At 28.3% G+C, this 256,737-nt stretch overlaps 2 protein-coding genes, 1 long non-coding RNA gene and 1 other non-coding gene across 5 annotated transcripts; 3 read left to right on the forward strand and 1 right to left on the reverse strand.

The window, feature by feature from the left end:
- Positions 1-30,291: 30,291 nt before the first annotated feature.
- On the forward strand, positions 30,292-124,983 carry LOC123272673. The gene is made up of 3 exons (XR_006511125.1): positions 30,292-30,567; positions 113,543-113,546; positions 124,928-124,983. It is a non-coding gene; the product is annotated as an uncharacterized LOC123272673 (long non-coding RNA).
- LOC123272672 (T-box transcription factor TBX20-like) lies at positions 36,153-87,095 on the forward strand. The gene is made up of 6 exons (XM_044739611.1): positions 36,153-36,647; positions 49,664-50,144; positions 58,499-58,772; positions 70,010-70,180; positions 71,545-71,621; positions 86,402-87,095. The coding sequence occupies exons 1-6, from the start codon at positions 36,470-36,472 to the stop codon at positions 86,826-86,828; spliced, it is 1,608 nt and encodes a 535-aa protein (XP_044595546.1). The 5' UTR covers positions 36,153-36,469; the 3' UTR covers positions 86,829-87,095.
- A 26,013-nt stretch (positions 124,984-150,996) lies between the features above and the next one.
- LOC123272784 (T-box transcription factor TBX20-like) lies at positions 150,997-183,159 on the reverse strand. 2 transcript variants are annotated; one of them, XM_044739778.1, is made up of 6 exons: positions 182,061-183,159; positions 173,144-173,396; positions 168,600-168,873; positions 167,343-167,507; positions 153,131-153,207; positions 150,997-151,710 (listed from the first exon to the last, which is right to left on the reverse strand). In XM_044739778.1, exons 1-6 carry the CDS (start codon positions 182,524-182,526, stop codon positions 151,122-151,124), a joined length of 1,824 nt encoding a protein of 607 aa, XP_044595713.1. In that variant the 5' UTR covers positions 182,527-183,159; the 3' UTR covers positions 150,997-151,121. The 2 variants fall into 2 exon arrangements, with proteins under 2 accessions (XP_044595713.1, XP_044595712.1); XM_044739777.1 differs by having other exon boundaries at positions 150,997-151,722.
- A 46,693-nt stretch (positions 183,160-229,852) lies between these two features.
- Positions 229,853-230,014, forward strand: LOC123273486. Its single transcript, XR_006511319.1, has one exon. It is a non-coding gene; the product is annotated as a U1 spliceosomal RNA (small nuclear RNA).
- Positions 230,015-256,737: the final 26,723 nt, after the last annotated feature.

The following is a 256,737-nucleotide window of genomic DNA, read 5'->3' on the forward strand; positions in this document are numbered from 1 at the left end:
ATTTATAAAATAATATACAATCAATATCAGCCTTCCGTTACCAGTTGTCGTTTTTATCACTGTATTATTTATTATTACTGTCATAAATAATTGTAATTAACCATCGAAAGCTCATTTGATCTCTGAAAATTGAATATTAACCAATAATCACTAATCAGATACATTTCAGACCCATAGTAATTGATGCAATTGAAAAAATGACCGCTTTTATTCGACTTAATAAACTAAATTTATTAAAAAATTCAATAAATAAATTCAGAGTAAAAATTGTATTTTTACAATAAATTATCTGCAATAAATCAGGAAAAAAAAATAAACAAGTAAAACTTGCTGTCACATTTGACGATTTTGAATGATAAAAAGTAAAATTAAAAATTCCGTATAACCAGCGAGTACTTAAGAAATTTTTCATCTATGAATAAATTCATAAATACGTTTACTAAATAAATTACCATTTTATAACTGTCAGTACGGATACATAATAAATAAAAATAAAATAATTATTCACTCGGACTACTGAGTGAATATCTTCTTCCGTCGACTTATTTATTAACTTATACTTTATTCATTAAATATTATTAGTATTAGTAACTTACCGTTCGCCGCGTGGTATTAACGAGTGACAAATGGAATAAACGTATTCATTTTGAGAAATTACCTCAATTAAAATAAAAACAAACTACAATAAATAAAAATAAATGTCGAAAGTTTAAGTCCATAAAAGATCCAAGAAGTTGAGACTTATTTTTAAAATGACGATGATGAGCGTCATGCTGACATGCAGGCATTGATGTCAGGTCATGTATCATCATTCGGAAAATTAATGTTGAAATATGTGCGGACGTTGAATGATAACTTGTGTTTTATTTTATTATACAAGATACAAGAAGTTAAGAAGAAGAAGAAGAAGAAATAGAAGATATTTTTAATATTAATACATCTGTGTATGTTTGTATATAAATGGATAAATATATAAATATATGAGTGGTCCGGTCAGTAAGATATGTCTAAATACATAACATTGACGCTTGATGGACGTCTAGCGGCCCCTGTCTACGGGGGTCTTCAGAGTAGTAGGTCCTATAGAAGAGGACGAGAAACAAGAAGACGATGATCATGATGATGATGATGAAGAAGAAGAAGAAGCTTCGTACATATATCTCTGGCTGTATTTGGGCTTCTTAAGACCCAACGCAGGCTTGGGCACCCTGCTACGCGCTATGCATCAACACCCAACATCCCGGGCCATTGTATAACTCATTAAAATAACAAACACGCCTCTATCTCGCTAAATCAACATTCTTTTGTTACGGTTGAATTTTCATATTTATCAAAATTAACATTTATGTTTTGGGGTTTTGTTTTCTGGCTCGAGATCGAGATGTGTGTGTGTGTGTGTGTGTGTGGTAAAGGGGGGAGGGGGTACATAGATTAATTTTATGGCACAGAAGTTAATAGTTTCAAGGTTAATGGTACGTCTTTAACGGTACAACCGATGATTTATTCGATATTTACAGAGATAGTGAGAAGTATTGTGATAGCTTGAGTTATTGGTTTCAAGAGCTTGTTTGAAATTTATTTACTGACGGAGTTTCGTCAGGTAGTGTGGTGAAGAGCGGGTAGATGGCGGTAATGTGGTGAATTTTGATATTAGCTTGTGTTGGGCTGATTTCCGATATTTAGCGGAAAATAATAGAAATTTTACAATGAAATTATGTTACATTTTTTAAATTAAAAATATTTAAGCAACATATCGGCTTTTGACCTGATTTTTTTTAGTATTGTTGCATTTTTTTTTTAATTTTTAGACATTAATTTTAAGTATTTTTTCTTAAATATTTATATCCAAGTATTTTCTATTCACAAATCAAATTTTTCATCAATTTGGCGGGCAAACTTTTTTTTAATAGGAAAAATTGAAAAAAATTTTTTAATGTTAGTTACTGTGTTTCGAAATTGGGCAGCCGATATTTTTGAATAAATAATTTATCAATAAAAAAATTATGAATTTTTTACAATTCCAAAAATTATCCACTTAAATAAATATTACGTAACACATTTTAGAAGACTGATAATTAAAGCACTGGATGGATAATTAAGCCGAAATTTAACAAATAAAAATGAATTTGTTTAATTATACACTGGGTTGAGTGTGTGTCCATTATTAAAAATTTATGGGTTTTTTATTTTTGTGGGTTCATTATATATGTTATACATGCGTGATTTGTTATTGACAGGTTATGGGCCCAGGTAAAAAAATAATTTTACCATGAAATAATGTTACAATTTTTCTTAAATTAAAAATATTTAAGCAACGTATTTTTGAATAAATAATTTATCAATAAAAAAATTATGAATTTTTTACAATTCTAAAGATTATCCACTTAAATAAATATTACGTAATACATTTTAGAAGACTTTGATAATTAAAGGTTCGTATGGATAATTTAGCCGAAATTTAACAAAATAAAAATGAGCAATTTTAATTCCGAAGAGCAATTAAAAAAAACATCAAGACCAATACATTTATCTACAACAATAATTATCAAGTATATCACCAGCTCGGTTAAATGTGTCTAGAAGTGCTGATATTTTTAAATAGTTAACAATAAGCAGTCAAAGCAATTACGATATTCCTCGTATTTGTAATTTATAAACACATTTTTCCGGTTAAATTCTATGTAGATACATATCCATACATGCATAAATAATTGGACAATTACATATATTTTCATATCTACTAGTTAAAAAATACACAACAATAAATAATTCGAGAAGTTGTTAGCTTTTCAGAACTCACATTACTTTCTCACCAATAAATTCATCCTTAATTACACAAACCTTTAATTATTTTCAGTTAAATATTTATTTTTTAACAGATTAAGATTGAAATTATCTTTTTAAAATTACTCGTGAAATTATGTTAATGTCCATGAATTTTCGGTCAACGAGGATCATTTGCCACCCGATAGTGTTAATCGCGATAAAATTTTAAAGAAAAAAAGAATAAAATAAAAAAAAAGCAGAGCTTTAATTATCAAACTAATAAATATAATTTGGGTAAAAGAGAATAAAAATGTAACATTAATGGTTAATTGTCCGAAGTAAAAACAAGTGTTAGTATTTTAAAAAAATAATTCAGGACTTTAAGCATTTTTGTTATATAATTCTATCAAGTCCTACTTTCAAAAGTTGACCTGGTACCTGGTCTAGAACGAAATTTCTAGTATTATGATAAATTCCCTTTCGGAGTTGAACTTAAAAAGGGCGGGGCAAGATGGATTACTTATATTTATCGGATATGATATCATGAAATTCGATCTAATAATCAATTTTCAGTGATGTATTCGATAAGTTTCAAAAATAAAAACTGTTCGGTGATGGATCACCTCCTAAAAAATATAAATGTTATTCCGTGAATAGAGAATTTAATTTTAATTCGATAAAAAATCTACGAGTTTAAAAAAAATAATTTTAAAAAGCAAAAAAATAAAAACTAGTTCTCTGAAAAAAATTTATAAACTAACATCAATACTTCATTGAAACGAACAATAATTAATAACCTGCAATTATCTTATCAAGTAGATAAATAAAACGCAATGCTAATTTTTATTTGCGAAAACAAATGACTACCGGAGTTCTCTATTTGAAGCCAATTAGAAAGACATATACTTGTCAATAGATTCGAATTAATATGTATATTAAATTAAATGTCACGCAGCATTATAATCTCTCTATCTATACACAAGATGCAGGCACAGATATACAGATGTAGATACGCCCGTATACACATTAATCCATTTAATACGCGAATAACACACGAGATAGGTATTTTTAATTGGCATCGAGGCGACGAAAACAAATCGAGTCTTTACGATCAGCTGTAGAATTTATATTCGTTAAGCCCAAGTATATATTATTATTATTATTACATCTAGTTAGTCATACACCATTATTATGATTATCATCTATATTTCTTTATACTTCAATATATAGTACACCGACGGCATTAATTTCTTTCAATGAGACTTTAAGTTACACCCGTTAATCTTACGTTAATCGATAGCTTGCAATCGCAACTAACAACACGACTTTATAATTGCGACACGATCGTTTCAAGTTTTATAAAGTTGAGATTTTTTTTTTATTGAGACAATTTATAAAGACCAATGAAGTTGTATACAAGCTGTCTAACGAGCAGTATATAAATAAAAAAAAATACTTGATAAGGTTGACTTCAAACGAAACATTAGTGTGTCATAATTCATAATTATTATAATATATTATTTCATATGAGGCTTTAAATGCCATATTAAATAATTTTAGAAATTTTAATTTTTTTTTTTCGTTAATTATTTAAATAAAAATTAAATTTTAAGCAATTTTTTTTTTGATTGGGATCAAAACCAGTTAAATTAAAAATTTTTTTAATAAAAAAATTATTGATTTAATAAATTGAAATATTCTTTCGCATAAATTTGATATAAAATATCTTACTTTGCTCGGATTAAGTTGTTCTACTAAATATATACAATGAGCGAGATGAAACTTTTTGCTACTACTTTTAATTGCTTTTATTGTGATTAAAAATATAAGCAAGTGTATATATTTTTATGTATGTATGAGAGCGTGTGGTTAATAGGTTCAAGTTGACTTAGATCGAACGGCACAATAATCTTTAATCGATTATCTTGCGTGGAAATTAATTGACGCCATTTACTTATAATTGCCCGTCTGGTTACAATCCTTAAAGATTTATTACATTATGATAAGAACGATTAAACGTTTACACATACTTGAGGTTTAATCAAATTTGAATAATAATAGAGTGTTTATTATTAACTTTTAACTTCTAACTTATTTTTTTATTGTCGTTGTTAAAGTAATCACTAATTAATGATTTATGCGTCCTAAAACACACGCTCAAGATTTTATGGTAATTATTGTAGCATTGTTAGGTAAATAATGTTCTTATGAAAATAAATATGGTAAAGAATATTTTTAAGATATTTAATCTTACAATATTTTTTGTAGAAGTTAAAAAATTTAGTAATCTGAATATATATAAAAATAGTTTTTCATTTTTGTAATAATAATTATTCCAAATTTCCACAAGGTCATTAATTTTAATTTCCAAAAATTCCGAGAGATGGCGCTATTGTGTTCGTACTAGAACTATACATAAAAATGGCACTTTTAAGTTAAAAAATATTGAATCTTTTCCTGAATAACATTTAAAATTATAAAAAATATTATTTATAATTTTAAATATTAAATATTATTAAAATTTAAACTTAAGATTTTTTCTAAATCTTGTCTTACTAAAAATAGTTAAAATTGGAAAAATTAATTTTTACTAAATTTTTTTTCAATAAATATAATTAATGAATTTAAAAAAAAATATCTAAAACACAAAAGATAATTTTCGTCCTTTTTTATGTTAATTTTCTCCGTGAAAAAGAACAATTCATTAGTTATGTTAATGACTAAAATAAAAGCATTTTTCTCAAAACAAATATGAAAACTAAGAACTAAAAAATCTTTCTTCTAAATTTATATTCCTATGAACATAATTTGACAAATATTATTCCTTGTATTCTCTAAAAGAATGTGTTAATTTTAGTCGTAGATAAAATAGTTCAAAGCGTGTCCATAAAAACAAGATTTAATATACTGATAGGACTCAGCTGAGTTTCGAATACATTAAACTATTTTACTCTACTCTGGCTCTGGCTCCGCATCCGTACATACAAACATATAAGCTATGCATTATACACAACTGTACTATATGACTCTAGAAATGCATTCTCTTAATAAATTAAAATATTATTATGCATACAAGTGAGAAAAAGAGGACCGTATGCGAGCGCAACATACCTAACACGAAAGATAAGCCCATCTAGAAACGAAAAAAGGCAAAAAATAAAAAGTAAAACCTAAACAAATGATCGTGCCCGCACATTTTAACAGATCTACGATAGGACGGAATATTACGTCCTCAGGACACACCTGCGAGCTAAAACGTTTCACGATGAGGTTCTGGAAGGACAAAAGATTGTAGACTGTAGAATGTGGCTGAATAAAGTGACGGAATGAGAACAACAGAACAAGAGATAAAGATTAGTAATATTAAATGAAAAAAGATTAAAATATTTTTTTTGGTAGAGTATAAATGGGTCTGTGTCTGTGTCTGCGTGGAAAACAATAAAAAAAGGGATCGCCGAAGATCGTCAGCAGATGCGGCTAGACGATTTGTCGGCTGACACCTCTTCCATCTTGGCTTTTACACCCCAGCCGATCGACTGACTGACTCTTGTTATACAACGGATTAACGTTTCGTCGAACCGAACTAGAACCATTTAGACTTTACTGAAACCGGACCGTCTACTTCGACATCGGTGAATAATATCTCTAGTGTAGAGAAAGGTTCACTGGACAGGGACTGAATCTAAATCGAGGACCCCTGTTCCCTTTTAGACACCATGCCAGAACAATGTGTGTATAGAGATATGTGACCGCATGATTAGTCCAAGGGATGATATGTTCGATCTTCACTTATATTTTACATTCTTTCCGTACTTAGTATTGATGATGGCTATTGACGACACCCTCTCTCTTCAGTTTTGAGATTTATTGATGCTCGTGTTGCGTAAGTTTCTGTTTGAGTGCTCTTTTCAAAGTTTTAAGGGTAAATACGGGATTAATCGGACAGTCGGTGTTTATGATTGCACAGAAAAAAAAATGTTCTTGAATCAAGTATATATTTTTGAAGAGCTCAATATTCTTGGTTTGAGTAGAAAAATTCTTGATTTAAGAACATTTTTCTTGATTTAAGGAAATTTTACTTAAGAATTTTTCTCTTGAATCAAGTTAATTTTTTTTTCTGTGTGGAAGTATAAATTTATCTCATTTTTTCGAGTCAAAAATTTAATTTAATTAATAAAGTATGAAAATATAAAATAATTTAATGTTGGATATTTACAATTTTTTGATCAAACATCAAAATTTTGAATTGAAGACTTTTCAAATCAAAAAATTTTCGTGAAAATTAAATTAGAGTCTGTAGAAGAGTAGAATATGTTAGGAAAAAAATTTTTGAATAACTTAACTTTTCGATTTTTAAGAAATACCCTCTTTAATTTCTATATAATTATCAAAAATGAATTATTTTCATTTTCATCAACAAATGTAATTTTTATTGATAAATTTGAAAATATGATCTCCTTATTTCAAGTATAAAAGTTAAGTTTATTTTTTAATGCCAAAAAAAAATTATTCAATTTTTTAAAAATTGAAAAAATTTATTTACATATTATATTTAAAAATTTTTTTAGTAAGTAGAGAAAAAATTTCAATTATTCTTATGTAAAAAATCTAATAAGTTTATCACAACATTTATATCTTGCTAAATGATATCTCTGCAAATAAATCAGAAATTTTGATTCTTCATTTATATTTAAAAAAATTCAAAACCTATCCATTGGTTCAATTGTAAACACTAGAACTAGCACACACTTACCCGAAAAACAATAATAGAATGAGTGGAAAAATTATAGACCTTGATACCATGGTGAATTTTTTTTATTGATCCTGATCGGTGTGCGATGTACGATTTTTGACAGTCAGGGGAGTTTCGCCGATTTATATACTCATTGATGTTGTTACAATAGCCGTGACATCTATTTTATTCATAATTTTAAATTTAACCTTGACATTATTTTTCACAGCCTGTTTTTTTATGGTTGTAGCGTAATTACACTTGGGCTTATCACTTTGTAAATATTTAAAAACGAGTGTTTCGCTATGAGAGTTCAATAATTTACATACATACATGTTTTATACTAATAATTCATCGATCGCAATTAATTATCTAATAAAGATGATCAGATGGATTTTTATTGTACAATTTATAAAAATTTTTGTTAATTAGTATATTTGGTGTAATGATTATTCGTATAGTTAAATTAAAAACAAAACTATTTTTTAATAGAGGTCAAGAAGCCAATTAAAATTTTTTTGTGATAAATTTTCAATAATTTCTATACTTCGTTTTAATTTTCTAAAACAAAAAAATTTCTTCGGATTAAATCGGTAAAAAGTATCATTCAAAAGATATAGAGAATTTTAAAAATGACTTTATCGATCTATACTAACAGAAAAATTAACTCAGAAAAAAAAAATTTTGAATCAAAAAATTATTATGAAAAATTTAGCTCTGTTGAATCAAGCAAAAAATTTTCTAACCGAGTAAAATTAACTCAAATGATCCATATTTATTTTTTATTCAAAATAATCCAATTCTCAAAAATGATTTTCTTAATTAAGGATTTTTTCTTTTTAATTTATCACAAATTTTTTGATTTTCTTAATTATACAGTTAATATGTAATAAATTAGAGATTATATACTTGAAAAAGAATTTCAGTGTTTTGTCATCTGAAGTGAGTTGTAGTTGTGATGTCTGAGGACGAATTCCCTTTTCCCCTATAACTTCATACCCCAGAGATTATGGCAAAGTGAGTATGCAGGGGATCTAGCCAATTAGGGTAGGATTTGAGGGAGTAGGGCGTAGGGTGCAGAGTGAAAGAACCGTGAAAAAGCGTACAGAAGGGCTTTTAGTTTATTTTTAATAGAAAAAGTACCGACAACTTTTGGCAAAACATGTTACACGTTACATGCTGCTAGTATATATTGTGCTATTGTATCGTTTTATGTAAATTTACAAGGCTACTTGTGTTTGTGGGCAAATATTTGACATTTGTAAGTTTATATGAGATGTACGGAATAAAATCATGATTTGCAGAACATGGTGCGGAGAAGTGTCAGTCAGTCAGTCAGTCAGTCAGTTATGGCCGATGTCAGTCAGCTCATTTGAGGGTGAATTTGTAATGAATGCTTCACTTTATCCATCTTCAAATAACACCCTCTCTCTGTTCTTCGCGTATGTACATTGTACATTGGATTATTTAGGCAAACCCGTGAGTAAATAGACGCACCTATCCCTAAATTGACTTTCGGACAAAGAGATATATGTATTTTAAATGCTTTACTAAACTCTTTATAATTTGTTATCGGGTTTGTTTAGCTGCACTGCATTTATACATGAAGGATAATAAATAGGGTGATTTTAAACTTTTAGACACCAGAAGAGACATTTAGAATTTTTAAATGAAAAAAGTGCACAGAAAAAAAGCCAAGAAAATTTATTTAAGTCAAGAAAATCTTCTTGTTTTGAGAAAATTCAGCCTCTTGCTTCAAAAAATTTAGTTCTTGATAGAAGTAAATTTTCTTGTCTTGAGAAAATTTCTCTCTTGCTCCAAAAAATTAAATATAAAGATAGAAGTAAATTTTCATTAATATTTTTATTGATTAACATGTCAAATGGGAAGATCAAATAATATTTCATCATTTTTTTTTCATTCAATATGTATAATTGCACGCTAAAATAATATAAAATGGGTATCAAATATTCAAGAGAAAAATTTTCTCAAGGTAAGAAAATTTTTTTCTTAGCTGAAGTAGGTGGCGCTACTTTCTTAAAGTATCTAAAAATCTTGATTAAATATAAAAATTTATTGTATCAAGTATTTATGATATTTTGAATCAAGAAAAAATTACTTCCACCAAGAATAGAATTTTAAGAAAAATTTTTACTTCGGCCAACACAACTTCTGTCTTCCTTTGGGTATTACCCGAAAATTTTCTTGAGTCAAGAATTTAGTTCTCCAGTCAAAAAATTTTTTTTTCTGTGTGTAAAAAATTAATTATTTTATTGGATTATTTTCAGAATAAAATCATTAAATATTATTTTCAAGACGAACTCATAAAAATAAATTTTATTATATAAGACTTAGTTAAATTAAATCATATAAACATTGATAATGAATTTATTAAAAAATGTTACTGTTTTGCAAATTATATTGCAACATTAAAAATATCCAGCTTACTTTTATTTGTCATCTTTATTTGTAAGCTAAAAAATAATTAAAAATTTATTTATTGGCGTGTTAACAATTATAAATGAATTTTATTTATTAATTTAATGATGTTCAAAATTTTAGTCTTTGTTAAAATGAGTTATAACGTTTTAAAATAAAAATTAACATATCGTTTTTCCTTTTTATAATCAACAATATATAGAAAGAAAAATATTATACGAGATCCAGCTTCTCAATTCCCGCTAACAGACTTACTACAGGTTTTATTTATTAGACCCCCGACGTTGAAATGACACTTTCGGGGGTGTCAATATCCCGCAGAGATATCATATCCGCTTTGTCATTTGCTTGGTTACTTTTTTTTACAACTTTCGGTATAAATTTATATTTATGTATTTATAGATTCTGTGGCTTTTATTTTCTTAGAATGAAAGTGTGTGGGTAAGATAGAGATCAGGGTCGTTTGCAATATAAAAGAGTGCGATGGTATAAGTATAAAAAGAGCTGTTTGTCGTTTATTTGATCGTTCCACCTCGTTTACATGGAATATTCACGCTTCTTCGGGTAGTATCATCAAATGTCTCATGGACGCCGGCTGATGTTTGTCCGCAATGGCCGACCACCGTTTTTGCGGTCGCGGAATTGTGCGCCATGGCGTCGTTTAAATGCTTATTATATTCACAATATACATACATATATGTTGATATTTAATGTTAACTATTCGGAATCGGGTTCATTGTTATTGACTTTCTGGAATAAGAACAAAGGACAAATTTCATAAGAATATATTATTATAATTATTGTTTATTCTTACAATAGACATGCATTCAAATTTGTATTATAGTTGTCCATTTTTTATGATAACTGTCTTTAAATATTTGTCTGCAATTATTTTGATTATGAAACAAAGAAAATTATTGTTCAGACGAAAAATTTATTAGGTTCAAGAATTTTTTGAATTTATTAATTTATTGATTATCAATAATTATCCTTTTTACGAAAATTGAATATATGACTAGCTACATTTAGATGATGTAAAAAAAATACTTTTTTTGGTCACTTTATGTCCAAATTACTGTATAAGTAATTTTGAAAACATAAATTCAGTTCGCATAAATTTATAGAAGTTCTAAAGTTTTATTTTGATTAATTTGATCAATTTTCCAAACGAGAAAATATACTCTTAATATTTATTACAAATATATAAGGGCATTTCATCCAAAAATTAATAATATTTTTTCACTTATTACCAATTTTACTAAAAAAGTATCAATATTTTCCTGAACTTTTATTAAATTGATAATCAAAATCGTCACTGTCGATTACTAATAATGTAATAATAATATATATAATTCAATGAGCTTATAGCTATTTGTAAATACATTATAAGGTAAAAAACCCAGTTATTGACATTGGCTTAGATGATTGACACTTGCAATTTTATTCTAATTAGAAAAATAAAATGTTCTCAAAAAACCATTTATTTTAAAATTTATAGTTTAAAAATTACATTTATTAATTTATTAGAGTCGATTTGTTTTATTTAATTTAAATAAAATTAGAAAATCGAACGCGTTTTGCGGGCTTCCGTCAGAATTTTTATTATCAACAATTTAATTAATCAACATTTTTACAAATTTATCTAATTAATATTTAACCATTGCCATGGTAACCATTACCATAGTAACCGTTGCCATGGTAATCGTTACCATAGTAACTGTTGCTATGGTAAATGTTATCATAGTGACCGTTGCCATGGTGACAGTAGCTATGGTAATGGTTACCATAGTAACGGTTACTATGACAATGGCTACCATTGCAACCGTTGCTATGATAATTGTTGTCATAGTAACCGTTGCTATGGTAAGCATTGCCAAAGTGGTTACCATAGTAACGAAAAGCGACAACAATGAATACGTCACATCAACTTATTAATAAAGAATTGAAAGTGTCAATAACTAGTTCAGTGTCAATAACTGCGTTTTTTACCTTGCATAAAATAATATTTTTTTACGTACATTATCACATAGTTCATCTTATACATTGATGATTATCAAATTTTGTCAGCACGACCAATATTAAATTTGATAAAATTTTTAAGTAGCATTTTAAATACATTTATATAATTCTTATTTTTTATTTGATTGGTTAAGTTGTTAAACCACTTATTATAACGTTTATTAATACGTATATGCACTATTTTCAATAAACCTTCATCTTAACACAAAGTTTGTACCGTTTTCACACAAAAGTGTGTTGAATTTTGACACGAATTTTTTGTGAACCGTATTTAACACAATATTTTTTACTGTGTTTACTTCTTGAATTATAATGACTATTATGAAATCTAACAATAGCCATAAATTATCCTTAAAATAATCAATAATAAAAAATTTCTAGCACCTAAAAGCGTCAAAAAAAGGCCGCCCATTAATAAACTAAAATTTATTTTCTCAAGAATAAGTGTCTCGCCGTTTATTCCCGTGGGTGAGATCCGAGTAGCGCTTGACATCGAAATCCCGTAACGTATCTAATTGGGGGCACTTTAGCGATGGGGCGGGTGAACAGGATGAGCCATAAGCCAGTGGAAGTCCGCTTTGCTCAGCTTCAGCTACTGCAGGAGATCACCCTGGGCTTATAACTGCCGGCTAGGTATCCTCAGGGTGGGCTGCCTCTTCAGGGTTGCGCTCCTCGTTCGCTCCCGAGCTGTAAACCACCTCCCTTTCTGGAGCTGGGGTCGGTTAACCGTTGTCCGACACTCTTATACTTACACACCCGCATAAACTTTACGTATATCACAACACAGCTCCAGAAAAGCTGAGAGTTTGTTGTGTAAACGCACATATTCACCCTCTCTCTTCACTGACTGTGCACTGGGCAGATAAAGAGAGAGAACCGAAGGGATATCAGTATATACGAGCGGACTTGTATCTCCGAGTGAATCCGGCGTAAGTAATGCCGATTATCCCCACGGCAATTGTTTTATCGACCGAGTATATGGTATAGTATGCTGTGCTATAAAATGAAACAAAGAGATTCAAGAGTAGAGAGCGAGAACAGGAGAGAGGTTTTAGAGGGTATAACCAGAAAAGACAAGGGAATGTTGTTAGCTCTTCCTCTCCGGACTTCTTCCCTTTCAGACTTAGTATTTATGTATTTTCCAGCTTTTTTATACACATACATTAAAGAATTTAGATTGATGTGGAGAAAGAAAAACCCTGGCAAGAAATTTCTGTGCGGTTTAGACCGGACTTAGTTGCGATATAAAATGTCGTAAATTGTTTGAGAATAAGAGGAAAATCTTATGTAAGTAAATAAGATAAATTAAGGAGAATTTTTTATGTTTACTTTTGTTTTTGAATTTATGGAGAGTTTAATCTCTAGTTAATTTATTTGCTTTGTTGTGTTTTATTCTGTGGAAGGGAAGGAAATTAAGTTGAGGTTTACTCTCAATTCAAGACACTAAGACAAACGTCCATATTTAACGATGTCGAGGTCCTAGATGAGGTAGAGACATTATTTTTACACAGAAAACAAAATTTCGTTCTGAGAACTAAATTGTAGAGTTACCATAACTATACACAGTTTACTGTTTGTTATAGAGTTACAGTAACAAAATTTTATTTAGTTCTGATAACTCAATGTTGTTGAGCTCTCAGAGCTCAACGGGATTGTTCTGAGAGACAAACGGTATAGTTGGGAGCGCTCTACGTTGCGCAGTAGTAGAGTGCGCTGACATATTTCATAACCTTCTAAAATGACAAACATAATTATTTTGTTACTCATCCATATTATTAAAAATATATGAGGACAATTAAGTTTCCAGTTTATTTATTTAAGTAAATAGGTAATTTTTTTTTTTTAAATTAAATTTCGTTAGAACGGTTTTCTATTTATGGTTTTTCAAGGTTCATTTGCAGTGACTGTTAATTTAATTTATTAGTAAAATATATTGTGATTGTGGTAATTTATATTTGTGATATAAGTTCTATTATTATTTTATTTCTATTATAATACTATTCTTATTTGCCATATACAATTATTATTGGCAATATAAATTCGTTCTGCTGCATTTATTTATTAAATTATCAATATTAAATCGTTATAGATTTGTTAAAATTTGTTATAGTCTCAGAACGATCCTGTAGAGTTGTGAGAGGTAAATAACGTTGGGCTCTCAGAGCTCAACGACATAGAGTTATAGGAACCAAACGGTATTGTTACCATAAGAATTCGTTAATAACCTACTGGAACTTTTTACAGCTAACTATCTACTGTAGAGTTCCTGTAGCAAAATTTTTTCTCCGTGCAGACTTTAGTTACCGAGTTATCCGCTAGATGGTGCTGGGTGGCGAGTTTCTCGCATGTACTAGGAATTCAGCTGCTAAAAGTGATTTTCGGGTATTAAATGGTTGGTATTAGTGTTTATTTAGTAGTCAGAAGTAATTTTACCAATGGCTTGATTGTACAATATAATTTATTTGATATTTTCGATGCAATTGGTTTGTCAATTCACTTTATGTACTTGCTTAAGGCATATGTTCGCCAACAAAGAATCACTAGTATAAAATAACCCAATAAAAGGTTATCTGTTATCTCTATTAAACATTCTCTTAGGATAAATATTTAAAAGTTATCATCATAATTGTCTGCGTATAACCCGAGGCGAGGACGTTGATAACTGATGATCCCTAATGTACCTCACACTTTAGTTTGCTTACTATTACTCCGGAGCTGAAGGTACACCAATACTTATTCAAGGTATTAAATATAATATATCTATATATAAATGGTAAATGTGTATGGCTGTAATACAAGCGTGTATATTGTACAACAGCATTAACTGTGTAAGCACATGCGTATAATGGCACAGTTACAATGCTAAATAGTCGCACGGGGACTCTAATCGAAATGACTTTTTTAATTGGCTAGACTTATTTAGTCGTTAACCGGCTGGGGAAAGATATTCACCCCCTAATTTTTCTTTTTATCGCTATTTCCACCCAAGAAACGAGAAATAATTTTAAAATGGTTCATTTGTAGTCTCTTTACTCGTCAGGCTGAATTTTTAGTATTAGCAAGATCTTGAATTTAATATTACGGGGTGCCGATAGATGGCGCTAGTGGTGAAGAACACTGTAGCTGTAAACTATACTTAAAAAAGGCGTTCCGCGTGTTAAAAGAGCGGGATTTTTTAAAAAATTACTTTTGACAATTCAAAAAATTGCGGAAAAATTCAATAAATTTTTTTAATTATAAATATTTGAATGTTTTGCTTTATTATTTTTTTACTCGGCTCAAATCTTTTATTATCTTAAATCGCTTATGTTTTGTTCGGTATAATAATTTCTCGTAAGTGTCTTCTTGAAGCAAAAAAAGTTAAACGTGGTAAGAATTGGCTTTGTTGAATAATTTTAAATAATCGCAGAAATAAAGGAATTTTATGGTTATTATTATTTTATTACATATAATAAATATTTACAGTAGTAATCATGAGGAATAAATGCCGTAATCATTAACATTTAAGACAATTATTAAGTTTGTGTTTTTATTAACGCGTAGAATGATTACTTTTTATAGCGGTTGATCGAAATAATTTTTAATAATTTCACGGAAATGTTTAGTACTGACATGCTGCTATAGATGGCAGAAACAGAGGATAGAAGTTGAGGCGGATCGTCATTCCATTAACCGAATAAGTTTCTCGACGGTGTATAGCAGGGGCTAAAATGGAGGCTCGGGATGAAAGAGGGAAGAAGATAATGGGCAGGATGAAGACGGTACTGGAGCATAATTCGCGCTTCAACATTTATTTTACGGGCAAGGGGGACAAGAGGTCGTTGGATAATTTTGGAGGTGAGGGCTGATTTTCTTAATTTGTTTCTACGGAGTTTACAGTTTATTCTTAAATGACAGTCTTGGGGGTTATGTTTTTATTAGGATTGTAATTGAGATGCCAATATTTTATTAAAAAACTTTTCAAGTTAATAACTTTATAAATCAATTAGGAATTGCATTATAAAATTGTTTTTGTTTTTAAATTTTTTGATGGGTATATTTTATTTCGTTTGACTATAGAGAGGCGGAAAAAAAATTCTAATTTTTAAAAAAATTTTACTGTGTAGAATTATTATTGTTTTTTTTTATTAAATAAATTTATTGACCTGAAAATTTTTATCAATAATTTTTGTGAAAATTAAAATTTTTAAATAGCAAAATAATTTTTTTAGTTTTCTTTTGTATCAAAATATAAGAAAAAAAATTCTTATAAAAAAAGTATACAGCAAAAATTAAAAAAAAATTCTATATCTCGGGTCTAAAATTAAGTAACCGATTGACGCTTCGAAGCATGCCACGAATTATTTTAAATCTTTCATTCAATGAAATTAAGCTTGAAGTAATTTATTAATGATGACAAAGTTGAACTTTATATAATATAAAATTTATCATTAAATTAATAATAATAAATGGGCGGCATGATGACTTAATTTAATTTAAGTGCAATAAATTATTTTACGTACATTTTATTGCATTGAAGCCTAAAATTCCGTTTAGTTAATATATAATACAATAAATAATTCGAATTCAGAACGGCTTGATAATATATTTACATTAATTGAATTTGACATGTGTGAGTTATTTATTAATGAGAAGAAAAGCTTTTAGTTATCATTAATGTCATTTGTTATTAAGTAAAATCTGTAAAGATCAGTCAAGAGAATAAATTCTTGAGAGAAGAAAAATTTACTTAAATCAAGAATAATATCTTGACTCAATAATTTATTCTTTTGACTCAATTAAATCATTTTCTTCAAAATGGTATTCTTGGTTCAAGATTTTGGCTCTTCAATCAAGTGAATTTTTTTATCAATGTACAAAATTTGGTACATGGAAGACAAGAGTGATACAGTAGGTTGTACTTTGTAAAGTTAAAATAATTTTTCGAAATGGGGTTATTATCATTTTTACTGAAATCGTTAAGATAATATCTATGTGAAAACCCGTTTAGAGACTCTATCTTCTCTCTTATCTTTGATGAATCGTCTATTATGTATAAGAAATGCTGATCGAGTGATTAAAGGACTAAAAAGACAAAATATGGACTAGTTATCTTACAAGTTAAATATATTGAAACAAGAAAAATTTATAAAGAAATATTTTTTTTTAATCCAAGTTTTTTTTTAAAGTGTATAGAAAAATAATTTTACTTAATTAATCGTTAGAATTTTTTTCTATTAGAATATTTTATATTATAAAAAAATCGTCATAAAATTTTCCTAGATATTTGGAGGTTTCTTATAATTTAATACAGGCGAATGCATTTTATTTTATACTTAATATTTAAATAATTATCGAGGTAAATATCTTTTTAGGAGAGTAGAGAGCTTACAATGGCATAATAACACGTATAATAAGCAGAAAAAATAAACGACTTGTAAAGATAAATAAATGGTCGAAATTAAGGGGAATTAGGAGTAGAGGCTGTTATATGAAAATATATTTTTTTAAAGGCACGAGCGAGAGTGAGTGGCACGTTTAAAAAAGTAAACAAATAGTGTTGTTTGTGTTTTGTATGGTAATCATCGTATAGGAAGGATCCAAATTAGCATCTACTTCAGGAGAAAGGTGTGAGTAATAAAAGATTGTATAAATACATATAAACATTCACAAGAATAATATACAATAAAAATTTGTCTTAACCATTTGCCATGGTTGTGTATTGTTAAGTTTTTGATGAATATGTAACAGTTTTAATGTGGCTGTATTTTAAACCACAAAAACTATAGCTCAAATTTTAAGTAAGTTATAGATAATTATTATAAAAAAAAATTAAATCGTGGTTTCAAAAATTACAAGAAATCTAAAAGAATCTGCCATTGTTTTTTAAAAAAAATAATTTTTTTTCTAGATTGTCGCCGGGATAATATTAAATATTTAAATAAAAAGGAAAATATAATAACAAAAATTACATTCTGATATTTAAGGTGAAATATTTTGATATATAAGTAAAAAATATTTAGTATATAATTCTTACTGTTTTATCGATTGTTAAACTAAAGTAAGTACTTTAATTAAATGATCTAATTCGAAAATTTGGCTGATGTTGGCGCTACTTGTACTGAAATAAGTTTAATATTTTAGTACTAAAATTTTAATTGTTATAAAAAATTTAATTAAAGAAAAACCAATTAATATTTAATTGGATTTATTTTTTAAATTATTTTTTTTTTTTCAATTGTAATATTTTGACAAATAATCTAAATTTAAGAGTAAAATTTTTTAAAATAAAATTTTTATCTAAAAAATGTAGAATAAATATTTCCGTGAAAATAAATTTAAAAATTAAATGAGCATCTTGAGTCGTAAAAGTATTAAAAAAATGTAAATGAGTTTAGAACGAAATCGCCACTGGATTATCTCATAATTTACACATAATTCATAACTTAGAATAAAATAAAAATAAAAATAATAAAGGAGGATTATAATTAAATAAAAATCTAAAATCTAAAATGAAAAAATATATTATAGGTGAGTGGTGGCGTGGCCCGCGCCCATCCGTGCGTGGGTTACCGGGTGATTTTATGCATGAATTTGTTTGTTAATCGAGATGAAAGGAGGATTAAGTTTAAAAAAATGCTCGGAGGTGACAGAGTGTCAAAACATATGTACAAGGCGGGCTGGCTTGTTCTCGATGAATAATAATCTATGATACTAAATTCTCAATAACAATTAGATAAGTTATAAATTATAAGTTTTATTTATAGAGATAAATATTCGATATTAGATATTAGATATTGGAGTATAAACTGTCTGCTGGTTAGTTTGAATTTAAAATTCCGATAGAAAATAATATTTTAAAAATAAGGCAATAAATAACAAAAATTTATTATCATAAATTGAATAATTATCGAATAATTATCGTGATGATTAGAGTACTATTGACTTGAGAAATGCGTAGCAAGTAGCTACATGATAACAACACAATGAAATTTAACAAAAAACCATGTGAAAACGCGTACATTCTCTGTGTACACAGATGTTTGAGGTATAAAACCTTGTAAACAAATGTTATGTCTACCGATTCCAGTGAATAGTTTGATAAGCATATTTATTTTACACTGTGTCATATTGTGCGGGAACATTTTTTTTCGTGCTTCTGCTTACTGTTTTAAATCATTTGGTATATGGATATTACTTTTATTTTCAAAATATATTTTTTTTTTTAATTTAATAATACTGCCCTTGTGAATAGCTCATACTAAAAACATTTATAAACAGGCAAAAAAAAATATATATACGTCACATACTTTTTTAAAGCGATTTTAGGGTGTTAAATTTTTTATCTTCAACGGTTTAGGACTAGAAATAAAACCAATGAAATGAGTATTTTCCAATTTTTACTTACCTTTAACTAATAAAATAACAATTGCCCACAAGTCTTAATGTTAATCATCATTTAAAGGCATTTATAAATAAAATAGAAAGAATAAAATTCTTGACTCTAGAATAAATTTTTCTGACTCCAAAAAATATTAAGAAAAAATTTATCTTGTCTCAAGAAAATTTTTTCTTGCTCCAAAATAACTTTACAATTTTATTGGTTAAAGTAAAATTTTTTTTTTATGCGTACTTTGTATAAAACTGAACAGAAAAATCTAATTAGTAAAATTTGCTTAGATTCTGATTAATTTTTGATCTTTTAAATGGTACATTGGACTCCGAGGTGGTGTAACATTAAAAATTATGAAACAGAATGTGAAAAAGTACTTATAAAAACCAAAATTTATAATTCAATATCGAAAAAAATGATTTCTAGCGGTAACTATAAAAAATAACGACACGCTCTTTAAAAATTATCGTTTCAAACAGTAAAAAGCGTCAAGCTAATAATTATATAGTTTCGTTTTTATCGTTGCATTTAAAATTTACTATTTTACCTTATAGATGTTAGCGTTGGCTAAATTAAAGTGTAAAATCCTCACTGGAGAAATTTTGTAAGCTTTCTTTTAATTTTTACAAATCATAATAGTCTTTCCTCATTTAAAAATATTCATTAAAAAAATTCGCTCTTTACAAATTATTTATTTATAAATACAGTAGCACTCAAAAGTATTTTGACAAATATATTTAATGGTTTAATTAAAAATAAATATGAAACATAGTAATTATTTATTTATTTTTTAATAGTTTTTGAATAATCTACAGAATAGTGTCAAAGTGGTCCTTGTTTGTAACAAAAGAAAGTTTAATTTTAAAAATATTAGGAAAATGATGGCTCCAAAGTATTTTGACATGGTTGAAAAAAACTAACGCATAATGTTTTGTCAAATTACTTTTGAGCGCTACTGTATATACTGAGAAATTGAAACCAATTGAAATTATTGAAAAAAAATCAAATCTCATGAGAGTGAATTTTTTTAAACAAGGTTTACATACAAAATGATAAACATTGAAGGAATTATTATTAATTATTATACTTTAACTTTTTCGACATTTACATAACTTTTATTACTGTTTTAATTGATATTTTTTGCTACATAATTATTAAACTGTAATATTCGAATAATAAATACCACCAATAAATAAATTATTAAAATTACAATTTTACTAATTGAAATACTATTTATCATCCATTGACTATTATTTATTACAGTCCACTTTTACCAAAACTCACTACTTTAATAAATCCATCAAAAAATTTCCGTTTATAAAAAAAATCCTAATTTACATACACGTAAAACATATCCCAATTTTTTATTCCAATTTATAAAAAAGTAAGAATTAAGAAGTGTTGAGGAATGGAGAATTGCCTGTATAAAAAGTACTGATCCTCGAGGAAAAGTGCTGAGCCATCATGTTAATATTTATTTATCGATGGTTTAGTCACCGAACCAAAGTATTATACATATTATGCATACTCCAAAAAAAAAAAAAAAAAAAAAAAAAAAACCAAATAATACCCAGGTCGATAACGTTCGCGTCACTTATTTTTTTTATACTCATTATATATTTCTGGATCAGCATAACTAAAACCCGACAACCGCTCCCTTTTCTGTCACTTTATAATCCGTGTATAGTGAGTAGATATACGTATATTCAATTCCATTCAATTCAATGGTAAACGTTGTACCATATCATCATCTTCATTATTATTATTATAATTATTATACATTTCTTCAAAATCTACAAATACGATTATCATTTTTATTATTCTAATCAGTTAAAATGGATGAAAAATTGGGCCCGTCACTGAGACTCGTGTAAACTGTGGAGGATAACTTTAGGTATGTTGATGTTGATGTTGATGATGATGATGATGATGGCGTGTCGCTTAATATCGCTGCATCTATCCTGTAAAATACACTCGTATCGCTGGAACGCGGATCACTGGCATGGCCAGTATAAATAAGACAGACCAACGTTTTGTTAGAGTATGAGTATACATTTGGTATCACGCTGACCGTAGTACCATCTATGGATGTATGTGTGGATGTATAAATGTAAATAAAATAAATCTACCTGTTTCTGTTTAGTTGGAATGTGTTAGATTAGTACGCTAGAATGACCTGAGTGGCTAGAATAGACCCTATGCTTATTATATGTCTGTGCCTGTAAGTCGTTTATCGTTTAATAGATTGTGTATGTGATATATTGAGTATCACTTGATTGTTATCTGTGTATTTGTATTGGAGATCTGGCCAGTTGATGGTTAAGCATGTGGAGTTGATGAGGGATATTAAATTATTAGATGATGCTATCGCTTACGGCTATGGGTTAGAGAGATTGATTTTTTTGAGAATTTTTGAGTTCGTCTCTAATAGAGTCTAAGCTTCAAGAGATCTATCGCTTTATCTGACAATTTTGAAGTTTTTTTAAAAATTATTTTAGAACTTTCATAATTGAGCTAATTGGTTTATTGTTTGAAATAATTTTTACAATTCATTAATTATTAATTATTATTGCTCATTTTTTTTTGTATTAATTTAAATAATTTTAAAAGATTTTTTGTCCATAGATCCAAATTATGGGGTCCTTAGATCGATAGATATTGAAGACTAAATTGAACTCAGGAGTTGGAAAATAATTAGTATCTTCATTTCAAATATTTCGACGTTCTAATTAGCAAATTGTCTAACTCACTTTTAGAGAATCTTCCATTTGTACGAAAAAACAATTAGTTCAAAATTTATTATCACTTTAAAAAACAATTTAATATCTATAGTAGAGGTATAATATTTTAGTTTGGATCATTCAAACAATTTATAATTGGACTATTGCTACATCAAAATTTTTAAAAATCACTTTCTAAAAAATAAGGAGTTAGACCAATTGCTAATTAGACCGTCGATTTATTGTACTTAAATTTTACAGCCTCTATGGAAAAGAAATTTTTAATTTACATTTTTATATTACCCAGTTTGTTGGTATATTTTTATTACTTTTACAGACCACTAAAGATACCTAAAAAAATTTTCTTTTTTATCAATATTATCTCACACTTATTTAGGGATACTTTGACATGTGTTTATATTGTGACCTAGTGCTAAAAAAACACGAACTAACTCAACCAGATTTATTACTGAAAAGTATTCTATTATTTTAAAAAATGATTAATTTTATAGAATTTGAAGCTATTATTTCCAGCCTGATTTTGGATGGTCAAATTATTAACAGATGTCATTTCGGCTCGAAATTGTTAAAATTTAAGAAAGCTGATGACCATATGTTACTTAGTAGAAGTATGTAATGATTCCAGCGGTTGTGATTTCACCCCAAATTTTTCCAATTTCACTTCACATTTGTTCAAATTCTTGTGAAGATTGCCTCCATTAATTTAATCTAATAGTACAAATAAAAATTTGTAGTGTTTTATATTTTCGTATTCAAATTTTGTGCAACAAAAATTTGATATCTTATTGTGATTAAAAATAAAAATGTGCCTTTTCAAAACTTCATATACTTTTTAGCAATAGATAATTTATTATGATAAATTTTCCAAATTAAATTTGGTATCATTAAAAAGATCATAACCTGAATTTTCACCATTTAGCATATTTTTTTATGTTAAGCTCTTAAAGTAGTTTATTTGTTTTATAAAATTTATTTAAGAATATCGAAAAATCATTAAGCCAAATTTTTTTCTGTTCATAATTTGCAATTATCGACAGTTTTATATGGACTGTATGTTGCTAATAATAATAATTCATAATTAGCAAAAAATATAGTGAAATTATGCTTGGTATTTTAAATAAAAAAATTTTTTGACCAACATCTACATCTTCAGCCAGTGAGTTAGTCATACTGCCCAACTTTCACCACTAAAAAACTAATTAATTTACTAAAAAAACTGTCGATCATAACCATAATTACCTTAATCAATTCCCTCGTCATATTAATTACTCCCCATCAGCCATCACCCAAGAGCAATAAAAAAGGCAAAAAGTGAATCTCTTTCACAAGTTAACGAATATATCCGCGTTAATTATCTCGACAAAAAATAAAAAAAATAAACTCTGGTACACGTGTGTGGTTGAATCAGTTTGATATGACGATATGTTGATGCGTGGGCGTGTGTAACACGAGCATCAGAAATCAGAAGGCAGACCCACACATCTGCATCCGTATAATCCGTGTTCGGTGTGTAAGGGTCTTGCCACCGCTCCGCGTGGGTGGCCTTCTGTACACATTTACATTATACATCCACAACCACCGTTTTCACCACCACCATCAGCATCTACATCTACATCTACATTTCTATCTTCATCTACATCGTAACCAGCTAAACGTCAGTAGCTTTCTACCATCCCTGCCAGCGTAAAGTTTGGCTCTCTACTCATTCTTCACTTATTTTTCTCTCACACCCTTTCGCCGTCTGCTGTCTGCTGAATAAGTGGCTTTTCTTCTCCATCTTCTATACATTTTCTGTGTATATAAACTTCGCAAGTCTCCTCTTCACATATATCTGACATGTATGTATATTTCAAGTCTTTACTTCTATTCGGTTGAGATGATAAACGACCACTTTGTCCTCCGCTTTGCTTCTATTCTATCCGCGTAACTCTGCACCCTATTTTTTTTTCAAAAAATTTCATCATTTAAGAAAAATGGGTTTTTTTTTTTTTTTTTAATTTTAAAGTATTCAGACTTTTAAATTTAAGAAAAGTAAGAAATATTATTGGATTAGTAGAAAATTTTATCCGAACAAAATACTTAATTGTTTTCTATTGAATTTTTGTGTAAAACAAAATTTTTAAGTTTTTGAAAGCGAACGAATTTATTTTTAGGTAGAAAATTGATTTTGGTTAAAAATTTTAATTTTATTAACACTGATAGAAGGATTTCTTAGTATTTAAGAAATTCTTTGAATTTCTTTGAAGAATTTCTTTGTATTTAATAAATCATTTCTTAGTATTTAAGAAATATTTCTTAAATACTAAGAAATACTATAAATACTAAGAAATATTTCTTGAATACTAAGAAGTATTTTTTAAATACTAAGAATTGATGTTTAAGAAATGATTTCTTAAATACAAAGAAATCTTCTTAAATGCTAAGAAATTTTTCTATTAGTGAACTAAAGATTATGTATTTTTGAAAGAAATTACAGTTTAGTTATCGACCATAAATACAAAGATATTAATCCGAGAATTTATAGAAATCAAGATAAGTCTTGAACTTGATCAATTATTTTATTTATACTGAGCATTTTGCACACAGAAAAAAATTTTACTTGAATTATTAAGTAAATAATTCTAAAGAACTTCATTTTCTTAATTTGAGTACACAGAAAAAAAAGTTCACTTGAATCAAGTAAATAACTTTGAAGAACATATCTTCTTGATTTAAGTAGAAAAATTTAATAATTTTAATAAGTTAGTTAAATAAGAAATTTTTCTTGATTCAAGTTAATTTTTTGCACAGTAAAAATTTTGCGTCATTTTTTGTGTTGTTTTAACAAAATAAATGTTAAAATTTACACATAAAAGTGTTAAATATTTAACATAAAATTTTTTAACAAGTTTTTTGACGTAATGACGCAAAATCTTTTACTGTGTGTCAGAGTAGAAAAATTCTTGAACTAAAAAATATTTTTGGATTTAAAAATTTTTCATCTTTATTCAGAACAATGAAACTCTTCAAAATTATTCTCTTGATTTAATTTAATTTTTTTTTTTCAGCGCACAATTGCGTGAGTGTAAAATAACGGTGTGAAAAATTTTGAACGTTTTTGCTGCCTCAAATTAAGACGAAAAATTCTTGAATCAGTTAAAATTCTCGCCAAGAAACATCAAAACAATGAAACTCTTTAAAATGAATTGCTTTTTTTTAATGAAGTTAATTTTTTCCACTAAGATAAAAAACTTTTAAGAACTTTCGCGCATGAAAGTAAATCAATAAAAAACCACCCTTGAAGACGCGTTCACGCATATGAGATCGTTTCCATAACAATAAAAACCGAAACTACGTATCCTGTTGTCTACATTATTTTGCGCCTTGGGCAATTTCGTTGAGTGAGAAATTTCCGAGTCAATATTTAAGACTATCGTCGTTGAATATTACTGTGCGAATAGTTCGCCATTGACGAAACGAGTTGCCGACGGTTTAATCTTTGTAACAGAGTATTCCGCAGGATTTCCAGTTGTAAAGTAATGATAGATATAAATGCATGAATTTTTACGGGTGAATAATAAGACAATTTACGTGAAAATGTGAGTCGAGCGTGTGGGAAGTAGCGTACGCAGAAATACAGAAGCATAAATATGTGAAAGCGTATAATATAATGTAAGGGTGGAAAATGTTTATCTGTAGATGCAAACGGGCGTAACCGACGGAACCCTTATTACTGATGGCTCAATTCACCTCGTCGTTTACGCAGGCGTGACTTATTATATAAACGGTGTCTCTTTATGTTGCGATAAAAATCACCCAGTTTTTTAAAAACGAGGGTAAAATACAATTACACTCACTCTATAATTATTTTGTTTTTTTCTGCTGAATTTATATTTATGATATAAAAATACAAATACGAGTTTAAATTATATATTATTTTATTTTATGTTTAATTGTTCATGTACCACTTTGTTTTGTTTAATTTATAAATTAAAAAATTTTTAAGTACTACGTTCTGCCTTTTTTATTATTAGTATTAAAATAATTAAGATATTAACTTCCGTTTGTTTTGTAAAATAAAGAAATTAATATATGAAAATTACATGTGTGATATCATTTTTGTATCATTTATTTTAAATTATATAGTATGTAATATTTTCGTATTAAAAAAACGTGTACGAGTAATTGTCATGCGTGTGGTCTCGAATAAATGAAAACTATCTTTTTTATCTTTATATTTATGAGTTTTATGGAAACATTTTGGTTTTATAATCGTGGATTGTAAATTTTAAATTTTTCGTGATCAAGACTCATATGTAATTTTATTTTATTCTTTGAATTTATGTTTAATTGAGTATGTACCTTATATGGATGTACATTTTAAGATATATGATGCAGACAATCTAGCAATCTAGAGTACTGATGGGTATATATAATACATGTAATTGTTATTGCAATTGCTTAATTTGTTTAAAAATAAGGTTTGTTTTACAAATTATTGGTCATTTTTTTACCAACGGTTCGTCTTTGGCGGTTGAATTATTTTAATGTTGATTAATTAATGGACATTAGTTTTGAATTATTCATTCGATTGAAGTTATGTACAATTAAAATAAAGATATTAATTATGGGTAAAATAATTTTATAAATGGTTGAGTTTGTATTTTAAAACAGTTGCAAGATTACATGTTTTACTAAAAAAATAATTTAGAGTATTTTTATAAGACAGTAAAAAATTTTCTAAAATTAACATTGACATCGAGAAAAAATTTTTAAAATAATCTTTTTGATTAAAAATTTCCCCCTTGCAATTAGTTTTTCTACAGATGAATTTTAGCTGCATAAAAAAAAGTTGAAAAATTACAATTTATACTACATTTTTTAAATTGAACCTTTACAAATTTAATTCTGCAAAAAGTTCATTAAAAAATTGTAAAATTATATCCAAAATTTTAGAATACAATTTTTGAAATTTGATCTCTAAAAAATATTATTTCAAACTATAATTTTTATGTTTTGTTTTGCTTAAACTGTAATTTGTCAATTTTGTTCTTGTTTCCTTTTTTTTCGATTTATTTTAAAGTCGCCCGTGTAAAAAAAAATCCGATTCAAAATAAATTAAAGATTGAAATTCATATTTTGACGCAAATATGAATTCGTTTTGAGATCAATCCAAATTTTAAATTAGAAATTAGCATACTTGTTGAACTTTCGATCTTGCTTCAGGATTCTAATAAAGATTTAAGAATATTAAGGATAAATTTTATATACAAAATATTTTTAAGTTTTTATTAAAATTCTGAACCAGAATGGAAATTTCTACAGGTGTGCTAATTTCTTTCTACAAATCAATTTTAAATTTGGATTGATCTCAAGACTAATTCATATTTGTGTCAAAATATGAATTTCAATCTTAAATTCATTTTGTATCAAAATTTTTTTACACTGGTCGCAACAATATAATCTTTAGTGACTTTAATTATTTAAAAAAAATAAACTAAGTCGTACAATTTTGCATCGAAAACAAACATACAATTTTTCTGCAGAAAATGTATCGTAACTTATATGTTTTCTTTTATGTACATTTCGACTGTATGTATATATACAGCATCTATGTAAGCATTTATATTATAGATGCACACATTTACGTTAGAATCTATTTAAAAATATATTTTTCCATTTATCGGAAAATATATTAGGATATATATTTTTTTTTAACATGTATATTCCATGTTCCAAATAGTTGCCGCATATATAGATGCATATTTATTTATTTATTTATTTCTTTACATAAAGACCCAACAGTAATGGCCAATAATAGGGTCACTAGAGAATAAATTTAAATTTAAACATTTTTCTGTTGAGTCTAATATTTTTATTATTTTCTTCTTCAGTTTGAACTTCTTCCTTGTATTATTATATTATAGACAATCTATTTAGCCATGAGTTACAGTATTAAATATATTTTATCACAATTATTGTTTTTATTTTTAAAAAAATTATAATTGTTTATTATTTATTAAAATTAACAAATTTATGCAATTTTTTCAAAGGACAAATTTAGAACAATATATTACTATAAATTTAGACGAATTATATTTTATTTTTATGACACTTTAATAATTAAAATTGAAGTAATTTCGACATGGTTTTTTTTTTTTTTGAATAATCCACCATTTTTTATTAATATTTGTTCGCCGTTATCACTCACCAATCACACTACGTTTAATTTTTTCGAGTAAATTATAAGCAAATAGTGTTACTTCACAAATCTTATTGATTTTACAAAAATATATTTTTGAACCCCATTTTGTGAGCCAACTGTATAAATGTTTTTTATCATGGCAACCAAATTTTGTTTATTTTCTTGAAAGTGAGCTGAGTTCCCTCCCCTCACCTAAATCGCAGAATAAATTTATTCAATTCGATCATACGATAAAGCATAATTTAAAATTTATTAGTCTTATTATTCTTATTAAAAATGAGACATTTCAGCATTCTTATCTACGGTCAATAAAAGATACACAAAAAAAAAAAAATAAAAAATTACGACAATAAATATCAATACAAAATTGCATATAATTTGTGAAACAAAACAACAATTGTTTTTATTTTTTCATCGATGGAAGATTTAAAAAACTAAAAGTTGATATCAGGATTGATATTGAGCTAATTATCCGCTATCGATCATCGCCGGGCAATAAATTCTCCGAAGTTATATGCAATATACAATACACCTTATGTACAATATAGTAAATATATTGAAGGTAGTAGCGAGTCGAATTGGTGGAGAGTCTTCTTCAGAAAAGGCCCCGGGCGAAATCGTCGGAGGTACAAGTTAAGAGAAGAGATGAGTATAGAGACACGGTGGTTCTTATATTATGCAAATTGCTGCATCCGAAGAGGAGAATCTAAATGGGCGGAGAGAGGAAATAAATATGTAATAATAAAAGAGAGTTTTGTTTGGAAAATAAAAAAACAATCCCGGATCTATATTGATATAAAAAATAGCTTCATTCAATAGAAATACATTGATAAAAAAGTTAACTTGATTTACAAAAACAAATCTTTAATCAAGATACTAATTTTTAAAAGCCTGATCATTTTGAATCAAGTTTAATTAACTTGAATCAAAAACATTTTCTTAGTTGAAGAATTTTTCATCAAACTCTTAAAAATAATGTTGTAGGTTCAAGATTTTTTCTTTTAAATTAAATTATTTTGAAGAAAGTTAATTGTCTTCAAGATTTGATTCTCGTAATTTTATTATTTAACTATTTTACCTTCGTTCAAAAATTTAACACTGAAAGAAAGTTCTTGATTCAAGAATGAAATTATTCTGAAGAAAATTTCATGTTATGATCTAAAAAATTTTCAAAATTTTTATTTTAAACAGCCAATAAAAAATTTTCAACAATGTCGGTTGAATTACATTTGAATAATTTTAAACTTCTGAGAATGTTGGGACATGTTTCTAAAAAACTGACGAACTTTCTGCTGTAGTCATTAAAGCGGGTATTGAGAATCTTTATCAAACGCGAGTTAAAAAATTGCAATGAATTTATTCACTTTTGGTCAAAAATCTGGAGTGATAAATGTAAACTCTTATTGATGTTTATTCTTTTCATCGATTGATATTTATTATGCACTGATAAAAAATTTAACTTGGCTCAAGAGCAAAAATCTTGAACCGAGAACACCATTTAGAAAAAAATGAATTTCTTGAAGTAAGACGAAAAATTTTTAAACCAAGAAAATCTTCTCGACTCAAGAACTTTTCCTCTTGGCTCAAAAAATTCATTTTCTTTAAAATAGTATTCTTGGTTCAAGATTCTTGCTCTTGAGTCAAGTTAAATTTTTTATCAGTGTGCTATAAAAAACTACAAGATTCAAGAAAAAAATTATTCTTGAAACAAATCAGTAATATTGTGAATCTGTTACCCCGTATTTTAATTCTCGTCTTAAAAACCATAGATTATCTTCTTTGAAAATAGTAGTGTTTTTTTTTTAAATTAGTATAAAATTTTTAAATCTCAAATTTTGACTTTATATTTTTTTTTCTTATTTTCTTGACTTGATTCTTAAATTTTTTGATTTAATTCGATATGAATACCTCGAAATTCTGAAAACAATATTTTTTTTTAATCAAGTAGTATTTTGATCAATACATAATCCACATATTTTTCCACACCCTGACGGATCCAAAGTGCGGTAGAGTACGGCAAATTTACGTTAGGGTACGGTAGAGTACGGTACGTACAGTGATTTACCGTAATACAGTATGACACCGTAAATTACGGAGATTGTATGGCAAAGTACCGTGATTGTACAGTAATTTACCGTTATTGTACGGTAAGATACCGTGATTTTACGGTAAAATACCGTAATTGTTAGTAAAATACTATAATTATCCGGTAAAAAAAGTACTGTTTTTGTACGCTAAAGTACCATAATTGTACGGTAATGTACTGTAATTGTACGGTAACTTATCGCTAAAATAAGGTATATTTGACGGTAGGGTACCATTGGAATACGGTAGTGCGGAAAGTTCAGAAGTATATATTCTACCGTATTTTCACCGTACCCTACCGCAATTGTACCGTAATTTTACCGTTCTATACCGCATTTTCACCGTTCTTTACTGTACGTTACGGTGTTTTACGGTTTCTACCGTGCAAGTAGAATGATACTGTAATCTACGGTAGCCATACAGTATATCGACCGTATTTTTACCGTATAATACCGTAACTCTACGGTATTTCAGATCCACCAGGGAAAACTTCATTTTCATTCTATCAAAACGTTTAGAATCATCTAAAGCCTATATTTTGACTCGATATCTTCACAAGTAGACACATCCGGTCTCTAAAATGTTCCCATATAATAGCCAATAAATAACGCGGGCCTAAGGGAAGAGAAGAGGGCCACTTTTGATAGCAATAATAATACAAGCGCTTGGAGCTATAAAGACCATATCAAATCAAGTATCAAGTTTTGTAATTCGAGTAAAGCTTCTTGACTTTCACCCCCTTTTTGCAGGATGCATCATCAACGAATCAATCGTTCATAATCATAAAATATACATACATAATTACATATATACCAACCAAGTTCTATTCAAAGTATATAGAGTGTAGAACGTGTCAATGAAATTTCACCAGACAATAATGAAGCTCTATACAATGTACACCAGATATGGATGAGTTTAGTCCAGAGTGAAAAGTTATAGACATATTCATAAAGACCCCCTTAGGAGCACCTACGGAGGTCTCAGAGTGGCTCGTTTCTTGATTTACGACGTGTGTTTAGGCGTTTAGCTTCACAGCTTCAGTTTTACCTATCGTCCTATCGTTCTTTCCCCTATCGAGGAGCAGAATTGAGAATTGGGCCCAGTTCATTTTATACTTTGGACTTTAAACTTTAGCTCTCTCCCTTTCTTCATTTATTATACTAATTTTTAGGGTAGCAACTACCTAATGTAAACCGTGTCTATTTAAGTGTCTTCAGGTAGTCTCTATTGTTAAATTTGGTTTCTGTACCGAGTAAGAGCATTTTACACGCTGGGTGCAACTATACTAGGTAATGAGGATAAAGATTCACTTTGAAGAGAAAATAAAATATGAAAGTTTGAGGTTACCCGCAGTTTTGAGGTTGTCTTTTGGTAAAAGCAACACCAAAGTCAAGGTAGGGTACATAGAAAAAAATATTGCTAGATGTTTTATTCTATCCCAAGGCCATGATGGCCAAATAAAAGTCCAAAATATAATAATAATAAATAAACACAATATGGTAATAAAAATTGTAACTGAGAATTACATAGCAAATATTTTACCAAAAGTACTCGTCAAAATGATATCTTGGCTAAAGGAAACTTTTGGGAAAGTTACGAATATCTTGATTAAAGTGAATTATTTTTTTGATCTTGAAAATTTTTATTAGAAAGTTTTAAATAATTAAATAAAGTTAAACTATTATATAAATAATTAAATTCGTTGAATGCTGAAAAAATTATACATTACAAAGACATTTTTTTATTTATAGTTTCTTTATTTTATTTAAACAGTCATACATTTGTCGTAGAAAAAATAAACTATAAAAACTTCTTATAAGGTAGAAGTACCGTTTTTGGCCACCTTAGCACCGTTTTTGGCCAGTTAACATTTGAATTAATTTATGAAAAATTATAACATTATAACCATATTTTTGGTGAGTTTTAAAAAAATTATATTAAAACAAATTGAGTTTGTAATGGTTTATTAATATAAATTCATTTCTATCGTTTATTTGAACAACATAAATGGCTATAAACGGTACAGTGGCCACAAACGGTACTTCTACCCTATCTAGGTAATTTTTTGTTAATTTGATATAAAGTTACAAAATTTTTGGTCATCTCACAGTCTTAAATTGCTTGTAGAGAGCTGTGCGGAAAAAAAATTTTTCAAAAACTCGACGTATGCAAACACTGAGTTGGCTAATTGGTACAACTCTTTTTTAATAACGCGGTTCGATCAGGGTTCAAGCCCAGTCTCGGCTATATTTTCATTTTCAGTTTGTAAATAAAATTTATGTTTTTAAGTTGAGAATAATTTCTTGAATTAAGAAAATCTTGTATTTTTGAATAAAAATGATTGAAGGTTTTCACCCGGGACGTATAGTTTGTGCTATTTCTTTCCTTTTTACTCGCTACTGCTGTCTTTCTCTTATCTCTTTTTCGCTATTACTAATGGTTATTTTTGTTTAACTAGCCAGTTTATTTACAATTTATAAAAAACTACATGGTAAAAATTTTCCAAATTTCTTTGGATTATTTTAAGTATATTATTCTAACAGGTATCAGTTTTTTGAAATGATCTTAAAATCCTTTCAATGCAATAACCATTAATATTTGTGATTTTCTCATTCTCCACTCATACTGTCTGTGCTAAAATGTCATTTTTAATTACAATTATCTCATTTCGGGTATGGTCAATTGATTTCAAATTTCAACAACATATGCATATTCTATTATCCATATTTCAAATTTTGAAAACTTTTTAAAATTTTGCATTTATGACTGAACTACTAAGAATAAATTAATTTCATAATATTATTCATAAAAAATTTCTTTAAAAAATCAGGAAAAATGACTTTTTCAGACTACGAACAAATTTTTGAAAGTCCAATTGTTTTTTTCTTCTGTGTAGACTAAACTAGACCTCTTAAATATTTTTTAAAAAATGAATTAGACTCAAGTTAACTTGTATTGCTCTTTATCTTGATCCTCTGTGCGGTATTTTTCTTTCATTATTTTCAGTCTTTATGGTTTGCTCTTTTCCTCGCCCGGCAGAGCGCATTAGTATCGCGGTTTGCCGTTATATATCATCTTGTGCTATGTACATAACATGGCTTTGGCTGAGTACTGTATAGTAGAAGTATACTAATACCAACACCAACACTAGTCCATAGTACATACACTCCAGGAGCCGTCAGGTCAACCGAGCTGTAATTTTATGATGGAAAGTTTTAGGGGAAGTTAGTTTTAGAAGAGAATAAGCTGTCGACGGAAACCACCAACAGGAATACAAACCTTTGTGTCTACCACACAAACCTACTACCCTTGTTGGGAAATTTATCAGTCACGGTCATAGTCATACATTTTTAGTTTACTTTCTTTTTTCTATTCATCGGCTACTGGAATTTTTGGTGCTGACTGCTCACTAAATTAGTCAACTTTTTCAAGTTCTGAAGAAAGTTAGCGGTAAGTTTTTTGGAATATCTTTATGGGGGATTATTAATTGTTTCTGGCGAAGAGTTATTAAATTTTTTACTACTTTTCACACGGAGAATCTTTTGTAAAAAATTTTTCAAGCTGAAGGAAATTTATTTTTTTTTTTTACACCAAGAAGAAATTTCCAACTCGTCTAAGACAATTTTTTTGTGATTAATTATTGTGATCCTTGTGATTAATAAACTTTTTTTGGACTTAGCAGGATCAAAAATTTTCGTTAAAAGATGAATTATTTCTCGTAGCATTTAGTGTTATTAAGGACTGTCGGTTGTAAAATTATTGTTCAGATATTAATCAAATTTGGAATATCAGAAGATTAAGGTAAGATTATAATTTCATTAAATATTTTAAGAGAACTAGTTAAAAGATTTTGCATTTTCAAATTAATGCATTTAGCATTGAGTCTTATGAAAAATTACAGTTTTTGTTAGTTTTTTATTAGTTTTAGACAATGAGAAAAAATCGGGAAAAATTACATATTCAATATTTTCCATAATTCAAAGTACAGATTTAAAACATGTGATAATACTGATTAATAAAAAATCATCAGAAATTAATAACAACCAAATTAACAGACATTTGACAATTTTTATGATAAATTTTTTAGTAAATTATTAGGAAAAAATTCTTTATATATAAATTTCAAAGAACTTTAATTGCAATTTTTTTTAGAATTGGTTTTTTCTAAGGAAACAAAAAATTAGTCATGTATCTGCAGAGTTCTATATTAAAAGTTATCTCGATATATCAATCAAATAAGACTTTACATTTGAAATTTGACATTTGCAGTACCAACAGTTCCACTTCAATACTTTTTCAAGTGGTCTGTTAAGTTTGGTAAGAATATGCCATGAAAATATGAAAGTTCCTGAATTTAACAATTTTTGAGATTTTATAACAAATTAATTATAATGAAAAAAAAAAAAAAAAAAAAAAAATTAAAAAATTCGCATTTTCATTTTTAGTAATTTCTACATGCCAACATATTTTCTCATAATTTACTTTTAACAAAAATCTAAAAACTAATGGTCAAATATCTGTCAATTTCGGTATCATCCCCACAAAAGTAAAATTAGCTTATTTCAAATAAGTTTTCTGACTATCAGTGAATTAAAAAAAATTTTTTTAATTATTCTTGTAACACAACAAGACTTCAAGGTACAACATGTAAAAATTACAATAAAAACCCCCTAATAAGTATCGAAACACGAGCAAAAACCTCAAAAAAGAAAATAATTCGCACGATCGTAAAATCAAAAACGCAATCTGTCCATAATCTCGAAATGTCCTTTGCAAAAACTTGGAGCCATCAGCGTGAAATTTACTCAATCGATCTCTTTCGACGCTGAACTCTACAAAACCAGACAAAGTACGGATGTTGTCGTACGTGCTGCAATTTTCTCCTCTATACACCTCACCACCATTTAATCTGCTCGTTTCACTCAATCCCCTGTCTCTCTCTTGCTCACCATAACCATAATCCCTTTCCTGACCCTTATCCAGTACAGCGCCCTCACACCAATCCGGACATCTCGGTGTCCTCTCCACTGGAGTGCGCTTTACCTCCTTACCCATCCTCCAGACTCTTGAAATCCTTACCGGGTCATATACTCACCTTTTCGCTAGTCCCTCGATACGATGAAAACCCAAAACAATATTCTCGTAGGCGTGGTTTAGTGGCTGTCAAACCGCGCCCACTACGGTGTTATTAAAAATTCCTTTCTGTGGAATACTACCTACAATATTCCTCTCTGCAAGAGGCTTATATTACTAAATTACCATTACACACACACACACACACACACACACACACACACACACACACACACACACACACACACACACACACACACACACACACGTCAACTCTTTACTATCTGCACCTTTCTCTTACACCAACAGCGGAGCCAACCGTACTATACGCTCAGATTACACACACCAACAGCCTAGCCCCGCCCACTCCGCGCTAGCTAACACCACTTGAGTAGCTGAACCCCAGTAGAGTAATTCTGCACACTTTAGAATGCGCGCGCACCGTCCTTTAAAGTCCTACCACACTATACTAACTCCAAAGAGTGACGAGAGCCTTCTACCACTACACTTTACCAGCCAACTCACACACTCCAGTTTACACCGTATAGCACAAAGGTGTAGAACTATACTTACAGTCTCTACAGTAGGAGTAGAGTTACACCGCAGAAGCGTTATACTGCGTGAAGAAGTGGAAACTTGACTAGTATTTTGGAGGGAGGGGGGGCTTATAGTGCCGTCATAGTATAGTTTGCTTAGTGTTGATGTCGAGTAGAGCCTGTGGTGGGGCGTGAGATTGTGGGAGGAGGAGTAGGAGATCAGTGGTGATCGAGAACTCGAGAAGCGCAGACGCGTTATGGTGTTGTGTTGCCTTCATACAAAAATATTTTCATATTTCGTTTATCCTTCGCATGAGTAACGTTCTCGCAGCCTCTGCTCTTCATTTTTTAACTATCGACTCCTCAAGGATTGTAATTAGTATCAATTGCTTATTGATAGTCAATCATTTAACCGCTGAAAGGTTATTTATAATTTATCCTACTGGTGATCTGTGAGTGAAGTGATAGACTTAGATATATTTATATATTTGTTGGATTTTCGAGTGATTTAAAGAATTAGGGATGTTAGCTAAGGGCGAGAGGGGAAAAGCCACGGACTTTAGTATCGCGGCCATAATGGCGCCCAGGGGTCCGTCCTTTGGACATTACCACCTGCAGGGACTTCAGGCTCTTGGTGATACTAGTAACACCAATGTTGAGTGTACCAACAAGTTTGACGCTTCACCTACTCTTGATCACCGTGAGTTTATGTTTATTATACCTTCCGACGGATCAATGCTCTTATCATTTTCAATATTCATAATTTTAGATTTTTTTTAAATTGACAATTACAATTCAAGATGATTTTAATTTTTAATTTTCACTCCAGCGGTATTTTTGGTGCACTGATAGAAGGATTTATTTGTATTAAATAATATTTGTTAATAGTTAACAAATCATTTATTAGAGACCACTTTTTAGTACTAAACAAATGTTTCTTAGTATTTAAAATGATTTGTTTGTATTTAATAAATTTGATATTCATTTATTAAATCTTTTTAAATATTAAGAAATATTTGTTAAGGACTAACAAATGGCTTCTAATAAATAATTTGTTAAATATTAACAAATCTTTTTAACTATAAACAAATCCTTCTATCAGTGTGCTACACAGAAAAAAAAATTTACTTAAATCAAGTAAATAATTTTTAAGAATTTCATCTTCTTGATTTGAGTATAAAAATTCTTGAACTAAGAAATTTTTCTTGGTTTAAGTAAATTTTATTTAATTCAAGAATTTTTCTTTTGATTCAATTTAATTTTTTTTTCAGTGTAGAAAGTAAAAATTTTATTTTCTTAAACTAGCTTAGTCAAAAAAAATACTCCAAAAAAATTTTTTTTTGCACTAAATATATTTTTAGATGCAAAATAATTTTTGGCTATCTATAATTTTTTCATAAGACTTTTAATAATTTAAATTCAAAAGCACTCGTGATTTAAAAAAATAAATCGACTTTAAATCAACTAAAATTTTTTATCCTGATACAAAAAATGTAAAAAAAAATGAGGGTTTTTGCCAGTGGTGACAGGATTCTGGGTGGTCATAAACCTCTGGATGTTAAGAGGGAAGCAAACGTTGCCCGAAGCCAGATCATATTTCTACATAACACTCCACTCGTGCTCTGCATAGTGTATTATATATCGTTGATTTTTTCGTTATAGTAATATAGTTGCTGTTAGCTTTAACTTATTCGAAGCTTTTTAGATCCTACTTAAACACACATCGTATATAGGACTCACACATGAGACCCGGACCACCCCGTCAGTGGTATTGGGTAGTTTTTAGTCTGACAGAATGAGTCAGTCTGGTCAATCTCTGTATAATTGACGGCCAATAAATAACAAATTTTATTTTAAAAGATCTGGATCACTTGTAGATTTTCCAGCCGCCAATTATCTAATTAATTTAAATTGAAACAAAAAAAGTTATTTATGTGAAGAGTGTCGTCTTACCGTCGGTGAAAGTCACTCTAGACTCCAAATTGAGGAACGGTAATACTTAGGCTTATGTTTATTCTGCACTTAATTATTAATTTCATTGCAAAATAGTTAGTTATGAAATTACTCAATTACCTGGAGACATTTAGTGAGCTAGGATAAATTTATTAGCCGGATAGTGTACTTGTCTTTTCAATTACCGATGCGGAGTTAATAAATTACTAAAATTATAAAAACACATCAGCACTTAACGGTGAATTATCATCAAATAATTCATTTATTTTTCCAATTAATTGGAATCGCTTTCTCTTTTTAATTTAAAATATTTTTTTTTATTTATTAATAATTACAATCGCAATCAAAGCAAAGCAAAGCTGTTCGCACTTGATATCTGAAATGTCCGTGTGATATTAATAGCATTGGCGTGTGTATAAATGCGTGGCTCTTAATGCACGCAATATTATTGTACATATAGCATTGTGTGCTCTCTGATGTGTTTTGTTATTGTACTCTTTACTTTATTCGCGGAGAGATGTGTAAGTGCAATTGCATTACACACGCAATGGGAAACACATTTGGTACACATGAGGTTAAATTAGAGGTAGTGTGCTTATACTTTGATTCTTTGATGCATCTTTCACACGAGCCCTTACACCTCTTTATGATTTAAATTAAAGTAATTATAATTATAACTGGTGCAATATATGATATACTTCATGTTTTTTTTTCTTTTTATTGTTGCGTTACATGTTGAATAAATAGAAGTTTGTGCAAAGTTGGGTAATCAATTTTTTGCATTCAAGGTTTGGAGTAATTTAAAAAAATTTTTTTTAACTTTGAAAATATTTCTAAATTATAATTTCACTTATGATGTATGGTCAGACATGGCAAAAATTTACACTATAAAAAAAATTGACTTAAAAAGAAAAACTCATTTTATAAAAATTATTTTTTTTTCTCGAATCAAAGAAAATAAATTTTTTAATCGAAGAAAATTTATCAAAATTAAGAAAAATTTATTTTCTTGGGTTAAAATTTTTTTTCATCACTTAAAATTAATTTTTTATTACTGTATGATTGTATCACTTATTATTTTTAGTGAAAAAAGAGGAAAAAATTTTCTGTAATCTTTAAGCACACTAAAAAAAAATCTTGACTGGTGTAAATTTTCTTGGCTCAAGAAAATATTAAGAAAGATTGAAAATTTCTTGAATGAAGTCAAAGTTTCTTGACGCAAGAAAATTTTCTTGACCCAAGAAAATTTCTTCTTGCTTCAAAATAATTTTTGTTTTCCTTAAAATTTTCTTGATCCAAAAAAATTTTTTTTCTGTGTATTAATTTAACAAACTTGTATGAAATTAAAGTACAAAAGTATTAAATAATTAATAAAAAATCTTTTTTGACCCAATGATGGATATTTTTACCCGTGTAAGGTGACATTAGATCATCTATAAGAATAACAAAAAGTATTCTGAGATATTCTTCATATTTCTGAGTGTTGATGATTGAACTAAGATAAGAAGTTCAAAGTGATTGAACTTTTCACAACTGAAAAAAATGATAGTACACTTCTATGCTTCTAAGTAATTGTTAGCGTTTAAATAAAAATAGTAAACGTCTGAGAAGTTGATGTTTTCTTAGCTGAAGTTTAACTTCAATGAAGTCATATTTTCTCGGATTAGTAATAGTTATGCACAATTTTATTTAACTGAAGGATAACTCCTTCGAGTTAAGCGTTTACGGAAGATTATTAGACTATTAAATCAAATACAACCATTTGTTGACTATTGCTTTTTGTCTCAATTATGATGATTATACTTTAATATATTAAAAAAAAACAATATCTTAGTTTAAAAATTTTTCTACTTGATTCAAAATTCTCTAAAATAATTTTCTTAGTTCAGAAATATTTAAATAAATAAAAATATTCACCGATAAAAAAATCTTGAACTAAAAAAATATATTTAACCAAAAAAAAATTTCTACTTGGTTTAAAAACATTTTCTTGGTTCCGCATTTTTTTTAAATTAAATAAATTTTTTTTTAAAAAGTAGTCATATATAATTATTAAATTATTTTCTGTAAAATCTATGTATAAAATAAATATTTAAGAACCAAAATTTTCAATCCAAAAATAACTAAAATTAAATTTCCTTCAAATAAAATTTTTTTTTTATAAAACTACAATTTAGTATAACAAAAGCTCTATAGAAATCCGTCAATGTTTCACTTGCAGGACTTTCCACCTAAATTATAATTTATTAAAATAAAAAAATTCGCGGTCAATGAAGCTAAGTAAAAGTTCCCGTTCAGAACTTTTACTATCTACGAAAAATTTCGCCAATAAAAATATATAAATAAATGTAAATGGTTGTCATAAAAAATTAATAATTAGGTGCGAAGTAAAATTTACCCACAATTTAAAAAAAATTAATGAGTGGCTGATCACGAAAAAAAGCAATAAATTTTTTAATTTACATATTTTAAGTATAATAACATACATAAGTATCACATGAATATAAAAATGAAGTTGAGTTGAAATAGTAATTTTTTCCAGTCGTCCACCACGTCCTCTTACCTGGGAGCTCAGATCTTGTGATTATCTCTACTCAGCAACTTTCTTACACAAAGCCCGTCTGGTACCGGTATATCGACATCAGATCGACTCTTCAGTTAAACTTTAACAGTACTGCATATACTCCCTACATACAACAGAAACGCGAAACTATTGCAAGCACGTAAGAGAAACAGATGCAGCTGGCTTATTCACTTGACTCTTGTTTTATATATATATATATATAAATGTATGTGCATGCATGCACCTTTACCATGATACTCCATAAGCAAGAGTGTATTCTCGGTCAGCAATTATCAGTCTTGATGCTTCCTGCGAGATACATCTGCAAAAAGGCAATTTTTGTTGCTGTTAATTTAACAAAAAGCTTGAAGAAAGAAAAAGAAAAAAATAAGGCAGGAAAATAAGAAAAGAGCCTTGGAGTAAGCAACCTCCGATTAAAATAATCATTATATTTAACAACACGCGGCTCTGTCGATGAAAACATCATGTCTTTCCTCTTGTGTTCCTTTAAAATGTTAAGAGTAAAAAAAAATAAGAGTAGCTAAGAGCTAAGTTTTACCGTGTTAGCGAATAGAGGAAGAATGAAAAGAGAGCCTCGAAAATAAAAAATGTGAAATGATTTGAACGGCGAGTGATCTTTCTGCATAATTCGCTGTCGGGTGTGAAGCAAGTTTCTTGTAAATTGCACGTAAATACATATTTATATGTATTATTTATGCGGGCATGCCATCAACCGAGAAAATTTCAAACGCTTTGTGTTTACGTTTATTATATTACTTATTACTTATTCTATGATTATCGTGGTATATATATATATATATATATATATATATATATATATATATATATATATATATATATATATATATATATATATATATATATATATGTGTGAATTTGAGAGTATAGTTATGTGCGCATATATGCGCTTCAATAAATATACTTTGTTTATTTGGTTTATTTAGTTTTTATGCGCACGAGTTAATGAGCGATAATTATACACTGGGCTGAGTGTGTGTCCATTATTAAAAATTTATGAGTTTTTTATTTTTATGGGTTCATTATATATGTTACATATGCGTGGTTTGTTATTGATAGGTTATGGGCCCAGGTAAAAAAAGAATTTTACCATGAAATAATGTTACAATTTTTTTTAATTAAAAATATTTAAGCGACATATTTTTGAATAAATAATTTATCATAAAAAAATTATGAATTTTTTACAATTCTAAAGATTATCCACTTAAATAAATATTACGTAACACAATTTAGAAGACTTTGATAATTAAAACGTTGGATGGGTAATTTAGCCGAATTTTAACAAAATAAAAATGAGCAATTTTAATTCCGAAGAACAATTAAAAAAAATATCAAGACCAATACATTTATCTACAAAAATAATTATCAAGTATATCACCAGCTCGGTTAAATGTGTCTAGAAGTGCTGATATTTTTAAATAGTTAACAATAAGCAGTCAAAGCAATTACGATATTCTTCGTATTTATAATTTATAAACACATTTTTCCGGTTAAATTCTATGTAGATACATATCCATATATGCATAAATAATTGGACAATTACATATATTTCCATATCTACTAGTTAAAAAATACACAACAATAAATAATTCGAGAAGTTGTTAGCTTTTCAGAACTTATTACTTTCTCACCAATAAATTCATTCTTAATTACACAAATTTTTAATTATTTTCAGTTAAATATTTATTTTTTTACAGATTAAGATTGAGATTATCTTTTAAAAATTACTCGTGAAATTATGTTAATGGCCATAAATTTTCGGTTAACGAGGATCATTTGCCACCCGATAGTGTTAATCGCGATAAAATTTTAACAAAAAAAAAAATAAAATAAAAAAAAAGCCAGAGCTTTAATTATCAAACTAATAAATATAATTTTGGTAAAAGAGAATAAAAATGTAACATTAATGGTTAATTGGCCAATAAAAGTAAAAATAAGTGTTAGTATTTTATAAGACAAAGTTATTTATCCAGAATAAATGATCGTAAATCAGTGATTATTTCTGCGTGGAGAACTCGAAACGCCGGTGGCCGAATTAATCACCCGACGTAAATCCTCAGTAGTGGGTTTTGCGCGAGATAGGTAAATAGTTTGCATATTTCACGTCAACGTGTGGGGGCTTATGTGTCCCATACTATATTCTACATACTATATTCCATACATATGTCGACATATATATGCTTTTTAATGGTTTTACTCACACCTATGCCACATGTGTGCTTATGTATGCGCATGAGACTGTGTATTTTTTGCTCATATACAAACACATATAACTAAAAATATGTGTGGATGCGCAATGGTTAACTTACTATCGTCATAAGTATGTTTCCAACACGTTTAATGAGACTTATAGTATACATATGTAATAATAATAATACATATACATAATTATACATATATTATTATGTTTTTAGCCTTGACTTTTATTCAAATTATTTAATGATTATTGGTGTAATAATTTTTGTTTATTTGTTTTCATAAGGTACTTTCAGTAGCTTTTTAGAAATGCTGAAATTTTAATATATATTCATTTGATTTATGACTTTTTTTTTTTTTTTTTAACGAGATATAATATTTATTTTAGATGAGAAAATTTAATTATATTACTTTCGAGAGTTTATTTTTGTCATAATATGTGAAGACCAAAAATTTAATCATAAGACTAACAATCTTTTTCAAAAATATCTTTGCCAAAATTATATTTTAATATTTTAACAAAGATATTTTCATCATATCGAGGGTCTAATTAGCAATTGGTCTAACTCCTTATTTTTTAGAGGGTGATTTTTTAACATTTTGATACAGTAATAGTCCAATTATAAATTATTTGAATGATCCAAACTAAAATATTATATCTTTATTAGATATTAATGATATTAAATTAAATGGTTTTTTAAAGTGATATTAAATTTTTTAATCAATTGTTTTTTCATACAAAAAGAAGATTCTCTTAAATGGAGTTAAAAAATTTGCCAATTAGAACGTCGGTATTTATGAAATGATATTTTCAAATTGATATTTTTTGGAGAGTTTTTCATTATATTTGATAAATATTTTTTCACATGATATTTGCGACGTAATATTTTTGAAATAATATTTTCTGGGAAATATTTTGAAATAAAATTTTGTAAAAAATATTTTTGAAAAAAAAAATTTTTTTTAACAAATTAGACATTATAAGAAATTTTAGTTAATTTTAAAAATATTTTTTTTAACCATCAAAAATTTTTTTTCACATGATATTTTCGACATAATATTTTTGAATTGATATTTTCTGGGAAATATTTTGACATGATATTTTTGAAATAAAATTTTGTAAAGAATATTTTTATAAAAAAAATTAGGAAAACGGTTGACCCTAAAAGCCATCCCTGCAACTTCCCGCTAATTCCGTTAATACCTGGGCGCTTAAAATTGCACCTACAAAGTTTTTGAGCTCTTCGAGCTCAAAAATACAATCTATGTGTTGTTTTGAGCTCTCCAAGCTCAAAAAGATACCTTTTCTATGCTTTTGAGCTCTTTGAGCTCAAAAGTCTGATAAAAGTTTCATAGAACACTATTTTTTGAATTTTCAAACCGCAATAACTTTTGAATGAATAAACCGATTTGTACGCGGTTGGCGGCATTCTACGCAGTTTTTAAGCCTCATAAAGAATTTTTAAGTTTCAATTAGTCAAACTAGAAATTTCGGAGTAATTCCGAAAAAACACTTTTTTGGGTTTTCTTTCCTGCACAATATCTCTCGAACAAATCAGCCGATTTTGACCGGATTAACGGCAATCGACGTGGTTTTTTGATGTTAAAAGCTCATTAGTTTTTGGAGTTGATTGATAAAGCCATTTAAAAGTTATTCCAAAAAAACCACTTTTGAAAAATTTTGTTTTTAGTTTTTTTTTAGATTTTTCGAAATCCATCGATCCGAATCAGTCCAAATTGTATTTAAAATCTAAGTTTGGTCAAGCCCTTTCGAATGGCACCAACCGTGATGAAATCGGTTTAACCGTTCAAAAGTTATAAGAGGTTTACATACTTACACACACACGCACACGCACACGCACACACACACACACACACACACGCACACGCACACGCACACACACACACACACACATACAGACATAGTGATACTCTCGCGGGAATAGTCAGGGAAGCTTCTTAGGACCTCAAAACGTCGAGATCTGATGAAAACTCGATTTTCGAAAAACGTGGAAAAACCAATAACTTCCTGATTTTTGAAAATTTTCAATTTTCTTAGCGGGAAGTTAAAAATTTTTAACAAATTAGACATTGTAACAGAAGGAAAAAAATATTTAAAAATTAATGAAAGAAAAAAAACAAGTAGGTAAAGAAAAATATACAAAAGAATTTTTTATTTGCATGCGCCACTTGCTCGACGGTTACCGTCAAGTAAAAGCGCCAGTTGCCAGTAAGTACTTGGCAGTTACCGCCAAGTAAGCATCTCGGGAATCGCGATGCGCCGTAAAGGTGCGCGCGAACCAAAGACCGCGTAAAGGAAAGTTGGAGCTCGCGGGCCAGGCGACTCGGAAACCGTGATGCGCCGCAAAGGTGCGCACAAGTCAAAGACCGTGGAGGGGAGAGTTGGAGCTCCCGGACCAATGAGAAAATCAGTTCCCTCTCCACCCGGAATTAGCCAATAGGAAAATAGTACCTTGACCACGGACACCGGCTGAAAAGCCCTATATAAACGCGAGTCGCGGAGATCAGGATCACTTCTTCCTCGAGCACGGAAAAAAAAATATTGCTACTGGAGCCATCTACTAGAGAGCTATTCGTAGAGCGCTACGACAGCAAAACGTTTTCCTACAGTAGCAATACTGTATGGCTCTGGTAGGAATACTTTAGTTAGCTAGAATCGCTAACTACATTTTTCAACGGCGCCGTCTAACATAACCACATACACACGTACCAATATCTATTAACTGAATACCAATACTTATAAAGAATGATTTCAATGCATAATAATATTTATAAACAATAATTTCAAGAATTATATTTATTAATTGATGAATTTGAAATGATTTATTTAATTTTGATTGAATAAAAAAATTAAATTAACTGACATAAAAAAGGTCAATAAAAAATTTTGATAATTATCATAATAAATTATAATTCAAATAAAAACATGGTTCCATATTATTTATCGCTAATAAATATAATTGAAAATTAATTTAGCAAATATTTAATAATTTTTAGAATTTTTTTAACAAATAAATTATGGTAAAAAAATAAAAAAAAAAATTACTTACATGTAGAAATTTTAAAAAATCATAAATGCAATTTTTTGAAAATAATTTTTCAGAAAAAATTTATTTGGTAAATAAAATTAAAAAATTATAACGTGAATTAACTTTAATATCATTAAATAAAATTATAATCAGAAGTTTGACAATTTTAAAAAAATAATAAATAAATATACGAAAATAACAGTTAAAAAAAAATGTCTAAAAATTAGAAAAAAAACTTTCAATATAATTTTTTTATTTTAACTAAGTTTAAATTTGTTTAAAAATAAAAAAAAAAAAAACATAAGCTATGCACTAATTTATTAGTTATCCATTACTATAAAATTAATTTATAACTCGATATAATAAATAAATTTTCATCAATCCATAAATGATATTTTATTTGGTAGTCATCATTGAATTTACGATAAACAAAACAAATATTTTTAAGGTTATGAAATATGTCAACACACAAGACTGCGCGTGAAATCAGAGACTACAGCAAGGTGTTTACTGCTCTCAGCAATCCCGTTTGGCTCTTCCAGCAATACGGTTTAGCTATTTTAGCTAACTAACGTATACCTGTCAGAGTAATCTACTAGATGGCTCTAGTAAGAATCTAACAGTTAGTAAAGTGGAGATAGCTACAGTAGCATTACAGTATGGCTCTGAGAGCGATATTTTTTTTCCGTGAGCAGGCAGCTGAGTACCAGGGAACTCGAAAGCGTCAGAAGGGTCAGAAGACCAGATAGTGCTGAGAAGAAAGAAGATAGTGTTCACGATAGAAAATTTGATTTCCAGTCAGCCAAGGCCACCGTTTGGACCGTTTAAAATACCGCGTTCGATTTCGACTTATTTTGGCTAGTCGAAATCTCCAGCCAGCTAAAACCACCGTGGAATACTGTTTGAAATAAAATTCAAACAGCGTCGACTTCGACTCATTTTGGCGAGTCGAAGTCTCCAGTCAACCCGGGATACCGTGAAATACTGTTTGAAGTAAAATTCAAACAGTGTCGACTTTGACTTACTTTGGCAAGTCAAAGTCTCCAGTCAACCAGAGACACCGTAAAGATCTTACAAAGAACCAGAAGGACAAACAGCAGATACCCGACATTGGAAATTTACCTTACAATTATATTATTTTATTATATGTATTCTTATCAATAAATAAATCACATTTATTTACATTGGAAATAATCTGAGGGTTTAATTTGAGAAACCTACCATGGAATTCTGGAGCCCGCTGAGCTCACTCCGATAATTATAAATTTATTATGTTGATCGTTAGTTTTGTTTAGAGATAAGCAAAATAAACGTTACAACATGATAAGAAATTTTAGTTAATTACAAAAATATTTTTTTTAATCATAAAAAATTGAAATATGATCATTGATAAAGAAAAAGTAATGATTACAAAATTAAACAAAATGAACTACAATGCATTCGTTAACATTATGCATTCTGTAATCTTAGATCAACTTGTACACTATATACACTAATTACAATACATCTGACATAAATAAGCATGTAACAATAATTGTTTCCTCTACATCATCTTTAATAAGTAATTAACACTTTATAATCCGCGTGTTTTAGCATAAATAAATTTATAATTAACCAGAAAATAATTAACTATTTTAATTCACAATAAAAATTTCAACTGCAAATAATTTATTCATTACATCTATTATATTAACTTTGCCTGATTCAATTTCAATAAAGAATGATACAGTAATTACGACACATGACAGTTGAATCTAATAATCATCGCAAGACCATGGCATTTGACGACGTTAAATAAGGACTGTAATGATAGTTCATTTGCGTGAAAGGTTTCACTTAGATACCATCATTGCGATAACTACTTATATTGTGTATCTGCACAATGCAACTTTGTACAGGCAATCGCGCAAATGAATACAATTATGCTAACATTTGAGCCTGATTGGGTTGCTGGGAACATTGCTGCATTAATATATGTATTTATTTTATTATCGAATATTTTGGAGGCTCGCTAACGTCATACTCTGTAAATAATATTTTATGGTGTAAAATGTTACTTTGGTAACACGATAGGTTAAATAAAAGTTCGTTATTATCAAGACCGGAGAAGTTGTTGTCAATTAATAATAGCTCTAAAACCTGTTTCCTCGTTTTAGAGTAGAATATTTAATATTATTACAATAATAATAATAATGGTCATAAAAAAATTAAAAAGTTACTCTACGAGCGGTTTATTTTAGAAAATAAAAGTGAGGCCTATTTACGTGTTCAAGTTACATTAATTAAAGAAAATTTGTGGTATGTAAGAATTCGATTTTTTTAAATCGAATTTATGTGAAGAAAATTTTGAAAAACAATAAGAAATATTTTGTGAATTTAAAATATTAAGTTTTGAATTTTTTTTTGTTTTAATTTAAAGAAAAAAAATTGTTCTAATAAATATTAAATTTTTTGAAGAAGAAATTTATTTTTCTAATTTATTATACCTCTTCTAATTATTGTAATTATGATACTGAATTTAGAAGAAACTTGAAAATTTTTTAGATTTTTATAACAATTAAATTATAATGAAAAAAAATTATCAAAAAAATTTTAAAAGTAGAAATTTTTAAAAAATTTAACGGCAAATTTTTTTTTATAATAATCAGATAATTAAGCAGATAATTAATCTGTTACAAAAATTTAAAGAAATTAATTTTTTAGATTTTTATAACAATTAAATTACAATAAAACTAAATTTTTTAAATTTCAAGTGTGAGTCAAAAAAATTTACCTATTTTAATTATTGTAATTATGATACTGAATTTAGCAGAAATCTGAAAATTTTTTAGATTTTTATAACAATTAAATCATAATAAAAAAAAATTTTAAAAGTAGAAATTTTTAATAATTTTAACGGCAAATTTTTTTTTATAATAATTAATCTGTTACAAAAATTTAAACAAATTCATTTTTTAGATTTTTATAACAATTAAATTACAATAAAAAAAATTTTTTTTTAATTTCAAGTGCGAATCAAAAAAATTCAGCTATTTTAATTACAAAAATTAAACTCTGGAATTAATTAATTCTAGAACGCCTATTTTAATTAAAAAAAAAAAAAAATTCACAATAATTACCGACTGATGATACGAAAATTTAAATCCTAAAATATAAAAACTAAAACATTGTTCAAAATTTTTTAAAAATAACTTTATTGGAACATTCTCATTTATTGCATCAAAAAAAAAATTCTTGTGACTAAAAACATCCCTTTTAAAAAATTCTAGGTCAAGATTTACATTAGAATAATTACAAAATAAATCAAATCAGCTGGCGACACACCCAATTAATAAATTAGCAAAAAAAAAAAAAAATAAAATGACAGATAAAAAAATCCTAGCTTACATAAAATAAATATAAAAAAATATTAACACATCCGTTCACTAATTAACACCGTGTATTCTACTTAGAATAAGTATATTATTAACTGTAATAAGTATTTTAGAAAATATTTAAAAAAGTTCATTCCGAGTTGGCCGACGTTAATTGAAATAAATAGTATAAGGCAAGGTATTATTTATTAAGTGTATTATGATAAAATGTAAAGCATGTAAATTGAAAACGTGTTCTCACTTTACACACGTACACTTAACACTCCGGGGTATAACTATATAATTAGATATATTTTCATTAATTATTACTGTATTACGTAGCTAAATATACGAGACTACTGACAGTTTACATTTGATTACTTTATTTTTTCAGCCTGCAATTAATGAATTTTTTCTATAAATAAATAAATAAATAAATAAATAAATAAATTGCACAGGTATATGCTTAATGTTTATTTTAGTTTTAGTACTGCAAGTAGTTGTATTAATACTACAGTGCGTCAGTGTCAGTAGTAAATATGAATATTTTATTTTATTGCAGGAGTGTTAAGATCCTCGCCGGTTAATATCGTCGCGACGGCGACACTGGTAACTGGAGATGCGCTTTTAGACGACGAGGACGAGGACGAGGTCGACGAAGGTGTCGGGGAGGCGGAGAGTGTCGGGACTGAAAAATCAATTAATTGTGAAGACGATGAGGAAATAGATGTTGATGTCGAGGAATGCAGCAGTATTGATGACAGCCCTCTGGGCGGTGATGATTTGAATGAACGGAAATATATGAAGAATATTAATAATAATAATAATAATAATAGTAATAAGAATAATAATGTTGATAGTAATGATAACAATAACAGTAGCAGCAATAATAGAAATCGAAAGAACAATAAGAATCCCCACCACCGGCGGACTAGTTGCAATTCAGAAGAATTAAAAAATGTCGAGTGTCATCTTGAGACCAAAGAACTCTGGGATAAGTTCAACGAACTTGGCACTGAGATGATCATTACGAAAACCGGCAGGTGAGATAATCATGTCTAATTTTTATTTAGTTTTCACTTTTTTTATCATTGTTTGAAGAGAGGTTCAATTAATTTATTTTTTTTTTAAATGAAAGAATCGAATTATTAGATGGTTGGATTTTTTTAAACAGCCAAATAGTTTTTTTTTCTTGAGATTTATTCATAAAAAAATTTTAAATGACAATTTTTTAATTAAAAAATTTTTATTTTATTTTCTATGATTAGAAAAATAAAATCTATAAAAGGTTAAATTCAATACGATATTTTTTAATTTTTATGTATTTTGATATTGGCAATACGGGAAATAACGTACATAGATGGCGTCTCGGTTAGCGCGCGTAATTTGAATTTTTGTAGCCTTTATAGATGGTGATTTAAATCTAAAATTGTAATTATATTTAATTATTGTAACAAACAATTTTTTTAACGGTCTATTGATTTTTATTAATGATTTTTCACGACTAAAAAAAGTTTTTATTGGGTCTAATTAACGATTTTTGTACGTTAATTTTTTCTATGCAGAAATGAGTATAAAAATTTTGGCGTTCATAAAAATCCAAGTAAGAAAAATCAGCGATAATTGAGTCAAAAAATAAATATACACTTTAAATAAAATTTTTACACTTTTTGTGCATTAAAAAATCGGATGTTCAAATATTATCATTATTTAGTATAAATCAATAACACGTGGAAAAAATGTCCGTGAGATTATATTTACTGAAACTTAAATGAGTTTTGCGTAATATTTTTTTATTTTTATCCCACATTTTAATATTACGTAAAAGTTAAACATTCAAAAGTTTCTTTATCTGTTTGCTTATTTTATTAATATTTCTTAATTAACTCAACATTTTTTTTTTTAAATAATTCAATTTAATTCTTAATCTCTGATCATGAAAATTATTTTTCAAATGATTTTTCATTTCTGTAAAATCAAACTTTAAAAGAAAATGCCACAAAAATGTGTCCATAGTTTCAATTTTTGATTTTTCAAACTTTCATAAAAAATTAAATTTTGTTTCATTTTTTTAAATCCGTCATAATTTATTTTGAATTAAAAATCATGAAAAATAACTAAAATTGAGAAACAATTGATCATTTTTCTGATAAGAAAATTTTGCAGGAATTGTAAACAACAATAAGTTAAATTTTTTAAAAATAACTACCTGGAACTGAATTATGCTCAAAAAAATTAGCGCCCGCTAATTTCAATCCCATAAATGGTATACAAATATGACTTTATCAAGTCCACATTACTTCATACCGACTTTTTGCGTATAAGTCGTAACATAATTAATCACCTTAATGACTCAGTGTAATGAAGAAGGACTAACCAATTCTTTAAAACCTGATGTATAATATTTTTAGTATCCCCTTTTAAATAATGATGTTATTAAAAGAAAACACGCGAGTTATATTAATTTAATGATATCAAGATCAAGATGTAAAAACATTCTTTAACGACTTACATGTGTACGTGTTTTTAAAAATGGACATATAACAGTTAGGCTAAATTTATGCCTTGCCGATAGGCATTTAAAGATTTGTCGGATGTTTGTTTTATCTTTAATGTCCATGCAGGTAAAGGACTTTTGCGGTAATTTTATTGACGCTTTGGTTTTGATGTATCCTTTATTTTTTTTGCACTTTCAATAATAACACTACAATGCAAAATTGAACATGATTTTTACATCAATTCAAACCATTTTTGATTGAATTATCATTCGCAAAAATATTTGTATATTCGCCGGCGGATGGACGGACTTTTTGTATGCGTATATGTATGTGATCATGCAAAACACACTGAACACGAATATCTCATAATTCCGGCGTGGTCACGCATACTCCGAGCAGCGGAAAGGCATGCAGCTGCGACGTACGACCCTATACGTACTTTACTTTTAATAAATTAGCATAACCTATAAAATTGGACACCATTTTGTGGAGCAAGCTTTATGATCGTACGACCTGTTAATTATTTTAAAATATTTTCTACGTACACAAGTTAGCTACTGATTGATAATTATAATTGATATTGAATGATAAGTAATAAATAAATAATTAACATAAGTTAGTTTTTCTGTAACTAAGTATAGTCTGATCATTTCTACAGCTTATCCTTATCGATTTAAAATACATAAAAATGACATTAATTATTCGGTAACAAGTAATTAATTTGACTACTAGACATGTTTATTGATTAATTGCCTCTTTTTGTTATCAAAGCTCTTTAATCAAAGATTTGATTGAGTTGTTTGTAAAACCTGTCACTTATCAGACCCGGATGATTAATGGGACTCAGATTCATGAAAATGTATTTTAGATTTCGAGTCAAAGGAACCGAATAGGCCTCGCTTGGGGTATTGAGATATTTTTGTTTTAGATGTTATTTAAAAGCTATTTATATTTATGGAAATTCATTAGCATGCAGTGTTAAACATACTTGGGACTTAATGACAGAATTATGGTAATTGATAAAGAATTTCTAATCATTAGATCAGTAAAAGTGTAACAATTAAAAAACAAAAAAATTTGTTTTCTGGCTACTGAAAAAAATTAAAATATTTTTTTTTTTTTAGGAGATTTAAAAATTCTTTGAAATGTTTGTACTGCTCAAAAAGTTAATTTGGTTCAATAGAAATAATCTTGCTACTAAAAAAATTATTTTGAAAATTTTTACTGTCTTAAATTAAGCGGAAAAATTATTTTGTTCAAGAAATTTTTCTACACAGAAAGAAAAATTTCTTGACTGGAGAATAAAATTCTTGGCTCAAGAAAATTTTCGGGTGTTTGAAGGAAGACCGAAGTTGTGTTGGCCGAAGTAAAAATTTTTCTTGAAATTCTATTCTTGGTGGAAGTCATTTTTTCTTAATTAAAATTATCATAAATACTTGATACAATAAATTTGTATATTTGATCAAAATTTTTAGATACTTTAGGAAAGCAGCGCCACCTACTTCAGCTGAGAAAAAAATTTTCTCACCTTGAGAAAATTTTTCTCTTGAATATTTGATACCCATTTTATATTATTTTAGCGTGCAATTACAAATATTGAATGAAAAAAAATGATGAAATATTATTTGATCTTCCCATTTGCATGTCAATCAATAAAAATGTTAATGAAAATTTATTTCTAACTTTATATTTAATTTTTTGGAGCAAGAGAGAAATTTTCTCAAGACAAGAAAATTTACTTCTATCAAGAATTAAATTTTTTGGAGCAAGAGGCTGAATTTTCTCAAAACAAGAAGATTTTCTTGACTTAAATAAATTTTCTTGGATGAAGATACGTATTTCTTAAAGCAAGAGAATTAATTTTGTTGGGATAAGTGAAATTTTTTGTGTCAAAAAAAAAATTTTTTTTCGCTCAAGAAAATAATTAGGAAGAAAAATATTTTCTTGGCTCAAGTAAACTTTTTTTTCTGGGTACTTGATTCAAGGAAAAAAATGTTTTCAATCTATTATTTTTAATACCAAAATTTTATTTTGAAGAATTTAGTAACTTTTTTTTTTTCAATAAATAAATCCAAAAAAATAAATTTTTTTTTTAATTTCCTTATTTTTAGTTTAAATATTATGTTTATCTGAAAATAACGATAAAAAAATGTAATTAAAAGAAATAAAGTCACTTTTTTTGGATAAAAATAAATTATCAGAATTCAAACCTTAAATATTTTTTATAAATTTGTTTTAAATAGTAAAAAAATATTTTTCTTTTATGACAGAGGATAAAAAGTTCGTACCAAATTTAAAATACCTCGAATCATTAAAACATTGTACTTTTGAACATTCCACATCGAAAAAAATGAAATGAAAAGATAAAAAAGAGATAGAAAAGTGAGTAGGTGCGGACGAGCAGCTCAGACGAGACAGGATGCAGTAGAGTGTACAAGTTGGTCACGCGAACCCTTCATCAAGCAATACGTATATATGTGGACGTATATATCCACATAGGGCACACAGTAGTCATGGAGCATGTAGGCACCTACAAAACAATAAAGCAAAATCATCCAGTCCGTCTGCTATAAGTTCTGCACGATTATTATTATTATCACAATACATACTACACCTATTGTATCTACGATTATAATTACAGCGACACCTGGCCGTCATTAGCTGGACAAAGATATTAACCACAAGTGAGAATACTTCTACTGTCTACGATATGTTTCGATGTATCTGCTCTTGGAATCACTCAAAACTTGATTTTGATCCTTTATGTGATATCTAAGCGAATTAAGTTTAGTCAACTCTTCTGTCATTAGCCGAATGTCTCCCTTGCAATTATATTAACCTCACAATTGACCTTGTGCTAATAAAGATCGAGCTGATCTTTAGCGCGTGTTATTACTAATTGCTTCACAGTTTCCAAGTTTGATGACGATATTTTGGGATAATGATTATTGTGATATAAATTACCGACAGCTTGGAGTGGTGACAAATTAGTAGGCGGTGAACTTTTGACTTGAAGTTAGGGTTACTAATTCTATTGTATTTTAAAGGACAGTATTTTAACGCTCGGTAATAGACAAGTGTGAAGTTTGGTGAGCTGGTCGTCGGATAAGTGAATCAATTCAAACAAGTAAATTAAGTATAATTTTTTTCGACAAAAAATACTCACTAATTTTTTTAACAATTAATAAAATTTAAAATTTTGTTGTGAAAAATAATTATTAACCGAAATAATTATATGAGAAAAACTATTCTTATTTTTTACACTGATAGAAGGATTTCTTAGCATTTAATAAAATTTCTTTGTATTTAAGAAATCATTTCTTAAACATCATTTCTTAGCATTTAAAAAATATTTTTTAGCATTTAAAAAATATTTCTTAGTATTTAAGAAATATTTCTTAGTATTTAAGAAATATTTCTTAGTATTTAAGAAATATTTTTTAAGTACAAAGAAATGATGTTTAAGAAATGATTTGATCCTATAGGATCAAAATTTTTTTTTCTTTTGAAAATATTTTTGTATGATAAGGGTAATTTAAAATTACTTTTACAGCGAAAAAATTTAAATAGAGGAAGCAATTCTGAGCTTAAAGTTTCTTTGGTAATTTTAAAAATTTTGAGTAGTTTTTGAGTTATTAAATTTTTTAATTGACCAATCAGATGCCAGTAAATATTATATTTATTAGAGGCCAATAAATATTTGATTTATTTTAAAAATTTCAACCATGTCAAAACATGAAATATAATTGGAGAATATTTTAATATCTATATTTGTTTACTATTTTTATTTATCAATGTTTTTATAATTATTTCTACTATTTATACATAGAAAAAAAAATTAATTTAAATAAAGAAAAAAATTCTTGAACCAAAAAAAATAATTTTGAAAAGTTTCACTGTCTTAAATCAAGACAAAAAATTCTTGAATCAAGTAAAATTTACTTAAACCAAGAAAAATTTTTTAAGAATTTTTTTTCTCAAATCAAGAAAATGAAGTTCTTCAAAATTATTTACTTGTTTCAGGTAAACTTTTTTTTTATTTAGTCCCCAACTATCAATTTTAATGAAGTTCTTGGTTTTTATATTCTTGATTAAAGATTTTTAATCTACAATTGATAAATAAGTACAACTCTCAGCCAATAAAATCAAATTATTGGATTAAATAATTTTGCTAATGTTTCCGAGGTCACTTGAAGTTTTTTATAGATTAAAAATTTTATATTACTTTACTATCGGAAGCAAAATATTAAAAACTGGTATTCTCAAAGCATGTGTTACTACAATGTTATTGTTAAGTTATTCAACGAAAAAAAAATGAAAATAAAAAATTTAGAGACTGAGTTAATTTAAAAGTGTTGAGACCGGCTGAGTAGAAGTTTTAATTTAATACTGTTAAATAGCTGGAATCAATATTACACCCCTTTACCTTTTAACATTTTTAACGTAGGTAGTTCCTCAGTTCACTATTGTATCGATTCCGGGCTGTTAATGTTAATTGTGGCTTTCATTGTGTTTCTGTAAATTATTTTTAGATATATATATATAATGTTTTACACGACATATGATGGGGAAATAAAAAGTGACTCACAGTCACAGCTACCTTTTTAAATACAATGACATTATTTTTAACGGTTGCTATTGTGAAACGTTTTTTTTGTTAATATTTAATTTAACTTCACCTGAATTTCGTGAGCCAAGTTTTTTAATCAGTTTAATTAAGTGAAATAATAAATTTTTATCGGTACAATTTAAATATCAATTAATTCAAAATTTTAATATTAATCAGCGTGTCATTTTATCGCGGTTTGATTTTTAATAAAAACGAATATGGCCGCGAGAGCAAATATCAAATCAAATAAGTATTTATTCTAAAATGTGCTTTTAAATGTGTTATTTATTTTATATGTATATTTGAAGTTAAAAAGTAATTTAGATTCACTGTTTACTGCGAAAACTATCAAGTACTTAAAGTGTACAATTTTTTTATTTTGACAGAAAAAATAAAAAAATTTATAGAGATTTTTTTTTTATAATTATTGTAAATTAAATTGAATATCACTGTTAATATGTCCGTTTAAATGAATGTAAATTTAATTTCAATAATGATAATTATATTTGTTTAATTAAAAAAAATTCGCTGTAATTAACAATCAAAAATTCTTAATGAAGCAATAATTCTTTGATTGAAAAATAAATATTTTTAATTAAAAAAAAAAATATTTGATACATTATAATACTTTTAATCAAAAATAATATTTTTTATAAAAAAATAGTAAATATTTCTTAATTTAAATTAAGATTTTTCATTTTCTTTTTTAAAAAATTTTCACACTTTTTGTTAGACTAAATATTTCCAACAACATAAAATTTTTTATTCTATTAAAAATTTTCTTAATCTTAAATCCCAAATAAGATTTTCCAATTATTTTATCTTTCATTAAAAGATCGCAAAAATTTTTTACTCAACGCAATAAATATCAAAATTTTCAAAATAAAATTTCCTTCTCACAATATTCACAATCACCAATTAATATACTTTAATCTGTAACAATTACCCTAACGCAAATAACAACCTAAAAAAATGTCTCACAATTTTTTACTTATCTGCCGACAATTACATTTGAGTCATAGAAATTGCATACACTGATAAAAACATCATTACACATCTATGTACTCATTACCAATACCAACTATTGCAACTATAATTGTTATCATTTTTTGTAGTCATTTTCGAGCAATGACTAATGCGTTACTGGAAATAGTAATCACCTAATTATGATTAAATGTTATTTTACAGCAGTAAAACTCATCAATTTAGCACATTAAAATATTTTATTTTTCCGCTCCACTTTATCCCCCCTTTTTTCCGAAAAAAAAAAAATAAATAAATAATTAATATTAAGCATTAAATTTTCACTTTATTTATTTATTTTCTTTCTACACGACCCAACAGCCAAATGGCCAATAACAGGGTCTTTGAATAATATTACACAAAGTTAAATACTGTATTGATTAACAATTTTTAAGTTAGACTAAGCGTATACAGTTAATTAGTAAGTTTATAGGTAATAGTAAATTAAACTTGTAATAGTATAATGTTTAAAAAATTGACAGTATTGAATTACAAAGTTTTTCTATGATTATTAGAGACAGGTAAGATTAACAACATTAACTAGTATTAGCAAAAATTATCTGAAATTATTTTAAGTTATCTAGGATTATCTAAAATTGTCTTATATCACATCCGGCCCAAAAAAACATTTTCTAAAAAATACTCCATAGCATTTTTGTTGATATTTAATTTAATACAAGGAACATTTCTATTCCAAAAATACAGTCTTACAATTTGTATTTTATTTACATTTGTATCCCAAAAAATAAAAAGGTGTGACCCTGTCAAGAGACGAAAAATTCAGCGCTTAATTCTGTTGTTGGCAGGTGTCCTTATATATATATATATATATATATATATATACGTTCTCGGACTCTCATACCCCTTGCTGTTTTTCTCAAGGCCTCGACCAACTAACCACTCGGTCTTTAGGTCTAACATCTAATACAACAAATAAAATTTATTTATCCTGGCATATAAAGTGTGATAGGATAACGTGTAACATATAGCACATAGCATGTTCTCCGCGGGGGTACTCCCAGACGTTTTTCTCAAGAGACTATGCCAGTTTTTCCATTGCACGATTCTAGTGACATCACCCCAGGGAACTTATGCTAACGTTGTCACCCATGTTGTTGTAGTCGTAACTCCCTCATCTATTTTATGTTTCACCTTAGCCTTGTACATAAACGTGTTTTTTAATGTAAATTTTTGAGTCAAAATTTGGAAACACACTAATAAGAAAGCGAGAATCCTTGATGTAAATTTTGTTTTTCTTTTTTTGCAGACGCATGTTTCCGACATGCAGAGTCTCGTTCAGCGACTTGAAGCCAGAAGCGCGTTACGCCGTACTTATGGACATTGTCCCAGTTGATGACAAACGCTACCGGTACGCTTATCACAGGAGTTCCTGGTTAGTCGCTGGAAAAGCTGATCCTCCTGCACCCGCGAGACTATATGTTCATCCTGACTCGCCGTTCACTGGGGAACAGCTGAGGAAACAGGTTGTGTCCTTTGAGAAAGTCAAACTCACCAACAACGACATGGACAAACACGGCCAGGTAATTTATTAATAATTTTAAATAAATCCGCGTGAAAAAAATTTTTCATCGGATAAATTCACTTCGAGAAGGATATTAATTATATTTGTAATTAAGAAAATTTTATCGAGTGAATTTTTTATTTTTATTATGGAATAAAAATAAAAAAATAGTTATTTTTTAAAAAATTACAAAATGCGTAGGTATATATATTCAGAAACTTTAAAAATTCATATATTTTTTCTTAGTTTGATATAACAAATAAATTTTAATATTTAAAAAAAAAAATTGCATCAATATTTTTTTTTGTAATTCAAAAAGTAGCATTTTTTGATAAATTTTCTCTATAATAATTTATTTGTTGAATTCTTAAAAATTGCCATGTTAATAAAAGGCTTTAAAAAAGAAAATAATTTTCATGAAAATTTGGTTCAATTTTCCAAAAGTCAAATTATTAAGAAAAATATAATTAAAATTTCCAAACTTAAACTTGAAATAAATTGTTTGAAGTTTTTGGTAGCAATTTTTTATCTAAAGCTTGTTTCAATTAATAAAAATTTATTTGAGTCTACACACACTGATAGAAGGATTTCTTAGCATTTAAGGAGATTTCTTTGTATTTAAGAAATCATTTCTTAAACATCATTTCTTAGTATTTAAAAAATATTCCTTAGTACTTAAGAAATATTTCTTAGTATTTACACAGTAAAAAATTTTGCGTCAATGCGTCAAAAAATTTTGTGTTAAAAATTTTTTTGTTAAATATTTAACACGTTTTGTGTTAATTTAACATAATAAATGTTAAATTTACATATAAAAGTGTTAAATATTTAACACAAAAATTTTTAACACAAAATTTTTTACTGTGTATAATATTTCTTAATATTTAAGAAATATTTCTTCAACACTAAGAAATATTTTTTAAGAAATGATTTCTTAAACACAAAGAAATCTTTTTAAATACTAAGAAATTCTTCTATCAGTGCAGAAAAAATAAATTTCTTGCGCTAAGAAAATTTTGAAAAAGACAAAAGTTAATTTGGAGCAAGAAGAAATTTTCTTGACTCAAGAAAATTTTCTTGGCTCAAAAAACTATGACTTAATTCAAGAAATTTTCAACCTAACTTAATATTTTCATGAGCCAAGAAAATTTACACTCCATTCAAGAATTTTTTTTTTTCAGTGTAAAAACTCCGTACTCGTATAATTTTGAAATTTAAATCCATACTCACTTTGCAATTACTTCACTGGAAAAAAACTTCAGATTTACTCCGTACGCAGAGTGTTTTTTTTGCCCTCGATTTTTAACATTGTATATAACATCAGGACATATCAGAAAATTTTTTCATGAGTTTAGTCGATATTAAGTAGAACCAAAGTTCTAAGAACCGGTTTTCATTTCCACCTGCTCAATTTAAAATTCTATCGTTATTATTATCGTCATTGTTATTATTAATATCAGCATTTTTATCAATGAAAATATGTAAAAGGGAGTAAACCGAGCACTATAATATCTGGAGATTATGCTCGTAATGTAAAATCGGGAACAAGCTGATGTGAATAGGATTGTCGTAGGTGTAGGTGTTTTCAAGTTGACACCCAGCCAGTTAGCACGGTGCATTAAGTGTCTATACCTATAAGCCAATAAATTGAATGAATGTTTGCCCGGAGCTTTTGTCATGAGCATCGAGCCCACGCCCGCTTGCTTTCTTTTCTCTCCTCGCTACTTATGTGTATAAGTGTGTTTTATATTGTACACACACATATATCAGGATCCTTTTCATCCGAATCAGCTTACCTCTTTCTCACATCCTCATGCACGTGATAATATTTTATAACCCGTGTTAGTGGTAGTCATCAACTGTATGAATTATGCCTATGTATCATCATAAGTAGCTACGGTTGATGATACACACCTACGGATCACCACCAAGTGATTAAGATAGTAAACTTAGATACTTTTATGTATATATCCTTTTCACCGAAAAAATTTTCATTTTTTATTATTTTTTGGTCGTTGTTCTTTAAGATTAGTTTTTGCAAATTTTATTTAATAAATTACTTTTTTAAAATTATGTCTAAAAGAATTTTAGTCAATAAGAATATTTCAAAAATTTGGCACAGTAATTTTTAAATAAAAAATCTAAGTATGAAATTTTCAAACAATAATGTTTTTATAACTTGTAAATTAATGAGATTGAATTAAAAATTTATTCACATTTTTTTTTTTAAAGATTGTGTTGAATATTTAAAATTTTTAAATTCTTTCACATGTTTCCAAAAAAATTTTTTTTATACTAAATTTTAATTTTTAAACTCAAATAATTTTTTTTTATAAAAAAATTGAGTTAATTAATGCAAGCTTGAAATTTATTTACTCAAAAAAGATTTTAAAAATTTCTTCCCAAACATAATTACCTAGATTTCAAAATTTATTAAAAAAATCATATCATTGTTTATATTTAAAAAATTGACTAAATTACTTCAGTCCGATATCAAATTAATCTTACAAAAGATATTGTTGTGAAAAACAGCCAAAATTTTGACTTTTTCAATACTTTACATTGAAAAGTGTAAAAGAAACAAAAAAATAACTGAGAATAAATTATTTAAAGTTATATTACTTTCTTTAAATTCTAAAATATTGAAATATTCAAAAAACTCAAAATTATAAGACCATCTGAATTTTGAAATAAATTTATTTTTTTGCACTTTGAAAAAGGAAACTCGTTTTAAATTAGAGTGGTATGATTTATAAGTCATTTTTTACCTGAAAAAAATTAATTATTGAAACAGAATAATCATTTTTGTGGCTAAAAACAAAAATTCAAATTTAAAAGTTCTAAAAAATTCAAATTTTGACATCACAAAGTAAATAAATTTTTTTTTTCGCACTATTGAAGAAAATTAAAGTCATTTTCAACCAAAAAAGTTGATTTTTGAAGGAGCAAATTTTTGTGCAAAAAAATTCTTGCATATTTAGAATATAATTCACATATTAAAAATAAAAAATACAAGCCGATAAACAGCGAAACCAGTAAAATAAGTATGTACACCATTGGTAGAGTAAAGTTGGAGCCACGTAATGCCAGTCAAGTATCTCAAGAGTAAATGAGAGACATACTCAAGTGGTATAGCATATAATAGTTCTCGCTGTATAGATTATTGTATATAGACTCAACCGCGTGTATGGTATCATATAGAATAATAATAATAACAATACTACTACTACTAATAATAATAATACTACTACCGATGAAAATGAGCATTCCTTTTGCTATGCATAGTGCCCATGCCACTATTTCATCGTGCTCGTATGACGTGATATTATAAAGTATGATGTGTATATAAGAGTTTTTAAAAAAAAAAAAAAAAAAAAAAAAAAAATAAAAAAAAGTGAATATGAAGGACCCCCGTCTGTGAATTGCTACTACGTGGTGGTCCAAAACCCAACTGTCTGATGGCGAGGATAAAAGTCTGTTTCATACCTGATGGAATTTATTTTTTTTATTTGACTCTGATATTCACACTATGCATGTACATACGTACGTACCTTTTATTTTCATTGATATTTTTAACAAAATAAAATGAAATAAAATAAAATAATTTAACTTGGCACTTTGTAAGAGACGCTTCTCGTGTTACGTTTCACGTCTTGTTATGTATACTATATTTCTATGGAAAAATTAACGTTTGGTTAATAGTGAGTAAATTCTCACGGTTTTGAGTGTTACATTTCTTGGGGAGGCAGGAGTAATATGTTAAACGTAACAAGTAAAAGGTGAATACTAAAATTGATTATATTTTTTTTTGCGTGCATGAATGACAATTCATTGCAATGATATAAGAATTTATTTGTATCAAAAAATATTTGTTAATAGTTAACAAATTATTTATTAGAAACGACTTTTTAGTATTAAAGAAATATTTCTTAGCATTTAAAAAGATTTTTTGTATTTAAGGGGGGAAATACGTGTACAGGCTTAAAAAAATTCAATTTTTTTTTTTTTTTTTATAAATCACTTGTAAAACTATTCAAAAATATAGATTGAAAATTTCAAGTCAAAATTTCTATTCGTTCAAAAGTTATAAGCGATTTAGTAATTACTTTAATACTATTTTACATTAACTTTTTCTGTCACTTTTTTTTCAAACGCGTTTTTCTCGAAACGAGCTCTTTCAAAGCTGTGTGCAGTCTAGCTCAAAGAGTTTTAAACCAATCATCTTGCGATATGGCTTATAATTTTCTTTATACAATTACCTTGAATATGAACCTCAATCAAAAGAGATATTTTTATTTACACTATTTTTTTTTCAATAAACAATGTATGAAAAAGTGGTAAAAAATCACGACTTAATTTCACAGCCCTCTGAAAAATGCAAGTTTTTACTTTTTTTTGTGGAATTGAGGTTCATATGGAAGATATACATATAAATGAAGTAATTTTTCTGTGCCATTGATTTCAAATAAAAATTGTGGCTTCCATACTGCACACAGACTGCTAAGTCGGATGAGAACCTATGATGTGTAACAGCTGATATCTCCGCTATTTGTTAACTTATATTGTTGTTTAATACGAAAAAATACTCATAAATATATGTATTAAATAACCTGATAATTTCAATAAATAATATTAATTTTTTATACCTTAAAAAAATTAATGAAAATCAGCATGAAAACGGCCTTCTACACGTATTTCCCCCCTTAACAAATCTTATATTCATTTATTAAATATTAATAAATCTTTTTAAATACTAAGAAATATTTATTAAGGATTTAAAAGTGGTTTCTAATATATGATTTGTTAAATATTAACAAATATTTTTAACTATAAACAAATCATTCTATCAGTGTGCAAAATTTTGTTGAATTATTATAATTTATTTATGATTTTTCGGGTAGAAGTTAAAAGCTCAGAATACTTATTGATAATTGCTTGCGTATATGAAAGCCATAGATTGATCTTTGATGTTTGTATTTTGTATTCGCAACATTTAAGATACCGTACGTTTTATTGGTTTGTTATCAGGGTCACGTGGATAACCTTATTTCGCTGTAGTATATGCTTTGGCTTTAATAGTCGATTATGAGTACTCTAGTATTGTGAAATACTCTAAATCGATTGATTTATAACTCTTTAAATTATCACTTCCGCTCATTAAGGAGTTTAATTATATTTTGTGATATTTTTTTGTCGGGGAGTCTTTATCGTTTCTGAAAAATTGTCAATTAAAATTTTTAAGTTAGATTTGGAGTTCTTAATTTTTTTTTTAAGGAGGTATTGTGGCAAATAAAGACACCAATAGGTCATAGCTATTGGTTTCTTTCTCACGCATTAGTGCTGCCTCTCTTTACGGACTATCGCTCACTTACTTCCACTCACGTAAAATATCCAAAGTCGCTAATTTCAAACATTTTTTATAAAAAAATGAATACCACTCGTTTATGTTATTTTTTATAGAAAATACTTGTTATAACTTCAATTAAATATTTTCAGTTTTTCAAAAAAATTCGAAGAAAAGTTTGGTTGTTATTCAATAAAATGTTCACTCTAACTACGGTCAGGATAGGGAATACATGTTAGATGTACAATTTTTAATTGCTAATATTTCGAAAATTACCACCGCAAGGACTATTAAAAAAAATTTCTTCGTATAGAGGACACTTAGAAGTACGCGTATTAAAAAATTGAAGAATATTGTAAGAAAAGTGATTTTGCATAATACCTCCTTAATTCATTTAAGCTCAATAATAGGGTCACTGAGTAATACAGAGGTCTTACGAGAAATTAGATAGTAAAATGATTAATGGGAATTTTTTGACAGAGTATATTTATTGCCGACTACATTGTTGCTATCAATTATCATGTTGCTACATTGTTGCTATCATTTTTTTAGATAAATTAATATTAAGTGATTAATAAAGCGGGCCGTCCGAATTATTTTTTCAGTCAAATTTATCATTAATGACAAATTTATATACGAATTTTAAAATCGTTTATGCCTGTAGGGAATACAGGCGAACGATATTAAAAATTATTAGATAAATAATTAGTTAAAAAAATTCGTGCAATAGACTGGACAGCCAATAAAAAAAATTCAGATTAATTGATTGTTTTTTTTTTTTAAATTAGTAAAATTTTTTAGAATTTTTAAACTTATCGAGTAAATGTAGTTGAATAGTAATTTTTTATGCAAAAATTCAGCTATGAAATGAAAAATTCGTTGCAATTATTTTTGAATTTATATCAATTTTACAGAATTTAAATTTATTAAAAAATTAAAAATTTCGACGAAAATTTCAGCATTCAAAAAATGAAAGAAAAAATGAATTTTTAATATTGAAATTGACAAAACATAATAAGTATTAAAGAAAAATAAAAAATGAATATTTTTAAAAATTTATGTGTAAAATAAATGTTAGAGGCTAATTTCGTTAAATAAAAAACCCCTCAATTTGTATCCGAGTGTATGAGTTATGAAGTTTATAATGAATTGTCTGGTGTAAAAAAGCTAGCAATTTTTTTTCTCGCATTCTTTTAAAGAATTCTTGTTGTAGGTGTTTTATGTTTTAGTTATTTTTTGTTTATGTCTTTATCGATTTACATACACGACTGAAACTTGTGTTAGGCTTGTAAATGCGATAGCACGACGATACAAACCGTGTATTTTAAATATACATATATAATATAAATGTATGTGTACAGTGAGAGACCGGCCAAGCGTGTCGTGACAAGCTTCCTGGCAGAGGCCGAGGGTAAACGTCGCTTTTCTCGACAGCTTCTGGAATGAGGAGGACAGAGGAATATAAATATTATAAATAACAATAATTATCTCTGGAATTTTATCGAGTTGAGAAAATTAAGTGTGATTTGTTGTGTTATTAATTCTCCGGTTTTAGTCAACATAAAAATATTTTCGTACGGAGTAATTAATTACTCTCATTTTAAGTTTAGGTAAATTTTATATTATTTTGAGCAAATTTAGAAATGCATTTTATGTAATTTTCAATATTGAATTTAAAAAAAAAAATTTTATTTTCGACTTAAAAATTTTTTTCTTTTTTTGTCGAGAAAAAAATTTTTTTAAATATCAGTAAAAAATTTAAATGTTATAAAATGAAAAATTAAAAACTTGAAATAAAATTGACGTAAATAAATTTTAATTTTCTTATAAAATTAAAAAAAAAATAAGCTTGTTATTTTTTTCCAACATTTTTATTAAAAAATTATAATTACATAATTCCAAATTTATGATAAAATTATATTTGTTTCAAAATTGTAATTTTTTATAAAATTTATAATATAGATTACATTTTTTTTGCACTTGATTATAAAAAAAAAATAAGCTAAAAAATTGTAATTTTTTATTTAAAAAATTCTTCTATTAATTTTTTTTTTAAACAGACTTAAAAAGCGACAAAAAAATTTTCTTATCAGATAAATGAGTGTCATTACACCTGGAGGTCAAGGATGTACAGAAAAAAAAAATGATGAAAGTACCCAGTACAGTAGCAAATCGATATTTAATTGGTCTGCGTCTGGTAGACTCAAAACTTTTATATTAGTCTTCTCAGAGAGGATGACGGTGTATAAAAATGTAGTGATTGAAAAAGGTGTAGCAGGAGTAGAGCGCGTTAAAAAATATAATGTAGCGAAATAAAAAATCTAAACGAGTGAGTGGTTATAAATCGCGCGTGTAATGCCGCTATCAACGTGTATTACATGGATGGCGCGTTGTTTGATAAATCACCACATGCAAATCATGATCTTCAATACTTGGTAGCACCGATTACCACTGGATATATAAATATGATACTAGAATGTGTGTAATATTTCTTTTTTTAGAGAAAGTTTCTAATAGGCGTCAAATAGAGAAAGCAAAAAAAATAAACAACAATAATAATAGTAACTCTGTTTATGGACTTATATTTATTGAAATAAAAATGATAAATCAGGAGTACCTTGTCGCAATAAATATCCAATAATTATAAAATACTAATATTAAATTAAAAAAAAATTCAATACATAATTAGTTGAATTATAAAAAAAAATAATTTGCTTGATGATTTATGTGATTATTTACACTAATGAATATTTCTTAAGATACACTCGTGGCCTTTATATTAGTCAGCTACCGTAAGTCATTTGTATATGGCTGGCATCATCAGTAGCCACTCGTGTTTCTTGTTCATATTTGCACAGTCTTACCGAAATAAAAATAAAAAGGAATAATAAAAAAAATATATTTAAAATAGTAGTATAGGCGATAGCTCATAGGTGATTTTACTTCAAGGAATAAAGGAGGAAATCAAGAGAATTTGTTGTGTATACAAAATACATATACATATATATATAAAAAATATAAAATATTAATATATAAAAAGTCATGACGTTGGAAGAATTTACCGGATGTACTCGAGTACGATTATGATAATTTATCGTTCATATCTCGAAGACTAAAAATTCAAGGGGAAAAAAATATGTACCTATACTCGTGTATCGTGTATTTAATATATATTAATAATATCTGTATGTATGTGGATATGAATATACATTTATAGATGTATACACTTAACGCACCGGGCTTTTAAGTCAAGTAAGTCATCGAATTAAAGATAGCTATGACAGGTTTATCAGATGCCAAGAGGTTTTCTTTCTCTCTTCTCACCTACGTATAAATGTAAATTAGTTTTATCAAGTACGCGCACCTAAACCTGTGTGTGTGTTGTGGATATGGATGTGGTAAAATAAAAGAACAAGATCCTAAGGTGGCTGTTATGAGTCCCCAAAGCTTCAGGCCACCTGCGGGCCGTTAAACAGTTTCAACAGTTGCGGAGAATGCTTACAGCCGCTGTCATATTTTATATTAGCGATAATACATGTAACTTTTAGCTTTCCGTTCTGTTTTCTCATAACTCATTTATTTCATTTATTTTTTTTTTCAAAAATAATAATAATAATATCATGTAAGAATCGAGAGAAAATTTTCACTCCTATATAGTTATAACTCTGAGTACCGGAGTAAAGAAATAAAACAAGTACGGAGTTTTTTTTTCAGCGGAGTGGAAATGTTTTAGCTTAAACTAGTCTCAGATGCAAAATTGCTCAGAAGTACTTCAAATAATTTATCTCAATTTTTATTTTGTAAATATTAATTATGTTTTTCCAAAAATTTAACTTTTGGAACATTGAGCCAAATTTTCATAAAAATTTTTTTTTTTAGTCTTGTCAATAAATCCTATAATGTTAAAAGTTGAACAATAAATTATCTATATTATTAAGATAATAAGAAAAATATTGTGTACAGGGTAGTCATATGATAAAATCGGTTTTTTTAGTGAAATTTAGTATCATTGCAAAGGTCTTGACTTGAATTTGTGCCTTTTGGAGATTTCATATAATTCTCACCGATAGTAAATTTAGGCTGCATTCGAAAATGCTCTATTTCTAGATACATAATTAAGAAATGACCTTGTATCTTGTGAATTATTGATATTTTTAAAGATATAAGCTCACCCTGACATTACATTCATCAATACCTTTCATTTGAGTACCCACATCAATATTTCATATATTTATATATATTATATATATGTATATATGAAAAATATATCACAATGCATGTGGGTACTCAAATGAAAGCTCTTGATGAGTGTAACATCGGAATGAGCTTATATCTTTAAAAATGTCAATAGTTAAGAAAGTGCAGTGCAATTTAACATAATTAAGAAACTACCTTGTATCTTGTGAACTATTGATATTTTTAAAGATATAAGCTCACTCTGACATTACACTCATCAAGACCTTTCATTTGAGTACCCACATCAATTTTTCATATATTTTATATATTTATATATATTATATATATGTATATATGAAAAATATATCAAAATGCATGTGAGTACTCAAATAAAAGCTCTTGATGAGTGTAACATCAGGATGAGCTTATATCTTTAAAAACGTCAATAGTTAAGAAAGTACAGTGCAATTTAACAAAATTCATTATTTAATAAAGCAAAATTTGATTTATTTATAATTCACAAGTCACGGCAGTCACATAGTGACTGCAATATTGCTAGTTAATATTATTACGTTTAATTAAATACAATTAATTACTTTGATATTTTTGCAATTTACTGACCTAGGGCAATTTTAAAGATTTCTTAAAAAAAATTATTATAAAGAAATTATATATAAGAATTTAACTAAAAATAAATGATTATATTAATTTTTTAAATAAAAAAAAATTTTAACTTCGCAAATTTCTTAGTGTAATAATAAAATAATTATCCAAACTAACATTTTCCCACATTTCTAAGTTTATTACAGTTGACATTTTTAATTTTACCAAAGTGTTATTTCCGTAATTACATACACGTGATAGAAATAATAGTTATGTATCAACGCGAATTTCAAAAAGATATCAAATGTACAAACGATATTCCCGTATAATTCAAACTATTCCACGAAGAATTACACGTCAATAGTAAGATAGCAAAGTGTCCTATATATTTAACAAATTGGTTTGTACACATACGGGTTAAAAAAAGGAGTGAAAAAAAAAATTAAAAAAAAATCCTTCGGTTTGATGATTTGCACGCGCTCGAGTACACATCGTTTAGGACAGGAAATCGATCATGAAGTTGACTATCGGGTCGATCGCGTGTTCACTATAAAAGCGCGTGCTCGGTTCTCGTTTGGATCACGCGAGCTTGATTCAACGTTATACGTCTGAATACATCAATGCACTTTATGTGTGTGCACACACCGAAATGAACACATGTGAACATGTGTATTTATTTATAAATGTTTTATGCATATGCATTTGCGCATTGTTCATACAGGTACAAATATATATATATATTGAGTGAGTCCAAAAGTTAGATACTCTGATAACAATTTTGATATTATGCGTCGATATACAAACGCCGTAGACTATTTTTTGATGTATCCATCAACGTCGCGATTTTAATTTATGGATTACATAAATTAATTATCTTTTAGGATGTATGCGGTTATAATAATGCGTGTCGTGTTATGTGTGCATGAGCGAGTGAGAGACGAACCCGAACCGGGATGTAAAGTATATATATGTATATATATAGGTATGAGGGGGGGAAGAGTGAAGAGAGTGAGTAAGAGGTTGTGATATGATGTGAGATCAGCTAACCGTGTTTTAATTAACGTTTTTAATTAATACATAAGTGATGTGTGTGTTTTTTGTACTAATTGTTTTTTCTTTTTATCATTTTACAGATTGTACTTAACTCGATGCATCGGTATCAGCCCAGGATACACTTAGTTAAATGTCGTGCTAAAGATGAAGATAAAAATCACAAAATAACAGATCTTCAAAAAGAGGAACATAAGACTTTTATATTTCCTGAGTCTATTTTTACCGCTGTTACTGCTTATCAAAATCAGTTGGTAAGTTCAATTTAATTGTTTAATTTTGAATTATTTTGGTCATCTGGGTTATTGAAAGAAAGAAAATAACCAATTTTATTTTTCTTGTTTTCAAAAATATTCGATCAAAATTTCTTGTTATGAGATAAAAAGCATTAAGTACGTTTTTTTGACAATTAGTACACTGATGGAAAAACAATCTTGATTCAAGAAACATCTTTTCTTCAAAAGTTGATTTTTATTTCAAAATTTCTAGCTGTCTTAATTCAAGAAATAAACTCTTGAGACTAGATGTAGATATATTTCATTCAAGAATTTTTGTCTCCTGGTTCAAGATAGGCGATAAAATGATCCAAGATATTACCGACTTGTGTTAAGAATGGCTTTTTTTTGAGTCATTAATTTACTACGTGAATTTCTATAAATGTATGTAATAATATTTAATTATAATATCACTATATTTTCAAAATTATCTTAAATCGAAAATCTATAAAAAATTTTTTTATTTACTTCAATAACATCTTGAATAAAGAAATTATTATTTAAACCAAAAATTTAAAGTTTTTTAAACGATAATATTATTTTGGTTGAAAAACTTAAATGTATCGATTAAAGATAATATAGTTTTGAGTAAAGATACAAGACTTATCCAACGGAGACATACATTTCTTAAGTCAAGAAAATCTAAACCAAGACAAGAAATTCTTGAAGCAAAATAATCATTTGTCTTCCAAAATAAATTCTTAGATCAAGAAAATATCTCTTGAGTCAATATAAATTTTCTATCAGTGTATTTAACAACAAAAAAATGTCAAAATAACTTTGTTCTTTGCAATTAAAATTTTTAGTTTTTGATTTTAGTTATTTTATTAATTTGAAAATTTTTAATTTTAATTCGTTGATTATAAAATAATTTGATCATTAATTTTAAAAGTTCTTTGTTTATCATTTCATCATAGTACAAAAATAGAGTAATACATATTTTGTTTCTTATTATTTAATTTTTCCCGTTTCGTTTTGAACCCTTCAAATTGTTTTTAAGTTACTTATTTTAATGTTACATTCTTTTGGTTTTGTAATTGTTTATATTTAATTTGCGTGGCAAAAATTAAAAAAAAAACCACTAGATAAAGTAATCATTAATTCTTACTTGCACTAGTACTTAACTGTCTGATTTTCCGCCGTACAAACAGAAAGCTTAAACTATCTCTCGCCATCTATCGATCGTCGCGGAACTATTTCTTACCTTTGCAATACTTATTAGAAACCTGAATTTTGTATTCTCTTTTTTTCTCTTATAAAAACCCTGAAAAATTCTGTAACAGCGATAATAAACAAAATCCACAATTTCTTTGATTAAAATTTTTATTTTGTCTTTTTTCCAGATAACAAAATTGAAAATCGACAGCAATCCATTCGCCAAAGGTTTCCGCGACTCCTCGCGCCTCACAGACTTCGACCGGTAAGTAACCAAAACTCTTATTACAGTCGACGCTCTCTGTATTTGACCACATTCTTCCTCTGTATTTGACGATTTTACACAGCTCTTATGGACAAGGACGAGTCAAATACAGAGAATAGTCTTGTACGGGCGAGTCAAATACAGAGAGCGTTGACTGTATTTTCAGCTAAAACGTCCAATCTCCAATACGCCTCTTTCTTATTTTATTTTTGAACTTCTACACAATATGAACACCAAAAGAATGAATATTGAAAAAAGCAGCTGGAGTGCTGTCTATACATTCGTCTATAAACAAATAAAAAATTCCTGTCATAATTTAGTGTTCTCACGAACGGGTTTTACACGTATACTTTAAAAAGTCAATTGACTTCTTGACTCTCTATCTCCTGCGTAGCATGATGTTGCTGCCGATGATGGCCCTGAAAGAATAAGAACTCTGAGTAAGATAGAGAGATTCGATAAAACTCTTTATTTCCTATCATCATCATCATCATCATCATCAGGGCCCTCTCATCCTATTACCGTATATTTCCGACGAAACGTAACCCGCCCAAATTTCTCCTCCTCTTCTACAAATCAACACCTGTCGTCTATTCTACTTTTAATCTCCAAACTCAAAAATAAATATTCACCCAAAATTCTTCTTTTCCTCTCTCCTTTTCGTTGCCCAAAAAATCATTAACTCAAATCTAGTAAATTCCTTATTTATTTTGTGTCAATACTAAGGCAGAAGTCGAATGGCAAAATATAAAAATTTTTTAGAATACAACTTCACGCACATATCAAATGACAGTATAAAGATTGCACCGATAAATTACAGCATTTTGACAAGTTAGTGGTTTAATAACTCAATGCGCTAAAAAAACAATTTTTTTTTTCCTCCCAAAATACAAAGGATAATTGAACGAGTATTCTTACTGTAAGAAAACTGGTATAATCCTCACCGCAACAACAAGTTTAATCCTGGGACTAATACTCCATAGTATTATAGTATAGCAACATAATAGTGGGCGCCATTATTTTCTTAATTTTTACCTTGTGTTGGTAATTGTTATGCATAGAGCAGCTGTTTCTTAACGAATTTTTAAACGTTAAAAAAATATGCCCTTACACAGTTATCAAAATGTTGGTTAATATTTGCAATTCTTGATAAGCCATCAATTAAAAAAGAAAATAGGCCGTCATTGTAAGAACATATATCTGTGTCAATTAAGTGAGGTTAAGTTTACTTTACCTTAATTTTGTTATTTTGCTGACAGTAGAATAAAGCTTTGCTCCAATAAAAATACGTATTGCTGAAGGGATTAAACTTGGTACTTTTTTTACAAGAATACCAGAGTTTCTTCATCAAAGAAAAAAAATTACTTGCACAGAAAAAAAATGTTCTTGAATCAAGTATATAATTTTGAAGAACTTAATATTCTTGATTTGAGTAGAAAAATTCTTTGTTTAAGGAAATTTTACTTGATTCAAGAATGTTTCGTCTTGATTCAAGGCAATTACCCTCTTCAAAATTATATTCTTGGTTCAAGAATCTCTCTTGAATCGAGTTATTTTTTTTTTGTGTGGAGAAAAAATCTATTTTCTTCTATTTTAAAATTTAAAAACAAATTAAAAGCTTTGATCTTAAATTATTCTTGGCTTTGTACACTAATAATCTCATATGGCATTCATCGCCAGAGTCGTATGTCTGATAATACAAATGAGTGTTGATAGGCAAGGTATCAAAATTAGGTGTTCTAAATGTGTCATCACTATACTTAGTAGCTGATGTATTTGACCATATAATATTCAAATCCTCCATCAAATCTCAAAACAACCAAATTTCCAAATCCTGGACCATGACCTATTGAACCACAAAATTTCGTTCCAATCATGAATCTCACCCCTTGAATCTCCAAGAGCCCGATATCAAAGACCCTCAGTACGAATAAGGAATAAGGACAGGAACAGAATAAAATACAATATTGTAGTGAGGTGCTGCCGCGGATAACACGTAACTTTGGAGCATGCGCATTGCCTCCTTCTAAGCCGCGGCGTCGGCAAAGTTAATAAGAGAGCGGCCTTATATGCGGCAATACCGCGCATGCACCCGCCCACTTCACGCCGGCGCTGATAGATAGATGCCCCTCCGGCTATGAAAAGAAACAGGAGATACATACATACATATATATATTTCCCGAGCCTTTAGCTTAAGCTTTTGAGCGTATTTCTCTCCTTCTGTATCCTTGCAATCCTTTCTTTCTATTCGGTTCCCTCATTTGAAATCCTCTTCATTTGGGTTTCGCACGCTTTCATCCTGTTCCATTTCTTTAGTACCCTCCATCCCGAATTCTCCCCTTCCTTAAATATTATTATATTATTTAAGATTTTATTATTACTTTTTACTTTTTTATCCTTTTTATTCAAAGTGCTTACGCCCTCATATTCACCGATACAACCGAGCACAAGCAAAAGTACATGGCCAGTAGAGTAGACCGATCGTTCCCTGAGTGCAGCTTAAGGGCAAGGAGGGCAGAGCATTCATCTATATTAGCTTCGAGAGCAAGCGGCCTGTCATTATCGTAGCCGCCTTTTCAAGTCTCTTCTTGTCTTGTTTTTATTATTCTTGGTCTTCTTCTTCTTCTGGTCCCTCACATACGTCCAATCTCGACCAACACATCCACACGTTCAATGTGAGTGCAGACAACAGACAACAGACATTCTCAACTGATCCACCATCAACACATCTACTCACGGGCCCATTAGCACTTCGCATTACCTTTCCCCACATGCTCTATACCGTCAAAACAGAACGTTAACCAACATTTTTTTACCAAAACTACTCCTGGCTCCTTTGCCTGGGGTGAGAAAGCCGCGGGGTTACCTGCCGAGTGATCAAGCTCTACTAATAACTGCTGTTTAAAGGCTAATGCAAAATATCCTCATCCTTTGCTGACTCTTAAACATTTAACTCTCCACAGGCTTCTTTCTTACAGTCAATTGAAATTTCTGGATAACTGTTTCTTCAAAGATTTGAGATAAATGCGACATTCAAATCTTTCAGATGTGTGAATCTTATATTCTTTCACTTTTGGATCTAACATTAAATATCTACACTGAAAAAAAATTTTTTTCCACCTAGAATACTAAATTTTTTACTCGAGTTTTCTTGATTTAAAAAAACTGGTATTCTTAACCTTTAAATACCACGTTTTATTATAAGGCTAGTTTTTTGACAGTGAGAAAACTGTATTCTTATAGTTAAAAAACTTTCATATTTTAATCATAAGAATACCAATTTTTTATTCATAAGGAAACATTTCCTTGGTAGAAAAAAAACTTTTTTTTCAGTGTAATGAAATCTTGATTAGTGATCTTAAAATATCAAATTTGGGATTGAAAAAGATAACTCAGAAAAAAAAATTTACTTGAATCAAGTAAATAATTTTGAAGAACTTCTTCTTGATTTGCGTAAATTTTACTTGATTCGAGAATATTTCATCTTGATTCAAGACAATTAAACTCTTTAAAATTATTTTCTTGGCTCAAGAATTTTTGTCTTGGTTCAAATTAATTTTTTTTAGTGTATTGAGCTTAGAATAGTCGGAAAAAGCTGATACTTGGGACAATATCCGGAAAAAAATGATGCACTAAAAGTGAAGCTATGATTGCTTTTTAAGGATGCTATAATTTTGGAATCAGTTTTGTGATATAGAAATTGTTTTATTAGGTTGGGAATTTAATATCGGTTTTAGCGCATGCACAAACTAACCGAGCTAGTCAGCGAGTATAGGTTAAATTTATATTTGAGCATATTTAATCCTGAAATAATGATAAGGAAATTAGAAATATGGAATTTTATGCACTTGTAATTGATATAATGGTCATTGGAAATAATAAAAAATTTTTAAATACTTACTTCTTATAGTAGAGGTCAAGTTAATTCTATTTAAAATTTAAACCAAAAATTTTGATCCTCGTAAATTTATATTTCAAAACAAATACAACTTTTTTATGAATTGGAAAAAAAACAGTGAGTCAAATTTCATGATTTTTTTTTCTATGTAATAATATTGATAGAATTTATTACAAAAATAACACTAAATTTTTTTGTGTAGAAATTTAACTAGTAAAAAAAATATCATGCATTATCGTTAAAAAATTCAGATGATATTTTGATGAATTAATTATAAAAACGAAATTTCTTTCAAAGTATGAATTTAAAAAAAAAATTTTTTTTGACACTTACAATTTTTGTATCACTTGGTGAGATTTTTAAATCACTTTTACTCCATGTACAAATATTTTGAACATAGATCTAATGATTTTGAAAATTAGTGCATAAAAATTCGTTCAATTTCAAAAAATTTAGTTTAATTCACAGTTGATACAAATTTCCTCTGGATCATTAAAGGATTAACGTAGTTTTTTTTAATTAGATAAGAATTGACATTTTGACTCAAGTTTTAAATAAACTAATTCTGATCCAACATCAGTGATAATCTAATAATCATTTTGAGTTATTTTTGAGTTATTCCTCTGCTTGAAGTTGGCAAAAAATATGAGGATAATAATGATGATAATCGTTTGTGCGATTAACCCTTGAGTAAAAACTGGGACTCCCGTGTATATGATATAGTATTATATTATATTATCGAGTACCTCAACTGGAGTTTGAGTATAAATAAAAGTCGTGTTAAAATAAAACAAGATGATGAGGTATACATCACATCACATCGTCCCATACCAGATCCCAGAGGAATGGACGTAGAAGATGAAGCGAGTGTAACGGCGAAGAAATTAATAGCCATAAAATATGAATAGAAATTAGCAGGTTCGGGGTGGCGTGACGCGTTTGCTCGCTCATTTCCTTTCGGCGCGTTGAAAAACAACAAAACAACAAAATATCGTTCGAGCCTGTAATTTACCCGGCTGCCGCCGACCGCGCCGGTTACTCTCTCTTGCACCCGTACAAGAAACTCTCCATCAAGAAGTACATGAACATCTTATGAACCAGCTTACGTGTCTCTCAACACACTTACACTCACACACTGTTGTCTTGATACATACAAGTTTGCCTTCAGATTTTTTTTCGATTTACCTTTAAATTGATAAAAAAATTCACCATCACCATAAGCTATTAAGGCAATTCAAATTCGATTTTTATTCTATCAATTTTATCATTTGCTATTTTATCAATTTTTTACAGACAAAAAAATTTACTTGAATCACGTAAATAGTTTTGAAGAACTTCATTTTCTTGATTTGAGTAGAGAAATTTTTAAACTAAGAAATTTTTTTTGGGTTTAATAAATTTTACTTGATTGAAGAAAATAAAACTCTTCAAAATTATTTTTTTGGTTCAAGTATTTTTCTTTTAATTAAAAAAAATTATTTTAAACTAGAAGAAAAAATAGAAACAATCATACCCACAATTTTTAACCCGACGCGGAATCGAACCCTAGACCTTAGAACGGAAGATTCTACTCTTTAACGCTCTACCATCCAGTTGCATTTTTCTAAAAATAATTATTTCTATGCCGTAATTGCGAATGTCCAAGGCGTGTATTAGATTTAGATTTGAATCTTTTTTAGGAACAAGATTTTTTGTTATCAATCCGGGGACCTTGAAACGGGCAAGAAGCCGAGTCGGTGAAGAGTCTCGTGGGATTAAAGTCCGAGGAGAGGCATATGATAGAGTAGGGAATCATATACCGGGGTGTAACCTATTATTATCCTACCACTTATCTAATAGCTTATATGTCAGCTCGAGGGTGAAAAATAACAGTCCGATGGAATTCGAATATTATTGCTCCGAACTAGTCTCTAGGTCTGCAAAAAATATTTTATTATTTATGTATTTAGCGCTAGTTTTACTAGAGATTTTTGGTTAATGTGTTTTTGAGGAACTCGGCTGCGGAAATTATAGGGGCAGCTTTTGGAAATTAAAGATCCACTAATGACATAATGATAATTATATAGATACTTGTCTAATAGCGGTTTGGGCTCGGAATGTTTGTCAACAAAAAATTCTTTTAATTTCATTAAAAATTTATAACTTTGGAATTTTGTCTAAAATAGTTATTCATAGTTTTTAACAATATTGACATAAGGAATTTTTTTAACAATTATTTATTTAATTAAAAAATTTTTTGATTTTTTCTAACTTTAGTTTGGTGGAAAATTTTTTAATTTAAAAATCATATTTGTCAGTTTTTTTGAACTAGAGCTAAATATAATATTATAAAAATGGAAAATTAATCATTGAAACTTTTAAATCAAATTAAACTGACGGATTTATAGACAGAAACAGCAGTTATAAATTTTTAGTTGATTTTCTGTTGAATCATTTATTACTTTAAAAATATCAGTGGTTTGTTGCAATTTATAATTTATTGTTGCAAATTATTTGATTATAAAAAAATATACTAGTCCATGAACTATTTCTAAAGTTTTCTGCATCCAAACCTGCAATCATTTTGAAGACACGCAGAACATATAATCACAAAATGAACTTTTGAATAGGATTGCGTGCGAAAATAATAAATAACATAGCAATTAGTTACATTGTACTAAAACGGATACTTTGTATCTATCCTATGGTTAAAAATCCTTTTAGAAGGTGCATCCTAATAAGTGACAACAAAAACAAAAAAAGAAGTTACTCTCCAGCAATTTTCTTCATGAATGGAGAATAGTTCACTTGATCTATTTTTTTTTATAATGATTTATATAATTACGAGTTTTTATTTTCATACCTAACACATATTATCACTCGGGAAGGATTGAATAGTAAAAATTATCATCTAGTTAGTCTCAAGTTATTTTTTTTCAAATTTTCTTAAGCCAAAAAAATTTATTCTTGCTCTAAATTAATTTTATTCTTCCTCAAAAGTTTTATGATGAAAGAAATTGCTCAAAATTCAATTGAAAAAAAAAAATATTACGATACTTTCATATAGAAACTTCTATTGAACGATTATTACGTTAAATTACAGAACCAATTATTTCAACATTAGAAATTTTAACCGCTATGTTAGATGACCACAAAAAAAAATCATACTATAGATGATATAATGAAATTTTCTCCGTGGAATATTAAAGAATTAAATTTTTGTCGAATTGATTATTATAAAAATAACACATTGGAACGCTCAGGTGTTCTTCGCGTGGATCATGTCGTCGCGTCTAAAGCGGCTCTTTAAAAAAAATGTTAACTGAAAAAAAATAATAATAAAGTGTCTAAAGAGCCGATACTTCACACACTTAAACTGTCTTTCGTGTGTAATGTCGTGACGATCGGGCGACCTGATCATGTGTAAAATGAGAGGATCGCGTGTGATGTAAGTGAGAAAAGCGATGATGAGAAGAGCATCATCATCATCATCATCATCATCATCATCATCCTCATTCTCATCATCCACCTCATGTACATGGTAGATGGAAGATGGAAGCGTTTGTATCACGATTGATCTTTTTCCATGCAACGTGTAATGAATCGTCATTAACGGCAATCTTTTGCATACTCCTTATAATAACGTGTTCGGCTTCTATTAGCAGAATAAAATGTTATAAATTTATAAATATTTTAATTCCTACGGACCGAAGGACGTGTTGGTAGCGTCTTGAAGTGATGGGAGGAGTTGCAAATTTGAAATCTTTAATGTCTTTTACTTACTGATCAAGCTCTGTACATATTTAAACAGCGTGTCTTTCTTTAATTCATGCATAGAAATTTTTTTCGTGAGGTACCATGGGTGTGATTCATAGTTCATTATCTATTTATGTTTTACGGAAAAAAGAAAACTCGAAAAATTACAGTATATAATGCAACGTGGTGCTTCGTGATGAAAACTAGAAAAATTACAGTTTCAAATGTAATTATTACAGATTTTATAAAAATTACATTGTAAAATGTAATATTTAAATTGAAAGCTCTGAATATTAAATTAAAAAATTGAATTTAGAAAAATGTTATTTCAAACTGTAATTTTTCTAGTTTTGATTACGACGGGACCGATTTTACATTTTATACTGTAATTTTTCGAGTTTTCTTTTTTCCGTGTTCTGATTTATATTTGTTTTGGAATAGTTATCAAAATTTGGGATCTAATGTTGAGCATTAAAGATTTTTTATTGTAATCAAAGCAAAAAAATATTTTGTGTTGAAAAAATACGAGCAAAGAAGCGAATTTTAATCATTGGGGACAGGCTTGTATGGTTGCGGGGAGGTGTGACGGAAATTATTCTAAAATTTAATTAGGATTTTTTGTAACAATTTTTATCTGGTGAAAAAATCAAAATATTACTAGAAAATACTCACATTATACATCACAATATATAAAACCATCAGGAAATTTTATAAAAATTTTTATGGGATTTTTATCTTACTAATTAATTTTTTTAAGTATCAACTTTTTTATCTATAATTATTTGAATTAAAAAGCTTTTAAATTCATATCAAATTATTTTAGTTTTAATATTTCAAGTTCTTCTCTTGAATTTTATTCTTAAAATACAACTAATTAATTTCTGACCCGTTAAAAGCAAAGATCATTTTAAAAAAAAAGTTTTATGAGTAGGAAACAAGTCAGAATTCGAACTGGGATTTTTACGATTATATGTCGCGTGCTCGACCATTAATATTATCAGATCGTTTGACCACATATTTAATTCTCAACTTTCTTGTGCACAGCTTAAAGAACATTACTTGAAGCAAAATTGAAATTGATAAAATTTTGAGCCTTTAAATTTCAATTTTAAAATTGTCACTCATACTTCCTTAATAAATGTGAATTTTTAATATAAATATTGCTTTTTTTTTTACGGTACCTAAGACCTGGGATCAAAGACATCTGAACGTGAATTACAAAAGCATAGAAGGAAATAACTGTTAATGAACAGCTTGAGCCCTGTGAGACTCAATATCGTGAATGATTGTAATTATAATTTTTTATTGTTCCTTCTTGTTCATATGCATAATATAAATATGAGCGAGGAAGCTTCATGAAAACATTATAAGATAATTCAAGGCTAAGATTTCATCCGAGGGCTCGCTCGGATTAGTCTATTATAATGCACCAGAGCTGCGTCATTTCCGTTTAGCTCTCATCTACTCTTCACTTTATGATCCCACATCTATATTCATTTTTATTATACTATTTGTATAGACGTAATTTAGCTTTGCAATTTCCTTAAAAATTTTTTTATTAACTGATTATGAGGAAATTAAGTAATTTCAATCTTTAAGTTCCATAATTTTTTTTGTTATTTGATAATAATTAGTTTATAAATTCATTATTTTACTTTAACAAAAATTGAATTTTAAAATTGTCTATTTTACGGTCACTTAATTTTTTATGCCATAAAAATTAAAAAATAAATAAACATTTTTATTTTTAAATTAAATATTTTTTGACTTAAAATTATTATTTTTACATAATTTAACAAATAATAAAATTTTTTTCGACATTTAACGAATAATTTTAAGTTTTTATCTTTTTCATAAATTTTTATAATATAATTGAAATTTATTTTTTTTTAATTATTCTATGTTTAATAAAGCTTAAGAAAAAAAAAAATATATGATAATATATTAAAAAAAAAAATTTTAAATATTTTTAGGGGTTAAAGTATTAAATATCAAACTTCAGGTTCAAAAATATAATTTTTTTATTTAAAAAAAAAGCCAAATAAAAAAAAGTGAATTTTTTTAATGAATTTTCTAAATTAGATATGTTAAAAAAAATTTTATAAAAATTTTTGTGGGTTAAAGTATTAAATATCAAACTTCAGGTTCAAAATTATAATTTTTTATTTCAAAAAAGACCAAATTAAAAAAAAAAGGGAATTTCTTAAATGAATTTTCTAAATTAGATATATTGAAAAAAATTTCACAAAAATTTTTGTAGGTTAAAGTATTGAATATCAAATTTCAGTTCAAATATATAATTTTTTTATTTAAGAAAAGAGCAAAATAAAAAAAAGGGAATTTTTTAATGAATTTTCTAAATTAGATATATTAAAAAAAATTTTTGTAGGTTAAAGCATTGAATATCAAATTTCAGTTCAAAAATATAATTTTTTTATTTAAAAAAAGAACAAAATAAAACAAAGTGAATTTTTAAAATGAATTTTCTAAGTTAGATATATTAAAAAAAATTTCACAAAAAAAAATTATTTTAAGTAACAGAAAAAATCAATTTCTTATCATTGATCATATTTTAAAATTTCTTACTCATCTGAAGAGTTAGAAGTTGTACAGAGCAGAACAAATTAAACCGACGGCGATAAAAAAAGAAAAATCAATTGAAGCAGTTTGGGGTGGCAATGGCCGGACTAATAGACATTGGAAGCTCTTTAGTGGCGATATTTCACCGGAACGTGTGAGAAAAGAAATGGAGTAAGGACATGTAGAGCCAGTGGACATGACGGTGTGTGGTCTGGCACGTTCAGTGAAGGAACGATTAGCCCCAGGCACCAACCCTAATCCCTTCCTTCCTCTTTTACATTAAACTTTTACTTTTACTTGTACTTTTTCTTCCTCTTGTAAAAAACATTTTTATACGTCTTACATCCACAGACAACTGGTTGGATGGATAAAAGCAACCCACCTTGTACCTCAATGTTCCTCAGATTGAGTTCGGAGGCACGAGGACTCATACTCGTAATATACAGGGTTTAGGTCTCTATAACACACGTTATACATTACACGTTTTATGCCATATATATGTGTGTGCATAAATGTATAAAGAAGTAAAGGGAGATTGGTATCAAGTTACATGCTAAGCAGCATGCCCGTTGTAACCGAGACGCGTTAACTTGGCACACCGGATCCATTGTTCTCTTTTTTATTTATTTTATTTATTCTTAAAACTCAATTCTCATCTACTGGTTTCCATCATTCAAGTCCAATGAAAATAACAATCCAAAGAGTCCTTTGTTAAGACAAACCAAAACCCTACATATAACGCACATGCACACATCACTTGCTAAAAATTAAATCAATTCTGAGTAACAAACAAAAACGATTGTAAATTATTTATTTTAGTTCCTTTAATATTATTACTTTTTATTTTAAGAGAAATTTGAGAGTCGGCTTATAGATCCTGCGCACCGCTAACCCCAAGGTGGGTGGGCTCTATTATCACCATGGATTCGCCGGGGTGGATCTTAAATTTCGGCGATATCAAGTCGCTAATAAACAAACTTTACATTTTTTTTATTTATTAAAATTATCTTTTCTTGGATTTTGCGGGATTAAGTTTTAGAGTTTAAATTGTTAGCAAAATATTGGAGATATGAAAAAATTATAAGATTCTTTTTTTTGTACACTGATAGAAGAATTTGTTTATGTTTAAAGAGATTTGTTAATATTTAAAAAATCATTTATTAGAAGCCATTTGTTAATCCTTAACAAATATTTCTTAGAATTTAAAAAGATTTATTAATATTTAATAAATGAATATCAGATTTATTAAATACAAACAAATAATTTTAAATACTAAGAAATATTTGTTTGATACTAAAAGTGGTCTCTGATGATAAATGATTTGTTAATATTAAAAAATGTTATTTAATATAAATAAATCCTTAGGAAATTTATTTTTATACAGAAATGATGATTACTATTTTTATTATAACTCTTATTATTAATCCAGAATTTTAATTTTGAAGTTATGAGATATTTCGAAGTGATTAAAAGTATTAGTTAGAAAGGAAAATTTCTTTACTGGAGAATAAAATTCTTGGCTCAAGAAAATTTTTGGGTGCCTGAAGGAAGATTGAAGTTGTGTTGGCCAAAGTAAAAATTTTTCTTGAAATTCTATTCTTGGTGGAAGTAATTTTTATATTTGATCAAGATTTTTAGATACTTTAGGGAAGCAGCGCCACCTACTTCAGCTGAGAAAAAAATTTTCTCACCTTGAGAAAATTTTTCTCTTGAATATTTGATACCCACTTTATATTATTTTAGCGTGCAATTATACATATTGAATGAAAAAAAAAGATTCAATATTATTCGATTTTTTCATTTGACATGTTAATCAATAAAAATATTAATGAAAATTTACTTCTAACTTTATATTTAATTTTTTGGAGCAAAAGAGAAATTTTCTCAAGACAAGAAAATTTACTTCTATCAAGAACTAAATTTTTTGGAGCAAGAGGCTGAATTTTCTCAAAACGACAAGATTTTCTTGACTTAAATAAATTTTCTTGGATCAAGATACGTATTTCTTAAAACAACAGAATTAATTTTGTAGGAATAAGTGAAATTTCTTGTGTCAAAAAAATTTTTTTTCGCTCAAGAAAATAATGATGAAGAAAAATATTTTCTTGGCTCAAGTGAACCTTTTTTTCTGTGTATCAAAATTCAGAATCAAAATTATGAACAAATTATTGAAGATAGGAAAAATCATGAGAAATCTTTATTTTAGAAAATTTAATTTTCTACAAAAAAAAATCCTTATCAATTTTTAAGATTTCTTATTATTTATTAGCCAAAATTTTTAATTTAAAATTTTAAAGAAGGCACGAAAAGTTTCTGGTACTATAAATTTTTTTTTATCAGTCAACTGACATAATTATTTGTAATTAGTTTTAAATTCATAAAAAGTATGACCCTTTAAAAATTAAATTTTATCTAGCAATAAGTTGTACAAAGAAAACAAGAATAAATACGTTATCGACATAAAGAATACAAATTATAATTGTTAATTCATTTATTGTTTAATATAACGGAGCTGGTATGTCTATAATGTTATCGAACTGTGCATCAATATATGCGGTACGTAATACACATGTCGCTGTAATGGATACAATATAGATAGTATAATGCAGTGTGTACGATTGCGTTAATTACGAAGGCATACCCGCGGCGATTTACTTTGCAGTCTACGGGAATAATAATTCGCCAGTCAGCGCGGACTGTACCTGCTGATGTGTTCTCGTCGATAGTAATCAACCGTGAAATCGATTCACAATCGGCACCGTGATTGACCCTAATTAAGCTTGCGGATATGTGCTAATCAACGAGAAAATCATTCATCATTACGTTTTTTTACCTTAATTTAATTCTCTTTGGAGATTTTTAAGAGGTTTGTTTATTAGCGTTTCCGGCAAATTTCGACATTTCTAAATTACCCATACTCTTTACTCTTTTTACAAGATGTTATTTATCAATGTAATTAGCTGAATTGTTGGGTAATTGTCTTATCGCTTTTTTTCTTTTTGCGTAATTTATCTGGCTTTTAAGCTAATTTATTTAGGCAACCATCCATAAATTGTTTCAAAATAATTTTTTTTTCTTGGAACTTTTTAATCAATTTATATAACAATAAAATCTATTCCAATAATTTCCTTTATTATAACTAACTCTCAAATTTTTCCTTCATTAAAAACTAATCATCTGTAAAAAGTTACTAGTTCCTAGATTACCGCTAGATGGCGAAGTGACTAGAATAACTTCTCACATGCAGAGTTGTCAGTTCAAAATTAAAAATTTTATATCAATATTGAATGCATCGTGAAAAATATTCAAGTTCTTCTTTATTCTATTGATAGTTGAATAATTCGTCTGTATCATTATTTATTTTTCGCGAAGTAGTATTTAATGCTACTATAACCGATCAAAGCGCAATTTGTAGACAATTTAAAAATACTTACGGTTAATTGACCTCAATTCATATTTTGATAAATACACATCATCAAAGACAAATTTCGATAATAACGTTTTTTGTATTTTTCAGTCAAACGGAGTGACAAAAAATCTGAATGAAAGTTTTTTTGTAGAAAATTTAATTTCCTACAATAAAAGCTCCTACACAGAAAAAATAATAATGTTATTAATATTATTGTTATTATTATTATTAATATTAATGTTATTAATAATAAATAATGTTCTTGAATCAAGTATATAATTTTGAAGGACTTAATATTCTTGATTTAAGGAAATTTTACTTAATTCAAGAGTTTTTCGTTTTGATTCAAGACAATTACCCTCTTCAAAATAATTTTCTTGGTTTAAGAATTTTTCTCTCGAATCAAGTTAATTATTTTCTCTTTGTATGGATTTAAGCGTTGAAAAGTGTTGCTTAAAAAATATAGAACATTTTACAAATTTCAAAAATCAATAAAACTTACCATTTAGTCAATATTTTTCAAATTATTTTATAAAATTATTTATCTTTTAAAAGATGCTAAGGTAAAAGACTCCATTAGTGGCACTTTTTCTTTCAATGAAAAAATGTTCTACTTGGAATAAAAATTCAAAATTTTTTTGATCTAAAGGTCTTAAAGATTAGAAATAATATATTTATTATTGAAATTAATGATTTCATTAATTGAATAAGTACCAAAACCAAAAAAAGTGTCATTAATGGGGTCTTTTACTCTATTTAGAGCTTTTATGTATAGAACCTTTTTTTTACAGAAAATTAAATTTTCTACAAAAAACTTTAATTTTTTTGTCTTAAATCCTTTTATATTCAAAAATGTATGAAAATTGGTTAAATGTGGCTATATTAGAAAATTATTATTACAATCACTATTTTGTAAAAATTTCGATAATATATTAATAAATTTTCAATTGAATTATGAATACAAATTTATTTCTTCAAAAATGTTTAAAAAATATTCAGCAATATCCGAAAATTTGCACCTCAGTCCACATACAAATTTCCAAAATAAATTTCCATCACTGATCACTTAAAAAAAGGGAAAATTTAATCATAACTTAGTAAAAAAAAAATTTTAACTAATTAAAAAGAAAACTAACAAATTGAATATTTTTGTTCCAGAGATCCGATGGAACTAATGGAGCAGCAATTAGTCCGTTGCGGAGTGCCTCCAGTGCGTCTGTACGAGCACCTCGCACTAACCTCCCCTGGAGCGAGTGCTCTGAGTATCCAGCAGCAGCAGCAGCAACAACAACAGCAGCCGCCCTCACAGCAACACCACCAGCACGAGGGTCATCAGCATGCTCTGGCCTCCTGGCTGGCTCCCTCCGCGGCTCTGCTGTACGGCTCGCGCACCACCACATCTTCACCTTACCCAAACACACCCTCGTTCCCTTACCCACCTCTCTCCTGGTCCTGGCAGCCCTCGCCCGTGGCAATCATCCCCCGGCGATCATCTCCCTCGTCCATCGGGGTCAGGTACGCGCCCTATCCGACCCCCACATCCACGCCACCGCCACATCGCGCACGCCCAAACACCCCCAATTAGCAATCCTCTTCCCCTTCATTCACCCCCACACTCGCTCCTACCTCCTACAGCTCTATGTTTTTTATCGTAATACCCACCTACGCCTTTTTTGTTATTTCTCTTTTCCATCTTATCCTCAGACGCCATTTTATTACACTTGAACTTTGACTTGTTGTTGATGAAATCCGTCGATAGATTAGTAATTTATTTTTTATTGAATCTAATCGATATTGTCCATTGATTATTCATTAAATTATTGTTATTGTATAAATTATAATTTGCGATTATTCAATTTTTGGAATATTTATCACCTTGTTATATTTATAAACCAAAGAAATAAAATATCGCGCATATGTTGATTTTTATCTTATCTCATTAATTATTGTTACTTTCAATTATTAATTATTATTTTAATTATAATGTGTATAATGTAGATGTATAGTGTACAGAGTACGTTAAAATTTATTTCAATATTTTGTTTTGTAAAATTCAAAAATACATGTGTAAATAATTTTTTTTTTTAACTAATAGCGATGTCGCAATTCTATTTAAGGATATTGTGATAGTTTATCCTATAAATATCATTATAAATGAATAAAAACAACTAGTGATTTAATATTAAGGCTTTGTTATTTTATTTATTTTTTTTAATTCCAATTACACTGATAAAAAAATTAACAGCCAAAATCTTAAACCAAGAATACCATTTTTAAGAAAATGATTTTCTTGAGTCAAGAGAATAAATTCTTGAAACAAGAAAAATTTACTTAAATCAAAAATAAATTCTTGACTTGAGAATTTATTCTCTTGACTCAAGAAAATCATTTTCTTCAAAATGGTATACTTGGTTCAAGATTTAAGCTCTTGAGTCAATTTAATTTTTTTATCAGTTTATCCTTGATCACAACCCTATAATATAAAATTGATGATTGAACTGAAGTTAATTTATTATCGAAAATTTCGAATACTAAACGAAAAAATCGAAAGAATGGTTTCTGATTCCTTATTGGTTAGGATTAAGGTAGTACTATTGTTACCACAAGAGTCAAATCCCAAAACCTAACCTTATTTGATTAACGTAGTAGATTTCCCTATACTAAATCACATTGGAGAAAGAGAGACAGAGATAAATTCTGAATGTTTTTTATTAATAAATATTCTCATATGCTCGAAAACCATAGGGGAAGGACGGTCAAAAAGGATATGTTAATTTAAAAATGAAATAACAAATATATATTATAATCATATCTATTCTTAACTTTGGCTATTAATTTTTTGGGTAATTGAAGTTTATAATTAGAGTAAAATAAAAATAAAAACAAAGAAATTCTTCTTCGAAATTAAAAAAAAAAAAAAGTCAACATTATCCGTTTTGCCCTACCAGGGCGGGGGGCAAAATGAATACTCAGGTCGCGCAAAACGAATACTGATTGGAAAATACATGTTAATCAAAACAATCGTCGCAAAAGTATAAACAGCGTCCCGAATATGAAGAAAAAAATCAAATCTGCATCGTCTTTAACAACATTAAAATAATCACTGTATACTTACGATTTAAAATTTTAATTTTTTTTTCCTAAATTTCAATATTTATTAAAAAAAATTCTCACAAGTGGGTAAAACCAATACTTTATTGATAACGGTAAGTGTAGTCACATAATAGATTGATAGATTGCAGTCTAAAATGTTTCTATCGACCGACCAGCGATTTAAAACGATTATTCATTTTACCCGCCCTCTCCGTCTTGCCCTTCCGCCCCCTACTGATTGTTATTAAATATGTTCTAGATGTTATTTTCTCTCGTTGTCTTAATTTTTATAAGAATCTGAACGTCCAGTTTTGTGAAATAAAATAAAGTCTTTGATTTTCCATAAGAATCAATGGTAAAGGCAAAAATATGTGAATATTAATATCTTTTTTTCAGGACTCGCCAGGCTTCCAAAAATTTTACTGCTCTATTATGATATTCTTAAGTACCAATATGCCAAATTTCATTAAATTCTGAACGTCAATTCTAAAACCGGTAGTACTACCTTAAAGCGCGCGGGTTTGAGTGCAATTTGAATTACTAGTTTTATAATAAAAATAGATTGAAAAATTTTTCGATAGGCGATAAATGATCAATTTTTAATGGCTATATAGTTTGGTATACACGTCTCCAAAGTTTCTATGAAATAATTTTATTTTTGGCGTTTTTCGGTATAAAAATTAAAGTGACAAAAACTGAACTTAAATTTTTTACTAAAAAAGTGCTGTGCATTGAAGCGTAATTAATCTAATGGACATATAATTTTTCGACCATAGTGTTGAAAATCTCCGACAGAGGTCGCATGATCGTTAAATTTTCTCCTTACAAGAGAGTTAAGTTTTAAGATAAAAGCTTTCTGCTCAACTCTTGATTAGCTTATCTAATATTAATTTTTAAAAACTGCTAAAAAAAAATTACTGATCAAATTTAAGTTTTATTCTGTCCAAAATTTATTTATAAATTTTATTGTGTACAAAAAGCTATTTTTATTTTTATGATATTAAACTTTCAACTTGCGGATTAAATACCGGTAAATTTAAACTAATAAAAAATTTTTATTTTTATTCTTAATCATAAATTACGGGTCATAAATTTCTGCATCGAGAATGAAATAAATTGAGACACTATTTTCAACAATGTTTTCCTTAAAAATTGTCTTTAACGTACGTAATAAAATTTTTAATTTTTCTTTTTCCAAATAAAAAATTTTTTATTGATTTTTTATAACTTTAATAAATTCTTAATTCAAAAATCAGTATATTTAATTACAAATACTAAAGATTAAAAATTTCTTTTTTAGTTTGAAATTAATAACTAAAAACATGTACAATAATTTTTTATGCATAGAAAAAATAACAATAACAACAATAATGGTGAAAATGAACGAATTAAATGTGAGGTATAATTTTTATTAATTAGATAAAATAAATTATCGGTTACAGGCAATAAAAATAAATCTAAATAAAGGTGTTTCGTTTAGGCTCCTTGGTTCTTTCTTATTGACCACAACCACAACTATTATATTGTATACTGTGTATATGTAATAGTAAGAAGTATATATATAATATATAACAGTAGAGTAGAGTATAGAAGTGTAAGGCAACCTGCAGTCGCCACCCAAGCTTCATCGCACCTCCAACTGCCGTGTAATTCTGTTATACCTATCTGAAATTAAATAAATTCATTTCACGGCCTGTCAGCGCGCAATTATTTTTAGACGCGGAACCATTTTAAAGTCAGCTCTCTTACCGTGACTAACACCGAGCCCTCTGGCCTGAACCCCGGGAGCACGTCCCAACTTAAAGGTATATAATACTTTAACAATATATAGGTGAATATTATTTATTGTATATAAATATCTGTGTAAAAATAAATATCAAGAGGGAAATAGAAGAATCTGACTTTTACTCGATATGAAATTCAAATATAAAATATAAGAATTATAATCCAACTTTTATATTATTTTTTCGTGGAATAAGTTGCCCGATGACGTGACCGTACATCTATAAATTGATATTAAATTTATTTGAATTAGTTTTATGTTAAAAAAAAATTTTTTTGTTAGGATAAATAAGACAAGTTTTGAATATATCAAGTCTGATATGGCCATATATGTCCTGATATAAAGATTTCTTGCATCAAGATATATCAGGGCCATGTCAGAAATTTTTTTTTATAGGTAGGGATAACAAATATTATGTTATGTTACGATGAAAAAAAATAGGCTTTAATAAGAAAAAAAAATAAAATATAAATAAAAATAAATTTAATAAGTTAATAAAAATTAAAATATAAATAAAAATAAATTTAATAAGTTAATAAAAATTAAAATATAAATAAAAATAAATAAAAGAAATTTAATAAGTTAAAAAAATAGGCTTAAATAAGTAATTTATGTATTATATCAACAAAAAAGTTTTGTTATTGTAGCAAAACCCTTTGGTCAGTTCAACAAGACAGTCTAGCTGAATTAATAAATCGACTTGTTGAAGCAACAAAATTATTTAGGTGAACAGGAATAGGTGAAAAGACTAAATTAAACATTTTAACTCGTTTATTTGTTATATGACGTTTCGTCGGTTTTATTCCGACTTTCTCAGGTATCTATTTTTTAATAGACAGAAATAAATGCAATACATACAATAAATCTTAATAAATTGAAATTACATCAAAGGTTCAACAAAAAATTTTTTGTTGCAGTAACATAGACTAGTTAGTTGATGTAACAAATTTTATTGTTCAAGTAAGTAAATCATTTTGTTAAAATAACTAATAATAGCGGCAGCAAATTAATTTTTTGGAGTATAAAGTGTGAAAAAAAGATGTATGGTAATTAAACATTAGATTAGAAGCAGTTGGAAAGCGAGGTATGGAGCATTGTTATTTATGTTCGTTGTAAATTTGTTCAAGATTGTTATTTTGGTCGGACTGCGTGTTAATATTTGATTAAATAAATTTTAATGGATGGCTAATATTCCTAGCCGCGGTAAAATTGATCTGAGTTAACAATTTTGGAAGATAAAAGTTGGGGAATTGTATTTTTAATGACGAGGTGTCTAGTCGCGTACGAGGGAATTATTTATTGTAGATAGTATGGTAATATATCGACATATTAATGAACATCAGTGAAATTTAGACCTAATTATAATTAGTGGTGTTGTTTTGTAATTAAATTTTTATTGAGAGCTTATTTTATCAGATAATGAATATTTACAAGCTTAAAATCGAGACAAATTATTCGAAGCATTTGTTAGTAATTTCAGCTGAAAAAAAATTTCCGTTTCACTTTTATGCAGAGTGTTTTATTTCTTCATTCTGGTACTTCAAGTGCACAGTAAAAAATTTTGTTTCATTGAATCAAAAAATTTATTAAAAAATTTTGTGGTAACTCTCATAGCCACACTGAAAAAAAAAGTATAAGTCATATCGCAATACGTTTAATTGTATAGCTTATATGCTAAATGTGCCATCTGTATAAGCCATACGCTTAAACGTATTGTGATAGGACAAACTTTTTTTTCAGTGCACCTTAACTCAAACTTTTATTTAATCTACTGCCGAAATTTGTAGCCAACTTGATGGAAAGAGTTTGCAAACAAAATGGTTTTAGTTAAGTTCTCTATAAGTTACTCTGCAATTTGACGTTAAGACTTGCAGTGCAAGTATTTTAGTCAAGTTGTATTAAAGTTGAACGAAAATTTAACCAAAAGTTTGGTGTTAATTTCTATTCAAATTGTGGACGTAGATTTTCGTCAATTTATTGACAACTGTTGTACTGTAAAGAATTGCCGCAAACTTGATGTTAAGTTAACTGTAACTGATGAAATCTAACTATTTTTGAAAAAAGCATGGTTATTAAAGAAGAGTTCAACACTTTTTTGTATTGATTTAAAAGAATTTAACATTTTTTTGTGTTGATTTTAAAAGAATTAACACAAAAAGTGTAAAAATATTTAACAAAAAAATTAAAAACCCAAAATTTTTTGATATACAATAACCCAAAATTTTTTACTGTGTAATGGGAGTCAGAATTAACTCCGAATTTTTTACAGTGTAATGAAATATGAATATGATATAACAATAAATAAAGCGTAATATAACATAAGTGTACGGTACCAGTACCAAAGTGTAGATGATATGACGCTGGAGGATATCGGCGATTTGCCGGTGAGCACCGCTGGAGGCTTTTTAAAGTTCGAGCCTCGCTGAGGTAAGGAGTAGACTGTAGACTGGAACTGGAGACTGGATACGGATGGTACGGTTGATGGTACTCTTTTCTTGCTCCAACCCAAGCTTTTATTTTTGTCTCTTACTCGCTCTTTTTAGTGGATGGTTTGCGGCTCGCCGCAGATCATTCGTATCAACATAATTACAAGCTGCAGGAGCCGCCTCTCTGTTTCTCTCACCTCGCTCCACCCATCACAACATCGCACACGCTCATATATACGACATAACACGCTTCTTGCTATATTTTATATTTATATATATATATATATATATATATATATATATATATATATATATATATATATATATATATATATCATATTAGTCGAATGGAGGCTGGGTGTTTACTGTTGTAAAAAATAATTTTGAAAAAATATTGTTTTTTTTATTATCATTAACTTTATTCTAGATGGAGACTATTAAGAAGCAATTTTACCGGGAGAATGATAAGTTGATGCTAATGGGTATTAACAGTATGCTGAAGTTATGAAATATTGTGATTAAAGATTAATTACTGACGTGATAAAATAGTACTGAAAAGGGGGTTACTCGTGGAAGATGGAAGATGCAAGGTAATGGTCCATTAATGGCTGTTTAGTTATAGACTTGTTCTATCATCGATGATTAATTTATTTAACAATTTTCATTATGTTTATATGAATGTATTTTTTCATTTTTGATCATATACGTAGAAAAAATTAATTAATGATTTTTCTTTTTAAAAAAATTTTTTTGATTCATGGAAATATTCATGTTAAAATTTTTTTTATTTATAAAATTTCAAGCTTATCTTATTTTATTTTACTTCTTTATGTTATTATTATATTAAATGCATTTTTTGTGATAAAAATAAACATCCAGTTAAAGTTATGACGCATGAAATTCAGTAAAATACAATTTTCCTTGATTTTACAATGTTCAATTTGTCATGATCTTTAAAACTATGCACTCTAGCGATATAAATGACCAATTTATTAGGAAATTAAATTTATTAGAAATTTTTTACTTGAATTTTTTCAACAAAACTATCCATTCTTTCAATATATTCAAAAATACACGAAAAAAAGTCGAAAAAATAAATTTGAGAGCTGATAAAATTGACAGGAATGATTTATAAATATTCAATTGTTCATATCTTTAAAAATACGCACTTTAGAGATATGAATTTATTAATTTTGTAAAAAATTTCATTTTTTACAAATTTTCTATTTAAGTTTTTAAATAAAACGAGCCATTTTCTCAATATTTCTAAAAATACATGAAAAAAGTCGAAAAAAATAACTTAAAGAGCTGATGCAATTTACTTTTATGATTTAAAAATATTAAATTGCTCATATGTTAAAAATCACGCACTTTAGCACTATAAAAGTAAAAACTACTTTTGTTGGAAATTAAATTTTCTACACAGAATAAAAAATTAACTTGAATCAAGTGAATAATTTTAAAGAATTTTATCTTCTTGATTTGAGTAAAATCAATTAGACTCAAATCTATTAGTGTTTATATTTTGTTTTTTCTAATTCCTCATTATTAAATTTTACTATTTATGTTACCATTTATAAGTCACAATCTATATTGCTGATATTACTGATAATGACTATGTATGGTTTTACATGTACTTAAATCATTTACTATTATACTTTTGCCATTTGGCTTTACACTTTGACATTTAGATATAAATAAATAAATAAAAAAATTTTTAAATTAATTTTTCTTGGTTTAAGTTAATTTTACTTTATTCAAGAATTTTTGGTCTTGATTCAAAATAATGAAACTCTTCAAAATTATTTTCTTAGTTAGTTTAAGAATTTTTTTCTTGATTCAAGTTAATTTTTTTTCAGTGCATTTAAATTATTTTTATCAAACGAGTTCTTCTTTTAATACCTCCAAAAATATCCAAAAAATAAATTTTAAAGGCAATACTACCCACAAAAGTCCAATTAAAGTAAAATTGTCAGAAGCTCCTTTAAAGAGCGTCTAATTTATTACGAACATGCCGAATTTTTCCCTGGCCAATCATAACGAAATCTTACAATTAGAATATGAAAAAAAACACATCAAGATACTTTAATTTGTAAAATCGTCGTACTCATTCTGAATCCTGATCTTGGTCTTGATGGAACATAGAACTGTTTTAAGTATACGAGGTATAAGAATTATTCCCTTCACTCGATCATAAGCATGGTCCGCGCTTCAACTAAAGGACCATGGCGAAACCAGTTTAAGTGGCTAAGTGTAGATGTAATTGATTTCCATTTTACGAGTTTAAGTTGAGGTAAGCCTCCACTCGCGCTTCAACATCCAAGAAGATGCACCCCGCCCCCGTTTAACGTCTCAGGCTTCAGATCTTTTCCGTGCATTATATGTGTATGCAACTAAACCGCTTTATCTGAAATTCTACATTTCACATTTCATACTTTTTTAAAAGAAGTTGAGCCTCTGGCTCTAAAAGCCTTTCTTTATCTGCTTTTCCGATTTTCTTTACACCCATTTCTTTGATAAAGTTTCATTTGTATTGGGATAATACTAATACTAATGCCTGGGTTTGTTTTCAGGCTTCTACTTTTGGGCGGTCTCGAGTTGATGGGCGCAATTATTATATTTTCTCACGTTATGGTTAAAAGGGTAGTTTTGCCGTTGAAAAATGTCGATGGGAGATGGGACGGATCCTGAGTCCTGAGTGAAATAATAAAAAAGGCTGTGGGAGGACGAGGGTGAGATAATATTATGGGAAAAATGCTCTGTAATACATTTTTCAGCGATTACTCACGGTTTTAGTTTTAGGGTTATGTAGGTTCATGTTTTAGGGCGAAGAGTTATGGTAAAGGGGTCAACTTTTTTTTTATTATAATGGAAGATGCGCTTTTTCAGTTTGAGGGATTCGATGCTTTAAATAATAATTAGAATTATAACTTAGAAAATTAATTGTTCCATTTTTTTTGCTCCACTATATTAAAAGTCCATTTTTAAACGATTCATGCGCTGAAAAAAAAAGTACTTAAATTTTTTTTGTGTGTTGTTAGTTGCACTGCCAAAAATCGGGAGTGAATTTTCACTCTCGCTACACGGAGTAAAAAAGATAAAATACTCTAAGTGCGGAATTTTTACTCTACAATAATTTTTAATTGGCTGAAAAAAAGTTCATATCCAAAATTACTAACAAATACTTTCAAAAATTTATAAATTTGTAAATATTAATTACATTTTTCAAAAAATTTGAATTTTTTAGCTTTGAACCAAATCTTAGTAAAATTTATTTTTCGTTTCGAGTCTTGTTGACAAATATTAAGCTAAAAATTAATCTATATTATTAAGATATTTAGCAAAATTTTGTGGCCAGTGTATTTATATAATAAAATAGGTTTGTATGGTTAAATTTGGTATCATAATAAATAGTCAATTTATTATGATAAGTATTTAGACTGCATTCAAAAATGCTCTCTCTAGATAATAATTAAGAAATGACTTTGTATCTTGTAAACTATTGACATTTTTAAAGATATAAGTCCATCCCGATGTCACACTCATCAAGACCTTTCATTTGAGTACCCACATCAATTTTTCATATATTTATATATATTACATATATGTATATATGAAAAATATATCAAAATGCATGTGGGTACTCAAATGAAAGCTCTTGATGAGTGTAACATCAGGATGAGCTTATACCTTCAAAATTATCAATAGTTAAGAAAGTACAGTGCAATTTAACGTAATTAAGAAATGACCTTGTATCTTGTGAACTATTGACATTTTTAAAGATATAAGCTCACCCTGACATTACACTCATCGAGACCTTTCATTTGAGTACCCACATCAATTTTATATATATATATACATATATATATATATATATTACATATATGTATATATATATATATATATGTATATATATAAAATTGATGTGGGTACTCAAATGAAAGCTCTTGATCAGTGTAATGTCAGGGTGAGCTTATATCTTTAAAAACGTCAATAGTTAAAAAAGTACAGTGCAATTTAACAAAAGTCATTATTTAATAAAGCAAAATTTTATTTATTTATAGTTCACAAGTCACATAGTGACTGCAAGGTTACTAGTAAATTATTAAAACTACTAAATTTAATTAAATAAAATTAATCACTTTTGATAATACAATCAACTTTTATACAGCAAATTTTATGATTTCTTAACGAATAAATTATTATAAAGAGAATTTATAGAAAAAATGCTATTTTTAGAAATTAGAAAAAAATATCGATGTAATTTTTTTTAAATATTAAAATTTATTCGTTATATAAAACTAAAAAAAAAAAGCTTATATTAATTTTCAAAATTTCTAAATGCACATTTTTTAATTTTTGAACGAGTAACTTTTATTTTTCTACTAAAAAAATTAATTAATTTAAAATTTTTTTGAAGTTTTTACCAAAAAAAAAGATAATAAATACCATTTGTCAAAATAAAATTGAATATGTGATAAAATGTTATCTAAAGAGTGACATAAAATTTAGTAAAAACGACAGTACACCCTCGTATAATGCAGGTACTTGGTACAATGAGTTAAATAAGTGCCCCGGAGTCTAAACTTGTATAGAGCAGACGATATTAAATGCGTATGTGTTATATTTATACACAAATAAACATATACATATATTTACACATATATATCACTGTTTTATGTATAGATTACATAGATATAGAGAGTAAGTGAGTAAGAATAAACGTAAGAATGAGAGAACGTCGGGAATATGTAAATTAGAAAGCCCGTGTGAATGCGGAGATTTATGAGTCCCATACACATTTCTGGGCGCAATAAATATCAGTAAGTAGCAGTCAGTATATAGCACCAGCACCAACACCAGCAGTCAACCTCTTGGGACTTGGACTTGGAGATCGAGTCGTGAGTTGTGACTAACACCCCGTATACAGATACACCATCATAGTCAACCATCAAATCAACCTTCGGGGTTTTATTTTCAAGTTGAAGTTCGAACCGAAAAAAACTTCGGAGTCAATGTTTGCAACCCAACAAGAATTAAAGAATTAAATAGCAAATCTTCATCGCTCCCATCAAAAGCAGGATAAAAATAAGCTGGAAAAAATTCTTCGGATTATTAATGAAAATTTATAAAAATATTTCAGGCTTAGAATTGTTTTTTTTATTCCTTTAATAAAAAAAAAAAAGAGAAAAATAAAATGTAAACAAGATAAATAAATTAAATTTACGTTTAATTAATTGTTATATTTTTTTGTTCAATAAATAAAGCAAAGCGTGTGAGGTATAAAAAATTTTAATTTAATGATTATAATAAAAATAATGAGGTCTAAAGTGGGGGAGAGATAATTTAAAAATGAGGATGTAGCGGAGAATAGTGGACGTAGTTGGTGGTGTGGATGATGATGATGCTGGTGGTGTTTGGTGCAGTGGCGTTTCTGCAAGTAAAGCTTTTGCTGACTCGCCGTGGGTGGCTGCTTCTGGTGTCGCTTCTTGCATGCATTTCGCGCCTCGCATGCCTCCACTCACATATTATGGCCCATATGCATATATATCTCCAAGTAACTACGGTGTCACGAAGTGTGTACGCGAATTTCCAGTTCCACTAACGCATGTCAAATAAAACCTTGTGTGTGCATGTGTAGTATGTGTGGGGAATGTATATATGCGGAGAGATGAAATAAGATGAGGAGATATAAAGTGAATAATAAAATAAAAATGGTGGAGGATATATGGGTGTGTGTGTAGACTGTGAAATGCAGCCCAATTACGAGATGAAAATGCTGAAGAAACTCATCACTCGGGTTATAGGAGACAAGTCGCAAATTTTTGGTGAAATTGAGTAATGTGCGGTAGCTAGTGAGTGAAATACCGATGTGAGGATTTCTCTTAAGATATATATATTTTATGGAATGTTGGGAAAGCTTTTTTGTTTATGAGTTTTTTAATTTGGTTGGAAGTTATTAAAATATTATTTTTTTTTGATGAATAATTGAAAATTTAGAAAATAAAATTTACAAATTTATTGTTTTTTATATGGAGGAATTTTATTATATAATTTAAAAATTTTATTATGGAAAGAAAAATTTTTTAACCCAAAAATTTTGTTATTTATACACAGTAAAAAATTTTTCGTCATTGTATAAAGTGTTAAAATTTGTGTGTTGAATATTATACTCTAGTGGGTAGAATTTAACATTCTCATATGTTAATTTAATAGTTTAACACACTATAATGTTAAATTCTCCACACTAGAGTGTAATATTCAACACACAAATTTTAACACTCAATACAATGACGAAAAATTTTTTACTGTGTATTACACTGATTGATAAAATGTTTGGAAAAATTCACTTTTTTTGGTATTGTATGCAACTAATGTTTTCAAAAAAACGTCCTTAAATTATTGGAAAATTTTTGATAAAATTTTGTTCACAATATACTTGAGCTCAAATTTTTAAAAATTTATTTTTGCCACACGGAATTATAAAATTTTAAGAAAAATTACTATTTTTAATTTTGTACATTACTAATCTATATTATTAAGAGAATAAGCAAAATTTTGTGGCCAGTGTATTTATATGATAAAAGAGTTTTTATTATGATTAAATTTGGTATCGTTTGAAAAGTCTTGGCCTGGAGTTGTACCTTTTTATGGTTTCATATTATTCTCACCAATAGTCAATTTATAATGATAAGTATTTCGGCTGCATTCAAAAATGCTCTATCTCTAGATACATAATTAAGAAATGACCTTGAATCTTGTGAACTATTGACATTTTTTAAGATATAAGCTCATCCCAATGTTACCATTATCAAGACCTTTCATTTGAGTACCCACATCAATTTTTGATATATTTATATATATATTATATATATGTATATATGAAAAATATATCAAAATGCATGTGGGTATTCAAATGAAAGCTCTTGATGAGTGTAACATCGGGATGAGTTTATATTGTTAAAAACGTCAATAGTTAAGAAGGTACAGTGCAATTTAACATAATTAAGAAACTACCTTGTATCTTATGAACTATTGATATTTTTAAAGATATAAGCTCACCCCGACATCACATTCATCGAGACCTTTCATTTGAGTACCCACATCAATTTTTCATATATTTATATATATTACATATATGAATATATGAAAAATATATCAAAATGAATGTGGGTATTCAAATGAAAGCTCTTGATGAGTGTAACACCAGGGTGAGCTTATATCTTTAAAAACGTTAAAAGTTAAGAAAGTACAGTGCAATTTAACAAAAGTCATTATTTAATAAAACAAAATTTTATTTATTTATAGTTCACAAGTCACGGCAGTCACATAGTGACTGCAAGGTTGCTAGTTTTGATTATTAAAAAAAGTTATTGAATTTTTATAAAAATTTTATTTACTTATACTCAAGCTTAAAACTGTTTTTTTATTTTTATCACGCACTGATGTATAAAATTTTCAGAAAAAATCTTTTTTTTTTATTTTGAAAAAGAAAATTTTTTTATCGAAAAAAAAAGTTCCAAAATCATTTGAAAAATTTATTATACACCATCATATTAATCATAAAGCAAAAAATTCTATTTAATATTTATAACTTATTTACATTTCACTAAAACTATTTATAAAACATTCACCCCAACTTAAAACAAATAAAGCGAACAAAAGATTAACAAACCATAATACATAAAATAAAAACCCAACCAAAGATTTGATTTTTTGACTACAATAAAAATAATTTAGCGTCAGCGTTCCCTAATGAGATCTATTGTCTCGCTCGGACCCCGAAAAAAATCTTTACCCACTAAATCTAAAATATAAAAAACGGCTCACACCTCTTTAAAATATTCCGTAGAATTTGTGATTTGGGTAAATTTATCGTTTACTCATAACCGTGGGATGACACTTTTAATATTTTTTATTTTTCGGGCTTCTTATGGACAAAAGAAACGCCTATGCATTTAGCGTCTACAATCTACAAATATATTTATAAATACATAAATATAATATATAATAATAATATTATATACAACGTCAGAAATACAAAATATACAAACGAAATAATACGATTAACACGATAGACAGATTTATAGCTGCTTATGGGGATTTAAACTCAACAGGTTGGATCCCCAGGATTCCATATACATAATATAAGCCTCTCTGATACATATAGCTACTTAACTACCTTATGAAAATATATATTCACAATAAACATCACGGCCATTTTTAGATTTTTATTATTAAAATTTATCTAAATTTCGTTACCTATAAAACCACTAACTACGATTGACACATAGATTTTCGACATTTTATGATGTCATAACTATGTCCAAAAAAATTTTCGGGTCGTTAAATTTATCAATAAAATGTATAATTGTCATAAAAGTCAACAAAATTCAGTGGCATCTTTACTACAATTTTTTTTAAGAAAAAATTTTATTGCCCAAAAAATAGAGATTCACTAAAAATATTTTCAGTCATAAAAAATCAAAAATTCACTTATTTACACTGATAGAAGAATTTATTTGTATTAAAAAATATTTGTTAATAACAAATCATTTATTAGAGACGACTTTTTAGTATTAAACAAATATTTCTTAGTATTTAAAATGATTTGTTCACAGTAAAAAATTTTGCGTCATTGCGTCAAAAAACTTAGTGTTAAAAATTTTTGTATTAAATATTTAACACTTTTATGTGTAAATTTAATATTTATTATGTTAAATTAACACAAAAAAGTGTTAAATATTTAACACAAAATTTTTTGACGCAATGACGCAAAATTTTTTACTGTGTGCTGTCTTTAATAAATCTGATATTCGTTTATTAAATATTAATAAATCTTTTTAAATATTAATAAATCTTTTTAAATATTAAGAAATATTTGTTAATGACTAAAAAGTGGTCTCGAATAAATGATTTGTTAAATATTAACAAATATTTTTAACTAGAAACAAATCCTTCTGTCAGTTTTTATAAATTTTTTTTTCTATATATTTTTCGTTGGTGGATTGTTATTTATAATAGGTACAAATTTGATTATCAAAAATTTTAATTTCACAAAGATTTTTGGATTTGAAAATAAAAAAAAAAAAATAAAAATTTTTCTGAGTATCTTTATTTTTATATGTGAAAATAAGTGTAGCAAAATTTTTATAAATCTTCTTAAAAAAAAAGATCGAATCTAAAATTTTTCAATGATGTAAATATAAACCAAAAATTAACTAACTCAAAAATGACCTCTTAATCATAAATTTTGACAAAAACAATCTTAGTAAAAAAAAAAAAAGGATGGAGTTTATTATTTACAAGCTAAAGGCGTGTCACAATGGCATTGCGGGTTTCCTCTTAAAGTCGAACAATATAAACAGGATTTATGGGTGAAACTTTCAACAAAACTGTCAATGCCTGACCATTACCCTCGAGCCAAAAAAATAAATAGGACAGAGGACAGAGCAGCGCATCTTTTTCTTCTAAATACTTTTATTTGAATGGCTCTTTATCTTCGTTAAAAAATTTACAAGTAACATACAATGTTACAAGAACTCGCGCTAGGCACAAATATTTTCACCATAAATAAAACTTTTTATCTTCACGTCTATTTACTTGGGAACTGTTTACGGTCTTGTGACCTAATCCACCAATAACGTGCTATTTACCGTTTTACCTGGTAAAATCTATCTTTTTTTTTTCCTTGTCCTTCTCTCTTTGTGTCTCTGGGTCTAGGTCTAGGCCTAGGTCTGGGTTTGAGTCTGCGAGGACCGAATATTCAGTCAAACCGGAGGAATATAAGTTACCTCAAGTTCTTCAATCATCCCTTGTTGACTAGTTCTCCGAAGGAATTAAATGTGTCATTGTTATTATGGTACAGTCTACGGACTGTACAGTAAGAATTGAGGTTCTTTGATTTTGTTGTTGAGGGTACCTGTCGACTCCACCCACGATCGTAGATCCTCTGAAATAAGTTTGACACGGGACACATTTTTTCACACGACCGTCTTAAATATATTTAGAGTGATTATCGTTCGAGTTAATCTTATAAGTATTTGTTAAGTTTCTGGAACTAAACAGATAATGTTAATAATATTGATACTGGATGTTTACTGCTTGAAGATGCTGCAGGTAGTAAAGCCGATCAGCCGATTTGGGTTTTGAGAAAATCAATGTAAATAAATAACAAGTTATTTATTAATTTGTTTAGGCTTTAAATTTATTCATTCTTATTTTTATGAATTTTTTATTTAAAAATAATTAGTTGTTATTTATGAGAATTTTTGAAGATAAAAAAAATTTTTTTATACTTTTAACTCATTTTTTTTAGTAAAAAAAATGTATGAAAATTTTTGGAGTTTAAAAAATTTTTAATTCAATTTAAAAAAAACAGAAATAATCAAAAATTTATAAAAATCTTTGAAATTTGAAGTGACATTTAGAAATTTTTAGATTAATTTTTGCAGTCAAAATTTTAGTATAAATTTTAATAAGAAAAAATTTTATATTTATTAGTTAATTAATTTTTAATCACTAAATAACAAGTTATTTATGAATTTTTATAGGCTTTAAATTTATTCATTCTTATTTTTATGAATCTTTTATTTAAAAATAATTAGTTGTTATTTATGAGAATTTTTGAAGATTAAAAAATTTTTTTCATACTTTCAACTCATTTTTTTAAGTAAAAAAAATGTATGAAAATTTTTGGAGTTTAAAAAATTTTTAAGTCAATTTAAAAAAAAAAAAATTAATCAAAAATTATAAAAATCTTGGAAATTTAAAAATTTTTAGATTAATTTTTGTAGTCAAAATTTTAGTATAAATTTTAATCAGAAAAAGTTCCATATTTATTAGTTAATTAATTTTTACAATTAAATAATTAATATTCAACGCAAAATAATCAAAAAAATTTTTTTTATTCAAAAAACTTTTAATACTATCTTTCAAATTCAAAATTATAGCTCTAATCCATCAAATATTTTTTTAAATCAACATTTCTTCTAAATTTTCATGAATTCTCCTCATTTGTTTCATATCTTCACTCCCCAAAACTAAAAATAATTAGTTTCCCTAATTTAAAATTCTTTCTTGTGCATTAAATATTCTAAAACTAAACAAACAATTCACAAAATTAATTATCTCATCTCTTCTGTGAACCAGACAGAAAACAACCTCCACGAAAATCCCATAAGTGACATTAATGACAACATTAAGATTTCCATCTCCTAATTAAGATAAATGCCAAAGATAACCTCGAGAAGATTTATCGAAAGTCCTCTTTTCTCTTCTTAAAAAAAAAAAAAAAGTCTAGCCTTGTCCCATATATCGATCCCGCATTAGTCTCGTCCTAGTAAAAATACTCAAAATTTATCGTACCCTACAAATTCGACATTTCATCAGTTCAAGTACAAGCAAACTCAGATGTACTAGTTGTAAGTTAAGTGCACTATAACCCGCTGAGTCGGCGATGTTGAATGTTGACTCGAGGCTGCGGTTAACGAGGACAAAAAATCACCCGTCGATTCGTCACGGGCATTTCTGTGAAACTTTAAAATCTTAGAGTAAGAATTTACACAAAGTTTGAAAAAAGTTAAAATAAAAATAACTTTTCTCTGCAATTTAATGGCCATATCCCAGAGGCCAAACATCTTTTCACTCTTATAGCTCCTCCTCGACACTTATTATTGTCCCTATTCATTTATAAATCGTTAACTTTTTTTCTTTTTCTATTTATTCAAGCTCCCAGGGCAAAAGTAAGAGACAAAAGTTATCGAAAACTGTCAAATAGCTGCTATTGAAATAATTTTCTTCCGTCACTTTTGCAAGAGTTTTATTTTGAGAACAATCTCTTGTTTACTTTAAGCCAAGGGAGAATTTAAGAGACTGGACCAGTTGAATCAAGTTTTAAGTGAAAAATGATCTTTTCATGGACAACTTCATGGCGAATTATCGAATAATACAAGACATCCTCCCACTTTTAGTACTCTGGAGATTAAACTTTGAGTTTTACGGAAAATAAAAAAGTTTAACTCTAAAATAATAATAAAAATGCTTGAAAGAGAAGGATAAATATATATGTTGAGGTGTACTATACATCAGATGTGAATATAAAGGGATGTGTATTTATTTTGAAAGGAACTCTTACACGGCAATCATGACTTTTAAATTGTAGACAATTGACAATGGGACTATTGACAATTGACTGCGGTGACACACGCGGAGGCGTGGCGGTTTTTCCGAAAAATTTTCCGCGATTGCTGTGTCAATGCTGTGTCAATGCTGTGATTTCCGTTGAGGATAAACATCCTCCATTCAACATATTTTTGGTATAAACTTATCGGTGACGAATGGTCTTAACGGCTTCCTGGAGAGCTTGCTAATGCTTTCTTTTCATAGTCATCATGATAAACATAAATATTTGAAGTTTTTGCACTCTAGAGAATGATTCTCGTGGTTTTTACTGGTAAGGTGGATTTTTACTAGTGAGATAAGGTGATTTTCGTTAAGCTTAGTATTGTAATCAAGGACAAAAGTATTTATTTATTTTTGTGGTGAAGTAATCGATGGTCGTTGTGGGAAATGGAATATTTATGAATTATAGGATAAATATTTTTTATTGTATGGTTTAAAAAATATATTTTGTGAATGGCTTAAAAATTACTGTGAAAAAAAATTGTAAAAAATTTAGGGAGTGAATGAGAAGATTTTTTTATTTATTTTATTCTTCTAAAGTAAAATTCACTCTATAATTTTGTTTATATTAATTGAAAAAATTAGAATTATCTTTTTTTGTTTTTTATTGAGTAATAAAAAAATAATTATTTGTTTAAATATTGACAAATTATGTATTTAGAAATTTAAAAATTAATATTAAATAAAATAGTGTATAAATATTATTTTTTTAATTTCAAAAATTTCTTAAGTGAAGTTTTAATAAGTTTATATTTTTTTTCAATATAATTTTATATTATATTTCTTTAAGAAAACTCTGTAAAAGCCTTTTTTCTGGTACAGAAAAATGTATCCCCATAAACAGTTAATAAACAATAATTAATTGTCGTAAAAAAAGTTTTTTTTTTTTTTTCTAGTTCTTTCAAAGTAAGGTCAAGGATAAAAACATTCTTTTCCTTGAAAATCATGGTGGGTCCTAAAGAATTTATGTATGTATTCAAAACCGTCCTTGGACATACTGCCCTATAATTTGTTACTGAAATATCGATTATTGAAGACAAAAGTCATTTTTCATTCAACCTTCAATATTTCAACAACCATCAATATTAATAGGCCTATACAGAATTATTCAAAGAAAATTTAAGCTGAATAAACAGGCTAGCATCTGCATTACAGTCCAAAATTTTTTCCTAGTATATAAATAATTGTACAAAATTTTTTTACATAAAACCTTAAATAAACTGAAAATTAAAAATTTTTTATTCAGAAAATCTTAAAAGTAAAAATTTGAAGCATATATTACTGAAAATAAAATAAAAGCTTCAGCTTGAGTTTCACAATTAAATTTCTTATGGCAAAAATTATTTTACAGTAAGTCAAATTTTGACAAAAATATTTTTTATAAGAAATTAAATTTTTAGAAAAAAATTTTCACAGTAAAAATTATTATTTAATTAATTATTACTATCAACCTCGCAGTCACTATGTGACTGCTATGACTTGTGAACTATAAATAATTAAAATTTTGCTTTATTGAATAATGATTTTTGTTAAATTGTACTGTAATTTTTTAACTATTAACGTTTATAAAGATATAAGCTCATCCCGATGTTACACTCATCAAGAGCTTTCATTTGAGTACCCACATGCATTTTCATATATTTTTTATATATACATATATATAATATATATAAATATATGAAAAATTGATGTGGGTACTTAAATGAAAGGACTCGATGAGTGTAACATCAAAATGAGCTTATATCTTTAAAAATGTCAATAGTTCACAAGATACAAAGTATATTTTCTGAATTATGTTAAATTGCACTGTACTTTCCTAACTATTGACATTTTTGAAGATATAAACTCATCTCGATGTTACATTCATCAAGAGCTTTCATTAGAGTACCCACATGCATTTTGATATATTTTTCATATATACATATATATAATATATATAAATATATGAAAAATTGATGTGGGTACTTAAATGAAAGATCTTGATGAGTGTAACATCGGGATGAGCTTATATCTTTAAAAATGTCAATAGTTCACGAGATACAAGGTCATTTCTTAATTATGTATCTAGAAATAGAGCATTTTTGAATGCAGCCTAAATACTTAGGCACAACTTCAGGTCAAGACTTTTCCAACGATACCAAATTTAACAATAAAAACCCATTTTATCATATAAATACACTGACCACAAAATTTTGCTTATTCTCTTAATAATATAGATTATATAATTATATTAGATAAGATTTTATTATTATTATTTAACTCACAAAAGAGCACTTAGCATCACAAAATAATAAAGAAGGATCTATTATATTATTTAATAATATTAAAAATAAAACAATTAAATATTAAAGTATAGCATTAAAAAAATGTCCCTGAGGACTGGGAACAACTTTAGTCCAATAGTATATTTGTATATATATATATGTATGTGCATGTATATATGCATAAAGGTTAAACTAAACTGTATGTAGTAGTATATAAGTACAAGGGAATAAAGCAAGGCGGTTTGCGGTGGCGCGAACGCAAGCAAGAAGTGTAGTAATGCCGGCGGGCAGGCGGCAGACTATTACCACTGCATGAATATGAATGAGAGCCAGAGTAAAGGAAGACAACTCTACGAAGACGACGACGAGCGCAAGAACAAGAATAACAATAAAAGTAAGACCAAGAAGGAAGAGCCTGAGCCAAATGTACAAAGAAACAGTAGTAAAAGTAACAAAGACAGTAAATCTAAAAGCTTTCGCCTTTTTTACCTCTGCGCAACAAGGAAACTGTCAAGTTCGGTTTGAAAGACCAGCAATATGGATGCGACCGAGCAGAGGGTACGCTATAAGGTATATAAGGTATATAAAAGGGATGAGGTATGAGTTTGCGAATAACCGTGTGGATAAAAGAGAGAACGATACTCCACTCGGCAGACCAGCATTCAATTAGTCGGCTAGTAATTAGCCGGGAAATCTTTAGCTTTGTCGGCAAAGTTTTTTTTGGTCACTCTCTCCCTCGATCTTTGCTGCTTATTCAAGACTCCTGTACCCTGTGGATTATGCAGTACACCCTTTTACATTCTACACTTAACATCCACCATATATTTATTTCTACATTTATATTCTTACATTTCAGTGATGAAAAAAAAATGATTAAAAAATAATAATATGTTGTGAAAAATAGGGAATAAATTTTCACTGCATTACTCGAAGTTTATTAAATTATTAAAAACCCTTCAAATAATTTATTTCAAGTTATTACACAGGAAGAAAAATTTCTTGACTGGAGAAGAAAATTCTTGGCTCAAGAAAATTTTCGGGTGCCTGAAGGAAGATCGAAGTTGGTCGAAGTAAAAATTTTTCTTGAAATTCTATTCTTGGTGGAAGTAATTTTTTCTTAATTCAAATTATCATAAATACTTGAAACAATAAATTTTTATATTTGATCAAGATTTTTAGATACTTTAGGGAAGCAGCGCCACCTACTTCAGCTGAGAAAAAAATTTTCTCACCTTGAGAAAATTTTTCTCTGGAATATTTGATACCCATTTTATATTATTTTAGCGTGCAATTATACATATTGAATGAAAAAAAATGATGAAATATTATTTGATCTTCCCATTTAACATGTTAATTAATAAAAATATTAATGAAAATTTACTTCTATCTTTATATTTAATTTTTTGGAGCAAGAGAGAAATTTTCTCAAACCAAGAAAATTTATTTATATCAAGAACTAAATTTTTTGGAGCAAGAGGCTGAATTTTCTCAAAACAAGCAGATTTTTTTGACTTAAATAAATTTTCTTGGAACAAGATATGTATTTCTTAAAGCAAGAGAATTAATTTTGGAATAAGTGAGATATCTTATGTCAAAAAAAATTTTTTTTCGCTTAAATTTTTTTTAATTAAAAATTTTTTTTCGCTAAAATAATTAGAAAGAAAAAAATTTTCTTGGCTCAAGTGAACCTCTTTTTCTGTGTAAAATTTTTTATAAAAATTTGACTTTGAAGTATTAAACGAAATTTTTATAAAAATTTTATTATCATTATTTTATTCATTGAATATACAGTATATTAGTGAATTAACCCGTGTACCTATGGATTACATCGTAAATTGATTATTCTCCGCGTTGATATAATATTATACGCATCCGAGGCGATATGCAATTTAGCCTGACGAGATAATTATTTATTTTTATTTTTGAATGAAGCATGATACCGGGTTTTATTACTTTATTTAACATTCTTGATTATTATTCCGGAATAATAATTTGTCGTGCGCGTGGAGTGCATCCATTCTACATGATACTCTTTTCACTAAGCCTCACCTCAGCTTGGCATGGTACGTATTACCTTGTCTCAACTTTTAAAATAAAAATAAATATATCCATCCGAGTAAAATAAGTTAATTAACATGACAAAGTGACAAGTAACTAAGTACGGGGTGTGTTACTCTGCTGGGTGGTCCTTCTTTGCATCGATAACCGAGAACCGGGAATTTAGTCTTTAAAGAGTATCGTTTATTTTTGTATTTTTAGAAATTCTGGGTCTAATGAATGGAAGGGCGTTTCTATTTAAAGGGAAATTAATGGATAGAGAGATTGAGATTTTCTAAAATGCCTGCGGTGCAGAGTTACACTGACACTTTATCGAGTCAATATACATTTATGTTTGTCTGTGTCCGTAAATGAAGCTACCCTAGATGGCACAAATGCTACGAAACCACTACAGTTGTAAATCAGTGGGTAAGGGCTGCTAAATAGCAACTGGAGCGCTCTCTAGTGAGGCGTGTCCACGCCCGTGTGGTCTACTATCCTCACTCTTGTTCCTTTTTATTTTATAAAACCATCTAATGCTCAATTCCTGCCCTCGAGCTTTATTCCGCTTAAGTTTTTTACATCCGGATCACTTTTTCTCACTTCCGACTAAAAGGATCAGGAGGTACACTATCAAAATTTCCTGCCATGAGCCTGACTAATTTTTTGATAACCGTAACTTCCGAAAAGAAATTAACTGTGTCAACATATGTCCAACTTTCCTCGGGCGGTTTTTTTCTACCATGTTTTGTTACCTTCTTTACTTTTGAGGAGTTTTTAGAAAGTGAAAGTTTAAAACGGTCAAATGTGTACACATTTTACCACATTTAAAAAAAAACTTTGAAGTAATAATATAACAATAAAAATTTACGAAAAATCTTTTTTGAACTCGTAATAACTTAAAAGTATTTTAATACTTAAAAAAAATTATTTAGAAATTTATAAAAATTCAAGTATTTTATGTAGTATATTAATTTTCCAACAGATAGCGCATGGTCGTTGATTATTCTCTGTACTACAGAGTTAAATTATATTTTTAAATTCCGAAAATCGAGAAAATTTAGTTGTACACATAATAACACATGATATGTTCTCCACAGTTGTTTTTTGTGAGAGATAATTGGTAAGAAATTTCCAATTTGAAGTTTATTTTTTTTTTATTTAAATTTATTGAATAATTATTCTTCTGGCTTTTTGGTTTTTTGCTCAATTTTTCACTAAAAATCATCTGATTTTAATGAATTTTTTTAAGATAGTCTTGAATAGTTTTTTCAAGAATTTATTTTAAATATAAGATTTTTATTTTTATAGCTTAAGTTAGAATCAGCCATTTAAAATAATTAATTATCAATGGTGTTAAAAAAAATTAAAATCTTGGGATTTGGATTTCTTCAAGGTTTTGTCTTATCATCACATTTGTGTCAAAGAAAAATTTGTTTTTGAAGAAATCTTAAAATATCGAAGCTCAATAATTTAATGATCTATTAACCAGAAATCAACATATTTAGCTCTTTGGAATTTTTATTTTTCTTTCCAAAAGAATTGCAGTCCTATTTTTTGTGGCGTTTTCTGATCATTGATAAAATCTGCTTTGAATTGTTAAATGTTTAGGTATCTAAAATTTATCGATTTGATTAAGATACGCCAATCAGCTATATACAATTCACTAGAATTTATAAAATAATTACTAGTGCAAGTTACTTTGTAAGAAAGTACACGACTTTTGAAAATTTGATATATAGGCATTAAATATGCCACCATAGAACTCAATTACATCATTTAAAATATTAATAAGATTAGCTATTCTACCGTGCGATCCATTGATTACGTAGTTTTTGTTTGTCTTCAATCTTTTAATAATCATTTGCGTTCTAACATCAAATTACTGCCAAAGTCATCTTCCGATAAAATTCGTTTCGTCAAATTACTAAAGTAACTTTGAGATCATCCTTGATACTTATATCTTTGCATACCTTTGGACAATATTAAACAACCAAAGTTCTAAAAAGTTTAATGAAAATTCATGAACTTCACAATTTAGTTAATCGTATTGACGAAAAAACCAATATAGATTTCCAATTACTCCTTGCTTTTAAAATTCTTAATTTCACTATAAGTCCTTCTACAAGAACCCCAAAATTATATAAAAATAAGTCAGATGTTTTCTATCCTAAAATTTATATCCCAATTCACTCAATAATCTCCAAAATTCCTAAAACTCCAAAATAAGCGGTCATTAGGGGAAACAACATAGCCCTTAACGACCAAAACTGTCTCAATTCATAACCGCAGATGCGTGAGTAATTTCCTCCGATTATCATGTTATATATATATTAGCAATATCTCGAGGGGTTGTGGTGTTTCCCATGACTTTTACCGCGGATTACCCAAGAGCCAAACCAATCGAAACTTTTTCCCGATTTGTGTGGAACCTGATACCCATAAGAAGGGTCCTGTAAATCAAGATATATGACATTGGAGGGTGGCCAGTTGTACTTACATCAATATCTGTTCCACATTGAAAACTTTCTGGTATTAGTGTATCCAATCGGCAAAACTCGTCTTTTCCAGTTATTTTATTTTACTTCTACCGTCTCAAATACAGCTACCCTTTCTCCGTCTTGCCCCATCACGACTCACTAATAAATATCAGGACCCATTTCTCCACGTCGACTCCTCTGTACACTTCTGAACATAATACTGATATGATGCGATACAGAAAAATGATCCAGAGGCACGTGCTGCTCATCCCCAGATGACACCGTTTTTATTGGCATGCTCCGGGTTTGCTAGACCCAATCATAGAGGCTACGCTCAAGCTCAGCCTCGCCTCATTTTTTATTATTTTATTGCGAAATTTCCATTGTCTTTGCTTACAATTCGAGTTTTTTGCAGCAGGTGGATCATCAAAAAAAAAAAAACAAATTGTACATTTCACAATATATTTGATTTGATTCTTATTCTTATTGTTCCAGTTATACGAATAAGGTAAAAGAGAATAAGAAATAGCTGAAAAACGGAGAGCACGAATCCGTTGAATCAACAAAATGCTTTTCCATATCCGCAGCAGTGCATATTTCACCGAGGGTATGAGTAAATTGATGTTATTGTTCCCGTTCCGCGTATTCGGATCTTCTATCCCTGTTTCTCTACTATCTAGTCATCTGGGTGGGCTGCAGACTACAGAACGTAGAAGCGCTAACGTTGAAGTTGAAATACACCCCAGACTATTACTATGTATTAGTAGTAGATAGAGGGTGAGGGCATTCCGGACTCCGGTTGGTGCAATAGCCAGAGAGGACCATTTCCATCGAACCGTGTACCTCGGACCATAATTCCGTGAGTTTGTCCGCTCATCTTGCTTGCTTACCCCTACAATCTTTATCTCCGTCTTTATCTCATCGTACATTTTAAACTAAGCGCTGTGCATCAGATTGTCCTGATGGTGAACTTTAGTCGAGCGTATCTGTACACTATTTAGATTTAGATCAACCCACCAAATATTGTGTAGGGTACACTCTCGAAAAGGTTACCCAAGTTTGCAGGGAAATACATAACTAGAAATGTATGATTATTAAATACACCAGGCAGTTTGGTTCATGGAAAAAATTAATTTGTAATAAATAACAGTCGATTTATAATAAGTAATGATCAACTGCTAAAAATTACCATTTCAAACAGTAAAATCGTGATTTTACTATTCACTTTATAATATTTACCATTTAAACGTTACAATTTACTTTTTACATGGAAGAAAATACTATTTCAATCAGTAATATTCGCTATGTAAATGTCTAAAATGTTAAAGTATAATAATTAAGAATTCAGACTTTGATATTTATCATTTTGTACCTAAAAAATGACCGCATGATATGTAAAAAGTATAAAATAAAGTTAGTAAATTTCTAATACAAGCAACGTCAATATTTACAAAGTAAAGTGGTAAATTTTAAACGCAACGCTAAAAAGCAAACTGTAATTATTGGCTTGCTTGGACTGGTAAAATGTATATTTTAAAAGTATAATTTTTACTGTTTCAAATGTTAAATTCTCCCAGAAAGAGACCCCCTTCTCTTTTATCTGAGTTCCCCTTATCCTCATAATATGGACTATATATTTATATGGCAATTTTTACTTTTTGAAACTGTAATTTTTTAAGATGAAAGAGTCGTTATTTACTATAGTGACAGCTGCTAATCACTTATTTTGGATATTAAATTATAAATTGTGGCTTTTATACTTTCTACATTAAGTTCTGTAATATTTATATTTTTGCCACTCCCATGTCCGCTTTGCTGTTTGAAACTATAAAAATTAACCGGAATTCGAGTGAATATTACAGTTTACTTTTTTTCGTGTTAAAATCACGATGGATACAATCGAGAGAAGCTTGGGTCAAGATACTGAGTGGACGCAACATTTCGGGTCCCAGAAGACTGGCTTCCAAATCTATCGAGCTCCCTCGTCGGCTACTTTACCGAATTATTTATTTAACTGCGGAGGTCCAAGTGAGTTAGGTCGTAAACCATCAAATCTTTGGACACCGTTTTGTATCATTTATTAACGCCTCAATGAATTTACTGCTAGTTACGTTACATGGATGGTTGTTTGTAAATGATTTTTGTTATTGAGGGTGTTTTGGTTGTTATAGATTGATGTCTTGGTGGGATGGATGAGTGATCATGAGTGGACCTAGTCAATTTGGAAGTTAAATTTAGACTTTCATGACAAAAAATAATAGGAAGGAAGCATAAATTTTTAGATTATTTAATAAATTATATAGGAAAATTTAATTGCACTGAAAAAAAGGTTCACTTGAGCCAAAAAAATATTTTTCTTTCTAATTATTTTCTTGAGTGGAAAAAAATTTTTTTTGACAAGAAATTTCACTTATTCCAACAAAATTAATTCTTTTGCTTTAAGAAATACGTATCTTGATCCAAGAAAATTTATTTAAGTCAGTAGAATCTTGTTGTTTTGAGAAAATTCAGCCTCTTGCTCCAAAAAATTTAGTTCTTGATAGAAGTAAATTTTCTTGTCTTGAGAAAATTTTTCTCTTGCTCCAAAAAATTAAATATAAAGATAGAAGTAAATTTTCATTAATATGTTTATTGATTAAAATGTCAAATGGGAAGATCAAACAATATTTCATCATTTTTTTTCATTCAATATGTATAATTGCACGCTAAAATAATATAAAACGGGTATCAAATATTCAAGAGAAAAATTTTCTCAAGGTGAGAAAATTTTTTTCTCAGCTGAAGTAGGCAGCGCTGCTTTCCTAAAGTATCTAAAAATATTGATAAAATATAAAAATTTATTGAATCAAGTATTTATGATAATTTTAATTAAGAAAAAATTACTTCCGCCAAGAATAGAATTTCAAGAAAAATTTTTACTTCAGCCAACACAACTTTGGTCTTCCTTCAGGCACTCACAAATTTTCTTGAGTTAAGAATTTTGTTCTCCAGTCAAGAAATTTTTCTTTCTATGTGGGAAAAGTTGAAATTGTTATTAGTTAATATCTATGAACATATTTTTTATTTTTAATTTGGAAAAACAAAATTTCTGATTTTATATCGTCAGGTAAACAATTTTCATTAAATAAAGATCAAAATGAACATTGCATCGTCACAATCAGCCCTTAAAAGCTTTAAAAAAAATTAAAAAATTTTTTGACTTGCAAAACACAAATCCCATCCCCAAGTCACCTTAACAGGCCAATAAATTTACCGAAGTGTACACAGGAGTGGTAATTCCGAGCGAGTTTTAAATGATTTGGATGAGCCGACAGATGGCTTTCTGTCCAGGCACCTTGATTTGTGGTTAAGCATTTTTTAAGCCCATTTGGCTGGTTGTCTATAATTTCGGCGGCTATCGTATCCTTTATTTCTTCTTCTTCTTCATCCTTCCTCTCCCTCTTGTTCATCCCAACCCAAATGGCCACCGTATTGTCTTTATCCTTTTCGAGGGATTCTTCGCGTGTTATTTCCCAGTTCTGCCTTCTGTTTATTTTCTTAACGGCCAAAATAATAAGCCCGTCTCCGTCTTGGTGTCCATAACCCGAAACTTGAATTCGCTCTGTAACGGACAAATTAATGGTAACATACAATACAATGGCTCCACACAAATATATAAATTACCTGTACTTAGCTACTTAGTCACCTGTGGTACCAGTAATGGCCCTTCTGTCTTTTTGCAGCTCATCACGCGATTTCTTTCCCAAAAATTTGTACTTAACAATACCCACATATTCAATCATTCGCGTTGTTTTCAATTCTACTGTTCTTTGTTGGTTTTTTATTGTCACGGACGCGTGCCTAAGGCAACCAAATTGCTTAAGGAGATTCTTGTTATGAACACAACAAATTTTAGTCTCCTACACAATACAAAGCCTTATATCATTATCTACAACTGCAACGTCATTGTGTCAGAACTTCTTATCTCGTACAAATTGGAATACTTATAGTTATAAGCATACCTTTTTGGCGGTAGAACGAAGCTAGCTTTGACAATTGTTGGGTCATTAAATTAGTGGTCTAGAAAGTCAAAGTGTCTTTTGTGATCTGATCTGTGAGACTACATTCAATTCTTCTTGATCTGTGAATAACAAATTACGAATGAGAATTGGGAATGGAGAATGTTATTTAATTCCGAAGTAACGTGTAATTTAGTTGATGGTGGTGTAAATTAGTTTGAGATGTACAATTGGGGAAATTGTAGTGTTATCGACACGCGTACGGACAAACGAGAGAATTGTATCGAGTTACTACACGTTTCATCGAACAAAGTGGAGTCAAGTGTTGCTTGTTATCCCGCAGTGTCACACCCTGAGGCACAAACATTTTCGTTTTACCCTTATGGGTCACGTGCCACGCTCGGAAACCCAGATTAGTATTTATACTACACCAGAACTACGTATACTGTGTATATATGCATTAAACCCGGATTAGCCCAAAGAAAATCAACAGCTGGCGTAAAATAGATCCTGCAATGTACAATTGTATTGCTTTTTTAATACTCATGCCGTTTTTATTGTTAATCAAGTGACTGAGTTCATTCTCTGAGTCATTTTGGAAATGCTTTCACTCAAATTTTATTGATATTATTTTTGGCCTTTGATTTTCTTGAGGATTTTTGATACTGTTTTTAAGCACAAAATATTTATGCAAGGTCTTGAATCGATTAGTTGATAAATTTGAAACATCTCAAAATAGATTTTGTTTTTAAGAGGCTTAACTGATTGACTTTTAAATCAAACTGCACAGAAAAAAAATGTTCTTGAATCAAGTATATAATTTTAAAGAATTTCATCTCCTTGATTTGAGTAAAAAAATTCTTAAACTAAGAAATTTTTACTTGGTTCAAGTAAATTTTACTTGATTTAAGAATTTTTCGTCTGGATTTAAGACAATTACCCTCTTCAAAATTATTTTCTTGGTTCAAGAATTTTCCTCTCGAATCAAGTTAATTTTTTTTCCAGTTTGGAGTTAAGTCTCGGTAAAGTCAAAATTTTGTTTTGCCAAAAATAGTCAAAATAATTTCCTAAAACATAAAAAAACTGGAAATTTAAAGGAAACTCCATTTTTGAAAATTGGGGTAAAATCAATAATTTTATATTTTTGAAAATTATCAATATTTTACTTGAAGTCAAAAAAAAAATTTGATTGAAAATTTTAGGGAATTGAAAAATGTCTGACCCGTGAAAATATTTTCTGATGTGACTATGTGTCCATATCTTAGGCCATATACAGACATGTTTTGTTTGATATGTCAATATTAAGCCTGACATAGTCATATATGCCCATTTATAAATTTTTGACCAAAAGTAGAGCTCAAAATCTCCGACAGATGGCATATGATTGCTGAATCCTTTCGTTACAAGAGAGTTAAGTTTGAGATGTCAAATTTGAAAATAAAAATCAATTTGAATTTTTTTAAGGTCTAGATTTAAGGAAAACAAGAAATTAATTAGGTTTTTCACAAATTTTTTTACTCACAAATAATTTTAAGAACATAAAATAACAAAAACATAAATTTTTAAATTATCAAAAGTGTAAAATTTTTTAGCTATAAAAATGGGAACACTCTGTAATTCTTATAAACTAACAAATTATACTTGCACTCTTGAAAAATGAATAAAGGAAATTTTTAAAAGTAAAGTAAAAAAATTTGAACTTTTTATGGGAACTAAAATTGCGTCAGAAATGTTTGTTATAAAATTTCAAGTGTTAGTCAATGAGATTAGAAGTAATTCAGCGTGAAATCGCCTGAAAATTAAAATTGAAAGGTAGAAAACAACACAGTACTAAAGTGTATTGAAAATAAATGACGATACTGACTCATTTGGGTGTTTTGTCTCGAACAAATCATCAGATTTGATATATTTTTTATTTCAGAGCTTCAACAAAACGCCTTCTCCGAAAAAATTAATTTAGAAGAGGAAAAAATGGGCTGTGAGTAATGGGACGGTATCAATCTCAGGTACTACATTGTTTTCTTCAAGAGTCGACACATCGGTCAAAAATTTAAGGTCGCTCCGATTTTTTCTTTATTCGGTAAATAGATTCAGGGCGTGTTACTAATTTGTCTTGCAAGGCTAATTAGGTCGAAAATTGAACTTTGATTTATTTTTAATGTTCTTTGTTGAATCAAGACTTTTAAATTGAATATTTTTATGTTTTTTAACCAGCTGTTGCATTAAAAATATTTTTATTTATTTTCTGAGGAGTATAAATTTCCATTAAACCGTTGTTGTAAAATTTCCGAGATCTCCGTCGCCAGTTGTAATAATTGGGCGTAAAAAAAAAAAAATAACCAGCTCGAAAAAGACGGAGCAGGAAATATGATTAAACAAAAAAAGGGATAATTTAGTTTTCTCTCGAAAAGAAATCGTGATATAATTATTTTATTTATGAAAGCAGCCATTAACCTCACGCGTGTCATTTGGGACGCATACCATCTGTTGGACAATTCGCGAGAGGCGTATGTCAGCATACGTAAAATTTAAAGTTACATGTAGCAGCAATACAAGTACTATATGTACATATACAGTTTATATAGTTCTATACCAGACGATCGATTCCCGTCGCGTTTCGCGAATTACCGTTTTCTCCCGGGCACAATCGTCATGGGCGTACATTCCGTATACCCACATGCACCGTCAGTAGATTAACACGCGTGCGCAAGATGAAAGATGAAAGAGGAAAGAGAAAGAGGAAGAGAAAGAGGAAGAGGAGTAACACCAGTTAAAGCCAAGCCAGATACCAGCAACCAGCCTGACTCCCCGTTTTCATGTAACAGCCATTGCATCCCGTCCTCATCAACATACTCCTAAAGACCCTCCACCCAAATTGCACTCCACTCAAAACTGCCAATTATGCCGTAAATATACTTGCCAAAATTCAGCACGCTATTTTGTCACCAGCATGTCCCGTAATTTTTATTTTCCGTCTCCAACATGTCAATGTCATCTGGGTAAAGACTTAAGTATACGCTTTTATTCGATAAATACAAATTTTAATGATTAATAATTAAGGCTCAAGCGGGATAAATGTGAGCCTCCGAAATTAGACTACCTGCAAATTAATTTTTTTTATAAAAGCAATAAGACTACCTTGAAAAATTTTGGATAATATTTTTTCAATGAAAAAAATTGTTTGTAAGAGTTTTGATAAATGTAAGTAAAGAATGAATTTTTTAAGATTTTTTATTCAATTGAAAATTTCTGATGAATTAAAAAAGGGGTTAGGTGGGTTTCAGAGGTTCAAAAAAAGGGTATTTTCACTATTTTTTTTTTTAGTATTTACAATGATATATTTTATTTAAACAATTCAGCATATCAAAGATGTATATTTAAACAGTATTTTGTGAAATTTTTATTTAAAAATTCTGAAAACTCAGCCGTTGACTACCTCATCTCCCTTAACGTCTCAAAAAAAAAAAAAAGTGCTCTTGCCGTAAACATCATAACTCATTATTAGTTCATCTAAAATCAAAGAACTAAACATATTTCGTTAGTACATGGATAAATCTCATTATTGGACGAAGGATTTTTTTTTTTATTGCAACTATTATTATTATACGGATTTCTAGTGTACAGGCGTAATAACGCCCTTTTACACCCTAAGCCTTATCATTCTGCTTAGTTAACTCTGCCTTATCATTGCGGCTGTGGACCGACTTGTGCCTTCTGTACCGCATTTGCCCTGATCCTCACCACTCGGCTATTGGAACAGTAACATGGGAAAACCACAGAGAAAACCCATGTTAGTACAGTCGGAGCTGGGTTAAGTCTACAGTGATTGATAAGAAACTCTTCTTTATCGACCTTTGGAGCATTAGGCCCTCTCCTAGTGTGCAGAGATCCCTCGCGCTAGCCAACGCTGACTAGAGTAGTCACCCATTTAAGTTGTTGCTTAAAAATGTGTGATCGCCCAAGTCAAACGTGTGCCGCCCGGGTATCTCTGCCACTTCCAGACGCTGGCAACGTAACGTAACGCACATATTTTTAATTATAATCACTGAAAAATATTGGTGCGTGCTGGGATCGAACCCGGGTCCCACTCTTTCGAAACGCGAGCACCGAGCCGACTAGGCCATTGCAAACCTCTTTTTTATTGCAACTAATTTTATCGAGCAAATACATGGCGAAAATTTGACCAAAAAATGTGTTTTTTTGTTTAAAATCTCTCAAAAATTCAAATTTTAATTTTTTTTATTCTCCTTCGTCCAATAACGAGATTTATCCATCTAACCCCTTAATAAATTTTGTTGATGATGACTTTTTTTTGTATTGATAATTTTTCATAACAAATACTAAATGTAAAGATTAAAATTTTTGGGGACTTTCTATAACATAAGTCATAAAGTTTGTTTTTTTTTTTTTTTTTAAAAAGAAGTTATTTAGAACAAAAAATATAATTCTTAAGAAATTCAGTTTGATCAAAAATTTTTAAAAGTTCTTTGGAAAAATTTTTTTGTTTAAAGAAAATAAAAAATTGAAACCAAAAGTGTTTTTTTTGGAAAATGTAAAAAAAAATTTGTCCCCAAAAAATGATTTTGAAGAATTCCAATTCTTGATCCAAATAAAACTGCCTCAAACATTTTTTTCAATGTAGTCTTTTTGACTTAAATTTTTCATTTTGCTTTAATTTAAAATATTTTTTCATCTAAAAAATGAAACTTAATTCAAAATCAAAAATTTCGAACCGACAAAATTATTTTGAAAATTTTTCTGAACCAAATAAAAAAATTATTGATTTAAGAAATTTTGCTGTTTGATTCAAGACAAAATTTTTCTTTGAACCAAAAAATTTCCAAATTTTCTATCCGCCAAAATTCCGAGTTCAAAATTATGTTTTCAACAAATAATCATAAAAAATTTAATAAAAAAAAATATATAGTCTTGATCCAACCGAATTTTTCGCGTTAAAAATTTCCCATAGCCGACATGCCATATCAAATTAATAAACCTTCTATCCACAAGTAGAAGCTAAATTTGGCATCGCATTAAAAAACAGATAACTTTAGTAGGTAGGGGTGACTATTATAGAGATAACCGGGGTGACAGAGCGCATCTCTTTCAGACAAATTGTTAGGGCCGTGTCGGTTTGTCCTCCCCAATACCGACATAAACACAATACACATAAATAAATATACATATAGGGTGAAATGGGTGTAGATAGGGAGGTTATAGGAAGCGAAGCGTTTTGTCCGTTGACGACAGAACTCCACGACTGCGACGACGACAACCATACCAATGACTGCAGTATATTCCACTACGGAAGAGATGTTTTACCCGCCTCCCTCGTTACGTTACATTACATTTATCTTAAAATGGTTATCCCTGACGACCCTTACCCTTAACTCGATGTAACAACCTATGTATTAGTCGCATCACTATTCTCTGTTATATAATACACAGCATAGTATAAATGAAAGAGAGATAGCCTCGAGTGTGGATAATGATTGTTGTTATTATTGCTGGTAGTAGCGCGGGCGCGGAAGATTCTCTCACTTTCTATCCGCTATCTCTATGGCAACCCCTCGTTGTCGTTCTTGTATTTATATATTTGGATGTTCTGTGTTGTATGTTGCACAACAGGACCAAAGAGAATCTACGAAGCTATGTCTGCGAGAGTAAGAGAGTCGAGCACGTGCCTGCCTTTTCCCACACGTCCTCAAAAACAGAGACAGATATTCGAGGGTTGAAGGTGACACGCGGCTCTAAATTCGCAACACCCACGTTACTAACTACCTATATATTTATATAAATGTATTTATATGTATGTATACATTTAGATGCTGGGTATGTTATATCGATTTTATGTGCAGACAGTAAAATTTTATTTTTTATGCCTGGTTAGAGACTCAATTAATTTTTTTGCAATTTTAGAGATAAGTTTTAGTTAGAAAATTTTATAATGGAATTTATAGATCGTTGAGTAATTTATGGTTACTAATTTTGAACAATTTGGAAAACTTGGTCCCTGTTTAAAAATATTCATTGGAAAAAATTAAAAAAATTCGCTTTATGTAAATTATATATCTATAGATATATACTGAAAAATTGAAATCAATTGAAATTATTAAAAAAAATTCAAATCTCATAAAAGTGAATTTCTTTCAATGAATATTTTTAAACAGGATAAGGTCGGCTGCCGAATTTCAAAACCAGTAACTGACAATTTTAAGATTTATAAAAATTCTTCTTATTAAAAAAAAGGTTACGCGCCTAATTGATAAAAAATTTGATTTATTAATAAAAAATACTTGAATATAAATATTTAAAAAAAAAAATACTTGAAAAAGTTTGGAAAATCCAAATGAGCATGCCTTAAGCGCTCATGTCATACATAAATTATTTAGATCATAACAAAAATTATTCGTTTTTAATTTGAATTTTCCCGCGAGTAGTATTATCCCCTCTGTAGGTCGAACTAAAGAAAAATTTTAACAGATGATAAAACAGTTAGTAATTATACCATCATGTATGTATAGTTGCTGCTTGTTTATAGTTATTTCAATTCTGTTTATGAAAAATAATATATATGGCTGCCGAAATCGCTGAAAAATTCACTGAACTGACAATCGAAAAAAATTAACTGTATCGAAACGGAATTATTTTGACACGCAATTTTCACAAGGGTTTTGATAAACTTCCTCAGGAATAAAACAAAAAAAAAATTAAATCGTGAAAGTGATTTTTGACAAAGTTGTGGTGTTATCAAGCCCATAGCTCCCGAGAATACCACGCTCTTATCCATTTAATTCATCAGAAAAACGAGTTTTTTCTGAGAAATCTTATTTAATCGATAAGAAAATTTTTTTAACGTGTTCTCTAGTTACTATTATTTATTTCAATACGCTTTTTATCCATAGTTTTTTTCGTTTAAATTATGACAATCACGTTTTAATCGAAATCACGATTTTTAGGCGAGAGTAGAGCATACCTGCGCGCTTCGCGCTTAAGGCATGCAATTAAGGTCTAAAAGTTATAAGAAATGCAGCAATATTAAAAAAAATCAGATATAAAAATTTTGCAGTTACTGTGTTTTAAAATTGGGCAGCCGAGGTGAATTTTGGAAAATTAATGATGATAGAAAAATTTTATACAAATTTTTTAAGGAAGAAAAGTGAAAAAAAAATTTTTTTAAGGGGGATTTTAAAGATTTTTTTAGCCGGGTTAAAATAAAAAAAAAAAAAACAGTAAAAATAATGAGAGAATTTTCAGTCGCCATTTTTTTGAAAATTAAAATTTTCAAACTTCCGTACTTGCAACGATAACTACATCCTTACTGATAAAAAGCAATTTGGGTTTTTATTTTCAGATGATCTGTTTTTGAGTTATTGATGCGACCATGAAGGGAGAGACTTTTTCTAGTGCTCTACGAGATTGTTAATAACTTTGTAATAATTAAATATTTTATAATAAAATAATAATCTTTAATACACCCTTAATAAAATAATAAAAATCCGATTTCTAAATTCCTTCATTTTCCCTGTCCAAAAAATTCCCGAAAATCTCCTTTTTTTTCGACCATCGCAGTGGTGTTCCCCCGTAATGTTTCTTGCAATAAAAAACAAATTAGATTGATTAAAAAAAATTAAGAAAGTTTAAAAAGAATTTTTGAAAATTATTTTCCTTATTCAAACTTTTTTTTGTTAGTTAAATAAATTTAAATGTATTTTTTTTAATAATAAAAAATTATCAAAAATTTGTTAAAAAATGTATACCTTTTATTTTTAGATATCTTTTGTTTGGAAAAAAAAGAAAGGAAGAAAATTGGCAGTTTTTAAATAATAATTACAAACAGGTGAGGGCGCAAATTGTCTTATATCGTGGTCAATTATAATCAGATTAGTCTTTTATCTTTATTATATTTCAAAAAAATTAGTTTTTTTTTTTTTTTTAACAAAAAAATCTTGTCTAAAAAAACGAGATAATTTTTTTTATAAAAAATTTTTGTTGAATAAAAATAAAAATTATTAAAATTTTAAAAAGCAGCACGAAGAAGAGTGAAAAAATGATTATATTTACAGAGTTTCATTCAAGCGTAAAAAAAATGTCATCGCACCTGAAAGAGCGTGGAAAAGTGTTGAAACAATCGACAATTATCTGATCAAACACAATATTTTTTTAACACTTGGAAATGTTTTAATAAGCAGTTAATCAAGATTAAGAAAAAAAAATTGGTTTTTCATGCAATACAAAATAATATTTTATTAATTTTGAATATTCGTAAAGAGATAAATAATTTTGAAAATCTTACTACAAACATTCTTAAAAAATTTCTCGGATTATAATATCTTTTCTAAAAACCATCTTACCCAAATAAATCAAATCAATTTAAAAAATCGGAGTTAAATTAACCGAAAGAAAGCATGACATATTTAAAATACTGCGCGGGATTACCATAAATTTAAAAATGAACCTAACACTTTAGAGGGCCTTAAATTCCATTAGATACTCGACGACAGATTAGTAACTTTTTATATAATACAATATAATAATAATTTCTCCACGTCATTCCTTTCATTCCTTTTACCTACATTATATTTACCTACCTTATACTCAACTTTATTTAGTTCTTGATAAAAAAATTAGTCATGTCGATCTCTTACAAATTAGTCTGATGTATCAACATGAGTGTAAAGATCATCTCAAGATAAAATTCGAATAAGAATGCCATCAGAAGATAGTCCTGTTTTTAAAATTAGTCAGGGCGGTCAACCTTCCACCATTTATAGTATACATATATACACATATTAAACTTTTTAGATGCCATCGGGATAAAACTAATTTGTCTCTGCGACCTGCAGCATTTATATTTTTGAAAAAAATTTTTTTTTACTTTAATTTATCCGCTTTCTTTTTTTAAGATAATGTTAATGTTAAAAATAAAAAAAAATGAATTTTTTCCCGTGAAAAATATTTTGATATGACATACAAGTCACCAAAGTCAAATTTATACGAAATAATTTTATTTTTTGGTATTTTATAGCAGAAGTTTAAAATGACAGTAAAATTTAATATAAATTTTTTGAAGAAAATTTAATTTTCTATAAAAAAAAGTCCTTTTTATTGAAGCGTTAAATATATTTTATAAGATATAGAACATTTTATAAAATAATTTGAGAAATATAGACTGAATGGTTTAATTAATTTTTTAAATTTATAAAATGCATTATATCTTCGAAGCAATGCCTTTTAACGCTTTACTATAAAGGACCTTTTTAGTGAAAATTATATTTTCTACAAAAAAATTTTTTTTAGTTTTTCTGTAACTTTAACTGTTCCAGTGAAAAATGCAAAAAACAAGATTATTTTGTAAAAATTTGACTTAGATCAAGTGTATATACCAAAATATACAAATTGACATTAATCAGCTGTAAGGGGCCATTCATTAATTACGTAAGGACACTTTTGGTGACTTTTGACGCACCTCCTCTTTCTTACGCAAGATTCTTGATCTTTTAATTAATAAAAATACGATAATTCACGGAAAAATGTACTATAATTTTTTCTCTAAAACCAAAAATGAAAAACAATAAAAACATATGAAATTTTAATTATTTTTTTTGCAATAATCTATAGAAATTATTTAAATAAAACAAAAATTCGACAGTACCCTTTAAAATTAAAAAAACTATTTGGAATCCAAAATGGAATTAGATTTTTAATATTGAATTTTGATTCACAAAATATAACGTAAGAATTTCACCCCCCTCCCCCCTAACGTAAGGACATGTAGAGATTTTCTTAACCTCCCCTTCCTCTCAATGCCCTTACGTAATTAATGAATGGCTCCTAAGTACTTTCAAAGAATCTGTATTTACAAATTGCGCTTTTGTCCATTGCAGTAGCATTGAATTTCGACAAGTATATAAATAAAAAAACTAAGATAATTCTATACGTGTCGTGTTTACACTTGATTTTTGGAATAATAATAAAAAATCACTAAATTTATCAATTTTGTTAATTTTATGACAGTTTATATGATAAAGACAAATGTGCAAAATAAGATAGTAATTGTTATAATTTGTATTATGATGCCTAAGGAAGGTCTAATAAATTTTTTATTTATTTTATTTATTTATTGAAATTTAAATGCCAAGGCATAGAGCCAAATAGCAAAAAGTAAAATACATATAATTTAGTTTCACATAAGTAATAAAATGAGATTTGAAGTATTGGTTACATATAAAATTTTGTAATATTTATAAACAATATAATTTAAATTAGAAGTATTTCGTAGCTATACGTAATATTTATAAATGACCGAAATGTCACAGAAATAATAATGTAATTTATTATTATGATCCTATCTTGTCCACATTCCTGATATACAAATAATTATTGATAATTATGGACGATAATACTAACAACAGAAAAACTAAGATTGAAAAAAAGTAGTCAGAATTCAGATTAAGGGCTCAAATTTCCGGGAATTTTTTTTCAGTAGATAAAAAAACAATTAAAAACGAATCACTCTAATGGACATATCAGAAAATTTTTTCACGATTCGGTAAATTAAAGTTTTATTATTTTTTATAAACTATTTTTAATCGCCATTAATGACCTGGCGGAAAAAAAAAAATGTGTAATTACTCGGCAAACCTCGGGTGAGTGTGTGAGCAAAAAATGAAAAATGAAGATAAAGATGATGAGCTATTAAATAAAAGTGATTTTAAAGTCAGACAGTAGCGAGTAACATTAAAGGTGTTGATGTACCCGTTGGCCAGTATCTCTCGTCGGACTTGTCTCAGACTTCCGGTGGGCATATCGTCAAGAGATCCAACGAGATTGCCGCCACCATCAGCATCAAGAAGAAGACCAAGAGTAAGATGGGTACCGCGTGTGTTCCATTGACTTAAGTGTACGAGCATTAAGCCAGCTACCTTACCGTCCACCTACCGCATGATTCTCCTGGGCAGTATGTGCTGCTGCGTATGTTCAATCCCAGACGCTTCGGGCTATTTTGCTCGCTGTTCACTTCATATAAGTATTGTATGTTGTATATTGCTATTTAACTCTTATACCTTGAGGTACGAATAAGCCAGAACTTGAACTCGGTGATGTTGATGTTGGTACTCACATGTGTGCACCGAGTATGTATTTATGTGTTATGTGTTATTGAGGTGGATATATATCCTTAGCATCTCAAAGCGCCGCGAATCCTCGCACCTTACTACTCACTATGGAAGGATTTTTAATGGCGTAATAATAACCCGAGACACGCAATCTGTCGAGCGCTTATTTTTACTTACACTTTAAATTTTACCTTTCGTCGCTAATTTATCTCCAGACTTTTCGGCTTTTTGCGTAATTGAATTTGTTTCGATTGACGGATATGGAATGGGAGAAACGAAAATAACAACTATTTTCAGGAGAGATCCAAATCTTAGTGGTAGTTTTAAGGTTTTAAATTACTCGAGGTGATGAAATTGGGGAATGCAATTTGTAAGACGGATAAAATAATAAAGTTTTGTAATCAATAGAAATTGCTTGAATATTTAAATGTGAAAATTTGGATCTTCAAAACTGATTACTTGAATTTTAAAATTTTAATCCTATTTATTAATTTTTATTCATTTGATTTCAATGCCAAGGCACTAGCCGGATGGCAAAATGCTACAAAATAACAAGTAGAAAAAGTACATATAAGAATATGAACAGATCTACATAGATAGATTGACAAGGTTGGAATTTTAACTATTCGAACAAAGCATACAGTTTAAAAATTTTAACAATAAAATAAACTGATATCAGTCAGCAGGAATGAAATGAATAAAATGAACAAGAATTCGTATTTTGAATAGTAAATGTCAGACTTGGATTTGAATTAAAATTTAAAATTTATATTTAGAAATTAAAGCACTGCCGATAGCACTAATTAAATTTAATGATTTGGATCGTCATCGGTGATACCAGGTATCCAGCTCTCCAATTACAGAGTAAAAGATATGATTTTTTTTTTTCTATTTTTCCATAAAATCAAAAATTCTTATCTCACGAACGAGTGGAACTATAGCCTCGGCTGCACCAAAACAATTATGTCAGAACCAGATTAATATAAAAAACAGTGACTCAAAACTTGTGCGTACCGTAAACTGCGGTCTTTTCTTGTTTAAATGATTTTTTTTATTTTCATTACTCAAAAATTGTATGGCTTTTTTAAATTCTGTTTGTTTAGCCAATCACTCATGTATTAATAATGTAAGAAGTATTATTTTTTTGAATAAACAAACATTTAAACAAAAAAAAAAAAAAAAAAAAAAAAAGTAGCCAGCTCTCCTTTAGCTCAAAATCACGGAAAAATTCATAGGCTTTTATCTTGAAAGTGTCAATGGTAAGTGCATTGATGACATCAGTAGGTAATTCTTTTGGAGTTTTGTTTTTTGTCAAATTTATTGATCGTAAATTTTTTCTGTGTCATATTTTTGAGGTCAATGAAATTTCCATTTTTTTTTAAACATTAATGAGTGTAGCTGAATAAAATTAATTCTTGAACTGCTAGAACTAAAATAAAACTGAATTTGACATTCAAAGTGAAAAAATTAGATTTAGATATGAAGAAGAATTAATTTGAATCAAGAGAAAAATTCTTAAATTAAGAAAATACCTTCAAAGAGTCTTATTCTCTTCGATCAAGAAAAATTTCTCACCTTAAGAATTTTTTTACTCAAATCAAAAAGATGAAATTCTTCAAAATTATTTATTTGATTCAAATAATTTTTTTTTCTGTGTAGGTACATAAAAAAAGGTGAAAATTTATAACCTTCAATTTTATTTCGATGAAGCTTTTTTGAATCTTTTCAAAATTTTAATCACGTGATTGGAATTTGTTTAATTTAATCTAAAAATTCAAATATTAAAATTTTAAAAACTGCATTTTGATCCTATAATAACTTTTGTGAAATATTCATCAAGAAATTTTTGAATAAATAAAAAATTTATTGTTAATGAATTTCTTATACTAAGCAGTGCTCGGAAAATTACCCAAATTGTAGGCTAATTTAAATTAAAAAGCAACTATTTGACGTTTATATCAGTTAGATCTAACTATTTGAAACTCAAGGTTAGACAAGTTTTATTTAAGCCGTGATATTTTCAAACTGAGGACAATATTAAGTTTTTCTCATAGACGAATCATTTATTAACTGGACAACTAATATTGAAATAATTTTTAAAACATTATTTTCAATTTAATAAACGTTTCCATCAACAGACACTTAATCCAGTAATTTAGTATTATCCCTGAAGACTTTAATCATTACTAAATTACAAAATAATTCATTCTCGGGCCATCGCGTACACTAATTTATTTCCCCAGAAAAAGTGAACCGTGAACAGTAAACAAACCTTAAATAAGAATAAGAATCTTATTTATTTTCTCATTCTTAAGCACCGAAATAATACAAAATACTTCATTACCCCTGAACAAACGTAAATTTCAAACGTCAAGCATTTTGTATTTGTAACCAGCTCAAGCTCAGTATAATTAACTCGAGCGGACGGCTCCAGTTGCTTCCGTTCACCGAATATTCCACCTCGGATATTTCTTAATTGTGGGACCCCTCGAGACCTCAAAGGGTAGAGCGACGCGATTACACTCTTAATGGTTTCCTACTCAATTATCTCGCAATCTTATTGTCCTTAGCTTTTCCAAGATTGGTTTCACCCTCTCTATTCCCATTCCTATCCTCATCTCCATCCCTGTCCCTCTTAAGCTTTATATTACCCTCCATCCCCTCCTTGAAGTCCTTAGGCGTCATATATAATTGTAAAACTTCATATATACCCGTGAAAAAATTTTCTTGTATGACCATATCAGATTATATGTAAAATTAAGAAAATAATTTAGAACAATTTTTTTCTAATAATATGTGTGTCAATTAATATGTTTTAATAAACAAATATTAGATTGAGTAGTTCAGCTGGTCCATTCTGAAACACAATAATTAATATTTTTTAAATTGATAAGAAATTTAGTTCAGATATATCAAAGTTTTATTAGAAATAAATTTGAAAAAGCATCAAATTATTTACTTAAAGTACAAAAAAATGAAACAATATATAAAAAAAAACTAGGCTCAAAATTTTGCTATGGCTGCACGGAAAAAAGAAAACTCGAAAAATTACAGTATAAAATGTAAAATCGGTCCCGTCGTAATTAAAACTAGAAAAATTACAGTTTGAAATAACATTTTTTTTAATTTAATATTCAGAGCTTGTAATGTAAATAAATATTACATTCTACAATGCAATGCAAATAAATATTACATTCTACAATGCAATTCTTATAAAATCTGTAATAATTACAATCTGAAACTGTAATTTTTCCAGTTTTCATCACGAAGCGCCACATTACATTATATACTGTAATTTTTCGAGTTTTCTTTTTTCCGTGTGAGTTTTTAAATGGAAAAATAAATTTAAATAAAATATAAAAACCCAAGTTAGATAATCTCCTGAAAAGAGTCATAAAAAAAATTCATTTTTAACTTTTTTTTTTAAGGTTTTCATAATTTTACATTATCTCAAAACTTTTACAATTGAATTTAGTGATTTTTTATAATTTCTAAACTTGGCTTAACTATTTGAGATCTTGTGATGTTTATATTTGATTTTGTTATACTTATTTAGGCAAGAAATTTCATAAATATTGTAATTTTTAAACTAACTTACAACTCATAAATTAAACTTAATTTAGGTTAAGCGACTTTGCTTCACATTTCGTCTAAATATCTAAATAACTCAATTTTTTATTATAGAATTTTATTGAATATTTAAATAAAATTCCTTTTTTTTTCTAAGATATTGACTGAGTTTCTATCATTATAAATTTTTATTTTAAACCTTAAATTCTCAGACTCAATTTTCTTGTAGTAAGAAGATTTAGCGACCATGCGCCATCTGTCGGATATTTTGAACACTACTTCTTATGAAAAAATTACATATGATCGTATTTGACCATATCAGACTCGATATGAATATATAAAGTCATATCTGATCAAATATAGCCAATTTCCATATCCGAAAATCAAAAATATATAAAATTTTCCGATCTGACCATATCAACAAATTTTTTACAAATATTTTCGACGAAAACAGAAAAATCTCAAAAAAAAAGATAATGAGTGTGACCTGGAGTGGGATTGCGATGAGACTAGCACCCAGCAAACGGGCGGATGTGTCTGAGGTAATTGAGGCTAGGGGTCATCCGGGTCGAAGGAGTCACGAGTCACGAGCGAGCGGTTGCGAACAATGCCTTCCTTCGACTTGTTCACCCTTTGACTTTCTTTCTCTTCTCCAACTTACACTTTACTTATTCGACTCGGATTTGCCTCCACTCCAACTAAATTTTATTATTATTTTTTCTTTAAGCCCCCTTCTTCTCCTTTTCACTCTGCCCCTTTCTTCCCAATGAATTCTTCTTCTTAGATCTTTAAACTTTAAACATCTACCGATCATTGCAATCGGCAAACTTGTTACGAACCCTTCCCCTCCCCCTTTCGGTGCTCACAAAAGTAACAGAGAAGTTACTAAAGATCTCGAACTCTCTTTATAACTCTTTGATATCAAACCTCACTTCAACTTGGTACCTTATTAGATTATTTTGATCCGCGGTTTTGATTACCTCTGAAACAAACGATTATTTATGGCAATGTTTATCGGCAATAATAATATTATTATGAAACCGAGGGTTTAAGAATCGTTGTTGTTATTATTGTCTTTGATGACCCAAGATATACAAGCATCAAGCACCGAGTGGTCTTTAAGACTCGTGTCAGCCTTAGGGTTCAGGGAAAAGAGCCTTGATTTTGTATCAATGAAAATCAATGTGTATGTAAATGCTAATGTAATGTAAGTGCTCAAGAAACTTTTATTTTATATAAATCGAGGAATTAAAAATTGGGGTTCGCTTTTTTTACGGCTAATGTCTTTGGGTGGAGCTTTTTTACCGAACAGAGATCTCCCACGCTGTAGTCGCCTGTTGTTGTCGGACAAGCAATCGAAGACAAATTAGAGTTGCGTGATGCGCGTTTGATGGCGGAACAAACGATTCGAGTCTTTAGTCTTTAGGCTTTAGGTTTTGTAGACATAACATGCACTACAGAGTAAGTAGACTAAAAGAAAGCTTTGTGCTCGTAATGTCACGAGGATTAGTCCAAGACATTTGCGTTTTTTGAATAAGTTATTGCGAGTTTTTAGACTTCAAAAGAAAATTATTTATATAAGGACTTGGTAGGAATTCATTAAGGGAATTTTGAGAAAATAAATTTTGTATTTTTATTTAAAATTTGGGAAAAAATTGGAGAGCTTTAGTTTTATAAAATTAAATGAAGAAAATTATTTAAGATTAGGAATGTTAAAGATGAGATTGAAGATTTTTTTTAATTAGACATAAAAAAAGGTTCAATTGAGCCAAGAAAATATTTTTCTTCCTAATTATTTTGTTGAGTGAAAAAAAAAATTTTTTTGACAAGAAATTTCACTTATTCCAACAAAATTAATTCTCTTGCTTTAAGAAATACGTATTTTGATCCAAGAAAATTTATTTAAGTCAAAAAAATCTTGTTGTTTTGAGAAAATTCAGCCTCTTGCTCCAAAAAATTTAGTTCTTGATAGAAGTAAATTTTCTTGTCTTGAGAAAATTTCTCTCTTGCTCCAAAAAATTAAATATAAAAATAGAAGTAAATTTTCATTAATATTTTTATTGATTAACATGAGCCAAGAATTTTGTTCTCTAGTCAAGAAATTTTTCTTTCTGTGTGGGAAAAATTAGAGAGCTTTAATTTTATAAAATTAAATGAAGAAAATTATTTAAGATTAGTATTTTTAAAGATTAAATTGAAGATTTTTTTAAATTGATTAAATGTTATTATTTTAATAGTAAAAAAAATTTTTTGTTTTAAAAATTTCTTCGTATTTTAATTTCAAAACTTCTTTGTAATTGTCCAAATTTTTAGTTTTGAAATTTTATAATTTAACGTGTTTAGAAATTAAAAACTTATTTTTGATAAAAATTCTAAGAATTAAATAAAATAATAATGAGACTTTAAACACAAATTTTGTAATTTGTAACAGTGAAATAAATTATACTAAAAAATAATTTGAAACAGATATTTTTCAAAATTATATTTATTTTTTAATAAATTAATAACAAATAACTTCAACACTACTTCAATACGTCTACTGTTGAGGCAAACATGTACATAATAATAAAAAAAGCCGATTGACCCAATAAGACCGAAATTAATAAATATAAAATGAAAGAACGATAATGCGTGTAAAGATGCATGAAAAATCAGAGTGTTGCGTGGTTAGCTGGGCACCCATCAGATCTTCTGTTCACCTTTTACGGTTTTATTTATTATCCTGAGTATTTACTCCCTGGTCTTTTCTGATGATCTCGGTTGGTTAGTTCCTTCTTTATCTTATCTTATATTCATCCAGCTATACTTCACCTCCATACCTATACCTATACCTATGGATATCCTTCTGACTTCTCACACATCTCGCAGTGTCGTTCTCGCTGTTGGCCCGACGCTCAGCACAATAGGATCAATATCCCGCTGGGGTATATAAAACCCCGTAATCCCTGGCATCTGTGGGCCACCTGCAGTCGCGCGTTTCGTCACAGACACCACACGTATTTTGTCCACTACTCGTTTGCCACCACGGCCACCAACGATTTCCAGCCTATTTAGACAACATCCACTGCGTCTATTGTCCTTCTCATTCAACAAACTTTACTATTTATATATACAAAGAATTTACTTTTCCATGTAATGTATATTTTGACTTATTATTGTACCATATTTTTACACATTTTATTCAATATATTATACATAATATACTTTTTACCACCACTATTATTATTATTGTTATTATTATCTATATTATTAGGAGAATAAAAAAAATTTTGTGTCCAGGATAGTCATATGATAAAATCGGTTTTTTTAGTGAAATTTAGTGTCATTGCAAAGGTCTTGATTTGAATTTGTGCTATTTCAAGGTTTCATATCATTTTCACCAATAGTCAATTTATGACGATAAGTATTTAGGTTGCATTCGAAAATTCTCTATCTCTAGATACATGATTAAGAAATGACCTTGTATCTTGTGAACTATTGATATTTTTAAAGATATAAGCTCACCCTGACATTACACTCATCGAGACCGTTCATTTGAGTACCCACATCAATTTTTCATATATTTATATATATTATATATATGTATATATAAAAAATATATGAAAATGCATGTGGGTACTCAAATGAAAGCTCTTGATGAGTGTAACATCGGGATGAGCTTATATCTTTATAAACGTCAGTAGTTAAGAAATTACAGTGCAATTTAACATAATTAAGAAACTACCTTGTATCTTGTGAACTATTGATATTTTTAAAGATATAAGCTTACCCTGACATTATACTCATCGAGACCTTTCATTTGAGTACCTACATCAATTTTTCATATATTTATATATATTATATATATGTATATATGAAAAATATATGAAAATGCATGTGGGTACTCAAATGAAAGCTCTTGATGAGTGTAACATCGGGATGAGCTTATATCTTTAATAACATCAATAGTTAAAAAAGTACAGTGCAATTTAACATAATTAAGAAACTACCTTGTATCTTGTGAACTATTGATATTTTTAAAGATATAAGCTCACCCTGACATTACACTCATCGAGACCTTTCATTTGAGTACCTACATCAATTTTTCATATATTTATATATATTATATATATGTATATATAAAAAATATATGAAAATGCATGTGGGTACTCAAATGAAAGCTCTTGATGAGTGTAACATCGGGATGAGCTTATATCTTTATAAACGTCAATAGTTAAGAAAGTACAGTGCAATTTAACATAATTAAGAAACTACCTTGTATCTTGTGAACTATTGATATTTTTAAATATATAAGCTCACCTCAACATTACACTCATCAAGACCTTTCACTTGAGTACCCACATCAATTTTTTCATATATTTATATATATTATAAATATGTATATATGAAAAATATATTAAAATGCATGTGGGTACTCAAATGAAAGTTCTTGATGAGTGTAACATCGGGATGAGCTTATATCTTTAAAAATGTCAATAGTTAAGAAAGTACAGTGCAATTTATCAAAAGTTATTATTTAATAAAGCAAAATTTTATTTATTTATAGTTCACAAGTCACAGCAGTCACATAGTGACTGCAAGGTTGCTAGTTAGTATTATTATCATTAGTAGCATTTTTAAAAACTGAAAAATAATAATAATAATAGTTTAAAATTTTTAAAATTATTTTTATTATTTTTTTTTCTTAATTTAAAAATTTTCTAGTGCAAATATTAGTAGGTCATTTCATACAAAATATAGTTTTGATTGACAGCAAAACAAAATAAACCACGACAAAAACTCCTCACTCATTTTTATACAATCGATCATGACAGTTTAACAGGATAAAAGACTCTTGACAAAAAGTTGACGAATGAACAAGAGATTTGCTGTCGAAATTTAACAGATATCGATTCTTGTATTATTATGGTATGTTGTGTTATACTATCGTTATACAATAATAATTCTCAGTATATACATTTTTTTTTGCATTTAAGAACGCAATATTGTTATTCAACGGTAGCATAATTGAAGAACCACAACATAAACATGAAGAATCGAAAACAGAAAAAGATCCTTTTATGTAGCGCCTAATGCCGGTTTATGGATTTCAACTTCGAATTTTCATGAAAGAAGTCGTTCAAAATATTTCCAGACACGAATTTGTCATGTGTTTGAGATCATTTTGGGAAAATTTTTGTCAAACAGAGCACAAGATATTCTTTGGTATGTATCTTGGAAGTTTGTATTGGATTAGGTGTTTTTAAAATCGTGAAATTATTGGTAGAGTAGCATGAAATGCTTCTCGTTAAATGGCTGTCAAATTTTGAAACTTGCATTCTAAATTGATAAATTTGGTTCATTTTTTACTTTTTATGGATTTAGAAATTTATGATCAAAGTTTTGACTTATTTTCTATAAAAAATTCAATTTTAATTTAAAGATTAAATTAACAAAGTAAAAGCATCAATAATAATTAATTAATTTTTTAAATTTCATTTCAAATATATCAAAAATATATTAATTTAAATTTAATAATTTTTTGACAAGAGAATATCAATATATTTCTTAATTATTAAATTATTTCCTTTATTGTGATAGATAAACAAACAAATAGCTTCCCTTAAATTAATTCAAAATTACTTTCATGTATTGGACGAATTTTTCAGACAAGAAAATTTCCTTTATAATAACAGCATATTTTTCTCTCAGCATAGATTAATAACATGCTGGATAGGTTAATATTTAAATCTTGAACAAAATACTGGGATGCTTTTTGATCAAGTAATTATTAAATAAAAAAATGATGAAACTTGGCAGGAGTAAGTAAAAAATATTCCTTCGTAAATTGATTCTTTTATTTTTAAATTTAATCATTAAAAAAAAATAACAAAGTTATAAATAAATATGTAGTGTTCGCGCGTAAAACTGCCTTATCTCAAGACCCATCACATATTCAAGTAAATAAACTTTACTATAAAGAAATTACTAATAAACGTACAACCAATATGATCTGAGATTGATTTAATTTTTTGATTCTTTATTTTAGTTTAGATAACTTATAAGACATAATTATTAAAATGCAACTAGGTTGGGGTATAAAACTAATAATCAACAAAAAATTTCATTTACTATTATACTTACCTGTAAGCCGCAAAAGAGTGCCAAAAGTAAATTATCTAGTTTAATTTTTTTAAGCAGTGTTTAGAGTATTTACAGTCAGTCTGACAACCTCCTTCAGTGCCTTTTACATGCACGCAGAAAAAAATTTTGTTAAAATAACCTAAGATATGTTCTAGTAACAAATACATTTGTTAACATAGGGATAACAAATTATATGTTAAAATAACAAAATTTAAGTTATAGCAAGTTATTGATATGTTATAACAGCAAAACAATTTGGTTACAACAGCAAAATTTTTAAGTAGATTTGACAAAATAATTTAGTTGGTATAACAAATTTTTTTGTTGAAACAGCAAAATTATTCTATTAAAATAAGAAATAAATTTACATTAAATGTTACATTAAATTTTATAAGAATCCATAATTTAAAAATATGCTATAATCAGTGATATCTGATTTGGAAAATATTTTAGCAACAAATTAGTTTTGTTATTGCAATAAAATGATTTCGTTAGGACAACAAATTGATTTGGTGATTTAACAGATTGGTTTGTTAGTACAACTTAAAACATTTTGTTAATGCAACTAATGGATTTGTAACTATAACTATACTCATTTGTTACCAGAACATATTTTTCAGTTATCCCGTCTTTTGTTATTTCAACAAAATCATGTTTATGCGTGTGTGTTTCAAATAAAAAAACCAATATATTCAATAGGAATTTGTTGTCACTGGCCCAGTCTGAATTACCGACACCAGACTTAACTACATGTTCTTAAGATATTTGAGTTAATTCACAGGAAATTATTTTTTTTTTTCTGCAGTAATTTTTCAGTAATACAGTATTAAATGAAACCTGTTAATACACATTTATTTATTTCCTTTATTTAGACCCAACAGCTTACAGCCTTTAACAAGGTTACTTTATACAATATTTAATACAAGATGGCGCTTATAATCTATTTATTAATATTATTTCAGTATAAGTGTAGTAACAATAATAATACTACTGATGACAAAATATTAACAGCAGCAATAATAAACATTTATTATATTAAATAGGATTACTCAGTAATCAAAATTATTATTAAAAATATTTTACTATTTTATTGAGTTTTAATAACAAAGTTTGTTTAATGACACGCTATTATCCACTATTAGTTAGAGTGGAGCAGGTTTAATTATTTTAGTTATTATTTTACTTATGATAATCAAATACACTTGCGAACTAAATAATGATCTGATGCAGACTAAGACCAAAACAGATTTTTAAAATAATTATTCAGTGCGATAGAAATTGAATAGCGTGATCCTTTAAACAAAGACTTAATTTACATTTTATTTGAGAGATAATCATGATTGGGCCTAAATGATTTCAAAAGGAAGCTGCTCATTCACTTGGAATCACGACATGATGTCGGGTAGATGAACAAGTTACGGTTCTTAGACCGAGAGTTGGTGTTCGTGTCTCAAAAGCTTTTGTCTTTTTATCTAATCTATCAGTTGGTGTTCCAACACCGAAAAAGGTAGTTCTGATAATGTAAAAATAACATCTATTTACTGTCAATCAATCACCCTTATACATCTACTTACAGGCTCGATCAACATGAATTTATTTATTTATTTATTTACTATCCAAAGAGTGAGGAATGGAGAGATTGGAAAAATAACAGCAAATCAGTCGAAATAGATTGAGGAATAAATGGCTCTGTCGATGGTCGTGTATGTAGTTCACACCAGATCGAATAAACAAGACAAAACGGGATTCCGTAAATTCCAATCCTGTTGGGGCCGTTACACTTGGAGAAGCACGAGCCGTCAGGAAACGAGGCAATTTGCCTGTCGCAGACGAGAAAACGAGCAAGCCTTAAACTGCTCCACTCTTTACTCTTTACTTCTCTTATTGCTCTTTTCTATAAATATATATATATACATATATAAATATAGGAGTGAACTCTGAGAAGCATGTTCGATTCTTTTCGAAGGGAATTTAGAATTGCACGGGCGTATCAAGATGGCACGCAACTTTACGAATTATCTCGTATGTATTATAAGGTGCAGTGGGAGTCGGTAATTTCTGATCGAACAAAACGAGGAAGAAATCTATCGAGAAAGCCAAAGGCCCTGAGAAGTCAATCTGCAAACACGGTAACGGGACACACTCTTTATTTTAATCCCATTTTCTTATATTATAAATAAACATCTTGAGTTCTTGTTTTATTTTAACATAAATTTGTGTTTGCAGTATTAAAGTTGCCGTTTATTATTTGATAATTATTCTATTAGTTTAATAATGTATTATTAATATTGATGGTTATATATAAATGTCTTAATCATGGATTATTGATTTTATTTATTAATAAATAAATAAATACGATAATAATAACCGTCCTAGACGTCGCTCTCATGTAAATAAATTAATATATAGTCGGTATAAATGGAAATAAATTGAAAATTATTAAATATTGCTACATAAAAGACTTTTATAGGTGATGTAAATTAAATTAAAGATATTACAATTATATTAAAAATTTTTTTGATATGCACATTTATGACCATGTTCGGCTATTTATAAATAAAATAATAATTCATTGAAATTTTTAATTTTTTTGAAATATTATTATTAATTAATATTTAAAAAAAATTAATTTTGTAATTTGTTAAATTATAAAAGTAATTTTCCTCGATTATTTCGACATTTTTCTCAAGAAAATTATGGAATTAAAGTTTCTAGTGAAAGTTTTTTCAAGAAAATTTTTTCTTTCTATTCATAACAATAAGTATTTTAGTATTTATTTTTCCTTGAATTTTTTTTAAAGCCAACTTTAAATATTTGTAAATAAATTTCTTCAAATAAATGTCAAATTCAATTGTAGAAAATATTTATCTCTTATTTTTATTTCCCTTGCTAGATCTATTTATTATTTTTTTTTAATTTTTGTAATTATAATTAAACACTTAAATTTAATTAAATGCCCTTCAAGTTTTCAGAATTGTTAAAATTTACTAAAAAAAATTTTTTTCACAAGATCCGCCTTTTTTACTTTAAGTTTTTTTTTTTGAAACAAAAAAGTATTTAAAAAAAAAATTTTTTTTTATTTTTCAGTAAAGTTTTACATTTTTAACATTTCTGAGTTAGTTTTGCAGCAAAAAAAAATTTTTTTTACTACTTTTTGGACAATTAGAATGTAAAATTTGTGATACAACTTTTTTGCTTAAATTAAGGACGCAATGTGCAACAGTAACAATATTAAATCAAATAATCATTAAAAACACTTACAAAAAAAAATAATAATAAATGAAAATGATGGTAACCCGCAGAAAATACCACCAGGGCAATATAATAAGCCCCTCACTTTAAACTTCTAACTTTTACCAAAGCTATTATTATGAAAACTGTTAGCCACTCGAAAACGATAGATTGATCGGTTTCTATTAATGAATGTGACTATGACATTAATGCTGTTGAGATCTATCAAGTAGTACCCAGAATTATTAGTGTGGTATACATTTATATACTCACTCATATAAATATATGGATACATAAAGAATGTATTGATGATGCACACTAGTCCTCGTCCTTTGAGATCTTTTCTCAGGAAAAATGTCGCCCGTATGCTGTAAAACGCATACAGATCGGTAAGAACTCGTGACGTCTGTCTGCTTTTTTATTAAATTTAATATACATATGTATAATATACAAGGCTTTGAACCACCCTTGTTATTTTCCCACAAGTATATTTTTTTCAAATTTAATAATCATTTATTTTACTTTTTTCTAAAGGAATTATCAGGGTATTTAACACTATTGTGACATATTTAATGCCGTGGAAAATTTTTTTGGTCGATATAATATAATATATCAAGTCGCATTAAATAATTAATCAAAATTCTATGGGCTGTTGTACTGTGGCTCGTGTGTATAAAATATTTTCTTCATCCGGAAGATAATAATTTAGTTACTTAAATATTAGGATATTAAATTATTAATAAAAATATCTATTTATTTTATTTTCAGAAAATTAATTATGAAAATAATTTATTAGGTAATTTAATTTTTTATTGAAAATATTTTGCTTTAAAGAAATAAGCTAAAGTTTAATAAAAAATCAATTTAATGATTTGTGTAAATTTTTTTTCGTAATAAAAAATTAAATTTAGTCATTAATGACCTTTTTTTTTTTAAATAATCATATTTTACGGAATAATTTCAAAAATTCTTTTAAAAATTTGGCACTTGCTTACTTTTACGATCATATTATTTTGGCATACAAAATTGGAATATTAACATGGTGAAACATTTTTTTTAATAATTACATTTTGCAGCAAATTTAAAATAATAATAATAATCATAAAAATTTGTGAAAATAAATTTTTCAATTAATTTCAAAGTTTTCGATCGATTTATTTTATGAAAATTAAGTTAACCGACATTTAAAAATTTATTGAAAAAATTATTAGAAAAAAATTTCATTTGTCAAAAACTTGAAAAACTGTAAGTGTAATTTAAAAAAAAAATGATTTTATTCTAATTTAATTCTTGAAGAAAAATCAGAAAATTAAAAACGTCGGCTAACTTGAGTATTATGTTTATTTTTCCGTATTTTTGATGTAAAAATAAACAATTAAACATTTTTTTTCAACATTTTATTTTCATATATTTAAAAATCAATAACGTTAATTTTTTTATGTGATAAAATTTTTCTTTATTATTCTATTTAAAAAAAAAAAATTCGCTTGAAAAAAATTCTAAATGTCATGTTTATAGGTTGAAGTTATATGTACCGAAAAACTAAAAAATTAATTCTTAAAAATAAGACTTTCAACTTAACATAAGAAAGCAAAATATTTGGAAATGACAGTGACTATTTTCTGAATAAAAGAGAAAAATTTTCATGAACATTTTTATAAGTGACTAGCCGTTACCCGCCCGCTTCGCGTGGCGTACAATATACGCCAGGCGCGAAAAATATTAATTTTGTTAATATACGTGTGCATTTCATAAAATTCATTCTTTACAGCTCAAAAACTCCAAAAAAATCAATCTGGCCAAGTTTCAATCCTTTAGCTGCTATAGATTAAAAGGTACAATTTCTTTTAATTTTACGCCCACGCACGGACATGTGGGGGTAGAATTTAATGAAATTTATTCTTAACAGCTCAAAAACGCCAAAAAAGCATTCTGGCCATGTTTCAAAGTATTAATAGCTATAGATTGAAATTTACGAATTTTTTCTTAATTTGACGCCCACGCACGGGCACGCCAGGGGGGTGGAATGTCACAGAATTCGTTTTTAAAAAAATTTCTAAATGTAATTTGAAACATTCTGACCAAGTTTTGAACTATTAAAAGCCATAATTGAAAAATATGAATTTTTTTTCGTGAACACCCCCGCAACCCCCCTTGTGGGTGGAATTTCGTGAAATCCGTTCTTAGCTGACCTCTACTTGGCAAAAGGAATATTCCTGCCAAATTTCAAGTCTCTAGGTCTTATAGTTCCAGAGATATCATGATGAGTGACTATCTATATCTATAGAAAGTCTCCTATATATATATATATATATATATATAGATTTTTTTTATGAAATGTAAGTATTAAATAACGGAAAACTTCAATATTTATATTTATATTTATATACAAATCCATGGATGAGAAAATTGAGGAGGAAGCAAGCAGAGAGAATATTTCGTAGGGATATTGCACAGCTGCGAATATCGAGTGGATTTACAAATTTTATACGCATATATATGTTTATATTTGTATGTATATAGAGCAATTTAATACAATGTAACGCATATGGAGTATGGAATCATAGATTTGAAAATACACGTAGTGTACCCGAGCACGTATTAATTGATCGAATTAATTTGCGAACGTGTTTGGTACGTTTGGCTTCCACAATTCGAAATACATTGTGCCTCGTGCGGCAATTACTATACAACCAACAGCCCAACACACAAAAGCCCGTGCACATGCATACAGACACACATGTATCCAAAATGTACATGGATGTTTAAGCCCCCTGTTTCCCAAATAACACACCCTAAATTTTGTTCGCTGATTTTACGCGACGGTTTTAATCCAATACGATGTCCCTTACAGCTCGTTGCACACTGTTATTATTTCCGCAGTGATTCTTGAATTAATTTAAATTTGAATTTTAAATATATCTAATGTACATTATGAGCATGTTAAAATTCAAAATTTCATCCTTTTATTTTCAATTGTTATTTGATACCTTTATTTTAATATTTATAAATTGTTTTAATAATTAATTAATCCGGGCTTGTTTTTATGTAATTATATGTTTGCAAACTGCTCGGCAGATCCATGACAATAGACCACTTTGTTCTCTAAAGTCCAAAGCGTTATTTTAAATGTAAAAGTCAACTCAGATTTCGCTTTTGTCGACTTGATTTACTACCCTGTTTTGACTTAAATATTTTTGCCGACCTATTTTGTCCTTACTTTTTTTTATGCATTATTAATCCGGCCGACAGAATTCCTTTACATGTTAAAATTAATCTCATAAGCAATCATGGGCTTTAATTTTCCGGGAAATTAATTCAATTAAATCCCGAAAAGTGGAGATCGTTTTAATTTTTTTACGGAATATTAAAAATGTTTAAAACTTAATTTTTTTATGAATAATTTTTCGTTAAGTTTATTTTAGAACATTTTAACTTTTCCAATGCGATGAAAAATTGTAACTGAAAGAAAAAAAAAATTTCAATCGCTCAAAATAAATTTTATGAAAAATTCAAAATTTCAAATCAATATTTGATTTACACTACTGGATAAATATTTCAAACTTCGAATATTTATTTAAAACGATGAATTTAACCAATCTTGTTAAATTTAGATATAAGTGACAATCACTTATTTTTGTTATCTTTAAAATAATTGATTTACAAAATATTAATGAAACGATTTAATAATAACCTTAAATCTTAAATTGAGCTGAAAATATTGGCAGGCAATAGTAGTCTATTAAATACTAATGAATTTTAACCGCTCAAAATAAACACGTCAGTTATAAAAACTAACTCAATAAATCCATCTGATACAAAAATAATTTATCTATGTTTAAAATTATAATTTACAGTAGTGTTGTGTATAAGGAGATACAACTTCATCTAAAAAAAAAGGTTACAATTTTTAATACAAAAATTTTCATTCATAATTATTTTTATTTTACAAATGTACAGTAGAAATTTTTGATGAATTTAACGAAAAATTAATCTCAGTGTGTCTCATTTAAAATTTAAAACATTAAGACAAACTCTTGCGTTTTCTATTAAAGTTATCGATGAACTGCGACTTAAATTCTTTAAGTTAATAATCATAATATTTTAAAGTTAAAACTTAAATAAAAAATTCTTAAAAATAAAATACTGCTTAATTTTTTGAGGTGAAAAAAATATTTAACCTTACACGCCTGTAAAACATAAAATTATAAAATATCATGAATTAAAAATTATGGATAAAATGGTACTCTTAAAAATTAGCACCTGCATAAAATAAAGATAAACCAAAAAAAATAATAAAAATAATTCATACTTCAACGCGATAATTATTGTTGATTATTAAAAAAGTAAAGTAAAAACGGGGGTTTATCACACGCGATACTGTCGTAATCCAACGACATTATTTTACCGTCTCTCATTGAAATAAAAGTAAAATAAAAGTATAATGCCGGAGAATGCACAAAAAGTAAGTAACTCCCTCGTAAACCACCATCACGACCACACTTCTTTCCGTAGCCTTGCTTGTACTGATGCGTGAGTTTTAGCAACAAATAACGAAATATTAGCTTCGCCCACGCGATACATGCATGTTCAAATGTCCATACATGACCGTGTGTGAGCATCAGTATGTGTGAATACTGAATATACTTAAAATCGCATGTAAAACCACCTTTGTACAGCTATATGTGTATATATTTTTACACATGTGTACATGTATGCGCGTAGTATATCTCGAGCAGTCGACACACACAACAATCCAAACCCCAGTACGATCAGATCGGATCGCTTGCTGATAATCGAGTTGTTGGCACCTGTGAAGCAGACATAATTAATGCTAGTCTACATCTAGCTAATGTAACACTACAACTATTATATTATATTATATACACTCAACATTTAACTTTACACACTACTCGATGCTTTTGTACACACTTTTACACACCTCGTTATTTTAATTACAGTAACAATTAAAATTATTAAGACCCGTTATTATAAATAAATGCAATTCTTAAAATTGGATCTGTACTTACTAATTTTCTGCATTAAAAAAAAAATAAAAAATAATAATGATAATAATAAAGAGTAGCAATGTCAATAATTAGATTAGAAATTAAGCTTATAATTAATTTAAAAATTACATTAAAAAATAATGATAGCAATAATCAGATAAGTGAAAATGTGTCGACTATCAGCGAAGAGTGCATTAGAATGATAAATATGTATGCAATATAAATAATCTTGGTGCATCTCTACTTGCGGGAATAAACTACCTCTATCGGCGGAAGTGGGCGTTGCGTTGCCGACTGACGGGCAGAACAACCGAACAAGTTGTAGTGTGTTTGTGCTGTTCTTGCTGTTCTTGCTGGTGAAGCTAGTGTAAGTGTAAGGCTACTCATCATGTCCTGCTTTTTCTTCGGCTTACCTGACGTACACCTAGAACACAGGGTAATTAACGATTTAACAGACACGCTGGATGAGCATCAACGTTCTGTGTTGTATGTTCTATCGGATCTCGGTCCGGCATCGGTTAACTAACTAGTTATTAAGCTCACCTAAACCGGAATAAAAGTTCCGCGCTGTGCTGAAATGGGGAACTAATAGTTTACTTCTTTGTTCAACGATCATTTTTGTTAGGTGGCTGATTCATTAGAATAATGATTGCATTAGAATTTTTAGATAAAATGAAATTCCAAGTTATGATTTTAATAATTTTCTTTGTTTCAAAAAATATTTGTTAATAGTTAACAAATCATTTATTAAAGACCACTTTTTAGTATTAAATAAATATTTCTTAATATTTAAAATGATTTGTTTGTATTTAATAAATCTGATATTCATATATTAAATATTAATAAATTTTTTTAAATACTAAGAAATCTTTATTAAAGACTAAAAAGTAGTCTCTAATAAATGATTTGTTAATATTAACAAATACTTTTAAATATAAATAAATCCTTTTATCAGTGTAATTTTTTTTTCCTGTCCTTTTTGCAAAGTTCTAAAAAATTTATATTTTCAAATTATTATTTTCCTCTTTTTTAATTCGACGAATCTAGCTTTTATAAATTTGACATTAAACTGTAATTTTTCAATTTTTGTGTGGACTGATCTGGTTATATATAATCATACCAGGCTATATATAAAAATTCGAAAATAATTGCAGATAATTTATAATTTTTTTTTTAGAAATGTATAAGTACAATTAACATATTTTATTAAAAAAATTAGTTTAGTAATTGATTAAACAAAAAATCAATATAAAAGCATCAAAAAATAATTTTCATTTTAGAACTTAAGTATCTCAAACTTACCTCTCTTGAAGCGAGACGATTTAGCAACCATGCGCCACCTGTTGGATATTTTTAATACTAACTTTAGTCAAAAAATTATAAATGGACATATCAATTCACATCAGACTATATATGGTCGGATAAAATTTATTTTTATGGCCTTCAAAGCTTTATCTCGTCATTAATATTTATCCAAAGAAAACAGAGATGCATTAGCGCGTAAATTACTCTAAATACTGTACAAGACCTTAAAACTCATGCCGGCAAAAAATAAATGAAGACAAGCGAAAGAGGATAAACTTAAAGAAGGAGGCGCCTCGATCCTAATGACTTTATAATGCCGTAATTCCTTAAAAAAATCCAGCGACTTAATTTTCCGTGTTTAATCATTAAATTTTAATGTTTTCTGGATCTGAATTATTATTTTAATGACGAGTGGCGACTGGTAGAGCTCACCTTGACACACTTACACCCGAATACATTTAGCAGCACTAATGTCTGCGTCTGATGTGTATGATCATCAGCATCAACATCAACATAGGGCAATTGCTCGGTGGCCTTCCTCTTGCTGTAGTTATTTTTATTTCGTTGTTAAAGTCTCAGTTTGATTTTATGTCGGCGGGTTTATTCGTGCACGTAGTAGGTACAGATAATGACTAACTTTCGACGTGCTAAGTTCATCAGCCGTAAGTTGTAAGTTTCTGTTAAACTCGGATAGTAACTAATAACTAATAACTAATAACTTAACATTTCACGCACGCACATCTCTCCTGTTATTTACGGATGAAATAGATGGAGATATATTGCTGTATTAGCATTTAGGTACTATCTTGGTGTTAGTGGTTATTGTTATTGTTTGCAAGTCGGCTTTTAACTCCGAAGGTGCATGATACTGCGTACTGCGTGCAAGACTCTGTTACATTGTGACTCGACACCTTTTCTTGCCGGAAGTTTCACACGAATCATTATATCCATACAATTTGATGATGTACATCCTTGTAACGAATTACCGATTTTAACTTTTTATCAAGTCTGACTATTGACTACAGGCCTTTAAGGCCTTTCATGTTAGGATTTTATTGCGGTGACATGAACCCGGCTCTTGTATATAAGAGAAAAGTAACGTTGCTTGGAATTCAATTTCATTTTAGAAATAAAAAATTTAATCTACATGCCTCATTGCAAATTCTTCAGAAAGAATTTTTGAAATTGGTTAATTTGTTCAGTAAAAAATGCTAAAACTTTTTTTATTATCATTTATTGCACGCCTCATAAGCGAAGTGTTATTCTCGACATTTCAAAAAAGCAGTTTTCTTGAAACTGAAATTGATTTTTTTTTATTTATATTGTACTTAAGGTTAATATGAGTGTATTTATATCAAGTCAAATAATTTATCAGGCACATAAAATACAGTAGCGCTCAAAAGTATTTTGACAACATTATGCGTTAGTTTTTTTCAACAATGTCAAAATACTTTTGAGCAACTATTTTCCTAATATTTTAAAAATTAAACTTTCTTTTGTTACAAACAAGAACCACTTTGACACTATTCTGTAGATTATTCAAAAGATATATTAAAAAAATAAATAAATGATTATTGTGTTTTATATTTATTTTTAATTAAACCATTAAATATATTTGTCAAAATACTTTTGAGCGCTACTGTATATTTCAATAACGATTATTTTGTTTAACATAGTAAATAATAACATTAAAAATGATCTTTTCTGGACGTCCGTGTGTCTGTGTTTATGGATTGGTGTATGTGGCAGGGAAATTGGTCGAAAAAATGATCGTACCGGAATAATTTTTTTTTTATTATCTAAAGTAACACCCGATGGACTTTCTCAATTAATATGAACGTTTAATTCACTGTCGTTCAATTATTATTTATAAAAAACTAATATATGGCTGTGTATTTTTTTGTATATCTATCTATACATTTTATCGTAGTATTTTTTCCTCATCTTAGAATTATGACGCCACTAAACCACAGAAGAGTTTTCTGTTTTTTATTATTTTGCTTTTTATATTTTATTTTAATCAATTTTATTGTGAAAAATGAGATTATGAGGCGTGCACTTTTGGATTTTCAAAACTTTTGTCAATTTTCGTCAAATTCTGTATTTTTTATGATCATTTTAAAACTTTTGAACGACTTTTTTTTTTTAATTACTTTATTGCCTTTTATAAATAATTTTTTATATGTAAGAAAAAATTTCATCTCATTTTTTTGGTTAACTTTACTTTCACATTAGAAATTTCTTTTAATTATTGTAATTTTTTATCAAAAAAATTTTTTTTTCTCAAAAATATGTGTTGAAATATTAAAAATAAATTGATAAAATATAAAACTACACTATAAAAATTTGTAAATGCATATTATTAATAAAAAAAAAAATCTTATTATCAAATAAGATTAAAAAAATAATTGTTAGTCGTTTTTTCTTTTTTCCAAAATTTGATCACAGTTTTAATAAAATTTCTTATAAAAATAAAAAACAGCATCTCGCGAATTGATATCGTAGTGTAGTATATATTTACTTCGACGAATCAGAAATTCGGGCAATGGATCGCGTGATTTATAAGAGCGGTAACGCAAATATCCTGTAACTCGGGCCAAATTGTTCCGGCTAACATTTGCCCTCGTATTGCTCCGTGTGTAAGCGATTATATATAAGTAAGTATGAATGCTAGCTACCCTGTAGAAAGGAAAGAATCACTCAACGCTCCTGAGGGGATTGCAGTTTATGGTTAATATGTATATATATGAACTATGATGCTCCTGCGGGGCAATTTGAATTAATTTTTGATAAGCTCGACATGAACTTTTGTGTATCGAGGCAAAATTATGTTTGTAATGTAAATAAATTTTCTGTAATAATTCTAATAATCACAATGATAATACTAATAATAATAATGATAATGTATAAATGTTACTAATATGAAAATAATTGAGAAATGCAATGGCATACTTTTCGTAATGTTTTCTGAGAAATTGATTCAAGATTTTTTTTTTTAATAAATGCCTATATAATTTTATAAAGGAAAGGTAAAAGAAAAAAAATTTTTAATAATAAAAAAAAAAAGAAACATTTGCTCAGTACAAGAGTTTTAGTTGTTTATTTTCGTCCACGGGAGTTTATTTACATGGGTAAAACAGCTTGCATATAGCGATCCATCGAAATAGCTAATACAGTTTTTTGTTTCATTTCAAAAACACAAGCAGTTTAACAATACATAATTAATTAATCATCCAATTAATTAATAACATTCAACTCTACACTATACTTCCGTAATAGCAATAATTATTTATATATATAACGTATGCTGAGAATTGCCAATAATCTACATATAAATTATCTCTCTACAGATTACATCTCGGCACGTTATTAACAATTCTCAGGTACGGACAACATTCTGTTATCTTCAAATAATCAATAATGATAATAATAGTAATAATAAAAATGATTATTATTATAATAATAATAATAATAAAGAGAAAAAACATAAATAACAATAATAACAATAATATTTATATTAATAATAATGATAATAATAATAATAAAAATTAATCACCATTGATATTAAATATAATACAGCTTATTATACACAATTGAGACTATTTATATTTGCACATAACTCACATCTCAATTTTATTATAAATAAAGTATTTAAAATAACAAAATAAATCAATTTATTCATACACTAAGTGTCAATTTTTTAAATTAAACATTTTTTTCTCTGGTAATTTTTTTTTAGTCGCAGTTGAAAATTTTTAGGACATTTTTATAATAATTATATTTTATCACACAAAAATTAGTTTTGCAATTGATTAAATTATAAATCATCGTCAGATGAGCTTCTTAAAAGAATCATTAAATTGATTATCCCGTTAGAAATTAAGTAAGTCAAACTTAACTCTCTTGTAGCGAGACGATTCGGCGATCGTGCGCCATCTGTCGGAGGTTTCAAGTACTAACTTTTGTAAAAAAATTATATAAAAGCAGATATGATCATATTTGGTATGGTACAGGCATATCAAGTCATACTAAGCTATATCAAGCCATATATATCATGATTTATGGCCTGATATGGCTAATTTTCCTCTAAGGAGATATACAACATATCAAAGATGTATAAAAAATTATATATGTACTTATTAAATTATATTATGCCATATCAGAAAATTTTTTTTGTTGGCTGATATGGCAAATTTTTATATCAGTCCATATTAAAAATTACATATGGGCAGAGATTAGTTTTTATATATCCTTACACGACTTTATAGATCAACTTTCTAATTAGCAAATTGTCTAACTCTATTTTAGAGAATTTTCCATTTGTACGAAAAAACAATTAGTTCAAAATTTATTATCACTTTAAAAAATAATTTAATATCTAATAGAGTTATAATATTTTGGTTTGGATCATTCAAATAATTTATAATTAGGCTATTGCTACATCAAAATGTTAAAAAATCATTCTAAAAAATAAGGAGTTAGATCAATTGCTAATTAGACCGTCGATATTAATATATGATCTAATGCGGTCTATTTTTGTATCAGGACATATGTGAACACATTAAATTTTCTAACATATTTGGCCATATATTAAGGATATACACTGAGAAAAAAAGTACTACTCTTGAGAGAAATTTTCTTGTCACAAGAATATATATTCTTGATAATTTTCAATTTTTGATGATATGTCATTTATTATTTTTGTTTATAGAGCGCCTGAGGAAGCAATAAACTATTGAAAAACGTTGCGATAAACAAGAAGTATTAATTTATTTACCCGCTCCAATAATTATCCTCTGATGAGTCGTAATAGTAAAAATTTTCAATAATATATTTTCTTGTCTCAAGAATTGATCGAATTATTTTTTGTTTAATTCAAGTGAACCTATTCGTTTGTTAATCTATCAAAATTAATACCAAAATTTTATTATCATGATAGATGTTGATATTCTTTTGTCAAAAAACAAAAAATTTAGTTTATACGATTCTTGAGCCAAGAAATTTTTTTCTGGACAAAAATTTTTTTTTTCTCAGTGTATATGGCCACATTAGAAAATTATTTCACGGATTGATGAAAAATAACAAAAATTATTTTGTTGACCAATTAAATTTTTTTAAAAATGAATAAATCTTTTAAATGTATCCCAAAATTTTCAACTGCGAGCTTTTTTAATATAACATTTAATTACAAAACAAGTAAACCAATGACAATGACAATGAAGATGAAAATGATGTGATGATTTACAAGATAGTCGATGACTACGAGGGTGATAAATCCTGTGCTTCGCGGTAAAGACTATCGGTGGGTGAAGGCGTAGCTCTCCTGGAAGCTGAGGGAGAAGGTGCTGAAGGGACGGAAGGTTTTCGTCCGGCGATGCCACTCGGATATGGGGAAAATCTGTGATGAGCTAGCGCGAGAGCCGAGGGGTAGATCGGCCGCGGGGCCGCGGGACCTGGGGGAGGACTTTGCTGGGAACTGGAGGCCGCGAGTTGCTGCTGTTGGTGGTGGTGGGCCGCTGCGAAAAGCGTTGGTCCCAGAGATGAGGCCCACCAGAGGTGACCTAACTGTTGCTGCTGTTGTTGTTGCTGGTGTTGCTGCTGCTGGTGGCTAGATCCCGCGACTGTCGAGGCACTTGGGTACACCAGAGCTGGACTTACCAGCTGGGCGTAAGGACCCACCGCCGCGGCTGCAGCAGCTCTCAGGAGAATCTGCGATCTCGCTGCCCAGAGAGCTTTTTCCTCCAGGCTCAAGTTGTTCGCGCCGCTTTGAAGCTGCTCCATCTCGAAGGGAAATCGGTGGGGAAATCTCATCGACTGTTGCTCCGCTAACATTGACTCCATCGTTTCCCTGAAAGGGAAACTGCTCGATTATGCTTTTGGTTTTCAAATTTTTTGTTAGAAAAACCACAGGATTTTTTTTTTTCAAATTTAATTTTTTTTTTAAATAATAAAATACAAAAAATTGAAAAAAAAATTCTTTTGTCAAAAAAATTCAGGAGAGAATCTGGTTCAGAAATTTATAAAAATTAAAATTTTTTTTTCATATTTTCAAATTTGAATTCAATTATTTTTGTTCAAATTTGATTTTTTTTAAATAATAAAATGCAAAAAATTGAAAAAAAAATTCAGGAGAAAATCTGGTTCAGAAATTTTTAAAAATCAAAATTTTCTTTTATATTTTCAAATTTGGATTCAATTTTCAAGACAGTTAACATAATATTTCAAGTGAACTTTCTACTGAACTAATTTAGATAAAATTTTGTGTAAATCTCTTTTGTACATTCTTTTATCGTCCAAACTAGATTTTTAAAAAGAATTTTTAATATTTTTTAAAAATTCGACATAGAAAAAAACATCTTTCTCTTCAAAACTCCGTCATTTTGCGAATAAAAAATTTTTTTTTCTTAATTCGGATGATAACTTCAACTTTCCTGATTAAAAATTTATATTTCTTTTTATTTCAAATAACTAGAAAAGTCAGAACGGTATCAACAAAAGCGCGCTATTTTTTTTAAGTCTCTCTACAATATCAATTGATAAAAAAACATTAATTTATAGTAAAATATACAAGGAAAAAAAAACTCGAAAAATTACATTATAAATAGTAATAAGTGTCTCGTCGTATTAAAAACTATAAAAATTACAGTTCAAAATAACATTTTTCTAAATTTAAACTTTGAATGTTAATTTTCAGAGCTTTCAATGTAAATATTACACTCTACAATGTAATTCTTATAAAATCTGTAATAATTACAATTTTTGTTTTTTTTTTTTTTTTTTTTTTTTTTTAGCGAAATGTATTTATAATGCATTTAATTTTGTTTACAGGCTACAAAAGGCGCCACCTACTAACGATCTATTTAACTATTATGACAGCTTTTAAATTATTAAAATTTTATGCAAGAGTGTAATATATATCGCAAATAAATTAAATAAAATTGACATATCTTTAATAAATTTAACAAAAATTGTTATTTATAATTCAATGGAGCGTTTGATTGTGTAACTAAGTGAAAGGAGGTTTAAGCTATGAGTGAGGTTGAGCTAACGAGCAGATCGTGTGTGTCTACACACGAGTACTGAGACAGTTTTATATATTCATTTTTTTTTATGTTATTTAATGATATAATCGTTTGTTATTTTATTTTGATATTGTGTAAAATATTATAATTAACAAGGAGAGACTAGTTTTGAATTAATTCGGAAAATTCAAATAAAAATAAAAATAAAATAGAAGTAATTCTGTCAATAATGAGACTAAGACTCACCTCTCGAAATCCGTGAGACGTGAAGAGTCCCGGAAGCCCTTTGCGAACGGATTACTGTCTATCTTCAGTTTCGTTATCTGAAAGCAGTAAAAAGATTGATTGACATTACCAACTGGCTTGCACACTCGAGAAAAAATACTACCAGCAAAATAAAGCAGCCTTAAAATAGGGAGGGTAAAATAGAAATAAAATCGTCGCGTTTTATTGCCCGTGCAATTCTCTCAAGTCTCTATACGCTACATACATATACATTGACACAGCACATAAAAAGATGAAGCTGATTTCTCGTCCTTGCAGGGTCCTCGTTATCGTCGGGTAGCTTGTCGAATGGGAATTCGTCCCGGAATTGTATTGTAGATCTGCGTCGCGACTAAATCAACGATCCGTATCGCTCAAAACTATGATCCAACGCCTCATAGAAATTTTCTATACACCCACACTAACGATAATAAATATAAAAATAATAAAATTGGCGATAAGAAAAATTTTTTTTGTAGAAATAAAAACAATTGATCATTTATTTTTTGCAATAAATATAATTTTAGGTACAATATAAAATTTAAAAAATCAAAAAAATTTTTTTATAATTTTATTAAAACAAAAAAAAATTATTAGATTAATTTTATAATAATTAATTAATAATTTACTGTAAAAAATTAATTTTTTTGGATGGAAAATCAAGTTAAAATTCAGAAAAAAATTATTTTAATAAACTCGAAAAAATTTTTTTAAAAATTAAGTTGCATTAGAAATTTTTTAAAGGAGCCTTTCTTCGTTTTCTCACATAAAAATCCAATGAATCCAAAGCAATACATTGAAACACGTTCACATTAATACCCATCCCTAAAATCGATCGGAAGTCAACGGCTCGTAAAATTAGAGGCAGGGTACACAACACCCGACAAAACAAAATCACAAAGTGGAAATTAGGATACCAAGATCTCCTTGTCCTGATAGACTGACACATACATATATACAACGTAATAGGGTGAATTGAGATTGCTCGATCGTTTCAATTATTACCAAGTGCAACAAATCTCTTTAGCCCTGTCATAGATATATCGTAATCACGATTACACTCTAGTTAAAACCCCTTTATATCTTTTTTATACACCGCTCTATATCTATATCTACATTTTTATTGGCCTTTTATCTCCTCTATTTATATCAGGCCTCTGGTAGTGTCGGAGATATAGATAGATAGATCTATACTTCAATCTAAAAGCGGAAAAGTTTAAGTATGGCTTAATTACCATAATCAGTCTCACGAGTTTTTTCTTCAAGAAATTATTTTTCTTTTCAAGAATTTTAAATCTTTGATTCAAAGTAAAGTTTCTTAATGAGAAAAACCAAAAAAAACTATTCTAAAATTTATTTAGTAGCCTTCACTGTATCCAATAAAATTTATAAAAAATTTGTTTGTTAAAGCGAGAAGATTCAACGATCACACGCCATCTGTTGGAGATTTTTAATACTAAATTTGGCCAAAAAATTATATTTGAACATATAATGACCATATAAGGCCTAATATGGTCATGTGAAATTTTATTAAGACGTATTAAATCAGATATGGTCATATATAACCTTATATTTCAATATATAACCTTATATATGGCTAATTTTAATATTAGGCCATATGTACCCATATTAAATTTTCTAATATGGCTATATGTAGTAAAATAAGAAAATTTTTTGATGAAAATAATAAAATTTTTTATTGAATTATTAAAATTTCTAAATGTCAAACATTTTTTTATTTTCCCAATTGGATTATCTAAAGAATTTCTTGAATCACTTAAAATTACACTAAAAAAAAATTAAATCGATGTAAGAGGGAAATTTTCGAACAAAAAAAATCTTTTAAGAGCCTTTATGATCTATATATATATATATATATATATATATATATATATATATATATATATATATATATATATATATATATAGAAAAATTCTTGAATCTAAAAATTTCCCTCTTAAGGAGGTTTAATAATCAATTTAAGGAATTATTTTTTATTTGAAACATAAAACCTCAGAATTAATTATCTAGAAGCGAGATAATTAACTATCATGCGCCAGCTGTTGAAAATTTTCAGTACTAATTTTTTAAATAAATTTATAATAGTATCAAATAATATAATCAATAAAATTCCATAATAAATGTAGGGTATTCTGGTCTAGAAGCCTAAATTTTAGACATTTTTCAAACTAAGATAAAAAAAAAATGAAAAACATTTTTGGTATTTATTTTTTCTAAGATAAAAAAAAAATTGTAAAAAAAAAATTCAAAAATCAAGTTAATTTTATTTTTCATTATAAATATCTCAAAACAAGAGTAAAATTTTAATGCGAAAATTTTCTCAAACCAAGTAACATTTTTCAGTGCGCGTTATTTCCGAATACGTATATTATGATAGTAATGCCTTGGTGTCAGTATTGGTGTTGCGGTGTCGAGTTATACGACGTCGAACACTCACGAGAAATAAATATATACCATTGCAATCCATACATATGAGCTTCGAAAGACTAAAACATAAAGCCGTATAGGTGTGTGCGAATAACCAGCTCTTAAAGACTTGGCAAACTTACCCTAAGTCTCTAGTGCGCGACAAGGGACCCCACGGTGTTGCTTGTTACCCCACAGCCCACCCAACACGCACGGCGGATGTACAGGTGGCCTTGAGTCACTAAACCGGCCGCCAGAGGCTACACTATGCCATACCATTAATACTTTTCGTATTGGCTCCATGTGTTAGTTTATACTACACATAATCATTCTGATGATAATGCGTGGGTGAGACACGTGTTAATTCGTAGACACTGACAGCAGACATTACCAGATTGAATTGTCTAAAGATTGCTGCTCAGGAAAATTTTCGTTTGCTCTGCTGTCTATTTTCATTGATGCTAAAAGATCATCATTTGTGATTATCATTATTTTGTATTTTTAGAGTTGGATTATCCAGATACGGAGACGTGTATGACTAATTGTGTGATCTTGAGATGTAATGTGTTCCATTGGTATATATTATATATGTGTGTATATACTGAACGAGCACCGCGTCGGGTTTCATTAATCATTTGCTCTGATGTAATCATCCAGAAGTGTCAAGATGGATAAATAAAATCCGACGGCGGAATACGGTGGCATGTCTCTTTTGACAGCTACTCTTCCATAAGATATCATTGTAGACGAGGGATTTTCGGCCCTAAGTAGTCTGTAATTTTTAAGTGGAACTTTGAGTACTTTTAGGGGAATATTCTTCAACTTTTTCAGCAGAATTTTAATTCGGTTTCTTCGAATTTTAATTAAGATTATTTTTGTTGAATATAAGAGAAAATTATGATTGAAATTCTGTTTTGGACACTTATAAAAAAATCAATTTGATGCAAGAGGAAAAATTTTGAAAATTATTCTAAAAAGTTCTTAAATTAAAAAAACTTTTGTTAGTTGAGGTAAATTTAAATTAATTCAAGAATTTTTATGTTCAATTCAATATAATCGAATTTTTCGATAGTTTTTTTTTTCTTGAATCAAGATTTTTTTAACAGCGTAATTGGATTTGCGGAAATTAGTTCTTGAGTTGCCGCTAGGTGGCTCATTTTTCTCGCTTGAAGAATTTTTTCCCGGAGAATATAAAAGATTCATCAGAAAAAAAAAATAAATGTTGATTTTTATGAAGTTTTCAAATGACAGCTATCGAAAAATGAGAAATTTTGTTTATGTTATTAAATTAATAAAAAATTGGTGTATATTAATTGCGTAATAAAGCTTTTAATAAAAAAAAATTTGTAAAAAAAAAAATTAAAATTTGTAAGTTAAGTTTTTAATGCTTAAATATTAAGTAAAAAATAAAAATTAAGTAAAAGATAAAAAATATTAAGTAAAAAATTTTTATTCCAATATACTGATTTAAGAGTCTTATTTAGTACCAGAATTGCCGCTAGGTGGCTTTTCTTCTCACATAAAATAATGTCAGGCTCGAGAATATAATATAAAAAAAAATTAGAAAATCACTAAAGATTTTTAACTAGATTATTTCATTTGCTTTTTATATTATTTATTATTGTGATCTTATTTAATAAATAATACCTGATTAATTTAAAATTTTGCAAGTTTTAAAGCAAGGTAAAAAAACTAGACTATTGTGATAATATAACAACTGTTATTTAAAATATTTAAATGTAAATTAAATTAATAAAAATTTGAATAATAAAAAATCAATGACTAGGTTGTAAATCTTGAAACAAATATTTTATCGTTGGTGTTAAAATCCAACTGATGAAATCCAACATATACATTAGTATCCCCAATGTAACTTAAGAAGAAAAAAAAGAGACATAATAAGTAAAAATTAGTAACAGCTTCTTGTAAAAACATTAATAAAAATCCCTTTTGACAAAATTTTCCGATCATCCTAAAATTTGTTATTTCAACAAAGTACTACTAATACGGGTGTTTAGAGTGTTAGCGTCGGGTCCTTAATTTCCTTCCTCTTGGCGGTCTGACGGTGTTAGAAATGTGTCGGAAGGAAAATGTGGTAAATGAGGAAGAGAAATGCATTTTATGGGTGGTCCAATTACCCTCTGGTTTCGCGGCTTCACAAAACCTCTATCACTCTCTCTCTCTCTCTCTCCCTCTCATTTTGGCAGTATGAAGAGACTAGGAATATAAACTAAGCACGTGCAGCCTTTTACCCTCAACGTTGTTGCCGTACGTCTGGATCTGGGTAATAAGACTCTTTCCTTCAAAGACGCGGGTAAAACACACAAAACTAACTCAGTCTAGTGTAGTATACTTATACTTATATTGCCTTTGCCATTGCCGGAGGTTTTAGTTACGATTCCGCTGACATCATTAGCCAAACATCTGGCCCACTTGCCTACGACTTGTAGCCACGCTTTATAACTTTTAAATATAATATATGTACCCATATCTTATACGTAAATAATAATCATAATAATTCATAGTTATTATAGTCAAGATTAATTAAATTTAAATTTGTAATATTAATTTTTTAATGTTAAAGGGTTTCGGACCCTTTAATTTAATGTTATTTTTATTGAAAATTTATTCAAATTGTTTTAACAATAATTTTTGTCATTTTTTTGAATTAATAATTTTAATTTACTTGAAAGTAGCAAAACTTTGTTAAAAAATATAAAAATCCGTCATTATGTTTCTTTTTTTTTTTAATTATTCAACACATTAATGTAAATTAATTTATAATCTCAATTACTTTTTTTATTTTTTATAAGAGTAATTTATTTTATTTTGACTTTCAATAATTTTTTTTTCGAAATTTGAACAAATGTCTGTCTTAAAATTTAAACAGTAAATTTTTTTTAAGCAAAAATTTATAGCAAAAAATAATTTTTTAGCTCTTAAATTTTATTTTCAAATTGTTTTTGTACTTTTCATTGAATTTGTACTATAATTTTTATTATAAATTTAAAAAAATAAAAAAATGGCAGAAATTGTTGCTAAAACATTTTAATGTAGATTAATTTATAATCTTAATTATTTCTTTTATTTTTTATACGAGTAATTTATTTTATTTTGACTTTCAATAATTTTTTCTTCAAAATTTGAACAAATGTCTGTCTTAAAATTTAAACAGTAAATTTTTTTAAGCAAAAAAAAAATTTTTAGCTCTTAAATTTTATTTTCAAATTATTTTTGTATTTTTCATTGAATTTGTTCTATAATTTTTATTATAAATACAAAAAATAGCAGAAATTGATGCTAAAAAATTGTAATTTTAATTTTTAATTCCAAAAAAATGTCAAATTAAACGATTAGGAAGGTTCCAATAATAAAAAAAAAATTTTTTTTAAATAAAAATAATAATAATAATAACTTATTTCCATATGGAACCTTAGAAAAATGATTAATGATTCACATGACACCTCGCTGACGACGACATTTGATCAAGAATAATAAATTATGAAGAAACAGATCATTTCGGGCATTTACGATCGAACAGCTAACCGTGAGTTAATGTCTTAACATTTGAAGCGCACATTTTTCAACTTAGACCGCCAACAGTTTCAAAAGTCAGTCTCAAGTTAGAGTTAGTCTTTACTTATTCGTACTTTTAAACTAAATGGTTTTGCCTTTGATGATTGCAAGATGTGAGGCCATAGATTTATGGTAAAAAAAAAAAAAAAGTAACGTGCTAAATGTTGAAGCTAGGATAAAATTTAGTTCTGAAGTGGATTTACACACCCTTTTAACCGTGTACAAAGTCACGGAAAGAATTACGCGCTTTTTATGGTTACGTTGACATTGCTAAATACAACTCTTTCTTTGGAGACTGTGATCACATCACACATTTATTTAATTAGCACTATTATCATAAAATCCTTAAAAAAAACTTATTGAATTTTTATTTTTAAAAAATAGTTAGTTAAAAAAAAAATTTTTGAAAGTTTTATTAAAGAAAAAAAATGATTTTTGATTTTTGAGAAACATAAAAAAAAATTTTAATTTAGTTCCCAGCCAAAATCCATAAAAACTAATGAAAGCAAACGTAAAACCAGGAATGTTTCCTGTCAAATAATAATGTAAATTAAGTTGTGTCATTTAATTGAAATTAAATGCAAGGGATATGCCTCGTAAACTTGTTCACCATTATATATATTTCTAACAATAATGATAATACAGCACCACTACACCAACAGAGAATAAAGAGAATTGCACTACTGAGGTTTCTAATAATAGATTTAATAGAGACACGCTCATTGAGGGAGTAAGTTTGCAACGGCCACCGGCATAAGTCGTTTTATTTCTCAGTTTTCAACCACGGTGGCCACAGTAACACAAACGGGGAGTGGACACATATACATTTTATTCTGTCTACATTTAAACCAGATCCTTAAAGATGTCATATTACATAGTTTTATTCCTTTTTACTCTTGCTCTGTTACTTTTGAATTATTCAAGTGGCCGCTAATGTACCAAGTACCGAGTAGCAATGATACTACATTTTATTAACCACCACAGTAGCACTTGTTTAATTTTTTAAAGCCCTTGAATCGCTCGTTATTTACATATCGCACGTCATATACATTTATTAAGTTTATACCTGTTTAATTTCTCTTTAAGAATTATTGTGGAAATTTTCAAATCTCGTAATAGATTTTTTAATATGGCTATATATGTCTTCACTTGATCATATATTTGCTGCCCTTTTTCAAAATACAGTTACTGACATTTTTTAGATTTTTAAAAATTTTTCTTATAAGAAAAAAGTAACCTCCACATTTATATAAAAATCAATTTATAAAGAAAATATGTATGAAAAAAAAATACTTTCGAGATAAAAACCCTCAGACTGTTAGCTTAAAGTAGCAAAAGTAAAATAGCAAGCGGAGTTCTTAAAATGGTCTACCTTTACAAGCATGGAATGTGAGTGTTATTCATATATGTTTGTAAATTAAAATAAAATTAATTAAAATGAATTTAACAAAAAAATTAATTTAAAAAAAGTTTCTTAAACGAAATAAAATTTGTTTTGAGCCGTAAGATGGACGGCGGAGTTCTAAAATGATCAAAGTCGCTTTTACAGAATTGTTATAATACTTAAAAAATTGTTAAAAAATTTTTTCAAGTACTGTGTTTTTGAAATTGAAAGCCGATATGTCTTAAAATATATCCATATATGGTCTGATATGGAAATTAGCCTTATAAGATAATGTATAGGCACTTCAGAACTAATATGATCATACATTGCCATAAATAATTTTTGTTATTTCCTGATAAGTCTTTATATGGTTTGATATACCTATAAATTGGTCGTATCAGAACATACATGGGCATATATGGCTTGATATGGCTTAATATTAATATATCAGGCCCTAAATGATCATATACATCCACATAGAATTTTCCGATTAAGGTTAGTTTTAAAAATCGCCAACAGGTGGCGCATGGTTGCTGATCTATCTCGCTAGAAGAGATTTAATTTCGAGGTGTTTAAGTTCTACAATAGAAATAAATGCTTTGACTCTTTAGTGAATATTATCTGACGTTGATTTTTTAGTTTAATCAATTACTAAACCAATTTTTTTAGTAAAACATATTGATTAACGTACATATTTCTAAAAAAGAATAGAAAAAGATAATAAATTATCTTAGTCTAGTATGGCCATATAATAAATTTTTTAAGGAAATTTTTCTTTCTTGTACAGATCATCCCAAAAGATTTTGGCGATAGGTGTTAGACTTAATGTGTTATGTTAAGAGTTATGAGTAATGTATCAGTTAATACGGTATAGGGTAGCCGTCTTGTGTGGCTCAAAAACCAAAAGTGCCTCCTGTCTCATTTTAACTTGATTATTTATGTTTTCTTTCGTGGACCGCCGACGCCTGCAGCCACTAAAACCATCGGCTCCTCCTTTAAGCCCCCTTTTCACGTGCAGGAACACGCACCGGTGACGTACGACAAGTTATGTATTGCTACGTGCGGTTTGCTAATGCGCCCCACATTTTTATTTGTATCGTAATCGCCGCTACATCATTTTTTAAGCAGAACCGGGTACTGGGTGACAGCTTTCTATTGACGATTGATATGGAAATATAAACTATAATATAATATAAGTATTTAGTATTTACTCTTTTATGGGTGATAAATCGTTATCGCACGCGATGGAAAGAGTTAGAGTTTTAACGAGAGTTAGTTTTTGTGATGCTGGAGTTGAAAGTTGCGGATTAGCAGCAGACGTTTTGGTTCTTTTGAATTTCAATAGAATGGTTATAGTCAAAAGGGGTTTTAAAGTTTCTTTTTATGCAATTTTTAAATTTTTATTCTTTGATATTATGTTTATACATTTATCAAAATTAAAAACGTGCGATAAGACACTTCTTATTCTGCGTGAACAATAAAAAAATATAAAAAACACAAATAAAAAATGAGTTAAAAATAGAAGCTAATAATTAATTTGGTTTTGAAACTAAAGAGTAGATCTTGCTGATTGTTAAAACTACCATCGGTTAATAGACAAATAGTCCTAAGCAGACATCTTAAGATATAATATACCTAATATATCTACAGTGCATAGTACTATAGTGCATACAGTGTATTCAAGATGACAAAGAGGCGCTACAGGTGATTAATTTAGCACCCAAGGCGATCCGCCAAAAAGTATCAATTTAATAGCTCGACTAAGGAGATATTGGCTGCCAGCCAGTTTATCTCTAATTGTCCGGTGTTTTGGAAAGAAATTTATTTAAATTAATAAATTTATAAATTATGCATTGTTAATTTAATTTCATGAGATTGAGATTAATTTCAGTACTGAAAAATCAATTTGTTATCTACACTGATAGAAGGATTTATTTATAGTTAAAAATATTTGGTAATATTTAACAAATCATTTATTAAAAGCCATTTTTTAGTCCTTAACAAATATTTCTTAGTATTTAAAAAGGTTTATTAATATTTAATAAATGAATATCAGATTTATTAAATACAATCAAATTATTTTAAATACTAAGAAATATTTAGTTAATACTAAAAAGTGACCTCTAATAAATGATTTGTTAACTATTTACAAATATTATTTAATACAAATAAATCCTTCTATCAGTGTACATAATTATAATTTTGAGTTGCTTTTTTATTTTTCTTTGCAATTATAACTTTAGATAAAATTAAAGTTAAACAATTAATCTATTCAAGATGAAGTAAATTGAATAGAAGTGTAGTTAGATAAAATGGTTAGATATTTATATGATTGGATTCAATAGAGAAGTCTTGATCTTAGGATTCATATCTTTTCCTTTAAATATCTCACCGCAAAATTAGAATTTTTGAATTAAATTATTTTATATTTATTTAAATCAATATTAAAATTAAAAAAAAGTTGGTTTAAGATAGTCAATGTTCGTATTCTATTTTATTTAAGATCTATTCAATAAATATATCTTATCGGATCAAAACTAAAAATAGGAAAAATATTTTAGAATTGAAAGTAAAAAAATATTGATTTTTTAAATGATCTTTGTTCAAAATTTTTATTATTAAATTTCTTTTATATGATCAATTATTTTTATTTTTTCGAAATTTCGTCAAAAATAAAATAATTTCAAAGAATTAATTTTAATTAATATTTTTATTTGAAATTTGCAAGTTCAAAAGAAAAATTTATAGGATAAGCTTTCAAGAAAATTTTCCCAGAAAAATTACATAAAAAAAATTTATTCCAAAAATAATAAAATTTTTTTTGTCGCTTAAAATTGCAATATTTCTTGAAAAAAAAAATTTTGAAAGCAAAAATTAAGATTTTGCACATAAAGCCTTTACTTTTGATCAGTTACAAAAATACGTAACTTTTATAAAATTTATAATAAAAGAAGAATAAATATGAGCTGAGTAGTATTGTAAATTTAAAATATGATCCATACCAGAACAAGAAAGAAGGAGAGCAGTTAAGTTATGAATTATGACGTGGCGCGAGTAGAGCAAGAAAGAAGGATTATTGTCGGTCGCAAAAGGTCGTTATGAGATTCAGTAAATGTGCGTGTGGTGAACAAGAGGAAGGAAGCAAAAAGTAACTGCAACCAACAGAACCTTTCTCTTATTTTTTGTTCAACTCTTGTTCTTATTTTTTGGACCGGGTTTCTTGTCTCCTTCTTATAGCATATATATAGTATAGCCGTATGAACATTTAAAAAAGTCCAAAAAATATCCTGTTAAACGACTGGCCACTTGATCGTTTCGGCGAGTGAACAGACACAAGAAATGCCGACGTGCGAATTGCTGCCGGCGATCATGTCAAAATTCTTCAGGATTATTCCATCAATCTATTTTCGCTGGATATAAAAATGTTCTAAGGATATATAATACATGGATATATGACGGGGAATTTACTAATTTGTATATATTTATGGGTTGTTGTTGAAGATACACAATAAATTATTTTTTTTGGGTAAACGTCATTGTCATTTAAAAAAAAAAAAAAAAAAAAGGAATACATAGCTGGATAGTACATATTAGAAGTTTTAGACGCGGATGTGTCGACTGTGACAGACAGCAGTTATTTGGGTTGACAAACAACGCTTGCATGTGTTTCAAAATGTCATTTGTCGGTTTTTACTCTTTTTGTTTTTCAATCGATATTTTAGCGGTTTTTTTTTATAATTATTATGATTTTTTTTGTAATAAATCTAAAAATAAAATGAATTGATATTTAGAGCTAAAAAATAATTTTTAAAAAATTAAAATTAATAAAATTTTTACTTTTTGACACTTTTTTTAATAAAAAAAAAATTTTTTAACATTTCAAAGGCTTCAAAACTAATTAAAAAATTAAAATTTTTACTTTTTGACACATTTTTTTAACAAAAAAAAAAATTTTTTAACATATTAAAGGCTTCAAAACTAATTAAAAAATTAAAATCAATAAAATTTGTAATTTTTGACACATTTTTTAATAAAAAAAAAAATTTTTTAACATATTAAAGGTCTCGAAATTAATTAAAAAATGTATTTTCTCAAATATTTTTGGTTATTATTATAAAATTGCCGTGAAATAGAAAAATTAAAAAAGTATATTTTTAAATATTAATTTTATGTTAATGAAATAACAAAACAAATTTGAATAATTACCTAAAAAAATTTAATTTTCATAAATTTTTTATCTAAAAAAGTCGGAATAATATTAAAAAAAATTGAAAACATAAATAGGAAAATAAAATTTCATGAATATGGATTTGGACGATAGTTATAAATAAATCAAAATAAGATTAACAGACTGTTCGAGAATGAGAATGAGAAGACGATAATGACAGTAAGGAGTAGTGAACAGACGTGAAAAGTGAGGAAGAAAGTGGTGCGAGAACGAAGTGCGACCAAGAGCAAGAAACCCTGGGTAATTGCTGGGGCATCTCTTCGCACCTCATCATCATCATCAACAGCTAGGGCTGTTGTCGTCGTATAAACGTCACGAAACACGTCGTGAGAGGAAGTAAGACCACCCGTGCTAGCCCATAAGTATTTGAAAATATATTTTCACCTAGTTTTTTTATCGTGATGAATGAAAAGCTCACCATTTATTATTTTTCAATTTTTTTTTTTAATCTATTTATAGGTTTTGAGGACAGTGGCTCAATGAAAGGAGAAGAAGGCAAAGAAAGAGTTGGAAAAATTTTGAAAAATAATCGTTGACCCAGCATGTGTGCCGGACATATATACACACAACATTCTTTGAATATTTTTTAGTAAATATGACATACGTCGCCGAGAATGCAACATTAGTCGTGATGTGCATCAGACCACCCAAGATGCTACCATTCTAAACGACCATAATGAAATATGGTAATTTGGAGCCCTGCTGTCTAAAGAAGCATTTTTCAAAAAAACATATATATGTGTTTTCAATATTTTATAAAACAAGAAAATACTTTGACGTTTTGAGTGATAATGACCAGAGTGATAAAAAAAGGTTTACCTTGTTTTTTAATTTCGCAACAAAAATATAATTATAATAAATAACAAACCGTAAAAGATAAATCGCATGCATTTAAAGATTATCGCAAAAAATCAATTTAAACGTCTTGGACTCGGAAGAGGAATTAAAAATGACTGTACATATGTATGAGGTATATGTGTGTGGAAAAGAAATATATATTAAATGAAGGATCAAAAATATATTTAATAAAAATTCAAGCAGGAGCATATAACTCTTTCGTCAACGTCTTGCCTGGAGTGACCGAGGCGAATTAATTCTCTCGTTTCATCTTGTGTGAAGGCTATAGGTGCTGTGTACGGTTCGGAGAACGCTCAAGTAAGTGGAGAAGTTTCTGTTTAAGGTACTAAGGAGTTTATATTCATTTTGGGGATTAATGAGGCTAGTTTTATGTGAATTTAAAAAATATATATGAAATTTTAGCAAAAATTTTTAATAAATAAACGATTTTTAAGGAGATGATGTTGCTTATGGACAGTTTTTGGAAGAAGTAAATTAAAAAATTTAAAATTATGGTGTTAAAATAGAGAAAAACGTCGTGAATGGTAATTGATGATTTTTTAGGTCTGGGCCCATAACCTGTTTGCGAAAAAATTTTATTTGGCCATATCGACGTTCTAATTAGCAAATTGTCTTACTCCATTTTAGAGAATCTTCCATTTATATGAAAAAACAATTGATTTAAAAATTTAATATCACTTTAAAAAACCATTTAATACCATTAATATCTAATAAAGGTATAATATTTTGGTCTGGATCATTCAAATAATTCATAATTGGACTATTGCTGTATCAAAATGTTAAAAAATCACCCTCTAAAAAATAAGGAGTTAGACCAATTGCTAATTAGACCGTCGATATGAGAGAAAGAAATAATTTTTCATAATAATAATGTTAACTGACATTTTTGATTTTTTTATATCGCTAAATTTATTAAATTATAACTAAAAAATATTTTTAAAAAATTGCACTTATAGTTTTTGAAGTTTTTAACAAAATGAAAGAATTTTTTTTTGTAATAATTTTTTCATAAAAATTTTTAGATGTCAGCTAACTTAATTTTCAATAATCTTTCAATTTTTTAGAGAAATTTTAACGCAACTAACATGTTTTTTTAAACAAAAAACCTGTTTAAAATTGAATAAATCAAAAATCGATCTCTAATAAGCTTTTTAGAAGGATCAAAAAATAATATTTGCTTTAAAACTTAACTTCTTAAAATTAACTCTCTAGTTACGAGATGATTTGGCGACTATGCGCCATCTGTCGGAAATTTTAAAAACTAAATTTTTTCAAAAAATTATTTACAGGCATATATGATCATTTAAGGCCTGGGTTAGGCTTGTTAAGACATATCAATCTAGATATGCCCATATATGGTCCATTATGGCCAATTTTTATACCAAGCCATATATAAGTATAATAAATTGTAAGATTTAGTCATTTATGGACATATCAGGCCATATTAGGAAATTTTGATGATTTATGAGTAAAAATGTTTAATAAATATTTTTTGTTTGAGTTTTTAATAAGAAAAACTCATAAAATAACTTTTGATATGAAACATTTAAAGACGAAAGTCGTTAATTTGTCGGTGATTATAATACTTAAAAAATAAGAGTTAAAACCGGAATAAATAATATAAAAATCATAATGATAATAATATGAACGGTAGCAAAGAGACATGTGAAATAATAATAAAAATAAAAATAAATAGCGTGTAAATAAAAATGAGACTTACGAGCTGATTCTGATAGGCGGTGACGGCGGTGAAAATGGCCTCCGGGAATACGAAGGTCTTGTGTGGCTCGCGTTCAAGATCCTCTATTGGGTCCTTGGCACCTGAGTCCGGTCGCTTCACCAGGTGGATTCGCGGCTGGTACTTGTGCATTGAATTTAATACCAGCTGTTTTATATAAAATCAAATCAAAAATCATAAATTAATATTTACATTTAATATTCAATCTTGTTTATTAATTTTGTAGAAAAATAAATTTTTTTTTTTTTTTAGTTAGCATAATAAAAAGGAATATCGATCTAATATTTAGCCAGACAGTCTGCAGACTGTCAAAATGAATTAAAGTGAATTAATAATGTCAACGATCGCGAAATTAGCTATTGTACGGAGATTGGAAATACACGAAAATTAAATGTCGTCTGCTCGTTAAATCATCCGATATAAATCGTCCGACTAGGATTAATAAATTGTTGAAGCTCGACTTAAATATTTACGAGCTTATTCTTGGAGCAGTACCTCCTGTTCATAAATATATATCCTGAAATTTACAATACCCCATTATTTATCCACCCGGTTAAACAATTTCCAATAATAAATCTTATCACTAAATCATAAAATTTTTTTCATTTTCCATTTCATTTTCGAATGTTGTTAAGCTACACTTTTTAAATATTATGACAGTTTACCCGATAAAATATCTTGAAATAATAAACCCAACTAGAATGGAAAATAACCAACCGAAGTCAAAATATTTATTGTTCGGCAATTTTTTAAATGACGCCCATTGTGTGCTTGAGAACAAAGAGAATAATCATTCATCAGATGTTAAGTATTTTTTGGTAATGTTAACAATTTTATAAACATTTTCTTTTAAAACAAACGCTTGTTTCTCTTCAACTTGTCATTTTACAAATATATATGAAGAATACAATGTTTAAACATATAATTTCCTTCTTGTAAACACTCTAGCCGCCAGAATATTTGAAATATCAAGCCCATTTTTTTTAATTAGCTTCAAAATGACTTTAAGCGAAGAAATATTAAATAGGGCTGCGTAATTCAATGCCAATTATTTTTAATTAACAAAAAACTTTTTACTCTTTTCTGATTCTGTACTTTTGTGTAAATAAAGGTCAGTTTTCAAGGCGACATTAATTAGAGTTATACTTTTTGCGCATGCGCTACACTTCTATCATCTGAACAGAAAACAGCGCGAAAATTTTAAATAAGAAATTATTTCTGAAGTGGAAAAAAACTTACATGCCCATGTCGGTCCATTTCATTGTTAGTAAGCTTAACTTTTTCAAAAGAAACAATCTGCTTCCTCAATTGTTCTCCCGTGAAGGGTGAGTCGGGATGAACATAGAGCCTCGCTGGCGCTGGAGGATCTGCTTTTCCAGCCACCAGCCACGAGCTCCTGTGGTAGGCGTATCTATACCTTTTTTTATCAACTGGTACAATGTCCATCAACACAGCATACCGACCGTCAGGTCTTAGTCCGTTGAAAGACACTCGACAGGTCGGAAACATCCTCCTGTAACAGAACAAATCACAGCTCCGTTATAGTACAATCATAATAATTCATTTAATTCTGTGTTCCCGTCATGTCTCAAATATTATTTCATGAGATTTAGAAAGAAAAGGAAAATTTTTTACAGGCATACTTTTATTTTAAAAAAGACTAGCAACCTTGCAGTCACTATGTGACTTATAAAGAATAAATAAATAAAATTTTGCTTTATTAAATAATTAATTTTGTTAAATTGGACTGTATTTTTTTAACTATTGACGCTTTTAAATATATAAGCTCATCCCGATAATATACTTCTCAAGAGCTTTCATTTGAGTACCCACATGCATTTTGATATATTTTTCATATATACATATATATAATATATTTATATATATATAAATATATGAAAAATTGATGTGGGTACTTAAATGAAAGGTCTTGATGAGTGTAACATCGGTATGAGCTTATATCTTTAAAAATGTCAATAATTGACAAGATATCTGTTAAATTGCTCTGTACTTTCTTAAGAATTGAAGTTTTTAAAGACATTAGCTCATCCCGATGATACACTCATCAAGAGTTTTCATTTGAGTACCCACATGCATTTTGATATATTTTTCATATATACATTTATATATAATATATAAATATATGAAAAATTGATGTGGGAACTCAAATGAAAGGTCTTGAGGAGTGTAACATCGGTATGAGCTTATATCTTTAAAAATGCCAATAGTTCACGAGAACAAGGTCATTTCTTCATTATGTATCTAGAGATAGAGCATTTTCGACTGCAATCTAAATACTTATCATTATAAATTAACTATTGGTGAGAATTATATGAAACCTTGAAAAGGCACAAATCCAGGTCAAGACTTTTCTTACGATACCAAATTTAACCATAAAAATCCATTTTATCATATAAATACACTGGCCACAAAATTTTGCTTATTCTCTTAATAATATGAATTTATTAATAATATTATTTTTTAAATCTGATCTATATTTTTTACGATTAAAAATTACATAAACTAATAATAATAATAAATTTTTTTAGTTTAAATCAAAAAAATCCTACCGTCCAGTAAATGAATAATTATTCCAGGACATTGAAACATAAGCGCTGATTAAATCTCATTGCAAGCTACTGGTTACCTGGTTAACTTGTTAGGAAGACTCAAAGACCCAAACACTCAAAGTTTAAAGTATATTGTATACATACAAGGGAGTGTGGTACACATGTGCCTTAATCAATTGGCTGACATTAACCACACCTACATCAGAACCCAGGACAAACATATTATTTCGTACAAAAAGATAGTTTTTTGTTTGAGAATGATCACAATCACACTTCTCGCCACTGCTTGCCCACTTACGACTTACAACTGGTGGCTAGTTGTATGTGAATAAACATATATGTACAATGTAGATGTAGACCTACACAGCTTGTGTATATGGATGTACACAATTTAAAACGTAAATGTTTCGCCTCCAAGGAATGAAAATAACATTAATACCGTGTCTGGTCTCCTGCTGTTTGACCACTAAAACGTATATACGGTGGACAACCCGCCGATCTTATCTTTTCTTCGTCTTTGTTCCTCTTCTCTGTCCTTCTTACAATATTCCTTATACCCAATCGTTATACATAAATGTATGCATTCATCCAGTGAATGCATGCTCCGCACTCTACATATTGTGACTAATGCTTTTTATTTGTCAAAATCTTCTTTGTTAATTAATTTAACGCGACAACAGCGACAAACAGATATATAGGGAGATTTATTTGCAATTAAGATTAATAAGTGAAGTGCTACTTCAACTTTTGGTGCATGATTTTGCAGAGTTGGTTTTATGTAGCATGTAGTTGATGTAATTGATTGAAATTTAATGTTTGATGGTACATTAATCAGCTAATCCATATGATAATTTGCGACAAAAGTTCAATAAGTTCGATTTGAAATTGAAGTAGACTAGATCTAAATGGATCATAAGCAAAAACCATTAACATAAAATGATGGTCGATTTTAAGATAGTACTCCCGTCACCACGAGAGTCTAATCCCAAAACCTAACCTTATTTAATTAACATAGTAGATTTCCCTATACTAAATCGCGTTGCACGGAAAAAAGAAAACTCGAAAAATTACAGTATATAATGCAACGTGGCGCTTCGTGATGAAAAATGGAAAAATTACAGTTTCAGATTGTAATTATTACAGATTTTATAAGAATTATATTTTAGAATGTAATATTTACATTAAAAGCTCTGAAAATTAAATTAAAAAATTGAATTTAGAAAAATGTTATTTCAAACTGTAATTTTTCTAGTTTTGATTACGACGGGACCGATTTTACATTTTATACTGTAATTATTCCTGTTTTCTTTTTTCCGTGTGGAGAAAGAGAGACAAAGATAAAATTTGAATGTTTTTTATTAACAAATATTCTTATCGACGTTCTAATCAGCAAATTGTCTAACTCCATTTTAGAGAATCTTCTATTTGTACGAAAAAAACAATTAGTTCAAAATTTATTATCACTTTAAAAAAGCATTTAATATTATTAATATCTAATAGAGATATAATATTCAGATTTGAATCATTCAAATAATTTATAATTGGATACTGATTGTTATTAAATATATTTTAGATGTTATTTTTTCTCATTGTCTTCACTTTTATAAGAATCTGAACGTCCAGTTTTGTGAAATAAAATAAAGTCTGTGATTTTCCATAAGGATCAGCGTAAATATTAATATCTTTTTTTCAGTTCTCTGTAGGCCTCCAAAAATTTAAGTCGTTAATTAAGATATTATTATGTACCTATATGCCAAGTTTCATCAAATTCAGAACGTCGATCCTAAAACCGGTACTACCTTAAACTCACATTTGATGCTTTTATTAATTTGTTGATTTATCACAATATGCAACAAAATTTAACGAAGTATCAATTAGTCCAACTCTTAATTGAATTAAACTAGATCTAAATGAATTGAAATCAAAAATCATTAAGTTAAAATAATGCACAAAATGCTACTTGATTCAAAACTAACATTTAAAGTCTTAATTTATTAATTTATTCAAAAATTGGCACTATTTTGAAGCTCAGTCTCTTTTCTCATCATTTTCTTTCCATCAAGTTTGTCGATTCTATATTACATATTATTAGGGCCAGGGCTTTCGCAGTTGTTTAAATGAGCATTCATATGTTTAACCTCAAATTTGAATAAAGAAAAAACGCCAACTTCCTGGCCCTACATATTATTATTTAAAATTTAAGCTAATTCGACCAATTTCAAACTAGCAGTACATTAAAAAAATGTTCCAATTCGAATGAATAAAGGAAGTGAAGGAGCGTATTCTTGAGAGTGGATGGCAAATGAAGGCATAAGTTGACGGGTGAAAAGGAACTGCGACGTAGATCTAATTACTGACGCCCGAGTAAGTGTTCAGCCGGGTGAAGTAACTTCTTCTTCTTCTTCTTCTTTCTTTTACTTTACGTCTTTCACTGCTCCTTGTTCTTGGGTTTCTTATTCGTGGGTACTTTGTCCATTAAGCTGGTGGTGTAGTCAATGCAAACTTGGAGAAAAGTTGAGGGTGCAGCGGCCAATTAGGCAACCGTCACCCGCGTCGACTTCCACTAGCTATTCTTCAACGACTTCACTTACTAACCCTTGAACTCATTACTGCATAAAATTTTAGAATCACTTTTTGTTTCAGTATTTACTTTAACCGATTCATAAAAATTCAAATTGAATTGACGATAAGCTAAAAATAGCGAAAGCTAGAACCAGTGATTGAATTTGCTGAGGAGGTTGAACCAGCGAGTAGTCCAGCAAACAGTTAGCTCTTTATCTCGCCCCCTGTGGATACAAGTCTCTGGTGTAGTTTCTGGTCGCTCAGCTGGATAGTGTAAAGGGAGAGAGAAATTCACGGATCAAGGCTGTTAATGAGAAAGAGTCGCCGCTTGTTGACGTTGACATTCCCTGAGTAGAGACATTGATGAAGTAGGTACTATACCAAATGTACTGGTGCTTACGATTAGCGAACTCGGGGAGCAATTTACCCCTGGGACCAAAGGGTTGATATAACTTAATCGATCTGCCGGGTGGTAGTGTCGTTTTATTGCTTTTTCTTCTTTTGTTTTGCTTCCATCCTCGTGTTAAGGAGTAATATCCAGATAAAATTAAATCAAACCAAACACACACATTTATTTATACCAGGATTTAGTCATTGGCGTTTTAATCTAGTGATAGGGTTGTTAGAAAAATAACAAGATTGATTGATTACCTTCCGGTTTTTGTGATTATCATTTCGGTGCCCAATTCGTTGAACTTGTCCCAGAGTTCTTTTGTCTCCAGGTGGCAGACGACGTGCCTTAATTCCTCGCAATTCGAATGCTCCTGAAGGAGAGGATTTGAAGGGGATGGCGCTTTTCCACTGGTGCTTCCGGCATCATCAGCTTCTATTTCGTCGTCTATGTCCACTGAGTCTTGAGATGCTGGTGGTATCCTGCTTACTCCTGATCCACTTGCTTCTCTTTCTGTAAAGCAAAAATCTTCAAGTTAAATATACAGTTTCATGATTTTTGATCCCCCGACAAAATACCCCCGACAATTAATCCTAAATAGCCGGAGTTTTTGAATAAAACGACAAACCATAAAAAATTAAAAAAGAAATAGTTAATTTATTTAAACAATTTTATCTTTTGTGTCAACATATAAAATGAGAACACTTACAACACTAGAAATAATATTAATTATATAATATCATTTAATGACTAATACAATACTTATTACAAAATAAACCATAATTTGGATAAGAAAAAGTCGATGGATAAATAATCAAAGGTAATTAATACAAATTATAGCAAAAAAAATTTTTTTGAAAAATTTCATTCAAATTTTTAATCAAGGAGGAATAATCATGGTTTTTGTGTGTGTTTACTCAGTAATAGGCCAACACAAACGCGGGTAATAATATTGCGCCCTTTTAACATGGTTTTTGTGTGTGTTTACTCGACATTAGACCAACACGTACACAGTAAAAAAATTTTCGTCATTGCGTAAAGTGTAAAAATGTTTGTGTAGGATTTAACATTTAAGTATGTTGATTTAACACAATAGAGTGTTGATTCAACACAAATTGTGTAAAAAAAGTCATCAACACAAATTTTTGTGTTAAATTTGACGAAAAATTTTTTACTGTGTACGCTTGTTACCGCGTTGTGCCCTTCGCTATGTATTTTGTATTATTATGTAATAATGTAAAGTTGCCATTTGGCCTGTACCTTGGCATTAATAAATAAATCTTAAATCTTAAATCTTTTATCATTGTGTTCTTTAATAATTTTTTTTTTTAATTGAATTTTCGAAAACTATAACGAATTTGAAGGATAACTTGTCGGGGTTTTTTTGTCATAGGAATATTTTGCCGGGGACATTTTGTCCGGGGATATTTTGTCGAAGATATTTTGTTGAGGGTATTTTGTCGGGGGATCAAGACGCCTGATACCAAATATACTAAATAAAATCATTAAAAAATTATTATTTATTTATTCTTTTTGCTTTAAATAAATAAATAAATTAAATTAGCTCCTTAATATTTAAAAGCTTCCCTCTTTTTTCGTTAAAATTTTACGAGCGATAATTCGAACGCGACCATGCGCGACTCAGCCGCGATAATGAACCCAGGAAAAAAATTTTGTCGGCAAGTAAAAAACATTTTGAGATCTGGAGCTTAACTGATGTAAGAATAAGAGCACAAAATAATTAAAAAAATTGAGTGTGGTCTCTACATATCCACCCACATGTCGTCGAGCCACTGCAATTCGACCCCGATTTTTATTGCCAACTTTTAGTTTTTTTCCTGTTATTGCAGTGCAATTTTTTTTTTTTTTTTTTTTTTATACTAACATGACATCTTTTTTCATTCATACCTTCACTCCGCCATACTAACCCTCTCTGTCTTTCTTTCTTTCCTTCTCCGTTTATCAGAAATAGTACAAGTACATAATACGTAAATATATAACATACGACATCGTGTGTGTCACATGCGGCTTGTAAACACACACCCAGATTTCATTCATGCCTCAGTTACATATCAACGGCTCACTCCTAATTAGTGTCTTCCATACATATAAATGTATAATACAGTAAAAGTACCTGAATATAATCTTCTTGAATTGTTGGACAGTAACTCTTCGCACAAGCACCAGAAGAAAATATACAATATTATATATATATATATATATATATATATATATATATATATATATATATATATATATATATATATCCATATATATATATATATATATATATATCCATATAAAATAAAAAAATAATAAAGTTAAAAAAAGTTTGAAGGAAATATACGAGCAAATGCGAATCGAATTGAAGGCTACCGTTCGAAAATAAAAGTTTAAAAAGAAATAAGAAGAAGAAAGAGCAGGATCTAGAAGACTTAACTCTTCTGAAGATAAAGAGAAGCTGAGATCGAGATTCTTTTTCACTCCTTGGCACTTGGTGCGGTTTTTTTTTTTTTTTTTTTTTTTTCTTGAACAGAACGCAATTAGGCTCGGCGGGACTAATTGCTCGGTAGACTTGAGGATGAAAAATATCAGGAAGAGGAAATAATGCAGAGATATCGGGAGAAATAGTCTGAGCTAAAGATGTAATAACACCTACGCCTGATGGTTAGGCTACAGTACTTATTACTTATAACTATAACTAATAAAAAGGTGAAGCAAGGTAATAGGTAATAGCTTGGTTGAGTTTCAAGCGGTTGAAGTTCTTGGGTCTTTTGCGGTGTTTAAAAGATAAAAACGTTTAATTATTAATTTACGCTGTGGCTTTGGTTTACGACAATTGTTGTTTTACTCTTATTTTCATTAGCTAAAAGTCGTCGTACCAAGACGAGTAAACGAGCTTAATTGGTAAATTTATTCTAAGTACTTTTCTGATTGACGGATTGTGTTTTTATTATCTACCATTAGAAGTTTTAATTGTCGTCTAATAGATTATTTTTATGGCAGATCATTTTTTAATGAAGATTTTTATAATCAATTATCAGATGAGATATTAAAACAGAGGATAGAATAAATATATTTGAAAGGTTGTTGGAGGAATATATCAAAAATATGTACTAAAGATGTGAATTTGTCGTAAATTTTATATTATAAATATTGTAATTATGTGTAAAATTTTTTTTAATTATTTTATAGAAGAATAGCGATGAGTAAATGAACAATTATTATTATTATTATTAAAAAAAAAATAAAGATTTTTAGTAAAATTAAAAATTTTTAATTAAGAAAACTGATTAAATTCATGATAAATTTTTTACAAAAAAACAAATTATATTTTTAGTTTTAAAAATTATGTTTTCAATAAAAAATTTTATTCAATCTCCCGAAAATTTTCTTCTAGAATAAAATAATTTTTTTCAGTGTAATTTTTTTTACTACTGCTGAAATTGACGAGTAAAATGCGTTAAATTTTTCCTTTCTCGCAAGAAACGATTGACCAAGACTCTAGACTAAACTTAAGACATAAAGCGATTTTAACATCTCAATACTAGGACGGTAAATTAATAACAGCACCTGCGCCTTAGAAAACTGCATAGTAAGGAAAGAGAGAGCTGAGACAAGAGATATAATGTATATTATATAGCTTACTGCGGCTTAACTAACACCGGTTATTATGCGTGCTTTTATTATCGTTAACTCACCTATAATAAGTGTTACTTGCAAAGCAACATGACTCCATTGAATGGGCATACTTAAAAGCCTCAACTTTAAATGCACCTATTCTGCGTACACATATTATTTATAATTAATAATTCTAATCCACATGCCACGCATCAACTTTTCAATCTATTTTCAGGCACACCACCTCTTTATCAGGTGTTTTTAACTCACAGCAACTTAATAAATAACGAGAAATAAATTATATGCCTCTATTGATTTTCAGTTTAGTCAATTCCCGTAATTTAATATACCAAATGGTAATTTTATTTTACACTGGAAAAATTTTATCACACCATCGGCCTTTATTTTTATAATTTATTGCTAAAAATTCAGTATAATTTTTTCCTATAAAAATCCAAATTAATGATAATTTAATTCCACTCTTGAATAATTTTGATAATAACGTAGCATATTAATGAGCTCACACACTCACATACATACTCTAAATAAATTAAATTAAAAAAAAAAATTAAGACATCAAATAATATATGTTGTCGCAATCCAAATATTGATTAAAAAAACATTTGACTTTTTTTATTTTATCAAAATTCAAACTAAAGCATTTTAAATATACTTAAATATTATTTCCACACTATTAACCACCATATGTTTTTCTCAGTGAAACCCTGATTATACGCATATGCCACATACTCATAGCTCGTGCACGATTTTGTCAATGCAAATCCAAGTACATACGTTCGTTACGTAAATAGTGTCCATTACATACATACACGGGGAAAAATTAATTATACTACCTACTATACAAAAATAGTAACTCCTACTATCTAAAATGGTAATAAAATTAATTAGTGACAAAATAATAGGTGGTATCATTGACAATTGTAATAGTTACTATTAATGATGGTAAAGATTACTATCAAAAATAATAATTGTAATTATTATAAATTATAATTGCTATAATCGGAGATGGTAACTGTAACCATCTCAGATTGTAAAAATTCTGAAAGAAAAAATAATATAAATTTACTTAATTAAATCCTTTATTTAAATTTATTCAAATTTTTTTTTTGAAAATTTGATTTTTTTGAAGATTTAAAATTTTTTTTTTGAAATTTTAATTTTTTTTTATTGAAAATTTTGATTATTTGGAAATTTCAAATTTTTTTTTTTTAATTTGGCGTTGAAACTTGTTTCAGACAAATAAAAATTTAAATATAAATTCAATCCAAATTTAATCCCGATTTTTTGTGCACTACACTGCGCTATAACTGCTTTTAGTTAATTCAGAAATGCATCCACGCTAACGCAGATTCTTAATTTTTTAAATATTTTTTACTAGCTGAGATAGTAACTATTATTATGACTGATGGTAACTGCAACCATCAGGTTATATTAGGAATTACGATTTTAATAATAGTAGTAACTAGTTAAAATAATAAAAGCTACTATTACTGATTACCATCATAATAGTAATAGTTGCCATCAGGATGGTAACGACTACAATTCAGATGGTTTACATAATTATTTAAATAATATTTACTACTATCGAATTCAGTTAATAGATTTTACCATAACTAGATAATAAACTCTACTATAAAATTTTCTCTGTGTACATTTGACATGTGGACGATTGGTTATACTACATCAGCGCCGACATGGGTCAAGAAGCCGTCGCTCTACTTATATATCTCCAAGTAATATTTTTTAACTGCAATTGATACTTGAATATCATTTTCTCAAGATCCGATCCGCATGTTTGAGTCCCATATGTCCGATGAAATGACTTTAGTGGGACACGTGCCTGGTTGGTGACACACCGCTGATGAACCGTCCAAGAAAAGGCTCTTTTCACATACGCGTGACCAATTTCGAAACTCTAGCATATGCTTTTAATTTATTATTATATTGTAAAAAGTGCCATGAAAAAGAAAAAGAAATGGGAGAAAAGCATGCATGCATTTACACGTAAATAATGGTAAGGAATGACAATAAGAGAAGCTGGGTTGCTTAAAAGATTGGTCTAAATTTGCAACACTGAAGTATCTCTTAATTGGCGAGAGAAGTGTCTATCCTTGGAGCGGTTGTTCATTTTCTTAATGTGTGTGGTCTATATCTTGCTCTTCTCTAAGGCATAGGAAGGTATTTTTATTCAACAACGACAACGCTAGTGTTAAACGACTGACGAAAAGCAAAGGACACCGAACAGAAAATAAAAAATTGTGATAGTAAGAGCAGACACTGTTACTGCTGATGACAAAGACCGGCACCTACTCCAACTTATTTAGAATGAGAGACGGCGAATAAATAACAGTGGAGGTTCAAGATGTAGAGAAGGATGATGATGATGATGAAGACGGAGAAAAGTCAGTGTGTGAAAATGCGTGGGACGTTATTTACGAGAATATTCAGAAGGCGCATAAGAATGTCATCATGAAAGATGCAACTGAATAGGAGTGCCGAAGGGAAAAAATATTTTCAGCTAATTTTAATGCTCAAATATCAAAACTCTAGACAAGTTATAAAGTTTTAATCATCAAGATTAGTGAACTCACTGCTATGCTCATGATTAGACTTTAAACAGATGGTGTGCTCGTAAGAATGATGGACCGGAGCAATAAAACACCCTAGCTTGGTGTTTTGGCCAAGACCACAGTCACGTGGCACCAGGCCATCTTCTCATGCTAGACTTTTGCTGGACTACACTTTAAAGTTAGTATTCTAGTTTATAGAATCTGTTTCTGAAGGATTTCAATTCTTCACCTGGTTGCCAAGATTCGAGCTGTTAACCAAAATTACGTGCCAAGTTTAATCTATAAAGATGCCTAATCTGTACTAATAAATGAAAAGCCGGTTTTTTTGTCCGGTTATACTGCGAAAACTACTGAATCGATCGGAATAATACTTATACCATAATAAGATGCAGCGTGTTTCGGAGAAGGTTTTAGTATATGATGTGGTGGTGATTACTTATTCGGAAGCTATATTTATTTGACGTAGAAATAATGAATTTTTATTGTAACTAAATTTATTATATTCGATTGCCATTTGTTCAAAATAAATTTTTTAATTCTATTGGTTATGTTTATAGGCAGATTTCTTCACTTATGAGACCTGCAATTTCTTTAACTGAAACTTTCAATGCTCATTACAAATTTTTTTTTTCATATCAATTATTATTGATTTTTGTAAGAAAGACACGGGATTGTTATAATGATTGCACATTGAAAGTTACAATGAATATTAGCTAGAATAATCACATGGATAAAAGGTGCATGCCAATTCGATAGAATTGGGAATCTGTGCAAGTCAAAACAATACTCTAATTAAATTCCAAGTCTCGATCTAAAAATGCAATTCTATAAAGCGCCCAGCGGAGCGGGCGATTAACAGCTAGTAGCTAAATATTTCGACTAACTTTTTCATGGGTTCAACTATAGTTGGAAAGTTGAGTGTCTTTATTGGGTATTAGGCACTTCAGAAAAGGGGTATGTAGTGGAGGCAATTCATAAGGACGGAATGACTTTCAAAATCTCCGAAGATGACTGGCGTTTTGTTAAAAAAAAGTGTTGATGATGCCTGGAGTACTATTGTCCAGGTCACAAGTGCATCAGCTAATAATAATTCATTGAAGAATAATGTATGCCGTATCCACACAATGCTGTTTCATACGAGTCATTTGTCGAGAGTCTGTAGTCTCTGTTCAGTATACAGGAAGACCACCTCACAAGTATCCTCATCATCTTGATCGTCATAAATTGAGCATACGTTTATATACCACAGATAAGAGACAAAACGTAAGACGTAAGATATATAGTAACTACTAATTGACGGTTAATAGCGAGTGAGTATGAGAAAGAGTTCGTAAAATAACCAGCATGTTGGTTGTTTTAGCATTGACATCCATCACTTAAACAATGACATAGTTTAGTCCCGTTAAGCTGTTATTTGCATTGTGGGCAAATGTATACTTATTGAGTAACTGGCAACTGGTATAAGAATAAGTTCGCGTGCTGCACTTAGTCGTCATGGCGATCCGCGAAAAGGAATAGAAGGTTATCGAGTTTAAATTACATAGAAACGTGAATTGAACGGAAAACGAGTAGGATAATAGCTAATAGCTGATAGTTAGCCATCCACGTGGCTCTGTTCTATTCTATAATTTGCCCTTGCCATTCTGATATATACTGTGCCGTTTACTGAAGAGAAGGCGGACCGCCACTCGACGTTTCAGCCTCAATTGCAATTGCGGCAAAACGTTGATACTTATTATTATTATATTACAAATACATATATAATATGTAATAACATATTGCAAAGAGGACCTTTAGTGGTTACAGATTTCTAACATGCCACATGCAAATGGAATCCACTTGTAACTCTGAGTTAGAATTCTGCGGTTGCGGTCAATAATAAAATCATCGTACTTTCAAAATTGGCTATTATTGAATAACCTAGTAATTAGCATTTACGCTCAACTGGGACTTAGTTATTTCGTAAGTCATTCACCAGATGTCTTTTCTGGCTAACAGACTTTTGTATAATTAAGTCGTTGATTAGCTTCAATAATAATTGAGGATATTTTATTGAAATTTATAAAGTTTGAATATAAGTCAATTAGCGATTAATATGATAAGTGTGCTGTCAACATTAATTCTAACAGATTGTCGTTGATAGTGCCTGAATTAATAGACGTGTATGCATACATTTATCCACGACTGTGCTTGTGGTTGTATATATTTAGTAATAAAGATAATAGCTTTTAACCATTACTGATTTAACATTCACCAATTTGCATTCCCGCACAACATTCTTGGTCACCAATATACGTCGTTATTACGGATGATGTATGATACCTTAGTTATAGTAGTAGTATAATTGTAATCGTCGGCTAACTACACTGTTGAGTAGTAGTCTACTGTATGCACGGGTTGACAATAAAAGACCAAACAGGAATAAAATAAATATTAAGAAATAGCTAGTAGCTGAGTTTAATAAGATTGAGATGCGGGTTGGCACGTAGCCTCTTTGGCACACGTTTTGTTCTATATATTCAGTATGGTGTGTGTGCCACCAAGACGGTTCATTAGCGCTGTCATTTTACATCATGTGTGGCTTGAATATATGTCTCGAAGACAAGTGGACGATGAAGAAGCTATTTGCAGCTTCAAGCTTCAAAAGTTTCGGTTGATAAATAACTTTTCAAAAAGGTTGCCTTACTACCAGATCCAGCTCACTTATTATTTAGAAATATTCACAACTTATTCTGCTGGTAGTTCATAGTTGGAACACGCTCAAGATTCATATTTTCCGAACTAATTTATCTGTCAAGAATGGAATCAGGAAATAGCATTGCTAGAATGCCTCATGCAGTTATATGATAACAATCATAATCATGATCATGATCTATCCTAGCTCACAATTTGGCGACACGGTCATAACTACTCGTCTCAAATTTTAACAACTATAAACTAACATATTAAACAACAAATAACTTACCAAGCTGATGAAGCTTCCCGCCAATAGATTGTTGAAGATGCCTATTGGACTGCTGTTGATGCTGATGAGCTTGCTGTTGTTGTTGACGTGAATCCCGTGCCATAATGGCAGCAATGCTGAAGTCCGTGGCACATTGCCGGTTGGAGTTACAATTACTGCTGCTACTGCTGTTGTTGTTATTCAAATTATTAAGGAGGCTACTGTTGGGCGACCTGGAGCTATCATCGCCTTCAGGACCGTCATCTCTCGCAGGACATCTGTCAGGAATGACTCCGGGTGTCACAGAGACAGGAGTTGTCTCGGGTTCGCCGCATCGCGGCATTCTCCCGCCGTCGGCGCCACCCCCGAGAAGTGACTGTGATGAGTCCTCCTCGTCCTCCTCGCTGCCAGGACCCACCCCGCCGTAGGTAGTCAGGGTCAGTCCGTTTCTCTTCCTTGCAGCAATTCCTCGCGACTCCAGCAACATCACCTACACCCGCAGACACCACCAAAGTCCCCAGCTACACTGGTAACTATTTTGTTCCAGGTCACTGTCCTAATCTCCAATCACAAATCACAGATCCGTCAGTCAATTTCTAACTAATCACACCAAGTCCTTCAATAAAACTTCAATTCACTTCCACTAACGAATACTTGAGCTAATTTAATCTTCCGAGTTAAAAACACTAATCGAGGCGCACACCAAGGACCATAGCTCCTCTATCAGTCTGAAGGGTCATAAGCACAAAGTGGATGCAGCAGCTAGGTTCTGATGATCACTCATCAACAAACTGAGCATCCTCACCAGGTATCCTTATCAAAAAGGCCGCACTACCGCCTACTATCACTTCGAAACGTTATCAAGCACTGATGGGTAGCAAACTGAGCAACATGGAGCAAGGTTGGTGATCAGGCGGCCCCAGGCTTGTTATCAGTGTGTGTGAGTGACGTGTGTAAGTGAGCCAACGAGACCGGTCAGACATTAAATAGCAAGAAGAGCAAGATGTGTTCAAAAAATCGTGAGTGTGAATGGGGTGGATCGAACCGTGAACGCGCGGACAGACGATCGGTTGGACCGAGTAACAGACCGGTTGCCTGACAGACTGACCTGCGCCGCTTACGGGATGGCTCGCACTCACATCCGCCCCCCGCGTTTCTTTCCTACCCTTCTTTCCCACTCTGAACCGACTCGACGACATCAACGAGAACGTATTACTCGGGTACTGACTCTGGGCGTTGTCACTCGAGACTCCGCCCACTGGGCCCCACCAGCCGGACACGCCCCCAAAAGATACCCAGGTCGTTATTGCTTGATCCGCAGGCTGTCAGAACGCCTCTTCACCAACACCAGGACTGTCTTTATTCAACACAAGCCCATTATCTTTATCGTGGTCGTTTACCACCACCAAAAGCGATGCCACCCCGTTGGAAGGGACGGCGTCTACGTGCGAACGTTCACGGGTGGCGACCCTCGTCTCTCTTCTGTCCTGGTTACTCTGATGTTGCCAAGCTGAGATACCCAGGCAACACCTTTTTTTATCGAAACATCACCTTTCTCTCCTTAGTCTCCGCGTCGTCGTACTCCTCTTGGTAGTCGTCAGATGAAGCCTGTGGTGTGAGCCACGGTTATAAGTGTGATGCACGGTACACCACCAGTATCATTCTCTCTGTCTTTTCCGAAAATAAACAACCACCTCTGAGAGAGACAGAATCTACTAATAGAGAGAGAGATGCTAAGGAAAACCAAGAAGGATTGGGGAGAAGAAAGAAGAGATGCTGTTATATACTCAATATTATGGTCTCGTACGCGCCATCTAAACCTACAATAAGCGGTGCCAGTTCACCCAGAGCCAGCTGCCATTTTTTCTTCCCAAAGGGATGTGCTGAAGAGGGAGCTGCCACCAGAACCACCAGTTTCAGAGGTGGGAGGCTTTTGCTGACAGCACTCTGGACCCGGAGCAGACCGGTCCGAGTCCCCTCACTCTTCTCCCCTTTTCTTTGCTGATACTTGGTTTATATCAGCCCTGATATGGTATGGGCTCCATCTCCGGCCCTCCAGGTCCTCGTTCAGTGGCCTCAACAGCTAAGCCACCAGCTTTCAAAAAGGTACCGTTTCATTGTTTTGCCGTCGACCGTCGGAAACTTGGCCCGCGGATCACTTCTCAGGTCTCGGGTGTGAGAATGGGCGGAGGCCTTATCAACAGCGGGGGCGGCCGGCATTGGGTGGGTGGAGTGCGATATTGTATTAACGAGCCTTCTGGTGGGAGAAAGATGGACGACGCTAATAGAACTAAGTAGAAGTGGATGGACGATCCGATAGGGCTTTTTATCATTTTGATAATGTGGGTGGGGAGGGGACAGCAAGTACTAGAGACTACTTGCTATTTTCTATGAGCTGTAGGAGGGAAAATTCGCAGGTCAATATTATAAACAATGCCTTTGTACTGCTGAGCACTTGACATTTTGAGCTTGAGTTTTTCTTGGTAAATTTTTTGTGAGGTCTTCTCATTCAGAGAAATTTTAAATTTTAAGGGTGTTCTGTGACAGTCGACACCTATCAGTCCAAACGAGTTGACTTTTAAGAGATTATATGTTGCCATTATTATTCCACCTCTTTTCTTCTGCTTTTCCGACGCCTTTGTTCATTATATTATGATGTAGATATATCGATGTGCATGTAGATGTATTGTTGAGGCTGGCGTACATTGTGATACTCCAGCGCTTCACTTCCTCACAACTTCTCCAAGGTTTTTATTGTTCTCATCGTTATTACTGCATATTCTCAAGGGGCTAAAATTGTAAATGCCTCGCCTCTCATCTTTACAAAAAAAAATCAGTCGTTCAAGTAATCTTAGTCTCATTCAACTCCTATGTTCCTCAAAGGAATAATGATTTTTTTTGTATAATTATAGAAATTTTAACTTTTAAAATATTCGCAATAATATGTAAGATGAATATTGAAAATCAGGAGTACATTTTCATACAAGATTATAGTTTGATTTTATGGAAAAGAAAGTACAGATAATTTTGAGCTAAGGATTTTGATTTTTTTTAATTTATGAATGATTGTCTTAGATTAAAAAATTTTATTCGACGTTAGAACTAATATTGACGTCAAGATTAATGTTTACATTCTTGCGTAAATAGTATACGTTTTATCTTTCCTATGTGTCATATTTTTGAGGTCGATGAAATTTTTGTGTTTGAATAAAAATACTAATGAGTGTAGCTGAAAAATATTGAACTTGACATTCCTAGTCGAAAAAATTAGACATAGATATAAAATAAAAGGTGAACCTTGATAACTTTTAATTTTATTTTGATGATTAGTTTTTGACAAATTTTGAATATTTTTAAAATTGAAGTCACGCGATTTGAATTTGTTCATTGAAAATAAAAATTCAAATCTGCAAAATTGAATTTTGATCCCATAATAATTTTTGTCTATTGTTCATAAAATTTCTTAATAAAAAAGAACTTTTGTTAAAAAATCAGGTAGATTGATGAATTTTTTGTTAATAAATTTCACGACAAAGTAATAGTCAGAAAATTAGAAAAATTTTAGGCCTTCAAAAGCAATAATTTGACGTTTGTATCAGTTAGACCTAACTATTTGAAACTCACGACTGAACAAGTCTCATTTAGGCCGTAATATTCCCGACTTAGAATTAAATGAGACTTGTCCAAAGTGTATCACTTTCCAAACTGAGGGCAAAATTAGGTTTTCTTCATGAACAGAAGATTCTACTGATCTCCAAAGTGAGGATTGTCTGATGTAACTTTACATTGAATGAGACCAAAATTCGGTGTTGTCCAAAGCACACAATGTAGAAAATTAAAGATACATTTTATTTATTGATTAGTTTAAATTTATTAATTATGTTGATGCAATACAAATTTGACACATACGTACAAAATATTTCCCACATACATCAATCTTAATATCATTCGTGTCTTCGAACATATACAATTTTCCACACTCACTTTTACAAAGATTATCTTATAAATAACAATCGTAATGTTATCGAACAATATTGTAGATTTCAAAAAACTATTTTCTCAAATTGTATTCCTTTCTGCGAATTGTTTCTTGCTGCACTTTGATGAGTCCATTCCATCAAAACAGTTCCAGAACACTTAGTATTATAATAACTTAATTGTTCCAGTGATTTAATCAACAGATGTTTTATCCAGTAACTCTTTATCATCTGCAAAGATTTTAATAATTAAATATAAAATATTTGAAATAATTCCCAAGTTTTTCCTAATTTTTCATCAATTAAACATCAAAATTGAAACTTACATTTCCATATTTAATATTAAAAACAAAGTACATCTTTATCTGTAATAAGGAAGTTATTGTACAATATACAAAACTATAAGCAGACAGATAATTTTTCACCTAGACAACTATTATTCGTAATAAATTTACAAAAAAAATTTCCTCCAGTAATATTCCTAGAATATAAATAATATATATGATGAATGGTGTCTCGTACTTCAACGGCTGACAATTATTATTACAGACATTTGCACGTGAACTAGAATTTCCCGGATGATCTAGCTCTCAACTTCTGAATGTATACATACATAGCAACAAGATATCTAGCATCAACACGAGATACGAATTACTCGTACGACCAGGATAAGAAGAAAAATATATATGGAGAGAAGATGATGGAGACTGCTGTCTGCACATCACTGAGTAAGCTTATATTAAAGTATATACACATAAATATAACATATAAAGATCCACGCTGTTTATATGTCACGTCGCTTTGAAGTGGTCTCCGGAGCGTCGTACTAAACATATATATCTTCGCCGCGTCTGCTCACGTTAATAGTCACTAGTCACATCCTACCTGATCATAATATGCACCAGCCATAATAATAAATGCTTCAAATGGCGTTATAATATCCTTAAAAAACACATACTTATACTCATACATACATTTACATGAAAAATATTTTTTATAAATGTATATGTATACAGGAGAATATGTAGAAATAAATAATGAACCGGAAGAGCGAGCAAGCGGCTCATCTTTGACGTTAATTCGCAAAACTTCAAATGTATGATTAATATACTGTGTTTTATGTTTTGAATTTTCATACTGCCGTAAAGTTACTACGGCTCAGCGAGTCTTGGACTCTGCGTTGGTCTGGACTAGTTTTATTACTTTTCTAAGTTAATTAGAGGCTTTTAAAATTTATACGAGTCTGACTGTTTTTATATATAAATATAAACATTTTTAGTTCCTTCGAAATGGAATTGTTTTATTTTTTATTAGATTTAATTGTGGAGTTCAAGATAAAAAAAAAAAGTTATTTTATAAATACTTATTTTCAATTTCTATTTTAGCGACAGAAAATAAAAAATTGACGGTCTCGGGTTCGAATCCAGGACGCGATTTTTTTTTTAATTTATTGATTACAAATTTATTTATTTATTTTTTAATTAATTAGAATTTGAACTTGTGGATGTTAATTATTTTAAATTAATTTTGAATTACTTGATGAATAAGCGAGAAATTCGTGACAATATTATGTTCATATGAATTTCTTGCATCACGGTTTATATAAATATCTGCACAGACATATATGAGACGGTGATTATAACTTACAACTTATAACTTTAGAGCTGATATAGACTGTTATTAGTAGGAGATATAAACTAAATATAAACAGACAACAGACGTGTGTATTATTAAACGTATTACGGTGCATCTAGATGATAGCGAATTACTCTGATTATAGGATAAATTATGAGATCAAGTGGGTATGTCTTTCTGGAAATAAATTTCGGTAAAATTTTCAGTTATTTCGTCACTGTTTAATCGAGTTGGTTTAATTTTCATTGAAATAAATTTATGAAAATTTTAATATTATTATAAAGTGTGAAAAAAATGTAAAATGAAATATTTAATAGTTGAAATTTATGATGAAAATAAATTAGCTAAGTTAAAGAGAAATTATAAGAAAAAATTTTTATCTTTTTTTTAAAAGTGTAATTTTTTAGTAAAAGGTTGAAAATAATAATATAACATCTTGTGTTACAAAAAATGAAGGATAAGTAATTTTTTTTTTTTTAATATGATAATTTACATGTACATCGGCTAATTTGAATTTTATTACATCCAGAAAAAAAAGGCAATCTCCTTGATTACATTTAATTATAATAATTAAAGAAATTGAAAGTATGAAAATTAAACAGATACCCTTTAATCGGAAAACGAATTATATAGTTAACAAATGTGATGATCATGAAAAATTAATTTCAATAAATAAATTATTTTTTTTTTAAATATCCATTAAGGATGTAAACATCGTGGGAAAAAGTATGATTGAGAATTTATATTTTTATAATAATTATTGTAGAGTATCATTATGTTATAAAATAGAATTTGTAATAAAAGAAATAATAATCATTGAATTATATTCATGAAAGAAAAAAAAATAAAGTTATTGTCAAAGAAATTTTGCAATAAAATCATTTATTTTGGACAAATTTTACACAGAAAAAAAACAATTCAATAATTACATTTAAAAGTCTAAATTTTGATTTTTAATTTTTTTAAATGTACTTCTATGTCAAAAACTTTTTTTTTTTATTTTTTCTTATCGGGAAAGCTAACTTTTAATATTTCATTTATTTTTTTTTTTGTACAAAAAAATTGAATTTAAAAATCAAAAAAAAATTTTTAAAAAATAAAGTTACAGTCAAAGAAACTTTGCGATAAAATCATTTTTTTCGGACAAATATTACACAGAAAAAAAAACTATTCAATAATTATTGTTTAAATTCTAAATTTTGATTTTTAATAATTTTTTAAATGTACTTTTGTATTAAAAACTTATTTTTTTATTTTTTTTGTCAAGGCAGCTAACTATTAATTTTTCATTTATTTTTTTTTTGTACGAAAAAATTGAATTTAATAATAAAAAAAAAATATTTTAAATAAGAAAGAAAGAGAAATTCTTTTGATCATATGTGTGACTAAATAATGGTAGATTAAAAACAAAACTTCTCGGCCATCTGGAGCTCACCGAAGCCGAAAGTGTGTCTTTTGCAGCTTACTTACAAAATGAGCTTGTTATGAATGTGTAATAACATCAGAGAGAACAAAATAAAAGCTAAAGAACTCTTTAGCGAACGAGGCTAAATCTTTTAAAGCTTTACACCCTCTCCTTCTCAATAACATCCTAAAACATATCCACCTCTTGTCTGGCATATTATATTATTTCGCTATAGCACAAAGCGGCCGGCATCAAAGGTTTCAGTATGTTTGGACTGTTGGGCTGTCACGCGAGCCTGTTTAGCTCACTACACATAATACTACAGCTTTACTCTACTCATTTCATTTCAAAGTTCTTTTTATTTACGTATTATCCCATTCCCACTACAAAATACATATCTAAACGCAAAACGAGACTGATGGCACGCGTGTCGATTCTTCATTTCTTCTCTATGATATATGTTTGTTTCCTTTTTTCCGTAAATCGTTTATTCACTTGTATTGCCTGCCCGTCCGAATCAACCCTTCCGGGCACGAAGATTCATAAATGCCGGCCGTTTACCTGATGCACCACCTTCTATCCTTTCTTCCTTAATCCTTAAGCATTACAACAGACGTAGACGTCAATCATTTTTTTAACAAGCTACTCTCCTATTGTTACACTTAATCATCCAGACACAATACATCTTATCTATACTGTGTTGCTTTGACTTTAGCTTTTAGAGTAATAAATGTTTTCTAAATGATTTTTTGCGTGTGCCAAAAATAATAAATTAACGATAATTTGACATCATTTCGGCAAAATGATTTGTCAGTCACGTTTTTTCATTTTGTTGCGAAATATTTTTACAACAGTTGCTAAGATACAATAATACTTACCTAAATACGTAATAAGGATCAGGTGAAAAGACCATCAATAAATTTAACACAATTATTCGTTATACGACGTTTCATCGGTTTTATTCCGACATTCTCAGGTATCTAGTTTGACAGACAAAATAATACAATCATTTAGAAAATTATTTAAAAAAATTATAAACAAACTAATATAAGTCAATACTATTACTGATTTGTAAATATCAGCAACTAACAATAAATAAATTAAATAAAAAATTACTTCGAATATTTTGTTAAAACATAGTCATACCAATAATCATTACAAATAAATTACAACAATACATGTGTACAAAATTCCTAAATATTCCTTACCTAAATATTCAATAATTATTTTTATTACAATTAAAAAACATTAAAAATTTATTTTCATTACTATTAAAACATTTTTCAAAGTTTCTAGTTCAAAAATTTAATTTTAAAATACTTGAAAAAATTCTTAGTATTTTTTTCTTAAAAGCAAAGGGGAAGACGAAGATTTAAAAAAAAATTTTGGAGCCTTATTGAACAAATTATCGAGAAAACAAATTATTGCTTTAAGTTAAACCAAAACTAGCCCTTTGACATAGCGGAGCCGTAGAGCCTGGGTTCGATTCCTGCAGAGGATTATTATTAAGAAAAAAATTTTTTTTCTTCTCTAATGTTTTTGTTATTTATTTTTGATAATTTTATTATATACTAAGGTAATTACAAAAATTGAAAGATGATAAAAATTCTAAATTTTTAAGTGATTTTTAATGAACTGTAATTCAGAGAAAAATGGTCGCTCAAAAAATTAAGAAGGAAGTAAATTGAACTTAAAAATTTTTTTAGCCCATTTTTTTTCCAAATTTTGACTCATTTAAAAAAAAATCAACGAATTTTATTCAATTTTTTTGGTAGTTTCATTTTAAAATATTTTAATAAAATTAAATTTTTCTTAATTTGAAAAAAATGAAAATTAAATTTTAAAAAATACCGAAATTAATATTACTAAAAAAAACAAAGAATTATATTAAAAATTTTTTGATCTATTTTTTTTCCAAATTTTGACATCTTAAAAAAAATCAACGAATTTTAATAAATTTTTTTTGTTATTTTATTATAAAACATTTCAATATAATTAAATTCTTTTTAATTTGGAAAAAAATTAAAACAAAATTTTGAAAAATATAAAAATTAAATTACTAAAAAAAAAAAAAAAGAATTATATTAAAATTTTTTAACCTATTTTTTTCCAAATTTTGACATCTTAAAAATAATCAACGGATTTTAATAAATTTTCTTGGTAATTTCATTATAAAAAATTTCAATATAATTCATGAATTATTGCAATTCTTCTTAATTTGAAAATAATGAAAATTATTGCCTTGGCATTAAATCATAAATAAATAAAAATAAATAAAATTAAATTAAAAAAAATACAGAAATTAATATTACAAAAAAAAAAAAAGAATTATATTAAAGATCTTGACTATTACACGCGTGATATATTTTTCTAAGCTTCCAGTAAAAAGTTTATAAAAAAATCTTAACAAGTCAGAGTTATCAAATCTATCGATCGAAAAAAATCCTGCAGACTCACGATGTCCGGGCGTTGTTGGATATTTTATTGAACCTATTATTTAACTCGAGCAAAAAATGTAAACCGAATAAAATATGTGGCTCTAAGCGACAGTAGGTGCAGCAGTTATATTACGGATAAGTGCCGCGTAACCGCGCGGCGATTTGTCCGGATCAGCGTCAAGCTAAGCAGATTATCGGAGCCCCTTCAAAACGAGGTAGCATGAAGTGACATCAAAGAAGAATACAGGATTCGACACGGGAGTTCGGTTGTCTGGTCCATCGGGAGCTGTGTTTGTAAATGAGTAAGTGTATTATCTATCTCGCCTTTAAAAAATATTTCATAACTATTTGTCTATTGTTATGTTACGTAGATAAAAAATCCCACGAGTTAACTCCCTTATAAACTCGTATCATAGACTGTAAATGACATCAGTGATCGGATATCGGTCACTCTTCTCATCTCATCGATATAAATCCCCTTCTACGAATGGGAATTGTCCTCCTTCAATCTCGGCAATTATTGACACGATACCGAGAAAAAATAAAAAAGAAACAAGTGTGTTGTTCACATTTCACAGGAGTCTCAACCAATCAAGATGAATCTTAACTTTTTCTACGTCAAAAATAAAAGACCAGTTTACGTTTATGAATTCTATAACCGTCACTAAGTCGATTCTTATCCTCTTCTCTATCCAGCTTATGCTTGTATTGATATATGTATATGTAACGCACATACATCATGTCTATTTGAAAAACTAATATTTTTTTTTCTTTAATTTGAGCTTTAAGTAGTCCTACATTAAGTGGATACATGATGAACTACTGCTGTGATATTATGAATGTTTCTGGTCCTTTGTTCGAAGAAAACCCCTTTCAAGATTAACCATCGCCGTATGGAGCCATACGGAATCCATTTTTTTTATTTACTTTCTCTAAAGTGACTATGTGGTTAATAGATTAAATTCCTAGGTAAATGTTTTCCTATTCAAGTTAATTTTACGGATTTGTTCTTCTATAATTTTAAAGTTGTTATTTGGAGCTTTAGCTATTAATCGAAATTTAATTTGTCATAGAAGTTTCAGAATATATTGATCGATAGATCATTTATTTATTTATTTTATTTATTGGATTTATATGCCAAGGCTTAAAACCGGATGGCAAATTGTACAATGTCTAGTATAATTAATGAATAATAACAAAAAGTGTAATTAAGTAATATAATAAGATGCGATACAATAACTTATATGACATATCAGTAACTTAAAACAAGCTAAACTGGAAATATTTAATAGATTTACAAATTGTTTCACGGAAAAAAGAAAACTCGAAAAATTACAGTTTGAAATAACATTTTTCTAAATTCAATTTTTTAATTTAATATTCAAAGCTTTCAATGTAAATATTACATTCTACAATGTAATTTTTATAAAGTCTGTAATAATTACAATCTGAAACTAATTTTTCCAGTTTTCATCACGAAGCGCCACGTTGCATTATATACTGTAATTTTTCGAGTTTTCTTTTTCCGAGTTGATACTTCAAGATTGAAAAAAAATTCGAACGCTTTATTTTTTAAACTCTCAAGGGAATAGGAGTTAATAATATCACTCGATAATTCTTGCCATAGACGAATACTGGATACAATAAAAGAGTGCTCAAAAGTAACAGTGGCGAAATTAGACGTTTTGAAAGAGATGTAGTTGTTCTTAGCTGCAAGCCGATCAGATAATGTTATTAAAAAATATTTTAAATAAAAAAAAGCTTTTTCAAAATAAAAAATTGGATTAATTTTTGGTGATAAGCCACATTTTAATTTAAAGGATCTTATGAGTAAAATTTGAATCAATTACTTATTAATTTACATTTTTATAAAATTGAACATTTTCCTTAACTTAAAGTCTTTGAAAATTTCAGTCAAATTTAATTTTTTTAGACTCAATCTTTCAATTTTTTACCTTTTTTTAGAAATTCAGCCATAAGGGTGTATCAAAAAAACTGGTAGTTTTTTTTTTTTTTTAAATGATCATTAAATTCTTCAAAAAAAGCTTCTTCAAAATAAAGAATTTGTCAAAATTAGAGCTCCTTATTTTGAAATTTAGAAGTTGCAAATCGAAATTTTCCATTTTCTATTTAAATAACATAATAAAAAATATTTTTTAAGTTCGAAATTTAATATCCAGTCTCACAAGTAATTTATAATTGAACACAATAAATATTTTTATAAAAAATTCAACGTTTTACAAGAAAATTCTCTTATAATTTTTCAATAAATTTACTTCTTTAAAAATTATACGATTATCTCAAAATATTTTTTAAAAGTTAATAAAAAATTCACATGACTATGATCAAACCCTTCAAGAATTTTATCTCTAATTGGGTTATTTTTTTATCATTATCCTAAAATGCAGACATAAAAATGTGCAAGCAATATAAAGATTCTATAAAAATTCGTTAAACATAAATATGAATGCAATCGGAATTGTTGAACGAAAGTCAATTAGGAGCGAAGGATCAAAACAGCTGAATTAATTCGCCGGCACGTTAAATTCCTTCAAGGGTTGCACTGTGTTAGTTAGTCTTCAGCATACTTGATACACATTTATACCTCTATATTTTCTATAGACGTTGCGGTTGGGGACGTGAGAGCCAGGACGGATTTCAAGGATTACTTAGTGTTGTGCTGAAGGAACTGAGTTTGAGTTTCGAGTGCCAACTGTGATGTTCTCGTCTCCCTTAAACCGTCCTGCTGTAACTATATACACATACAGATATACACCGACATTACTCCACAAAAGTTTCCGTTTAGGCCAGTAAATTTGTGGCACTTTTGCGGCCAAACAATTAAGTGGTCTTAAGTAAGAACCACCCTTGTCTTTCTGCTCCTCTGCCGGGTCTTATTTAATTCCCGCCTCTCTTTTCGGCCGGGTACACTTTTTCCGGCCTAAACTTCCAAATTAACAGCCATTAATAATCTAATTAATTTCCCCAATTTATTTAATAACTTTTTTTCTTCTTTTTCTTTACTAGAAATTTTTTTTAACGTCGAGAGAATTTTCTCTTCTCTTTCCACCCACTATTCTTCTCTGTTCAGATATTTCAGCCAATAAATCTATGATTGTTCGGATTTCCAAACGTCGAGCTCGTAAAATTAGCGGCAGACTTCCAGGTATATTTATAATTCTGTATGAATGTATGAAACGGAATAACGGCGTGATGGAAAGAGTGTGAGCGATTTACTGCGATTTTATTCACGCGGTTTCAAACACTCAAAACTCCCTTGCACAAGGTTACGATCGATCCATCATTTTAGTTTTGACGGGTTCGTTTGGTAAGTTGATCTCTCCACGCATATTTTTTTTGTCCAACGGGTTGTTTAGTTTTCGTGGATTTTAGTTTAGAGTTACATTGTTTTTATTGTTTTTTATCGGACAATGTCACTATTCATCTTTTTTTATTGCGATTTTTAAAACTAAACATCACATTTTTTTTTATTTTTTATTTTTTTATATTAAAAGTCATCACTTAACAATTTGGCAATATGAATTTTCATAAAGAATATTTTTCCTACAGAAAAAAATTTTTTTTTGTTAGTACAACATAAGACAAGTTGGGGTAACAAATCTTATAATACGATAACAAAATATAGATTTTAATAAATAATTTTTTATTGTATATCAGAACCCTTTAGTTGGTTTAACAAATCGGTTTGTTGAAGCAACAAAATTGTTTCAAAGGAATAACAAATATTTTTGTTGGTTTAAAAAAAATATTTTGTTGCAGTAACATAAATTAGTTAATTTGTATAACAAATTTTATTGTTCAAGTATACAGTAAAAAATTTTTCGTCATTGCGTGAAAAAATTTTGTGTTAATTATTTAACACTTTTTTGTGTAAATTAAACAATTTTTGTATTAATTTTCTTAATTCAACCCAAAAAAAGTGTTAAATACTTAACACAAATGGTATTATTCAAGTAGCTAAATCATTTTGTTAAAATAACTAATTGAGGAGCTGATTTTCAAAAGGGTATCTTTTCATGCTTTAAAAGAATAGTTTTTTTAACTTTTAAATATTAATTACTTCGCGAATCATAAAGATTTCTTAATGAAAATCGATTTGTAGCTTCATAACCGATAGCACTTTATAGCTAAATTAAAAAAGTTCAACAAAAATATTTATAACCGAAGATAACCAGTTTTTTGTCTCGATTAATCAAAAATGAAAAGATACCCTTTCGAAACTCAACTCCTTAATTATAATGGCCAGAAATTATTTTTTTTATGACAATAAATTGATTTTGTTAGAGCAAAAAATAAATTTTGTTATCAAAACAAAATTAGCTAAGTAATGCTAACGAAATAATTTTGTTGTAACAACAAACAGATTGATTTAGCGGTATTAAAAACTGATTTTGTTATTGCAACTTAGCTGATCTTGGTAAAAGAACTAATTAATTTATTCTTATAAATAAACTCATTTTTTACTATAATATATTTTTCTGAAATCCTGTATTTTGTTATTTTAACAAAATCATTTTTACGAGTGAGTTAAAAATTCTAATAAATTAATTCCCACCGGATCGAAATTTACCAAAGTTCAACACCGGAACATTGAACGTCACTTTACCCGAATTAATAAAATTATGTTTTGACAATGTCCTGAATTCAAAATAACTATTATAATCATGTTTACGGCATTGGCTTCCGACGGAGTATATAAAATCCGGCTACGAAAATTTCCAGTTAAATAATAATTAACTTCTAAATTTATAGAGAGTTTTTTTTATTACAAATATCCAATAATTAAATTAAAAAGAGAAACAGTGATTTGAAAAAAAGCAACAATTTTTTTTAACACATGTCCCACTTATCAATTATTCTAAAATTTTCTATGTAAGAAAAAAAATTACTCGGTTCAACAAAAATAATTTCAACACTATTGTTACACAGCATAAATTTTTTGTTTCATTATTTTATAAAATTCTAATCAAAATAGCTGGTAAAAAGGTTAATGAGCAAAAAGTGGTTAAAATTTATCTGAGCTACGTAAAGTCATCGGCTAATAACACCGCCTTAAAAGGTAGAAAGCTTAGAATAAAAAAAGTACAATAAAAATTAGTAATTTCTAATCGGTATAAATTTCCGGTATTTTTATAAGTAAGAAAACATTGACCGGTAGGATAATGCGATTTTTTGTAAATGGATATTATTATTCTATAAGTTTATAAGGATGTTTTGTGTTTTTGTTGTTGCCGCGGCTCGAAAAATAGCAAAGAGCTTTGTAGTCTTTGTGAATGTACATATTCATTGGTGGTGTTGGTGTTGGTGTTGGTATGGAGGAAAGAAGGAATAAGTGTGAGCGAATATAAAGAAAAGAATATAATCTGTATAGAAAATACTTGTGTAGCTCTAAAGTGCAGTTGGGAACACGCCACGGCACGGTATCCCCCGGGATAAATATGATGTAAATAAATGATGAGGTGCCCTTAAGGGAGTAGATATTAGGTAGGGGTAAGAAGTGTTATGAAACATAATTAGCGGCCGCCGCCACTGACTCCCAATGATTACAGGGCGGTGAGCTAAAGTCACGGCGAAAGACCCAACGAAAGACGTCCATAAGAGAAAGAGATGATCAAATGCTACAAAACAAAATATTAAGAATATATATAATAATAATAATAATGATAATAAAACAAAATAAAATAAAATAAAATGAACAGTAGAAGATATAGATTTCCTGAGCCACTAAATATCTTTTTGCTGGTATGGGCTTCAACTTCTTCATCACTTATTTTTCCCCTTTTGCGCTCCTCCTTCTCATCTTGCGCTATCCACTACTGATGATCATCGTCCTCTCTTGTGTATGGATATTCTTCATATATATGACTTAATATTTCCTTAAAGTGTTCATTGAACTATAATTATTTTTTTTTGCTCTTAAAATCTTCAAAAATTTTATTTTCTTTTAGCTTCTAATTTTTTTAGTCTAACTCGGTATTAAATTTTTGATTAATGTCATCTTCAATATATGATTTATTTGAACGTTTATAGTGAACATTTTTTATTTAAAAAAAAATATTCCAGGGTGATATTTGAAATATTTAACACTTTTGATTTTTAGTGGAGAATTATTGAATTAAAATTTTTGTCAAAATAATTCTTTCAGAAGAATATTAAAATTAAAAATAATGTATGATCTTTGGATTTTCTTATAAAACTTTTGTAGAATAATTTTTAGTGTAAAAACTAGAAAAATTAATATTGTTGAAAAATTTTGAACCAAGATCATTTTTAATTAGGATAACAAAATTTTTCAACCAAGAAATTGTTCTTGAATTAGGTAAATTTTACTTCGTTAAAAATTTTTTTTCTTTGACTCGACAGAAAAATTCTTTAAATTAATTTTTTTTTATCAATTTTTATGCAAAAATATTTTTGGTGAAAAAAATTGAAAATATTCAAGGAAAAAGTTTATTTTTATTAGTAAATTTTGTCAAAGTTACATTAATGTTTTTGTAAAAAATTTAAATGTTTTTACAAAAATTTAAAAGTATTTATGGGTGATAAATTTACCCACAATTGTGCACAGAAAAAAAATTTACTTGAATCAAGTAAATAATTTTGAAGAACTTTTTGATTTGAGTAGAAAAATTCTTAAACTAAGAAATTTTTCTCAATTCAAGTAAATTTTAATTAATTCAAAAATTTTTCGTCCTGATTTAAGACAATAAAATCTTCAAAATTATTTTCTTGGTTCAAAAATTTTTCTCTTAATTCAAGTTAATTTTTTTTTCTGAGTACACAGAAAAAAAATGTTCTTAAATCAAGTATATAATTTTAAAGAACTTCATCTTCTTGATTTGAGTAAAAAAATTCTTAAACTAAGAAATTGTTAATTGGTTTAAGTAAATTTTATTTGATTAAAAAATTCAAGACAATTACCCTCTTCAAAATTAATTTCTTGTTTCAAGAATTCTTCTCTTAATTCAATTTATTTTTTTTTCTGGATAGATATTTCAAATCACGATTAAAAAATATAAAAATCCAAAATTTTTCCAAATCTCTTATTAGTACAGACTCAAAAATTATTTCAACTTCTAAAATAATGTTGTCAAACGAAAAATATTCCCTAAAATATATCTATTAGGGTGCGTCAAAATTTAATCTCTAAAAGCAACCTTTTAAAATTGGAATTTTGAGTTCCGCTTTTAGCAAGAGTTGGGTTTGGGCATTTCCTGAGATATTTTGATGTATCAGGATTTATTTGATGCTCACATAATTGTTTAACAGAAGTTTTGTTGAAGCAATTTTTCCGGAATTTAAAAATTTCAAAATTTGGCCAAACGAAACTCCTGTTAAAAAATTCTGTGAATATCAAATAAATTATGACACACCAAAATATATCAGGAAATGCCCAAATACAACTCCTGTTAAAAGCGAAACTCAAAATTTCAATTTTAAGAGGTTGCTTTCGAAGATTAAATTTTGACGCACACTAATATTTATATATTATAAATAAGGGATAATCCCAAAAAATGAATGTAAATTATGAGCTCCGCGACACACGTTGTAGCCAATAACAACGTAAGTTAGATGCCCGAGAAGCAAATCTCCAATCCAAAATCAGGAATCCCAAGTCATATATGTAATATATATATTCAAATAGATAGAGCACATGATACGGCAAAATTGAGCAATAGAACAATAGAGATTGAGATATACTTCAAAACAGCTTGAACCCCCTTCGATTCCGCAACATATGTGATATGACTGAAGTGGAGGAGAAAGACACTACATACACACTTGTGATGAGGCCTTAGGCACACACCAATAGTACTCTCTATAATATACGCAATGTCAAGTCTAAATATACGTGGATATCAATTGTATGACTGTGTCCTGTTGTATTATATTGTTCTATGTCTATATTCTAGGCATCCACATGTTTATGTCTATGGGATTCCCCTATACTTCTACTTCTGGTACAGCATTACATATTGTATGTGTGGTTACAATACCAGTAGCGAGCGAGAAGGCAAAGCAAACAGTCCGGTTAGGTCACAGCTTGCGAGTATGCGACGCTCGACGCGCCCTCACGAATGTTAACGCGTCGCATTAGCCCTGATATTGGTTGTAAAGGCTATACTAGGCTATTCTGATAACGCAGCATGTTGTCATGTCGACCAGCATACCAAATGTCCTGTGGGGTTCAAATCTAAACAACATCTGAGTTCTCTCACTGTGTTGCGCAGATCGCAGTAATATAATCTTATTATTACTGCAAACTTGGTTTAGTTAATATCTTGCCTATATATGAAGTACAAAAAAAAATTGTTTCTATTTTTTTGCTTCAAGTTAATTTTAATTTTTTTAAGAATTTTTTCTTTGAGTCAAGAAAAATTTAATTTATTTTCTTCGTTCAAGATTTTTTCTATTGAATTATTACACTGAAAAAAAATTAACTTGATGTGAGAGAAAAATTCTTGAACCAAGAAAATAATTTGGAAGAGGCTAATTGTTTCGAATCAAGACGAAAAATTCTTGAATCAAGTAAAATTTTTTTAAATCAAGAAAAATTTATTAGTTTCAGAATTTTTATACTTGAATCAAGAAAATTAAGTTCTTCAAAATTATATACTTGATTTTTTTTTCTGTGTGCTAATTGTGAAAAATTTTCTAATTCATGAACATATTTATTTTTTGATATTTTCTGACGCCCTTACATGACCTGATGTGAAAATTGGCTATATTAGGACAAATATGGTCATATATGCTGATAAATAAATTTTCGACCAAAGTTAGTGTGCAAAATCTCCGATAGATGGCGTATGATCGCTGAATCGTCTCGTTACAAGAGAGTTAAGTTTCAAAATTTAAATCATTTTTTTTTATTCTTTTAAAAAGCTTGTCAAATTTTATATTTTATATATTATATTTTTTATAATATATTTTATATATTATATTTTTATATATATTATATTTCATATAATTTTAAATTGTAGAAATTTTACTCATTAATATTTAACCCTTACCATGGTAACCATTGCTATGGTAATCGTTGTCATAGTAATTATTGCTATGGTAACCGTTGTCATAGTCCCCGTTGCTATGGTATCGATCGCTATGATAACCGTTACTATGGTAACCGTTGCCAAGGTGGTTACCATAGCAACGAAAAGCGACAACAATGAAAACGTCACATCAACTTTTTAATAAACAATTAACTATTTTTTTTTCTTTAATATGTGACGTTAATAAACGCATAAATGTCTAAAAAATTAATTCTTTATTCTCATACAAATATTTTGTCATCCAGCTGTAGTAGAAAATTTTTTCATGGGTTTTAAAAAAATTAACATGATTCAAGAAAAAAAGTTTTAATAAAAAAAATTTTTTTCTTAAGCCAATTAAAAAATAATCAAATTTACTTAAAAATTTGTTACTTGATTTAATAAAAAAAAAATTCTTTAAAATAATTTTCTTAGCTTATGATTTTTTATCTTTAAAATTAATTTGTTTCAGATGAGGTAAATTAAAGATCTGGCCATATCTGATTACGTTTGACCCAAATCAGATATTTAAATTTGTCGAATTCTAAAAATAAATTTCCTTATATTCCATAAATTTATAATATCAATAATTTGTTTAAAAAAACTTTGTAATTATGGTTAGAATCAAAACTTTTTCTTTAGAATTAGATAAAATAAAAAAAAAGTAATATGATAGATAACAATTAACATTAATTTGACGTTAAGTTACTGCTACTGTAACTGTTACTGTTATAAGTGATGTATAATGTATTGAAAAAATTTAATATTTACATTGGTTGAATATAATTTATGATATTTATTTAAATATATAGGTAAATTTGCCTGGTTTTAAAGAATATGGCTGATGACAGAATTTGAAGTGATGTCAAATATTTGGATTATGGGGCTCTACATTGATTAATAATTGTAATTTATGCTAAAGTCTGCTAATACAAAGATAATTTTTAATGGCGGCAACTATGTGTCGACAGTTATGAGGAATGATAAGAGCCCCAAGTATCCGTATCGGGTAATTTATTAATTACGAAACGGTGCAATTAATTTGCTAATCGATTATCAATTAGGCGCCTCGTGATTATCGGATTTCGTAATTGTTTTTGATAAAGAAAAAGAGGGCAACTCTTTTTTTTTTTTCTTTAAATGGTAATAAAGTTATTAATATTTTTAAGTCTTTACTCTTGTAGTTTATCGAAACTTACAGTAGCAATGTTTGTTCAAGCTGTTTTTTTGTCCCAGCGGAGGTATGTATTGTAGATATTAGATCATACGATATAGATGTATGTATTAGATCATAAAATTCTAACTAAATTTTATAATTCTTATTTAATTAGACCGAATATGGAAAAATTTATTTTCTATTTAAATTTATATTAATTTAATAAAATTTTAACTAGCTTCATAACTATTTAAAATTTTTAATTGCTCGAAATTTCTATCATAAGTACATGATCAAAAATAAAATTAACAAAATAATGTTTGATAAAATATTGTACCGAGTTTCTTGACTTGAAATAGAAAATAATTGCTCAAAATTTTGATAGGCAAAATCGAAGATTGATTAGACGCAATAATTTAATTTTCGGATAAATAATATGTATGTAATTTATAAAACATGTTATGCAAGAACATGTTATATGTAACATATATTCTTTTGCTCACAAATATATTTACACATGCGGGTATATATTTGTATATTTAGTATATCTGTTGACATAAATGTCGACACATAAGTCAATATACAAGATACATATAATATTTATGAAACATATTTTTATTTCATATTATTCGTGGGGGTCGTGGCTTTCGAAATTAATTTTCTCATGATTCAACAACCTCGATAATCAAAACATACAGATTGCGAAATTTCCAGCTTTACTTAATTACGTAAGATTTGTCATAAATTTTCTTTGATAAATAAAAAATTGATTTTCAAAATAAAAAATTGATTATTCATCAATATTTCATCACAAACATTTTAAAAAATTTTGACCTGATATGTATAAAAAAAAAAAACAATTACTTTTTTGAAGAAAAATAATTTATTTAAAATGTAACTATTGTTTCGAGATATCAAAAAAATGCAAACCGATAATATAAAGTCGATGAAACATTTTAGACAACTAGAACTCGTCAAAATAATTTTCTTGGATTAAATATATTTCTATTGGATCAAGTAGTTTTTTTTTCAGTGTATGATACCGTTGAAAAAATATTTTTGAGTAACCATATATGTCAATAGAAAGTTAAATATGAAAATTAGTTAAATATAAAAGGTTACATATGGGTTCATCAGGATATATCTGGTTTAATATATGGCCTGATATGGTCATACATGGCTATATCAGATCATATATGTTTATATTAGGTCATGAATGGTTATATTAGGTTACATATGGCCACATTAGATCATATATAGCCATATTGGGTCTTATATTAGGTCGTAACATGGCCATATAAAGTCAATACATGGCTATATTAAATTATACACAGTCATACTACGTAATATATGGTCATATTGGATTACCTATAGTCATAATAGGTCACAACATTGTTAGATTAAGTTACATGCAGCTATATTACATTATATGCAGCCATATTAGGTCATAAGATGGCCATATAAAGTTGTATATAGTTATATTGGATCATATATGATTATATTAGGTCAAAACATGGCCATATTGAGTCAAAACATGGCTATATTAGATTATATACTTCCATACTACGTCATATATGATCATATTGGATTACCTATAGTCATAATAGGTCATAACATTGCTAGATTAAGTTACACGCAGCTATATTAGGCCATAATATGGCCATATCAGGTCATATATTATTATCTCAGGTCATATATTATTATATTGATTCATAAATAGCCATATTAGGTCATAAGATGGCCATATCAGGTTATATATTATTAGATTGAGTCATAAATAGCCATATTAGGTCCTGAGATGGCTATATAAAGTTCTATACAGTCATATTGAGTCTCATATGATTTTATTAGGTCGAAACATGACCATATTGAGTCAAGACATGGCTATATTAGATTATATACAGCTATACGACCTCATATATGGTCATATTGGGTTATCTATAGTCATAATAGATCATAAAATTGCTAGATTACGTTACACGCAGCTATATTAGGCCATAAGATGGCCATATCAGGTCATATATTATTAAATTGAGTCATAAATAGCCATATTAGGTTATATGATGGCCATATCAGGTCATATATTATTAGATTGATTCATAAATAGCCATATTAGATCATAAGATGGCCATATCAGGTTATATATTATTAGATTGAGTCATAAGTAGCCATATTAGGTCCTGAGATTGAAATTGGGTATGTAAAAAAATTTTTTCAGTGTATTCAAAAAAACTTTTAGCTTTATATACTAAGTCTGAGAAAAATGAATGTCTTTTTATAGCTAAACAGAAATACACTTAATCCAATTGATTAAAATCAAAGTGAGGGAGTTTTATATTTTCAGGGGGATTAAATTAGCAGCACACGACAACTCAAGGGGTGAAACGTCAACGGATGACCCTTTGTCTCGCTTCAATTTCGGCAACAGTTGAATTCTCCACGGAGATTGAGATCCTGGATGAATAGAGCGAGGGAGGGGAAAGATGCCCCTTAAACTTCTACGTCAGATATATCTAGTTGTATGTATATTTGTAAGTACGTATGAAGGTGATACAGCTCAGTAATGTGTGTAGAAACTGTGGCTATTTACTCCCTCTTATACACCTCAACCCTAGTATTATTTAGTTGGTTGCGCGCGCCAAGCCCGTAAATCAAGGATTTAAAGTGGAAGCGTGTAATTCACAGGAGTTTTGACCGTAAAATGGTTAATCCTTTGTGACTTTAAATCAGCAATTGTCAAAACAAAAAATTTTATACGGTTCATTAAATACATATTTATCGGTACTTACGTTTATATATATGCACAATTTTTTAATACCTCGTCACTAATACTGGAAATTATTTTTCAGGATTGAGCGAGCTAATACTCGATATGATGGCAAGGGTGAGGATGAGGATGATAAAAAGTTAAGTAATATTTTTCTGTATTGATCGAGTTTGTTAGCTGTGGCGCAGGTGACGCTTTTAAAAGTTCTTCTGAATTGTCAATTTCAGTTCCCGCTTTCGTAATATATATAATACGTGGTATTATAAAAATTCAGTATTAAAAAAGCTAAACTTGAGAGCTGGATTTTTTTATCCGCATAATGTGCGTTTGTGTAAATCATCCAGGAAAAAAATTATTCGGATGGGGTTTATGAGAAAAGTGGCTTGTGAGTTGTGAAAATCGAGTATAAAATATAATAATAATATTTTCGTATCTAATATTTAGTTAAATACAATTTACAAAATTTTATTCCAATTTATGCTGATAAAAAAAATTAAGGACTCAAAAAAAAAATCTTGAAGAAAATCATTTAAAAAAATTTTTTCTCTTGAATTGAGCAAGAAAATTTTTAAACTAAGTAAGGTAAAAGCCCCAATATATGATCATGTACCAGTATATGATCACTCCATGTTTTTGTATACCTATATTTGTGAATATAGATATACAAATACATGGCGTGATCATATACTGGTACGTGATCATCTATTGGGGCTTTTACCTTAATATTTCTTAACTTAAGTAATTATTTTTTTTATTTAAAAATTTTCCACTTCATTCTTAGTCTTCAAAATATTTAATTCAAAAATAAATATTTTCTTGCTTCAAGATATCAATTTTTTTAATTAAAAAAACTAATTATTAAACTTCAAAATTTTATTTAATTTTTAATAATTTTAATAAAAAAATTACTTATCGATTTACAAATATAAAAATTGAATAAAGAAAATTTCAAGAATTTGATTTTATCGATTGTAGATAAAAATTCCTTCAACCCAGAAGACAAAATTCAAGACAAAAAATTTCAATATAATTTATTTTTTAAGTAAAAATAATTTTTTTATTATTGTAGAAAAATTTTTCAACAAAAAATTCTCCAAAATATTTTGATTAAATTGTCTAATATCAAGAATCACAGCTTGTGTGTCCTGTGACTCCAAAATGAAGCTATCGCGCCATCTGTTGTACTAGCAACAAATTAAATAAAATTCCGTCCATCTATTTTGCATCATAAAATTTTTCCGAGTTGCCACAAAAAATAAACTAAACTTTGAAGCACAGAAAAAAAATATTTTCTAGATTATCAGTTCTGTTATTAAAATAAGGATATAATTTATTTTTTCGACATAGACAATTAAATTAATTATTGTAAAATTGAAGTTGAATTTAAAATTGAATTGAACGGAGTATGTACTGGTGGATATTTATATGAATGTACATGTAAGGTTGGATGGATGGATGATGAAGTATAGAGAGCAGCAGCCAAAGTAAATTGATTTGAATTAGTTCTCAATAGCGTGTAATCGTGCGTTCCGCGATCGAGCTGAGCGGCATCTTACACAGAGTACAGCTGAGCGAAGTTATAACGCGGAGAACCTGGTGATCGCTCCTCCTACCGACGCTTCAGATACGTCATTATATTGCCGCCTAATACTTAGGTCGATAGGTGATATAACGCTGGAATTATTGCCCCGCCGTGAGATACATGACCTCGCACGTACCAAGCACGACGTGCGTTTTGAGACATTTTTTTATTTATCGACACGGTACACGGACTTTTTTTAATCATTATCTCCAGTTAATGGTATGTAGATACTGTCCATTAAAATTATGTGGATCAATAAGTTCCTCAATTACTTTCATTTTTATTTAATTATAAAATAATCACCCATCGCCGTCGATGTTTTTTCGCGTAATTGAATAAAGAACGTTATTTATGAGCTCGAAAAATTCCCGGTCATTTTTCTTCCAGTATATATCGCTTCAAGACAGTATTTTAATATTCAATTTAGTATTTTCAATATTTCATCCAAGATTAATTGCAGATTATTAAGTAGCAGTGATTAATAATTAAATCGTAATGAAAAAAAAATTTTTTTTGCACTGACGGGGATTCGAACCGCCGACTTTCTGATTAGTGAATATACCCGTTATAAATTACTTTAACTTAAATTTTTTAAATCAACATTATTAAATATTTCAAGAATCATCACACGTTTCACTATAAATATTTTATTTATTTTTTGGTAATTTATAAAAAATAACTAAAAGAGAAGTTTTTGTTTGAATAAAAAACATATTTTGAAAATTCAAAACATGTTTTTTTTTAAACTTCATGACAGAATTGTCTCACTTTTGCAATTAATTGTGAAGGACAAAAATATCGTCATTTTTTGACTGATATATTTTGATAGACAAGTCATGTTTTGATTGAAAAAATATTTTTAAATTGTTTTTTTTTGGAAATTAATTGAATGTATATTAATAAACGAAGAAACACAATTTCAAAGTTGGAAAATGAAGAAACACAAATTGTTTAATTTTTTTTTAACAAGTCACGTTTTGATTGTAAACTACTCACATGTCAAATTTGCACTGAATAAAATACTAAAGCCTAATTATTGTGCCCAAAAAAAATTTTTGAAAGTAGAAAGTCTTGAAATATTTAATTGAAACTTTAGTTAATTAAAAATTCTATATTTTAATCTATTAAATAACTAAATAAATTATTTTTCATTTTTTTTTAAATAAATTTGTGTATGGAAAATAGTTCAATTTACATAAATGAATTTTATACAAAATGTGAAATTTTTATTTTTGATATTTTTTGATATATAATAGTTCTCATTAAAGTTTGAATTTACAAATTTAATAAAATACTTGTAATATTTGTAATGAAAAAATTGAAATCGTATAAATTTTTAATTACAAAAAAATATTTTTTTTAGAATATTATCAAAAAATTTTTACTATATTAATAAAACTAAAATTAATCCTTTCTTTAATAATGAGTAATATGAGATAGATAGATATTTATTGCCTCTTTGTACATTTGATAATCGCAATAGAGGTTAAAAATATTTAGTACATGTAAGATATAAAATATAATAAGTATAATTGTTATTATAATTAAGGGTAATGTTTATTATTTGTTTAGTATGGATCCTCTTAGAATACAAATTTTTTAAATGAACTGGTACAATGTTTTTAGTTGTTTTAGCTTGTGAAATAATGATTAATAATAAATTTTGAAAATTAACTGGGACATTTTTCATTTTATCACTAATATCCTTTTGCTACGCTAAATAAAAATCTACTCGATTAAAAAAAAAAACTTTTGAGCGAAGAAAATTACTTTGAACAATTATTGTTCATCTTGATTTTTTAAAATCAAGAAAAATTACTTATTTCAATAATTTTTTTTTATTTAAAAAAATGATTAGTTCAGTCATTTTTTGCTCTTAAGTTATAAAATAAAAAAATTTCAGGTTCTTGATTCCACAAAACTCTAAAAATTTTATTTTCTTACCCTAGAAAGATTAAATGAATTTCTATAAAATTGTAAATCCAATATTCATCATTACAGAATTTTTATTACATTGCAACAACATTACGTAGCACTGCAACGTAACCTTACGCGATGTTGCACTATCATCGACCATTAATTAGTATTCAAATATTTTGCAATAGTAATTAAAAATAATTATCAGTCATAAAAATTTTAACGAGTCATTAAAGCTCATTAATGTTTAGAAAAGTTTTGATTTATTATTAGTTAATAAAATAAATAAATAAATTAATCGTTATTTAAATTTTAACAACCTCTATGGGTGTTTATCCAGAAAAGAGGCATTTATATTTGTTTTATTTGCACAATAAAAATAAAAATATTGAAGATTAGATAGAACATTATGTACATTGACATTGACATTGTATTAACAAGTTTTAAAAAAGTATAAAAAATGTTTACAGCCTGGGCAAAACACAAAACGAATTTTATTGGAGTTCTCAACAGTATTCACTTCATCAATTAAAGTTAAATATCACGAAATAATAAAATGGAAACTGGTTACTGTCCGGTAGTAGTTATGCTCGCATCGTATAGATATAAAGAGGAATACTACAAAAAGATTATAATAATAAAATAAAGTAAAAAAAGACGGGTATATATGATGAGAGAAACTGTAATATATATCGAGAAAGACTCACAGCGTCGATGGAGAGGCGTCGAGCATAAATTCAGAAGGACGCTCGTTAAACACGCGGTAGAATTAATTTCGGCGAGACCCCGGGGATAGCTCCTGGAAATTATTAATGTATTCCAAGTTTTTTGGTCGTGGCTTACGCGCGAACTTGAAAAACAAGCTACAATATCCATATTGTAAAAAAGAAAAACATTGAACGAGAGAAAAGAGAAAAGGTATAAACTTAAATAAAGGATAAAATAATACAACGTAAATAAATAAATAAACCTATTACTTTTTATAAAAAGAGTCCCGTATTTTTAACAAAAAATTCAATAAACTTCAATTTTATTTATTTAAGAGAAATAATTTTGAATCAAGAAAAATTTTTTACTTCAAGAATTTTTTTTCAGTTAAGGAAAAAAATTTTTTATCAATATAGAAAAATTGACTAATTAGTCAATTGATTAATTAACTCAGTATTGAACTAACAAGATCATTTTGAAGAATTTCACAGAAATTATTATTGAAATTAAAAGTTTAGGCGCAGTTATATAAAATAGTTTTTAATAAATCATACCAGATACATAAAAAGTCATACATCAATTATCTTTTTAAAATAAAATATAAACAACTGACATATTAATTAATAAATAATATTTTTTTTTTTAAATAACAAAAAATCAATATTTTAAATAAATTAAGAACGGGTGTCTTAAATTATTCCAACAATTATACATAGAAAAAAAATTAACTTGAATCAAGAAAACAATTTTAAACAACTTTTAATTTTAAAGTAAAAAATTTTATAATAATAAAGTCGACATTTTTTATTTTTTACTTTGCTTAATTTATTAAATTATAACTAAAAGATATTTTTAAAAAATTGCACTTATAGTTTTTGAAGTTTTTAACAATAATGAAAAAATTAAAAAAATTTTTTTTATAATAATTCTTTAATAAAAAAAATTTTTAGATGTCGGCTAACTTTATTTTCATAAAATTTTGCATTATTGCATCAAAAAATTTTGTGTTAAATTTTTGAGTTTAATATTTCGACGTTCTTATTAGCAAATTGTCTAACTCCATTTTAGAGAATCTTCTATTCGTACGAAAAAAACAATTAGTTCAAAATTTATTATCACTTTAAAAAAACATTTAATATTATTATTATCCAATAAAGATATAGTATTTAGGTTTGAATCATTCAAATAATTTATAATTGGATTATTGCTACATCAAAATGTTAAAAAATCACCCTCTAAAAAATAAGGAGTTAGACAAATTGCTAATTAGACCGTCGATTTAACACTTTTATGTGTTAATTCTCTTGAATCAAAACAAAAAAGTTTTAAATATTTAACACAAATTTTTTTTAACGCAATGACGCAAAATTTTTTACTGTGTAGAAAAATTCTTAATTTAAGAAATTCTGTTCGATTTAATTGAATTTTTTTTTCAGCATATTAATAATTAATAAAATAAACTATAATCTGAAGATCCTTGATCCTTCTTATCCAAAACTTTTCAATCTCTCCTGTCTCGCGTTCATTCAGTAATTTATGCAAGTAGCTTTTATATAGCATCATCACATCCAAGCTTCAAGCCTATTAGATCCCACTGTCAGGAGTCAGGAGCTCATTTTATTTTTATTTTTTTTTTTATCAACATTAGGTATCACAGGTGAGCAGGAGATCGTGAGTTCTGGACTCGTGAGTTGACGATGAGAAATACATATATTGTATTCTTCGTACTTGTATTTGGAGATGAGCATACCAGCGAACGAACAAACGAAAGGATATTGTGTAGGATGTAAGCGTGATATACAGGAATATGAATATGAATATGATAGAGCATTATAAACTGAGTCTTCGGAGTGTGGTAGCTCAAGGCCCAGGTTTATATGAGGGTGGGCTGCTGACGAGTGGCAGGTTGTACCCAGAATACCCACCGCCGTGCTCACTCAGTGGGGTCTCTCTTTCTCGCTCTTTCTCGCTAAAAACTGCAGACAAGAGCAAGATCGGTTTATACATAGCAGCGATCTTATCGAGATATACTTACACACACATGCACAGAGCAAGAAGATATTATGTGTAGCATGTACCGTTCAGAAATAAAAGCCAAAGTTAAATCTCGAGGCAAGTTTCCGATGATACCGGTACTAGAGTGTCAGATACAATACTCTCGAGTTAGAGTTTACTTTTATTTAAATCCCTCCTCTCTTTCATTTTTCAGATGATCAATAAAAAAAATATTAAAAAATAAATCTAAAGAGCTGAGTCGACGATCCTGATTATGATTATTCTCCGAGTGGGGATGGAATGTGGCAAGCCCTGAAAAACTCTCTCTCTTTTTTATTAACTTTTGTCACTTGTCTTCTCTCTTATACTGCTTACAAACCCCCTGCGGAGCGCCACTAACGTTCGACTAATCTCCGGGAGTTGGGAGAGTCGGAGGCTAAGTCTAAGCCACACAGATTTTTCGGTTATTGTTGTTTATTTCGTTGTGAAAATTCAAGGTGGATTTATTTATTTACCTGTTTAACTAGTTGTGGTTGGATTCCAATTGTTGGATGGAAGGGTGCTCAAGAAATTTATTTTTAATCAATTATGATGATAATGATGATCCTTGATCAATATATTTGACCAATACTTTCAATACTGAATATCGACTTTCTAATTAGCAAATTGTCTAACTCCCATTTTAGAGAATTTCCCATTTGTACGAAAAAACAATTAGTTCAAAATTTATTATCACTTTAAAAAACAATTTAACATCTTATAGAGGTATAATATTTTGGTTTGGATCATTCAAATAATTTATAATTAGAATATTGCTACATCAAAATGTTAAAAAATCACCCTCTAAAAAATAAAGACAGACCAATTGCTAATTAGACCGTCGATATAATAAACCAAAACTTAAATATTATAACTAAATTTCGAAATCATAAACTTTAGTTTACTTTGTATTGTTGTTTCTATAAACTTTTTAATAAATTTGTAATAAATTTGTTTAGTTTATAGATTAATCTAATTTTAAGACCCTCCTTTACTGTAAATACGGCACTGATAGAAGGATTTATTTGTATTAAAAAAATATTTGTTAATAGTTAACAAATCATTTATTAGAGACCATTTTTTAGTATCAAACAAATATTTCTTAGTATTTAAAATGATTTGTTTGTATTTAATAAATCAGATATTCATTTATTAAATATTAATAAATCTTTTTAAATACTAAGAAATATTTGTTAAGGACTAAAAAGTGGTCTCTAATAAATGATTTGTTAAATATTAACAAATATTTTTAACTATAAACAAATCCTTCTATCAGTGGGTATTGTTTAATATTTGCCATTTAGCTCTTGTGCCTTGACATCAATGAATAAATCCAAATAATTGGGTGGAAAAATTTTTTACAGATTTTTAATTGAATTAAAACATCTTATTTTATTTTTCTGTTAACAATCCTTAAGAAAATAAAATATTTATTTAAAATATATAGACATAAATACGCTGAAAAAAAATTAACGATTCAAGACTAAAAATACTTAGATTTTTTAAAAATTAGTAAGTTTTACTTCATTTTTTATATAATTATATCTTAGAATTTTTCATAAATAAACCAATGTACATAATAATGATGAAATGGCGAAATAAAAAAGATTTTTCGTAATTATTCTTGAACTATAATTTGATATTCATTGAGGTAGATAATTTATAACATTAAGAACGGTTATAATTTGTCACAATTCTTCATGCTACAATTATACAACCATCCAATTCGATGTTTAACAAAAGTCTAGACGGAAAATTACTTATTCATTCAAGTATTAATGTTATATTTAGTTTTCGGTTTATAAAAAGCGTCTTTTAAAAAACTGAAATACAAAAACAAAATTTTACACTTACTTTAGATCATTGTAGATATGTATAATTTTTTGAATACATTATTTGGTTAGTATAATAAAAGGACTGCTACCTTTTGATATGATAAAGTGAATTATCATTTTTCATTTTTACCTAGAATTATATATTATATACACATATTAAAAACGAAGACTGTATTTAAACTTTTTACGTTAAAAATTGAATTTAATTACCGTGAAGAATATTGTCGTCACAAACATATTTTGAAATGCTTCACAAACAATGTTTTTCCTTGACAATACAAAATTTTAAATGTGATCCAATTGTTTAATAAAACCAAAATACACTATCAAAAATTTTTACGCTCTCTAGATCAATGATGTACTTGACGAATAATGTTTAATTGATGAGCTTTATCGTCTTGATTTAAGTAGAAAAAATCTTGAATTGAGAAATGTTCTTTGTTCCCTCGTAAATTTTATTTTATTCAAGAATTTTCAAAATAATTTCTTCAAAATTTTTTTTTTGATCCAAAAATTTTTCTCTTGAATCAAATTTATTATTTTATCAGTAAGTATTAATTTAAATTAAATTGATTGTAACTTTGTAAATAATTTTTGAATTGAACATGAATTAAAATTACTGTAAATTGCTGACAGACTCAATGCATATTCAATTAAAAAATTACCTATTACATTTGAGATTAATTCTGCATCAAAAATGTAAGAGTAAAATTTTTCAAAATCATTTTTACTTCATCTGATTGCTGTCTTATTTAAAAACATAGTAATTTTCAAATTTTTTTATCTATTTTTTTTTCGGTAATGTTACATTTGTTTTTTTCTTCAATTAAATAATCTGATATTTTTATTTACAAATGTTTTTTGTCTGTGAAAATTAAGATTTTTTATTAATTTAGAGTCTAAACTTTTTTTTTATAAAGATTTAAAAAAATTTAAGATATCAGTTCCTGTGTTTTAAAATAGTGCAGCCGTACACAGTAAAGAAGTAATTGCGTCAAATAAATTTGTGTTCAAAAATGTTGTGTTAATTTAACTTTCTTGTGCTGATTTAAGAGAATAAACACAAATAAATGTTAAATTAACCTTTAAAAGTGTAAAATATATTTAACACAAAATTTTTTGATCCAATGACGCAAAATTTTCTACTATATAGTGTTTTATTGAACCTTTAAATTACATAAAAAAAAATTAATTCAATTTGAAGTAAAAAACTATTAATAACATCCAATTCATTCATTGATATTAAAAAACTCTATAAAACCAAATATTATATCGGCAATTCCCAAAAATGAAACAGAGACTTTATCAACGTATGCGCTGTCATTGACTCACTTCTCCCGGAAGTTAGTTCAAGTGGTTTTTAATCTCTTTCACCAAACCAAACATCATGCAAGTACATTTAATTGACTCTAACTATTTATTTTATATAAAAAAAATGAAGCATGTATTCATTACATACAATGCCTCTTCCGGTCTATGAATTGAACCAAACCTTTTCAACAATTGTTTACCTCCGAATTATTCCTCCAGTTTTCCAAGAAAAAAAAATGAACATCGGCCAACTACCGAGTGTAGCAACAAGCATCGAGCAACAAACTCTGTCCACAAAAGGATTAATAAAACCGGGGTGAGAAACGATTTGGTGCGATCGAGTCGACTAGTCTGTCCACGGGGGGTAAACGCCAAAAGAGAAAGCAGCTGACAGCAACCAAATATTAAACATATATAATATATAAATAAAAATCCTCGAATATGTGTGTGGTGGTGGTAGGTGTAGGTCCTATGGTACAGGATTCAGTGTCAGGCTACTTTTACTACAGCAGAGCCAAACTACGGTCCCATAGCGATGGGCGATGGCACATACAAGCGATACCAGTATAATGTTGTGAATGGTTTTTGAAGAATAGCCCGAGTGTGCCGTGGCCGAGGGCCATTAACCAGCCTCATCGTTAAATCATCTTCCCTGTCATCGTCTTCGTTATGTATCCACCCCACATTTCTATGTGCGATACTTAGTATCATCGTTTTTCAACCAACAACAGCCAATGATGACACGCATAAATTTCTAATGCACAAGGATGTAATATTCACCACTGAAACATTCAACCTCGAAAAAATAAAACATCCACTTGGGATTTTGATACTGGATAAATACCGAGAGGTTAAAACATGACTTTATTATTTGGGTAAAGCGACGTTGAGCTCGGGTGTTGAACTTTGGTAAATTTCGATCCAGTGGCAGTTAGTTTATTAGGATTTTTAACTCATTAGTAAAAGAAATTTTGTTAAAATAATAAAATACGGGATTACAGAAAAATATGTTGTAGTAACAAATGAGTTTATTTATAGGAATAAATTAATTAGCTCTTCTAACAAAATGAGCTAAGTTGCAATAACAAATCAGTTTTTAATACCAAATCAATCTGTTGTCTTAACAACAAGCATTTTGTTGTTATAACAATAAATGTATGTTGGTACAATAAAATTATTTGGTTACCATTACTTAGCTAATTGTGTTAGTTAACTTTTAGTTAACTTTTATTCCAAATAAGAAATGGACTTATTTAAATTTCATTATAATTTAATCATAAATTATTATCAAATATATTTTTTAAATTTATAATATTGTTAAGCATAACACATTTTTATATCAATTTATAGTTTTTTGTTTGTTATATTCTTACACATGTTAATTTCAAGTATCATTTGTATTATTTTGTAAATTTACAGTTCCACAAGAATTATTGTATTCCATACCTTGCCATTGGGCCTGTTCCTTGGCATTTATTACTAATAAATAAATTAAATAAATAATTTTGTTGCGATAACAGAATTTATTTTTTGCCTTAACAAAATCAATTTATTAACATACCAAAATTAATTTATTGTCGATATACTATTAGGTATTTTAACAAAATGATTTAGCTACTTGAACAATAAAATTTGTTAGACAAATTAACTAAGGTAAAAGGCCCAGTTATTGACACTGGCCTAGTTGTTTGACACTTGCAATTTTATTCTATTTAAAAAGTAAAATATCAAAAAACCAATTATCTTAATTTTCATCCTTGTAACGTCCACGTTTTCCAAAAAAATTATAAAAATAAAATAATTTATTTGTCCCCGGCTCGAAATTTGCTCGCCGGAGTCCAGGGTCATAAACGGGGATTATATTATCAATAACAAAATAATAAACAAAACACTTTATTTTAAATAAATCAAAGAAAAAAAGAAAAACCTCTTTATTGGCCTGATCATGTTAATAAACGATATAAACAATATAAACAAATTAAACAATATAAACAATATATTAGAACACTCTTCTCACACATACTCTCACTCGCCGTGAGCGTCAAAATCGCGAACTAAACTTCAAAAGCTGGTTCCCCGCTTCCCCAGGAGACTAGCCGTCACCCCTGGGCCTAAACCTCTACCCCGAGAGCGAATGGAGAGTGTCCAATTCGCCCCCACCTACACGGCTTATGATCACCTACCGTACCTCAGCTGAAGGCTTCGGCACGGGGAGAAGCACTTTCATCCGGTCGGTTCATGATACTTACCTGGGCCTTGGTCAGACTCCAGGTAGAGTATCATCCTCTGGAATTACTTGGTGAAGAGTATTCGCCCGAGTAATTCTCCCGAGAAAGAACTGCTTCCTTTATCGAGCCAAATTTTGGCGTTTATCATTTTTTGCCTAACTCTCTTGTAACGAAAAGGAAGAGTCGTTTTAGACACCTGTCCGGTGTTCTCGAACTAGCATTCAAAAATAATTATTTATTATTTTAATCGCAATTTCCTTCATTTTCTATCCATTCGTCTCGCCAAATTCTAAGTTTTTATTTTTGAAACTCAAATCTTTATTATTTTAATCGCAATTTTCTTCATTCTCTATCCATTCGTTTCGTCAAATTCACAATTCTTTATTATTTTAATCGCAATTTCCTTCATTATATATCCATTCGTTGATTTTTCCATACTAAATTGTCTTCGGGACTTATAAAATTTTCGCTTACCTAATTTATTTCTTACAAAATAATAATCGTCATTTCTTTCATTTTATATCCATTCATCACTTTCCCATACTAAATCTTGTTCGGAACTTAGAATAATTTTCCCAGTCTTTTAATTTCTTTTACAATTAATTCGCTCGGCTTCGTAATAATTTCTCACACGCTTATTTTCTTAATTTAATCATACCTTCGGTAACAATAATATAAAATTATTAACTAAATAAATACAATAATTAAATAATAATCGCCGCACTAATAACAATAATTGTTTCTATTAATTTTTAAGTAATTAACAACGAATAAACTAAAATACTCAATTACAAAAAGTAAAATTTGGGTCATATCCTTCAAAAATTACATTTACTAATTTATCAGAGTTAATTGGGTTTTTTTAATTAAAATAAAATTGCAAGTGTTAATAACTAGACCAGTGTCAATAATTGGGTCTTTTACTTTAGTTCATCTTAACTGCAACAAAATATTTTTTGTTATCCCTTTAAGACAATTTTGTTGCTTTAACAAATTGATTTGTTAATTCAGTTAGACTGTTTTGTTGAACTAATTAAAGAGTTCTGCTACAATAACAAAATTGTTTTGTTAAAATAACATATTAATTATTTATTACAATCTATATTTTGTTATCATATTGTAGGATTTATTATCCCTAGACTAACATGATATTTTTTTACCACAATTTGTCTTATCTTGTCCTAACAAAAAATTACAAGACAATTATTATCTCTATGAATATTTTTTGAAGAAATTTTTCTTTATACATCAAGTATCATTATTTTTCTTAACGATCTTCTAAATTTTTCATAAATATTAGCATAATCAAATTCATCAATCAATCTATTCTCTACTCAATTTTTTTTCAAACATTAACTAAAATTTTGTACCAAAAAAAAACTCATGAATTGAAAACAAAAAAAATTAATTTGAATCGAGAGAAAAAAATTTTAAATCAAGAAAAAATAAGTAATTTAACAATTTTTTTACTTAAATCAAAATGAAGTTCTTCAAAATTATTTACTTGATTCAAATAATTTTTTTTTGTGTACTAGTACAACTTTATCGTCATCAGTATCAAAATTATGACTGAAAATAATTTAAAATGATTGTTTGATTTTTTTTTAATCATATTCGACTTGTCCTTGTCCAACATAAGTAGAAGAATTTATACGCGGCGTTGACTCCATATCATATAAATGTGTGAAGAAAAAACATCTCGAAGATACAAGAGACAATATAAGAGACGTGTAGCCAAATTCCAGAAGCCCGAGCATTCCTCACTAATTTTTATATCTCTGAGTGGATATATACTTGTAATTTTTTTATGATTTGGTTATTAATGCGTGTTTCTCAAAAATTAAATTAACACTTAGAGACTGGTGATGCTACCGAGGTTGGTATGCCTGAAGAAGAAACAAAAGAGCTTACATGTGTGTGAGATATGCGTGTGTGATATATAAGCTGGATGTTATTCTATGAAAGGAGAAAATGATACGCGGTAGTATCGGTGTCCTGATCGTTGTATCATGTAGCACCCGTACCGGGTCGTCAATTGATTTGTGGATTGGAGAATAGAAGTTTATTCAGCATTGTTGTGTGGGTATGGGCGTAAAACTGAGGGCATGTGTATGTGTATTGTATGTGTAAGGAGAAGTGTGGGCGGAGTTGGATTTCAAGATCAGATAAATAGAGTCACGTTGATCGTGAAGATTATTATTTTTGGGTTTAAGACACCTGCTATACGTCTTCACCTACTGGAATTTTTTATCTCCCTTACCTTACTTTTTTTACCTCGATAATCAATAGAGCACGTGGAACATGTAGATACATATAGGTATATAGAAAAGGTGAAAGTTGATAACTTTAAACTTTATTTCGATCATCAGTTTTTTTTTTAATTTTAAATCTTTTCAAAATTTTAGCCACGCGATTTGAATTTGTTCAATTGAAAATAAAAATTCAAATCTGCAAAATTGGATTTTGATCCCATGATAATTTTTGTCTAATGTTCATCAAGCAATTTTTTAATAAAAAAGAACTTTTGTTAAAAAATCAGGTAGATTGATGAATTTTTTGTTAATAAATTTCGCGTACAAAGTAATAGTCGGAAAATTAGGAAAATTTTAGGCCTTCAAAAGCAATAATTTGACGTTTGTATCAGTTAGACCTAACTATTTGAAACTCACGACTGAACAAGTCTCATTTAGGCCGTAATATTTCCGACTTAGAATTAAATGAGACTTGTCCAAAGTGTATCACTTTCCAAACTGAGGGCAAAATTAGGTTTTCTTCATGAACAGAAGATTCTACTGATCTCCAAAGTGAGGATTGTCTGATGTAACTTTACATTGAATGAGACCAAAATTCAGTGTTGTCCAAAGCACAAAATGTAGAAAATTAAAGATAAATTTTATTTATTGATTAGTTTAAATTTATTAATTATGTTGATGCAATACAAATTTGACACATACGTACAAAATATTTCCCACATACATCAATCTTAATATCATTCGTGTCCTCGAACATATACAATTTTCCACACTCACTTTTACAAAGATTATCTTATAAATAACAATCGTAATATTATCGAACAATATTGTAGATTTAAAAAAACTATTTTCTTAAATTGTATTCCTTTCTGCGAATTGTTTCTTGCTGCAATTTGATGAGTCCGTTCCGTCAAAACAGTTCCAGAACACTTAGTATTATAATAACTTAATCGTTCCAGTGATTTAATCAACAGATGTTTTATCCAGTAACTCTTTTTCATCTGCAAAGATTTTAATAATCAAATATAAAATATTTGAAATAATTCCCAAGTTTTTCCTAATTTTTCATAAATTAAACATCAAAATTGAAACTTACATTTCCATATTTAATATTAAAAACAAAGTACATCTTTATCTGTAATAAGAAAGTTATTGTACAACATACAAAACTATAAGCAGACAGATAATTTTTCAACTAGACAACTATTATTCGTAGTAAATTTACAAAAAAAATTTCCTCCAGTAATATTCCTAGAATATAAATAATATATGATGAATGGTGTCTCGTACTTCAACGGCTGACAATTATTATTACAGACATTTGCACGTAAACTAGAATTTCCCGGATGATCTAGCTTTCAACTTCTGAATGTAAATCCAAAAATTTACTTAATAAGTATTTATCATCTGAAATAAGGCTTTAATATAATCAAATAAATTTACAATATCAAAGAAAAAATTTCAAAGCAAAATAATTTAAATAACATTAAACTGAAGATTTACATCAACATGACTAAAAAAAAATGTTAGTTTTGTGCAGAGACGATATGCGGTCATTTGTCGCATTAATAATTATAATAAGGTGTGACCCTACTTGGTTACACAGATATAGAGGCAGTTAATATTAATGCATCTCACAGCTCAGAGTGCGGTCTCAGCCATACAAAAAAAAAAAAAAAAAAAAAAAAGAGTTTGCGCTCTTTTTGCTTTAAAAAACACAACCATTATGATTATTATTGCCGATGTTATTTTTCTCGTACTCCCATTCACTTAAAAAGATATCCCGGGGTCCTTTTCGTGGCAAGTGAGCACCAGGGGGCGACGTAAACTAACCGCAGGTTAATTATTGTCCTCATCCAACTGGGAGCCGGTGGAGAAGCGAGCTGATACACCGAGACAACCGAGATACACCCTCAGTCTCTTGTCTTGTCTCTTGTCTTGGTTCGTACGGAGTCTTAAGAGGTATTTCCTCGTTGAATTCAATATGGTGCTCTTCGCCCAAACTAAAACGGGATAAATTCAAGTTTAAACCCGTGACGTCCAGATGGAGAGCTAAGAAACTAACCAACTACCGTGGTAGCATTCAATTAGCTCCGTGCGCCACGTGATATACATTATTGTCCGGGTGATTTTCATGAGAGGGTTAAGCTCCGAGGAGGAGAAAGCTTGGATTATTATTTCCCCGAGTCTGAGTAATAGCAAACGCTGATTCCCAGCAGCGATTAACGATCGACGGGTTTTTCGGTGGTTAATTAGTTTTTAATCAGCTTCTTCTTCTTCTTACTTCTTTTTTAGGGGTTATTTATTTTATCAACGGTCTTGCATGCTTATTGCTGCTCTTGTTTATGATCTTTGTATTTTATTAATTTGCTTTTGGAAATTCCGGTTAAGTTATGGTCAAAACATCAAGACAGTTCACTGAAAAAAAAAAAAAAACTATTCTTGATTGAAGAAAATTACTTTAAAGAGATTTTTTTTTTAATTGAAAAAAATTCTGCACAGTAAAAAATTTTGCGTCAATGCGTCAAAAAATTTGTGTTAAAAATTTTTATGTTAAATATTTAACAATTTTTTATATCAATTTAACACTTTTTTGTGTTAATTTAACACAATAAATGTTAAATTTACACATAAAAGTGTTAAATATTTAACAAAATCATTTTTAACACAAAATTATTTGATGCAAAATTTTTACTGTATTTTTGATAAAAAAATTAATCTAAAATTTTATTTATTTAGTAAAGATAATAATAATTGTCCAATTTCAAAACATACAATGATAAATAATTTAATTTGATTCAAAAGAATTTGCTTAAATAATGAAAAAATTCTCAATTTAAGGAATTTTTTATTTAGTTGAAAATAATTAAAATCTTTGTAACTAATTTTCTTATTTTAACTTATTATCTTAATTCAAAATTTTTTTACTTGAATCAAATTAATTTTTTTACATTAAAAAAAAATTTTGGATTTAAAAAAAATATTTTTGATCCAAGAACAAATCTGAATATTTCAAAATAAAAGTTAAATTTATAAGAAAATATTTTTTGTGTAGGAAAAAAAGTGTAGATAAATTTTTTTATCCTAAGTGTAGATAAATACAGAGATTTTTTAATTAAAATATGAAAAAAAGATTTTAATACTTCACACGTATATGCATACAAGAATTATCTCTGTTTATGTTAACTAGTAATATAATATAACACTTGCTATCTTGCAGTTTTAATTAAAATCGGAAATGATAACGACTTGGAAATTACATCATAGTGTAACCTTTTTATGACTATCGTTGTGAGAATCTAAAATAAAAGTAGGTGGATTTAACTCCAGGTGGTTGCTATAAGGTGAAAAGATGTGCACACATGATAAATTAATTTATCGTATGTACACATATGAATTTCAAGGACGAAGGAGGTGAAGAGCACCCGTATAACGCTAGTAATTAAGGAACAACTGGGTAATTTCGAGTATTCATCAAGTGCCCGGTTGAAGCCTAGAATGGGTTGGGGCCGCCGTTGTATTATGGAATTGAGCAAAACTATTTCAAGAGCACGAACGGACTAAGATTGAATTAATCTTGAGCTTAGGTAGTAGTCACCGGATTCCCGGGATAATTAATTTTCGCACCTATCCTTCCTAATTTAGAGCGTATGTACTAATATATCAGACTTTCTTGTACTACTTGTATTGATAGGATATGTTTTATGTTTTCCTCAGTGATATATGTTATATCTAAGTCAGTTTTTTTGGATTCACGGAAATGTTTTCCAAAATGCCTTCAAAAAAATGTAACATGAAAAAAACCAATTTTCCAGCAGTGTTTCAAAACAAATCTAGATTAAAAAATATTAATTATTTTTTCTAATAAGATTTAAGCTCAATTAGATATGTTCTAGAATATCCTCAAGAAAACTACAATAATTCTAATATCGCCATCAAAAGTTATATCTTTTTTTTGTAAAAAAATGAATATTATTCAAGAGTTTTTTTAGCTTATGAAAAAATAATTTTTACTCCCTCATGATTCAAAATACGGGTTCATTTAAACATGCACTAGAATGTCCTTAAAAAAATTTTTAAAATATACAATTTTTATCAAAAGTTACCGAATATCCGTCTTTTAAGAAATAATAATAATTTCACAGTATTTTTGTGTAGAATAAAAAATATTAAACATTTTTCGTCTCTTACAAATAAGGGTTCAGACTCATCTAAATATATTTTCAAAAAAATTTACAAAATTGCATTATCGCCGTCAAGTTTCATGACCAAATTTTAATTTTTTTGAAGACAATACTATTTTCGAGTACTTTTTGAAAGTCAAATATAGTAACTATTTTGCTCCCTTACGATTCAAGATTCAAATTTATTTAAACATATCCTAGAATGTCCTCAAAAAACTCCGTAACTTCCTTTAAAAGTTACTTGACTAAATATCTGTTTTTTTTTTTTATAAAAAAATAAATGACTATTTTATAGTTAATTTTGCAGATCTGTAACGTCCACGTTTTCCAAAAATTATAAAAATAAAATAATTTATTTGTCCCCGGCTCGAAATTTGCTCGCCGGAGTCCAGGGTCATAAACGGGGATTACATTATCAATAACAAAATAATAAACAAAACACTTCATTTTAAATAAATCAAAGAAAAAAAAGAAAAACCTCTTTATTGGCCTGTTCATGTTAATAAACGATATAAACAATATAAACAAATTAAACACTATAAACAATACATTAGAACACTCTTCTCACACATACTCTCACTCGCCGTGAGCGTCAAAATCGCGAACTAAACTTCAAAAGCTGGTTCCCCGCTTCCCCAGGAGACTAGCCGTCACCCCTGGGCCTAAACCTCTACCCCGAGAGCGAATGGAGAGTGTCCTCTTCGCCCCCACCTACACGGCTTATGATCACCTACCGTACCTCAGCTGAAGGCTTCGGCACGGGGAGAAGCACTTTCATCCGGTCGGTTCATGATACTTACCTGGGCCTTGGTCAGACTCCAGGTAGAGTATCATCCTCTGGAATTACTTGGTGAAGAGTATTCGCCCGAGTAATTCTCCCGAGAAAGAACTGCTTCCTTTATCGAGCCAAATTTTGGCGTTTATCATTTTTTGCCTAACTCTCTTGTAACGAAAAGGAAGAGTCGTTTTAGACACCTGTCCGGTGTTCTCGAACTAGCATTCAAAAATAATTATTTATTATTTTAATCGCAATTTCCTTCATTTTCTATCCATTCGTCTCGCCAAATTCTAAGTTTTTATTTTGAAACTCAAATCTTTATTATTTTAATCGCAATTTTCTTCATTCTCTATCCATTCGTTTCGTCAAATTCACAATTCTTTATTATTTTAATCGCAATTTCCTTCATTATATATCCATTCGTTGATTTTTCCATACTAAATTGTCTTCGGGACTTATAAAATTTTCGCTTACCTAATTTATTTCTTACAAAATAATAATCGTCATTTCTTTCATTTTATATCCATTCATCACTTTCCCATACTAAATCTTGTTCGGAACTTAGAATAATTTTCCCAGTCTTTTAATTTCTTTTACAATTAATTCGCTCGGCTTCGTAATAATTTCTCACACGCTTATTTTCTTAATTTAATCATACCTTCGGTAACAATAATATAAAATTATTAACTAAATAAATACAATAATTAAATAATAATCGCCGCACTAATAACAATAATTGTTTCTATTAATTTTTAAGTAATTAACAACGAATAAACTAAAATACTCAATTACAAAAAGTAAAATTTGGGTCATAGCAGGTTAAAAAATAGAAAATATTTTAAATATATTCTAGAATGTCATCAAAAAATCTAAAATTGCATAATCGATATCAAAAGCCCTATAAAAAAAAAAAGAAACAATTTTCTAGTAATTTTGCATCTTAAATCTGATTAATCAAACCAAAAATAAAATTAACAAATTAATTCTAATAAGGTAAAAGCCCCAATTATTGACGGGGGTCTAAATATTGACACCCTAAATTATTTTTAAATATATTAAATTATCTGTAATAAGAATAACGATCAAATAAATTTTTATTAAATTCTAGTTAATTAAAAAATTGAAAAAAATCACATTCAGTTCAAAATATTAAATATTAATTATTAAAAAAAAATAAAGTTAGCACCAGTTCATCAAATCAGCTTACGAGCGTCTATTTTCTTAACAACTTTGGTTAGAAAAGCATTTTTTTTAACTGCCGAGTTTAAATTAATTTTTTCATGTAATTATATGATCTATTTTTTTTTAATTAACAATATATGAAATATTTATAAAATTAAATAATCGAAATTAATTGTATGCTTTACGATATTTAAATAATGGGAGTCAATAACTAGTTCATAATTTTTATGGTGAATCCCATATTGACAGCCAGTCGACAGCGCTATGACGCCTTTTTTTTTTAAGTATAAAATACGTTATATACGCGATTATATTCAAGGCTTTTAACTGTCAAATAACTCGGCGTGTTTTAGTGTTAAATAAGTTTTTAAATAAATTGTTATATTTTTCATAATAATTATTCATTCATATAAATTATTTTTCATTAACTTTAATAATATTGATTACTTTATACCAAGTTTTTGATAAATAACAATATAACCAAATGATTCGACGCATGTGCAGTAGGGGCGTCAATAATTGGGGTTACGGTACGTCAATAATTAGATCAATCAGTTTTTTAACCCGTCAATAATTGGTGTATCCAGATCATATATTTAATTATTTAAAATTAATTAGTAAATATCACTGATTATCATTTTAAAAAAAGAAATTGATTAGTTAAAACATTACTGAAGACATTACCACAAACAAAATTCATCGATATTTATATTTGATTGCTTAAAAAAAATGAAATCATAACTTTGTCTCTTATAGCGTCAATAATTGGGGCTTTTACCTTATTAGTTATAATATTTAATAAACCAGAGACTAATAAAATAATATTTTTTACATTTTCTCATCTATCATTTAAAATAACAGCCAGTCTCTTTATATTAAATTCCCAAATAACCCAAAATAAGCTCTTAAACCCGATTAACCCTAAAAGATTTTAATTAACTTCAAAAATTAACAAGATCTTTCTTCTATAATAAATGACATCCTCATATACGAAATTTCTTCTATAATTCAATACTTAAAATGACATTTACCACTCGTGGAAAGTAGTATTAAATTACCTTCTTATACATATTTAAAAATTGTCGAAAGAGTTTTTAAATACCAAAATGTGAATATTTTAAACAATTTTCATCTCATCCGTTGACACATTTTTCCGAGGAAGAATCTATGCAGTACATTTGTGTTAAATAATTAAATTACATTACCTGGGAATGAAAAAATCGATATACACTGTGCTCAACATTTAAATTAAATAATTAAATTAACACATCCAATTATTAAAGTAAGCGGGTAGAAAAAATTGAAAATAACTCTTGCAACGATTATATGCAAATGTTGAGCTTAAAAAAAAACTGGATTGGACGTAATACGTAATGATAATTCGTATCTATATAATTTACCAGTTAATATCACATTTTCACGGATATTATCAATATCTCGGTGAAAGATCTCAATAATGATAATAATAATCCATCTGATCGGATCTTGGTGTTAAAAATATGTAGAATAAAAAAGGCATCATCAGCCCAAAAGCGATTTAGTAAATAATAACCAGCAACAAGGAACAAGCAAGACTAACGTCCTATGTTATGCGTTATTATACGAATACAGAGTTTAGTTTTTGCTTTCGCTTCTTATACTTATGTATACATATATGTATGAGTATGTATGAATATAAAAATGGGGATAAGATCTCTCTACTCGTCATCGAAGACGAAGAATCACCTGGCGATCTCATTGTCTGATTCTGACATTTCATTTTGCCGTATCAAGCAATGTAGATAATCATTTGATTACATTATATTCTCCTTGAGGATAATTTACTCGCATAGTTGTTACAAAAGGGCGTTATCAATCATACTCCGGCGGCTAGGCGTCTAACTACACCTTTTTTTAACCAACAGGAGATTGACGGGACGATTTGACTGTTTATATTTATATTTTATTATTGTCCATAGTCATAGTCATACATATTCATCTCTCAAGAGATTTCTATCGCTATTACAATTTACTATTTACAAATATACTATAAAATAACCTTTTTAGTATATTACTAGATAATTTATTCCGCTGAGAGATGACAGCCTTTTAAATAACTCCTGATTAGATGGATGTAATGTAATTATTGGAATTGGGTGCCATTTGGTCTAAAAAATTTTTAGAATAAATAAAAATAGATTCTTTTAATATCACACTGATAGAAAATTTATGTTGACTCAAGAGATATTTTCTTGATCTAAGAATTTATTTTGGAAGACAAATTATTATTTTGCTTCAAGAATTTCTTGTCTTGATTTAGATTTTCTTGGCTTAAGAGCTGTATTACCTTCAATCGATATATTTAAGTTTTTCAATCAAAATAACATTATCGTTTAAAAAAACAAAATAATTCATCAAAGTATACTTCAAAAACTAAATAGTCTTTAATTTTTATAACAAAAAAAAATTATTTCTTGGAAATAAGTAAATTAATGACTCAAAAAAAAAAGCCATTCTTAACACAAGTCGGTAACATCTTGAATCAATGTTATATATTGCCTATCTTGAACCAAGAGACAAAAATTCTTGAAATAAATATATCTATATCTAGTTTCAAGAGTTTAAGTTTTGAAGAAAAAAAGTTTCTTGAATCAAAATTGTTTTTCTATCAGTGCAGCATTCGGCTTTCTTGATTCGAAAAATTAGATTTTGAGTCGGGAAATAAGGAAGCTTAGAAAAGTAAGAAATTTTCCATAATAAACAAATTTTTGCGGTTTGTTGGAGCAACAAAATGTTTTTAGAGGGATAACAAATTAATTTTGTTATGGCAATAAATTGATTTTGTTAAAGCAATAAATTCTGTTATCACAACAAAATCAGCTAAGTAATGGTAAAAAAATAATTTTGTTGTGGTAATAAAAATTTATTTGCTACACTGATAGAAGAATTTGTATATAGTTAAAAATATTTGTTAATATTTAACAAATCATTTGTTAGAGACAGCTTTTTAGTCCTTAACAAATATTTCTTAGTATTTAAAAAGATTTATTAATAATTAATAAATGAATATCAGATTTATTAAATACAAACAAATCATTTTAAATATTAAGAAATTTTTGTTTAATACTAAAAAGTGATCTTTAATAAATGATTTGTTAACTATTAACAAATATTTTTTAATACAAATAAATCCTTCTATTAGTGTATTGAAACTTGGCTCACTTTGTTAAAACAATTAATCAATTTATTACTCATTTTTTACACTGAAAAAAAAATTTATTTGAATCTACTTTGAAGTAAATAATTTTTAAGAACTTTATTTTCCTGAATAGAGTAGAAAATTTCTTAAATTAACAAATTTTTTTTTGGTTTAAATAAATTTTACTTGATTCAAGAATTTTTCGTCTTAATTTAAGTTAATTTTTTTTCCTTTATACACCATTATATTTTTCTCTAATTCCGTCTAATGCTATTGTAACAAAATCATTTTTATAAAATCAAGAAAATTCTAAAAATAATTTTTTTTTCATCACCCCTACTTTTTTTTTAATCAGATTAATTTTAATAGTTAAAATTAAAGTTAAATAATTTTAATACTAAATATAAATTTTATTGTAAATTAATTTTATGGTAAAAATCAATGTATTACAAATTTGCAAATCATTAATTACAAAAAATAAAGTCACTTGGACCGTAAAAAAAATAAAAATTCGGCAGACTTTCATCATAGTTGATCGTCGACGTAAAAGATGCAGGAAGATTTAGAGCGAAGGGCTTGTAAAAGATAAAAATAATAGCAAGGGCGGAAGAGAAGTAAAGAGCGTGGTACTACCTAATAAAAAGAGAGTTTAGGCTGAGTGGAGAGAAAGAGAGGATTCGTCGGAGCGTGTAATTGAGTCCTGTGCACGATCGCTACTTTATCGACTTTACTTTATCCATCTCTTCACCCCAGAATTCCATCGCAAACTGAACCACCCCCACACACATCTCTGCACCATCCCTTCTTCCTTATTCGCTCTATCCCATGTGACTATCACCCCCACGAGTCAATTCCACCACATTTCTCCCTTGGCCTCTTTCTCTCCCTCGGCTGCCCTCTTTCTACATCTTGTGATAGACATTCACCCGAAGAGCGTCGAGATGGCGATATACTCTCGCGAATTGCTGAATGCTTTCACATGAAAATACCTCCTCTGTCCAAGTGTATGTGTGTCAGCATTCTTTAAATTTATTGAAATCATTCTTCTAACTTTTTTTCTTGTAAATATTATTGTTTAAAATTTTTTCACAGTACAGTAAACTACTATTAGAGTTTTGAGCTCAGAGAACTCAAAATGACACAAAAATCATATTTTTGAGCTCGAAGAGCTCAAAAACGTAATGTGTAATTTTGAGCGCTCAAGTACAAAATGAGCGGGAAGTTGCAGGGAGGGCCTTTAGGGTCTACCGTCGTCCTAATTTTTTCGAAATGAGATGGCACAAGAAATGTATATTTCTTTTAAGCTTTGGAAATTTTTTTTTATTTACAAACTTAGAGAATATTTGTTAAACAATTAAGAAAAAAAATTTTTTTGAACGCTCTTATTGCTTCCGATTAAAATATTTTTTTTGCCCTCCGGGCGGAAAGTGACAACTTTCGTCCCGCTGCGCTAAACTAAGTTGCCGCTTTCCGCCTTCGTCGGACAAAAAAATAGTATACACTCCACGGGAAGTAAATAAGAAAGCCTCAGATCACATGTTTGTTGACCTCGGCTTCGCCTCGGCCAACAATTACATGTGATCTGAGACATTTCTTACTTTACTTCCCTAGGTGTGTAATATACTATTAAATGTCTACAATTTTTTTTTTTAATTATGTTACTAATGACTAAAATATTTATTTAAGTATTACAATTCTTTGATGCACTAATACCGACAAATACAATTTTACAAATTCTCTAAAATATGAATGTGAGAGGTAAAAATAACAGAAAGATGATAACAATTAATTAGAAAATTTACGATTAAACTCGATGAATCATTAGTAACAATCTTACAATGAGTCAGTGAAATGTCAAATTATGTTCTCGACGTATCGACACACATATATTTTTAATAAAGTCTATAAAAGACTAGAATTCTTAATTCTTATCAATTAACAATCTTATGAGTCACGTAAATTAATACTGTCTACTATAAAAAAAAAAAAAAAAAAAAAAAAAAAAAAAAAACTAATATTGATATATTATCATAAGTGTTTAGTCAGCTATTAACAATACACAGTCGCTTATATGTGGACTTTAATAATGTATGAAACTCTCAAATCACTCGCTAGGTGGCTCGCACGTGAATTATTTGTTACAACTTTGATACTTATGTCGGAAGTGTTAAATTTTATTGCGAGCGCCTCCGCAGCATACTTACTTGGCGTAGAGGTTACTGCGATCATGAAGGCAGTTCCTCCGGAGCGATGCTCTTCCATTGCACTGAGGAAGAATTGACCTCTGCAAGTATCCCTAATGTGGATAGCTCGTACGTGAAATTTTTGATAGTCGGGATTGCGTTCGCGCTTTCCCGGCAACAATTTTTAGTTAATATTAATTTTCATTACACTAGGTCATTTTATTTATTAAAATGTATTTTATATCTAAGGAAATTTTGTTTTAGATTAGAGAAATGAAATTTTTTCTGTTTGAATAAAATTTGAAATAAAAATTGTGTTACCAGAATCTGTAAATAATTATGGCTGATTTGAAATTTTATTTTAATCTTGTAAAAATACGGCACGATAAATATTTTTTTTTATCCAAATATAAATTCAATATTTTTTTACTTGTGTAATATTTTTATTTAAGTTACCTTATATGGACAAATTCGGTCTATTGCATGATATCTAAAAAAATCAATTACTTTTTCAAAAATTTAGAGATTGACAATTTGTTAATTTTTTATTTCAGCAGTAAAAAAATTTTTTTATTTAAAAGAAAAAAATAAAAAAATCAAAATACTTTAAAATTACTGTACTGTTAATTTTTTTAATCAATAATAAAAATCTAAATAATTAAATAAGTTGCTTGATAGTTATTATGAACTTTTAGAATAATACTTAATTGACGGTTATAAAATAAGGAATTATATTATAAAATATAATAAGTTGTTTACTAAATTATATAGTACTTTAATAAAAATAGAGTAAAAAAACTGTAGTGAAGCTATATAAAAAAGTTTTATTAAGAATAATTGATTCTGACTTCTTCTAAGGTTAAATAAAGTTTATTAATTAAAAATAAGCGAGACTTTGAATAATTTGTCTCGCAGACGTTGATAGAAAATCTGACAACGGAAAAGATTATTGAAAAGTCTGGCGGAAAGGCAAAAAATGTCAAATGTTAAAGATAAATAAATTTACACGATAAAAAAATCATCAATAGAATTTTAAATTAAGCTCAATAATATTAAAATTATTAAACAAAAGTTTTTTTTAATTAAAAAAAATTTTTTAGTGCAACCATAAAATCTCTGACGCATTTTTCAGAAATGTTAGCAATATATTAACAGTAAATTTACTGGCAAATACATATAAAAATAAATTAAACTAAAACTTTTCTCAGGGAAACTTCTTTTCTCTTCCCACGCTTAAAAAAAATAATTCTATTACCCGCGTTTAATAAAGATAAAACCGGCGTTTAATAAATATTTTCCATCAATAACTCAGCTTAAAAATAAAAGTGGTTGACTAAAAAACAAAATAATATCTCTAATCATACTTCAGTCACGGTATATAACTATAAAAAAATCTAATATATATACATAGAAAGACTGAAAGTTTAAATTTAAATGTTGGTCTTTATAAGGCGTCTACTTATATTACATCAACATTAAATTAACGGAAAGAGGTACTTTCTTTGCGCCTGTGCCAGTAAACTGCATAGCACTATAAAAAATTGTACTCGTGTTCTCGAGAATAACTCGCGATCTTTAAAATAACTATTAATTGTATCGACAATTACCGACGATTCTTCAGCTTCACCATAACTCGCGCTTTCACATGTTATATGTGTTATTTGTTATATAATAGTAATATTAAATCTCTCGAGACACTTATATCCGTCTCCGTCCATTCATATATGAACACATATATATGTATATACTGATGCCCGTAAAAGGACGAGCAATTAGCTCTCAGCAACATAAATACATAATAATAATATGTCTATAAAATATAAAATTCTTGTAACAATTCTTGCAGAAAATTCTGACTCAGAATGAAAATTAGCGGAGTAAAAAAGAGCGTTATTAAATATTAAAAGGGTAATTGTAATTCCTAGTGCCGATGCGGTCAATAGACTCGATAGAATAATTGTAAATTGTTGTATTAATTATAAATAATAATAATTAAATCGGAAAGATTTAAACAAAGGTTTGAATAAAAATAAAAAAAGGAGGCGATCTTTTATATTAATGGTTTGATTAAAATGTAAAGGAGTAGTCCGCGTGCCTTCTGTTTGCGCATTTCACGGTTCGTCTGTAAAAAAACGTCTAAAGTTGTATAGTACTCCAGTGAGTGTGTATTGTATATAAACGAATGGAACGCGCACCCGCGTTAGACAGATGGTAGTCGCCGCATTCAATGGCCTGAGAAATTGGATCGCGTTTTAACTCCCTTACGTTTCGACTCTCGATATTTAATGTAATGTCTGTAGGTGTGTATATAAAGCTACAAATTATGCTATAGATAGATGGATGTGTGGAAAATGCCTCAGTGATATCTAGATGAGTACTCAGTGTTGAAAAATAGATTAATAAAACTCCGGGGAATTATAAATAGTTGTTTCAAATGATTTTACCACGAGAGGGTTCGGAGTTTACGCTCCTGGAAATATTGAGAGCATTAATTTTAATTGTTTATTGTTTGTATGGTAATTTGAATTATGAAAGATGGGAGAGGGCCATTTTATTGTTGTTATTTTATTTAATTAAGGGAGTTTGCGTCTGTAGTGTGACTTTAAGTCGTTTAAATAAGTTGCTTTTTTTAGGACTAAAATGTGAAAAGTTAATTTTGGAGTTGAGTAATTATTATTCAATTAATATTAATATAGATAAAAAAATTTATTAACTATTAATTAATTCATTTGTACAGAAATAATTTATTTATGTATTAGAGATAAGTAAATATTTTTTAATATTTAATAAATGTTTTTTAATATTTAATGAATATTTTTAATATTTAATAAATATTTTTTAATATACAATAAATACTTTTTAATATTTAATAAATATTTTTTAATATTTAATAAATCTTTTTTTTGCAATAAATGTACAGTTAATGGATGTTAACAAAAATTTATTAATAGTTAACAAATATTTATTAACAGTTAATAATGTTGTGAACATCATCCATAAATTAATGATGCCGTAATTTCCCGCACTGAAAAAAAAATGAACCTGATCCAAAAGAAAAATTCTTGAACCAAGAATATATAGTTTTGAAGAGGGTAGTTATCTTGAATCAAGACGAAAATTTCCTTAAATCAAGAAAAATTTCCTTAAATCAAGAACTTTTCTACTCAAATCAAGAATATTAAGTTCTTCAAAATTATACTTGATTAAAGAACATTTTTTTTTCTTTGCGTAAAAAAAATTTCTCATAAGTGCTTATATTTTTTTTTATTTTAACCCCGCTTTTCAGACTTCTGTCTCGATGGGGGTCCGGCCGAGACCGGAAGGGGACTCTAGGCTGATCGGTACATTAAGTTTGGCAGAATAAGTTTGGTGGTATTACATACTTTTTCAGCCTGGAGAGTAATGCGGCGATGGGCCGACTTTGGGGAAACTGCACGCATTTGCCTGTGCCCCACCGGTAGCACAGGGCTTGAGGAAACCATCGAAAAACCCAAACCTGTACAGCCGGGCGTGAGTTACGAGCACCGATGTTCACTGAAAATTAAATTTCAGCTCACACCGGGATTCGAACCCACGCCTCAACAGTCCCAAGCAAGCATGACAAGCATTATACCGCTTAGCCATGGGACTGGCTCATAAGTGCTTATATAATCTTTTGCTTTAGATAATTTTCATATCAGGCGGTATATGGATAGATTAGGATATATCAAACCTGATTTGGCCATGTATGTCTTGATATGGCCAATTTTCATCGCGAACATAAATATGGTCCTATCAAAAAATTATACATTTGCGCAATATGGCCATACATAAACATATCAAAAATTTAAAGGATATACAGCCGTTTTTTCACAATTAATTTTATTTTCTTAATCTTGAATTTTTTATAAAAAAATTATTAATGCGACTGATCTAATAGAATTTTCTATTGAATTTATGACGTTACAAGAAATGTCAAATTTTAAATTTTATTCGAGAGTCTGAACAAATATCTAACAATTAATAAATTGGGTTAAATAAACGATTTCTTAATTATTAACATATATTTGTTAAATATAAATAAATTGAAATTAATAAATTATTCATTAACTGTTAATAAATATTCATCAAACCTTCTAATTTTAAAAAATCATTTTTTGACAGTAAATAAGGCTTATTGAATAATGATAAATTCTTGAATCAGTAAAGTTTTTTTTTATCTTTGAGGCACCGACGGCAACTTTTTTAATACAAAAAAAAAATTACAGCTAATGTTAAGTTAATTTTATTAATTTTCATTAAATTAAGCTCAATTTTTTTCGTTCAATTTTATATAAAATTAATAATAAATCAAAACTTCTCATCCGAGGCTTTTATTACAAAAAAAAAAAACTGAAAATGTGAATAATTATAATGGAGAATTTTTAAGAAGCTTTTTAATTTCCTCGTATTAAATTAAAAAAATAAAAATTTTTTATTCGCCAATACACTAATGCACCATATATCCTCACACCTGGTCGTATATTTCATAACATAGGACAATGATTTAGACTTAGTATCAATTAATGATACCAGCACATTCGTTCACTACAAGGTGAATATCTAACATAATTTATACCCATGCGGACAAACCCCGTACCGTTTTCCATCACAACTGTGTTTAATACATGCAATTTATCATGTTACTTTCATTACAAGTTCTTGTAAAACACACAAGCCTATGAGTCGTTAATTGCGTTCGGTTGTTGAGTTTACTATTGATTAACTAACGACTAAGCAACAATGCGTAAAAAAAATTTTTTTTCAGTTACACAAACGCTAAAAAATTTTCTGTCGCTACATTAATTAAATTCGTGTGAAAAATTTTAATGTCAGATTAATTGAAAATTTTTGCGCTGCAATTAGTTAATTAAATTCACGAAAATTTCAAATATTTAACATTGAAATTTTTTTTGACGCAATAAAAATTTTTTTGCTGTGTCGAAAAAATTTACCAGATTTTTACAAGTAAAATTTTTATATTATCTTTCAACTCATAAAAATGACAATTAAAACTCAATAAAAAATTTTTTAGAATAAATTAAATTATTTTTAAAATATTAAAAAAATTTTTTTTAATCTTTCCAATTTCTTAATTTATTAAACTATCAAATTAGTTAATGAATATATTGAATATTGTATAAAATATATATATACCTAGACACATATAGCATAACCACAACCAACAGGGGGATTACGTACGTCATCTGTATTTAATATGCAGCCATTACAGCTGATAATCCAAGTGAAATCGAGAGGACGCTAATAATAATATAACTCACGTACCGCAGCGTAATGTCAAGGGTGGATCACGCACGCGTGTTTTAACCTAATCCTCAGAAAGTGTATCCAATTTTCGTTACCCCTCTTCCTCCTCCTGCACCCCTTCTGCTCCATAAGCAGTAAAAAATATTAATAAACCCCGAGCTCGGAATCTAACGAGCGGGCGAGAGACTAAAACCTAAAAAACCAATTGATGACCAGCCGGTAAATTCATCCCAGAGGACACCGAGCAAATACGTCCCATTAATTGGATTAATTCAAACGATCCGTGATCACTGATAATTAAATTTAATCAAACAACCAAAAAGCAATTAACCTTTATTGACAATTATCTGGAACAACTCTTCATTGCCCGACTAATTATTATCTAATTGTTTCTCTAAGCGTTGTATGTATATATTGTAACTTGTTCTAAGATCGAAGATCGAGTCGAAGCCACCAATAATTAGATATCTTATCTAGTAATCACAATGACCGGTCATTAAATAAACTCTGGACTGTATTATAGTCTGGAGAGAATTTGAACTAAATTTTGAAACGGATTTGGATTTAATAATAATTGTGACTATTGAACAATAAATAAATAAAATTTTACTTTATTAAATAATGACTCTTGTTAAATTGCACTGTACTTTGTTAACTATTGACATTTTTAAAGATATAAGCTCATCCCGATGTTACACTCATCAAGAGCTTTCATTTGAGTACTCACATGCATTTTAATATATTTTTCATATATATATATATATATATATATATATATATATATATATATATATATATATATATATAATATATATAAATATATGAAAAATTGATATGGGTACTCAAATGAAAGGTTTCGATGAGTGTAATATCAGGGTGAGCTTATATCTTTAAAAGTGTCTATAGTTGACAAGATACAAGGTCATTTCTTAATTATATTAAATTGAACTGTACTTTCTTAACTATTGACATTTTTAAAGATATAAGCTCATCTTGATGTTACACTCATCAAGAGCTTTCATTTGAGTACCCACATGCATTTTGTTATATTTTTCATATATAAATATATATAATATATATAAATATATGAAAAAATGATGTCGGTACTCAAATGAAAGGTCTCGATGAGTGTAATGCCAGGGTGAGCTTATATCTTTAAAAATCTCTATAGTTCACAGGATACAAGGTAGTTTCTTAATTATACATTGCACTGTACTTTCTTAACTAATGACATCTTTAAAGATATAAGCTCATCTTGATATTATACTCATCAAGAGCTTTCATTTAAGTACATACATGCATTTTTGATATATTTTTCGTATATACATATATATGATATATATATATAAATATATGAAAAATTGATGTGGGTACTCAAATGAAAGGTCTCGATGAGTGTAATGACGGAGTGAGCTTATATCTTTAAAAATGTCAATAGTTCACAAGATACAAGGTCATTTCTTATTTATGTATCTAGAAATAGAGAATTTTCGAATGCATCTAAATACTTATCATGATAAATTGACTTTTGGTGAGAATGATATGAAACCTTAAAAAGGCACAACTCCAGGTCAAGACCTTTCTAATGATACTAAATTTAACCATAAAAATCCAATTTATCATATAAATACACTGGCCACAAAATTTTGCTTATTCTCTTAATAATATAGATAATAATAATGATGATATTGAATAGATTTTCCGATTCTGATGCTGATTAGAGTACTTTGGTTTAGATTTAACCTGTCCTTGTCCGTTTAATAGACCCAAAACCGGAGAGTCTGTTGCTTATAAAGGTGTTACTTGTAGGAGGGTTAAATCAAGGGATGGTCGAGGCTGCTGCGGGTGAACGGATTGGCGTGCTCGCTCACTGGCGAGGACTCCCGAGGGCGTTGGCAAGGGGGTGAGACATCAACTAAACTACCACTACTGCGATTATATTGCTGCTGCTGTAGATGTAGGCTGTAGACTGATACAACTAGGACACATAATACATTTATAATATGTGGGGTGTACACGGCGAAACAGCGAAACTGTGAGGGAAGAGCTTTTGGATATTGTAGCAATCACAGTGAGTGCGACACGCGTTTCTCGTAGGTTATCAGCCTGATGAGCCTGCTATTCCTACTATACCGGAGTTTCTATTCTGCATGGAGATATTATAGGTAGGGGTGCAGGCAGGTTTGTACTTGGCTTTCTAGTGTAAATTTTGGGGTATATATGTAGAAGAAAATATTTGAGAATGGGTTTAGTGTAACGTGTGACTTGTAAATGAAATAGGAAAATTTATGATGCTTGATAGATGGTAAAAACTGCAGAAAAAATTAATAATCGGTTTTGAAACTAGAAAATTTGGGTAAAAATTTGATTTAAAAAATTTTTTTTAAATATTATGATAAAAATATATTATTAAAAATATTATGATAAGAATATATTATTAAAAATATTATGTTGAAAAAATGAATAAAAGTGTACCAAAAATATCTTTTCAAAAATATCATCATAAAAAAATATTCTTTTAAAAGTGTACCAAAAATATCATTTTATATATCATTTCAATATTAAACTAACTTTAATTCAATAATTAATTCGACATTATATACACAGAAAAAAAGGTTCACTTGAGTCGAGAAAATATTTTTCTTCCTAATTATTTTCTTGAGCGAAAAAAAATTTTTTTTTGACACAAGAAATTTCACTTATTCCAACAAAATTAATTCTCTTGCTTTAAGAAATACGTATCTTGATCAAAGAAAATTTATTTAAGTCAAGAAAATCTTGTTGTTTTGAGAAAATTCAGCCTTTTGCTCCAAAAAATTTAGTTCTTAATAGAAGTAAATTTTCTTGTCTTGAGAAAATTTCTCTCTTGCTCCAAAAAATTAAATATAAAGATAGAAGTAAATTTTTATTAATATTTTTATTGATTAACATGTCAAATAGCAAGATCAAATAATATTTCATCATTTTTTTTCATTCAATATGTATAATTGCACGCTAAAATAATATAAAATGGGTATCAAATATTCAAGAGAAAAATTTTCTCAAGGTGAGAAAATTTTTTTCCAGCTGAAGTAGGTGGCGTTGCTTCCCTAAAGTATCTAAAAATCTTGATCAAATATAAAAATTTATTGTATCAAGTATTTATGATAATTTGAATTAAAAAAAAATTACTTCTACCAAGAATAGAATTTCAAGAAAAATTTTTACTTCGGCCAACACAACTTCTTCCTTCAGGCACCTGAAAATTTTCTTAAGCCAAAAATTTTCTTCTCAAGTCAAGAAATTTTTCTTTCTGTACAGGACGCGATATTTTTTTCAATTTATTAATTACAAATTTATTTTTTAACTAGGTAGAATTTAAACTAGATGTAAATTATTTTAAATTAATTACTAGATGAATACTGTGTAGGATCAAAAATATCTGTTTGAAAAATTTAACAAAATGTAATTCTAAAAATGCATAAAAAATATCCTTCTAAAAATTTGTCAATAATATTATTTTAAAAATATTCTTATCAAAAATCCGTTGAAGTGTACATTTATAAAAATATTTTTGTAATAAACAAAATGAAGTTATTTTTTTAACTTACATTGCATCGCCATTTTATATATTTTTTTTTTAATTTAACACATATAGTACCTTTTATTATTCTAAAAATGCGATATGATTATGATAGAAGCGATCATAATTAGAAAAATTGGTTGAGCTTTATTAAGAGTAACGCAACGCATTATGAAGCGTGCAAAAATATCGCTACATTCTAGAGTAAGAAAAAAAAAGATAAGTTCATGAGTTTATCAGGTGAAGTTAAAGCCTCTCGTGATAAAGAGTAACTAAATGAAAAATGTTTATGGTATAATATGTAAAAATGGTTAAAATATAAATATCGAATAACGAATTAAATGAAAATTGAGACATATTAAGTAATGTGTGTAATTTATAGGTAATATTAGACATTAAAGAGCGAATGGTCCTTAATTGAGGGTCAGTTGTGCTTTGGTATAATTTTTAATATTAACTACTGCGAGTATACATGACTGCGTGACATTTGGGTAAGTTGCCCGATTCTCGGGAGACAGGGTAATGATGAGCCTCAGTCTATTTATTCGACATGTGCCAGTTTTATAATAAAGACCGTAACCAAACAATTAGTATTAAAATGCGCTTGGTGGTCACGCTGTCGCATTTGAAATTAAAAACAAATAAAACCGTATGGATCTGATCCGTTAAAAAAATTCAAAATAAATTGAGATCGCGTTTTCTGGTTTCTGGTGGTCTCCAAAAATAACAGTGTAATTGATGCGGTTTTTTCCACGACAGAATATCTGATAGACGTGTTACGTGTTACGGAACTGTATGATATGCGACGGATGGACCGAGGTGGACTTGCGATCCGTTTATATCTCCTCTGCTCTCTACCTCTACTATATAATACCGTATGCTGGGTACGGGAGGGCTACAATGTGTGCAATCGATTGTTTCAAGCATGCGTAAAAATGTCCGGCTGTTTTTTACCTTCTGAGGGGAACAATTATTGCTCCTAGTTTGAGATTTTCCTCCTTATTTTAGCCCTCAGACTGAGAATTTAAATGCGTTTGTGGAAATGAGCAATTTATGGGTTTATTTTTATTTTTAACGGAGCAAGTTTTTTGTTGAAGAAATTTTTATTAAAATTGCAATGTTATAAACTACGTGAAATTATTATTAAACAAATTATTTGGATAATTTTTTGTCTGTAAGAAAAAAAAATTGATTCGCTAAATAAATTTTTTCTCTTAGTAAATTTTTTACTTAAAATCATATCTAGAAAAAAAATTCTTAAAACTTTTAGTTTTACGGATTTTTATTGAATTTTTTTAATCGAAATATTACAAATGAGTTTTTTAAAAAATTGTGCAACTATAATGAATCGTATAAATAATAATAATATTATTTATGAAAATAATTGCCACATTTACAGGCATGATTACCTAAAATTTAGATAATTAAATAGTCATATTTAAAAAAAAAACTATTAAATTTACAGGAATCTTCTGTAAACATAACATACCCGGAAAAAAAAAATATTTTATATATAAATAAATTAAATATAAGAGGAATAAGGATCAAGTAAACATCAATCCACCAACAATATTGGAATACGCAACGTTTCGCTATACAGTAAAAAATTTTGCGTCATTGCGTCAAAAAATTTTGTGTTAAAAATTTTTATGTTAAATATTTAACACAAAAATTTTTAACACAAAATTTTTTGACGCAATGACACAAAATTTTTTACTGTGTATATTTTAAAGCTTAAATTATTGGATCTTAAACTGATTGATTATTTTATATCGACGGTCTAATTAGCAATTGGTCTAACTTCTTATTTTTTAGACGGTGATTTTTATTATTTTGATGTAGCAATAGTCCAATTATAAATTATTTGAATGATTCAAACCAAAATATTATACCTCTATTAGATATTAATGATATTAAATGGTTTTTTAAAGTGATAATAAATTCTGAATTAAATGTTTTTTCGTACAAATGAAAGATGCTCTAAAACGGAGTTAGACAATTTGCTAATTAGAACGTCGATATATAATTATATATACATTTTTAAATAAAATTATGTAAGAGTTTTGGTAGCATATAATTTTATGTTTTTTTTTTCTAATGTCAGATTTACAAATTTTTTAATGCTAAATTTACATTTTTTTCCTTTGTAAATTTAGTATCTTCTTAATATATAAATTTTAAATTTTTTGCAATGTAAATTTTTTATTTTTTCTAATGTAAAATTGACATTTCCACATTGACAATTTTTATATTTTAAAAATATAAATTTTACAATATTGTCTTGATACTATAATTGTAAATAAAAAATTTTTTACTCAATTTTGACAGCAATTTTTTCCCTGTAGTATTATTTTTCTCTCAGTGTAAATTTCAAAGTTAAAATTAATGTCCAACAACAAAACATTTAACCACTTACATAATTTTTTATGAACACATTTATTACAAAGTTGACACAACAACTTTTAAAATAACAATTCCCCTCTATAACACAACGATAAAATCAATAACCATATTTGTACCCCATAAACCAACTCGATCAAAAAGCTAGCACCAAAATCCATCATAATAAATCGAGAGACCTCGGATAAGACGGTTTAGCGAGGCCATAACACTTTTCTGAGCATGGTAGCTGATTGATCAAGATCTTCTCCTCGGATGAAGATGATGGTGTAGCATTTTGAAAGAGCGTTTTTGTTAATACAAAGCTTTCGAGATATGTGACGTACATGCGAACGCGTTACGGCCGATAGAGATCATATCAGTTATCGGGTGTTCTTCCTCTGATGGACTCGGACTCTGTCGGATCATCGTTATAGCCACATAACAACTTTTAATGCACGTATGGATCAAACAGAGACACCAGATTGACAAAGAGACCCAATGAGAATCAGAATAAGAACAAGACAAATAATAATAAACCTAAACGCTTAAGCCTGAGGCCAGTGATTATAATGCGTGAGAGACAAATCGTGACACGCGCGTGTTACCGCTGGATCGATCATAAAAACCATCTTCGATGGTAAGAATAAGAAGACAAAAAATCATTTGGACAATAGGCTTACCGAGGAGTGAGTGAACGAGTCACTACCAAATAAATTCTTAGGTAAAATCATCATCATCATTATCATCATCATTCTTCTACTGATGTGATTCTCGGTTAATATTTTTAGGTAGATTTCATAGAAATCAGTTTTTTGCATTGGTCCTCATGTCGGAATTTTGTCGTAATATCTCTTAACTAGTCGAGTAATGCTCAAAAATTTGTAACGTTCGTTAAAAAATTTATATTTGTATGTAATATATCGCGGGATGTTGTCGCGATTGTGTCTACAATTCTTGACGGATCTAGATGAAATTTGTTACACATATTCTTTGGATCATAACCTTGAATAAGTTTGAAAATGAGCGAAATCCTTCAATAAGTTTAGAAATGGCAGCTCTTTAAAATTATCAAAATAGTGAAAATCACGTTTTTGGTAACTACATTGATGTATAACTTTTGATTGAAAAGAGATGGCTAATTTTTGATAAATTTGTGTGAAAGGTCATGAAATTACCTTCAATTTTGCGTATATAACATTGACATTTTGATCATTTTTAGTTATTTTATCAAAGTTAAAAGTTCAATTGAACCATTTTTAGACAATGTGCAATGCAACCTACTTATGAATGTTATTCTGTCGAGAATTCTCAACAGATTCTTATGAAATTTAGTATATAGATTGTTAGGACAATTAGTTTGCATGAGCCCTAAAATCAGCGAAATACTTCAATTAGTTCAGAAATAGTAGTTCTTTAAAATTATCAAAATAGTAAAAATTACGTTTTTGACGACTTCATTTATGTATAATTTTTAATAGCAAAAAGATAGCTGATTTTTGATAAATTCATGTGAAAGCTTATAAAATTCCTTCTAATTTGAGGTATATAATAACTTTTTGACAATTATTAGTTATTTTATCGAAGTTAAAAGTTCAATTGAACCATTTTTAGACAATATATAATGCAACCTACTTATGTATATTAAAATAAATTTCATTCTATGTCAAACGAAAGTTATTGAGACAAGATGATGATTCATTCTATGAAATCTACCTTCCATTTCGGATGTAGCCAAATGGCGTCTTTTTTTTTGTTCTGTGCTCGGTTAAATTCAAGAGCCATTATTGCCACCCACGATGAATACTTTCATGGGACTTTAATTCAGTTAACGATTTGTGGGTAATATTTATTATTTAGTACACAGTCATATACATTGGATTTTAACATTTGAATAACCCTTTTCTTCTCTTGAGATTAATCCTTCTACCGATTGCCGATTCTGATTAGATTTATATTACCCTTCGATTAATCATAAATGTAATTCGATAACCGATCACATTAAATAACATTTAGTTGAAATAATTAGGTTTGTTTTAATGAACTAGCAGATAATCGGTAATAATCCCGGTTCGGAGATATATAATAACTGGATTAATAATATTGATATAATATGAACCAAGTAGATGATGGATTTAATCAGAAAGGAAATTGTGAATTAACAATTTACCTGATTGATTTGATTACCGATCCCGATAGTCGCTCCGAGAGTAAGATAATCGATTTGAATTGTTAGATATAAATTGAAACCCAGTCCAAGTCAAATCTTTCATTAGTTTTCATTTAATATTACCAGACATGTCTATTCCATTTTATTTGATTGGGATGTCTTCAATGTTAATGCTTGCATAGCTTATAGATTGATAGGAGAGCAAGAAGTTGATGTATGGCATGTATTGTGCCTTTGATAATCGGTTTTGGTAAAAGTTTTATTAATATCCGGAGTTGTATGAACGTGTTTTTATTTTATTTATGGGAAAGTTTGATATGAATAAGCCTGAAAGGAAATGGATCTTTGATATTCTGATCGAAAGCTTCTTATTCGAACGATTATTGTTATGGAAAATAGATTTTATTTGTAAGTTAATGTACATATCCGGTTGGAGGCTGAATTTGGGTTGGTTAAATAAAATTTTGAATAGCTGTGGAGTATTTACTTAAGTGGAAAGAAGAAGAATCGGTTTGTGTTCGAAGTTCGATTGACGTTGACATTTAAAGAAACAATAAATAATTTGTTTTCAATTTTTTTTTTCGAGAAATTGGATTATTTAAAAGGTTAAATTGAAAAAATTTTTTTTAATTGACAAGTTTTTTTAGAAAGAAAAGTTTTGAATTGAAAAAGTAATGTTTTTTTACAGCTTTTGACATTAATACGCAAAAAATAGATGTGAAAATTACAAAAATGGTTATGTAGAAATTGTATGAAATTTACAAGGACAATTTAATAATATCTACACAGATAATGTCATACTTATAAAGAAAAACTATTAAATTGATGGCTATGAATATATAAAAGTAACATATCGACGTTCTAATTAGTAAATTGTCCAACTCCATTTTAGAAAAAATTCTCGTACTTCTATTTGTACGAAAAAAACAATTAGTTCAAAATTTATTATCACTTTAAAAAACAATTTAATATCTAATAGAGGTATAATATTGTGATTTGCATCATTCAAATAATTTATAATTCGACTATTGCTACATTAAAATATTAAAATTTCACCCTCCAAAAAATAAGGAGTTAAACCAATTGCTAATTAGACCGTCGATATGCAGAAAAAAATTTTTTTTATAATTATGTAAAAAATCTTAAAATATTAATTATATAAAATTATATGAGAGTTTTAGCCAAAGATAATTTTATACAGTTTTATGTAATGCATTTTTTCAATGTAAAATTTACAAATTCTCTAAAGCTATATTTACATTTTCTTAGATGAAAATTTAACATTTTTTCTCCATGCCAAAAATAAATGTTCTCCAAAATGGAAAAACTTTACTATACTGTGTACATCTAAACAGTACTTTTTTTTGTTTTGTAAAACTGATTTCTCAATTAAAATACGTTTTAAAAACAATTAAAACTAGCGATGAATTTTAAAAAACAAATTCTGTAAATTTTTATTAAAATTACTAACATATGTACTATTAAAAAAATTATATACTTTTGTAAAAAAAAATGAATTTAAAATCTAACAACGACAAAGGCAATATTTATCTAGTAGTTTCACTAAAAGTCTCACCATCAATTTAGTATGTTTAGAATTGTATAAATTGCACTATTACGTGTCCCGATCAAGCGATAATACACTTACTGCCTCATACAACAATTTTCGCGATGAGCTTTTGCCGAAGGGAAAGGGTAAGAGATGCGATTTCATCAACAATTCACCATCTATACTTTTATTTTATTAAAATATAAATATATAAATAGCCGAATAGCGTGCTTGGCTTTTTTCTAGCAGTATCATCTATTTATTCATTTTATGCAATAGAAACAGAACAAAGCAGTCCAAAGCCTGGACTCTAGACTAATAAAATTAAAATGTTTTTACTTCTTTGAACACTTAACTACGTTTTTAAGCCAAGAATTTTCTGAATAAATTTCACTTGAAACAAAAATATATTTTTTTTTGAACTAAACAAATTTTTCAATCAGTTTCTTGGCTTGAGATTTTTTTATACCTAAAAAAAATTCATTGAATTAAAAAGAAAAAATCTTCAACTAGTTATTTTGTTTTAAATCATACAGAAAAATTAGATATTTTTCTTATAAATTAAAAATAAATTTCGTCAAATAAAATTAAATAATAATTATTTGAATAATATTTAAAAATAATTTTATCCAAAAAAAAATTTCTTCTTTTGAACCAAATAATTTTTTTTTTTTTTTTAATGTAATAAACATTGAGATAAACTAAAAATGAGTAAATGAATCATTTTCCGTTATCAATATCAAATACTACCGCACTCTAGTGCACTCTAGCTCCCTTTACTGGCGGGTGTTATGTGGATGTACATACCATATCATATCACCGGGATGAAAACGACGAAAGATAACTCGAGTATAACGAAAACTAAAGACTGAATATGAAGCAAATAACTTTTTTTAGGATATATAATGAGAACATTCTCAGGCAGCTCTGAGGATGCTGGAGAAAGCCATACCAGTGTATAATGTTCTCAACGAGCTAATCTTACCGGCGGGGGCCAGTTGGTGCCACTAGAGTACAAGCATCAAGAATATAAGAGCACCATCATCATCATGATCATCATCATCATCGTGATCGTGATCGTGATGTCAAGTGCAGCTTGTAGCGAGCTATTATATGCCGAGTAAATTTTTACATACACAGATAAAGTTACTCTACACCATAACCAGAGCCACTGTTTTTTTCGAGGACGATAAGAGCAGATACAAGTGGCACGTGTCGTCTATCGGAGCCCTGTACTCAAACTCACCAGAATAAAAATAAAAAATCCCGTTTGTAGCTCAGTTATTTTTTTTTTATTTTCATTATTATTATTTTTATTTTTAAATTAAGAAAAGTTAAGGTACATGGAGAAAAATTAATTATATTATTTATTATATAAAAATATTAACTCCTACTATCTAAAATGGTAATAAAATTAATAGGTGGTATAATTGACAATTGTAATAGTTACTATTAACAATGGTAACGATTACTATCGAAAATGATAATTGTAATTATTAAAAATTATAACTGCTATAATCGAAGATGATAACTGTAACTATCTTAGATTGTAAAAATTCTGAAAGAAAAAATAATATAAATTTATTTAATTAAATTCTTTATTTGCATCCATATTTTAGTTATGTACATTTTTTTCTTTAAAATATTAAAACAAGTAATAACAAAATCGTTTAAATCTATATATGATAAAAATTTCCAAATATTAGAGCTGTTATTGATTACTTTGAATGACATAATTTTTGAAAATTGTTTTTTAAAAATTTTTTGTAAGATTAAAAATTTTTTTTTTGAAATTTCAATTCGAATTTTATTGAAAATTTTGATTTTTTTGGAAATTTCAAATTTTTTTTAAAAACTTGGCGTTAAAACTTGTTTTAGACAAATAAAAATTTAAATATAAATTCAATCCCGAGTTTTTTGTGCACTGCACTGCGCTACAACTGCTTTTAGTTAATTCAGAAATGCATCCACGCTAACGCAGATTCTTAATTTTTTAAATATTTTTTACTAGCTTAGATAGTAACTATTATTATCACTGATGGTAACTGCAACCATCAGGTTATATTAGGAATTACAATTTTGATAATAGTAGTAACTAGTTAAAATAATAAAAGCTATTATTACTGATTACCATCATAATAGTAGTAGGTACCATCAGGATGGTAACGACTACAATTCAGATGGTTTACATAATTATTTAAATAATATTTACTACTATCGAATTCAGTTAATAGATTTTACCATAACTAGATAATAAACTCTACTATAAAATTTTCTCCGTGTACTGCAGCTATTATCTATAAAACGCTTCCTTTAAAAGTGGATTATACTTAACAATTTTTCCCATAAGATCAAAGGCGGTCTTGATTTTTTCACCAGCTTAATAAAGTTCTCGACTTTTCGAGTGTTGTGTTATGTTGGGTGTTGTGTATATGTTGTACCGGAGTTTTGTAAGAACTGAGAAATAAAACATTTCCCACGTAGCAGACATCGCTCCCAAGGGACTATTATAACGTATTTATATACGCTTCTTATCATATTATTTTATATATTATATATAATATAGGTTAAATTTTTTAGTTATGTGTGTTATGGATTTATGAGTGTCGAGTGCCGTTTTTGTGATCTTCTAGATTCAATCTCGAGTTATCTAATTATCCTACGGCATTTTTACATATGCTGCTGGTGGGTTGTTTTTAAGACGTTTTTTTTTATTTTATTTTTTCTTTTCTCAACAAATTGATGTGTTTATTTAAATTTAATAACGAATATTTATATTTCTTATGCAAATGGTAGGTTGTTTTTAAGATTTAAGATAATAATCATTAATTTAGAGCCAATATTTAATTACTCAAGTACGTGTGTACTTTTAAAAATAAATTAAGTGGTAAACATTAGCAAAAACAAATTTTTTAACGATTATGTTTTTTTTACTTTTAATAAATTTAAAATTCTGTGGTATTAATTATTATTGGAATTTTACGATGTTCTTTTGGTGAATAATGATTAGTGCAAAAAAAAAAATAATCGATTTAAATTTAGTATTTATTAATGCATCCATTTTTCCATTCAAGTACCTGATAAATAATTTACCGAATTTTATACAATAAATTAAAGTTCTAATTCTTAAATTTAACCTTCTAATATTTTTATACATTAAGCGAATTTTTTGAATTTTGTTAAGAAATTATAATTATTTTTACTAATTTAATAACGAAAAAAAATTCATTAATACAAATAAAATTCGTTGAAAAAATTTTAATATAAATGTAAGTATGAAAAAGCAACACTGCGTCGGCCGACGTACTAGTAGTGTGATATAAATTTTTAATTACTTTTTTTTGTGATTTATAAGTACTATCGCGCTTTATTTATCTTATTTTTTTTTCAACTTTTAGATCATAACTTACGGCTGAAAATTCTACTGCTGCTTTAGAAAAAAAAAATTTAAGTAACAGCGATTATTTATACGAAAATGTACTCAATGTCATCAAAGTGACAAGGGGTTATAAAATAACATTATTAAAAAATTCTGGATATTTTCTAAAAATTTTATATTAAATGTTATGAAAGTAAAAACTTTTTTAAAAATAATAAAAAAGATTTTGATAGTAAATTTTATAGAATTTTTACAAAAACAACACGCTTGCTCTATTTTTAAGGACAGTAACTAAAATTTCTTAGATTTTTTAAAATTTTAGGACATTTTTTGATAAAAAAAATCGATTTATACACCGGAGATACATAGACGGAAAGATTCTGAAGAAAAAAAAGTGAGATTTCTTAGTTAAAGAACAAAAAAATTCAAAATTACCAAAAAAATTACACAGAACAAAAAATTAAATTAGAAAAAATTATTTTCTTGGTTCAAGAATTTTTCTCTTAATTCAAATTAATTTTTTTTTCTGTGCATGTAAAAAAAATTGCAGTAAACTTGCATGGGAAAAAACTCCCGTTAACATTACAGAAAAATCTGTTAAATTTAAACTTTTACTCCTGTCAAATTATAACCAATCAATAATGTTAAGTTTGCAATAAAAACAATGTAAATTTAGCATTAGAAAAGTTTTTAATTTTCATAAAAAAAATGCATTACATAAAACTATAAAACTATGGCCAAAACTTTTGTATAATTATATAAAAAATATTTTTCGAGTATATTGTATTACAAATTCATTTTTGTAAATTCAAAAATTTCCTTTTGTAAATATGGCATTATTTAACTGTCTAATTTTTTCCAATATGTGAGTAAATTTTACAATTTTCGATTTTTATTTCCATCCAAAGCATTCCAAAAATAAATGAATCCAAACTAACGACCAGTATTTCCCAAGAAAGCATTTGCCCAATAAAAGAAAATAAAGATTTAAACAGCTTGAGTTGCTAAAAAATGAAGCATTGTCTAGTTGTCTCCATGGTGATCGTTACTCTATTATCAAGGTCTCGGTATTTCATGTGCCTTTGAAAAACGTCAGCAAGGAAGAAGTGATAAATAACTAAAAGCACCAGGAAAGCTATCCTATAACCATTTGATTGGAGGCAACGTTTAAAAATGGTTTACCCATTGTTGAGCTCACACTCGGGCCAATAGGGGGGTGATCACCAGAATATATACAATCATAAGCGTTTGAAATATAAATAGATCTCATTCTATTCCATAAACACATACTGAATATAAAAGTACCAAGTACGTGTGGGCTTGATATTTATACACAAGCATGTTTAGAAAAAAAAATCGTAATAAAAACATTGTCACAAAAACCACGGGAATTTATTATCTCTAAAAGGTAAGTATTCAATCGTACTTTAAAAGCCCTCACAGGATCACCCCATGGGGTGTTAGTTTACTCACATACAAGACACAACATACATATATTTATGTATTTATATATTTATGTTGTTATATAGATACGTTTCAGGAGGGTTAATAAGTGGATAGGAGGTTGACGATGTTACTATACTCGGGATCGGGATTTATTCGAGTGAGAAAGCTGAGACATAAATTATTTAGTGAATGAGAAAATATATTGGAGTTTAAATTTATCCGAAAGAGACAAACTACACAGGTGCTAAGGGTGCTAAAGAAAAAACACACAAAGATATTTTAAAATAACGTTAAATAGATTTCTTTTGTTGTCTGTCTGCGGGTAACAACAAAATTGGTGAAGGCGTGTGGTCGCTAACTTTTAAAACATGGCTATCATCGTCACACTCGAGTGGTGTGCTCGATATATATGTAACTAGATTTTCTCCTGGAGCGATAGCATCTCCTGCGGGTCCTTGTGTTACACCCCCCGATGTCTCACCACGTAAACCATCCAGCACCATTATTTATACCGAAATGCCCGGGTTTTGTTATATTTATATTTATATTTATATGTGAATGTGGATAATATAATATGCTAGCTTTGATATATAAACACTCGTTGACCAACGGTGTAGGCCGCCCATCGTGATACGCGTGGGATGATTTACTTGTGTCATAGTTTCTCTTTAACCCATCATACATTTCTATAAACGTTCAACGTCTGCTTCTCAAGAATATGCATATGAGTTTGTTTAAATTACTTCGGGTGATCGATTGTTCGAGACTTTGAAATTTAGAATTGTAAACTGTGGATAATGTCGAGAACGTTTACGTTTGTTGGATTTTTCTTTGGGTTATTGAGCTTATATTGTTGCGTTTTATGCTTCTAAGAAGTTGCCCGTATTTTTTTTATTATTTAGTTTTTTATTGGAACTTTGGTGGTTTGAGATTTTGGTAGGTTTATGGAGGTGTGAATGCTGGGGTGGTCTTTAGACCTTATTAAGGGACTTTTTGATTTTTATGCTTCTGAATTTTAGAATAGTGATACTTCTTATGAAAAACTAGGCGTTTTTTATGAAAAGTTAATTTTCAAGGAAAAAAAGAAAAATATTTTATAATTAATTTTATGTATTTGGACGACATTGGAATAATTTTAATTAAATAGCTTAATTACCTAACTACACTACTTAATTATTATTCATTAATTGTATTCAAATCTTGTACTATTGCCAATTTGATAAATAAAATAAAAAATAAATAATATGGTAATTTTCTAATGAATTAGGGAAGTTTGGAATAATTTTATTTTTCGATTTGGGTAAGAATCAATGTAAGGGTACTTTATTAAGATAAAAAAGAACTTATCCTAAAAAATTATAATTGACAGTGTGGATAAAATTTTTTAAAATATAAAACATTTTTTATAAGACTAAAATTTTATTCGATAAAAAAATTTTGAATTATTTGTCACAAATCTAAAGGACCATTAAATTATTAAAATAAAAAAGAAAGTTTACTTGGCTTGAAAAAAACTTTACGAATAAAACAAAAAATTCAGATTATTTAATAAATATATCTTTATAATAAATTTGACATAAAATAATACTGATTTTTTTTATAAAAATCTAAATAAATAGTGAGAAAAATTTTTTAACTTTAAAGGCGAATTGCAGATTTTATGAAAATTTTTTTGCGTATAAAACTAATGAGGCAAGATTTGTGATGAAAATTTTGGGTTAAAATGGCAGATTTTGTACTAATATTTTATTGAGACATTAATATGTACCTAAGTAAAATTTTGAATGATTGAAAAAAATTTCCGCTTGTAAATCTAAGTGAATTATTAAAAGATTAAAAATAATCTTATAAAAAATTTATATAATCTGGAATTTATAATTGATCATAAAAAAAAATTTAGTTTTTTGTTACTTTTTTTAAAAATTTTTCTAAGAAAATTACAATAATTTAATGCCAAATTTATTATAAGTTATTTTTGTTTAAAAATCTAAATTACATAAAAAATTTATAATCAATAAAAATTTTTTTTGCACGCGTAAAAAAGTAATTTTTAAGAATTTCGCCTTAAATCAATTAGAAAAATTCTAAAACTAAATTTTTCTTGGCTTAAATGAATAATACTTACTTAAAAATTTGTTCTACTTGTTTAAAGAGTTTTTTTCCTTGAACTAAGTTATTTTTTTCCCGTGTGAAAACTCAAAGGTGAAAAATGATACTTCCCTAATTACTCAATTCATAATTTATCACAATCATTTAGTATTAAAGCACAAAATATGTAACAAAAAACATTACAAATTGCAAAAAATAACTCACCAGTTCCAAAAGAACATACCTCAAAATGTATTTATGTTTTTCCCCTTGCACTATATTAAAAAAAGCAAAAAAAGAATGTAATTTTTTATTAATTTAAAACTTCCACAATCAATTTACCATTCAGCAATTTCATAGCAAATTTCCCATAATGTCATCGTGATTACCGCAACCCAGTAATTTGGAATGTAAATTTTTCCCGTGATCTATAGATGACCATCAAAGTGTATGGATGGACTCTGAAGAGAGAATCCACCGATAACAACCGGTGTATCGTCATCGATTGAGATAATCTAAAAGGTAGGATCACGTATCAGTAAATTAGCGCGATCTGGTTGGCCCAGAAGACTACTACTGATACAATAACTCAGTACCTGGTATCAGCTAGCATCTACTTCTTCTAGTGAAGATATGAGTGTAGGACGTTAAACTCATATCTGAATGAGCATAATGCTGATGGACTCTCTTACTTCTCTTACTGGGGATATCTGTGCGATGGGTTAGTGCGCGTGAATTTACTCCCTTGTAAGCTGGTGCTTCTGCTGGTGGATCGGCGCCGATAAAGGAGCAGAGAGCACGATTTCACCTAATTGAAGTAACCACAGGGCGCAACGTTCACTCGTACCCGAGAGACACGGTGATGGCTGATTTCTGATGCCTGATGGCGTTCAAACTATATGCTTCTTCTGGTTCTTCATCTCCTTGATTCCTTTTTCTCATTCCTGGTTCGCTCTCCTATCGATCCAAGATGGGATGCAAGAGCAGACCAAGCCAATTCCATCAAATGATCAAAATGACTGCCTCCCGTTTTATGTACATCGACATCTACCTATATATCTCCAGTTTCCAGCCCTTACTTTTCCGTTCGCACGTGCCGGCTCACAGGCACCGAACAACTCACTATGGCCGAGTTGCAAGTTCAAGCTGTTCATGCTCCCTATGTTTTATGTTTTACCTACAGACTTGTAATGCTCGATCCATCCACCTGATCTTTAAATTGGTTTTACCGTCCTGCTATTTTATCTAACTACAAACTACGCTAATTGCATTGGAATTTTCATTTTTATTGGTAATTCTGTAATCCAGGTTAATTAATCACGTTTCCGGTAGTGAGTTTTTAGTTATATTTAAAATGATAGTCAAACCGATCGATTATTTTAATTATTTCTGTTGTAATTTGATGAATTCTATTGAAGGAATTATCGCGATTGAAATTTGGGGTATGAGATTTATTATTTAGATTTTGTTTATTGATGCCAAGGCACAGGCCAAATGGCAATTTCTATTACATAGTATATACAGTTTTTACAAGAAAACAATTTCTGTGAGTACATACTATATAGTATTGCATAAAAATTAATTTAAATAATTCGTATATAAACATGGTAAAATCAAATTAAACTTAGAATTAAATATAGAATTTTGAAGTCATCAAATCAGATGATAACTCAACATAATAATTCTGCAAATTGCACTTACTTTATCCTTATTTTAATCTTTAATCTTTAAAATATTAAGTTCTAATTTGTAATTTATTTGACGTCGTTTTATTTATTGAATGAAATGGGAATAAAAATAGTTCAACTAATGAAGAAATTTTTAAAATGAGTTTCATTAATTTTTACAAAATTTTGAAATCTAAAAAAATTTATAAATAATGAATAAAATTTACAGTTTGATTATATTGAAACATTTTATTTTAAGCTCTAAAAAAAGGTTTTTTTTTGGAGATTATAATAATAATAATAATAATAATATTCGGGAGTATTCGGCTTAGAATAATAATAATATCTATCTTTATCAATAAACACCGATCGTTGAGTCAAATATATATATATATATATATATATATATATATATATATATATATATATATATATATATATATATATATATATATATATGTACATATAGATATATTAAATACCTTAAATATTAAAAGCCTTGGCCAAAAGAGACTTACTCAGTGGAACTTAATAGGTAACTGGAAGGTAATTACGAACAGTGTTTCAGATAGCTTAACTGGTAGAGCATTTGGCGCGTAACCAAAAGATCCAGGTTCGAGTCCTGGTCTGGGCTGTCTGAATTATTTTTTCAGTAACTGAAAAAGTTACACTGACTAAAAATTACGTCTTTCTCTGACAATAATTGTCGATAAACGAATTTTAATTGTGAATTTCACCTAAATTGTCTCTGATGGTATGAGATCTTATACCGATAAAATATTATGGTGAAGAAGTAATAATCAAAAATTAGTTATTCTTCAAGAATTTGGATCGGGAGTATTCGGCTTAGAATAATAATAATAACTATCTATCTTTTAATAATAATAATAATAATAATAAAAATACATAATCAATCAAAATTTTTCAACCGCAATATAAAATATATCATTAAAATAGATTTTTTACATATTATTTTAATTGTCTTTTGAAGTATGCAAGTCTATCTTCATTTTTTATATCTTCCGGAAGCTTATTAGACAGTTTAAATCCTTTATACACAGTACATTTCACCGCCGAGCGCGTTCTAGTTTGTTTAATGTTCAATAATGAGCGATTTCTTGTATTATATCTATAGCTATTTTCATTTCTAGTTATTAATTCGTACATTTAATAGAATGCTTTATTTAGTATAATTTTATGTATAAATACACAACAATTATACATTATAAATAAAGATCTTAGCGTAAAATTTGTTAATCTTCGTAAATATACACATTAAAAAATCTTCAATTCTGTATTTTTGCCCTTTTAAAATACAAAAATACTATTTGAATGAAACACTTTGATCAGTAAATGAATTTGCGCTGGTGAAAAAATTCCAACAATGAGCTATTTAAAATAAAAAAATTTTGAATTTTTCGGTTCAAAAAATTATCATCAAGCGACTAAAGTAAAATTTTTTTTAATGCAAAAATATCATAATGGCCGTGAAAAAAGGAAGAAAAAAAATTGAAAATTTTTTCACTGGTTTAAAAAAGAAACAATCAAAATAAAAAATTTTTAATAATTGATTTAAAATTTCAAGCAAATATGCTCTCAAAAATAATTCGATTTTTTTCTAAATTTCAGAATAGAATAATTAATTTTTTTATCAATTATCATAATGTTAAAAAAAAGATATTCAATTAGTTTTGATATTACACCACTCCTAGAAAAAATTTTCACTTTGTATTAATATTGCTCACGATTAAACCCCAGATGAAGAATAATTTCAGTGTATGGCATATATTATCAAATAATAATGATAATGATGGACATTTACTGGTATCATTAAAGCGACCACCGATCGTTTCAATCATACATTGGAAATCGAGCTCCCATCCATACAGTGGACGATTGAGAATAGAGTCTATTGAATTTATTATTTGATCGCAATTGCTCGAGCATTTGTAACCACTTATTGAAGATTAATCGTGACAGGATACACGCAGATTGGTTTTATGCTTCTGGAACATGAGACTGAGACTTTAGTTATTGACTCTGTGAGTCCTGCGTTGATATTTAGGCTCTGATCTCTGATTATCTTTAAATAGTCACGGGTATGTTTATTATGGGTTTCAATTATGGATGCATTTAGCGTTAATGGAGAGCTAGGGCATGTGTTTTCAGGAGACGATAGACGTAATCTAAGAAAATCTTCTCTGGCTCTGGGTGATAGTGACATGCGGACACATTTGATGTCTGGTATTTGATTATAAGCCAGGTCTGGATGGCGGTACGCTTAAACATTAAATCGTGGATGATAGGACCGAGATACCGTGTTGAATGGAATACTGAAGATTTATAAAAGAGAGAGAAAGGAGAAGATACTTGGAAAAGTACTAAAGGATCTAGGGTACTTGATGTGTCAGTAGTTGTGAATTTATTCTGAGAGCTGGTGATGAAATAAGCCCAAGCTATGGAAGATATCGAGTTATATTATGAGTTTTATAGTTTTAGTTGAGTGGCAAAAAATTTTTTATTGAGGATAGTCAAGTCTCTATCGGAAGATTATATTAGTTTTACTTTTTCGATTCGTGGAAGTAGATAAAGACGCGTTTATTTCGATGACGAGATGTAAATTTAAGCTGTAAAGATAATTTTTTTAGTACAGTTTTTACTGTTCTTTTAAATTCAATCAGTTGGTTTTTTATTATCTAGGGTCAGATATATTAAAATAATTTAATTATTAATAAAAAGTTGCGGAAAATAATCTTTTTATTTTAATAAAAAAAATATGTTTTTATGCATATATCTCAAAAGTCTGTCGTGACGTCATTTGATGCTATTCCTGGAAAACCATTGGCTAACGCCATCTGTAAGATAAAACAGGAACTGTGTATAAATTCTTGCTCTTTTGGTATCTTCGTATCTTTTAGTTGTACCGTTTACTAGTCGAATTACAGAAGGTAATTAAAGAAGTAGAAAGTAAAACTAGTTGACCGATTAGGGTTACAAAATTTATTTTTTGTTTATTTAAAAAAATTATTGTATTGCAATGAGAGGCCTGTATGGATTCCAGAAAATTTTTTTAAACTGAAAGTTATGTTTGTAAAAAAAATTTCTTTTAATTTTTTTTTACTGTTAGGTAAAATTTAATTTATAATAAAAATAACGTTCTATAAAAGACAAAATGCATTCGAAAATGCTCTTAGATACATGATAAAGAAATGACCTTATATCTTGTGAACTATTGACATTTTTAAAGATATAAGCTCATCCCAATGTTATACTCATCAAGACCTTTCATTTGAGTACCCACATCGATTTTTCATATATTTATATATATTGTATATTACATATATTATTATATATATGTATATATGAAAAATA

The sequence above is a fragment of the Cotesia glomerata genome, linkage group LG10 (assembly GCF_020080835.1).
Source record: "Cotesia glomerata isolate CgM1 linkage group LG10, MPM_Cglom_v2.3, whole genome shotgun sequence".
In the NCBI taxonomy this organism is placed as follows: Eukaryota; Metazoa; Arthropoda; class Insecta; order Hymenoptera; family Braconidae; genus Cotesia; species Cotesia glomerata.

Bases quoted from the DNA above. Each gene is read 5' to 3' on its own strand.
- LOC123272672 (XM_044739611.1), top strand. From the start codon at position 36,470: ATGTTAGCTAAGGGCGAGAGGGGAAAAGCCACGGACTTTAGTATCGCG. The intron at 36,648-49,663 runs GTGAGTTTATGT...ATTTTATTGCAG, and splicing joins TTCACCTACTCTTGATCACC to GAGTGTTAAGATCCTCGCCG. The intron at 70,181-71,544 runs GTAAGTTCAATT...TCTTTTTTCCAG, and splicing joins CTGCTTATCAAAATCAGTTG to ATAACAAAATTGAAAATCGA.
- LOC123272784 (XM_044739777.1), bottom strand. From the start codon at position 182,526: ATGTTGCTGGAGTCGCGAGGAATTGCTGCAAGGAAGAGAAACGGACTG. The intron at 167,508-168,599 runs GTAAGTTTTTTT...TATATAAAACAG, and splicing joins AAATGGACCGACATGGGCAT to CTGGTATTAAATTCAATGCA. The intron at 153,208-167,342 runs GTAAGTCTCATT...TACTGCTTTCAG, and splicing joins CCGCCTATCAGAATCAGCTC to ATAACGAAACTGAAGATAGA.